Source organism: Talpa europaea, assembly GCF_964194135.1.
Source record: "Talpa europaea genome assembly, chromosome: 2".
In the NCBI taxonomy this organism is placed as follows: domain Eukaryota; kingdom Metazoa; phylum Chordata; class Mammalia; order Eulipotyphla; family Talpidae; genus Talpa; species Talpa europaea.
The window spans coordinates 69,922,230-70,163,491 of NC_140068.1; the positions used below are offsets into that span (position 1 = coordinate 69,922,230).

At 37.8% G+C, this 241,262-nt stretch overlaps 2 protein-coding genes across 4 annotated transcripts; one reads left to right on the forward strand and one right to left on the reverse strand.

Moving 5' to 3' along the window:
• Window positions 1–6,763: 6,763 nt before the first annotated feature.
• Window positions 6,764–46,805, forward strand: B3GAT2 (beta-1,3-glucuronyltransferase 2; the record flags this gene model as incomplete). The annotated part of the gene is made up of 4 exons (XM_084229093.1): window positions 6,764–7,375; window positions 31,397–31,541; window positions 46,480–46,628; window positions 46,719–46,805. The coding sequence occupies 4 exons, from the start codon at window positions 6,764–6,766 to the stop codon at window positions 46,803–46,805; spliced, it is 993 nt and encodes a 330-aa protein (XP_084085219.1).
• A 1,193-nt stretch (window positions 46,806–47,998) lies between these two features.
• On the reverse strand, window positions 47,999–238,829 carry LOC311167585 (stromal membrane-associated protein 1; the record flags this gene model as incomplete). Of its 3 annotated transcripts, XM_084228679.1 has the most annotated exons (12): window positions 47,999–48,210; window positions 49,806–50,113; window positions 50,956–51,127; window positions 56,380–56,507; window positions 75,517–75,607; window positions 106,471–106,551; window positions 112,751–112,831; window positions 122,837–122,912; window positions 129,899–129,984; window positions 147,188–147,321; window positions 229,981–230,130; window positions 238,630–238,829. In XM_084228679.1, the coding sequence occupies 12 exons, from the start codon at window positions 238,691–238,693 to the stop codon at window positions 48,076–48,078; spliced, it is 1,506 nt and encodes a 501-aa protein (XP_084084805.1). In that variant the 3' UTR covers window positions 47,999–48,075. The 3 variants fall into 3 exon arrangements, with proteins under 3 accessions (XP_084084805.1, XP_084084803.1, XP_084084804.1); XM_084228677.1 differs by lacking the exons at window positions 229,981–230,130; window positions 238,630–238,829 and adding an exon at window positions 183,847–183,964; XM_084228678.1 differs by lacking the exons at window positions 112,751–112,831; window positions 229,981–230,130; window positions 238,630–238,829 and adding an exon at window positions 183,847–183,964.
• Between the last annotated feature and the right edge of the window lie 2,433 nt (window positions 238,830–241,262).

Sequence of the window (241,262 nt, forward strand, 5' to 3'; positions counted from 1 at the left end):
GATCTCAAGCAACTCACGTTTTTTACGCTTTCTTGGAGATTCCTTGCACAACCACAGTTAAGTCATTAACAGGTTTGTTGGTTGTAACATATAAAAAGGATTGTTGGTTTGGAGTCACTTTGAAATAGATATACTTTTGAAGATTTGGACTTTTCGGGAATTTCTTAGAGATTGTTCATCCTAAACAAATGTTCTATTGTTACTTATGGGAAGGTCAGATGAAAAGGGAAAAAATTTGAAGCAAGGATGAGAATCAGTTATTATAGAAAGTAGAAAATTTTGTGTTTCTCTATTTTCACCTGACTCCTGGCTAAGATTTCTATATGTCTGTGTGTTTATGATTACATATATCTGTGATATTTCCCTACAACTAGATTATATTGTCAAAATTAATCTGCAAGAGAGCTCTGGTTAATTGATTTTAGAAAAACTAGTGCTATATAAATTAAATATTCATAAGGTGGTGAGAAATAGAAAGTAACCCCTGTGTTTTTCAAGTTCACAGCATCTGGGGTAACCATCGGCAAATAAAAGCTAGTTGAAGTTTGTTGCCTTGGTAAAAATAGTTATGTCTTCAAAGTTGGGTTCCTTGCCTTACAGAGGAGAAAGGAGGTCATTTCTTGTCAGACCTAGGAAACTCAGGGTACACTGGGGACCTCCAAAAGAGGGGAATTTACCCAAATCTATAGGCAGTCTGATGGAGAGTTCCTGATTTGGGTTATTAACTTCTAGAGACTTTTAAAGGTCCAATCTGAGATTCCTTATTAAAAGTTTCAGTAAAGCAGACTTAAGATCCTGTATGATAAATCGCTGTTCTTGTTGTACTTATATAAATAAGCCAAATTTAATGAAATACACTTGGTTTTACAAATTAGTCTTACCTCACTTACCTTTGATAAAAACAAGTTTTGTAAGGAGAAAATTCTAGGTTTCGATACAAGCTGTACATGTCAAGCATAGTTGTGTTCACTAATATTGAGCTTTGTCTCATCTTTGTAACATGACTTCTCCCATTTTGTACATTTGTCAATTAATGTTTCCAATTTTTCTCCCACCCTCCTGATTTGACTATCTCTAAAACTACCCCTTTTCTTAAGGCCTGAAGCTATATGACTTGATATAAATTACAAAGTTGTGATCACAACATATGAACAACCTCCATGCCTGCTGCCGTGTAGGCCACTTAGAAAGTTCACCATAACATTTGATGCCATCACCAGAAACCATGAAACTACAAACCAAAAAAAAAAAAATAATAAAAGTCTGCAGATTGTCCCTCCCTGGTCCTGACTCTATCTGAAGATGCTCCCAGCCCAACATCTAAAAATATTTTTGACTAAATGCTTTCTGGACTCAGAAACTGACTATAAATTTGTTCTAATTACTAACCTTTTATTTTCTTTTGTTCTCATAAAAAATTTCACTCATTAAATGCTTGATACCTCCTACTATATAAAGTCCTAATTTAAATGCCCTCCCACTGCTTCCACCTATACCCCTGGCCCTGAAATAGGATTTAACTGTTCACCTTGCCGATTCTCAAGAATAAGAGAACAAATTACTTTATAAAAACAACCTACAGGGCCTCCCCTGGTGGTGCAGGGGTTGAGCGCTGGGCTGCAAGGCTGCCTGCAGCCTCTGCAGCGCCAGTTCATTCCCCGGCCAACAGCGAGGGTCCCACAAAAAAAAAAAAAAAGAAAAGAAAAGAAAGAAAAAGAAAGAAAGAAAGAAACAACCTACAGGTTGGCTTCTGGACTGTGACTGCAGCATTGTCTTGGTAAATATGATGTAGTACATAATAACCTAATTTGTGAATTTGTACTTTTTATGACGGGAATTTTCAAGCATATAAAAATAGACCCAATAACATAGAGAACCCCCATATGTAATCTCCTCACTCCGACAACTATGAACTCTGCTGACCCAATTTCCTAAAGACTTTCAGAGATCCAATCTGAGATTGGGTGCATGTATAAGCTACTTGACAACATTTAAAATACTTTCATCTGCATTATCTTTTTGGATCTCATAATAACTCTGAAAGGCAGGTTATGTATTTTATAGTAAAATCCCATTTCTAACAAATTACTATTTTTATGTAAATGCCAATTTTTAAGATGGTGAAAGAAAAAGATATAAAAAATGTTTATGTGCCTTTATGTCAGGTTTATTGGATTTTCATTAATTAATTCATAAATTAATTCATGAATTCATTAATAAAGGGAAAATCAGGAACACTGGCATGTTTTATTTTCAACTATTCAAACTGAATGGGATTATTTTTCAATAAAATTATTAGGATAAATTGAGAATTTCTATTTTTCTAGAAAACCACTTTTATTGAATAAACTTTATCACAACCTATCCTATAAAAAAGGGGTTTCATTAAGTTAACTACCTGTAATGTCATATTTTGTATACAATTGCTGCAAATGTTTAAATCTTTTAAGGAAGTAATATGATTGAGGATCCAGATGCATGAAAATAAAACAACCAAATGAGCCATTTAATTTGTAGTTTGGATTTCATTTTTCTGACAGTTATCAATGAAACTGTCATGTATCTCTGGAATTTGGAGCTATTAGAATGATTAATATTTACATCATTCACATAATTGCGTTTGATATTTTAACAAAGTATATTCACATGCATTTAGGTATAGATTATCAATACCTTCACCTTACATTATTGCTGACACAGGAATTAATTCTGAGTCTTTTTGCAACCTGATTTGCATACCCATACAATAAAGATATTTACAAATACTTGTGTTTCCTTCCTTGATCTCTTTCTTACTTCACTAAGACTATCAAGAATGTCCCCAAACACTCACTTGAAAATTGATTTAGTCACAACTAGCAGAACCTCAGCTCAAATGTCAAATGGGATCAATTCTATAGAGTGCACTAATCATGCTGCAATCTTAGTGCTGCAGAAGTTAGTCACATATTACTCATCAAGGCAAAATGTAAATGTTTAGTGATTATACGGTATTTTTTTTGTTAACTCTCCAGATGGGATTTTTTTTTTTACCTTTGTTTGAGAACAACAGCTGAATGCTGATATGCTATGTCTGATGCCAGCAATCCAAAGCTTCATTAGTACAGATGAAGCAATGCGCACTTTGTTACACAAATAATTAGAGAGATTAAATGAAAATAAACACTGGGAGATGTAGAGAAGCTCTGAAGTTAGGTAATCATTTTAATTACCCTGGTGATTTCCACCAACCTTCATTATCAGCCACAGATCACGTTTAAATTATTTTATGAAAGAATATCATAAACTATATGGAAAAGTACTATAGCTTCCCAGTGATTATGTTTCATAAAAATGACATTTTCCTTAAGCTTCCATTTAAATGAGTCATTTCAATTCCAGTACCTGATCAACTTTTTTTGAAGAATAATAAAATTTTGTACTTTACAAGTGTTCTTACTCTGATTTTGTAAAAACCATCCCTTTTTTTTTTTTTTTTGTATCTATACCTTTACTCAGATTTGATCATACAAGATGGTGGGTCTACATTTTTGCATCACTGAATATAAAATAATATGACATATTCACTTGTTTGAGATAAATGTCACATAGGATTATCTTTATTGCATGACAGATTGCACCTTATATTTGTGTAAATTTGTTTCCTTTTTCTCCCCAATCCCTACCCCACCTACCCTACCTACACTCACTAATGCCTTCCTGAGAAGTGGAGGCCCTTTGTAGAGGCATTGTCAGTAAGTTTAGAATGGTCTTTATTATATATTCCTGTGTAGTGACAATCCTGTGGTGTCCTGGGTTAAGATATTCTTGTAAAGAATTGTTACTTGTATTTATTTGAATTTTTTAAATACCATTTATTAAGTGCCTGCATAATGCCATCTCTATGAAATACTTTACCTAACCTATCTCTTACGAGATTCCATGATGTATTATTAGCTCTGTCTTCTAGATGAGAGAACTGAATCTTTGAGAGAGTCACTGACTTTCTAGACTTGCCCAGACAGTCTAGCTAGGAATAAACCCAGCCTGTCTGACTCTATTCAGGACCTTGGTGTCTCCATCAGAGGACAGAGTGCAGAAAACTTGGTATAAATGTTGACTAAGGATCATAGAAATACAGTGACCTTCCTGTAGGTGTATGTGGTAGCTAGGTGTTTAATGACTCCATGAATTCTGCACACCAGTTGAAATCTCAACTTAAATGCCAAAATTGGATTGCTTTTGAAATCTCTGAATAGTCTTGGTTGCTGGGGAAGGAGCAATTGGTAAATAGCTTAATGGTATACTAGAATATCCAAGAGTTCCCCCCCTCTTAATGGTGCTTTTGGGTACAATTCAGTAATCACTTGAGCTGTACTCCAGGTAACACAAGGCATTTCTCTTCAACTACATTAACAAATTTCAACAGGATGAAGGACACTTCAGCAATTTTCCCTGGTTGTCTGGTGTGTGTGTGTGTGTGTGTGTACTATTGTACTTCCTAGTATTTAAGAAGAGCTTTCATTGAATTGCTTCATGTCCAGCAAGACGCTGACATTGATTTCTACAGACGCACCCTGGAGACCTGATCAAGACACCTTTTTCCATGAAAGCTTATGTTATGTAGAGGCCCATTAGGCTAGCAGAGAATCTAAGGATACTGGAAGGGGTCTAATGAATTCACTGTTTCCTATGTTTAGGATGTAATAAACTGCCGAGTTTGAAGTATGAGTTGTGGATGATACAGGGAAATCAGAACAGAAAGGGGTGGGGGGGAACTGTCAAATCTATGAATTTCACTAGCAGATTTCAGACTTTCAAGGGGAAGTTAGGAATATTCACAGAGGCACCAGCGCGTGATAATAGGCTGGAGCAGCGAGGGTAGGGCTGAGGAAATGTCAGAAAGGCTGGAGGTGCATCTGCTGCAGAGCTTTACCATCTCTCCCTTACCAAGACCGTGCGTTTGGAGGGATTTATTTGTGAACAAGATTGGGAAGACAGACAACCAAGGGAAGATGTGCTTGGAAATTATTTATCACAGGCTGGAGGGTTGGGGGAGGCTTTTCCTGCTGCTTTGCAGGCACCTCCCTGGGGCGTGACTAAGAAGTGTGGCCCCTCTTGTTTTCCTGGTACATTACCCACAGTCAGAGACTGAGCTAGGAGGTTCGTTAGATAGAAAAAAAAAAAAAAAAAATGCAGCCTAAGCGCCAGTTGCTTACTTGTCTTCCAGACACTGTCATGGTTTCTGTATGTCATATGCGGTTTGATTTTTATTGCTTCATGTTTATATGTAGGAGGGTCAACTCCTTCCAGTCCCTATGTCGGTAACGATTTCTGCAGGCCGGGCAGTGAGGAAGCCACTGGCCGAGAATCCACGTTCTATTTTCTCTTGGCCACTTGCCACTGACCTCTGAGCAATCACTTCAAACTCTGAGCCACCGCTTCCTCATCCAGAAAATAAAGGTGATCGCACTTCCCAGGCCTCCTTGAAAAGAGGCTTGGAAGGGTCAAAAGGAATAATTCTGATGGCAACGAACTGCGAGGAACTGTGACTCCAAATTACTGTAGAAAAATAAGTTAAACATACTCGGCTGGAGTTTCAGCGATTCCCCCTCAGTGGTCTAGCAGCAGCAACCCTTTGGATTGATGCTTGTGGGCTTCTCGGGCGCCAAACATCTCTGTGCAGCACCGCGCGGCACCCCTCGGTCTACGGATCCCCCGGGCCACTATTGATCTCTGCCTTTCAGTGGAAGCGTTTTCTGTGGCCGCTGTTTGTTGCAACCCCAGCACCCCAACCCCGCAGTTGGGAGCCAAAGAAGGAATTCTTTGCCCTCTCCCTCCTCTCTCCTCACTTGGGTCCCCCGAGTTTTCCACACGTGAATGGGGTTCCCTGGCGGATCTACAAAGCCCTTGCAGTATTTCAGAGAGCTCAGAGCGCGCGGCACGCACCCACCCCCTCCTGGAGGTCGCGCAGCCTCGCGGGGTCCCTCCTTCCTCCCCGCCCCCCGCGGTGCAGCAGCCGCCCTCCGAGCCAGCCCGCGGGGCCGTCAGCGCAGACCCGGGGAGAGCAGGCGCTCGCTCCCCGCCCCCCTCGGCCCCTCTCTGCCAGTAGCAGCGCTGTCTTCCCACAGGCGGGCTGGAGGACGCTGGAGTCTGCAGCGCCCCCGCCTCCTTGCCTTTTCTTTCTTTGCTTGCTTTGGGATCTTGCTGCTGGAGCCTGGAGAGGTTCTGCGAGAGCCGGGCACTGGAGCGCTGGCTTCTGCCGCGGCGCGCGAACAGAGCTGGGGACACAGCTCCGGCGTCCCCTCCCGGCCCTCGCCGCCCCGCCCGGGATGTGAGCGCGGAAAGCCCCCGGAGCCCGCCTCCCGCCCTCGGAGGGGCCCCCGAGAGTGCTGGGGGGGCTCGCGGCCGGAGTCCCTGCGCCCTCCGCGTCGCGGGACGGGAGCAGCTCCATTCCTCCGAAAGCGCGCGGGGGGATCACCGGCGCCCCGGAGCCCCGCGCAACTCCAGGGCTAGCCACGCGCGGCCGGACTGTTCCCGCTTCCCGCCAGCTCATCGGGAGTGGGGAGCAGCCCTCGCTCGCCTGCCTACTCGCCCCGCTGCGCTCGCTTCCTTGGCACCTGCGCGGAGCCCCGCGGCTCCGGGTCCCCGCAGCGCTCCCACCCATGGATCGCGCGCCGACCACGGCTTCCTGAGAGCGGGCGCCGCCGCCGTCCAAACTGCGCGCTGGGGTCCCCCGGCTCGCCCCTCTCAGGGGCGTCCGAGAGGCCAGGGCGAGTGCACCATGAAGTCCGTGCTGTTCAGTCGCTTCTTCATCCTCCTTCCCTGGATCCTAATCGTCATCATCATGCTCGACGTGGACACGCGCAGGCCAGCGCCCCAGCTCACCCCGCGCCCCTACTTCTCTCCCTACGTGGTGGGCCGCCGGGGCGCCCGAATCCCGCTTCGCAGGGGCGGGCCTGACAGCGGCGCCCGGCGCTGCTCGGAGAAGCGCAACGAATCTCAGCCGCAACCGCAGCCGCCCGCGGAGTCGTCGCTGCCCACCATCTATGCCATCACGCCCACCTACAGCCGCCCGGTGCAGAAAGCCGAGCTGACCCGCCTGGCCAACACCTTCCGCCAGGTGGCGCAGCTGCACTGGATCCTGGTGGAGGACGCGGCGGCGCGCAGCGAGCTGGTGAGCCGCTTCCTGGCGCGGGCCGGGCTGCCCAGCACGCACCTGCACGTGCCCACGCCGCGGCGCTACAAGCGGCCGGGGCTGCCGCGCGCCACGGAGCAGCGCAACGCCGGCCTCGCCTGGCTGCGCCAGAGGCACCAGCACCAGCGCGCGGCGCAGCCCGGGGTCCTGTTCTTCGCCGACGACGACAACACCTACAGTCTGGAGCTGTTTCAGGAGGTAGCGGCCGGCCTGTCCCCGCTGGGGGCAGGGGGGGTAGAGCGGGAGGCGGGGGGGGGGGGTCCCTGGGCCGGCCGGGCTGGCGCCGCGCGCTCCCCACGCCGCGGCTGCACTTTTGAGTCCTCACTTCTCGGTGCGTCCTCTCGGGACTCCGGGTGGAGCGCTCCGGACCCGCAGCTTTGTAGCCTCCTGCCGCTGGCCGAGGGGGTGGAGGGTGGGTGAGAGCCCCGTGGTGACTGGGGGGCTGGGAGGCGGGGCGCCTGGCCCCGCACAGGTGAGGCGCGCCTGGCTTCCCCGCAGAGCGGCGGCGGCCGGGGAGCGCCCAGCTGGCGAGGCGAGCTGGGAGGAGCGCGCGAGACAGGTGGGCGCGGGCGGGCTCGGTCCCTCCGGGGCCTGTCGGCGCGCACAGGTGCGATTCGAGTCTAGCGCCGGATTGGGGAAGGTAGAGGCGGAGGCTGAAAGTCAGCGCAGAAACAAATCGCCGTGGAACCGTTTGCCAGCACAGAAATGGTTACTCGTGAAAACAGTGACCGCCGCGGAGGTCTTCCCGCACACCGCCACGGCCCTTTCTGGCGCTGGAATGTTGCCTGATTTCCAAGGAAACCCCCTGGCAAATGAATTGAGACTGTGCTGCTCTGTGGTTGTAGCGTTTAGGCTGGCCGAGGTGTTCCTGGGACTGCCCGGTTGCGTTGACCTGTCTATTTCCAAGGGCTTATCTTGGGCAAATGAGCCCAGCCTCGGGGGAGGGCGGGGGTGCGGGATTGCGGTTCGGGCTCGCGGTGCGGTCCTGTGCGCAGCCCGGCCCCCTGCGGCGGAGAAGCCACTTTTCCCTCTGAAAATCACAAGTGCACAGAGCCGGCGGGCGCGGAGCTAAAACAGGTGTTATTGCTTGAGGCCAGTGTTTTTGCAATGTCTGTGTTCGTGTTCTGCAAATGAGACTGGGTTACAAGGTTTGTCAGTTTCTTCCTCGCACACAAACAGGTGTAACTGAAATTGAAAAAAATCTTGGCTCTTTTGACATCCCGTGGGAATGTTGTCTTCCTCTACCCAAAATCCCTTGCCTTCCTGCCTCAAAGAACCTCCATCATCCCTAATCCCTCCTCCCAAGTATACTGGGTAATGTGTGTGTGCAGTAATCACATACCCCCCCTACTTGCATCTTATTTGCTTAACTTTCTTAATTTCAGACCAGAACTACTCATCCAGTTTAATTTTTCTGCCTATTTGACTTTTAAAAATCTACTTCTTAACTGTATTTGCCACCTTCATTTCTATTCATCCTCTCTTTCATGAATAAAATGATATGTAATTGTGCTGCATATTTTTTTCTCTATCTTTTTACAACGTAGCATTACCTTCCCTCTTTCCCCACCCCCTCCCAGGTTTCATCAGTAGAAATGAAGTTTGGCATTATATAGTAAGGTCTTTATTTAAGATTAAAAATAGCCTCTGAATTTTTAAAGTTGATCTTTTATTTTGAGCCTATTTGCCTACTCTTTCTCTGTTGAAGACAGTTTGTGTTCCAAAGAGGAGACCTTTACATCTCAACACACTATAATTTTATCTTATTTATTAATTTTTTACACCATTGTTCATTTTTAAACAATATTTGCTTTCCCCCACCCCCCAGGTGTAGTCCCCATAGAATATCCTTCACCAGTGCCCCGGTGCACCATCACCTCAGTCCCCTGTCAGCACCCCATAATTTTAAACCCAAGTCCTTTTTTTCTTCTACAACTTGGAAGTTGCCTAACCTGTGAATATGTGTGTAGTCTTGTGTGAGTAAAATAACGCACATCATTAGTAATTGACCTTTAAAGGGAGATTGACTCTAAAGGAGAGATTTTCAGTTTAATCCCACTTTCTATCCTGTGGGTGTGAGGTGTTAGATGAGAGGAAGAGTTGGCACATAAAGGCAGTGGAACCATTCAGAACAGTCATCCTTTGATGCTTTCCAAACTGAAAGGAGGGCTTGGTGGTGGTGGATAGTAGGCAGCGAGGGACGAGAGATGAATTCAGTAGGTTTTTCCGTTAGTCCATGGGAAGGGGGCATGGGAGATTGAGAGAAGATAAAGAGAGGTCAAGGAGAAAAACTAGTATTGGCCAACAGGAAACTGTAAGGAAAAAAAACATACAAAACTTTCAAGACAAGAAGATTTGTACAGTTAGAAGAAATGAAGCAATCAAAGTAAGAGTATTTGCAACTATTTCTTACTGAGAAATGCCAAGTATACTAAATACACGGCAGAAAGGATTTTTTAAAAGCATAATATGTATGATAGAATTTAAATTCTCTAAAGGTTACTCCCAGATAGTAATTTTATCACTACTCCCTTTCTCCCTCAGCACCTCCCCCCAACATACATACGCATTACTTTTGGACAGTGTAGGTATCTGTTTGCTGGGCATATATGTTGACACATTGTTTTCTTGTTTACAGTACGTTCTTTTCCTTGCACTGCAAGCAGTATTGAGCTCGCCAAAAAGTCAAGTTAGTGGGATTTGTGCATCCTTAATCCTGAGCATTAATGCTAGGGTCTACTCTACACCACTTCTAGTATTAATGATTCCGTGTGGACGACAGTCTAGATGGCTCTCTTGGAAAAAAGGTAGATCCAGATAAAACATCTAAAAAACGGCAGCTCCTTGCGGGGAGAAAAGACGCTGATCAAGGATGTTGTAGGGCCAAGCATATATCTCAGCCCTTTCTATTGGGAACTCACACAAATTAGTTTTTAAAGTAATTCACAGTACTTAAGGAAAAAATGTCCCAAGTTAGGCTTCATCTTTTATTCATGGCGCTTCTAATTTCCATGCTTGATGTTAACGTAGATAAGATAAAAGCAGGAAAATGAACCAGGTACAAATTAGCTCACTAAGCATTGGCTGCAAATGAAGGAAAGTAAAAGATGAAAGGTCTCCAAATTAAATTAAAGGCGCAACAGGCTATCTGTGTTCAATTATTCCCCCCTGGTAACTGGAACGATGCTTTCTTCTCCCATACTGCTAACTAATTTTCAACCGCCCCTTTCAACTGAGCTGTGCCTCTAGGAAAGAAATATTTTCATTGAATAATCCTACGTTAATAGCCAAACCATTTGCAAATGAAGCTCAGTGTGAGTGATAGCCACAGAAACTGGGCTTCCATTGGAGGGTGAGGTGGCAGGAGTCTTCATATTCTAATGTTTCCACTGCCCCTGCTGTTCCTGTGGCATTGATGGGATCTTGCACTATGGATCACAGGTAATCCTGCCTGCCTGTGCACCCTATTGATCCAACCCTTCAGAAAAGCTTATTTGCAAAGGATTTAAGCTGCCTTAATAAAAGCCACAACTACAGATAAATGTGACTCTATATCTAGTCATATTTTCAATAACACTATTGATCAGATCTTTCTTTATTAGAAAACCTTCCAAGCTTTTCTGAGTTTAAAGATGATGCTTTCCAGTTGAAGTTGCTGTCATCTTTGGAAGTCAATTGAATTGAAAGGTTTAAAAATAACACTTTCCAAGCAAGGAAAAAGAACTTTAAAAAATTTTACTTTAGGGCCTCCCTGGTGGCGCAGCGGTTGAGCACTGGGTTGCAAAGCTGCCCGCAGCCTCTGCAGCCCTGGTTCGATCCCTGGCTGCCGGGTGAGGGTCCCACATGGAGCGCAGACCTCTCCTGCCACCTGCTGCTCCCCTCAGCTGTATACTTCGTCAGTCTGCCTGTTCTACTCTCCTCTCTGGCTCTGGTGAATTCTCTCACCCTCCCATGCTTCTGACTGTACCCAGTGCTTGCATGAATAAATAAATCTTTTTTTAAAAAAAAAAAAGTGGACTTTAAACAAAAAATTACTTGAAATTTAATGAGGTAAGTCTGGAAGACAGGACAACTCTAAGATACTAAGAGCTCATGAAAGGCCCCAGTTAAATGAAAATGCATCTTGAAGATGTTTCTAGCAAGCAGTGAACTAAAGAGGACCTTTGTTTGGATTTTTTAATTGGGTGGTGTTAAGCTGTCTATGTGAGGCAGGTGGAGAAGTTGCAGCTTAATTGTGTCTCTCTCCTTTCTGAAGCATGTATGTCTTCCCCCGTTAAATGCAGTTTGTTGGAGCCGTAATCCAAAGGATATTCAAAGTTAGTGCATGGCATTTTCCCCCTAAATACTCTATGTCTTTCATGAAAGGAGATAAGAGATACCTTTTCTGTTACCCTTGTTACAATTACTTAGGGTGTGGTAATTATCTTCTCAATGTGAGCAACCTGAAAGATTCTTTTTAAGTGTAGCATAAAGACTATCTTACTTGATCTGGGCCCCTTGTGTTTTATTTCTCCCCATCTAAAAGCATATTGATAGTCATGCCATACATTTGATAAAATGTGAGAATTTTATAAAAATATGTATATTAAACCATGCCCAATATTCATAAGCTATCAATGTTAAATCAATAGATTTTCTTGACCCTCTATGTCTGTATGGTACTTGAATTATGGCTCATTTTTGACAATTTTATTTGGAGGCCAGCAGATTTAATTTAGATTTTGATATTTTAATGGACCAGAAATAACAATTTGGATTTAAAGACATGCTCCCTTCTGCCTCTTCCTATTGTCTTTTCCTATCATTCTTCTTCCTCCAACCTACTTTTCACTGATTATTCTTTCTCATGAATAGACATGAAGATATGTCCAGATTATTGTTTAGTGCAATGAATGTGTCTTTTAAATATTTAGGCTGTTTGCTGCTTCTTGGAAGCTATGGTGGGTGACTCCATTTTCTTCTGTCTACTCCACTTGCCTCTAAATTACAAGCTGGTAAATTTTCTCTTGTGTGAACAGTAATGGAATAGTAATTGCTCTTAAGGCATGCTACAGAAGCAAAATAGAAGAACCACAGTCAGTGGTTATTTATTAAATATTCCAGGTGGCAATCAATGGTGCTTTTTTCCTTTCACTTTCCTTTATAGTGCTTTTTTTAAAAATAGACATAGAGAATGTTCAGATGTGTTTATTCATCTGAACAGGGTCCTTTTGAACTCTGGATTATTTGCTCTGCCTGTATAAGTTAGGATAACACATTGTGGTATATTTGATTTGCAGTACTGCTGAAGCATGAAATTTAACTTTTGCATAGTTCTCAAATCCTTCTGCCAAAACACAAAATTGTGTAGTGCCATCAAAGCACGGAGCAGGTTCTCTATCAAATGGGGCAGACAGGTAGAGTCCCGCAGCCCTCAGTGGCTTTTTCAGGCTTTATTCTTTCTACGCCAGTTGTTGTGGGGCAAGCCTTCAGGCTGCAAGTCAGGAGGCCTCCCAGCCCCTGGCAAAACTTGACTTTCTCGGGGCTCTCTCTGGTGTTGTCTTTTGGTCTCTTCCTTCTATAGCCTTCCTGCCGCCGTTTTGCGGTCAGAGTGACATGGCCTTGGGAGCCTCAGCCTCAGGTGTTCCCACTTACACAAGCCGGCGCCACACTCCAGGTGTCCATGGTCGGGCGTGCGTGCCCCGCGCCCTCGCTCCCAGTTGCCTTCTGCATTCAAGGCCGAGGTGATAGCCACAGAGGCCAGTGGCGTAAAAGCCTGGCCATCTCACTTACGCTGCAAATTGTTTGACCAGTCCAGCGTTAGGTCAGTGGATAGGTAAGAACATATGTTGAGAATAGTTTTAATTCACAGAAATAAACTGAGATTATCCATTGTTCATACACATATTTTTGCATACAATTTTAAATGAATGTTAAGACTATCTTTTAATGAATACAAGCAAAATATAGTTGACAACAACTGGAAGTGTCCAGTTGTTGGGCCAGAATCCTCCCTTAAGATTTTACGTGGGTTAAGTTATATGATTGTAGGGTAAAGTGAATGATGAGGCTTTTCTGCCCTCCCGCCATCAGGATAGATGATGGAGCTTTGCGGTCCTGAAGGCATGCCTGATGGCGGGCACCTGGAGTAGGGTGTGGGCCTAGGTAGATGGGATTCACCGGGGTGAGACTGGGCTTTTAAGGGCGGCGTCGCGGGAACGCCAACAGAGCAGGAACGAACCACCAGAAGCAAGAGCGAAAGAGAGAACCAGAGAGAGCAGCAGCAGGAGAGAAGCAGAGACCATGAGAACGCCAGAGAGCTCAGGAAGAGTGAGGATTCGCCGGGGGCTAGGAGGCCTGCCAGCCCCCTGGCCCCCTGGTACCCCTGCCTGCCATGTGCCTGGTAAAATCCTGAAAAAGCCACTGAGGGCTCCAGGTCTCCTCCTCCACCCATCTGCTAGGATCATAGAGATCCTGCTCTGTGCCATCCTGGCACTACAGTGATCCTCACAACAGCCCTGAGGTAGGTGCTAGTACTATCCCCATTTTCCCCCATCCTAACGTGGATATTTGATATGGACACACTTGTTTGGTGACTACAGAAATTTCTTTTAAAGTGCATCCTGAATCTAATGCACTTACTTCTTTGATTGGTATAATTAGTATCCCACTGTATAGTTGAGTGCAAGCTCCGGAGGTAATTTGAAGAGACTCTGCAGCTGTTCAGACTCAGGATTCTGAACCCAAGTACCCTGTTTCTAAAACAGGGTACCCTGCCCTCTTGACTGTCTTTAAGCTCATCTCAGTTAACCTGTACATCAGGTAGAAAGAGGGCCTCCCTAGTGGCGCAAGGGGTTAGGCACACACTGTGAAGCTATCTGCAGCCTCTGCAGCAAGTGTGTGATCCCCAGCCCACCAGGGAGCTACCCACATGGCACAGCAGACCTCTTCTGTCTTGCCCCCTGCTCCCCTCAGCAGTGTATTTCAGTCATTCTGCCTGTTCTGTTCCCCACTCTGTCTCTGGTGAATCCTCTCACCCCCCGCACCTCTGGCTTATACCCCAGTTCTTGTATGCATAAATCTTTAAAAAAAAAAAAAAGGAAAGAAGTCAATAAGCCATTGTGTTAAGTAAAGCATTTGATTAGCAGAAGTCTTCTGATATTTTTGGTATCTTTTGCCACGCTTGAACTCAACTCTGTCTTCATGGCTGTGTCTACTACTTTTTGAACTTTTTTTCCAGATAACATTTGGTCTTATTAAAATTATGTATCTTCCCTCACTATCTAACTTTTACAGTTAGAGACCCATATGCTTTTTTAAACTTTTTTGCAGATCAGGTAAAAACTGCCTAGTTGCATATTTTTCTGTGTATTCTAACTATATCTTGTAAGTATGAATTGATCATTTCTACAAGAAAATAAAACATGAATGTAGTGCCAGGAAGGCACAGAGCTGGTTCTCTGATCCGAGCAGACGGGTAAAGGAGAGTCCTGGAGCCTTCGGTGGTTTTTATTGAGTTTACCAGGTACACAGCAGGCAGGGGTGCAGGGTAGGGAGTGTCCCCCCCCAAGAGGCCAGGAGGCTGGCAGGCCTCCCAGCCACCGGCAAATCTTCACTCTTTCCTGGCTCTCCGGCGTTCTCTCGTGGTCTCATTTTTCTTTTTTCTGGTTCTCTTCCTGGTGGTTTGTTTCGCTCTCTCACTTGTTCTGTCTGTTCTTCTGGTGTCCCTGTGATGGTGCCCTTACAAGCCCAGTCTCCCAGCCCAGGGGTACCCACCTATGCACGCCCACTCCAGCAGTCTGCCAGCAGGCATGCATTTAATGGCAGGAGGGCGGAAAAGCCTGACACTTAGCCTGCAATGAAAACTAAAATTTTTTCTTCAGCTGATGTATGTATATCAGCAACTGTATGTTGTCAGGGCAGACAAAATTTAATGAGGAATAATTTTCAGGGTGTAATAGAAATGGGGACAAATCTGAATTGTTTTAAGTGGGCTCAGTTGTTTACCATGGACTCACGGTTGCTGGGGGCCTAAGCAAATCTGAGCTGAAGCTAAAGACACACACCTGCCTGTGCTCCCACCCACAAAGGCTGAGGCAGCTCCTTCCTGGAGCACAAGGATGTGCTTTTAGGAACCTGGAGCCTTGGAGGGCAGTGCTGGCTTTGCTGATTTTGATGGCCTGCACTGCCACATAGATTCAGCTGCTCACTTGTTTGTGAAGGTTTGTTAATTTTCTTGTCTAGTTTCTCCTGAGATTAGGAGGTTTCCTGGATTGAAAGAAATCATTTGTTGATTCCTTCTGCATGCTAGGAAAACCTTGACTGCTGAGGGTGGATGATCATGTTCTCTACCATAAGTTATTTGTTTCTTTTCCCCAAATGACTAAAACCAGCAATTTCCCTGATCAGTCTCCCTCATCAGCCAAGAGAGAACTTTTTTTTTTCATTTATTTATTTCTTAACTTTAATATTTGGGGTTATATTTTTGCCATTCCATATGTACATATGTCCATGAAAACTTTCTTTTTTTTTAATTAATAAATTTTATTTTTATATTCCCCATAAGAGTATATATGCTAGAGGCAGAATCTAAGACTTCAGTCTGAAATTCAGGTATTCATAAACTACATTCATCTCTCTAATGAAAGCTGAGTCTGCTAAATGCTGAACATTTTCCATTGAGATTTATTTATTTTAGATATTTGTATCTTAATAGTAATAGTTTTTTATTCTGCCAGCTTCCTTCTACCTATCTGAGCTTAAATGTTTTCACATTCTAAAGGTATTTGAATACAATTAATCAGTATGCCCCTGCACTTACACATATTAATTGAGCACCTACTATGTGTCAGGCAGAGTGAATCTATGAACAGAGTATCCCAGCCATCACAGATTAAGCATCTGGACTGAAATTGCATGCTGAGGTCAGTGCATGTTGAGAGAAATGCAGGTGCATGAAAATTTAAAGAAGAAAAACCTGTAGGTTGTAAGAGTACTTGTGGAGGAAGTGATATTTTAACTGAGACCTAAAAGATCTTGGGGTCTAGTGGGTGATGGGTCAGGGAGAAAAGAGATCTCTAGTTAGAGGAGCCCACGTTTGTGAACCTGAGAAACCCTAGAGAACTGAATGAGGCTGTGATCAGAGGATAAACAGGCACTTTCTGTCTCCTGTGTGTCACAGTATGATACTCGTCTTTGAGCAAAGAGTGAGCATCTCTCCCCAAACCTGCCTTATGAAGAAGTCTTCAAGTTCTTTGTATTTAGAAGTAGCATTTAAATCATGTTCATTAGATTTTTCTTCCTAGATGGTGCTTTATCCTAATGTAAATTTCTGAATTTAACAAATGTGTACATAGCATGCTTTCATTTTTTTTTTAATCTGATGTTGAGATCACTCGGGCAAATCTTTCACCTTTAACTTTTAAATAGAACTTGAATAAGATAGGTGGTAAATTAATTAGAAAACTAAAGATATGTCTCTTTCATCTAGTTGTCCAAGGAAGTGGTAATGTAAACTGTTTGGGTTCTGATACCACATTATGTAATCTAGTATAATTTATTTCAACTTACTGTTTCTTTCATTAAATGGAAACTCCATAAGTGTAGGAATTTTCTTTTGTTCACTTTTATATCTGTAATGTCCATAGCAGTGGCTAGCATGTAGTCAGTGGTCATTAGATACTTGCTAATGAACGAATTGCAGGAAACTTAAAAGCTGAGGGACTCTGTAAAAGATGCCTCACATAGAGATTGTCAGTCATATAACAGTCAATATTATCTATCAAGGATTGCATTGAACCATGTAAGTAGTAACTTAAAGAGAACTGTAGCCCTTACTGGAAGTGCCCTAGCTGTGCCCATTAAGGGAGAGAGTGGAGTGTGTCAAGGTAGTTGTGAATTTACTGAGTGTTAGATCACTTCATGCATGTGAAAGGCTGGATACTAGTGGGTAGCTCAGATTGGAATTTAGGAGTTAAACAGTGGCATGGTCAAATCTAGCTTTACCAATGCTAGTTGCAGAAATTGGCATGGCTTGCTTGCCTGCCTCATGTGATTGCTCTAATCATATATATAGGCAAGTTATATTAGTTTTTTTCCCTTGTTCTCTTCCCTGCGGTGACTACCTTGTTGTGGGGTATACCAGATGGCTGTATTGCCTCAATTTGTTAGATGCTTCTAAATTCTGTGTTACTGAAATCTAGACTATGTTTCCGGAGGCCTAGGGAGGGTAGAAGGTAGAGGTGTTTGAATTTCCCAAATTAGTCTGTACCCAAGTGGAACTACATAAAGTGGGTGTCTTAATTATACCATTGGGTGTTACTACAGTAATTAGACTGGAGTAAATAGGGCTTGTCTACGAAGCGTCCTGGGAGGAAGTGAGATGTGAGAGATTAGAAAACATCTCATGAACATTTGAGGTTGAGGAGGATGGAAGGGCATTCTCCTGTAGGTTAAGAGTTGGAGGCTAATTAATGAACATGTAAAAGCTGGGAAATTGACTTGTATGTGGCTTAGAGAGGTGTACTAAACTTTCTGCAGGGCCTGGCTATGATTTTAGTTACTGTTGTAGAGCCAGCACCTGTCATCGACCTAGGGAATACTATCCTATAGGCTATTTCTGGCATAATGAATGAATCAGTGCAATAGCATGTTGCAAAGGAGAGGACAGCTTAGTAGGGAGGAATGAAGCGAATCAATTTTAAAGTACATAATTAGAAACATAGTTTGATGTTTAAGATCATTTGAAGGTTACTGGTATTCCTCTTTCCAGCACTGATTTGAAGAAGTAGAAGAGAATCTGATTCCATAGCTTCACCTTGTGCCCAGCCCTCTTAGGCTTAACTAGGACTCTGAGATGCCCTTCAACAGACTGGCAGTTTGGGGGAAGTCTATCATGAGCTTCTTTCTCTTTTTTTCAGACAGAGTTTACATTTTCACAAATAAAAACAGTTTGCAGTTTATTTTCTGCCAGAATGGGGAAGATAATAGCTATATATAGATATTGGGTCCTGTGGTTGCCTCCTTGCCTGTGAATGCAGTGGGTGTTTTCCCTGATCTTTCTTCACAGACCCTGTGTGCCTTCTGGCTCATTCCCTGGGAAGCATCATGGCCATGACCAGGGGTCTGGTGCAGTGGTCCTCTGCATTCTCTGCTCACATAACTCCTAAAATAATAAACTTACACACTCTTTAGGATATTTTCAAATTGATGTCTAAATTTTACTAATAATTTAAAATAGTTGAAGCATGGGTTATAAATGTGCTATAAATATTAACATTTGTAAATATATCCGATGGATATTTTAAATACCACAGTCTTATACCTAGCATCATTCATTTAATAAATACTTTTCAATAACATCTGGAAATTTTATAAAATTTTTGGAGACAATTGATATCTTTACTGTGTTAGATCTTCTATGCTATGAACACGGTTTGTCTTTCCATTTAGTTAGATTTATTTCTCTTATCAGCATTTTGTAGTTTGCAGTAAATAAGCTTTGTTAGAATTATACATGGACATTGTTCTTTAAAAAATGGAATAGAATTCTATTTATTTTTAGATAAATTTTTGATTTTTTGTTTTTGTTTTCTATAACTTTTTTTCCCCTCCACCAGACCGTCCATGCTCATACCCATCAGTCTCCCTGCCTCATCCTCTTCCCCCATCTCCCCTGTTCCCTTTGGTAACCGTAATTTTCTTCACAACAAGTTTAACTTTCGTTCCTTCCATTGTTTGTGTGTAATTGTTTTTTAGGTACTTATATTCCATAGATGAGTGAAACCATCTGAAATCCTTCACTTTGTGACTGATTTCATTTCACTGTACTCACCTGGAGCTCCACCCATTTTGTCTCAGATACCACTGTTTCGCCTTTCTTCACAAGCGTGTCCCTACTTGTATTTGCATTCTTTCTCAGAATTTTGTCCTAGCGTATTTTGAGGTTCAAGATCATGTAGTGTTCCTCCCATAACACATGTCTGCAGTAACAGAAGATATTGATGGAATTTAAATTTTTCAAAAATACCTGCGGTGATAAAATTCTGCCCTAAAAACATTTTAGGATTGAGTTAGAATTAGTAGGAGTAAACGTGTAATCAAAGCAACATAAATGTTACAAAGTTAGGTAACTAATTGGGCCTCCCTGGTGGCTCAGCTGTTGAGCGCTGGGTTGCGAAGTTGCCGGCAGCCTCTGCAGCGCCAGTTCAATCCCCGGCCACCGGGCAAGGGTCCCACATGGCGCGCAGACCTCTCCTGCCTCCCGCTGCTCCCCTCAGCAGTGTACTTCGGTCCTTCTGCCTGCTCTGCTCCCCGCTCTGGCTCTGGTGAATTCTCTCACCCTCCCGCACTTCTGACTGTACCCAGAAGTGCTTGTATAAATAGATAAATAGATAATATAAATAGATAAATCTTTAAAAAAAAGGTAACTAATTATTAAGTGTAAAAGCTGTATTTATTGGAAATTTATTAATGGCATGAATGTAAAGTTTTGTTGTGGATATTTACTGTATTTTTAATATAACTGTTTGCTAGAAAGAAATAGGTTCAGCATAACTTATGTTGCCATTAAGTCAGTCTCTTACATAAAGTAGATGAAATGAAATTTTCTGAACTCTCAAACTCTGAGCCAAAAATCACATGATCTCTGGGCAAAAACTATTTTAATGATCTATTGATGACATCAGTTCTCCTTCAATTTTGTTGAAAGCAAGTAATTAGAAGTCCCTTGTCTTCCAAATGGATTTATTACCCATTCATTAGAGGCATTAACTTTCTTAATAAAGACAGTAGTATTCCTGATTACTTTTGTTTGACTGCGTGGGAGCTTGAATTTAGTACAAATTCAAGATGGGTGAGAGGTTGCCTTCTGTGAAGTGAGAAAGACAATTGCAAGAGGAGCAGAGAAAAAGAATCTTCCACTCTATCCAAGAGGTCAGTAAGGAACCTTATATGGGATTGCTGAGATTCTGGGAATTTATTCTCCTTAAGCTGTTGATGCTCACTTATTCTCTGGAGAATCTGTACACATTCATGAACCATGCACCCTCAATTTGAAAACTGCTCACCCTTCAAGGCCTCAGGGGAAATGACCCACCTTTTCTGTTTACTGCATGTTCAACTCCATCCTAAATGTTTAGACATAAACTGTATGAATCTTAGAAAGGAACTATGATTTCTATTTTACAAGTAAGGAAAAGCCCCACTAGTCAACTTCCACATATGACATTATACAAATGCATGTGATTGCTGAGAGACTTCAATGAGGTGGAGTGGGAAAAGAGGTTGACTTCCCTCTGCATTTTGGACACCTGCTTTTTTCAGAAATCAGTGGCCACAGGAGATGTGGAGAGGCTCCAGAAAGCAAATGTCACAAGCCACCTAGTTACCATACTGTGCCGGTGCTGACGTCTTGGTGGCTGTAAGATGCTGTCAACCCATGGGAATGAGAACTTAAGTATGGTCCATATGTGGACTTGTTGCTTATCATCTAAATAAACTCAGCATTTCAAGATTAAAATGTCAGTTTTAAAGGTCAGATGACACTTTGGGGATATTTTTGTAACTTTGAAAAGTTTCTGAGCTACATCTGCTCACACTGGCAAAAGTGCCAGAGAGATCCTTGAGAAGTCTTTCCTGTCAGGGAAGCTCCAGCCTCACTTTGCAGAAAAGCTCTATTATCCATGGTCACCAGGGTTTGGGACTCATGCCCCAACTGTTAATTATTTTTATGTTTTAAATGATTACATTTAGTTATTTGGCCAGTTTGTATTCCTGCTGTGCATATCTAAAAGGCAGCTTTCATGATTTTTAAAAAACCCTTTCTGGTCTTGCTTTCTTATTGTTTTAGGATTAAAAATAATAAATTTTGATTATGCTTGTGACTTCATTGGGCAGTAGTGTGCATTTTTATAGCAATGTATGGTTTCCTCTGAAAATTATTTGATTGTCCTGTAGACTAAAATGTATGTGTTCTTTGGGTTGGCACTTGTAAATCCAGTGACATTTGAAAGTAAATGCCCAGTGTCTGGTCCTTGTTATTATGTGTAGATGTCTTGTCCATTGCTGTGAGTGGTGTTAAGGGGATTGCTTCACTGATAGTGTCTCCCGTTAGGTCTGTTAATGAATACTTTGATTATTTTGGTACTCCTATACTGGAAACATGTATTAACGAGTGTTATGTCTTCCTGTTGTATTGATCCCTTTATTATTATATAACGGCCATCTTTGTCTAGTGTGGTCTTTTTGGCTGGACGTCTGTTTATCTGCTATAAGTATAGCAATTCTTGACTTCTAAAATTTTCATTGGCTTGGAGTGCCATTTTCCATCCTTTCACTTTAAGTCTCTTTGTCTTTAGGACTTAGTCTCTTGTAGATAACATAGAGTAAATTTTGCTTTTTATCCCCCTCAGCTACTCTGTGTCTTTAGATTGGTGAGTACAGCCCATTTGCATTTAGAGTAATTATTGATATTAGAGAACATGCTACTGCCATTTTATATTTTGCTTTCTGGTTCTATGTATTGCTTTGTTCAATTTTTCATGACCTTGTTTTTAAATTTAGATAGAAGAGCTCCATTCAACATGTCTTGTTCTGGAGATCTAGTGGTATCAAACTCCTTCAGGTTTTTTTGATCTGCAGAAGCCTTATATCTGAAAGAGAGTTTTGTGGGATGGAGAATTCTTGGCTGGCAGTTCTTATCTTTGAGTGTTTTCTAAATGTCTTTCCACTCTCTCCTGTCCTGTAAACATTCTGCTGCGGAGTCTGATAATAACCTATGGGAGTACCATTCCATGGTACCTATCTTTTATTCCAGTCACTTTTAATATGTTCTCTTTAACTTAGACTATTGATAGTTTCACATATAGTTTTCACATATAGTTTCACTAATATGTGTCATTGAATAAATCTTCTAGCATTTAAATCACCAGGTATTCTGTTAACTTCATAGACTTGTATATTCAGTTACTTCCCCAGGCTTGGGATATTCTCAGTTACTTCTTTGAATACACTCTGTTCCCTTCTTTCCCTTTTTACCCTGTGGGGTGCCCATAATCCTCCTGTTATTTCCTCATGGAGTTGGAGAGCTCATAGTGTTTTATTTATTTAAAAAATAACTTATATCTCTTTACCTACCTGGGTCATTCCTAGTTTTCTATTTTCAAGTTCACGATTTGTGCTCTGTTAGAGCTATTCCCATAACTTTCTATGGCTATTGATCTCTGTAGCATTCTTGATCTTTTTTATTGAATTTTTCAATCCTGAGTCTGTTAGTTTCTTACTTAAAGCTTCAATTTCTATTTTCTGTTCATTAATTTTATTTCTCAGCTCATTGAGTAGCTTTTCTGAGTTCTCTTGTATCTCTGAGTTTCTTCTTGATAGCTATTCTGAATTCTCTTTTTACTAAGAGGTTATAGTCTTCCATGCATTTGAGTTTGATTTTTTGAGAATTGTTTTTCTCTCTGTTATGTCATATTACTCAAATATCAAGTTAGTGTTATATTTTCTGCTTTCCCATTAGGCTGTTTTACCACTCTAAATTATCCCTGGCTATTGTTTAAAATCTGGATAAGTAATTAGGAACTGAGTTGCTTGTGTTTTACATTTCTATCAGGTAAAACTTTAGCTTGCTTGCTTGCTTTGCTCCTTTCTCTCTCCCTCCCTCCCTCTCCCCTTCTCCCTCTCTCTCTCTTTGATCTATATATTCTTTCTCTCCCCCTCTCCTTCCCTCCCCTCTTACTACCAGTGCCAGAAAGGGGTGGGGGTGGGGTGATAGACTGCTGTTGGATCAGCTGGCTGGGACAGAGACACAAAGAGCCAACTACTGTCATGGAGGTGCTGGGGTCAGTCCTGTTTGTTGTGCATGGCCCCACCGTTATCACTTTTCTTTGGGTTCCAGACTTGTCACTATAAGTACACTTCTCAGCACTAGTACAGATCCCAAGGAGTAAGAGAGGGTAACTGTAGTCTAGAACACATTCTCCACCTATATACGTTTAAAATATTAGATGGAAAAAATTATACACCTCACAAGGACACACAAAATAATTCAGTCTTTTATGAGTTGTATTTCATAGAACAGTGACACCTGATGAACTTTTCTAGGCATGTTTTGAAATGAAATGATTTGATTCTTGTTCATTTTCATAATTAGGAAACATGCTTTAGATTAAAATTCTAAATGCTGAAACACAGAAGGAAGGGCATCCCTTATTTCAGGTCTGGCTTATAGAATTTACTTGGGGCAGTTTTTCCTAGAAAACTAAGTGTCTTTTGATTCTTACACATCTAAATAAAGGGTTTCTGTGGAGACATTGTCTTGATTACTGTGACTTCATAATAATCAGAGCAGCAATTAGCTCCTCTTAGACAGTCCATACCAGGATTCACAAATTCAGATGCCTTCAAGCAAGTAACATAATTAAGTGAAACAGGCCATGTCTATATAAGCAACACCCCTTCATGTCTATTCACATTTAATTAAAATTTCAACCTGACTTATTTTCATTTATTAAAGTTTTTATTTAATCATGTCCCTTTTCTATAATATTTCTCATGGTTCTTACTACTTCTGATGATGCATTTTATACACATAGTTTGCATATAAAATATATAGGAACATTTTTCCTTTCCATAAACGCAACAGTCTTTTCTCCATTTTTTTTAAAGATTTATTTATTTATGCATGCAGGAACTGGGGTGTAGACCAGAGGGGCGGGGCGGGTTGGTGGGAGCATTCACCAAAGAGTGAGGAACAGAACAGGGGGATCTACTGAAATACACTGCTGAGGGGAGCAGTGGGCGAGACAGGAGAGGTCTGCTGTGCCTTGTGGGTTGCTCCCTGGCCACTGGGGGATGGAACTCGTGCCATAGTTCTGTGTCTTTAACCCCTTGTGCCACCAGGGAGGCCCTCTCCTTGTTTTCTTGAAATGTACAACCCACGGTCCATTTGGTCTGTGTTTCAGTTTCCACTTTGGAGAGAGGCATATAGTCCATGCCAGCGCAGACTAGTAACGAGTGGTGATTGACACACAGACTCAACATTGGGACTGTGGTAGGTAGTGGAGGGGGACTAAGGCCAATGGGGGAAGGCTAGCACACTGACCTGGACAAAGCCTCACAGCACCACTATTGCCATCATGGAATGCTAGCTCAGTTTGCCGAATCTCCAGAAAGACCAAAGCCTTTGGATTTTAATGCTACTCAATTTACGACAAATAACTGTACAGGGCATACCAAACTTTCCTGTAGTATCTCATTTGGCCACATACTCCAGCTTGTGACCTCTGGCCTGTGCAATAAATAAGTGCACAGGAAGTGAGTGAGAAATTGATCATAAGCTAGAGAATAAGTCTGAGTCTTACCTGATGGGGTGGATAGAGAGGGGTTGGTGGCTTTAGGGTACTTTCGAAGTGAATATTTTTTATAATAGATTTTATTTTAGAAACGTTTTAGATTTATAGAAAAATCAAGACACTAGAAAGGTCCCACATACCCCACACCACATACCCTCTATTAATATACCCTCTATTAATATCATTTTACGTTAATATGGTACATGTTACAATTAGTGAACCAATAGTAACTAAAATCCATACTTTATTCAGATTTCCTTAATTTTTACCTAAAGTCTATTTTTCTGTTCCAGGAGCCCATTCTGTATACATATTACATATAACTGTTATGTCTCCTTGGCGCTTTGTGGCTGTGAGTGTTTCAGATTTTCCTTGTTATTGATGACCTTGACAGGTTTGAGGTGTGCTGGCATGCTCCTCTATTGTAGTATGTTCTAGGTTTTTCTCATTAGATTGTGGTTACGGGTTTTGGAGAACCAGACCACAGAGGTAAAGTGCAGTCTTATAACATCATGTCAAAGTACAGTCCCTCAACATTATTTTATAGCTCAAATTGTTCCAACTCTGTCCATTGGGAGCTCTTGACATATCCCCATCTATATGGGTTTGTTTGGGGTTTTTGTTCATTCGTTATTTTTATATAATTTTATTTTCTGGCACTGAAAGATGCTCAGGCTCATCTTTGTATATTTGCTACTCCAGTTCTGGACTCAGCAGTTTCTCCAAGAAGCCTGGTTCATTTTTTTTGAGAATGATGTTTTAAAAGACCACAGAGGTAGAGTGCAATTCTTGGGATCTCATGTCCTGGGTACATATTATTGACATGATATGTCACTGTTAATGTTAATCTTGACCATCTAGTTGAGGTTCGACCCATCAAGTTCCTCATTGTAAGTTACTCCCCTTCATTTATACTGTTCTCTTTGGAAGAAATAACTGTGCAACCCATACCTAGGATGAGGGGGTTATGTTCTGCCTCCTTTGGTGGGGGTGGTTTATCTACATGAATTATTTGGACTTCCTTTTTTTTTTAGAGGTTTATTTATGCATACAAGAAGTGGGGTATAGATCAGAGTTTGGGAGGGGTGAGAGGATTTACCAGAGACAGAATGGGGAGCAGAACAGGCAGATTGACTGAAATACACTGCTGAGGGGAGCAGCAGGTGAGACAGGAGAGGTCTGTTGCACCATGTGGGCAGCTCCCTGGCTGGGGGTAGTTTCATAGGTTGCGTCTTAACCCCTTGCGCCACCAGGGAGGCCTATTTGGACTTCTGCATGGGAGATTTATCTGTTCATCATTTATTTGTTTGTTCAATCATTTATATATTTTGGGTTGTAGTAGTATTTATTTTTTAGGTTGTAATCCAGTATGACTATTTCTTTGCTTAAATTGTTCCAGCTTTGGCCATTTAGAGCTCTTTGGGTCAATTCTTATGTGCCTTTTCCATGCCCCCAACAATGTGCTATTTTTTGGGTTTGTTTTTATAAGTGATCACTTACTTTGTGGCTCTGCATGGTGCCCTAGGATCAACTTATAACTGATTCTGGGACTAGGGCAGAAAATACACTTCTCCAAGTAGCTTTGGATCCTTTTATTAGAGCGTGGTATTAGCAGCTAAGATCTGGGGTGCTAGGTAACTCATTAATACTGGATGTCATTACTTCTAGGCATTGTCAGCTGACAGAGCAGGAATATATGTGTGTATTAGTCCAGGTATAGAGACATATACTTAAAAAAAATCTTTATATAGGCATCCCTAGGTTAAGCTAAACAAAATTCATAATGTCACCACTTGAATACATACCAACGGATCATTCCAGCTTCATCTTTTGCTTGTCTCTAAGTCCTCCAGAGTGAGCAACCTGACTGCCAACATCTACCGTCCAAAATGGGTCTTTTTTTTTTTTTTTAAAGGAATGCAGTGGAATGCTATGTTCAGGAGCCCATGACACATGAGTCCCTTTCTTTCTGGAAGGTTTTTGATCTTCCTGTCCATAGTGGTTAATGATACCTATGCTTGCTCCTTACCTCATGCTGATGTCTTTGTCGAAGCCTCAGTGGATCCCAGATCAGGTCAGATTCTCTGCAGCATGCTCGCCCAGCACCCATTACTTTCCCTTACAGTCCTTATCAGCATGGAAGTTAAGTAACTAAATTTGTAGTTAGTTTTGCACATTGCTGTATCTTCCCCAGAACGTTGGCTTCATACGTGAGGATTTCATAGAAAAGTCTGTTTCACTCACAACACTGGATACACATAAGGTGTGTGATATTCAGAGAGAAAGTGCAGAAGTGTGGTAGAAATGTTGGGCTTAGTTTTCTACGAAGGGACATAAGGATTAAGAAGGTATCATTAGGAACATTTCCGCTTTCTATAGTATTCTTTTTTTTATAGGATTTATTTATTTATGCATACTTATTTATTTGTTTATTTATACAAGCACTGGGCACAGTCAGAAGTGCGGGAGGGTGAGAGAATTCACCAGAGCCAGAGCAGGGAGCAGAGCAGGCAGAAGGACTGAAGTACACTGCTGAGGGGAGCAGCGGGCGGCAGGAGAGGTCTGCGCGCCATGTGGGACCCTCCTCTGGTGGCCGGGGAGCAGCCGGGGATCAAAACAGCGCTGCAGAGGCTGCTGGCAGCTTCGCAACCCAGCGCTCAAACGCTGTGCCACTGCGGAGGTCCCTTTCTATAGTATTCTTAGCTTATGTATCTCAAAAGTTAATGCTGTGAAAATGACAGTGTAAGGAAATCAAAAGAGACCGAAAAAGGTCCAGGGAAACACAAGTTAAGTATACAACACTGGGTGGAATGTATACCTTTGAGCTAAATAACCATTAGTTGAGGGGAATGGATGGTGAAATTCTTTGGGGTCAGGTGCAAGAAAGAAAATGAGCATGATGTTAATTTTATAACTTGTTCCAAAGAAAATTTATAGATGTGTTGGATCATTTAAATATAGTTTTTGTGTTGGAAAATATCAGATGTGTGGCAATGACATTGAAAAGGATCCCCTGCCCCAGGTCGTCATCACTTCTATATCCCTTCATCATATTTACACAACTTTTTCCTTTGTGCTTTTTTAGATCGTTGGATTCTGCTGAGTTGGGGATGGTATTTGGATGTGTTTTTGTGGGGTTTTTTTTAGCACTGAAATTGTTAGTTTAGAAAGCGGCATATAGAGTATAACATTCTTTTTTGTAATTCTCCTCCTTGAGGTTCCCTATAGCATTTTAAATTTCAGAAGTTCAAGAGCTGTATTCATTTCACTTTGGGGGGAAAAAAGTAAAACAAGATTTCACCTAATGGCATGTCTTCAAGGAAGTTAAAAGCATTTGTTTAACTTTTTCTGTTTTACTCAAAGGGCATTCTGGTGATCACCTACATGTGATCTTGTGAAGTGTTTTAGTCCCCGGAGGTGTTAGCCATCTCTCACGGAGGGAGCAAAGAGATCCAGCCTAAAGCTACAGAAAAAAATTGCTGGCTAAAAGAACAGGAGCTGATCGTTGATAAGGAGCGTGTCTATCTCCATTCCTAGAGAAGATGAAGATAAACGAGCACTACCTGCTTTGGGATCGTTTAAATGGCCTTTAGCCTGGAGGAGTGTATAGATGCTCCAAATGGAGCTCTCTGTCCTGTGTAGCCAGTGAGTCTATGAAAATTCTGCCTGTGATTTTGACTGGCCGGTATCGCTATGCAAGTCTTGTCCATTTAATTGGAGGTTGTGGCCGGAGGAATAAATGACAGTCTGACTTGTCCTCAAATAGGAAGAGAGTGTGTTTGGGGAGTAGACCTGCTTGTAATGTTGTAACTCTTACAAATATGTCAATTGCTTTCTCTCTTTCCTGATAGTCCTCCATTTTAGGTTGGAGCTCACACCAGGTACCTGAAGTTATGTAACCACTATATTGTGTTAAGAAAATAGAAAAGCTTTTCAATACTAAGAATATTTTAGTTATATGGGAGTGCTTTTACTTTTAATAGTAATAGCCATTGTTACATTTTCTCCCTCAGAAAAGAATGTGTCTGCCAAGGAATCCTTAAAGAGCATAGATTGAGTGAAAAGGACACAGAACAAAGGAAAGATTCCCAGGGGGGAGATGAAGAAGTTCTGTAAATAGCTGTGCTATTTTCCTTTGAAATGTCTGGCACACTCTACACAGTATAGTGGCTGTGTATCGAGGGGCCATGTCTATCTCTGTGGCAGTGCGTTCCCCAGAATCTCAGAGCAGTGCATGTATGGCAAGGGCATCAGGGTCTTTCCAAAGCATTACAGTATTTAAACGACTAACTTTTCTTATTTGGCATGCTTGCAAACCTAATCCTGCCACATCACCTGCATTCCAATAGTCATTGCTTCACCTTTAACACCTGACCCTTTGAAAAAAAAAAAAAATGTAAAGGTTAGTTCCACGCCACTCTCAGAAATTTGTACTGTACTAAGCAAAACTTATATTTTCTAGCATGAAACTTGAAATGTGAAGCTTTGCTTCTGTGATTCCAGTCCTTACCTGGAACTCTAGGCCTTTCTGCATTCTGTGGGCAAATTCCTACATGTCTGTCTTGGCCCAACTTAAATGAAATGCTTACCCCGAAATGTTCTCTGCATTCTTGATTGTTCCCTTAGTAGTGGTCCCACGTATGGTTTATTATTTTCTTCAATGATAATTTCTCTTTTACTGCTTTAAAGCTGTTTCTTCACTCAGTTCTTTTACTGCCTGTCTCCCTCCTCTTTGATTATGAGCTTGTCTTTTGTAGAGTGCAGGGGCATGCTGATTGCTTGGTTCATGTGACCCTCATTTAATGATTACCTGGTGCTTACACACTAATCAACATTTTTTGGGCACCTTCTGTAGGGAGAGTACAACCCTCTATACACTCTGGAGGTCACCAAAGTCCAAGATAAGGTCTGCTTACCCAATTTTCACAGGTTTGGAAATTTAGTGGTCTGGGCAAAAGTGATTTAGGAGTTAAAAAATCTTAGGCATTTTAAGGAAATATAAAAAAGAGAGAATACAGTGTGATTTTTAGTGGTTTATATATTAAATCTATCTCTGTTTTTAGGTATACTTGGCATATTTGACATATTAAAAAATTGAGATGTTTTCATTTTATCAGTATGTGAGGGAACATGGGTCTAAAGATGGAGTGAGTTGAGAGGAAACTTTTTGTAAGAATTTTAGTAAAACATTGATTTTCCACTTATAAGAAGACCTAGAACACAGTTATTAAATGTTATTGATTCAAGAATTAAATCACCAGAACATTGTTGAGAGAAATTGAAGTTCTGAATAAATGGAGAGATATATCATGTTCGTGGCTTAGAAGACTCAATATTGTTAAGATGTCAATTCTCTTCAAATTGACATAGATTCAGTGCAGTCATAAATTGTTACATAAATTCAGCGCAGTCACAATATTTGCTGATATTGACAAACTGAATCTGAAACCCATATGGAAATGAAAAGGAGTTAGAGTCGATCAAAACAACATTGACTTTTCATTTGAATTATATTTGAAAATCTTTCCCGAGTGTATAATTTTCTTTCTTGATAGAAGAATTTCTAGATTGATAATCATTATTTTAACCATTGGTTAAATGATCATGATCTGTAGCAAATAAAAGATAAAGCACTGGTATTAAAATTATAATTCTGTAAGTTGTGCAGGTTATGCTCTGCCCAAGGACACACCCAGCTGAGAGAGTGAGTAGAGCTGAAATCAGCCTGTGCTTGTACAGCCAAGCCATGTTTCCAGCGTGGTTGTGTCTGTCCAAGAAAGGGGCATCTTTTTCTCGTTTGCACAAAGGTGCCATGTGGACTCTGGCCTGTTCAACACATAGCCTAGAACAAGGTGGTAGCGGTTTTCCCCAGAAATGCTGCTTTATATGAGAAGCTTTCTTGTGAATGTTTTTCCTCTTACATCCAGCAAAGAGCTTTTAGTTGAGGGTTTTCTTTAGCTAGACCTCCACTAGGTGTACTTGTGTGTGCTGTGTGTGGCATTTTTCTTCTCCAGTTTGGCCCAGTTGCCCTTTAAGGCAGGTGAATTTAGGGTACATTTTTCTTTTGTCACCCTGGAGGATCCTAGTGTCTCTTGTGTGTGTGGATCCCATTATTAATGCCCCCAGACAATATTTCTATGCGTCTGTAGCAATGCATTTGGAGAAAGGCAACTCCTACAGCTCCTCTGAGTGGTCTTTTTGGTGTTATTGACTAATAGTTTCTTTTTCTTTTTCTTTTTTTTTTTTTTTTTAGTTTTTAAAGATTTATTTATTTATACATACAAGAGCCGGGGTACAGGCCAGAGATGCAGGGGGGTGAGAGGCTTCACCAGAGACAGAGTGGGGAACAGAACAGGCAGGTTGAGAAATACACTGCTGAGGGGAGCAGCGGGCGAGACAGGAGAGGTCTGCTGCGCCATGTGGGTTTCTCTCTGGCCGGCCAGGGATGGAACTCGTGCTGCAGAGACTGTGGATTGCTTCATAGTGTGGTGATTAACCCCTTGCGCCACCAGGGATGCCCCCTGACTAACAGTTTCTTAAGGGGGAACCAAACCTCCTCACTTCAGGAGATACAGAGCATTGTTTACAAGATTCAATTTTGAGAGGAATTGAAACTAGTCACAACTTAGTTTCAAATAAGTGATGTTCAGATAGTGACACCCTTTTATTCTGTTAAGCCTGTGCCACTGACTCGGTTTATGATGGAGTGCAGAGCCTGCAGGCACTGAGCAGCTATCAATAATGGACTGGGTAGCAGTATATCAATAGAAGTTCTGCTTGAATGCCACATTCCCCCTCTCATTTTTTCCATGTAACTCCCATTCCCTTCTTCCCTCCGCGTTGTTCTTTTCCCCAAAGAAACTTAACCACTTCTTTCTCATTACAGATGCGAACCACACGCAAGGTGTCTGTCTGGCCTGTGGGCCTGGTTGGTGGGCGGCGCTACGAACGGCCATTGGTAGAAAACGGCAAAGTCGTTGGTTGGTACACGGGCTGGAGACCAGACAGGCCTTTTGCCATCGACATGGCGGGTGAGTGTGAATGGTGACATTTGCTCTTCTCTGATGGTTCTTGGTGATGATGGTTTATTAAAGGAAGGAAGCTTTCAAAGACCACATTGGTTAAATGATATGATGATATATTCAGCAGATTAACTGATTAAGCCTTCAAAATGGGCTCTTTGGTTGTTTCAAATACAAATTGAATTGGGGGGGGTGGTTAGAAAATGCTCATCCTGTTCCATTTTGTCACCTGTCCATGTCATCCTTTTATCCAACAAACGTTTATGTGCCAGGTGCTGGATGCAGGGTGAGAAAAGGACCTGGCCCCTGCCTTATGGGGGTCTGTTGCCTGTGCACTTGGTGCCTTCTCTGTGGATGTCATATTCGTTACAATGTATTCTCATGTACTTACTACCAAACTTAATATGATTTGAAATGGACAAACTGATCATTTTAATGTTTATTGATAAATTAGTGCTTATTGATGCAATTAATAGCTAAAACATAAAATTGGAATACTGGTTTTTCAAGCATGCATTCACTCTGAGTAGAGCTGTCTTTTAAAGTTTATTCTCACAGCCCAGCTGAAGTAAATCAGACACCTGTAGTAGATCACAAATTCTAAAATGCTACTTTATCATAAAGTGACTCATTTTCTGTGGGTTATATAAAATGATGTCTGTGATAACTGTGGAAGGATGGAGCTTGAAACATGAGACTTAGAGGTGCACGCGCACGTGCGCGTGCACACACACACACACACACATCACTGACATCCATAACCTAGAAGATGAAGGTAGAAACTTCAAAATTGATCTCATCAATCTTCAACTCTGAAACAGCCTGTCTGTCTGTGAAACAGCCTGTACTTGGCTAGTCCTTTGTGTGTATTTCCTGACTGCAGTCAGAATCTCTATGCTCATAATTTTGACGGGATAAGTCCTGTGTTCTGACCATGATTCATCACTTTTATTTTGAAAATACTATAAATTTGAGGCAGCATGATTGTAAAAAATACTGGAAGTAAAGGCTATCAGGGGAAGCTCTGATGAGTGGCAGTGTGACAGGGGAAGACAAACTAGGATATTTTTACTCACCATTTAATAGTCATTTTCAAAGGGCCAGTTTTGTGGGACAGTTTGTCATGATTTCTGCCCCCAGGAAGTATCTGGCCCTCTTCCCTGATCACTGTCTCCAAGCTCCCACCCCATCTTCCTGACCTCTCCATCCTCTTCTAACTCTAGCCTGATCTTGAGGGTGTTTGGTTCTTGCAGTCCCAGAGCTGAGCTGGCTCAGCCAAAGCATTCATTCACCTGCAGGCAGAAGGAGCGGCAGGAGAGCCATACTTGGCAAGTCCTGAGGATCCTCAAAGGAGGCTTCCCCTAACAAGTCTGTGGCTCTGAAAATACACAGGTGATGATATTTGAGCATCAGGTTTCTTGCTGAGAAGTGTAACCTTGAAAAGAAAACTTACACAACATTTTCTACCTAGTCTTTCACTTCTCAGGTGTATCCTTTCCTGGAGGGTAGAATGAGGCAGTGGCGTGAATGAGCCCTGAGGCCTTCTCCATTCTGTTCGTCCCTTTTCTGGCTTCCTGCCTTGGGAAGCTCATGGAAACTGGTCTCTGGATTCTGAATGTAAGAGCTGCAGCAGCCAGAGGACAAATATTGGGTCTTTCTTCTTCCAAGAGTCTTGTTTCGAGATAAACTCCCCACACCTGTCTTATTACTCACACTTTGCCCATTTTCATGTAAATTAGTTTCAAGGGGAGGCACCTGCCTGGTTCTTCCTGGATTGTGCTGTTAGAACTGATTATAGATGCTCCAGTATCCAAAGAACTCATAGATTATTTTGCATTGATCCCCAAATTTTAGATATATCTGAAATTCAGGAAAGTCACATGGGTTCTGTGCCTTATAGCTGACAAGATATTTTAGTGCTCTTTCACAGCCACATTCTCTGCAAAATTTTTCTCCACGACATGACTAATGTCTGGATTTTTCTAAGAATTTCAATATGTTTTCAAAGCATAATATGAGATGTCATAAAATATGAATGATTTGTTTTGTATTGTCTGTTTTAAAATAGAACTAAAATTTCTCTCTCAAAACAACTTCTGCAACACAAAATTTTTTCTTCACTTAACATGCACTTGCTTTCCAAATTAGTTTCAGTAAATTATTGATATTTTTGGAAGTCTTTGAGAGTGATTTGATAAGATCATGATTCTGATTTTGAGGCAGTTCTCATTCTAAAGCTTGAAAATTCACAGCTTTGTCTAGATTCTCTGTGGGAAGAAGGAAAAGACTTTTAAAAGACTTAGGCTTTCAAGTCCAAAATGGAGCTTCCTTGCTACCTCATTCTCAAAATATGCGCGCGCTTGCGCGTGTTCTCTCTCTCTCTCTCTCTCTCTCTCTCTCTCTCTCTGGAAAGAGAACAGAACTGGAACCACTTCTGTGACAGCTACACTGGAGCCCTAGTTGGTTTTGGATTTCCACAAGCCGATGAAGAAATGTTAATCTTAAAGAGACAAATGTAACATTTCCAGAGCTGTCTTGCTTTGGGGGTTGAGCCCATTCAACAGAAGCGCCTCAGGGTCTGTCCTGCTTGTGTTTCTATGAAATCCTAGCCTAACCCATCCCTGGAAGCTCACTTGAGTAGCAGACATTGGAACTGTAATGTTTCAGATTATTCAGGGAGTTTTGAGGTAGTGTCTGTCTTTATTTTGTCATGTTGGTCTTTACAGATGCTGTTTTTGCTCTCAGATGAGTTAACATTGTTCTGAAATTATCTGGTATATCCACTGTTAATGACAAAGTGGAGATTGTTTCCATTGCACTGGGAGAAAAGAAGAAAAAAGCTTTCTAGTGATGAATACTGGAAAAAAAAAAGTATTGGTGTCCCTCCCCAGGATAGAAGGAAAACACGAGACAGGCTTTGCCCTGGGGACAGCATGCGCTTGGCTCCTGCCTGCCATGACTTGGTGGCTGTCCTGCTCTGCCAAGCCAGGGAGACCTGGAAATATTTCTACTCTCTCTGCCTTCAGCTCAGTTCCTGTATACCAGGCATCTGATCACTGATTAGTTCTTGTTGGCTAAAAACAAGGCAGATCACACAACTTTTTTGGCTCTATTTTGAAGTCAGTTACTTTAAAGTGACATTCACTTAGGACACTATAGGGAGGTGTCAGTAAGAGCCATTGCTTGAAAGAACTGAGCATTAGCCTTTCCAGCAGGTGTGGTTCCATTCAAATTTAGAATTCAAGGCTAAAATATTTATTTTGAATTTTCAACATAGGTGTGCACCTTTTTCTTGACTCGAGGAGGTGGTAGGCAGAGCACTGTGCTCCTCTAATGACAGTGTTTACAGGGCTCTGGCAAGTGCCTGGCACACACAGGGGCTCTATTCTAGTAAAAACCCAACTGTGTGGAGTCCAGTTTGATTCTGGTGCTGAGTAGCCAGAGTTAGCACAGTTCACACAAGTTAGGGAGCACAGTCCCCAATAAGACTGCCCTCTCAACACCAGCCATATTTTGGGATTTCATGAGCCACCAACACTTGTAATCAATTGTTTTCCTGCAACCCTCAGGTTTGATAATTTACTAGAAGGACTCACAGAACCCAAGAAAGCTCTAAACTTTTTTTTTATTGTGTTTTACTACAAAAACATAAATTAGGACCAGCCAAATGAAATGTGTAGGGTGAGGCACGAGAGGGTATGCAGAGCTTTCTGCCTTTTCCTAAGTGGTGTCAGGACCCATCCCTCTCCTAGCACATTAGTGTATTCACAGCCCAGGAAGCTCCCCTCCTGCAGTTTTTATTGGGGCTTCATTTGTAAGCATAATTAGCTAGTTAAATCAGTGGTCACGTGAATGAGCTAAGTCTCTAGCTTCTCTCCCCAGAGGTCAGGATGGTGCCAAATTCCAACCTTCTATTCAAATGGCTGGTTTTTCTGGTAAACAGCCCCCATCCAGAAACTATCTGGGTGCCACCATAAGCCACCTCATTAGTATAACAGACTCTCCTACCTCTCAAGAAATCCCAAGGGCTTTTAGAAGCTGCTTGCCAAAAACCTGGCATAAGACCAGAAAATGTTTTATTATACTACAGACTCAGTAAAGGATAGCTTTCATATCCTAGAGTGTCTCCTCCATCCCCACTGTACTGAGACATTAAATAATGTCTCAGGGTCACTTTCTGCTTTGTGGATGTTTTCATGACTGGGGTATGAGTTGTGACAGTAAAGTGATGAATCTGTTTGTCATATGTGACTTACAGAAATAGGTGAGAAGTTTAGGAGGACTTAGCTTTCTGCCCTGAAGTCCCATGGACATGGGTATGTCGAAGCCCTGGGAGTGGATGCTCATACAGGGAGACCCTGTAATGGTCTAGCCACACATCTCAGAAGCAGTCTTTAAAGTAGCTACAGGGGAAGGAGTCAAAAAAGGGGACACATCCCAACAGGGCCATTGGGATGGGCCGATGACAGCAAGTCCTGGGAAGAAGAGGCGGCTAAATCATGAATTTGGTTGTTGAGTGTTAGTCATGAATGTGGAAGAGGGAGCGTGGGTGGTGAGTGTGGGAATGTAGAGCCCAAAGCATCTGATGGTAGCGATTAGCACCTTGTAGAATGGTCCCTGGGACAAAGGATATGTGGGGGAATAAAGGACCCCAATCCAAGAGAAGTAAAAGGAGGATAGTTAGGCTTCCAATAGGGCAGAGAGGTAGAGGAAGTCTGGTTTGTGAGAGGACTGATGAGGTTCCATTTTGGTGGGACAATATAATAGAGGATGTTGTGGAAATGAGTGACAGGGAGGGCTGCGTGATGAAGAAGACAGGCGGCATGACTTCTGAGGTAACTTCTGACTTCTGGTATGATTTTGATAAGTTCTGAGCTTAAGGATTGAGATAATTGTGTGTGGCCCACCCTGTTTATACCTTTATTTCTGTTGACACCTGTTTCTCCATACCTCATACTCATCATTTCCATCTGGTAGTATATTCTAGAAACTCAAAGGCTCCTCTTTAAAGTAGGAGAGTGAAGCAGCCAGGTTCATGCTGTAAGAGAGACTTGGGGGAAACTAAGGTGAGTGGTGGGCAGTGTCACTAAAAGGAGGACCAGGAGAGAGCTCTTCCAAGGAATGTGGCAGGATTGGGATGGGACGAGAGAGAATAGCATTTCCTGGAGTAGAATTGCTTCCTCCCCCCGCCCCATTTAATGATGGAGGAGAAGTTGAAGTGAGAGAAGTGTTTCAAGTCCCAAAGGAAAGAAAGAGGAATTGGACCTGAGACGGACACGTTCACCTCAGCAGAATCAAGTCTACTAGTGAGGAGTTGAGGTAAGTGAGGAAACCACGATCTGGAGGGGCCAGGCCAGGACAAATGTCATTAGAGCTGGAGAAACGACAACAGACTGAACTCCACAGACACCGGGCACCGAGCCCCGGGGGGAACGTGGGCCCTGCCCCCATGTAGTTTGTATCTGGCTGAGAATGTGTGTAAGAACATAACTGACAATACCATGAGAGAGACAATGGTGGACAGAAGGAATATTCAGGGTTTTCATTTAAAGAGAAACAAAACTGCTGTTGGGGCGGTTGGGGAAGATGATATGAAAGAGGCAGCACTTGAGAGGCGCCGACTTAGAGGCCCAGGTCAGGCCAGCAGGTGGCACCAGGAGGCCATGCTGGGGGAACAGCCTCAGGCCTGTCACTCTGAGGGGACGGGCGATCTGGGGTCAGATGGAGATGACTGATGGCTGGGATAGAAACCTTCCTGTCTGGATACTGCAGACTCTGGGAAATGTGTTGTGTAGGATCTGATGCCATTAGAAGATGTTTGGAAAACAAGGTGGCCGGAAGTGAGTGAGGTGTGGCTGGTGTGGCATTTGAGGTTGTGCAGGTGACAGGAGGCCTTATGCAACAGCTGTTAGGGATTTATAAAATGTTAACCAGCCATTTCAGATTCTGCCCATAAATCAGCAGAACTTAGATCTTTTGAACACCGTTGTGTGGCATGGTGATAACAGGTGTCTTAAATGTATTTTTGGCTTCCTGACAATTGGTGTAATTTGTTGTATTATCTTTGAAGTTGTAATATATGTGCAGATAATATGGTAATCTTGGATAATTAAGTCATTATTTTAACCAGAATACAAGTTGTATTGAAAAAAAAAAAAGAATCTACTTGTTGGGGAGAAAGATCAAATTCTTTGACTAAAGTTTTCCAATGCCGGGTTCTTTGTGGGTACACTGGCCTTCTGGAGGCTGCAGAATTTGAAAGGCCAGAGGTGAGAAGGAAAACAATCACAGCGCCTGCCTGGGCCTCCTGCATCCTCAATCCCTGGCCCAGTCTGCGGAGAGGCGGGAAGAATGCAAGCCGGGTTCTCTGCAGACTCTTGCTCACAGCTCTTCAGAGGCTTCCTGTGTCTCAGAATAATGACTCCTCCCTCAGTCGCCGCCAAGTCCTCCTTGTCCACTCTGTGCCCCTCACACAGCCTCATGCACTTCTGCTTGGTTGTTGGGGGCAACTGCACCTGAAGTTCCTCCAGCACATCCTGCCCTTCACCTCTGGACCTGCACACACGGCCATGCCCGAACATTCTTTAATTAACTCATCCCTCAACTCTCATCTTAAGGCTCCCGTATTCAGGGAAGCCTTGCTGGCACCTAGGTTGAAGCAGCGCCCCCGGCCTTGGTATTGCTGCCCTAGTTCTAGCTCCTAAACTTGCACCACTGCACTTACTGCAGTGACGCCACATCTTTGACTGTAACTGTTGGGCTGGCGCCCCGGCCTCACAGTAGATGAAGGAATTAACCTATTTCAGAATTCTGTTTCCACGGCAGTGTCACTAGGCATCCTTGTTAAAGAAATTATTATGAATGAAGCTGTTGAACTGAAGAGGGCCAGGAGATACACTAGGCTGACCGCTGACGCTCTTTCTCCACGGGCCTTTTGCAAGTCTCCCAGGAAAAACAGCTGTATAGTCATCTGCCTCCTGACACTAGTTGACACGCATCAGGCAAAGCCACAGGTTTGTTGCTGTGGCAAGCACCTGTCCTTCTGCACTGGTTCCAGAGGTTTAAGTTAGCTGACTTAGTGGATCCCCCTGAGTAGCCATATCACCCCAACCCCAAATGTTTTTGCACTTCGGCTTACTTCATTTCAAATCCCTCAGCCACAGCCAACCACCAGGGCCAGCGAAGCATTGCTCTAAGCTGGGGGGCCTGAGTTAATCAAGAGTGACACGCACCACCCTCCAGCCCAGAATATCGAATGTCACTTTGTCTTCGGTGTTTGCTTGGCTAGTTTCTAATCATCTCTCAAGACTCATGACTGGTGCAGGAATCGCTTTCTTCGTGAAGCTTTTCCTAATTTTCCTTCCAGCATAGTTGCCACTGTACTTCTCCCCTAAATCCCGCAGTTATGTCTTTGCCTGCACCCTCCCTGCATGCCGCAGTCCCTGGCATTCGTGGATTGAATATGTGTTGAATTCATGATTTTTTTTTCCTTTTTTTTAAAGACTTATTTATGCATACAAGAGCTGGGATGTGGGCCAGAGATGTGGGGGGTGAGAGGATTCACCAGAGATGGAGCAGGGAGCAGAACAGGCAGAGGGACCAAAATGCACTGCTGAGGGGAGCATGGAAGCAAGGGGGGGAGGCAGGAGAGGCTCAGCTGTGCCATGTGGGTTAGCTGGGGGGTGGGCGGGGATTGAACTCATGCTGCAGTGGCTGTAGATAGCTCCGTAGTGCTGCGACTTAACCCCTTGTGCCACCAGGAGGCCCCAAATTCATGAATTTTAATTTGCCTTTCCTTTCTAGTTTAAGCACTTTCAAAATTAAGTTTTATATCCTCTTGTTGTTTCTGAGACATACTGTATGTTGTGAGATTTTTTAAAAGGGGGGTGTTAACTTGTACTCCAGAGAACTCTTGGGATAGTCTAACTCTGTGGTTCTCAACTTGGTTACACATCAGAATAACCCAGAGAGCTTTGGAAAAAACCCACACCTATGCCACCATGATCATTAAACCGTAATATCGGAGTGTGACATCTGGGGTATGTGTGTGTTTAAATCTTGAGGTGATTATAAAGTGTAGCCACAGATAAGAACAAGTGGCAGTGTAGGTGGTCAGAAGCTACTCTTACATTCTTTTCTTTTTTTTATTAAATTTATTAATTTTCTTACATCATTGTTTGTTTTTGGACAGAATTTGATTTCTCCCCTCAGGTGTGGTTTCCATAGTTCCACTACCATGTCATCCATGATCCATCACCACAGTCCCTTGCGCGCTTCCGTCCCCTGTTTTAACTCCTTCCCCTCCCCCTCCTCTGCTGTAAGCCTCAGTTCTATGGTCAGCTTGCAAGTTTTGTCTTTTTCCTGACCCTTTGATTGGTCTCTTTATATTCCACATACAAGTGAAACCCTTTGATATTATCTTCTTCCTCCTGCCTTATTTCGGCTAGGATCATCCCTTTCAGCCCCATCCATCTTACTGAAATGGCATGAGTTTATCTTTTTTGATCGCTGAATAGTATTCCACTGTGTGTGTGTGTGTGTGTGTGTGTATACACACACACACACACACACACATATATACCACATCTTCTTGATCCACTCATCTGTTTTGGGGCATTTGGGTTGTTTCCATATCTTAGCTATTGTAAATAGTTCTGCAGTAGATATAGGAGTGTAGGTTCCCTTTTGAATTAGTGTTTTTATGACCTTTGGGTAAATTCCTTGAGTGGAATCACTGGGTCATATGGTAGATCTATTTTTAGTGCTCTGAGGAAATTCCACACAGCTTTCCATAGTGGCTGGACCAGTTTACATCCCCACCAGCAGTGTAAGAGGGTTCCTTTTCACCATATCCTCGCCAGCATTTGTTCTTTCTAGTTTGTAAATATGGGCCATTCTCACAGTTATGAAGTAGAATCTCATTGTGATTTTGATTTGCATTTCCCTAATGGTGAGTGATGATGAACACTTTTTCATGCCTGTTAGCCATTTGCATGTCTTTAGGGAAGTGCCTATTTAGTTCTTCTGCCCGTTTTTTGATTGGGTTTATCTTCTCTTGGTTTATTTTGTATAAGATCTTTGTAGATCTTTATATCAATTCCTTATCAGATGTATGGTGTGCTACTATTTTCTCCCATTCAGTAGGATATATCTTTGCTTTGTCACTGTCTCTTTGCCTATGCAGAAGCCATAATCCCAGTTGTGTTTATTTTCTCCTTTGTTTTCCTTGCTGCTGGAGATGAGTCTGCAAAGATGTTTCTGAAGTTTATGTCATGGAGTATTTTGCCTGTGTTTTCTTCTGTGTATTTTATGGTTTCAAGTCTTACATCCAGGTCTAAAAGACAATATAAATGTAATTTTTACCTGCAATTCTGTTTTTCATTTCTTTGATTCAAAAGACAACTGCATGAAGCAATAGTTAGAATTCTGAGTTGGAAGACACAATATACATAGATATAATTTATATGACAAAAGAACAAACGAGTGAAAAGACTGAAGCTGTGTAGGAGCAAATTTTCCATATATTACTAAAATTAAGTTGGTAATAACCTTAACTGTTAATCTAATATTGTTAGATTGTTAATTTTAATCCCTAAGGCAAACACTAAGAAAATAGTTTTTAATATTGTAAAAGAAATTACAAAATCAAACAGTAGGAGATAATGTTTAATGCAAAAGAAGATGGTAATAGAGAAACAAGAATAAGATATTAGACATAGAGAACAATTGCAAAATGACAGATGTAAATTTTAATTTGAGTATTTATGTTAAATGGAAATGGATTAAGATATCTAATCAAAAAGGCAGATAGAGTAGATTAAAAAAATATGATCCAACTATATTCTGTCTACAAGGCAAACATTTCATAATCAAAGACACAAGTAGGTTGAATGGAAAAACATACCATGCAACCTAGAAACAAAAAAATAAGCTAGAATAACTATATTCTGTATATCATACAGAATATAGACTGTATGAACAAAATTGTTACTAGAAACAAAAATTATATTATTTTATAATGAAAGCATTAATCCATGAAGAAGATATAACAAAAGCTTATATGTACCTTAAAACAGAACTCCAAAGTACATAAAGCAAAAATGCAGAACAGAAGGGAGAAATAGATAGTTCGACAATAATAGTTGCAAACATAAAAATCCCACTTGAAAAATTAGAAGATCAACTAGAATGGCGACTTGCAAAACACTACAAACCAACGAGACCTATGATACCTATAAATAATAAACAAAATTCTAGTAATCTAGCAATATATAAAAAGGATTATCACCATGACCTGGTAGGATTATCCCTGGAGTGCAAAGTTAGTTCCTTAACGAAAGTGAATAAACGCAATACACTGTGTCAATAGAAAAAAGGACAAAAGTAACATGACTAATAAATGCAGAAAAAGCACCTGAGAAAATTCATTTTTTTCATGATAAAAACACTGAACAGAAGATCAGTGAATGAGAATGGGAAGAAGCTAGCTCTGCTTGACAAAGGGCGAAATGCACTGGCAATACCACACTCAGTAGTTGAAATCTGAGAGCTTTCCCCCCTAAGACCAAGACCAAGACCACCCCTCCCGACACTTGTATTCACCATTTAGCTGTATGCTGCAGCCGTGGCCATTAGACACAAAAAAGGAATTAAAGGTATTACTCAGCATTCAAAAAAGATAAACACATGCAATTTGCAGCAACATGGATGGCGCTGGAAGGGATCATGCTCAGTGAAATAAGCCAAAAAGAAAAAGAAAAACACCGGATGGTCTCACTCATAGCAGGAATCTAGAAAACTTAAATAAGGGACCAGGAAAATGAATAACTATAAGAAAGTGAAAATCAAAATCAACAAAAACTATGAACCAGAGACACTTTTTGGGGGGTGGGGGGCGGGAGGGGAGGGATTGGGGTCAGAATGGGGGGATTGCAATTGTATGGGGAATATAAAAATAAAATTTATTAATAAAAAAAAAAAAGGCATTCAGGCTGGAAAGAAGAAGTAAAACTATCTCCATGATGAATGACGTGATCTTTTACATGGAAAACCAGCAGGGACATCCTCACACACACAACTGTTAGTGCAGTAAGTGAATTCAGGGTGCAGGTGAATATGAAATATATGAAATATGAAATATATTTCTTTATCAATAAAAGGTGGTGGTACGGGAGATTGGATCTCTCTCTCCCTCCCTCCCTCCCTTCCTCTCTCATTCTCTCTACCCCCCCACCCCCCCAAAAGGCAGTGTGTACTTTGCAGGAATGAAAGAGGCGATTCCAGCCATTTCAAAGGTTGGAGATAATTTTTCTTTAACAAGCTCCCTGAGACTACTCTGCTTATACTTTAACTGAGAATTTGAAATATCTTTTTCTTATTGTTTAAAGTGAGTAGAGAGAGAGATTTTTGAAATTACCCCATACCTATTGGCAGCCTGATGCCTACTGGCAACAGAAGTGTATCAAGAGCCCAATATTTTGGTACGACTAGTCAGAGTGACCGTTTATCAAAGAAAAAACTCCTATCTTTCTTGTGACGAGGTTATAAAAGTGTTGCTGCCCCCAAAAACGTCCTTTAGGAACTAGAAGTGGTTTTGATTTGTCTCAGCCCTGCTGAAATGAGATCTCTTGTAGTTGGCGAAGGCAGAAACCTCTGTGGGGCAAGTCCCTGGGGGGAGGCTGAGGGGCCCCGGAAGAGCTGACATCTGCCCACCGGGCGCTGCTGGAGGGAAGCGCTGGGGCCTGCCTTTCCTACTTGTCCGCTCATCTTCACCCCTTTCTCCCTCCTCCTCCCTGATTGCAGTGACTAGGATAAATAGAGGGAAAACTGAAAGCAGACACCCTTGCGTTATTGCAGTCTTCGGGGGAGTGACACCAGGCGCCCCCAGTAGAAAGTGGCAGGGGGTTTCTGTAGATGCCCTGTCAGCACAAGGAGGACGTTCACTTGCTGCTGGGCTGAGGCTTTTTTCCTTCCCCCAATCATGGGTAGATGTTGGGTTTTGTGAGGTGGATTTCCTCTATCGAGGTCATCAGATGTGTTTTTTCCCTTTGTAAATTCTCTTAATATGGTGAATAAAATTGATTTGAAATTTTTTTAAAGATTTATTTATGCATATAAGAGCTGGGGTGTAGGCCAGAGGGGGGGGTGTGTGTGTGGTGGGGGGGGTGTGTGTGAGAGGATTCACCAGAGACAGAATGGGGAGCAGAACAGGCAGATCTATTGAAACACATCGCCGGGAGGTCTGCTGCGCCATGTGGGTCACCTCCCTGGCTGGGATGGAACTCAGGCCACAGTGTCTGGCCTGATAGCTTCACAGCGCTGTGTCTTGAACCCCTGTGCCACCAGGGAGGCCGCTGATTGTGAAATGTTAAACATTCCAGTCTTATGATCAGTCTCACTTGGTCATGATCTGTTCTCGTAATGTTGAATTCAGTTTGCTAAAACTAAGAATTTTTCTGTGTTTACGAAGGTTATTAGTTTGTAGTTTTCTAAGAGTTTCTGTTCAGTTTTGGTTTTAGGGTGAGGCCGGCTGGCCTCATAGAATGTGAAGTGATCTCTCATTTTGTTTTCTGGGGGAAGTTCTAATAATTCTTAAATGTCCATAGAAAATCATCAGTGAAACTCTCTGGACTTGGAGTGCTTTTCTTGGTTTTGTTTTTTGTTGTTGGGAAGAATTTTAACTGTAATGTCAATGTTTTTAGTTGTTGAAAGGATATTCAGATTTATCTGTATGAGCTTTGACAGTTCCTTCAAGGAATTTGTCCATTTTTAGCCAAGTTATAAAATTTACTTTATATCAGCTTTATTATCAGCTAAACATTTTTGGAATTTGTGCAGATGCTTCTCTCCCTGGGGAGTGGTACTTTTGTCTTTTTTCCTTATAAATATGGGTAGATATTTATCAATAGCTTTTTTTTTTTTTTTTAGAAATAAGGTTTTGTTTTCACATTCTTCCCTATAGTTTCTTATTTCTATTTCAGCAATTTTGAGTTCTTACATACTATTGAAACTTTTTTCCTATCTACTTTGGATTTCATTTAACACTTTTATCAGTGTATAAAGGTGGGAGCTTAGGTTATTGAATCGAGATCTTTCTTGTCTAATAAAAGTGCTTAGTGTTTCTGCTTTTAAATTAATTTTCAATCTACTGCTTGGGATGCATACCACAAATTTTGATTTTTTTCCATCAAAAACTGATAATTTTTTCATTTCCCTTTTGACTTTTGATCTACATTTTATTTAAAATTATATTTAGTTTCTAAATATTGGATTTTAGAGATTTATTGATTTCTATTTTAATTCTATCATGGAAATACTTTGTACAATTTGATTTCTTTTAAATTTATTGAGGCTTGGTGTATGGCCTAGATAATTGGTTTATCTTGATAATTGATGTTCCATGTGCACTTTGCTATTGCTGGGTAGAGCTTTCTATAAATATTGGTAAGGCCAAGTTGGTTGACTGTGTTTTTTAAATTTCCTAGATCCTCACTGATTTTTCAGATTTGGGAAAATTTTCAGTTATTCCACACTCTGATATTTATTTTCTGACACCCCCTCCCCAGCCCCCATCTTTCATTATGTTTGTGTGACTCCTGTCTGTTGTGGTTTGTTTTATTTTGGTAGTTTCTATTATGTCTTTAAATTGCAATGTCCAACCATCTTTTAATCCTATCTAGATTTTCATCTCAGACATACTTTTACTCATGAGATCATTTGGCGTTTATATACATATATTTTCCATATCCCTTGTAAGAATGCTCAACTTTGTCAGATATTTTTGAAAATATGAAGTTATTAATGATGTATTTTAATGTCCTTGCTTGGTTGTGTAATTTTGTTGTTTCTGGGTTTGTTTCTGTTGACTGATTTCTTTTCATTATGGTTGTATTTTCATGTTTCTTTGTACATCTGGTAATCTCTCTCTCTCCACTCCCCCCCTCTCTCTCCCCTCCCCCCCAACTATTACCAGTTCTGCTCTGGCTCTTGGGAATGTCAGTTGTTCCCATCTCTGAGTTCCAATAATTGATCCACCTGCTTCTTTCCAGTGGTTGTTTTCTTTGCCTCAGGTAGTTCCACAGCATTCACTGATCCTACTCATTTGGACTTTCACCCATCACCAGAACTCTTTACTCTTTAGTTCCTGTCTGGCTCTCTTAACCCACCCGATTTCTCAGTTCTTTTTCCTCAGGTCAAGGAGACTGCAGGGCCATGTTAGTATCTCTTTTGTAGCCTGCCACTCACTGAGAACAGGAAGCTGGAGCAATTGTAAGCCTCGTGTGTTTCTTTTCTCAGGAACCTCTTTCTTGTATGCTTCTTTCCCAATGTATGGAAACCATTTTAACTCTGGGGGAGGTACCTGGCTGTAGAGTGTTTAATGGCCGAGCCTTAACAAGTTTATCTACAAATAAAATAGTAATGATTTTTCATGACAAAACAATCGAAGGAAGTTGACACTTCTCTCCCACTCTTCTAAACTCAAAGTAAATCAGAGCCACACTGGTTCTGATGAAGCCTACGTAAGGCGGGTAAAGGACAAGCTTGAGAAGTAGGGGGGCTCATTCCTATTCCCACAGGGATGGTTGGGGTTAAGTCTCTGTGCTTTTCAGCTACATTGAGTTCTTAGCTGTTCTCAGAGTATCTCATGTGGGGGTGATGGTAATGATGAAACAGCAGCTTGTAAGAGTCACCCTTTATTATCAACAGATTTTGTATTTTATAGATGTGCCCCTCCCCCAGGCATGCAGCTCGATCACTGAATGTACTATATTGCACTATTTGCTTCTGTTGAGACTGTGACACAGGTAATACTTCTATTCAACTTTGCGTACCAAGACCTGACACATTGTAGTTATTTTAAAAATTGCCATGGGATCAAAATGAAATAGGAAAAAAAGGTAAATAATACACCAGTATTTTAAAGTCTTTCTTTTAACTTTTCACAAAGGATTTGCCGTAAGTCTTCAAGTCATCTTGTCCAATCCAAAAGCTGTATTTAAGCGTCGTGGATCCCAGCCAGGGATGCAAGAATCTGACTTTCTAAAACAGATAACAACAGTTGAAGAACTGGAACCGAAGGCAAATAACTGCACCAAGGTATTCATTTCACTTGTGCTGCGTGACCTTGTTACGTGCGAGCAGTAAGTGTGGCTACGCGACTACCCAACAGGTCTCCCTCCCCTTTAGGTTCTCGTGTGGCACACGCGGACGGAGAAGGTTAATCTAGCCAATGAGCCAAAGTACCACTTGGACACAGTGAGAATTGAGGTCTAAGTTAAAGCAGCAACTGGTGCCGGTTGGCCAGCGGGTGAGGAAGAGGATGTGTGGAGGGTAGGCTGCCGAGCACTCAGGTATTGTTCACTTTACTTCAGTACAACAGCCTTTATTGTCATCTGACGGACACCTGTTTAACCAGAGTTTGCAGTTAACAAAAGCTAAGCAGATGGTATAAAATGTTTTTGTCTTCATTTGTTCTGCACATTTCCCCTAAAACTAAGCTGGAAGATCTCTGTACAGTACTGCTAAATGACACTCGCAGGTACCATTTTGAATACCTAAAATACTCCACCCTCCCCTCCCCCCCCAATTTGGCCTTATAGTTGGTAGAACAGAACAGGCTTTAGAAACAGATGACCAGTATTTCGTCAACTAAATGTTCTGTTTCTACTTAGCAATATTACTTTTTGGAAAGCTGGTGGCACTATACATTGCAGGAAATAAAACCCACAAAAAAAAAAAATCTATGGATTCATCTGTTTAATATAGGGATAGAACATTTTGTCAATACTAGGCACCATAAAATGTAAACACAATTACTGTCATAAACCCGGATATACCTTTAAGAATTGAAAGTGGCTTTGTTTAGTTACCCTGTTTGCATATAGTGCAGAGGAAGGTCTTCATGTTAGCACTATGTACATAGGAAGATCCAAATTACATGAGAGGCAGATAAAATTTGCATTCTTTAAACATTTGTTAAGTTTTGCAGTAGCATCCAGGTTTATCTTCCTTTCACTAACCACATTCCCTGTTAAGCACATCATAACAGCACAGTAAGAGTGAATGATGAAATAAAAGAATTCTGATACACTAGAAAACAGTCTTCGGTGATACATTTACATCCTATTTATATGATTAAACATCTGATCATACAGTATCTTCCTACAGGATTACCGGCTAATTTGGGGGTGGGGTTTACACTGTTAGAGGTATTACTAACATGATAACTACTTCCCTTATATATGCAAACATTAGAGCTATAATTTTATTGAGTAAAACTGATTAAGCAAGTTGACTGAGCAGCTTCTCAATGAAATCATGGGAAATATGAGCAAAGCTGCCCTTGACATAAAATGGTTTCTCAACCTGCTTTTCACATCAAATTTAATCAGTATAGACCAACACGGTCAATCAGATAATTCTTAATATGAACAAATGGGGAAAAAGAAAAAATATATATGTACATGAATAAACAGGGGAACTCAGATGCGTTTTAGCAAGGAATGTCAGGTGGTAGTTCTGGATGAAACTTGTATTGCAGTTTTCATTTCCACAGTTGTGTGCTGAGAGTCTGACCCGATGCGCTTCCAGACCATCCTGCTGTTGTGTTGGGGGGCTGGCCAAAACCCACTGTAGGGTTTGCACTACTGATACTCATGCCAGCCATTTGCTGATTCATCTGTGAAACACAAAAAGCTTAGTTTAAAAAGGCTAATTTCACTTTGAATTCTGTAACCACAGTTAGACATTTTTTAATAGCCACCGTTATATTAGAAGCAGCCTTTGTTTGAACTTGATTTTAGTCAGCGATACTGAGGTGTAATAGCATTACAAGTATTTTTCACCAATTTGATATTCAGTCGAAGCACTGGGGAAAAAGCCAAGTGTCATACAATTATTTTTCTACAGAAAACAAATAGCTACTCTAGTTCCCCTTGTTGATTATTCATTTTCTAGATTATCCCAAGGTTGACCATAACTTAAAAAAAGTGCCACAGTAGTCTTTGATTTCATATCTGGGTAATGTGTATAACTGCTGGAAGTCTTAGAAAGCAAAATATTTCAAAATTACGAATTTTGTTATGAGGACCTGTCTGCCTTTACTAAAGTCTTAAATGGCCCTTATTATGTACCTTCTAACTTTTTTTTAATGGCCATAAGTCTTTTCTTGCTTATTTAAATTTTCATTATGGAAGGTATAAGATTACATGTATTTTTTCTTCCAAACTGTACTGATAAGTATATAAGCATCTTAACACTTTCCAAGATTGATAAGACAATGAAGACAAATTTTGCCACAGAGGTCACTGATCAGGCCATAAGTGTCTGAAGGGGCATGTCTTCATACCTACTACAGGAAGTTTTAACCACCTGTATATGGTTGGCCAACAGGTTCCACTGAGGGCTTGCTTGAGAACTGCATCACCCAATTCTTTGGTTAACAGGTTCATCTAGTACCTTAACCTGAGCATACTTCAGCATTTTGGCTATTACTGACATCTGGTAGGTACTCAAGTAATTCTGACACTCCCAGAGAGTTGATACCAATGTCGTAGATATTCCTTCAATGACGATCATAAAAGTAACTTGGAAATCACAAGAGGGTGTTCCCTCCATACCTCAAGGTGTAAGGTAAAAACAGTTGAAAAGAAATGCCAAGTTCACCAAAATTCTAGATTAACACCAAATAGAAAGGAGGCGACAGCTTGGGAATGTGAGCCTAATGCTAAGGGCCTTTGTGTGGGGAGCCAGAGAGAAGTTAGAATGTATCAACCTACAACAGAAATTGACTTGAAAGCAGTAATACTAAAATGCCATTTCTTGACTCTAAACTGAGATAAAATAGGATTTATGAGGGGCTCTCTAAGACAAATACAGACCTGTTCAAATCTTAGGGTTTATCTACAATTAAGCTTAGGTTTAAAAAGAATACCTAACAAAGATTTTTACACATCCATGTGCAGTAGGAACTAATCTGAATAGTGTTTTGAGGCTAAATTGCAGAAGTTACTAAATACTCCCTAATTACTAGGTTAATAAAGATAGGCTGGTCTCAGTGGACAATAAAAACAGAACACTGGGGAGCTAGGTTAAAACTTAGTGCTAATTTCAAAGGTGGCAGGAGTCTCTCAAGAGGTTCTAGCTGTTACAAAGAGATTAGAGATGGTCGCCATTAAGAGTTCATTTGTCTATTTGACAAAGATAGTTTTGACTTCAGAAAAAAAATCTGGTTTCTTTGATTTTGGAGAAGTTGGAGAGTAAGTAAAGACCTACCTGAGCGAGGCTCCACTGAGGCTGCTGAGCTTGTGGCAGGCCAAACTTATTCTGGGGTGCACCAATCTGTCCCACCATACCTCCTTGAGGACCAACAACATTTTGAGGAAGTGGCATCACACCAGTTTGTGCATTTCCCATAAACCCATTGGGCATGGGCATGCCCACCATCATGCTTGCACTCTGTCCCATCACATTTCCCATAAGGCCAGGCGCTGCAGGCACAGGTACGCCCATTGCTGGAAATCCTTGAAATGCAGTTGGTGCTTGTGAGGTAAATGGTATATTTGTGGGTCCCATAAACACACCTGCCATAAGAACCATGAAAAGAAAACAGGGGTATGATATACAGCTGCACTCATTTTGATAATCACAGAAAAAGGATTAGCATCTTTCTGACCTATCAACAGTGCAAAAAATCTTAACTCCAGTCTGGATGCTCCTACTGCTCAGACTCACACCTATACCTTCAGAATGCAGACAGATCAGTTACTAACCCAACCCAGTTTAACTAGAATAAATAGGCAGTAGCACTGCATGACATCTATTATGAAGACCCGACTACACAGCAGGAGAGTATATGCTGTTGCTGCTGACTTGCATCATTAGCCGCCCACTGTCCAGTGTGTGAGAGAGAGTTGTCTGCTGTACCTGGCTTCAATGGAAGCATCTGAGGTCTCAATTTTAACTCACCTGTGAAATGCAGCTCGTTTTCTTTGAGGAAATTATCTGACCTACTGAAACTATGTAAACAAATATTATCATGCAATTTCATTTTTTAAAAAACCTAAGCTTTTTGGGAATACATGTGATAATTCAGACTGCTGATTGTTTACAGTGTGGCATTTTCTCTGCAAGTACAGTTATAAATTTCATGCGAATCAAATTTAAATTATTCTTCAAACACATAATTCATGTCTGATAAGCTTGTGAAATATTAAGTGATATGTAAACAACTTGTTAATTCCAATAAAGTTTGGTGAATCCTGTACATACTCTTTAATTCTAATTTTTCATTCATTTCAGTTATATAGTTGTGTTAACTGTAATCACCATTACACAGAAAAATAGGGAAGATAATGTAATTGATGTGATAAATTTCTAGCAACGGGACAGCAATTCACTGCAAGCAGATTTCAAAATGAATTACCAGGAGTACTCTGCTGCTGCATGGTTCCTGTACCATAGAGAGATAAGATGGAATCTTTGGAGAGTTGTTTCCTTGCCACCTCTTCTGACTTTGTAGTTGGCTCAGTGAAGAGATCCAGATCCCCAGATGTAACTGCAGACAGAGTGGCAGCTGCTGGTACAGATGATGTCCCCTGAGACAGACAGCAAACCAAGCTGTTGCATTCTGCACACTAAAAGCTCATTCATCACTTAAAATCCAAATGAAGTTATATGAAACTAGACAAATCACTGTAAAAGGTAAAATGTGACATTAAGAGGCTTATTCACAAGTCCACACGAGAACAATATGAAGGACAAAGGTATGGTGTTTCCTGTTTTGAATCTGATACTGTAAAAAGGCAGATCAGTGGTCTCTTGTAATAAGTGGTTTATCTGCTAAACTGATGCTGAGTTTTGCCCATCGCATCCTGGTCACAATCGGCTCAACAATAGGTTTGTGGCTGCTAGCTGAACTGGTATCCCTTGGAATCAAGACTTTCTCCAGCTGAAAGAATCCTGCAATGGCTGATTTTGTCTTCATAAAAAAATTATTTTTCAAAAGCTACATCACATTTTTACAAACCTAATCTATGTCAGCTTTAACCACAATATTAGAATGCTTCCAGTCTATCCAGAAATGAAATACAGCAACACTTCAACACTTCAACATTCAACTTTATCTTTTGTTCCACTTCTGGGCATGGAACAAATGAACACATACAAACATGCAGGTATTTAATATAAAACAAAAATTTTCACCAAATCTCTATCTTGCACATGGTATTATATAATCACAACTGATAACCTCATCTTGTGGATCTCATTAAATATTCAATTGCCTTTGTTTATATGGATTTGTTTTGGAGATGAAGAGTTTCAAAGAATTTTATGGAAACTAGTAAAACCTGGCTAAGAGTCTTCTCAAGCCATAAAATAAGGTGAGTAGCAAATAGAATTAAAAACAAGTTCAGGGCCTCCCTGGTGATGCAACCAGTTAAGATGCAACCTATGAAGCTGTCCTCAGCCTCTGAAGCATGAGTTTGATTGTCGGCCAGGGAGCTACCCAGATGGCACAGCAGACCTCTCCTGACTCGCCCGCTGCTCCCCTCAGCAGTGTACTTTGGTCAATCTGCCTGTTCTGCTCCACACTCTGTCTCTGGTGAATCCTCTCACCCCCCACACCTCTGGCCTGTACCCCAGTTCTTGTATGCATAAATAAATCTTAAAAAAAGTTCAAACATTTAACATCTTGGCTAAAAAAAAAAACCCTGTAATAAGTTACCATCCGGGCACTGTACTCACAAACCAATTTCAGCAGAGCAATAATCTGAATCTGTTATGATGACCTAAGCAAGAATTTCGAGATAAAATATCTGAACTGTGCAGGAAATGATGAAATACCAAATATATTAACAATGCACTTGAATATATCCAAACTACCACTGAAGCGGATCACAGAGACTAAGAGCATGTACTTACTGTCGTGTGCTTTTGTCTCTCTTCTGTACAGGAGAGAATAGAGGTAGCTGATGACCAAAAGAGGTGATTTTGCACAATAGCAGGGTTAAACACCCAGTGTTTACAGTTAATGTTAGATAACAGAGCAACTATATATATATCACCAAGTGATTTTTTTTCATCATGTTCAGTTTCTATGCATTCTAACAATCTGCTACAAAACTTGGGGGGAGGGCATAATGGGAGGGGGGCAAGAGTGTATTCCCTGTAGAAGAAATACAACTACAAGAAAACCTTAAAATGGTTACTTAGGAAAGCTATTACTCTAGTCTCATGCTAGAGTAGTCTCATATTCACATCTATGATTTTTCTAATGAAGATAATATGGAACATGTACCTCAAAAATGAAGTCTAAAACCAAGCAATATAAATAGTAAGAACACAAACGTCTACCTACCTACTTTTGGTTTTTTCAGTTGCTAGCACCACGATTCCAATATAAAAAAAGAACTTTTGTCTATCATTTTACATTTCAGGAGTCTGAAAACCCCTAGCCAATGATCTCTAGCAGTCTGGGATGCTACGCTTGAACCAAGGACAGACCACAGTATTATGCAAGTCTTGCTATTATTGGTGTATGTATATAATAGAACAGGAAAGGGAGCGTTTTGATATGTCGGTGTGTCACCAGTGGGGACTCTGGATCTCATTCCATTTCTCAATGGGGGGTCTCATTCCCCAATACTCAGGTATACTCCTGTCACTTGAGTATTTCTAACCTCTTTTATTAGAATTTGTTTTTGTCATTTGTCCTCAGAAAATCAAATCAGGAGTAAAATAATAAAGAGTTCAGAGTCATTCCTACTGGTGTCAAATCAACTGCTATAATAAAAATAAAAAACCACCAAAATTAGTACATTACATTGTACCAGTTGTAGACATAAAATGAGCATTTTAACCTGTCCCTTTCACGCCCCCCTCCATTTTCAAAGACATTATTTTGAAAACATGTCTGGATTTTAATCTCTACATGTAGTTTAGATGAAAGATAATTCTGTTCACAAAATATAAAAAAAATTATCCCTATCATGAAGGCAATATTGTTCTACTTGTCACTCTGACAATAAACAGAACAAGGAAGTAAACTGAACGCCTCAGATATAGAAACTAATTCTCCAAGCAGCTTGCAAAGCAATTCTCATACACCAGTGGCACCTACAGAAGCCTAGCCTCAACAATGCTAGACCAAAAGAAATTACTTTTCATGGTCAAACTGTCAAGTGTCCTAATGTATCTTCCTACAGCCACAATATTAGCACTGGACATCACATGTATAACCTGCACAAATTCACAGTATGATATGAAGCACCAGTGCAGTACTTGGTCCCCATTTTTATGTGCTACAGTAGAGGGAGAAGGGACAAAGCCATAAAATAAAAACTCACTCTCCTGAAAATACATATTAATGCTGCAGAAAATCTTGATAAAGATCACTTTAAACTAATTATCCCTAAGTAATCTATTGGCTAATTTCTGGTGTTAATTATATAGTGACTATCATAATACAAATAAATATGTATAATAAGAGTATATGTAATTAATCTCAATAAGACGCAGGTTCTTATAAAGACTTTCCACCCAAACAATTACCATTTGGCTCAGTTTTTCTACAGAAAAGGAAATGTTTAACCTCAAAAGTTACGCTATATTGAAAGTGAAACACTACATGATATGCACATCAAAGACATCTTTGCAGACACAGTGATAGTGAAGCAGTGATAGTGAAGGCAAAGCAGTGATAGTGAAGGCAAAGATAAACAGCTGGGACTACATCAAATTAAAGAGCTTCTGCACAGCAAAAGAGACAATAACAAAAACAAAGAGAAACCCCACCAACTGGGAGAATATTTTTGCACACAAAACTAATGATAAAGGACTGATCACAAAAATCTACAAAGAGCTGATGAGATGCAACAAAAACAAAATAATCCCGTCAAAAAATGGGCAGAAGAGCTAAAAAGAAACTTCTCTGAAGAGGAAATGCAAATGGCCAACAGGCATATGAAAAAATGTTCACCATCACTTGTAATCAGGGAAATGCAAATCAAAACTACAATGAGATACCATCTCACACCAGTAAGAATGGCACATATTAAAAAAACTAGCAACAACAGATGTTGGCGAGGTTGTGGAGAAAAAGGAACTCTCCTGCACTGCTGGTGGGAGTGCAAACTGGTCCAACCACTATGGAGAGCTGTGTGGAGATTCCTCAACCTGCTAAAGATGGAGCTTCCATATGATGCAGCAATTCCACTCCTAGGTATTTACCCAAACAATTCCAAAGAGCACCTGCACCCCTGTGTTCATAGCAGCACTGTTTACAATAGCTAAGCTTTGGAAACAGCCCAAATGCCCAAAAATAGATGACTGGATCAAGAAGATGTGGTACATATATACCATGGAATATTACTCAGCATTCAAAAAAGATAAACACATGCCATTTGCAGCAACATGGATGGAGCTGGAAGGGATCATGCTCAGCGAAATAAGCCAGAAAGAAAAAGAAAAATACTGGATGGTCTCACTCATAGCAGGAATCTAGAAAACTTAAATAAGGGACCAGGGAAAAGATTAACTATAAGAAAGAAAAAAATCAAAATCAACAAACAACTATGAACCAGAGACACTCTATGGGGGGTGGGGGGCGGGGAAAGGAGGGCTTGGGGTCAAAATAAGGGGGTTGTAATTGTATGGGGAATATAAAAAATAAAATTAAAAAAAAGTTACGTTATATTGAAACAAATTCGCTGTTTATATAGTGTAAATTTTAAATAGAATCTTAAAATTGTATGCTTAAGAGTAATCTGTATTCCTGAAAGTTCAAGTATTTCACCTTAAAGAAAAACATACACTGCATGGTATCATTTATATGTGAAATCTTTAACAAAACCATCAAACTCAGGAACAGTGGAATGGTGACTGCCAGGGGCTGGGTGATGTGGGAAATAATAGAGGTTGTTAAAAGGGCACAAACTTACAGTAAAAGATAAATTAGGTCTGGGGAATCTAATATAAAACATGGTGACTATAGTTGATTATATTGTTTTGTATCACTGAAATCCTAAGAGTAGAACTGAAGTGTCCTTATCAAAACAAATAAAAAAAAGGTGAATACGTGAGGTGGTGGGAAACCTTTCAAAACGTACAGCAGTTCATTATGTTGTCACTTTATATGGATTACAATTTGTTACTTATACCTCAATAAAGCTAAAAGAATTAAGTATTTTACAATTAAAAAGGAATGAGAAATTTGTGTACTATTAAGGCAATTCAAAAATATTTTTATCATTAATATGTTCTGAATGGTTTTATAAAAACCCATTAAAATAAGATAGGTTTTACTCTCATAAAAAAAATGTGCCAGAATTTCTTACTTTTGGCTTTCCTGTGGCAAGTGGTTAACACTCTCTTAGGGATGGCTCATGGAGCATAAGCAAAGAATTACTGGCTGCTAGTCAATATTTATATACCCATGGTTTAAAAACCTTGGAAGAAAGTGACTTTGTCAATCTCTGGCAAGGGTGAAATGATCTGAGTGTTCCCAGTTGTTCTTTCTAAACACTGCTGTTACCTAAAGCAAGGGTTAGCAAATTTTAGTGATTATTTTAGGCTTTGTGGCTGTTACAGTCTCTGCTGAAAACTATTCAACTTGCTCTTGTAGTGTGAAAGCAGCCACAGACAATATGTAAAGAAATGTGACTGGCTCTGTCCCAATAAAACTATTTGCAAAAAAACAAGCTTCAAGCTTAGTTTGCCAACACTGGTCTACAGTACAGGAGACATGGAAACACTGACTGCTCAGCAATAATTCTTTCAAATTTGCAATTGAAAATTTTCAAAAATGAAATAAACAGTGATCATGTAAAATCACTCTCTTACTACATACCTGAGCTGGGGGCACTACAGTTGAGGGTAAGGGATTAGAAATCATTGGTCCAAAGATGTCCAAATCATCATTCAAGGCTGGTACTGTGGTTGTATTGCCGTTGGTCACTGGTGCCTCAGCAGGGCCATCTGAAAAGAACAGAGGTTTTTGTCTTAATTGCCGAAATTACCTGAAACATGGCATTATTTTAAAAACATGTGGTCACAATGGAATACTACTCAGCAATCAAAAAAGATAGACTCATGCCATTTGCAGCAACACAAATAGCAGTAGAAGGGATTATGCTCAGTGAAATAAGTCAGAAGGAAAAAAAATAGTGGATGGTATCACTTACAGGAGGAATACAGGGAAACCGAACAAAGGGTCAAAAAAAAAAAAAGGGCAAAACCTGGTAGGCAACTTTGGATTTGAGGCTTGTAGCAGGGGGAAGGAAGGGGATTAAAATGGGTGGGACCAGCACAAAGGACTGTGGTGATGGTACACAGGTGATGTGGTGGTGGGAGATTTACAGGGACTACACCTGAGGGGAGAAATCAAATACTGTACAAAAATGAACAACAATGTAAGAAAAATGAAAAAACAAAACAAAACACATGGTTAAAAAAAAATTCACAAAGTTCACAAAATATATATCCTTCTTCTACTGTAGACTCTATCCTCTTTCCCAAATAACTTGTAATCCCCATAACCATCATGAGATGGCCACTACTTTTGAGATAACCAGATAAGCTGGGATTTGATGCCATGTTCTTCAAAATAATGCCTGCCAAAAATTTGTGTGAGGGAGAGATTGAGTTATGGCTATCCTTTCAGATCATGTTTACCTACCTTGGAAATGAATTTTGATAATTTTTAAAATGTCTGATATGTTAAATTTTAGTTACAATAAGGGTAAAAAGTGGTTAGAAAGAAAGCAAACACACTATGTAAAATGATTCTATAGGAAATATTCATTAAGCCAAGAAAGAACATCCTTTATTTAAGCATGGCCACCTGAGGTGTGACAGCAGTACTCACACACTGAACTGTAGAGTGAAGGAATGCTGAAAGAGTGCCAATATCCTGCATCAGCTTCCTACTTAACCATCTCATTCAAAAATTATATTTTATATTTCCTTTTTACATTAGTACCAAATTTACAAAATATAAGGGGCAGGGGTGGGCGATGGAATGGAACAATTCACACAGTTGTTTTCTGTGGTCATAAGTAAGTTTTCAGACCATCGTGATTCCACTCTCCTGGAACTTCTTTCCTAATCAAACTTCTATCTTAACAATTTATAATCTCATTTGATTGGTCTTTGATATGCCGTACTCCTCTAGGATAAATAAATCATCTTTTCAAACTCTTCAACATTGGGATGTCTTGTAAAGAGTAGGTACTCAAATATTTGACAAATCTGATGGAAGGTCCACCTGGTACTGGGTATTACTACCACAAACCAGACCTCAGATTTCTCTCTTTTGAAGTTTAACTATAGAAATTGGTATCTTTTATTTCCCTGTGTAAACTTCAGTGAATCACTGAGTACCATTAATTTCAATGACCAGTCACAATGTCTTACTACTGAATTTAAAAGAGCATGTGAAACCTACGAGAGGTAGTTCAGAAGACACCAACTATAAATATTATCAGAACCCTAAACAAGAAAAATTATCACTTCATATGTATATATGTCATACATGCTTCATCTATATCAAGTACTATGAACAATTTAAAGGTGAAACCAAAAAATGCATGGATTGCTAATTCATAATACATAGAATTTTAAGCTAAAACACAACCATAAATGAATTCCGACATAAAATTCCAATTTTCCATGCACAAAAGTAACTTTCAAATGCAACATTCATTTTTAAGTTAGACCTCTTCAAAGAGCTCTTTTATGTTTTCCAATCGATTCCACATTCCATTTACAAGATGTGTAGTACATTATGTACTTACGAACCAGAAATAAAATACTTTAACAAGATTAGTCTAGATTAGACACTACTCCAACAGTTCAGTAAAGAAACCCTAAGTCATAAACTGTAGAGTAAGGAACAGGGACACACCCTCACCAAATAGATTAGATTGAAATAACAAGGATGCTCTTTACTAGAAGAAAATAATGACTAGCATTATATATATGCAATTTAAATCCACCAACAGAGGCGCATGTCCTCCAAATAAAGTACAAGAAGGAACAAAAGTAAAAAACAAAAACAAAAAAACCTAGTGAGCTAAAAATAAGTTGACTATTTCTAATTTTTCAGTTCAAATGTTTTGTTTTTCCAATAACAAATACTAACAATTATAACAAATTTGTGGGGGGGGGACCTTCAACACAAGAAAATATTATTATTAATTTTTTTTGTGAACTGAGGACAATTGATATTTCCCATTGGGCATGTCCCTCTAGTTTGTAGATACCAGTGATCCAGACCAGGATCTACTTGTGTGAGAACCATGCAGTTTCTCTATTACAGGCAAATGATGTGCTTTCATTACTTTTATAAACTGTACATCTTTTAGAAAATTTTAAATATTCTAAATAGTAAGTATATTCCACGAAGAACATTAATTTATCAATACTTTCAAATCTAAATCCTATTCAGTCTAAGTAGTACATTATCTACTAACCTGTAAAATAACATGAAGCACTTTATTTGGGTTTTTGAAATCTTATTTTACCTTTCACACACTTAATGGATGATCATTTACGTGACTAATAAAAAGAGCCAAACATTTCATTTAGTATTCTGCTTGTTTTGCATCAAGCCTGACAAAATACAAATATGCACGTAAACACATACTTATTTAACCTTTATAACAATATTATGAGAGAAAAACTATTAATTGTCTCCATTTACCAATGGCAAAAATGTTAAATTTGTCCAGGATCTCAGAGATAGAGCAGTCTCAGGTTTTAGTCTAACTTTTTTACTATAAAAGCAACATATTCTTGTAATAGACCAAAAAACTGCAAAAAATGAATGTCTCCTACTATGAATGGTGGTGATGGTTGCACAACATGAATGTACCTAATGCGACTATACTACACTGTACATTGTAACTGCTTACAATGGTTTAGATTTTATGTATTTCACCACAATAAAAAAGTTCTCTACCATACATTTTCTTGCTTATAAACATGCTTGAAAACATGCTTAACACAACATTTACACAGAAATAATTTTCTTTAAGTAAAATTGTGTACTGTGTGGGTGGGGGTGTAACTGCAGTCCATGATATTACATCAATCCATAAAAACTTACTCAGTCTTCCACTAGTGGGCATTTAGATAGTTTCCAGACTGTCACCAAAGTCTACACAGTCCATGTCCTTCACTGAAAGGTGATAACTTTTATGTCAACCTCCATATGGTAAACAACTCTACTCTCATTCCAATAAAAAAAAATATTTTAAAGCTGATCTATGAAATCTCAGAAGGGCATTCTACACAAACAACAAAATTGGGCTCTCTTTGTAACCAACTTACCACAGTTAATGGAGCTGTCATGATAGTCAACTCACAATGTTAGTCCTAGGGAGTCTGGAATCCTTTAGAATGAGGGGGAAGCATTTGCTTAGCCATAGCAATTTTTATGGCAAGGCTGACAATATATTCAGGTGACTGGGGAAGAATTCTCTTAGCTCAAAAATGTAAGGCAAGGAACTTTCTTCCAGGCCTGACCAAAGTTTCTTTCTATCTGGGCTCATGATAAACTCTCTGCTCTCACATCTTAACATATCTGTTCTTTCCTCTCTACCCCAATCTTCTCCCCACATGATCTAATATAACAGATTTCACCCCATCAATTTTCCTTGTTACTACAAAGCTAAACATTCACAGAATTGTTAAAAAACAAATCCTTAAACTAAATGGAAACTTCTCAGCCTTACAAAATCAGTAAATACAAGTTCCCAGTAGTTTTTCCCAATGGACTTCAATGTTTGCAAAATTGACTTACTATAATTGGCTTGCTAAACACATTCTTTTAAAAGGACTGCTTCAATTCATCTTGAAGGCTGTTTTGATTTTCAGTATTTAAAAAGAACAATTAAAGACTCATTTTATACCAATGGGTAGAGATTCCATTACCATCATTATAAACATCACAGGTTTACTGGACACTTTTCATTTTTCTCCATGAAATGATGGAAAAGGCATCTTCCCATTATCTCCTATTACAGAAACTAGGGCACAGAGATTAAAAGACTTAACTTGCTCAATGTCACTTTCATAGTTAAGTAGCAAAATTGGCAGTACCACAGGCTTCTGAACTCTTGACTACTGAGTAATTTCTAAACTATATTTCTTCACGTCATGCAATTATCACAACTGTACCTAATTAGAAAGAAATGCTTAAAATTCTGTAAATTGGTTTAAAAATCAATTTTTAAATAGTTTATAATTATTTGAACTAAGTTAAGACAAGCAGTGGCAAATAGATCAAAAACTATTCAGTGCCACTCATATCTCATCATCTCCCCACAACACTGTCCTCCTACCAAGCTCACTGTCTTCTCAATTTATGGGGATGTGACCACAGTTGGATGTGGTCATCAGTGGTCAGGCTGGGTTAAGGGAAGCAAGTGTGGGATATAAGCAGGTCTGGATCAATAGAATCTTCACAAAATACCATGAGTTCAATACATCCCTTTGATCTAGGGTTTACTAACAGTACATTCTTCGCTGATTAAATAGACATTCAGAGGTCACAAAAGCAATATAATACCAGAAGTTGAACAGTTTCTCAGATAAATAAAACATAAATAAGGCTCGCTCATATTAAATTATTTAAGTAGAGTGAATTGCCATAATTTAAGAAAAATATTAAAACCCATGGCTTTTATTTTATGTACATGCACACAACAAATGGAAACCTCTCCAGGGTGGAGGAGACCTCAGACTAACCCACACACATTGCTTTCTATCAAAGGAGTGAATGGTTATGCAAACAACTAATCACAATCACCAGAGACATGCACATCAGCATGCATGTAGCTGTGTTCCTTGCTAGGCTACAGAATGGCAGTGGGAGCAGCCAACAGCAGGAGGAGGCAGCAGCTCCCTTTAATCAGTATGCAGAAACACAACTTGGTGGACAATAAAAATAATGGGAGATCCTAAGTACAAGAAAAGCCTGAGGCAAATAGAAGAAATTTAGCTGGGGACATCATAAAGAATGATAATGAAGCACAAAGGACCCCTTGAAAAAGCAATGAATAAAGAGAAGAAATTAGGACAATGCCTTCAACTGAAGAAGGAATTTCAATCTAAAAGGCAAGACATCAAGCTTACAGTTAGTAGTTTGTGAGTAACTATTTTCTTTCCATGTTACCTTAAGATTTCAGGCTAGTGTTTTATCTAAAAACTGAGTTGACAGATGACTGTTTTAAATTACACACATACTAGGAATTTCTAAGAGAATAGTTTGAGCTTGGGCCTCCCCTGGTGGTGCAGGCGATTGATGCCTCGCTGTGAAACTGTCCGCAGCCTCTGCAGCGCTGGTTCAATACTGGCCGGCCGGCTGGCGAGGGTCCCAGATGGCGCGGCAGACCTCGCCTGTCGCGGCTGCTACTCCCCTCAGCAGTGTATTTCGTCAGTCTACCTGTTCTGTTCCCCACTCTGTTTCTGGTGAATTCTCTCACCCTCCCACGCATCTGGCCTGTACCCTGGTTCTTGCATAAATAAATAAATAAACAAACAAATAAATAAATAAATAAGTAAGTAAGTAAGTAAGTAAATCTTTAGAAAAAAAGAAGTTTGAACTAAAGGAAAAAAAAGTTGTTAAAATCAGCACTATCTCACGTGGACACAGGGCATGTCCCGCATGTGTTAGTAGCCCATTTCACATCATAACAGTGACAGTGATAGGTTAGAAAAAGGTAACACTTTAAACATGACAAAGTCATGAAGGTCATGATGATCATGACATCCTCAGTATAATGAGTGAGACTGTCTTTTCTATTAACTGTGGCTATATCAGAACTCATCTGAAGCCAAGTCCAAAGTAAAGTATTTTAAGCAATAAGTGTCTTCTTGGTCCATTCCAAGCGCCTTTGAATAATAAACTATACACAAAAGGAAGTAAGAATATAATAACTTTGCATTTTTAAAAAATTTATTTATTTATGCATACAAGAGCTGGGGTACAGGCCAGACATGCAGGGGGTGAGAGGATTCACCAGAGACAGAGTGGGAAACAGAACAGGCAGACTGACCGAAATACACTGCTGAGGGGAGCAGCGGGCGAGACAGGAGAGGTCTGCTGCACCACGTGGGTTGCTCCCTGGCCAGCCAGGGATCGAACTCGTGCTGCAGAGGCTGCGGATTGCTTCATAGTGTGGTGCTTAACCCCTTGCGCCACCAGGGAGGGCCCAACTTTGCATTTTGATAACACATCTTTAAGACTAATATTTTTATTCATATTTTACTGCCAGGTACTCTGAACCAAAGAAGTTCTCAGTTTAATCCTATCATTTCAAGAAAGGCTACCCAAGAAGTGTAGGATTTCAACAAAAGTCTGAGTGTCCCTTTCCTATGCAGGGTTAGAACAGTTTACATGGCAGTCCTCCTCTATTTTTATAAAAGCATCTCAAGGGCAGGGGTGAGCTTCACAATTCAGTCCAGGCTAAGTCAGAGTCCAAACTGAGGAAAGAAATGACTCCCAGGAATCCATTACACCAGGCACCAGTTCCTTACCAAATCTAGGAACTACAAAAAGGCATCCTTTGCATGGGCTTTAATATTTTCATTTAATGCCACGGGGAGGCACTCAGAATGGATAGCCGCACGTGTGAACACTTTATCCCACAATGGCACCATGTTTCTATCCTGGAGCTCCTGTTCTCTCCCACCCCTGCCCTCTCACCAGGAAGAGATTGCACAACTACCTCTTTAATGCTTGGCACAATGCAAATGCTCAATCAACAATTGATGAATTGAAATGCTTTCTAGATTTATAGGATTTGCTGGTGACAGTAAAGCCAGGTGGCAAAAGATAGTCAGGTGATCCTACTTTTGTTGGGAGAAAAAGTGAAATAATGATGTTATTTTTGAAAAGCACCAGTTAATATGGCAGTCCTGATTACAAAGTTCCTACTGAGTTCCTGACTTCTTTACCACCACATTCAGTCCTCACCGATCCTTCCCCTTTGAAAGTCTCCGAGCATAGGAACACATTTTCCTGGAAGACCCTGCAGCCACTCCTGTGGATCTCTTCACTGGCTCTTCCTCCTCTGTTTTCACAACCACAGTCTCCGCATGGACTGTTTGCTTAGGCTACGGTATAAAGGTTTCTTGACTGGAACCCCTACCCCAGGGCCTCCTCTCTCCAGTTCCCTGACAATGAAGAGGAATGGCACTTCAAAGTCACTGCTGCCACAGCGCCACACACAACTATTCATTTTCAAGTCGATACCCCTCACCAACCTCATCACCTTACTATCCTCTCCCACAGCGCTGCTCCAAGTATGCTACAGAGCACTGACAGGTGCCCCGAAGCAGTGTGCTCAGTAAGATTCACTGGGTTTTAAGTCATGATATGCTTTACAAAGGTAAGACACTAGGAGCTGCATTATCTGGATAGTTGCTTATCTTTTCCAATTGTTATTCCTCTATAAATGACTTCCATAACACATTAGAACTTATTGACATAAGTTTGCACAGTACAATAAAACCTTATTTCTCCTCTCACTAGAAGCAGCAAGAGAATTAACCTTTGAAGTGAAGAAAATAAAATCTAATTGGGAATTTTAGCATTATTCCAGCTTTGAAACTAAATTCTCATAATGAACTCTCTTATATAACCCCATCTCTTCCCTTAGCAATAATTCTGTCTTCTAGTTTCCAGACTGCAACCTCATCCCTCTCTTGTACTACAATGGCACACACAGAGCTGCATTTTCTGGCATTTACTAGAGTTCCATGAACTCTGCTAGTGCTCAATAAATATTAATTGAATTTATCCTTTACTTGAATGTCAGAGGCAATGGCTGGTCATAATCTATTTACACAAATAATAAAAAATGTCAAGGAGCAACATGAGATTTTATGTATCACTAATCTAGTTTAAGTCAGATAATATGCTAAGTAAGTGGATGTTATGTTTTTCATTACCATTTTTGACTGAGCATGAACATTCAGCCTTGAGTACACCCTTGCTACAATGAAAACTGCCAGGTCTAATTCTTCATCGGTAACTACTGAGGTGTCATCCTAAAAAGGAATGAATTTAAAGTGGAAACAGCACTGAATAAAGAACTGCTTCCAGAGATGCAGTGATATTCTCTGTAATAATAAGACTCCCCCTTAAAACTTAGTAAATTTTCATCTTACTAAAAGAATCATTTTTGTTTTCTACTCAAAAAGCCATTTCAAGCAGTTTCCTTAATAAAAAGTTATTTAGAATTCCTTTGTATTAAGACATAGGATATGCTTTATGAAATGAAATAAACTCACATGTAACTTACTTTGTAAATTAAACAAATGTCCATTTGAAGCATATTAAAATTTTCAAGCTTCAGGGCCTCTCTGGTGGCACAAGAGGTTGAGCATAGTGCTGTGAGGCTGTCTGCGGGCCTTTGCAGCGTGAGTGCGATTCCCGGGCGGTCAGGGAGTACCCACATGGCACAGCAGACCTATCCTGTCTCACCTGCTGCTCCCCTCAGCAGTGTGTTTCGGTACATCTGCCTGTTCTGCTCCCCGCTCTCTCTGGTGAACATACACACACACATATACCCCACACACACACACACCCCTGGCCTGTACCCCACTTCTTAAAAAAATTTTTTTTTCAGGCTTCAAATTGTTTTTGAAATGCTAAAAAAAAAAAAAATAGATGCCTAAAAGTTAAGTGGAGTTATTTTTTGTTAATTTTTCTTACTGCTAAAAGGTGGTATTTTAGGTTAGTTTACAAAGATGATTGAAATGGCATTACAAGATGACCTTAACCTTCTTGCTGTTTGTCCCTCCTAAGCTGTTTGTCCTTTCTAAGCCCCTACATGCTGCACACTCCTGCAGTCTGGCTAACCCTGTAACAGAGGATACCCATAAGAATGGGCACCAGGGCCTCCCCGGTGGCGCAGCTGTAGAGCGCTGGGTTGCGAAGCTGCCCGCAGCCTCTGCAGTGCCGGTTTCGATCCCCGGCTGCTCCCTGGTGGGAGTGCAAACTGGCCTAACCACTGTGGAGAGCACTAACCACTGAGGGGAGCAGCACCCACCACTGGGTCAGACCGGGCGTGCAGGGGAGCGTGTCCCCGGCACCGGCATTTGCAGCAGGGACCTTTCTTTGGTGGAGACTGTGTGAAACCAGCAGAAGTCCGCCAGAGGTGAGCTGGGAAGGTCGCCCAAGATGCCGGCCAGTACCAGCAACACAGTGTCACAAGGAATACGGCAAATTAGAAAACAGGCAGTAGGGAGTAGAAAAACCACATGCAACCCAGCAACTCCTCAGCAAAAAAGCACACCGCAAAAAGAAAACCATCTACCAGATTGCAACGACAGTAACTTGGAAGAACTTCTGAGCCTTCCAGATAGAGAATTTAAAATTGCTGTGATTAAAAAACTGACAGAAGTCATAAAGGAAAACAATGATAAGGGAAAAATAATTAATGACCAGAAGAATGAAATTGAGTCCCTAAAGAGGGAAGTAAAAGAAATGCAGGAGATCAAAGAATTAATGGAGGCGCTAAAGAACTCTGGGAAAGGCAATGAAAGCAGAATAGATGAAATGGAAGAACGAATAAGTACTCTTGAAGACACAGAAATAAAAAGAACTAAAACAGAAAAGGAAGGAGAAGTACGAAGGAAAAAGACCGAAGAAAGACTTCGGGAACTATCTGACTCCATGAGGAAAGGAAATGTAAGAGTAATAGGAATCCCAGAAGGAGAGGAGAGAGATGTAGGAACAGAGAAAATATTCAAGGATATAACTGAAGAGAACTTCCCAAACGTGAAGAAGGAGCTGAAAATTGATATACAAGAAGCAAGAAGAACACCAAACTTCCATGACGAAAGGAAAAATACAGCAAGACACATAATAGTAAAGCTCCCAAGAATCCAAGACAAGGAAAAAATAATGAAACTGACAAGAGGGAAGAAACAGATAACATTCAAAGGAAAACCAATCAGGCTGACATCAGACTTCTCTGAAGAAACACTACGGGCAAGGAGAGAGTGGAGGGACATAGTCAACAGACTCCAAGAAAACAGATGCCAACCAAGAATACTCTATCCCGCAAAGCTCTCCTTCCTCTATGAAGAAAGCATAAGGACCTTCCCAGACAAACAGAAACTCCGGAATTTCATTACGACTAAACCCCCACTCCAAAAAATACTACAAGGAGTCCTAAAGCCAGAACCTCAGAGGGACGAACAACAACAAAAGAATGCCAAAGAAAGTTATTAAAAGAATAAATAAATAAAAGCAAAGGAAAGACAAACACAATGGCAAATACAGATGCTAACATATCAATACTAACTCTAACTGTAAATGGACTAAACTCTTCAATAAAAAGACACAGAGTCACAGGCTGGATTAAGAAACAAAACCCAACCTTTTGCTGTCTCCAGGAAACACATTTAGCTGCAAAAGATAAAAATAGACTCAAAATTAAAGGACGGAAAACAATTCTACAAGCAAATGGACCAAAAAAGAAGGCAGGAACAGCTACACTCATATCAGATAAAACAGATTTCAAACTCAAAAAGATAAAAAGAGACCCCAGTGGTCATTACATTATGAACAAGGGGACAATACTTCAAGAAGAAATAACACTCATTAACATATATTCACCAAACGAAGGAGCACCAAAATATATCAGACAACTATTGGCATCTCTGAAAACAGACATCAGAGAAAACACAAATGTAGTGGGAGACTTTAACACACCACTATCAACAATGGATAGATCAACAAGACAAAAAATAAGTAAAGACACTAAAGCTCTAAATAAGGATCTAGAGCGCTTGGGCTTAACAGACATCTATAGAACACTAACCCCAAAAAAATCCGAGTATACATTTTTCTCAAGCGCACACGGATCATTCTCCAGGATCAATCACATACTGGGGCACAAGACAAACATCAACAGATACACCAAGATTGAAATCATACCAACCATCTTTTCTGACCATGAAGGCATCAAACTAGAAATAAACCATAAAAAGAAGGCAAGGTACTCTCCTACCTCTGGAGATTGAAGCCCACACTACTGGAAGTCCACTGGACTAACGAGGAGATCAAAGAAGAAATTAAAAAATTCTTTGAATTGAACGACAAGGAGGACACCAATTTCCTAAATGTATGGGATGCAGCAAAAGCAGTAATTAGAGGAAAATATATAGCAATAGATGCTCACATCAAGAAACAAGAAAGAACTCAAAGAAACAACCTAATCTCGAAGCTCAAAGATCTAGAAAAAGAACAACAAAAAAAAACCCAAAACCAGTAGAAGAAAAGAAATAATAAAAACCAAAGCAGAAATAAATGAAATTGAAACTAAAAAAACAATCCAAAAGATCAATGAAACCAAGAGCTGGTTCTTCGAAAAAATAAATAAAATAGATAAACCCCTAGCCAGGCTCACAAGGGAAAAAAGGGAGAAAGCACAAATAAACAGGATAATAAATGAAAGAGGAGAAATCACAACTGACACAGCAGAAATCAAAATAATTAATAACTACTATGAACAGTTATATGGAAACAAGTTCAACAATCTAGAGGAGATGGACAAATTCCTACAACTCTACAATCACCCAAAGCTAGATAAAGAAGAAATAGAACACCTAAACAGACCAATTACAACTAGCGAAATTGAAATGGTAATCAAAAACCTCCCCAAAAACAAAAGCCCAGGACCTGATGGATTTACAAATGAATTCTACCAAACATTCAGAGACGAATTGGTGCCTATCCTTCACAAACTCTTCCAAAAAATTGAGAAGGAAGGTATAATACCTAACACGTTCTATGAAGCCAACATTACACTAATACCAAAACCGAACAAGGACAACACAAAAAAAGAAAACTATAGGCCAATCTCCCTAATGAACACTGATGCAAAAATCCTCAATAAAATTTTAGCTATCAGAATCCAACAGTGTATCCATAAGATAATTCACCACGACCAAGTAGGATTCATTCCAGGGACACAAGGATGGTTCAACATCCGAAAATCAATCAATGTTATCCAACACATCAACAAAAAGAAATATAAAAACCATATGATAATATCAATAGATGCCGAGAAAGCTTTCGACAAAGTGCAACACCCATTCATGATAAAAGCCCTTGAAATTCTTGGGATACAAGGAACATACCTCAACATCATAAAGGCCATCTATGACAAGCCAACAGCCAGTATCATTCTCAATGGTGAAAAGCTGAAAGCATTTCCATTAAGATCTGGAACAAGACAAGGATGTCCACTCTCACCACTGCTTTTCAATATAATACTGGAAGTCCTAGCCAGAGCAATAAGATAAGAGAAAGACATCCAAGGAATCCAAATAGGAAAAGAAGTCAAACTATCACTATTTGCAGACGATATGATAATCTACATAGGGAACCCCAAAAACTCCACAGAAAAACTAATTAAACTCATCAATCAGTTCAGCAAAGTGGCAAGATACAAAATCAACATGCAAAAGTCAGAAGCCTTCCTATACACTAACAATAAATCTGAAGAAGAAATGAAAAAAAACAATCCCCTTTATTATCGAAACAAAATCAAATACTTGGGAATAAATCTAACAAAAGAGGTAAAGGACCTTTACAAAGAAAACTATAAAACACTGTTAAAAGAAATAGAAGAAGATACAAAGAAATGGAAAGAAATCCCCTGCTCATGGATTGGAAGAATAAACATTATTAAAATGACCATCCTACCAAAAGCAATATACCATTCAATGCTATTCCAATAAAAATTTCAATGTTATTCTTCAAAGAAATAGAACAATTATTGATGAAATTAATATGGAATCACCAAAAACCCCGAATAGCCAAAGCTCTCCTGAAAAAAAAAAAAAAAAAAAAAAAGAAGGGAATGGATGCATCAGACTCCCAGACTTCAAACTATACTACAAAGCCATAATCATCAAAACTGCATGGTATTGGAACAAGAACAGACACACAGACCAATGGAATCGAATAGAAAATCCAGAAATAAACCCACAGATTTTGGTCAACTAATCTTTGACAAAGGAGCAAAGAATATGCATTGGAGCAAAGAAAGTTTGTTCAATAAATGGTGCTGGGAAAACTGGGTCGCTACATGCAAAAGAATGAAGCTTGAGTACTACCTCACACTATACACAAAAACCAACTCAAAATGGATTAAAGAACTAGACATAAAACCTGAAACCATAAAATACATAGAAGGAAATATAAGTGAAACACTATGGGATATGCACATCAAAGACATCTTTGCAGACACAGACACATCACCCAAAGCAGTGATAGTGAAGGCAAAGATAAACAACTGGGACTACATCAAATTAAAGAGCTTCTGCACAGCAAAAGAGACAATAACAAAAACAAAGAGAAACCCCACCAACTGGGAGAACATTTTTGCACCCAACACTAATGATAAAGGACTGATCACAAAAATCTGCAAAGAGCTGATGAGACTCAGCAACAACAAAGAAAATAATCCAGTCAAAAAATGGGCAGAAGAGCTAAAAAGAAACTTCTCTGAAGAGGAAATGCAAATGGCCAACAGGCATATGAAAAAATGTTCAACATCACTTGTAATCAGGGAAATGCAAATCAAAACTACCATGAGATACCATCTCACACCAGTGAGAATGGCACATATTAAACTAGCAACAACAAATGTTGGCGAGGGTGTGGAGAAAAAGGAACTCTTCTGCACTGTTGGTGGGAGTGCAAACTGGTCCAGCCACTATGGAGAGCTTTGTGGAGATTTCTTGACCTACTAAACATAGAGCTTCCATATGATCCAGCAATTCCACTCCTAGGTATTTACCCAAAGGACACAGAAACATCAACTCCAAAGAGCACCTGCACCCCTATGTTTATAGCAGCACTGTTTACAATAGCTAAGCTTTGGAAACAACCCAAATGCCCAAAAATAGATGACTGGATCAAGAAGATGTGGTACATATATACCATGGAATATTACTCAGCATTCAAAAAAGATAAACACATGCAATTTGCAGCAACATGGATGGCGCTGGAAGGGATCATGCTCAGCGAAATAAGCCAAAAAGAAAAAGAAAAATACTGGATGGTCTCACTCATAGCAGGAATCTAGAAAACTTAAATAAGGGACCAGGAAAATGAATATAAGAAAGTGAAAATCAAAATCAACAAAAAACTATGAACCAGAGACACTTTTTGGGGGGTGGGGGGCGGGAGGGGAAGGATTGGGGTCAGAATGGGGCGTCTGCAATTGTATGGGGGAATATAAAAATAAAATTTATTATTTAAAAAAAAATAATCTTATTTAAGCAGTGAATATACCTCTGAGCTAGATTTCATTATCAAGATCATACTTAATTCTCTGTATGAAAATTAAGAGTACTAAGAGTACTAAGGATGTGATCTTCTCAAACGCCTGCCACGTTCCATCTCAGCCACACACACCCCTCTGTGTCTGACAGGACTGCTGGCCAAAGTCTCCTGACAAGGGACCAGGCTGCTCTGCAGTGTGCATGCAGTGCACGGACAGCCACAGACACACTCTGTTCGAGGGCCCTCCACCTCTGGTGAAAGATTGAACGGAAATCTCTAAGGTCACGTTTAACATCAGCAATTCACAATTCTTTTCAAACCTTATGCTAAGAGTATGTGCTCACTCTTAAAGATTTTATTCTCGCACAGATCTTCTGCAAACAAAATATGCACTGCTGAAGGAAAGTATTTGAGGGTGGATTATCCTAGCCAACCGCTAAGCAGCCTGTCAGTTTTTATTACTTAGTAATAGTTTTATTACTTAGTAAAAACTGACTAGTAAAGAACAAAGAATGGACACTAGCACAATTGCATTAATTCCCAGTCCTAGAAACTACACAGGTGGTAGACAAGAAAAGCATCACCCCACATACCCTAGAAACTCACCTCAACTCTCTTCCAAATTTTTTATGCGAGGTGCAGAGTCAAATCAAGATGTATCTGGAGTGTGATGCTAGTCTAGGACATTAGGGACATTCAGTCTGATGTTTAAACCTGAGGAGTCTCAAAGTTTGGTTATTTTCAGGACTAGACAACAGGATAGGTAATAACCAAGTAAGTGATTCCACTTCTGGTGTAAGAGTAAATTACTAAATAAATAGTATTTCTGTGGGCTTCAAACATGAGTTAACAAGTAAAGATAAAGCACTGCAGGTATAATCAGGAATATAAAGCAGAAGTGAGCAAACTACAGTCCACTGCCTATTTTAAAAGTTGATCAGAACACAGTCATGCTCACTCATTTAGTATTTGTTTATGGCTACTTCACACTACAGTGGCAGTGGAGTAGCTGGTTGTAAGGAGACCACATGGTCACAAAATCAAAAATATTTGGCTCTTTACCCATGCTAAAAAGTATATGGAGAACATTCTCATTTAAAGGGAAGATGGAATTACTAAAAAAATGATATTATTACTCTACTATCAGACTACTAAAAGTGATACTGAATACACAGAGAAATGAATGGCACTCTATGTCTATGTAATTTGAAATAACTCTGTGGGGGGTTTCTCTGTAGTTTCTGTATTGTAAATTAATGCTTATTCTAAACTCATTCATATGGGGAGATTGCTGTAATTTCTGCATGACCATAAATTATACTTCAAGGTATCTGCTCTCTACCTCTGACTGAGTTTCAATTTACAAGGAAAACCAGAGTCCCTTTAGGAAAGTGGGATACTTCTGAGCAGAAAAAGTAGTGTGTTGCCCAAAATAGACACCAATAATCAATCCTGTCTTAGGACCACTCTTTGGTTTGAGCTAAAAGAGACCTTTATACTATGAGATCTCCCAGACTTTCATGACCTCATCAAATCCCTTGCTTAATATAGCTTTAAAAAAAGTCTAAAAATATTAAAAAAAAATAGTTAGGATATTAATAACCAGCAGGAGTAAGGAGTTAGATGAGCTGTAGGTAAGACAACCCAGTTTCCTGCTGCTAAAATTCCACCAAGAGTGGAATACCCCTCTTTCTAACCACATACCCCACTCCTCTTACTTTGGAACTCTTCTATTGTCGGACCTAAAACTGTCAGTCACCAGCAAAATCTCCTAAAGATCCTTGACAGCTTTTCAAACATTACGTTCACCTTCCTTCCTTTAATAAACCTTGCTCTCCCACTGTCTAAAAGAGAACTATCTTGGCAGACCTGTTAGTGAAAGAAATAAATGTTAACTGAATCAAAGTCACTGAAATTTTGTAGTGGTCTGCTATGCGGCATGAATAGCAACAGCTGATTATCATAGACTCTTACACTAGAAGAGTGATGCCATCTCCAACCCTATAATCTGGGGTATTGACTTTGAGAATAGGTAGCATAAGACAGGGAAACACTTAAAGGAGCTTGAAAAAATGAAGATACAATATGTGATGGTAAGCTGTCCCAAGCAATAACCTAGAACGTAGAAAATATAGGAAATGAAGTTCTAGCAGAGATGTCCTAGTTGACCCACATACATGAGAGTAAGAAAAATGTTTACTGATATACATTCTTTTTTTTCTAAAGATTTATTTTATTTATACAAGAACTGGGGTACAAACCAGATGTGCGGGAGGGTGAGAATATTCACCAGAGACAGAGCAGGGAACAGAACAGGCAGACTGACAAAATACACTGCTGAGGGGAGCAGCAGGTGAGACAGGAGAGGTCTGCCTTGCCATGTGGGTTGCTCCGAGGCCGGCGGGGATCTAACCGGCACTGCAGAGGCTGCAAACAGTTTCACAGCGCTGTGCTCAACCGCCTGCACCACCAGAGAGGCCCCATATTGATAAACATTCTTGAGACCTGGGTACTATTTATTACACAACATTACTGCAGCAATAGTTGAGTATCTAAGGCCAGTCACTCCACTGGCGTACTGAAGAAAATATATAGTGTTGGCTACTCGAGGCAATATATAGCAATTTTTCTCGTCTTGAATCACTGGATTGGTTTGTTCTACAGGTTGATTAACAAAGGTAAATATTCTATAATTTCAATTGGCCAGCTAATCCTATTGATTCTCTCTTAAAAGTATATCCAGAACCAGATTTCTTCTTGTAACCTTCAATGCCACCACTGACTCTAAGCCATACTGGTCTATCACCTGTATTACTTGCAATACTTACCTTACTAGTCTCCCTGTTTCCATTTTTCCCCTGCCATAATCTCTTCTTAACAAAGGAACTACAATAATTCTCTAAAAAGTAAAGTCAGATTATGTACTTTTTTTTTTTTTTTTCAAATCTCTCCAATATATTTCTAGGTCACTCAGAGTAAAAGTCAAAGTCCTGAAACAATTTCCTTACTTTATTTTCTGCCAGTTCATTCCACTTTAGCCATACTGTCACCCTTGTTGGTCTATACACATTAAATATGGGGTTACTGCAGAGCCTTAGTGCTTACTAATATCACTGCTGAGAATGCTCCTGGCATCACATATCCAGGTATCTACAACTTCGTTAGGCCTTTGCTCCAGTAATATCTTTGTGATCTTCCCTACCCATCCCAGACAATCGACTTAAAATTATAACCACTTGTTTTAATTATAGCACTTACCATAAAAGGCCAATAATATATTTTATTTAACTATGTATTCACTGTCTCTGGATTAGAATGAAAGCTCCACAAGGTCAGAGATTTTTGTCATTTTCTTTTATAGCTATCTCCATAGTGCCTACAATGGTTCCTAAATATACAGTGGACACTTAATAAATATTTTGTTGAATTAATGAATCAATTTATAGTATAAGGAAAAGTCTAGTTTATAGTTTCTACACTTCTAAGATGTAAGCTAATAAATGAGGCATTTAGATTGAAAAGGAAGTACTGCAGAGTAGACAAAGTGCATAGTTTCAGTAAAATATTTTCTTACTTTGATACTCTTTCTTATCATTTACAGCAAAGGTAATAAAAATAATTATATAAATACAATTATTTTGAATTCTAATCCTCTTAATTTCTATCTGGACTAGAGCTCTATTTTCAAAATTAGAGTTTTTTTTTTTTAATATGTATTTTTAATACACTACTGATTTTCACCACCATAGAAGACTTTTACCTCTAGGCAGCATATCCATGATAGACCAGCTTCCAAAAAAAAATGAATAAAACATTTAACTATAATTCTTGTAACAGGAAACAATTCACTCATTGAGTATTAAATCTATTTTTAGAGTAACAGTATATGAAGTTCTACTCTTCAACAATCTTTCTTTCTTTAGTTGATATTTCTCCAGATTAAAAAAAGTTTTTTTTAAATTAATTACTGCTCAAATGCTCAGATAGTACTAAAATAACCATTTATAAGTCAATTTAGAAGGGAAAGGAGAAAAACAAAAAAAGGAGCTGACAATATTTGTAGATAAGAGTGAAAAAACTCTTTATGAATGGAAGGTAGTTCACCTGCCAGGCAGATAAAATATATCTATCGATCATGAAAATAGAAATTAAAACAAGTACTTCCTACTGTCATTAAATATATTGAAACCAATCGAGTTACCGGATCTATATATATAGCATGATGCTTCAGCTAACCAAAATTAAACTAAATTTTATTTTAAACTAGTATATTTTATAATAAGGTTACTCCATAATTATTTTGCTAAGGGAATCCCTTTACCCCTGCCAACAAAACTAATAGGAGTGAAGAAAAAAATATCTACTTTTTATTTAAAATGTCAAAATGTAACAGTTTACCAAGCCTTTGAAGATTACTTTGATATCTCTTCTTTCCCCAAGGAACTCATTACTTATATTTCAGTGAAGATAGTGCTGACAGGCACTAGCTCCCTTATTATAGATGTCCTTTTTTTGCAGGAACTCAGAAAACTAATCCCACCATTTTCAAATTCAGTTAACAGGTATTTTTTTGCATATTGATTTTAAAAAGGCCATTGTATTTATTTCAAGTAAGTAAAGGTTTCAATTGTTTTGTAACTCTAATGTTGACTTGTATTTTTTATTACTTACCAAGTCCTAAAAGATCGACAGTGGGCTCTGCAGCTTTTTTAGGGCTGGTACTTTTTTTAGGTTCCAACTGTTGATCGTCTTTCTTCTGCAGCTTTAAAGTAAATAATCAGATTTAACTTTTCTTAAATAAATTGAACAACTCTTAAACTCAATTACATATACTTTTGATAAGGTTAGAGTAATGAAGCATACTATAATAAAGCCGAGAGCATTTATTATTATATAAAAAAACAAACATAATCACAGAACTTGCAATGACAAATGTTACATATTGGGGCCCCCAAATAGTGAATATACATGCTTAATCTTATATAATTGTTCCTAGCCTTTTAAATTTTTTATCTGAAATTACGCTTGTTGAAGAACTGCATTTCATATTACTTGCAAATTTTTCAATGTGAGAGGACTCACCAGAGACAGAGTGGGGAACAGAACAGGCAGATTGACTGACATACACTGCTGAGGGGATCAGCAGGCAAGTCAGGAGAGGTCGGCTGCTGCCATGTAGGTAGCTCCCTGGCCAGGGATCCAACTTGTGCTGCAGTGGCTGCGGACAGCTTTATAGGTTGCGTCTTAACCCCCTGCGCCACCAGGGAGGCCCAGGACTTGGCATTTTTGTGAGCACACTGTTATTCCCTTAAACCACACTGCTGACACTTGAGATACCACCGCCCCAAGAAAAATCTACTGAAATGTTTATTTGATGTGCTTTCCTGATTCCACACTTACTAGTTACATTTTTAAATGCAATATTCTTTTAATTACCAGGAACCGAAGTAGGTTGCACATCATAAACTATCTTCCTTTTTTTCATTTGTAGAAAATGTAGTGTATGAAAGGACTACACCTACAGGAGTCTCAACTTGAAAATCTACCTTTCTTAAATCAAGAAAATGAAATATTCACTTATTCATTATCAAACCCATCCTCACAAGGTCATTTCTTCTATTACTATCCAAAGAATTCATAACTCAGTTGTTATGAAAGTTAATTTTTTGGTAAAAAAGGTATGTAGTTTTTAAGAATATTGATCTGTCCTTAATTGCTTTTAGTCATCTATTGTGACTGAGTCTCAGTTTTTTAACCAATTAGTTTACTATTACAGATTTCAATTCTTTAATAACCTCTTTAAATACAGAATTATCAGTCTGCAACTATATATAATTTTCATAAGCTTAATATAATCCATCTCATTGTTTGTTTTTTTAATTGTCAACATCAACATAGGTTAAGACATGCCTAGCTTCAGGCAAAATAATTTCAAAGAAAGCACAGTTGTAGCAACAAAGGAAGCAATTTGTTTTAACTGAATAAACTGTTAGAATTTCCTTTCCTTCTCCCTTTTGCAAGTGGATGATCAGTGATATTATAAACTATGTAGGAGAATTTAAGAATTAAGTGCCTATAAGCACACAAACTTCAAATACTATTGGGCAATATTCCAGTAGCTTCTTGGGGCAGGTCTTTTTTGATCAAACATCTGCCAATAATACTCTAGACAGTAAGACATAAATGTCTCATGCTTATTAGGCACTAATCTTTTATTTAAAACCAGAAAACTTTAATGCTGAAAATAGATCATTTGACTAAACACATTCATTTTGCAAATTAAAGCTGAGATATTATATGCTAAATAGGGGTTGTATAATTAATACTTGTTTTCTGTCTCTCAATTTAGAACTCTTTCTTTGATATAATATTTTACTTAATCTTCTTCCATGAAAATAAATATGGAACAGAAACCAAATCTATGACAGAATCCTTCGTAACTGCATTGTAATAACCCTTTTCAGGCAAAATTTCTTTCTGAAAATTCAAATTCTGACTTATTCAAATTCTGACTTATTTCCCCAACAAATCAGAACTAGCTTTTAAAATATTTCTAAACATGAAATTACCCATTGTTTGGAGAGGGGAAACAAATCTGTTGTACTTTGCAAAGAATAACAAGATAAACTTAAGATATATAAAATATATATAAAATATTTATTTTAAAGTCAAATTTTAAAAAACCTAAGACTGAAAATACTATTATGTTGACAGGATTTCTGAGTAGGGATATAATAAAGTATATTAACAGTAAATCAAGACCTTGACTACCACATTTACCTTCATTCTGTCACCCTTTATATATTTCACATTCAGTTTAGACATATCTAGCAGTTCATATAGAGCTATACCACTAAATTCTCATTACTAAAAACATCACATATGGAATTTACCTTTTAGTAAGTCAACTGTGAATGGATATTAGGCACTCTATATTTTATTAAACAAAATTATCTAACAAGAAAAACAATGGTCTACTTAGATAAAGCATTTTATGAAATGCAATTTCCTTGACTTCATATTGAGCAGATGTCTCGTTCAAATTATTAAAATCTTTATAAGCAGAAGCTTTGCTAGTCAATCTTTTGTAATTCATAACACTATAGCACAGAATATAATTAAATAAAAAACTACTCAGTTTCCAATGACTACATTTACCACAATTTCCTAACCTTTTAAATAAGGGAAATACAGCTGGGGCCTCTAGAACGTGATTCACTCTTCTTTAGTCAACCAATTAATGTAGATAATAGCCCCCCGCCTACATTAAACTATAGACCTTTCTAAGTTCTAGAAGTAATTATAAAAAATTTTGTTTAAAAACTGACTGCAGGGCCTCCCCTGGTGGCGTAGCAGTTGAGCGCTGGGCTGCGAAGCTGCCCGCAGCCTCTGCAGCGCCTGATTTGATCCCGGCCGCCAATGAGGGTCCCACATGGCATGCAGACCTCTCCTGCCGTGCCCGCTGCTCCCCTCAGCAGGGTGTTTCATCAGTCTGTTTGTTCTGTTCCCCGCTCTGGTGAAGTCTCTCACCCTCCTGCACTTCTGACTATACCCAGTGCTTGTATAAATGAATAAATAAATCTTTACAAAAGAAAAAAAACTGACTACATCTCAAATTATATCTTTTGATTAGTACATCTATAATTCATTCACTTTAACACTCTTAGAATCATACAAGAAAGGGCATATTATCTATAATGTTCAACTCTCTCAATTTAAAGTTAAGGATATTAAAGTGACATAATTTTTCTGGTGCTGTAAGTGGCTATCATGGCAGAGGCTAGTCTCCTAACAGGGCTCCTTCCACTGTACCAGGCTTTTTTCTTAATAATTTCTATTCATTACAAATTAGATTCAAACATAAATGTTTACCTAATGCTTACAGTTCGTAGGTACTATTTTGTCTAGTTGCAGTAATGGAGATACAATCTGATAGCAAGGACACCGCAAGTATACAAATATGTAACAAAAGGTAGCATATAAGATGCTATGAAGTTCAAAAGTGATGATGACAGCAATGATTACCTCTTTATACCGGTAGTGCTACTTACTTTGAGGTCTGTAGGAAAGATAGGAAGGAGTCAAACAGGTAAGCATTGATAAAAGCACATGTGAAGAAAACTGAATATGGAAGTGGGAAAGATGGTGGACATATCTGACAAACCTACAGGTCTAAGTGTAAGGAAGTAATAAAAGATAAATCTGAAAATATCAACTGGGGCCCCACTGTGGAAGGACGTAATAATTTAATAGGCCACTAATTTTCAAAGAGGATAGCAAAAAGAAAGAAATCCTAGGGAAGTATGTTATGTGTACAAAATGTATTGAGAAAGAAGATCTGATCTCTGCCAATTGTAGGAATCAGGGTATGTAGCTATCATATGATTGAATTAATGCTTTGAGAAGATTAACATTAATCCACTGCTGTATTACAACTTGAAATTGGAAGAATATCTTCTAATAAGTTACAGGACAATTTCCAGAATACTAGCTCACCTAGGAGCCTGTTAAAACTATAGTAGGATTTAATCTTTAGACATTTTCAGTAAAAACTTATGAATGATGGGTTTTTCAAAAGCTATTGAATTGTATATCATCTTATAGTCTACTATAAAGCACACACCAAAAAAAAAAAAAAGACTATCATTCATGCTGTTCACTTATTAAAGTCATTTGAATGCTATCCACATATTAATAAAAATTGCTGTCATACATTCCTGTGATTAAACTGACATCTATAATTACTATATATGTTTATATGTGAAGGTTTTCACAACCAAATTATATACAACTTTGCTTATTTTATGTGAGAATATTACACATATCTCTTATTTATCCCCAATACCTTGTTTTAATTTTTCAGAATCTTGTTAAAGTTTCCCCCTTTCCTCTTTACCATTCTTTATAACATACTTGTAGATCTGTCTCACATTAAACCTATCACTATATGGTATATTCTATTTTTGAATTCAAACCACAAAAGGCCTCAAATTACAAAAGCCACCTTGAAAAAAGGGAAAGAAATGGAGCTATCATTATCATGTTACCTAACTTCAAACATTATCATAAGGCAACAGTACTATAAAAATACATGGTATTGGCATAAAAATAGATAAGAGTCAGTGGAATACAATTAAAAGTCCAGAAATAAATCCATATATATATATACCAATAGCTAATCTATGACAAAGCATCTATGACCATAAAATGGGGAAAGGATAGTCTTTTTAATAAATGCTACTGGGAAAATTGGAAAGCTACCATAAGAAAATGAAGTTGGATCACTAATAATCCAAATGAATTAAAACCCCACATGAATTAAAGATTTAGATATTAGGTAGTCCCTGATGGTACAGGGGGTTAAGTCTCGGCGCTATCACTGCAGATGGTCTGATTCAATACCCAGCCAGGGTGCTAACCCGCATATTGCACAGCAGACCTCTCCTGTCTCCCCACTGCTCCCCTCTGCAGTGTATTTCAGTAGATCTGCCTGTTCTGCTCCCATTCTGTCTCTGGGGAATACTCTCACTCCCCACACCTCTGGCCTACACCCCAGTTCTTGTATGCATAAATAAATAAATCTTAAAAAAATATTTAGATATTAGACCTGCACAGAGAAATTTTTTTTTTTTTGGTGGAACCCTCGCCAGCGGTGGGGGAATGAACTGGCACTGCAGAGGCTGCGGGCAGCCTCGCAGCCCAGCGCTCAACCGCTGCACCACCAGGGGAGGCCCATGCACAGAGAAAATATTAGCAATGCATTTCATGATGTTACTAATAAAGTTACTTTTGGTTAAAAAATTAACCTCAAGTTAAAAAGCTTTTATACAAGAAAAGAAAATGAAGATGGTTAAAAAGATATCCTACTGAATGAGATAAAGTTTTAATATACTATATAGCTGACTAGGGATTAATATCTAAGATTTATGACAACTCATACAATTCAAGAACCCGAAATGAAATCAATTAGTAAATGGACAGGAGATATAAAGAAACAATTCACCAAAGAAGGTATCTTTGATTAGAACACCAAAAGACATGAGAAAATGTTCCCTGTTGTTTCTAACAGAAGAGAAGCAGGTTAAAACCACAATGAGCGCCTCCCTGTGGCGCAGCGGTTGAGCGCTGGGTTGCGAAGCTGCCCGCAGCCTCTGCAGCGCCGGTTCGATCCCCGGCTGCTCCCCGGCCACCGAAGGAGGGTCCCACATGGCACGCAGACCTCTCCTGCCGCCCGCTGCTCCCCTCAGCAGTGTAGTTGGGTCCTTCTGCCTGCTCTGCTCCCCGCTCTGGCTCTGGTGAATTCTCTCACCCTCCCGCGCTTCTGACTGTACCCAGTGCATGTATAAACAAAACAAACAAATAAACAAACAAATAAACATGCCTCTATAAAAAAATAAAAATAAAAAAAAATAAAACCACAATGAGTAACGCCTCACACCTACAGAGCATTTTCAACACATTAATAAAAACATTCATAAAAACCTAAAAACCTCCAACAAGTGTTGAAAAGAATATGGAGAAAAAGCAACCATATTACATGTTTGTGGGAATGTGAACAGGTGCAACCATTATGGGAAGCAATTTGGATTTACCTTAAAATAATTAAAATGGAATACCATATGACCTAGCAATCCCACTCTTGAGCATTTATCCAAAGAACACGAAACCGGATGCTATCACCAACATGGTGGCAAAGGGGTGCTAGTATTAAATTCCCCCATAAAAACAACTGATAGGGAGAAATAAGTTCCTGGCAGGACCCAGATGTGTTGGACAAAGTTGGTGACATTGGTGATCTGAATAGAAGCAGAGGGAAAGTTGGAACGACAGAGGAACAGAAGAGAGAAAATCATTCATCCAGAATCTCCCGTCCTCCATCCACAAATCGGCCCGCTTGGCCTAGGAAAAGAAAAGGAGAAGAAAAAGTTTGGAGGCTATGGGAGAATCCTAAGATATCTGAGAACTCCAGAAAGTGACAGGTGGGCAAACAGGCCTTAGGGCAGGCACAGTGCTGGGTGCAAGCCCCTTTGTTGTGTCCCCTCTCCATCCCACCTTTTCTAGGAGACCTGCAGGAGCAAGTACAGTTCTGAAAGTTTACTAGGAAAAGTCTCTGGTGTCACCTAGTGATCAGAACAAAATCACCAACCACCTACACCCAAAACCAGAAGGCTTTAGCTGCGGTAATTCCGGGAAGAACACACCATCTAAACGGTCACACCTACCAGTGGGAGGGGTATTAGGTGGAGCCCAGTAGGGCTGGTCCCTACATTGAGTGCCTCTTAGATACCACAAGGCCTCAGGTGGAAGGAGGACTCCAGAGCCCCCACACTTGCCCAACCACCTCAGGGACCCAGAAAGAATGCCGACCCTCCCCCACCACATCTGCAGTGGAGACTGTCAAAGACTATTGGACACTCCACAGTTTACGCCTCGCCTTTCAGTGCTCTTTCTTTATCCTCCCTCTACACACCCCAAGGGAGACAGCAGACACCAGGAAGACTGTCCTACCCAGACCTACGGCACTCCCCAGCGGGCCAGACTAAAACAGCAACAACTAGCTCGCTGGGAGCCATCAGAAGCCTGAGAAGCAATTCTCCCCCAACCTGTGTGTGTGTTTGTTTATTGGTCATTTGGCTGTCTGTTGTACCTTTCCTCCTTTACTACTTGTTTTCTGTTCCCTCTAGTTTTCACCTTTCTCCCCTTTAGCATTATTACTATTTTCTCTCTCTATTACTTCTCCTCCTCTTTCCTCGTCCCCCTTTCTTGCCCCTTTCTTAATCTTCTCCCATCTTTGTTTCTTGTCTGGGGCTCTTGGAAACTTAACTATTATGTGTCTTGTAATTTATTAAGCATTAGGGTCATTTAAGTCATTCTATTCTGAAACACATATATCACATCTTTAGCAATTTTCTCTTTCAATTGTTAATTGGCTTTTCTCAAATCCTCATTTGACAGTGGCATTGCATGTAATTAGAGCACTTTTCCATCAACGTTATCTACTTGAAATCTTTTCATATTAGGACAATTCATCTGGTGTAAATGAATAGTAAAAAATTTCCAGTAAGGACTTCTTACGAAACAATGATTAGTGTGCATGTCAAAACATCAGAAAAGAGGGTTGATATGAAAATACCATGAAATATCAATTAAACTTAAACCAGATGAGCCAGAAAACAACATATACATATATACAACTGGAAATACAATTTTCCACCTTTCAAGGAATACTTGAGGGATTATGATCGCCCAAGAAGAGGGTATGACCCAAGAGGGAATAAAACTTTTTACTCCTGGTTATAAGTTTTGCCTAACTTTTATGAAGAAAAAAGCAAAAGAAAGGTTGAAAAGAGATTACTGTTGGGAGACAAAGGTTTTCTCCCCTATTCTCATCTTTCTCCCAGACTATAAGCTCCTAAAGAATACAAGTTATTTTACAATGTGATGTTTGCAACCCCAATGCCAGAACAGGACTCATCACATAAAAGATGCTCCATAAATCATACTGGACTTAGAACACCTAGACAAATATACAGGAGATGATGGTTCTACAGAAACATAGTGCAGATAGGTCCTGATGCTCTTGGACATGATATTTATCGGGCTTTAAGAAGGCGAACAAAGAGACAGCATCAAGATCACTGTTTCCCTAGAGCAAGTCACAATTAAATCTACTTGATTAGACTGTAAACTCTTTTAAGCAGGGATTTTTTGTCTTGTTTGTTCATTGCTGTATCCCAAGAGCCTACTAGAGTGTCTATCACATGTTAGGCACTTAGTACATATGTGTTGAATAATCTACTTTTACTTTCAGTATTAGACAGAAGAGTGACCCAACCAAAAAATGCTTCTAAATTTTGATTCTCAATTATCACTTTAAAATTAAAGCTTTATTCATAAATACCAAGGCGCTTCTGACTCCAAAGTCCACATCCTTTTCACTCTACAATGCCATCATTATTTAGCATAGATGGTGCGTTGAATTACTCCAATAATAGTCATATTAGAAAATTTGTGCTAAAGATTTAAATAGCTTGCTACTTCCTAGTGGTGGGTATTAGCAGTTGTTTCAATTATCCAAGGCAGACATTCATGGGAAGATAATGAACACCTACCGACCTCCTTTTAAGAAAGAGCTGTTCTACTTAATTATGAGATGTGTGACCCTGGATATATTTTACTCTCTTAGTCATATGCTTTCCTTTTTATCATAACTAAACTAACTATATGATCACCATGAGAATTAAATAGCACATACAAAGTGATTAGCACAACACATGATACTTAGTAGAAACTCAATCACTTGACCTTTCCGCTTTCGCTCCAATTTTAACGGTAATAGTAATATACTGAGAGGCCATAACATATTGGTTAAGAGTGCATACTCTAATGGCAGACCATTCAGGTTAGAATCTAGGTTTGGCTACTCAATAGTAGATGACCATTAATAAATTACCAAATCTGTGTCCCTCGGATTCTCACTAGTAAATGAGAATAGCAATGTCAACCTCATAGGGTTGTTGTGAGGAGTATGAAATAATATATTTAAAGGCTTAGAACAATGTCTGACATATGATAAGCACCAAGTAAACTCTTACTGTACTATTTTTCATTAAATCTAATTGTTGACTACCCTGACTGCAATACTCTTAAGAACAGGTTTTAACTTAGGAAAGCTAACTTTCATCAAAGCATTTACTAAGAAAATATTTTTTCTTATTTTCTACTTAAGACATTTCCAATTTACTATGAGGAACTTAAGAGTCTACATGCTTACTGAATGAAAATCTTCCTTTCTTTTGGGCCTCCCTGGTGGCGCAGCAGTTGAGTGCTGGGCTGCGAAGCTGCCCACAGCCTCTGCAGCGTCGGTTCCATCCTTGGCCGACTGCGGGGGTCTCACCTGGAGTGACAGACCTCTCCTGTCTCACCCGCTGCTCCCCTCAGTAGTGTATTTCAATACTCTGCCTGTTCTGTTCCCTGCTCTGGCTCTGGCAAATTCTCTCACCCTCCCGTGCTTCTGACTATACCCAGTGCTTGTATAAATAAATACATAAATTAAAAAAAAAAAAAAGAAAATTAAAAAAAAATCTTCCTTTCTTTCATTAAATAGGAAATGAAAGCTTTGCTTACAAAGTAATTGGATTTCTTCCCTTTTTTATTGCCTCACTTGCAATAAAACTTTAAATGACTGTGAAAATATTTAAGAAATTCTATGAAGGGAAAAAAATGTTTCCAATTTACTACAAGCCTGTAGTAGACCCTAAAACACGGTTTTCTGCCGCACCTTGTACACTCTTCATCATCACAGTTACTTTAATAATAAACAATGTTAAAAAGTTATTATAACCTCAGCTGGTTCCTTCCTTTTAGGCTTGAAGATATGTTAGTATATAGTTATTTAACAAAATAAGGTTACTATCATCTTGTAATTGCTTTCTATAAGACAATTTTTATTTTATGTAGTTTTTCTTTTTTAAACAAGGTAAAATAGTATAAAGAGAATGAATCACCAAGGATTGAAAGGATTTTCGCAGAGTAGTCACAAATATGTGAAGCTATATTATTTACTCATTTAAAATAATCTCTCAACTGCCAGTACATTCTGTATACTTGATTAGTACCAATACAAATATTAGTTTCTATACCCACCTAATTCATTTTGTAAATGATATCACATTTTGATGAAAAAGACAAAGCAATTGTAACTATTATACCACAGAAAGAGAATATAAAGTAGTACAATCATTTTGGAAAATTGACAGAAAGAATTAAAGTGGGACATATACAAACCCTATGACTCAGCATTTCCACTAAAGGTAAGTCTTTATACCTTATTTTATATATTTATACACACACACATGTATATAAATGTAAGATTGTTCAGAGCAATTTTATTGATCAAAGCTCTAAACCAAATGCTACTCATGCCAACCATCAGTAGACGGAAACAAAATCAAATATATAGCATATGTAGACAACAGAGTAAAGAAAACCCAGTAGTTAAGATAACCCAGTAACATAGATGAATCTCAGATACAATGATAAGCAAAATAAACCAGACTCAGAAAGAGTACTCACTGAATGATTTCATTTATATCAAATTCAAAAGCATACAAGACTTATCTACAGTGACAGAAATCTGAATGGTAATTAACTTTAGGAGAGTTCTGAATAGGAAGATCAAGAAAGGACAGAAAAGCTAATGTTTCATATAGTGATTGTGTGTTGGTTACACAAGTTTACAAATTTAGAAACTTAAGATCTATAGCTCTCAATATACGAGCTATTTTACTGAACTGTCATACTTCAATAAAAAGGCTAAGAAATTAAAAAAAAACTTCTAAAAAATATTTTAGAAAACACTTTCCTATGAAGTTATAAAATACCATTTCAGACAAATAATCAATATAATTGCATACATTTAAAAAAAAAAAAACCTCTTAATTTTCTGTTTTAAAAGTAGGTCATCTTGGAAAAAAAGGAGAAAAAAAATCCCAACAGCAATCTCAAGTGTTACCTAGATTGATATTTTGCAACACTGCTTTGAGAAAAAGGACTGAGAAGTCAAACTATTTAGATCCCCAAAAAACTAAATTCTGCAGCTATACTGATCATTCCCTTGAAAGACAGTTACTAGTTGTATTGATTAGCTCATTTAAGAGTGCTAGTTTAGCCTATTTAAAATGAGGGGAATTAAGTGCTTATTTAAGGATTATTCCAGAGTGGTAAAAAGTAGGTTTCTATTAAAGAATGCTTATTTATAAGAAATTAACTCATTCTGAATAATTTCATGGAAAAAACTACAAAAAAAAAATAACTGCTAGATTGTCCTAGATGAAATTCTATCACTGGATCAAGATTACCTTGTATATGTAAAGTTTTCACAATTTTTTGTAGTCTCTGCACCAAGACACACCACATCGACCTTTAAGCCAAAATTTCTTGTCCCTTTCACCACTCTACTAAGCCCATCACATCAATATGACTTATTTATTGTATAAAAAGATGACATGAAAAACCACAAATATTAACTATTGATATATCCAACAGTAATTGCTTGTCTTTGTTAAGTTACTCTTTGGTGTGTATCTTAGCTCAGGTTTACTTAAACAAAAGAAGATATTTTTAAATTAGCTCCCAGGCCTCCCTGGTGGTGCAAGGGGTTAGGCACAGCACTGTGAAGTTTTCCACAGCATCCCAGCCAGCCAGGGAGCTGCCCACATGGCACAGCAGACCTCTCCTATCTTGCCTGCTCCTCCCCTCAGCAGTGTATTTCAGTAAATCTGCCTGTTCTGTTCCCCACTCTGTCACTGGTGAATCCTCACTCCCTGCACCTTTGGCCTGTACCCCAGATCTTTTTTAAAAAAGATCTTTTTTAAAAAAATTAAATAAATTAGCTCCCAATGTTTTCACTTACATTATAACATTTTGTAGCCAACTTGTCTCCAGAATCTCACCCTTAATCATATTCCTTTAGCTTCAAATATACAATAAAATTTTAAATGAGAAACTCTTAAGACAAGTCAGACTCAAAATAGAGGTAAACATTTCCCAGGAGCAGAAATCAAACAGAAAGGCAAAGCAGAGTGAAACTTATGCCGCTTCCCTCTAGAGCCTCATGGCAGGGATTACACAGTAATAGAGGATTCTGAATCCAAGCCATTGCCTGAAACCAGGGGTAAGAGACATTTTTTGCAAGATGATCTTATATAGTGGCGTATTATTGCCAACTCAGCAGACCATGTTTTTTAATAAAAAAGATACAGTATATGATGTCCTATTTTCAAACTCTTAGAAATATTATTCTGATGTAGTTTCAACATATTCTGTTCTAATAAAAACTTCATCAAGGACACTCCCCTTTAGCAGTCAACTTCAGTTTGTCAAGATAATTCTCATTTACAATCTAGATCTAAGAAATCCCTTTTTCATATATTTTCAAATCATTGATTATTTTAGAGAAGAATAAAGGAGAGTAGAAAACTACATTAAAAATTTCATTAAGAAATGAATTATATTCATATGGAGCCACCAAAAACCCTGACTATCCAAAACCCTCCTGAAAAAAAAAAAGAATGGAGGCATCACTCTCCCAGATTTCAAACTATACTACAAAGCCATAATAATCAAAACTGCATGGTATTGGAACCAGAACAGTCACATGGACCAATGGAACCGAATAGAAAACCCAGAAATAAACCCACAGATCTATGGTCAACTAATCTTTGACAAAGGAGCAAAGAACATGTAATGGAGCAAAGAAAGTTTGTTCAATAAATGGTGTTGGGAAAACTGGGTCACTACATCCAAAAGAATGAAGCTTGACTACTACCTCACACCATGCACAAAAACCAACTCAAAATGGATTAAAGAACTAGACATAAGACCTGAAACCATAAAATACATAGAAGGAAATATAGGCGAAACACTACATGACATGCACCTCAAAGATATCTTTACAGACACATCACCCAAAGCAGTGATAGTGAAGGCAAAGATAAACAGCTGGGACTATATCAAATTAAAGAGCTTCTGCTCAGCAAAAGAGACAATAACAAAAACAAAGAGAAACCCCACCGACTGAGAGAACATTTTTGCACACAACACTAATGATAAAGGACTGATCACAAAAATCTGCAAAGAGCTGATGAGACGCAACAAAAACAAAGAAAATAATCCCGTCAAAAAATGGGCAGAAGAGCTATAAAGAAACTTCTCTGAAGAGGAAATGCAAATGGCCAACAGGCATATGAAAAAATATTCAACATCACTTGTAATCAGGGAAATGCAAATCAAAACTACAATGAAATACCATCTCACACCAGTGAGAATGGCACATATTAAAAAAACTAGCAACAACAAATGTTGGCGAGGATGTGAAGAGAAAGGAACTCTCCTGCACTGCTGGTGGGAGTGTAAACTGGTCCAACCACTATGGAAAGCTGTGTGGAGATTCCTCAACCTACGAAACATAGAGCTTTCATATGATCCAGCAATTCCACTCCTAGGTATTTACCCAAAGGACACAGAAACATTAATTCCAAAGAGCACCTACACCCCTATATTTATAGCAGCACTATTTACAATAGCTAACCTAAGGAAACAACCCAAATGCCCCAAAATAGATGACTGGATCAAGAAGATGGGGTACATATACAGCATGGAATATTACTCAGCATTCAAAAAAGATAAACACATGCAATTTGCAGCAACATGGATGGAGCTGGAAGGGATCATGCTCAGCGAAATAAGCCAGAAAGAATAAGAAAAATACCAGATGGTCTTACTCGTAACAGGAATCTAGAAAATCTAAATAAGGGACCAGGAAAAAGAATAACTATAAAAAGAAAAATATCAAAATCAACAAACAACTATGAACCAGAGACACACTTTTGGGGGGGGGGTGGGGAAAGGAGGGATTGGGGTCAAAATCAGGGGATTGCAATTGTATGAGGAATATAAAAATTAAAAAAAAAATTAAAAAAAAAAAAGAATGAATTATAGAGCCTCCCTGGTGGCGCAGTGGTTAAGCACTGGGCTGCGAAGTTGCCCGCGGCCCCTGCAGTGCCAGTTTGATCCCCAGCCGGGTCCCACATGGTGCACAGACCTCTCCTGCCACACCCGCTGCTCCCCTCAGCAGTGTACTTCATCAGTCTGCCTGTTCTGTTCCTGTTGTGGCTCTGGTGAATTCTCTCACCCTCCTGCACTTCTGACTGTACCCAGTGCTTGTATAAATAAATTAATTAATTTTAAAAAAAAAGGAGTGAATTATAGAAAACCCAAATTGTAACTGCATGTTTCTGGTTCCAACATTCTTTGAATAAACAATGCATGAACATGGAATTTACCTCTTATAAATACTGACTCCAAATTTCAAATATCCCTCTAATAAATGGCTACTGGTTATATTTTACTCTTGATTCATTATAAAAGAGTATGTTTTTGAAATTTTAACAGTTCAGTTTTGTTGATGAGACAATGACTATTTCTATGCTCCAGAGTTGCAACAACAACAAAAAAGAAAAAGATAGTGTCATTGCTTTGACATGAACCTTAAAAGCTATGCTCAGCTAAAGAAGAGAGTCAAAAGTACCACATGATACCATTTATATGAACTGTCCAGAATAGGCAAATCCAGAGAGACAGAAAGATTAGTGGTTGTCAGGAACTGTGGGAGGGAGAAATGGAGAAAACAGCTAACAGCTATAGAGTTGCTTTGGGGGATGACAAAGTATTCTAAAATTGGGGTTGTATAATTCTAACATACTGAAAATCACTTTACTGCATCCATGGCTGAATTTTATAATATGAATTATATCCCATAAAGCTGTTACTTTAAAAACATGGTAACACACTTACAATTGAAAAATGTTATTAACATGGTTTATCCAGACTGAAAATTAAAAAAACTACCATGATTACACTTAAGTAATAAATATCCAATACTGTCTAAAGAATACCAAGAATTCCAAGAATACCAATACTAAGTCAGCATAGTCTTCCATGAGCTCAGACCAAATCCCAAGTGTCTTACAGCTCAGCTATTCCTCTTCCTCTGGTTATAACACCAGAAAAGAAGAGAAAGAGGATTGGAAAGCAGTCTGATAAACCTCTCACCTCAGCATTCTACCACAAAAAGCCAAGCATATCTCCTGAGTACCGATTCCCAAAATAAATCTTTATTATAAGTCCCCTCTGTTCTGTTTGCAAATACATTTGTATATGGCAAAATAGCGTAACAGAAAAACCACAGCAATAAGTTTTCATTATAAACTAAATATAAATATATCCTGTTAAGTTTTAATATACGAGGATATTTTAAAAACGGATTTATAAAGAGGGGGACATGAGAATAATGGAGGAAATACCTGCTGCTAGTGGTTCTTGAGCAGCAAAATGATCTAAGTCATACATCTAATGAGGTCACCATTGGCTACTCACAGTTTAAGGATATTTTTTCAACTAAAAAACCAGTAAACTGGAGTTCTAAATTCAAATTCGCAATCTGTTCTTGATTTTCTATCATTAGTTGCAACTTTTTTCTGATACAGAGAGCAAACAACTTAAATTTGAGAAACTGTACATCGTGTACAAAGTACACAATGTATATATTTTATATATTTTCAAATCATTAAAATTTTAACAGTTCATAGTTTTGTTGATGAGACAATGACTATTTCTATGCTCCACGATTGCAACAACAAAAAAAATAATAAGAAGATAGTGTCTTATTCTTTATTTCATGCATACAAGAACTGGGGTACAGAGGTGTGTGGGGTGAGAGGATTCACCAGAGACAGAGTGGGGAATCAGAACAGGCACTAAACACCCCTAGAACCTATACTGTAGTAATGAAATATATATACATTTTTTTACTGAAAGGAATCAGGGCTCCCTCGTAAAATGGCTGATTACAGGTCTGGAGCAGGCAGTGCACAAGATGAGTTTAAAATAATTATCATTTTCATATTAAAATCAACAAACAACTATGAACCAGAGACACTCTATGGGGAGGTGGGGGGGGGCGGGGAAAGGAGGGCTTGGGGTCAAAATAAGGGAGTTGTAATTGTATGGGGAATATAAAAATAAAATTTAAATAAAAAAAGTTAAAATTGGGCCTCCCCGGTGGCGCAGCGGTTGAGCGCTGGGTTGCGAAACTGCGCGCGGCCTCTGCGGCGCCGGTTCAATCCCCGGCTGCTCCCCGGCCAACGGAGGAGGGTCCCACATGGCGCGCAGACCTCTCCTGCCGCCCGCTGCTCCCCTCAGCAGTGTACTTCGGTCCTTCTGCCTGCTCTGCTCCCCGCTCTGGCTCTGGTGAATTCTCTCACCCTCCCTCCCGCACTTCTGACTGTACCCAGTGCATGTATAAACAAAACAAGCAAACAAACCAGCAAACAAATAAATAAAGCATGCCTCTATTAAAAAAAAAAAAAAAAGTTAAAATTAATCTAATGGGAACTTTTGCTAGTCATTGTATGAGATTTATATGAATTACCTATTTTCATCTTTACTGCAACAGAATTGTAGTTTCACAGAGAAAGAGTAATTATTTCCAAGGACACAGATTTAGTGAGTGTCAATGTCGATATTCCTTCAAAGGTTTACCTGTCTGTCATATCTGTCGGTCTCTTTCTATCCACAATATGTTCATTTAATAATGATATATTCTTGTTTATGCTAAACTTTTTCTCAATAATTAAAAGCCTTAATTCTCTGTTATAATTGTGATATGCTTATAAATGTTATTGGGATATGGCTTAAATTAAACATGTTTTGTTTAAAATAATAATAAATAAATAAAATAATTATTATTTTTAGACTACTTCATCACAAAAAGGTTCACAAGTTAATCTGAAGAGGTTTCCCATCAAACAAAAACTGAAGCAGATAGAAACACACTACATAAGTTTAAGCTCACAAATATAAAATGAGAACAAAGTAGTCCTAACTGGAGATGAATGGAGAATGCTTATGAACCAACTCATTTTGAAAGCTGTCAAATTAAGAGAAAGAATCCTACCACCTCTTCTGTATGAATTATATCACCATGTAACAAACCACTAGAAATATTTCAACTACTAAATGAGGAAGAAATGATACAATTAGGATATTTAAAATTTGCAGCTCCTGGTGAGTTTTTGGAAATAGACACTGAGATAAAAGGGCTTACAGTCACAAGGACAGAAACAGCAGACATGTGCCTTTTAATGGAAAAATAATAATTAAAAAAAGCCTAGTTTAAAAAACTCAAATGAGAATACAATATATAACACTGATTTACAGGAAATACAAATCAATAAAATTCATAATGTGAGAAACGAAAAGATCTTTTTTACCCAAGTAAATAACAGGGAAAAAAGAAGAGCTGTGAAAGAGGAATTGCTAGAATAGAAATGATTAAAAGGATATGGTGGGAATGGCATGGTGATGATGTACATCTGAGGACATGTGAACCTATTCCCCTGAATCATACACAGGTAACAATGTTACCTCAACAAAACATTAAAAAATAAAAAGCTTAAAAGACATACAACATGATCTGCATTTTGATGCAAACTAACGAAAAAACTTGACTTGTATGAGATAATTAAAAATCTGAACACTTTATAAGACCTTTGAAGAGAGAGGACTTTTTTTTTGTTTTTAGTATTTATGATGGCATTCTGATAATGGCAAATTTCTAAAAGATCCTTTTAGAAAGTGTTTTATTAATAAAACATAAAAAGATAAAATCTTAGAGATATACAGTAAAGTATTTACAGCTACAATGATATCATTTCTGGGATTAGTTTCAAAATAATATTGGGAGAGTAAAGAAAGGTAAAACAAGATTGGGAATGAGCTAATAACTTTTTTTTTAAAGATTTATTTATGTTATGCATACAAGAACTGGGGTACACAGGTGTGCAGGGTGAGAGGATTCACCAGAGACAGTGGGAAACAGAACAGGCAGATTGATGGAAATACACTGCTGAGGGGAGCAGTGGGCGTGTCAGGAGAGGTCTGCTGGGCCATGTGGGATGCTTCCTGGCCAGCCGGGGAGCGAAAGGTGCTGCAGTGGCTGTGGGCAGCTTCATAGTTTGTGTCTTAATCCCTTGTGCCACCAGGGAGGCCCGAGCTGATAACTGTTGAAGCTAAATTATAGGTTTGTAGACATTTTCTATTTTCACTTGATCTTAGCCAAAAGGTTGAAAAGTGATCATCTTCCATTTTCATTTAAAGTTTAATACAATGAAAATACTGGACTAAATTACATTTGCAAATATAATACATGTTAAAAAACAATTATTACAAAATTTATGATTTTGTAATAAAGGAACATTTATATAAATGTAAATCTTACCTTGATAACTCTTAAAAAAAGATTTTATAATATAAAAACTTTGTTTCAAAGAAAATTCTCAGTATTTTTTGGGTCTTCTGAAATGGGCTTAAAGGGTAATAATAATCCTTTACAAACTTTATTGGCTTCTACTTGGTTTTCAGGATATTAAAAAAAGCAGCTGGGCAGTGCCAAGTAAACATTAAATTTATTTTCTGGGCATTTCTTTAGAATCCACAAAGATATTGAACCAAAGAGGATTTAAACTTTGTGAACATCTCTGAGAATTTACTAATGCAGCATTTACAAAAGGAATAAAAATAAAACCAAACAAAAGAGAAATACAGAACACTCTCAATTAGTCAAGTGCCTAGAAATTTGCCATTTAAAAGGATCTTTTTAATGGGGATGAGATTGATCCAGAGTTCTGGGTAAAGAGAAAAAGTCCCAGTTTCTGAGAGCAGAGACAAGAACTTAGAGGCAAGCAGAGAAGTAAAATACTGTATCAATGCAGGGAACTTTCGTTACATAAATCACTTTTAAATCTCCGAGACGTCAAAAGAAGAACAGAAACCAATTAGATCTCTCTCCAAGTTTTCAAATCAATTCTGAAGGAAGGACTGCTTCCCTTTCTAGCAGTCTGTTCCAGGAATTTAAAGACAAAGTGTACAATGCTATAGAAATAAAGTCCCAAAGTATAGTAAGAAAAAAACAAGCACAGGATTCGTGCTTAAGAAGTAGAAAAATGGTAGAATATACTCCTGCGGCATTTATCTCCATCCTAGGTCTTTTAGATCAAGTTAACAGTGGAAGGATTCTTATGTAGTTTGAGAACTACTTCTAGGAATGAGGTCCCATCAACAGAACTGATCTCTTGGTTGGAGGAGAAACGGAATTGAGAGGATTTGTTAACCTTCAATGCAGTGTCCATAAATCATCAATCTATCTGAAATATACATTTATTAAAACTCCTTGAAAAAGTATGTAAATGTATATTCACTGTTAAAATCAAATCTTCACCAATGCTATAAATTTTATAGTCTAATGATCAGTTAAAATAGCTTTCAGGAAGTAAAATACAGAGTTAGCATAATGTCATTTCAGGCTTTGGGTAATACAAATGCAATAGTGGTTGTAATTATTAAACACACTAACTTTTATTAGTAAAGAACTTATGTATTTGAAACATATTCCCTTATGAAGGCAGGGTTTTTTGTTTTAATACTGTATCCTTAGTGCTATCTATACAGAGTGCTTAATAAACATTTGTTGAATGAATAAATGAATGGATATGATACAACAGTCACTTATGGCCATCTGTTAAAAAGCAAAGTAAAATGCATTTTAATACAAAAGTCTCTTCTAATCATTTTTCTGTAAGAAGCATATTAGCTGAAGTACTTTTATAGCTAGCACTCTACATCAAGCCTCAATGATCTCCCTTTGGACTGATAACATATTACACTCTACACACATATTACACTCTAGATATCATGTTACTAAAACATTGCTCATATCAATATACTGCCCTACTCAAAATAAGATGCAGTCCACTGTTTATCATGAAACTTTAAGGTTCTCTCAATATTATCATTGTCTTATATCCCACTATTGTCCTACATGCTAGTTAAATTAGATTATACACTATTGCTAAAATACACCTCATAATTTCAATCATTTTTTTTTTTCATGCTATTCCCTCCACATGTTGCCCTCCCTCCTCTTGCCTAACAATCTTCCAAAGTTTATGTCTGATGTAACCACCTCCATGAACTTTCCTAATAAACTCAAAAGTTACCTATCGCTTCTCTAAACCTCCACACTCTATAGATTACTTCTGCTGTATCAGTCTTTTGCTAGTTATTTTTTATATCATACCTTTCAATCATGTGTTCATTCTGAATTTCAAGATCCTAAGGGTAAGTTCTGTCTTCATTTTTATATTCCTTCCAGACCTTTAGTGTGCCTTGTACACTGCGGGATTCCTAATAGTTGATGCATTCAATCCAAATATTTTCTATCTCTAAACATGCACACCCCCTATTTGGATACAAAATGGTGATAGCATTAATCTACTTGAAAGCAACTAAGCTATCAGACCAAATACCTTTTAAAGATTACTTTCATCAGCCTTACACTTAAGCACACAGAATATCACAGTGGCTAGAACAGTAACACCCACTCAATCCTACAGCATTTTATACAATAAAGAGAGGCGGACTGAATGTGTGGGAGGAGATTAAGAGTCAGATGGTTTACTGAAGAACTGAGTTCAGATGAACTGACACAGAGAAGGTAAAACGGCATACTTGAAGGCTCTAATGACATTTGATCAAAGCTGTGCAGTTTATGAATCTAAATGGAAACTCAATGACAAAAGGTCTGGAGAGTACCAGGCACACACAGAGAGAAAAAGCCAAAGAATGTATGGTGGTCTCTACAAGATTATTAATATTCACTGCTATAAATGTCCTCATCAGATTCAACAGCTGTTGATATGAGGATGTGATGAGACTTGTTTTTATAATCTACATGTAAAAAGTCACTCTGGGATTTTTGGGGGCAAATCCTCAAGATTGCTTATCATAGCTACCAGAAAAGAGATTTCCTATTTATTTCTCCAGATCAACATCTAAAATCGTTAAATGTAGGAATAATAATAAAGGTCAGGGTGGTAGCAAGAAGCCATAAAACTAGCGAAAAGAAAACTCTAAAAGGCAATGATATAATTGAATCAGGCATTTTCTGGTGACAAATTAGGCAGAGCTGGAACTCACAAGGCCATGGGTTTCTTTATATAGGAAGTGGGTACTTTTTACAGAACAAGGATCCATCATTTATGAGAGGAGCAACACCTAGTTCTTTCATCTCCGCACATTTCTACTTTCTGGTCAGAATCTGTGGTAAATCAAATTCACCAAATGAATTAAGGGATAATTTAAAGAAGACAATATATAAGTTAGATAAAAAATAGGTTTTGAACTTTTCTTGCCATTCTTGTGCATTTAGAAACATGTAAAAAATGTTAAATAGGTATAAATAGAGAAAACGTGTTAATACATCTAGGGCACTACAATTTTAGGACTCAAAGTACAAGTCCTTCCCTATCAGTTTTTATTTGGGGATAGGGATTGTAGAAGGATAAATAGGGGAAGAAAAGGTAAACAATATAGCAAATTTTTATAATAGAAATTTTATGTAATTAAGAAAACATAACATTAATCTTTAATTATTGAGTAGTCAAACACAGTGTATAAGTGGCTGGTAGAGAGAAGCATTTAAGAGCATAATAAATGAGAAGATAAAATATCCTTATTCACATTGATGAAACTGGAATCTTTTTCTGCCTCTAGTTCTTGTACTGCAATACTTTCAAATAAAAGCAGTAATCTAAATGAATAATTATGAGTACCACAAAAGCAATATTTTGAAGATGAAGATAACAAAGTTTATGGTTTTAAGCTAATGCTTTCTGTGACTCAGACTATATAATCAATTTTTTATTTTAACACCTGTTCAGTTTTGTCTACAAAATGCAGGTAACTCTAATTACACAGAAATTAAGATGAAAAGACATGTGGATTTTAAAAGATAAACTTGACTAGACAACTTCTACTTAAGAAAATGCTAATTTTGGTTTCAATTGATTTTATATTTTACCTTCCACTCAGAGGCAGTATTATAACCTTTTTTCATATATATAACTGTATTATTTCCTTTAGCAACTAAGGAAAACTACTAGAAACAGATGTCTACATCCAAAATTAGCCTTGCTCTTGCTGATGCTCTCAAATTAGTTGGACAACAGACTGGCATTCATTATTTTACCAAGCTCCATGAAAAGGAGCTAAAATTTCAATCAGCTATTCTGCAGCAAAAAGTTATTTTGCTCACAAGAAATGTACAGTAATGTAATATCTGAAGACATTTTTGAGTAGAATATTTGGTGCTAAACATATAAGACACCGTACATTCCCCCACCATTCCATCCCTAGGTACCTTGACATGTGATAGTTACTCAAAAATTAACTAATTGATTGGTTTGTGCAAGGAAACTGAGTCTCAGAGGGTTGGAAGTCTAGTAAACATAGGAATAGTTTCCAAACATTATCTGATTATATCCTTAAAGATGGTTTTTTACAACTCTGGAGAGTTGGATTTTATTCACTGAATTCTTTAGCCATGCAGTATTTAAAAAAAAAAAAATTTTTTTTCTCTGAAAAAGATCACAAGAGTAGCCCTCATAGGAAAAAACAAACACATGTTCTGCTTGCTATACTTACAGATTTTCATTCTTTACCCAAGAGATTGTGTAGGTTAAAAAAAAAAAAAAAACCTTATGGATTTTTAATCACCTCTCTTCTACCTCCCCATATATTTTTAAGGAGTTAGAAAACATTGCATGATCAAAAAGAAAGAAAAAAAAAAAAAACCCCACAAATTTGACCACTCAGAAAAAATTATCACTAACATTTTAATGTTCCTTCCTGATTGTTTAGATGAAAATATATGTACCCAATAATAGATTAAATTATTGTTTTATAATCTATTCTGTTCCTCTGTCATTCAATAATATACCTTGAATGCCCTTTCCTACTGATAAATGTATCTATGCCTTTCAGTAGAACAACATTCCACTGAATGGATTTATCCTATTTTATCTTTTTTTGAGCATAGTAAAGCTCTTCTTAAAATGAATAATGAAATCTGTATATAAAATCGGTATACAACTCTGCAATTACGTCTTAGAATCTATTTTTTCAACAGGAATTGCTACGTTAAAGGACATACACTTTTAAAGTATTTTGAAAAATATTAACAAGATACTAGAAGGTAAACATGGAAGAGCCTAGACTTGGTCAGGAGATTAATTTAACTCTCAGCTCTGCCAGTTATGGTGTAACTAGGTTATAAATTCTCATTATAATTAGATTTTTAAGAAAGTATGTGAAAATATAAAAGCTTCACTTTGATAGAATAAGTTAAATTATTCTGTTAACATATCCATTACATGTAAAACCAAAGATATAGTAACACAGACAGAGATAACTAAATAGAAATACTTAAATAAACCCTGTCTTTTCTGAATTTCATATATAGATAGATGTGTATGTTCTATATAAATACAGCAGTAGCTTGTACTAAGAAAAACTGAGTATCTTTCCTCCTAAATTAGATTTTGTTTTGAACAGGAAAACCACTGACTAAAAGAACAGCAAGTAGATAAGAAACCAATTTGAAATAATGGGGAGAATTCACGGAATAAAAACCAACTCTTCAGGGGCCTCCCCGGTGGCGCAGCGGTTGAGTGCTGGGTTGCGAAGCTGCCCACAGTCTCTGTAGCACTGGTTCGATCCCCAGCTGCTGGGCAAGGGTCCCACATGGCGCGCAGACCTCTCCTGCCACTCGCTGCTCCCCTCAGCAGTGTACTTTGTCAGTCTTCCTATTCTGCTCTCCGCTCTGGCTCGGGTGAATTCTCTCACCCTCCCGCACTTCTGACTGTACCCAGTGCTTGTATAAATAAATAAATAAATCGGGGGGGGGGGGGACCGACTCTTCAGAGTTCGAAAAGTCATGTTTTAGATGTCTACTTTTTTAAAAAAAGATTTATTTATTTATACAAGAACCAGGGTACAGGCCAGATGTGCTGGAGGGTGAGAGGATTCACCAGAGACAGACCAGGGAACAGAACAGGCAGACTGATGAAACACACTGCTGAGGGGAGCAGCGGGAGAGACAGGAGAGGTCTGCTGCACCATGTGGGTTTCTCCCTGGCCGGCGAGGATCGAATTGGCACTGCAGAGGCTGCGGACAGCTTCACGTTGCGGTGCTTAACTGCCTGCGCCATCAGGGAGGCCCAATATCTACATGTTTAAATACATCTTTAAAGATATATTCACAGATATTAGGAATCTATTCTTATGTTTAGTTGGTAGAATCAATAATTCCAAATTTAAAACTATTTCCAGATGGTTCTCTAGAAATCATCTAAGCAAACCTTATGCTGGAGGAGACAGAGAGGACATACATGATCACTGGTTGATTGCAGAGCTGGACTCAGGCCATGGGAGGCTCCTTCACCTCCCTCTTCTTTCTTTGGGATGTACGTTTTTTTCCACCATTTCCACAGTGGGAACCATTTTTTAAAATGCAGTCTTGAGAGAGTAAGGTGTTGTTGAGAACATCTGGACCTAATATGTGATTGAACTCACCTAAGGCTTCTAAAAAACAAGATTCTATTGCTTGGGTGCCGAGATTTAGTCCTCCTGCAGCTGCCTAAGACAAGCCTCACAAGTAAGTTTCCTTATTATTAACTGCTACCTAACCATCTGGATTGAACTGAGTCTTTGGTCTCTCCTTGTTTGTGTAAAAGGATAAGTTTCAGATTTCACCTAGGAAGCTCCCAAGGTTTCAAAGCAGCACTTTTATCACTTAATAAATGAAGAAAAGAAGGTTTGGGCATATGACTTTGCCAAGGACACAGTTAACCAAGAACAGGGACTTGAACCTGGCTCTCTTCCTGATCCTGTTTCTTCCACTGCACCAATTTTCAATGTGGGGAGCTAGAGAGGCAAAGACCTCAAAAAATTTAGCTTCTAAGATTTTGTAAATAAAATTTTAATGGAATAAATTCATTTACTGCTTTTGTGTTATAAGCAACATGCTGAGTGAAAGACACCATATTGTTTATACCGTAAAATACTTTCTGGTTCTTTGTATTTTTGAAAAAAGTTAGCTGACTCCTACATTAAAGGTTTTTAAAGATACAATTCAGAAGTTTCAGAACTTAATACATTGTGTGTGTGTGTGTGTATGATTGTAATAGATAGCACTGTAATTGGAGCCAGAATAGCAATTACTTTAAAAGGGTTTAACATTTTTTTTCTGACAGGGAATTGACTAAATTGATCATTTTCCATGTTTTGAGATGCACACCTTTAAGAAACAATGTAAAGCTTATAACTTTCTAAAGGAAAAATAAAGATATGTTTGTTTAAAACAAAAGAGAACTCATATACATTCTTTTAACAGTGTATTTCTCATCTATGTGAAAATATACACACACACACACAGCTCACTGGCTACTTCAGAGAGTGTCTAGTAGATAAATTTAAACTAAGTGAACTAGAAATGTCAAACATGACAGAATACTTTTAAAAAGTTAAATTTATCAAAAACTTCTAGCTGAATATCTAAAGTATACAGGAGAGACATTTATTTAAATGTCAAAAGCATGTGCCACATTAATCTTGATTCATTAAATTTTTAGGTTTTACTTTTCTCCACCTGGAAATAAAAGCAAACCTGGTTCCAGCTGAACCCATTAGTAATAAACACTGGCACAACACAAATATGTAAACTTCAGTGAAACTTAAGTAAAAAGGATAATTTTAACAATAGTAATAGACTGCTCAAGAAAAACACGTTTATAAGAAGTCCTTACGAGATGCTAACAAATCAGCGTAAGTTATTAACTCACTAGTTAGGATAGTATAGGACAGAGTTCTATATAAACACACAAGTTCTTTTTTAGGAAACCTTAAACAGTTCATTAAAAGTAATGTAAAATATACAAAAGGACTAAAAATACAACAAAAAGGAACCTAAAGACACAAATATAAAATCAAAATATACATAAACACAGAGCTCTTTGGAATTAGGTTAAAAAAAAAATCTAGGGCCTCCCCTGGTGGCACAGCAGTTGAGCCCTGGGCTGCGAAGCTGCCCGCAGCCTCTGCAGCACCGGTTCAATCCCCAGTCGCTGGGTGAGGGTCCCACATGGTGCGACAGACCTCTCTTGTCTCGCCGGCTGCTCCCCTCAGCAGTGTATTTCGTCAGTCTCCCTGTTCTGTTCCCCGCTCTGTCTCTGGTGAATTCTCTCACCCTCCCACACATCTGGCCTGTACCCTGGTTCTTGTATAAAATAAATAAATCTTAAAAAAAAAATCTAGATGGGTAATAAACATATGAAGGGAACTCAACCTTATTTAGTAATCTAGAAAATGGACATTAAAAACATAGTATCATCACATATCCACTAGACTGCAAATATCTGACAATACATGTGTTATAAAGAATGTGAAGTAACCAGAACACATCAAGTACACACTTGGGGAAAAGTTCAAGATAAACTTTATGACCCTACAATCCATTTAAGTATATCCTCAAGAAATGCAACTGGTAAGGGACTGCTCACAAAGATCTACAAAGAGCTCACAGGACTCAACAAAAACAAACAATCCAGCCAAAAAAATGGATTTTTTTAAGAGTTAAACAGACATTTCTCCAAAGAAGAAAAGCAAATGACCAACAGGTATATGAAAAAACATGCACATCACTTACAATCAGGGAAATGCAAATCAAAATCACAATGAGATACCATCTTACACCAGTGAGAATGGCACATATTAAAAAATCAGGCAACAGGGCCTCCCCTGATGGCGCAGCGGTTGAGCGCTGGATTGCTAGGCTGCCCGCAGCCTCTGCAGCGCCGGTTCGATCCCCCGCCACCTGGCGAGGGTCCCACATGGCACGCAGACCTCTCCTGCCGCCCGCTGCTCCCCTCAGCAGTGTACTTCGGTCCTTCTGCCTGCTCTGCTCCCTGCTCTGGCTCTGATGAATTCTCTCACCCTCCCGCACTTCTGACTGTACCCAGTGCTTTTATAAATAAATTAATTTAAAAAAAAAATCAGGCAACAACAAATGTTGGCCAGGATGTGGACAAAAAGGAACTCTCCTACACTGCTGGTGGTAGTGCAAACTGGTCCAACCACTATGGAGAGCTGTGTAGAGTTTCCTCAACTACTAAAAATGGAGCTACTGTATGACCCAGCAATTCCACTCCTAGGAATCTACCCAAAGAACACAAAACATTAATTCAAAAGGATACCTGCACCTCTACATTTATTGCTGCATTATTTACAATAGGTAAGCTATGGAAAGAACCCAAATGCCCAAAAATCAATGACTGGATCAAGAAAATGTGGACTATATACACAATGGAATACTACTCAGCAATGAAAAAAGAAACTCAGGCCATTCACAGGCACATGGATGAAGCTAGAAGGGATTATGCTCAGCAAAATAACCAGAAGGAAAAGAAAAATGTCAAATGGTTTCACTTAAAGGAGGACTATAGGGGAACCAAATAAGGGATCAGGAAAAAAATAATAATTTTTTAAAAAATTAGCAGGCAACTATGTATCAGAGACATTGTGCAAGGGAGGGGGAGGAAAGAGCAGAAGGGACTATGTGATGGCTCATGGGTGAACTGGTGGTAGGAATTTTATGGGGACTACAATTGAGAGAAAAAACATATACACTGTACAAAAATGCACAATGATGTAAAATATATATATATATAAATAAAAAATGCATTCTCATATATAAATACAAGTGTTTACAATAAGTTATATATCGCTCTTATATTTGTAACAGCTAAAATCTAGATGCAATCCAAATGTTTATCAACAGTGGGAGGGAAAAATAATAAACAATCATAAAATTAAATACTACAAGACAACAAATAAACTCTACCATTATACAATACACTTGACTCTTACAAACAAAATGTTAACTAAAATAAAACACAAAAACGTATTTGTGGTATTTCATTCACATGTTCAAAAATAGCAAAAAAAAAAAATCAAACCACATTATTTAGAGATATATGCGGAGAGGGCAAAATTATTTTTAAAATGCAAATAAGTGATTCCCTCCGGGAAAGTAAGGAAAGTGAGTTTTGATTGGGAAAGGTTATGGTGGTACTGGTTATATAATATTTCTGACATAGGGGGTGAATTCATGGATGGTCACTTTACATAAAAGTTGTATATGTACCACTGTACATATAAATTATACACCTAAGCACAGTTCCTGGCACACACCAAATAGTTAATAAAAGCAATTATTATTTATGATGCTGAATTATTCTACTATTGCTATTTTCACAAATATTACTAATAATTTCTCATTTGTACATTGTATATTCCCCCTAAATATATCAGCTCAGATAGAACATAGAGAAAAAAGCCTTATATATGAATTAAAGCTTCCATATTTGTATTATTTTTCTTTCAGTGTTCCTACAGTGGTAGTTTTTAATGCAGCCTCCTCTTATACATTCTGCACTAATGTGACCACAGAATTTTGCTGGGAGCTAAAATTTTCACCCTATGTGTCTAGTCTTATAGCAAGGCTCCCACCCTTAGCGGCAGGAATCCTAGACCTCTGCCAGTCCAGACAAGGTATGAACCAGATTTAATAAAACCTTAGTACTGAAAGGAGACAGTAAAAGAAAAGTGCCAGCTTCCTCAATGTTCATATACCCTGAACTACTCTTTTCTCAAGCTCTTAGTCCAGAGACTCACTCTCAAGTAACTGTTATGGTCTCTCTAGAAGGCAAATCTTTTAAGTGCAATGCAACGGATAAGATCACTACATCAAATGTTCACCATATTTAAATGGCAAAATATTGTTTTCTTAAAAAGACAAAATTAATATATGGGTGCTTTAAAAGTGGTTAAATTTTGTAGGTTGCCAAGTATAATAAGGCATTACATCAACTCTCTATATTGCTCTTTCCAACTTTTGGAAACCAAAGAAACCTATTGTTTTTAAAATTCCTTTATAAGCAAACAGTAAATTTAAAAGAGATTTCACTTATATCTTCTTATTCATGCATACTAAAGAGAAAGTTACTAAAGAGAAAGATAGGAATTATTTAAGTAATCAGGTTATTATTATCAAGTTAATCAGTCCTTTTAAAAAGTATTATGATATTTAACATATCATAATACTTCAGTACTATCACTAAACAAATAGTTACATTCAAAGAAACTAACTAAACTATTTCAAATAAATTTTAAGACTTCAACTGAGTAAGTCATGTCTTTAATATTTAATAAATTAATAATATAGTTTATTAATTGTTCTGCAGGATCTTTGAATGAAGACACTAACAGAAATTATGAGATAAAAAAAGTCAATGGATCAATGTACATGTATTCATCCTAAGTATTTACTATGCACAATAAACTAATAAAAATGTGAAAAAATGTTCAGACCTAATTCCCTTAGTTACTTGACTGATGATGCATAATCACAGAAAACAAAACATGTATCTATGCATTTGCATTAGATAGGAAAATTTATCAAAGAATAATATAAAGTAGGAAGATATAATCAAGTTATTAGGTAGGAAGTAATAAATCAAATGTACAGATGTTACCAGAATTTCGAGGAAGGTAGAAGCATTACCTACTTGGGTTGATTATAGGGGTATTATTGAAAAAGTGGAATGAATAAATTAGGTAAGATGGGGGGGAGAGGAAAGAACATTCTTAGCAAAGCAATTCAGGAACAGAGATGGACAGTATGTTTAATGACAATGGGACAAGCCCTACTGACAGGAGGAATGGAGGGAAGAATGCTAGGAAGGTAGGTGAAGGGTCAGACCCTCAGAGAGTTTTGATTACCACATGGAAGGAAAAGGAGTTTTGGAATACTGATGGCATGTTTATAGCCTATAACTTAGAAGGTAGATTGTTCCAACAAATGACAAAGAGCCAGTATATATTTTTGTTATACACTTTAAATAGCTGTGCTTTCCATTATATAATTTATACCTCAATGAAATTTTCAGTATTTCAGTAATCAAAATCAAGGATGCTTCCTTTACTAACAATTCCCTTATTAAGTTTGTATGATGAAATTCATTCAAAGCCAAGCTTCCATAGTCATTTAACTAATCTCTTTACAAAGAGCTAATATTCTTCCTACCTCCAGTTTGCCTAATCAACCTATCGTGGATATCACTGTCAAAATAATCTTCCAAAAGGACCCTTCTGAAGTAAGTACATCATTTACTTTAGAGAATTTGAAATGCAACCTATAATCTTTGTTTCCAAAGAAGAATCAACCTGGAATTAAAGGTTCTCTATAGTTTGAGTTCAATCTACATTCTCGTGTTAACTTTTACCACTTTCAGTTACACACACACATACTTTTCTCTACTACTCACATTTTCTAAATATGCTTCATCTATTTCCATCTTTCATGCCTGTCCTCAGAATGTTATTTTCAACTGATCTACTTACTCCTGCCTTCTACGTTAATCCTATCTATACTTCAAAACCTAGTTCAGCTGCTAACTTAAAGTATGAAATATTTTCAGAAGGCCTCTTCAGGTATGACTTCATTCTCTAAACTTCACTGATATCTGTACATCAAAGTCAAAAACAACATTCTTTATGTCATTAGTAAGAGAAAAGTTGTCCTCAAGTAACTCTTATGATCTATGCCCACACATATGTAAGAAATTACAAATCACACAATAAGAAAAGCTAAAAGGTGGACCTCCCCGGTGGTGCAGCGGTTGAGCGCTGGGTTGCGAAGCTGCCCGCAGCCTCTGCAGCGCCGGTTCGATCCCCGGCTGCTCCCCAGCCACCGGAGGAGGGTCCCACATGGCACGCAGACCTCTCCTGCCGCCCACTGCTCCCCTCAGCAGTGTGCTTCGGTCCTTCTGCCTGCTCTGCTCCCCACTCTGGCTCTGGTGAATTCTCTCACCCTCCCGCGCTTCTGACTGTACCCAGTGCTTGTATAAATAAATAAATTAATTAAATTAAATTAAATTAAATGAATCTTAAAAAAAAAAAAGCTAAAAGGCCATGCTTAGCACAAGTAGTCAGTGAATACAGTTGAAAGAATGATTATTTGCTTATCATGAATATTCCAAAAGTCATTCCCAAATAAGTATACAAATAAGATAGTAATCTTTATAGATTAAAAAGAAAATGGAATTTTACCTTTTCCGTTGTAAGAGGTTTTGCAGTCTTTTCTGGCTCCTTTTCTCTCTTCTTTTCTTCCTTTTTTTTTTCCTTTTCTTTCTAAAACACAGCCCAGAGTTTTTGTAAGTTTACTTTTTTAAAAATGTCGGCTTTTAACACATATTTATTTTATTAGTTTGAGGCATCATTTGAAAAAGGCATAAATATTTGATGACAATATCCAGTGATACTGATATAAAAATAAACATAGCAAATTCATACTTTCATTGAGGTTTTACAGTGACAACACAATAAACATCTTAAAAAAAAAAAAGGACAGATGTGAGCCAATTTAGAACTTCTTTGATAGCTTAGAATTTGTTTTGTGAATTTGTCTATTTGCTTTAAATAATGAGATCTCTAGTCTATAAATTCTAACTGTACCTTCACAAAAGGTTAAACTTCCTAACAGTAACCATAAAGCTGAAATTTCAAGAAGAAGAAAAAGCAAATCAACTGATGGAACAGAATGCCTTATACTGATTAAAACAGATTATAACATAAACAAATAAACATGAGGGGAAAGGGGTAAAATCACTAATTTTTTAAAGTACCATAAAACTTTTTCAGTCCATTAATGGTATGTGCTTTAACAAAGGGCATACATAAACATTTTCTCATGAAAAAAATTAAGAATATGCTTGGGAACCAGATCCAATTGACTAGTTAGTCTAAGGAAACTATAATGCTATTATGATGTTCACAGTTTGCATTTCCAAGGATGAGACAGAATATTAAAAACTTAAGTGCCATAAAAATGCTAAAAAAAAATAAAAAAGGAAAATGAAGTAAAAATTAAACAAAGAGGATTCATAAGGTATTTAGAGACAAGAGATGATCAGAAACCTGGAACTGGATGACTGTTATGACAGAGGACTGATCTAGACATTAACTGCCTGGCAGCAAACACAAAAAGAAACCAATTAATCTTTAGGAAAGGCAGAATAGTAAACAAACAAAACTTACATAAAGGTTGCATTTGTACGTGTGCCAATAAAATTGTGTTTGACATAACCTCTCCCAAGAATAAAATGTTTGCTATTTGTAAATGAGGAAAGATAATATTGGCAATTCCCATACCATAATGTAGAGACATAATAAAAGTCCATACGGTCAAAGTAATGTGATAAGCATTTTATTGTCTTATCTAGATTTTACAATAATGCTGAGGGAGAAAGTCATTATTGCTATTTTACAGATGAAGTAGCAAAATCTTGGGGAAATAACTCAAAAAGCAACACAACTATCAGTGGTAAGGCTGACACTACAGAGCCCCAACTCTCAAGGCTCACTCTTCACTGCTGCCCAGTGGAGCTTTGCTATTTATTATCGTTGCTATTCTTCCTTACAAGAGTTAATAATTACTGAACCTTTGGTATGTGCTAGACATTGTTTCAACTCATTAAATCCCCGTAACAGTTTTATGAGATAAGTAATATTATTGCCACTATATATGTGAATGAGATGTGCAAAAATCTTTTCACATTATAAACTGTTTCCTAGATATTGTAAAGTTTGGTGAGGAAAGTAACATGACTGCACATTTCTAATATACTGGGAATGAGTTGTTTCATAACCTCTCACTGGTATGTTATTACTAAAGGAAGCCATTGTCATAAGAGTGGGGAGGAGCTGATCTTCCTATTCATTGATTGGTGAGCACATAAAATTACCAAAAATAAATTAACTATGTTTAACAAAAGGAGAGCACAATTCATGCTCTTGAATACTGGAATTTCAGCTGTCAATATGGCTGCATCTAATCTGATTCCAACTGTGTATTATGATACAGGCTTTGAAGTAACGTTAAAAACATGGGTTCCAAACTCAGATCATACAGTCTGACCCACAGATGACTACCATCTATAAAATCAAAAGCTACTGAAAGATGAAAGAACACTGTGAGAACCTAAGTTACTTTAAAGTTCTTTCTCAGCAGGAACAAAATATACCAGTGTTGGATTACAGAATACAAGTTCCCGAAACTTGAGTGCTATATATACAAATGATAGTGAAACAAGGCTTCCTGCCTAAGGAAACTGGTAAAAATATTTAAGTCCTGTAAGAGAGAAAAAAGTACATATTTAATTCATTACAATCAAACTATATTTAATTGATTCAATTAAAGCTATGGTAACTAAAAATTTTGATTATGTACTACTGTCTTAAAATTTGTGAGCATAAAATGGCCAACAGGCATATGAAAAAATGTTCAACATCACTTGTAAACAGGGAAATGCAAATCAAAACTACCATGAGATACCATCTTACACCAGTGAGAATGGCACATATTAAGAAAACTAGCAACAGCAAATGTTGGCGAGGGTGTGGAGAAAAAGGAACTCTCCTGCACTGTTGGTGGGAGTGCAAACTGGTCCAACCACTATGAAGAGCTGTGTGGAGATTTCTGGACCTACTAAACAGAGCTTCCATATGATCCAGCAATTCCACTCCTAGGTATTTACCCAAAGGACACAGAAACCAACTCCAGAGAGCACCTGCACCCCTATGTTTATAGCAGCACTGGTTACAATAGCTAAGCTTTGGAAACAACCCAAATGCCCAAAAATAGATGACTGGATCAAGAAGATGTGGTACATATATACCATGGAATATTACTCAGCATTCAAAAAAGATAAACACATGCAATTTGCAGCAACATGGATGGAGCTGGAAGGGATCATGCTCAGCGAAATAAGCCAGAAAGAAAAAGAAAAATACCGGATGGTCTCACTCATAGCAGGAATCTAGAAAACTTAAATAAGGGACCAGGAAAATGAATAACTATAAGAAAGTGAAAATCAAAATCAACAAAAAACTATGAACCAGAGACACTCTATGGGGGGGTGGGAGGAGGGGAGGGATTGGGGTCAAAATAAGGGGGTTGCAATTGTATGGGGAATATAAAATTTATTTAAAAAAAAATTTGTGAGCATATATGCTCAACCATATGTATGTTTTTATAAAGTTCATATAGCACTGTATTATGCACATTATAAAACATACATAAAAATAGAAATTCTAAAAGGGTAAGGAAAAAAGTCTGAAAAGATATTCTTAATGGACTACCTGGGGCACTCCCTGGGCTATAGACATCAGACCTGGGAAACCACTGAATTAGACCACTGCTTTCTAAGAGTTGGAGGCAGGAACCACATAGTACAAAGAGTAATGATTCCCAAGTGAAAAAGCTGGCTTCAGGGCAAATTCTGAAAAACTAAAGCTGCCTTTGACAAACTTCCACTTGCTCACGGCAAGCCCCACACTCCTGGAGTTATCCTTTCCTGGGTCTGCTTTAACAACTCCAACCACTCTCACCTGTTCACCTCCAAACATGATGTCAAGCTCAAAAACTGTGGACAGTCTCTTCATAATTACTCTTGCTCTGCAAAATCAAATTCAAATCTACCCAGCTTTCCATTCTGTTTTCTACCTGTCACTCAATGTAATTTCACTGCTCTGACTCTCTAACCCTTTCAGTATCTGTGTCCTACAGTCACCAGATATTCAATATGCCAACTTTTAATTCATTCCCCTTCCCTTTCCCTCAAACCTATTCCTCCTCTTTAGAGTGTATCCTTTCTCCCTGGATAGCACCCTCGTCTGCTAGATGCTCAAGCCAGAAACTGGGAATCATCGAAGCTTTCCAAAGCACCTCCACAATCCTACTAATTTCACGGATTCTATCTTCTCAAGTTCTCTTAAAACAACTTCCTCTGCCTCCATTTTAACACATACTGCCATCATTTTATTCATGAATTGAGGCAAGAGGTTAAAGACTTTCAACACGCATCAGCACAAATATCACTTTCCATAGTCAGTAGTGTTATGACATGAAAATCAGATCCTGTCATCCCGCTTATCCTTAGAACTCATTAAAGTGCCAGAACAAAGACCAAACTCCTTTAGAAGGTTCACAAAAAGTCTCCTCTCCCATTTCTACATGTTCCAAATAAATCATTCTACCTACAAATCCCTGAACATTCCATTTTGCCCACAGGTTTTTTTCTTTTTTTCCACAAGGAGTTTTACGACTTAGAATGCAACCTAATCCTTATACCTAATGTTTATTAAGGATTTTAAAATGCACCAAAAGTATGCTTCCTGTATTAACAGCAATACAAGTGAGCATATGTCAATCATAATGAGAAAGAAAGGATCCTGGTACAATGACAAGACAGGACTCTTGACATAATGTTGTTCCCACAGCTGGTAAACAGGAAGCTAAAAACCTGATGACTCTAGGCAAGGGTACTTGCTGACATTGGTTTTGTAGGGTTTTGTTTTTGTTTTGTTTTGTTTTTTTGTCTCTTTACCATTTCTGAGTTATTTTTCCAGAGCTTTTCAAGTTGGTTGCTATGGGGGAAAAAAGGAATGTACAGATCCAGAAAAAGAAAAAAATCATAGACCTGAGAGAAGACCAGTTCAAACCTGAGCTGCAGGCACAAAGCCTCCATGAGATGTTTGCCTTGAAGATGGTGATAAGCCCTGCATGACCACTGAGCTACAGCTGATTGTGCTCAAAACTAGCAAAAATAAATGGTCTTTAGCCAAGTTTTCTCTCCTTGCCTTCTCAGCCAATAAAGTTTTAATTCCTTCATTCTCAAACACCATTCCTAAAACCTATATAGACCCTCAGTCCCAGGATCCCAGGGGTGTTTTGTTTTTTGGGGGCCCACTTTTCTTGATCTTTCTCTAATAAATAAAAGCTGACTCCTTGTCTGCCCCAACGGTGTCTGTGCGGCTTTCTTTTCAATTTTGACTGGAGGGTCTCATGAGCCCTTACCTAGACATGAGGTCAGGGCCTCTCAGTCTGTAAGATGAAGAGTGAGGAGCAAACTTCAAGCCAATGGTGGTGCACCTACTCAATCTGATTGTAGAAGATGGAGCTTTTCAAACTCCACCCCAAGTGAGGGCTGAGGGAAAAAATGATGTAGCTGAGACTTTTAGCAGTTTAATTGCTGAGTCTTTTGGAAAGCTGCTGGGGGTTAGAGAGGACAGTTTAACTGCTGGGATTTGGGGTAGTTAAAATCACTGAACTTTTGACTAGTTGAGCTGTGGGGGTTTCGAGCAATCAAACCTCTGCAGTCTTTAGGACAGTGAAGATGCTGAGGTTTTTGACAATTAAACTGCTGGGGCTTTTGACCAAATTAAACTGTTGCAGTTTCTGGGCAATTAAACAATTGAGGTGTTTTGAAGGCTGCTAAAGCTTCCAGGCAGCTAAACTGTCAAGTCAACCTCTCCTACTTTCTCATCAGTCCCCACTCAGGGTGTGCAGTTTGAAAAGCTCCACCTTCTACCACAAGTTGGCTAGGAGTGCCACCACTGGCTTAGAGGTTGCTCCTCACTGTTCCTCTTACAAGTCCACCTATCAGTGGGTAGAGCGGTGTGATAACAGCTTGCTTACAGCCATCTGCCAGTGTTTTTGGAGGGTGGGATCAGACTGAGGGGCTCCAGGTCTACTCCCTTTTCAGGTGACAATAGCGCACATTATATTCTAATGTAAAGCTGCCAGTTTTCCTCCATTAGCTCAGCTCCCTGAAGGTAGAAGCTACAGCTTATCTGTCTTTCTATCCCCTATGTCTAGCAGAACAATTTATCAAGGAATAGACACAGAAGAACTGTTAATTGAAAGAATGCCTCAAACTAATTCCTTAAAATAGTTATAACAAAAGAAAAAAAGGTGAAGAGTCAAACTAAAACCCTTAAAATACTGTAGGGATGACTTTAAAATAATGGTAGTATCATGCATTTTAATCACCTCTATCCCAAACACATTCTAATAGTTATGACTGATGATTCTAAACTCATGATTCCATACTAAATACAGTGTATGTGTAGGATGGCTACTAAACTTAAAAAAATAAAAAAAATGCGTAAAAAAACAACAGAAGTATGGAAAGAAACCATTTTTTAAGTGAATATTTCCCTACTAGATCAAAAATTTATTGGCAACTATTTTATAAGTTCCTATTATTATAGGATAGTAATGAAAATAACAACTAAAAACTAGTACCTTCTTAATCTATTTTTTATATATCTATTTTGTACCAATGAATCACTGTGAAATTAACTGTAGCTTAAAGCCCTTTAAACCTATGTGTAACATAGGAACTATTCTAAAAACTGTTGTATTTAATATATTTAATACTGGAGATCAATCAACATATAAACAATTATTCTTAGTAGTCCCAAATTATAGTACACTGCGAAAGGAAGTTCATTTATCATTAAATACTATCTCATGCATCCACCATACCTCCAGTTTGTTTTTCTCAACAGCAGCTTGTAGAGAAGGAGAGGATACCAAAGGCTGAAGAGGAGCATCAGAGGAGGAAATCTGTGGAATGCCAGGTGAAAAGTCAGGAGAAAATACAAAAATAAGGTAAAAAGAACTGATAGGTCCAGGAAAGAAACAAAAATCCATGATTCTGAGATAAAGAAGCACTTGAAGTTTATGTTATCGAAGGAAAATAATAAATCAAGCAGTATACTGCTTTTTCAAAATTTCTGTGAAATTTCTAAAAGTAAAAGGATTTACTACAGGATAGTGCATGATTTTAAATAGATTTCTTTTATATAAAATTTTAAATGTACTCAGATAAAATCAAGGTATTTAAAAAATAATTAAGCTTCCCTGATGATTAGCTCTTAGTGAGTGTTAATGTTAGGGGGAAAAGGATGTCCCAAAGCAAATTCCATATAGGCTTTGTGGACTCCACCCCCACCCCAGGTCAAAGCCAAAGACACTGGGAACTCCAAATCCCATCACCACCAAAGGGAAGGTGGCTGGGACCTGAGGGTGGGGTTAAGCAGCCAGGTGGATACAAAAGGCAGACACGTGGGCTTTGGGGGCTCTCCATTTTTGGGCTCTCAGCCAGCTCTCAGCGTCCGGCCAGCTCTGAGAGTGACTTTGGGTTTCCAGGTCGTTGGATCGGGTAGGACGCATTAAAGACTTTATTTCCCTATTTTCTCCCTGAGTTGTACATTTTCCTTATTTCTTTTTCTCTTGTAAATAAACCCTTTATTAACCCTTTTGCGTGTGTCTGTAGTAGAGTATTCATAAGTCCCTTTAAAGCGCGCGGGTGAGAACCCACAGCCAGGAACCCGTTTAATATCGGGGTTGCCCTATAACATTAACACTGTAGTACTGAGGCTTTGAAGCATCATGATACACTGTTGCAAGTAGCAGGGGGGTGAGCACAAATGAGTTTGTGTTTTTCTTATAAAAACTGTTTTAAAAATAGAAAATAAAAACAGTCGAAATAGTAAAAGGTAATTAAAGTTATAATTAACAGTTCAAGAAAACAGAAGGCTGGGAGGGAAAAAAGAGTGAATTAATGCAATGGAACAGCTGAGCAGCAGAAGGACTTATCATAAAGCAATTTATACACTTCCTTCCTTAATATCAGTATGCACAAACATCATTTCCAGTGCTGTACTTGCTGAATTAACCAAAACATTTAAGAGGAAGTAATATATGCAGTAGAGGCAATTTATACATGAAAAACATTTCATCTAAAAGCTTTTTTACACATCTTCCCACCCAGTTTCTATATGTGCAGTTGATCACTTTAATGGAAGCATTAACTTCTTGCTCTCTTTATCTTTACTACCAAATATATACCTGAAATAAGTTTACAAACGGCATAGTAGATCTTTGGAACCATGAAACTGACATCTCTGTATTTCCCTGTCATATCAATAGTATCAATGAGGAATTTTTAAAAATAGAAGATGTTATTATAGAAAGGTCATTATGTAATATCAAAATAAGATTGTGAGATGACAATTCCTCATTCAATCTGCCTGTTACTTAGTAATGGCTGTATAATTCTTAAATCACAACCTGGGAGATTTTTCTCCTGCACAATCTTTCTTGACTCTGTTATAATTATACAGACTAGTCATTTAGTGATGTCTAATGAAACTACACATAGAAAAAAATGATGTAATACAAAGGAAATTGTGATCTTTCATTTAAAAAAGTTCAACTGGGGCCTCCATGGTAGTGTAAGGTGTTAAGTCTCAGCACTGTGAAGCTATTGGCAGCCAATGCAGCACAAGTTCAATCCCCAGCCAGGGAGCTAACCCACAAAGCACAGCAGACATCTCCTGTCTCGCCCGCTACTCCCCTCAGCAGTATATTTCAGTGTATTTTAATCTACCTGTTCTGCTCCCCACTCTCTCTCTGGTGATTCCTTTCACTCTCCAGTGCGTCTGCCTAGAACCCACAGCTCTTGTATGTATTAATAAATCTTTAAAAAAAAAAGAAAGGTTAAACTGCGCCTTAAGTCTGGCTTGAAAGCTGGTTTGTCATAATGGACATTTATTTGCTAGAGATCTTTAACTGCCTTTTACATAAAAAAAATGAAATTAAAAGGCACAAGAAATTACTAAATATGATAAACAGTATCAAAAAGATTTTTTCCAAGTTCATACAAAAACTGAACATAAAAATATAAAACAAGATAATTCATTGTAAAAGTACTTGTTCTCCTTTGAGATAATAAATGGATTTGGTCATTTTTAACTCCAAAGGAATAAAGAACTAATAAAACTGATTTAAAAAACTATACTAATAACACTAAATAGAAACTAAATAAAATAAAAAAATAATAGAAAACTAGTCCATAAATATCAATGATTTAATAAGGCATTTAACAACCTTCCCCAATTGGCATGGGCCATGCTACTCATGCTGTCTGACAAGGTCCGGGCGTGGGGGAAATTTCTGAAAAGTCAGAAAACGCCACAGCTGGCTCCTGCTACTTCCTTTCATTTGTTTGTGGCAGTTATTGAAACCATGGAAATTTTCTATAAGCTTTAGAATAACACAATGAGTGGTGGCATTAGTGCCAGTAATGCACACTTCAGGAGTCTGAGAAAAGTACTTTCTAACATGATTGATAATGAAACAATTCCCAATAATTTTTCACGTCCTCTAATTTGTAATTCAGTTACTATGAGTAACACTGAGTTTTTTAACAAGCCACACTTGATAGAACTGATGGAACTGAGCCCGGTTAAAAGTCCCCACTAGAGAAGGCCCTGAGGCGCCCTAGGAGGCGAAATGGTACGAGAGAAACACACCACATACTGTTCCCATGACACTGGGACCCTTTGGTTCTATATAGAAAATAGGAAGCCACCCTCGATTTTATAATGCCTGCTTAGCCTTGTTTTAGTTACCTAGCTTGACTGCATAAATCACATTGTGTGTAGCACCTGTTTCTATTTTCTGAATAAGGTATCACCTAGAGAAATAATGTAACCAAGTTAATGTAACCAAGTGACCAAGTTAATCATAGACTGGGAAAATTAAAAAAGGACTGTGCACTGTTAATGATCATTAATAATTTCTGAAACAATGTAAAAGTAAAATCAATCATGATTGCATGATGTAATGATCAAATAACAATTTCTGATGTGTAAAGTCCCGCTGAGGCTCTTAGCGGGAGATGTCTGCACCGTGATCAAGTGTCAGTGTCTCCTCACTACCTCATCTACCTCATCTCCCTCTCCCCTCATCCCTCTACTTTGCCGACGCAGTCTCGTCCTTGCGGGGACACTGCCCCAGTCAGAGCTGGACTCCAGCACCCAAAATTGTAATACTATGTCCAGGTGGGGAAAGAGACTTATTCAAGAAAGACATCTGAAAAGTCAAGGGACAAATCAACAGATAAATGTATAAACAAACTGTGGTATACCATAAAGTGAACTACTATTTGCCAGTAAAAAAGGAATGGGCTAGTAGTACGCACAGAAATGGGTGAATTTCAAAAACACTATAAAAGTCAGACACAAATAAATACACAGTGGATGGTTAGCATTCATATGAAACCCCAGCAATGACAAATATAATATACAGTGATTAAAAAGCAGATCAGTGGTTAACCTAAGCCAGTGATGTTAGGCGAGAGGTGCAAAGGAATTATTTGAAGAGATGGACAGGTTTGACTGTAGTAGTGGTGGCTACACAAGGATCTATGCTTTTTAGAACTTCCCTAAACTTAAATTGTGTGCCTTTTACTATATGGAAATTATTGTACAGCCCTATAAATTTGACTTATGAAAAGTCAATGAGCAGAGTAAAGTATATTATGTAAGCAAGGAATAACAATATAGAAGTCAACAAATTGACATTTGGAAGCAAAAGACAGGATCATGCATAGAGACAGATGAGAGAGAATGAAAAAGGGGCAGAGGAAAGGAGAAAGGAAAAAATATAAAGGCAAGAACTAGTTGCTCTTGAGTGCTTTTTTCTACATCTCTTAAAACTGCCACTCATCACCTCCAGTAACCATCCTAGTACGATATTACCATCACCTGTCACCTGGATTAGTTCTCACTAATCTCTGCCCCAAGGCTTGCCCTTCTCTAAATTGACATTCTCAAATGCAAATATGATTGATTACTGCATATCCCTATTTTGAAGACTTAACTAGTTCACATACATTATATTAGGACAGAGTTCAAACTCCTTAACTAGAAAATAGGAAGCCACCCTCGATTTTATAATGCCTGCTTAGCCGTGTTTTAGTTACCTAGCTTGACTGCATAAATCACATTGTGTGTAGCACCTGTTTCTATTTTCTGAATAACATATCACCCAGAGAAATAATGTAACCAAGTTAATGTAACCAAGTCATCATCCTGTATCTCTCTAGCCTTCACACCCTGGCTACACTATGTCAAACACCATTCCTCCTGATTTGAACTTGCCAGTCAGCTTCTCCTTCCTATAAAGATTCTCTTACTGTTTCCTGTTTGATATTACCCATAGTTCTACTAGCTCCTACCTATCCTTTAATTTTGAGTCGACACTGCTTTCTCACAGAAGTATGCATTCTTCAGTCTGACTGAAGCAGCCACTTTAGGTACTCCCAAAGAACTTTCTATATTTTCTGATAGTAGATGCTATCATCTGCAGTCCAGGTGATAAAGATCTGATTTCTTATCAGTATTCTTGGTTCAAGTGAAGTTCTCTGAGACACACTGTTTCTGTTTTGCTCACCATCTTTATCAAAACAGAAAATATGATTGTCACAGAAAGAGGAATAAGAGAGCATCTCAAAAGGAGTGCCAATTTCTGCAGCTATTATTGCGCTTCAAAAGTTCACTGGTTTTCTAACATTTTTTTGAAATTTCAGATAATTATCTATACTTATGTCAAATTCAGAATTTATAATTTGATGCTAATTTTCATTTCACTGAATTCTAGTACTTTTACACAAATACAGAACAAGACTTTGACCTTAGAAAATTTCACTAAAAATGGATGGTATCAGTAAATTCAGTAATCTTATATAAATGTCCCTCTATTCTCAACCCCTCTGGCATTCACCCCTTCCATCCATACAAGAATATGCAGTGGGAACCCAGTGACATTCTTCAGGCAAATGAGTTACAGAACTTACTTCAACTGTACGTAAACCCAGAGGTTCTCCTATACACCACTATCAAAGTAAACTATATTGGAAGACGCTCTGAGAGAATACAACTGTACAAATTCACCTCTTACAAAGAAAAACTGGTCAGAAAAAGCAAATTTCTAACTTCCACCTAACAAGATAAGGTAAGCAAATACACTTTTAAAAGCAATCAAGTATTATAAAAGACCAGTATGATTATTTGAAGGCCATCTGGCAAAATGCTCATCTACCTTTTCAAGTAAGATTATTTTCTTGATTTTTTTTTTTTTTTACTACCACCCTTTTTAACAGAATGAATAAAATCTGGTACTCCAAAACACTAAAAAATACCGTATGGGTGAATTACTAACAAGAGACTATTTCAAACCCATTTTGGAAATTCTTTGATATGTTTTCTAAGCAGAGATTTCATCACAACAGTTATCAAACTGCTATCATGAACTATCAATATATTTGAAATTTCAAGATTTTCAGGAGTCCATAAATTATTTAAAAATATGATTTCCAGTATCAATTATATTTGAGGGCATGGCTTAGATACAAAAACTAAAAATATATTTACTGAACAAACAAATAACAATTAAACTTATCATTAGGAGAGTCAAAGAGCTTGATAAATTTAATCACCAAATATATAGAAAAGGCCTAAATCTTAATATATTAAGATTTATTAAATAGAGCCCAAAAAAATTTCTAGTGCTGTCACATTTTTATAACAGACACACTGTTTCAATAATAGCTAAGTTAAAATAATTTAGTTTGATTTTTGTTATAAAATGTTAGCCTTTTTATTTTACTAATTACGTTACTTAAATATACAAATATACTATTATCTTTTATACACTACTCATAACGGATTGGAAAAGTAATTTCATGTGAAATTCATATTGGACAATTAAACTAAAATCCTTGTTGTAAACTCAAGGATGTACTCAAATTAAATTTTAGGAGTTTAATTCTGAAAGATGAGCAGTGGTACAGTAAAACTCAAAATATGTAAGATACTCTGGAACAAGAAAAACTGAGTGAATTTTAATGTCATCATCTCCCAAAGATTAATAGCCAGCTGTTTGCCCAAAACAAAACTGAGGGAGTTAGGAGATTAGGATTACAGTTTTCTGTACACTTTATTGCCGTAGATTTTCTTTTTGGTTTTGATAATTATGATGGCAAATAATGTGAAGATGGAAATACATTGGGGAGTGAGAAGGAGAGGGAGAGAGAAAATTTGCTGATGAATAAGAGCAAATAAAAAGTCAGAATTCAGCTTCATTTATTCAAGATCTTCTAGACTTCATAAAAACCCACTTTATCACAGGACAGACAGAACAGATTTCAGTACTCAAAGTTTTTCAATTTTCCCTATGAACTCATTCAATTAAGAAACAATGAGGGAGGGCAGAGTCCTTCTGTATCTCCAGGAAAAAGAGAATTCTAAGCTGGTCACCAAAATTTCCACCCCAACTTCAATTTTGTCTTGCAAGAAAACTAATAATCATTAACAGTTGGTGACTTTAAAATGATCACTCAATTTTTCTTATTCCAGTTTATCTATTTCTAGTTGGAAATTCTCATATACACATCTACTTGATAATGCTTTATCCATGATTATGGGCAGGACAATGAATTGAATATGATGGATTCACTCCCCTGATTAGCTGTTAAATGACAATGGTGAAGGAATTTTGTAGACATAATTAAGATCCCAAAATAATTGATATTCAGTTAATCATGTTTGAGGTTATCATGGGTATGCCTGCCCTAATCAAATGGACCCTTAACAAAGGCTGGACCCTTAACAAAGTGTGTGAGAAATTCTCCAACTGGCCTTAAAGAAGTAAGCTATCATGTTATAAGAAGATGGGGGTTTTGGCAAGCACCTGACTATGACCCCTAGGAGCAAGAGTAATCACCAAACAATTAGCAAAAACACAGCACCTTTGTCACAGAGCCACCAGGAAATGAATCCTGACAACAGGTGGCGAACATTTTGATCTCAGCCTAATGATAGTCAACTCATGCCCAGAGTCCTGACCAATAGAAACCATATTGTAAATATGAGTTGTTTTAAGTCATGCCCAGAGTCCTGACCAATAGAAACCATATAGTAAATTTGAGTTATTTTAAGTCACTACATTTCTAGTAATTTGTTAATGGTTAAAATATTACACAATAACCACCCCTTACTCAAAAGAAAAAAATGGAAAATTCCAAACAGTCTCACACTCAACTCCTATTCACATTCAATCCCTACTTGCCCTTTAAGACCTCATTTAAGTAACCCAAATAGCCCTCTTTCACACACAAGACAAGACAGCTTTGTGGACTACACACCAAATGCAACACCGAGTAAGATACCTGAACACTTTTCTATTAATAGTAATTTCAAGTACAATTCCTTAAAAGTTTTCCAATGGAAACTGACTAATGTTACCTGAATTCTTCTTTCCATTGCACTTTTATTCTTCTACTATAAGTTACAGATTCTGCTTTAGAATATAACTTATAGCACATGTATATTACTGTTGACAGTGTCTGAGTGAGCTACTTTTGAAGAAAGACACTATTTCAAACTCAATGCTTTGCACATGATCTATATTCCATGATGTCGGTTTGCTGCATGACTAAATAAATAAATCACAGGAGATATTCAAGTGAACAACAGCCAAGCGCTGTCATTCCATATCTAGTTTCAAAATGAGAAGGTAGCACAGATCTAGGATGTGAAGTACTGTTTGTTATAGCACGTCCACATTAGTAGGTATAGTACACTGAAGCTACAAACCAATAAAAATTCTAGTACAAAATCATTTCTACTTGGACATTTGCCTTTTGTGATAGTATGTACAGGTCTTGAGGTGATGATGCTTTGTGAAATAACCAGAAAATGAAAGACAATTAGTGGGTGGTTTCACTCAACTGTGGCATATATTTAACCAAAGAAAATAAACCAGCAAATAAATAAATAAATAAATGAATGAATAAATAAATAGATTCTAGACTTTCTGAAGTCTGGGGGGAAAAAGGGGACAGGAGTAGATACCAGGGATATGTAATGTACTGGCACTGGAGCTTTTGTGAAACGTAAACGAAGCATTCACACTTGTTGAGGTATGAAGTTTTACTCCCAAAATGATAGTTTTATATGTGAATGACAAAAGAATAAAATTTGATTGAAAATATGAGTTATAAATATGACCTGATCCCTGAACATTTTCTTCCACTACATATCTCATTACTATAAAATAGATAAAAAAACCAACAAACTTTTAGACTTTAAAAAACTAATGTAAAACCGTATTTTATAATACATATTAAGATGATCAGAAATTTCATATGAAAATATCTTTCTTATGTTTTAAATTCTTTATTTCCTAGAATACTACATCTTAATTTTATGGATAACATACATATTATTCTCAACACTGTCAATTTTTATCAAAAGATTACTTCTCCTACATCCACTGTAAATATAGTCCAAATCTACACATAAGGGCATTTTTGTTCCAAAATATGCATTAATGACACTTTAAACATTTTTATCAAGATTTTATCATAATAAAGACAATCTATTAAAAAACTTACTTTGTTAGTATTTAATTAAATATTATTATAATGGTTCTCCACATGGACTAAAATGAAAAATCTAGCTTGTATGCTATATAAGAAGAAATTGTTTCTAAATTGCTTATAGAGCTGAAAAAAAAACAAGAAATAACTTGCTTATTAATCTAGTATGCAAAGGTTAAAAATATGATTGCAATAATAAAGTTAGATTTAAACTGCAATTAACTGGCATGATAAACTTTAAAGGGGAGGACAAAAGAAATAGATATAAAATATCTGTGATCACTAACGTAAGGTTATTAACTATTTTGTATCAAAATATATAATGACCAATTAAAATGGTTATTTTATTGTGTTTTAGCAAACATATTACTGGACAGACCCACCAAAACCCTAAGAGGAGGTTAAATTGGCTCTTTTTTCTTTTTCATACATATTGAGAATCTAGTAAAAATAATTTTCTCTCCTCCCTCTTTGAATTAGTGGTTTTATCTTTTTGCAAATTTCATAAAATTAAATGCCATTTGAGCAGTTATTACTCTTAAAATATGCTTTACATTTTTTTGCTATTAAGTCATATATATATATTTTTTTTTAATCCATAACATTTGGTTTATAACAGTGTGTGTGATTTGGGGGATAGGTTCACACCTCTTCAGATGTATCTCACCATACCACACCTGCCTCAAAGCACCCATAATCCTTTATCATAGACACTGGGGATCCTCCCCATTTTTTACCCACTTCCTACCCACACCCTGGTAGCTTCAATTCTGCAGATTTCTAGAGTTCATTGAGTTAGCTTTGCCTGGTGTTCTGTTATGTTTATTTATATTCCACCTGTGAGTGAAATCATCCAGTATTTGTCTTTCTCCCTTTGATTTATTTTGCTTAGCATAATTCCCTACAGTTCCATTCACATTGTCACAAATGGCAAGATTTCATCTCTTTTTATGGTGTAGTAATCCACTGTGTGTGTGTGTGTGTGTGTGTATATATATATATATATATATACACACACATACACCACATCTTCCTAATCTACTCATCTGTAATTGGGCACTTAGATTGTTCACATAACTTGGCTAATAAGTAGTGCTGCATGAACAGGAGTGCACATATCCCTCAGAATTAGTATTAGCATTCAGAATATGCTCCTTTCTGAATCAACAATTCTGCATTCTGAGATTTCATTAGCATTAGATGACAAAAAAAATTCCACTATTCAAAGTTTTAAAAACATACTAGTATAGTTTTTACAATAAACTGAGCTGTATTATATGTTATAAGCATGAGATCTATTTATCTAATCAATTGATTATAAAGATTAAAGTTTTACTTACATTTGTAATTGCTATAGCATTTTTATCGTAGTATTTCTTCTTTTCATATTTATCTCTGATGAAAAATTCCACTGCTCTGAAAACAAATTAACTTAAGGAAAAGCATGAGTTCAGTGAAATGAGGCAAGACAGGAAATATACACTTTCAACTTAAGTAAACTCAATGATTGAAAGTTGTCTTTGAAGACACTTTTCTACAACCTTTTCCACTCTTAACAACCTATAAGATAGGTGCCATTGCACAACTAAAACTGAGGTACACAAACTTTAATAAGTTCTTTGGCATTTCACAGTACAAGAAAGAATTTGTGATGTGAAACCAGGAATGTGTGACATCTACCTGACTATGGAATGCTATAGTCATCACAAGTTCATTAGTGCATCAATCAGTAAATTTCTGCTCATGATAATGCTTTAAAATGTCAAACTTGGAAAGCATCTTCACTGTGAATATTTGAACAATTTTCATTGGAGAGACAACTTCCTACCTCCAAAAAAGAGAAAAAGTTATTGAAACTAATGTCAATTTTACTGCAGATGAAAACATTCATTTTATTAATCATATATTTTTAAAACAGCAAGTATATTACTGCCAAATATTTATTTCTAAAGTATACTACCATTAATGTTTGAAAAGATTTCACTATTCTCAATTATGACATTTTTATCACAAAGATCACTGGGTTCAGGCCCAAAAATCACTACTGGAGAGAACACTCATAAAGGTTACCATAGAAAAGCACAGAAAATAAGTTAACCATCAATACTGAAACTGCATTATGGAAAACTATGATGGTTTTATTAATACTGAATTTGAAAAAGGCAAACATTTTAAGTATACAATCTTTCGAGTAAAGAATACTAAAATCTGCTGAAATATGTTTCTGTGACTTTTCAAGGGTAACAAATCTCAGTGAAATCTTAAGTTATAATTAACGAAATTTAAAAAAAGAATTCAAATACGGCCTCCCTGGTGGCGCAGTTAAAGCTATCACCAGCCACTGCAGCACGCGTTTGATCCCCAGAGTTCAATCCTCGGCTGGCCAGGAGCTAATCCACTTGGCCCAGGAGACCTCTCCTGTCTCACCCTCTGCTCCCCTCAGTAGCGTATTTCAGTTGATCCGCCTGTTCTGCTCCCCAAATCTGTTCTTGGTGAATCCTCCCATCTCCCCTTAACCTCTGGCCTACACCCCAGTTCATGTATGCATAAATAAATCTTTAAAAAAAAAGAATTAAAATATAACTGAATTTGAGTCTGGTTTCAGCTTATGACTATAAACTCTCAGATAGTATATAAATAGTAAGCAAATTAAAAAAAAATTTGAGACCAAATTTGATCCATTTGGAGTCATTATTTTATACAAAAATAAAATAAAGCATCTTACTGTAGTGCTATTTTCAAAAAAAGATGGTCTTCAACTGCTATTTAACTGGCAGTTGTGCTTGGAGTTAGATAATCTACTGAACCATTCCTAATCATATAAAAATATAATACTTCACAAAGTTACAGAGAGCTCTGAATAACAAAGTTCTTGGCATGGTATCTAACAAGCAGTAAGCATTCAATAAATGAAGTTAGCATTTATTTTCATATAACTTTGTTATCTCCATTTCCTTACCTTTAATATGGAGATAACACTAGTTCTCATCTCACAGAATTACTCTAAGAATTAAATGAGGTAGAGGATGTAAAACAGTAAGAAAAGTTCAAGATATATAGTGCTATCTAATTTTTAGCTCTATTAATAAATGTATTTTGATATACAAATGTTTCTAAACACAAGGTGAATAGTAGAGTGAGGAAATGGATGACTATATTTTAAGGGCTAATCTGGCTTGCAAGTTATCCCAGTTTAAATAGATGAGCAAACGAGAAACAGCAAAAGAATGAATGTACATTCAAGTCAGAAAATTTTTATCTTCATTTTCCAGTCTTCAGGTATCATTTGAGACATAACTTAATTATAGTAATACAGATCAATAACATAGCCCCAAAAAATTAGAAAAACAGCAAAATTATTTTCAGGAAATCAATGAAAGGAATAGAAGAATCACAATATAAATTTAAGTGATTTATTAGGATAGTAAATAAACAGCAACAGAAGTCATAAAACTGTCCATGCCTAGAGTTACAAAACATTCCATTACAGCATCCTGATTATCCCTGTCCTCAAAACTAACAAATGGCACTAGACTGGTCCAGAAAAATTTTAACATCACTATTATTTTATCTTTTAACAAGTATTTATTTGTATTTTAAGAGTTTTTTCCTCTCTTTAAAGAAATCATTTAAAAGGAAATTAACGTGCTCTCTAGAACAAAATCCTCCAGGTCCAGACATACTACTGACAAGGAGCAAAACTTTGAAAAGCTCAAAGGAGAACTGCTGATTAGCTTTGGTGCATAACAGATTTCATGGAACTTTAGTAATTAAAGTTTTTAGATAAGATGAAATATCCTAATAATGAAAAGCTTAATGTAAAGCTTTATCATTTGTCAAGCACTAGTACATGCAGCCTATAATTAACCACATCCCACATGAGAAATTACACTTTCACATCAGCTTTTGCATAACTTTTATAAATTGTAAGGCCTTTAAAAAGTGACAAATCTTGTTAAGAATGCAATGAGGTCCATATTATGCGCATTTAAGTCAATTTGGTTTCATTTGCCTCTAGGGATGAGGCAACTATATTTAAATCAATAAAAGTACAGAAATGTTAAGTTTTTAAAAGAGCACTGAGCTTTCTTCATGAAGAAAGGAGACCAATTTTCTTACCAGTCTTCCTTATAAAAACTCCATTATCACAGTGTTTCATGATTAAAAGTTGATAGAGTAACTGAGATCAATTTTTTGTATACTATGTAGCATTAGATGTAGTCATTGGCTGATCTCTGTCCAAAGATGTCATACTTTCAGCTTTAGTTTTTAGACCAAATCCCTCTTTAAGTAGTTTCTGACAACCAACAGGGTAAGATCAACACCGCATATAAAAATAACTATAATTTAGAAATATTTTAGAAGTAACATTTAATGTGAAAATAAACATATTTGAGCTACAAATAGCAAAAACCTACAATCCAAGAGCCATACATGAGTTATGCCAAATACTCAAAAACTGAAATCTTCACATAGACCTTATAGTCTAAGTTGCAAAAAGCCTAAACTATAAACTTTTCAGTTTTAAAACCTATCAAGGGGGGCCTCGCTGATGGCGCAAGGGGTGGCACAAGCACTATCAAGCTACTGCCAGCCACCGCAGCACTGAGTTCTATCCCCCGCCAAGGAGCTAACCCACATGGCGCAGCAGACCTCTCCTGTTTCGCCTGTTGCTCCCCTCAGCAGTGTATCTCAGTCAATCCACCTGTTCTGCTCCACACTCTATGTCTGGTGAACCCTCTCACCCCCCCACACCTCTGGCCTGCACCCCAGTTCTTGTATGCATAAATAAATCTTTTTTAAAAAAATAAAATCTATCAAGACTCAAATGTCAAAACACTGATTTCATGTAGACCATCTTCATTAATATTTAAATGCCTTTATACAGGAGGAAAAGTTTCGAAGCTTTTGAGAAATTTCTTAACAGAGCTCTTTGAACATCCTAATCTCTTCCCCCATGAAATAAAAACTTTATGTTCTGTCTCATTAAGTCATTTTGAGAATTATAAAAGATAATGTATATAAAATGCTAAGCTCACTATCTGGCACATAACAAACCCTGAATGAGCAGTAAAACATAATGCAGCTGTTGTTTCTCATATTATAACTTCACTGTGTCAAAAGTCAAGGACTTACTGATCCCAGACACTAATCCATTCACTAGTAAAAAATTTTATCTTAAAATTTTTGGATAAGGACCAAGCATTTAAAAATACATATCAGCTGGGCCTCCCTGGTGGCACAAGGGGTTAAGACGCAACCTATGAAGCTGTCTCCAGCCACTGCAGTACGAGTTCCATCCCCAGCCAGGGAGCTACCCACATGGCCCAGCAGACCTCTCCTGACTCGCCCACTCCTCTCTTCAGCAGTGTATTTCAGTCAATCTGCCTGTTCTGTTCCCCAATCTGTTTCTGGTGACTCCTCTAACCCCCCATACCTCTGGCCTGAATCCCAGTTCTTGTATGCATAAATAAATCTTTAAAACAAATAAATAAAAATATATCAGCAAAAATATCAGGACTAGCTAACATTAATAACTACCTCATAAACCTTTTACTTCTATAAAATTTATCATAAAATTGATGGTAATTAAATAAGTATCCCTTCCAACATTTAAAAAATGGTGCACAGAAGTATACCAGAAACTATATGTTATCCCTCCCTGAGTATCTTCAAGGCTTATTTGAAAACAACACAGACTCATGATGATGGATTAAATAACCCGGATGCTTCTTTTATACACAAGGCATAACACATAAAAGATACTACTCCAAATTTCAAGAACTTTAAGTAATTTTCCTGTAATATTCTCAGGAAATAAAAAACCTAAATCAAACCAACTCCTAATACACATAAACACAAGCTTTCAGAAAAGGGAGATTTTTTAATTTAAAGGCTCTTATGTCAATTCAGAATTGGGGGTGAGAAACAGAAAGATGACAAATCAATTAGTATTTACTAATTAATAAGCAGTTGATAACAACCACCTAAAATATTGTTTTTTTCTATTTCCTTCTACCATGCTCTATTTCCCAGGGTTCTGCCCCAGGTCATCATTTTTCAAATAAGAAGGAAAGCAGCATTCCTAAGGCTCTCAATAAAACTTAAAAAAAAAAAAAAAAAAAGTAGAATGAGGGAATACTGTCCTGGATAAACAATAATTCTCCAATATGCATTTCATTGTTTGCATTCTTCTAGAATCCAGAAGATACTACTAAATGAGTATTTCCATGTATGCCCAATAGACATCTCAACTTGATCAGTAATGAAGAATGGCTCACTATGAGTCTTCATTTCTAAACCTTAAACACCCATCTGTACTGAATTCCTTCTCAGGGAATAAGCTTTATCTAACCCATAGACCCTCACTCAACCTAGAAACTCTGGAGTCATGTCAGTGTCTTTTTCAGAAACAAAATCAATCTTAACCTAATCCAATTGCTCCTGCTTTCTCAACTTCTTCCCAACCTTCCGATCCATTCTCAAGGCCCTATATAATTTTTATCTTCATCACTGCTCATTTCTGGGATGTACTAGTACTCTACATGGGTTTCTGGCTCCAAAATCATCTCCAACTAATCTTCTTTGTAGTAGCGATTAACGTTTCTAACAACACTACTCCTGCTTCAAAATCAGTCATGCCAGGGTAATGAAGTCCAAACCATTCTATATGATATTAAAAATCCTTTACAATCTGGGGGAAAAAAACTGCTTCTCTGCCACTTACTCCACAAAACATGAATCTTGTCACATTGAAATCTTAAAATGTCATGTTTCCTCATGTCTTCATACTTCAGCTCACAATTTTTTATGTCTGAAATATACCTCCTACTCTTACCCTGGTTTCTTGCTTTAATAAAAATAGGCTCGGATAACAGGGTGCAAAATTTGCAGTAAAGTGGCAAAATGGAACAACAGAACTAGAAAAAGCCAATCCAAGTACTAACTTTCTGATTATAACTTAAAAGGTTTCTATACAAAAATTAAAATATATATAACAGCTTGCATCTCTGTATAAGGAAGATCACCATTTCTTTTTTTTCCACTGTCTGACCACACACTCTTTAAGTATACAAAGGGTAATATATAACTGATCTTTAAGAAACTACATTTAGGGGCCTCCCTGGTGGTGCAGGCGGTTGAGTGCCACACTGTGAAGCTGTCCACAGCCTCTGCAGCATGGGTTTGATCCCGTCTGGCAGGCGAGAATCCCACGTGGCGAGGCAGACCTCTCCTGTCTCACCCGCTCCTCCCCTCAGCAGTGTATTTCGTCAGTCTGCCTGTTCTGTTCCCTGCTCTGTCTCTGGTGAATCCTCTCACCCTCCCGAGCATCTGGCCTGTACACCGGTTCTTGCATAAATAAATCTTTAAAAAAAAAAAAAACTACATTTAATGTCAAAACCACAAATGCCATCTTTGGATAAAATCACAAACCAATGATCAATTAAACAATCTTATTTAAATAGTAGTATCACTTCAACAAGCTACTCTCTCAAACTTCAATGAGTTTGAGAAATCCTATAGCATCAAATGATCTTACCTTTAACAAAGTAATAAATTAACTGTGAGAAAATACTCCATTCATTAGGGCAGATCTGTAAAGTAAATAGTGTTGTGCAACCCATGGCAAAGATGGAAAGTTAGTAGTAAGTATTATAAGTTACTTCAGCACTTCCTCTTACACTAAATAGTTTGCTTTTTAATGCATACATGACACATTGTTCCACATAAATATAATTACTACTTGGAGGTTATCGAAGAAAATACCTTTGGAAATGATTTTTAAAAGTATTCAATATGTTCACAAATCAAATTTCTAATAGTCAAAAATAATAAACATATAGGGGCCTCCCTGGTGTCACAGCAGTTAAAAGTCTCAGCACTATCGGTGGTTATCGCCAGTCACTGCGGCATGAGTTTGAACCCAGGCCAGGGAGTTAACCCACATGGCACAGCAGCCCTCTCCTGTCTCACCCACTGCTGCCCTCAGCAGTGTATTTCGTAGATCCGCTTGTTCTACTCCTCACTCTGTCTCTGATGAGCCCTCTTACCCCCTGCACCTCTGGCCTACACCCAGTTCTTATATGCATAAATAAAAATGAATCTTTTAAAAAATAAAGTAATAAACATATAATCTCCAATCAAAAGTTAAAGCTCAATCAAGAAAAATCATATTTTACATTTAGTAATAAATTATATAAAAATACTATGTGAATTATTATTAGATTCTTATTAGAAACTTACTATACATAAAGCACAGCACAGGGCAAATCAATTTCTTACCTTTAATGAACAATAATATGCTAAAGTTTACATCTTCCTAAATACTAAAAGATAATATATGAACTGTAAATATGAGTTAATTCTTTTAAAACCCACAATAAAGAAATTTTAAAGGATACTGATCTGTCTGTGGTCTTCGAAAGTTCTCTGGAAGATTGGCTTCATAGAGTAGTCTTGCTTTAGTATTTCCCATATCTTGCATGCACTATAATTAAAAAAATATATCAAGTATTTTCATTACTCACATGAGCATCAAAAGTAATGCTACACATACCTACATACACACAAATGAATATAACATTTGTTACTTTCAAATACTACTTTCTAACTAGAAAGGTAGTTTAAATCACAACCATGAAATTAATTACTCAAGTTCAAGAAGCAGATTGTTTTAATCTTTAACATTTTTTCAACATATGTGTATCCACAGTTTTATAACTTCTTTTCCTATGAAAACAATACCATTTTTATTGATGCTCACTACTTCTAAAAGAGGATTCCAGGTTGTCCATGGCATTACTACTGTCTTAAATATTCCTGAACTATGCTGCCACTTCCAAGGCTAACAAGTCAAAATGACACTTCTTCGTTTAAGCCTCAAAATAGAAATAGTGCTCACCCAGAATGTTACAAACATGGACTGATTTCTTTGTGGTTATTAAACCTCTCTGACATTCTGCTGAGGGCTATGGACCCACTCCCTACCAAAACAAAAATAATGCCTAATGGTCAAATTTTCCATACAGGTCCAGGAGCAAACACTACCTCCTCCTTCCTTTCTCTACATAAAACCATACAGTAAGGAGGCATAAAATACTCTGATATTCATTCAACCAGTTAAATTAAGTCTTAGTGTTATCTATGAGTAAGGAATAGTCAAACAGTATTTGTTGGATATTCTATTAAGTTAGAAACTATAATATTTACCAAAAAATATACCATTACTACTTTTCATCATGTATAGTGTTGAGTTCTTTAAAAATGTTTTAACTGGTAGAATGATCAGTTTTCATAATTCCTATTTTTCCCCCGATTTCTTAAATAGATGCTCCATATTCCCAAGAAGAAAGCCAGATTTAACAAACCAACCAGATGGCAACCTTGAGTTGTAATCATTAAGTGTGCACAGAATCATGTACAGGGACTTTTCTTCCAACCAAGAGTTTTATGGTACATTAATTTCTAACGTACACTCAATTTTGAATATCTACTCAACCCCACCTCAACCTAAGTATTCTTTGCAGAGTAAACAAGATTTGCAAGTCATTCCTCTAGAAGTGGTGAGTAAATGAAGTAACTGGGACCGTTACTGGGGCGGGGGGATGAATATAAGGGATAGTAAACCAAAAAAAGAATTACCGGGGTTTTGTCATTTAGGTCTGGAAAGAATACAGAGGCTAAGGCGAAATAAATCCAAGCTTCAAAAAGTGTATCAGATGAGGGGAAAAAACCTATACAAGATAAGCTGAGAATACAAGGTCAGAGGGCTCTTACTACATCATGATGCATACTAGCATCAAGTCAGCAGTATGAGTAGACCTAATATGCAATTCTATGTGTGCGGTAGAGGAGGAAGAGTTGAGAAACTTCAGTATAGCTCACACTTCCTGAAAACAGAAAAATGTTTTCCACCTCAAGCATTCAAATGACTGCATTTTTGTGCTATGGTGGGAATTTGGAAGTAGAGATGATGATGTTATATATTATAAAGGCATAAAACAGTTGGAAAGAACTACACCAATAAAAACTGTCAGTTTATACAATATCTGCAATGAAGCAATGAGTAGTTTAGACACTGCTCACTTAAACTATGAAAGTGAAAAAAATTGGAAAGTAACTATCAAGCAAATAAAAAGTACATAGAAAGTTAACAAATTAACACTAAAAACAGTAATGTACATGGCAAGCTCACTTGTTACATTTGTTTTCATATTTTATCCTATGTTACATTTGTTTTCATATTTTAACATTTCTGCAACAGGAATGCATCTTGGGTCTCCCTGCTGGCGCAAGGGGTTAAGCATCGCACTATGAAGCAATCCGCAGCCTCTGCAGCACAAGTTCAATCCCCAGCCGGTCAGGGAAAAACCCACATGGCACAGCAGACCTCTCCTGACTCGCCTGCTGCTCCCCTCAGCAGTGTATTTCAGTTAATCTGCCTGTTCTACTCCCCAGTCTGTCTCTGGTGAATCCTTTCACCCTCCCACATCTCTGCCTGTACCCAGTTTGTATGCATAAATAAATAAAAATAAAAATTAAAAAAAAAGAATGCATCTTACAATTGATGCTGTCTTACAATTATCTTTTAGTTCATAACATGCAGGTGCTTTCCCACAATCATTGATAGCTTATAGTCAACGAATATAACTGAACATATTTTATATAAATAACAGTCTATTTAATATGATCATTATTTTAGCAAGATAATAATTAGAAACAAGGCTTGTGTATATTATACCAAATTATTTAATGTTATTCTAGTGACGCTATCTATCAAAAACAGAATGGGGAAAGGAGCCTAAAAATCTAAAAGGGAGAAGTTAAGAGAAATGAAGAACTATTATTTATACAGGAGACAACTGCCAAATAGTGACCGGAAATAGGTGAGTGAGTATAAGTTACCTGGGAATGCAGAATCAAGGATTCAATGATTTCACAGATGTAGAGATTATTTATTTGGTAAGGAGAAGGAATACCAGGTTCTAAGTTTTAAAACAGAATAGAGAAAGGTGGGAGGAAGGTAAGCAATGAAAAGATCAGTGGCAATTAAAAGGTAAACACTTTGGAGATGGTTAGAGCAGGGGAAAAATAAGCTGGCATTTTAAGGAGGTGATAGGAAAACGAATGGTAGTTGTCTCTGAGTCAAGATACTACAAGGTAAAAGCCCTACAGAACACTTATCAAGAATTGTTCTGTTGGCACTGATGAGCAAACTATCTCCCAACTGTTGTAAGAAAACAACCTAATGGTTACATATTTACATACAGATAATATATATTATTAAAAACTGCATTTATTAGTATATATTGTAATCTAATCATATATATATGCAATATAATATGCAGCAAATACATGTCATATACACCATGAAATTTTAAATTTTGAAAAACCCTGATTTAGGCAGAAATATACTAGTTTGACAGAAAAGGAAAGTGAAGCTGCAATATCAGCCGTCCGTAGTTTAGATATCTCAAGCTGCATCCCATGGAACTGGCAGTTATGTCTTACAGTACTTAATACACACACACTAGACTTTTTGCTTTAGAGGTTCAGTTTTTATTTTAATTGAAGGACAAAGGTTTATTTTATGATTTTTCTATTCAGTAATAAAATTAATCAGTTTCAGGACTGGATTAGGATCAAGTTTTCTCATTCCCAATTCTTACCACCAGCTGGTCAAAGTAAGTACCTAAGAAATTTCATCACAAAATACAAGTAGTAAATATTGCCTCCATAATTAAAATATTGTTTCTTTTACTAAAACATTATTCCTTTTTGTCTAGGTTTACATCCAAAAGGCTTTAGTAAAATTCACTGACTTTTAGGAGAATTTTAGTTGATTATCCTTAGCAATTCTATGATTCAGTTTTCCAGGGCCGAGGTGAGCAAACTGGTTGCAAAAATAAAGAGGAGGGGGGCCTCCCTGGTGGCACAAGGGGTTAAGTCTCAGCATTATCAAGCTATCAGCAGTCACTGAAGCATGAATTCAAGCCCAGGCCAGCCAGGGAGCCCACCCACATGGGACAGCAGACCTCTCCTGTCTCACCCACTGCTCCCCTCAGCAGTGTATTTCAGTCTGTCTGCCTGTCCTGTTCCCCACTGTCTCTAGTGAATCCTCTCCCCCACCACACCTCTGGCCTGTACCCCAATTCTTGTATGCATAAATAAATCTTTAAAAAAAATAAAGAGGAGGGATAATAAAGAGAATATACTTCTTTTAAAAGAAAAAGTAAGCTTTATATTTTTAATTATTTTTAGCTACAGTGACAAGTTATGGGTAACTAACAACTTCTACCATCTGGTTTCCTGGGAATCAAGCCAAATCTAAAATATAATACATCATTCTGAAAAACTTAAGTTTTCCAAATCTAGTTTTACTTCTTCAGTGAGAGGGATACTTGTAAGGCTATCATATACACTATTAAAAATTCAAAAATCTTATGTCATTCCCTGTCAATATTTTTTTCTCTTCCTCTTGTATATCAAGTATGAAAAGGAAAGACTTGGGGCTTCTCTGGTGGCACAGGTGTTAAAGTCTCAGTACTATCACGCTATCGCCAGCCACTGCAACATGAGTTTGAGCCCCAGACAGAGAGCTAAGCCCACATGGCACAGCAGACCTCTCCCGTCTTGCGCACTGCTCCCCTCAAAAGTGTATCTCAGTAGATCTGCCTGTTTTGCTCCCCACTCTGTCTCTGGTGAAGCCTCTCACCCCTGCACCTCTGGCCTAGGCCACAGTTCTTGTATGCATAAATAAGATAAATATTGGGGGTGGGGGAAAGGAAAGACTTAGTTACTTAAGTTTCTATTGTTAGCTTTTAAAATATTTTAAAATAGGTATTTACTCAAAAATAAACTATGTCTCATCTCAAAATAAGATTTAAGTCAAGCATCCAGTGAACAGAAAATGTACTGATCATTTCTTGAGAAAGAAATGATTACATAAATAATTTAAATACAAAGTTAACATTCATTCTCACCTTAAGAAAAATATATTAATATACTGAGAGTCAAATGAAATGGGTATTTCATAGTTATGATAAATATCATATAGCTAGAACATTTTAAAATTAATGTTATTTGTTTCCATTTGGTCTGTTCTCATTTTATACATTATATGTTATTAAAGAGATTAATTTTGCAGTTTTTGATTGAACACTTTTCATCCAAAAATCACCACTGTTATAACTGCAAAGGAAGACTTCACGTGAAATATCACACTCGCATTTAAGAATCTCAAAACCTATTAAAAGCATTTTGTCTTCGTCAACTCATGATCTATGTGTTTTCACTTTCCACTTAATCCAGTACATAGAACAACACCTGCCCAAAGTTTCACACATTACTTGACATACAATTTCAGAAAGTATTAATTGAACTGAAATGTTGAAAAGCAACTAGTAGCTAATATACTGTCACTACAATCTAATGTAGATGAATAATATCTATTTCTGAAAATGTCTATGTAGAAAACATTACTCAATCCTATTTTCTGCACAAAAACAAAAAAAAGTTGTATTTATAAAAAATTTTAAATTAAGTTTATAGAGACTGAAGAAAACTGGGGTGTTAAACTTTTAATTGGTATCTTTTTATTGGATTTGTGTAATAAATTGCAACATACAAATATGACAAGTAGGAATAAAAATGGGCTGAATCAATAAAGGGGCAAATATGTGTATTAGGAAATTTTATTTTTATGTAATTAATAGTATTGTCTGTGTACATATGTATTTACACATATGTGTATATTTTTAAACAATGTTTTATGTCAATGGGGCATCTTCAGTGGGGGTAGGAGGGGACAATTAAGCTACACACAAAAACACTTTCACTGAAAAAAATGGCGCCTTGAAATGTGAAGGTAAAAGGTAATAGGAACAGGGCCTCCCCAGTGGCGCAGCGGTTGAGCGCTGGGTTGCGAAGCTGCCCGCGGCCTCTGGGCCGCCGGTTCGATCCCCGGCAGCTCCCCGGCCACCGGAGGAGGGTCCCACATGGCGCGCAGACCTCTCCTGCCGCCCGCTGCTCCCCTCAGCAGTGTCCTTCGGTCCTTCTGCCTGCTCTGCTCCCCGCTCTGGCTCTGGTGAATTCTCTCACCCTCCCGCGCTTCTGACTGTACCCATGGCTTGTATAAATAAATAAATCTTTAAAAAAAAAAAAAAGGTAATAGGAACAGACAGAAACAAAAATGTACACAAGTTTATGTCCTTGTCAATATCAAAAAATAATAAAGGACAACAAAATTACAGGCCAACTGGATTTCCAAGTTAATGACTCATTCTCCTATTGGCAAAACTAAGTTTTTTCTTTATTTTAATCTTCCAAAATCTTGGAAGGCAGAGCTCTTTGTAGATGATAAAATTACTCAGGGTATGGCTTCTATTTGTCGTAGTCCACCTGAAGCCAAATACATCAATCAAGTCTAGATTCAGCAACTACGATCAATTATTATGCCCCCTTGGACCTCCCCGCTCTCCTTCCCCTTGTGCATTCTCCCTCTCTTCTCAGTACCTACCTCTTGTCCCCAGTATGTTTCCTTAACTTTCTCCTTCAGAAGTACCTAGTCAACAGCCATTTTATAGTAAAATTAAAATTCTTACTAATGTATTATTTCAGAAAGTTATCTGTATGGTTTTCAAAAATTTTTATGTGTCTGACTTGTCCTTTGACGTTTACTGACCGCTTCCAAAGTGCAATCAATGAGAAAGAGCAACAGAGTAACAGATTTTAAAAAAAGCCAAAATTACGTATTACTTTATTGCAAATGACTATGTTATATGTTATAGCTTGGCAATTAGACCTAAATTCCCAATGGCAAAAATGCAAAACATTAAAATAATCAATAGAATTTTACATATTAGTGCATAAGGGAAGGATGCTACATATCTACATTACATCTAGAGAAAGGTAAAATATGTAAATTAAAACTCTTCTAACCCAACTTTCTGAGGAAAAGATGGGGGGGACAGAATTTTTTAGGTCAAAAGACTATTGAGAAAGGTTATAAAAATAGCTATAAATGTGTATTACTAATATGTTCATATATACATGTAAAATATTCCACAAAGAATACACAAGAAACTTATAAATATGGTTGTTCATATGGAGGGAAGTTGAATGACTAAAAGAAATGGGAAAGATTTTACTTTACAGTTTCTGTCCCCCTCTGAATTTTGTACCATATTATTTCTCATTCCCCACACAATAAAATAATAGAGGGGCATTATATTAACCCTACATTGTTTCTTAATAAAATACTATGCAGAGGGAGCCTAACTAGGCCAAACAGTATCTGAATCAAAGCAAGGAGATTTCCTCCTCACTGTTATCTTCCACTCTCCTTGGAAAACAAAATCTTCTGATGATCAAAGAGGTTATGAATCAAATCAATATGTTTTAAAAAATCTCATCCAGCCAGATCTTACCCTCTACATACATTCACAGTATAAACATGTCCAAGCAGATCTTACCCTCAAGATATACTCAAAGTATAAACACAGCATTGATTTACCACATCTCTTTCTGTATCATCATTTTCTTAAAGAAACAGTTGGTAAGGAGTACATCACTGAAATTTCAATGTACATTTTTTTGCTTCTTAAAATTTCAATCTTTGTTTTGGTGTGCAAGAGGGAATACTACTTGCTCTACTGTTTTTTATTCATTCAGATTTTTAGAATATAGAGAATAAGACTTCCAACTGACTTAACTGAATATATTTTTAAAATGTATCTTAATTAAATATAGAAAATGATATTTGCAGTTCCTGATTAAATTCTTCTTGTGATTGACTCACCTCTACTACCACTTGAAATTTTCCAGAATAGTTCTCTATCTTCCTCTCAAAAGCCACCAGGACTTCTTGCATAGGAGCAAGCTTTTCAGGACTGGTTTCAAAATCTTTTGGATTCCAGCTGCTGGAAAAGAAGGGCCACCATTTTTGGTCTCAGGAACTCTTTGGAAATACTTAATACAGAGTCCATTCCTTCTGTTTTCACAAAACTCTGTTTTAGGGGAGTGTTCTCTTTCTGTTTTTGTAGTTTTTATGTACTAAGTAGACCACACATTTAAAAATTAAAAATTTTAAATGATGGGAGCCTAGACATACCAATTTTATATTTTCAATAATTTCCAGATACTCTCAGATCTTAGTTTTCTATTGTAACATTTGCTAGTTACCACAAATTCAAAAAGGATTTTTAAGCAATAAAATTAAACACTGTTATGATAAAGTTGAAAGAATTTCACATCACATTTTTTGTCATTCCTATTCACTATGAAAGTCATACCATTTGAAGTCCAGGAATAAATCACTATTTTCATGTAGTTGCTTAAGGTCCAGTTCAGGAGTCATACGGGACTTGCCCCTTTTCCGTTGCAAATCTTAGCAATTCAATATTTCATGTACACTACACCTATTAACCCTAATGCCACTACTTTAGTTCAAGATCTAGTTACCTCCTGCTTAGGCCATTGCAGGAACAAGCCCACCAGATTTATGTTCTTAAAAGAAACAATCTCAGATGTCACACCCAGCTGAGTCCATATTCCCATTCTCTATCATTCACAAGGATGAAAACTAAACCAGACCCTGGCTGCATCCCCTCCCCTTGTATAACATACATAACTATCTTCAATACGTTAGTCACAGAAAACTACCTTACTTTTCTCTTCCATTTCACTGCCTGGAAGACCGTCTGCCATTACAATTAGTATGTTTTCAGAAATTTATGTACAAATTCACTATAAAAATAGTAAAGGAAAATTTAAAAAAAAATGTTTAGAACTTTTATCACTAGGTACTGATAATGTTTTAACAAAAAAAAAAAAAAAAGAGGAAACACTATTAAATGAGTGATTTGGAAAAGATCACCCACCATTTAGTTAACTGAGCCAAAACCAGAATGTGTAGGTCTACCAAGTTCCAGACCGTGCTTTAACAATGTCTGATATCCTTTTTATCATTATCTTCTTATAAAGCAGGGAAAAGAAATAACTGCATCTCTATTAAAGAATTATATGCAATTAAAGTAGTAGTATGTTTCCAGATGATCCATGCATACAGGCATTCTTTGTCACCTAAAAATTTCTTATTAAATATAGCATTCTATATGGGGATACAAACCCTTATCTTCAGGCAGTTTATTATTCCTTTAATTATACTTTCAATTCTACCTAGATCAAGCAATACAGAATTAAGAGTTAAATTAACAAGACTTCCACTAGGAAACATCTTAATATCCTGTTCACTGCTTTGACACAATGAAGCCAATCTCCAGAAATAGAGAATTACAGTCTATTACTAACCTTTTTAAAAGTTTAATACAACTAACAAACCAAGAGAAAGAGGAAACTATAGAGCATAATCCTATACATTAAAATTAAAAAATAAATGTGACTTTCCCCAAATGGATTGTTTAAAAATGCCAACCTGCTATTTAATTTCATAGATTAAATTTTCTTATAGAGAGCATTACGTTTCTTCCTTCACTTCATCCTGCGTATTCAGGCATACACAGACTCAGCACTGTAACATGCCCTCTGTTCTTTGAGAACACATTTAATGACCCTACAAGGGGAAAACATTAAGTTGAATCTCAATCAAGTTAAAATATTATGTACATGAGGGCCTCCCCTGGTGGCGCAGCAGTTGAGCACTGAGGTGCAAGGCTGCCCGCAACCTCTGCAGCACCGGTTCATTCCCCTGCCACCAGCAAGGGTTCCACCAAAAAAAAAAAAAAGAAAGAAAAAAAATTATGTACATGAAGCTATAAGTTGAAAAATTCTGTCACCCTGATGGCATTGTAATGAAAACACCTCCCACAAAATAAGAAAAAAGTTGTTTGAACGGGGGTTTTCTTGAACAAACATATACTACCAATGCACTGAATGGTTTACTGAAAGTATATTATGTGCCTGGTTCTATAAGGCACTATGAAAATGTATCTAAGGGCCTCCCCTGGTGGTGCAGCGGTTGAGCGCTGGGCTGCAAAGCTGCCCGCAGCCTCTGTGGTGCTGGTTTGATCCCTGGCTGCCTGGCGAGGGATCCACATGGTGCGACAGACCTCTCCTGCTGCTCCCCTCAGCAGTGTACTTCGGTCCTTCTGCTTGTTCTGCTCCCCACTCAGGCTCTGGTGAATTCTCTCACCCTCCTGCACTTCTGACTGTACCCAGTGCTTGTATAAATAAATAAATAAATAAGTCTTAAAAAGAAAATGTATCTAAGTAAATTACAGTAAAAACCTGCAAAGATTAAACAAAGTTCTAATGGACACAGATGAAATATGGTTAAATCATAGAGCTCTCTCCCAAATAACTTTTTTTAACTGGAATTTTCTTATATTGAATATTGCCTGTCATAGGAATTCTGTAATAACAGCAAAAGTTTTTGAAGCTCTCAGAAGTTTCAGACAGATAGGCAGCAAGGGGAGGACCAACTAAAAAGAGTGCACAACTAGACAGAAAAACCAAAGATGCTTGGATAATACATTATTAACCCCACAAGTACCAAAATGTCACTGGGTAGGGATAAATCACTGATGACCACTAGATCAGCATGATGCCTACAACTAATAGAGAATCAGGTGTATCTGAGCACTGATTACAATACTAAGAGATACAAGCTGGAAATTACAGTAAACCAATTTAAAGAAAGCATATGAATTGAAAAGGATTTTTTACCTAAGCCAACAGCAATTAAAAACAAAGGTCCACAAAAAGCTCAGAACAGGGGTAAAGTATAGCCTCTACAAACTCTCAAAATAAAACCAACAAGAGTTTCCCTTTCAGGAAGGGCCCTTAAATGAGGAGACACTCCTGGGAATTAAATCAAAATTGAACAATAAGGAATAATGAAGATAAAGAGAAGGCCCAGATAAAAGTGCAAGAAAGTAACAGCACGCAAAAATCTCAGAAAATAAGCGGCCTTTTGAACATTACATGAAAACAACTCAAGAGAGGTCTGTGAAGTTGGTAAAGTATCTTAAAATCAATTCCCTCTAAAAGTAAACTAAAATCACATAAAAATGACCAGCATAAAAGAATCAAGGTCAAAGCACAATTATTAGGAGAGACTAAGAAGCACAATAAAAATCTCTAAAATGAAACTACACTAGAACAAATATGCTCAGAAAACAAATCAAAACTATAACTTACTAATTCACAATGAACTGAAAAACATATACAAGCTATGAAAAGGCATGCAATATGAGTTAAGGGAAAAGAAGTTAAAAAGAACAAATCAGAAATTTAATTAAAACTCAGGAATAATGCCTGCCTGGGGTTAAAGTCTCAGCTCTATCAAGCTATCGCCAGCCACAGGACATAAGTTCTATCCCCAGCCAGGGAGATAACTCACATGGCACAGAGGCCCTCTCCAGTCTTGGTTGCTGCTCCCCTCAGCAGTGTATTTCAGTAGGTGGGCCTGTTCTACTCCCCACTCTTTCTCTGGTGAATCCTCTCACCACAAGTTCCCATGCCCCAATCCCCTATCTCTGGCCTACACCCAGTTTCTTGTATGTAAGTATGTAAGTTTCTTGTATGTAAGTAAAAACAAATCTTTAAAAAAAAAAAAAAAAACAACTCAGGAATAAAGTGAAAAGTACCCAGGGAAAATGAAAAATATCAGAGTTAAGAATTAGGTCCAATTTACAGGCGACGGATTCACTAAAGAGAATACTCAAACTAGAAAAAAGAATAGTAAAAGCTAATTTTTTAAAAGTCACTGTAATAAAAAGTTTTGAAATTACAACTTAAAGAGCACACCACATGTAAGAACTTTTTGTCTAAACGAAACCTCTTCAAGGCAGTGAAACAGGACAGTATCTCTTCCTGCCCCCTCAGATAAGTACTCTTATCTGTTGCATTTAACAAGTCTGTCTTGTCTTCTTGCTCTCTAAGGAAAAGGAAGGGCATCCCTAAGAAGATAATAAGGAAGTTAAACATCAGGTGTTAACAAAGCAAGCTGGTGCCCACCTGAAATCTCCATATGCCTGCATCAAAAGGACATGCTGATTCTTCCCATCTCCTCTTTGCAGACCCATGCCCATCTCCCCTTTTTTCTACTCCTTTGTATAAATACCCCAGCCCTCTGCCAAAGAGCAGGACAGTGGTCTCTCAGACAAGAGTCTGCTGCCCACCTCACTTTGTCGACAAATTAACCTAGTTTCCTTCTCTTCAAACTCTGTTTACTTTTACTGGCTGAGGGAAACTGAGGCTGGTGTTCAGTATTATTTATATTTAAATATGTATAAATTAAACATAAAATCACAAAAGGAGATATATTATGCAAATAGTATTCAAAAGAAACCTACAGTGGCTACAAGTGAATGCATCAAAAAAATGATACATATATACCACTGCTGTGCAATAAAAAGATAATTTGAGTCAGTTATATCGTTTTGAGTACCTCACTTAAAAAAAATAAAAACAGGTAAAATTAATTTTAACAATATATTTCACTTTCTCCTCTGCAGAATCTCATGTAGAAAACAATAAATTACCTCACCATCATCTAAACATTTAAAAATAGTACCATGGGGCCTCTCTGGTGGCGCAAGGGGTTGAGTGCAGTGCTGTGAGGCTGTCTAAGGTCTTTGGGAGGAGAGTTTGATCCCCAGCAGGCTAGGAAGCAAGCCATGTAGCACAGCTGAACTCTCCTGTCTTGCTGCTGCTCCCCTCACAGCAGTGTATTTTGGTGCACCTGCCTGTTCTGCTCCCCACTATCTCTGATGAATCTTCTCACCCCCAGCGACTCTGGCCTGTACCCCACTTCTTAGGGGAAAAACAAGTATTATCATGAAGCTATTTTTTTCCAATGAACTGGTAATTTAATTACTCACCATAACTATCTAGACCGAGGAAAAAGGACCCATGCCGTACAATCTTGGCTCCTTCACCAAGCAAAACAAACCTGCACAACTGCACAATTTATACAGAATTTAAATTTCAATTGCCTATAAATATTCTAGTTTTTCAAGTTCCTGGTTTTACTTTTCAAAGATGTCAGAGGTACCTCACAAGAATGCTGTATATCTATTAACTGCAAGTCATTTTATTTCACAAAATTAATATGCTTTTAAATCATAAAATTTATCATCATCTACAGTCAGAAAAAACTAATGTGTATTTAACCAAGTTAATCCCCGACTTCCTACAATCCTTTAGATTCCAATTTTACCACTGGAAAAAGACAAAATATAATCACCAACATAAAAGAACCTGTAAATTTTAGTTCCTTTTTTAGCTACCAGAAGTATTTAAAGTATTTTGTTTTTTTACCTTATTCTCCCTGTTAATTGACCTAACTGATTAGGAATTGAAGGTGACACCACAGATATTTACCGACAAAAATTATTGAAACCCTGTGATTTTAGCTTAGGAAAATTTTTTTTGTAAGATCAAAAGTTTAAGAGAAGCAGGTCAATATTATGATAAATCTATTGTAAACTAAAAGCTACCAAGTTACTTCTATGAACACAGTTTAATATAAATCTATATTCATTTAGCTAGTGTCTTTTTCCTTATGATACAAAACAGACAACAAAAATGTTAAAAACATTTTGTAACCTTTCAGACTAAAATCTGAGAATCTTACGATTCTTTTGCATTATCCAAGAACGCAAGTAACTTTGAGGTGGAATTTGATTTTTGGAAAAAGTTGAACTACATCCCTCAACATGTCATATCATCTTTATTCAGAGGCAAATAAAGAAAATGTTTTTTGAGCTGTTATGGTAACCAAAGAATAAGGACATAATCAAAGACTTTCAAGAATGAAAAAAGACTTCAGAGTTATCTAACCGACTCCCCAATTGCCCATTCAATGCTAGAATCCCACTATACATTTCCAAGTGGTTTCTCCAGCCTCTGCATAAACCATTCCATACAACAAACTCAGTATTTTCCAAGGCAATCAATTTCAGTTTTGGAGGGTTTAAAATACTGGAAAGTACTGCCTTTCCAGTATCTGTGTGTATTACCATGAAACTTCCACATACTGCCTTGTTATATTCTCTGTGGCTATTGTATTCTTAGAAGTATAGAAGTATGTAGGAACACAGGGAGAAAAGGACAGAGATTAAGGCATAAACGAACAGACTGAAAATATGTAAGGCATATTGGAGGGAAATGCTTGAATTTTTCATTTTATCTTGTACATTCATTGCTTAAAATAGCAAGCATTATTCACAAAATTATATCAAAGACTATTCTCAGAATGCCATTAAAACAGTTAAGCATATATGGCGTTCCTAGCACTGTAGTAGCCATCATAAGGACTACAAATACACATATAATAAAGAGTATCCTTAACCTAAGGATAAAGAAAATAGTGTAAAAGTCACCACTACATACATAAGTAGAAATTGGTACAAGAATATTCTGTGCATCTTCACTGGGATGTTGGTGACACAGCAGAGACATTTACCAAGACACATAAAACTGGGCCTCCCTGGTGGTGCAAGGGGTTAAGATGCAGCACTATGAATCTACCCTCAGCCACTGCAGTAGGAGTTCGATCCTCCATCAGGGAGGTGACCCACATGGCACAGCAGACCTCTCCTGTTGCACCAGCTGCTCCCCTCAGCAGTGTATTTCAGTCAATCTGCCTGTTCTGTTCCCCACTCTGTCTCTGGTGAATCCTCTCACCCCCACACCTCTGGCCTGTACCCCAGTTCTTGTATGCATAAAAATAAATAAATCTTTTTTTTTAAAAAGACACATAAAACTCATGCATATCTCTAAATTGTTCTCTCTGTAATTACACCTCAATTTTAAGTTAAAAAAATAGTTTTATAGATTTGAATTATATGAACATACCTACCACCACAGGAAATAGGATCTGCTTAAATATGAATAAGGAGCAACCACATTAGATAACTGACACAACTATTCATTTCAAAATGCCTTAATATCCAATATTGCTAAAAACGAATTATTTTTCACAAATATTCTCAGCAAGTAATTCATTTTACTCAATAATGGATCAATTTGTTTATTCACCCAGTAAAAGACTTAGCACCCAACTTGTCACAGCAGATTCACTAGGATGCTAAATTAGGACTAGAAAGATATTTAAGGCAGCAATAATGGTAATTCCACATAATGAACAAGTGGACTAATACTACTAACAGACAAGCTAATGTTTTTTTTTTTTTTTTAAAGATTTATTTATTTATTTATACAAGCACTGGGTACAGTCAGAAGCACGGGAGGGTGAGAGAATTCACCAGAGCCAGAGAGGGGAGCAGAGCAGGCAGAAGGACCAAAGTACACTGCTGAGGGGAGCAGCGGGCGGCAGGAGAGGTCTGCGCGCCATGTGGGACCCTCGTCAGTGGCCGGGGATCAAACCGGCGCTGCAGAGGCTGCGGGCAACTTCACAACCCAGCGCTCAACCGCTGCGCCACCGGGGAGGCCCCAGACAAGCTAATGTTATTGAATGTTTAACATGTGCCAGGTACTGTTCTAATTGTTTTACTCATATTAACTTATTTGATCTTCATAGCAAACTACAGAAGCAGGCACATTACCATTCCCATTTCAGAAATGAAGAAACTGACACACACAGTGTGTCAGTTAAATAACCTGAATAACCTATGAGGATAATTCAGGTCTACCTGGCAGTCTGACTTCCGGGACAACATTTCTTGAACTCACTTTGTTCTTGCAGTTCTAGAATAAACTGCCTTGAAATTTTCTAAGCTAAAATAAAGGCTGTGCTATAATATATGGTATGGAGCCATAGAGACTTCCCCAACTACCTACTCATTTACATTTTATATAGTTTCAGAAAGCTTTTTATCAACAACTCTGACTTTCCTTGCAAGTACTCACAAGCTTTACCACAAGAATATTAATGTTTTTCTGTATAATTACCCTTCTGATTTAATTTTTAAGTAAAACTTCATTATCCACTCATTTGATTTTTAAAGTGATGACATCCTAACTTCTCTTCTCATCATGTAATTCTTGGAAGATAAGCTGTAGTATATGAAGCCATTGAGAGCATACTAGTGACAAGTAATAATCAAAAGTTTTGCATTCCAAAACACTGATTCTTATTTCAAGAGGTAGACAGTTCAAACTATACATGTAATGTTTAAATATAATTTCAAGGACTGTATGTTATTTAACAATCATTTCCCAAGTCCTTACATTTTAAATTATACAGTATGTTGCTATGCACCTATAACCTATTCCATAGGAAATCTGAAAACTTCAGTCTTTTGATTGGAAAGTTCTGCTGGAGACTATAGGAAAAGAACAGCTGGTCACCTCCAATAACCTGCTATTCAACTCCTTTCCAAAGTCTTAGTTGAGGAAAATATTTCTGAAAACCTGAATTGTGCAGAGATTTTATATTTTATATTATCAAGATATATTTTCAAGCTACACCTCACATTTTCTTTAAGACAACTTAAAAAACTACATCATGAAACTTGTTAGCACAGTATAGAAATGTTACTAAAAACATTGCTTCACATGCAGTGTTCATAAATTTCTGCTTCCTTGTTATAACAAGTTTTCTCAATGGTCTTGAAAATACCTTAAGTATTTCCTTTATGCCCTTGCAGCAAAAAAAAAAAAAAAAAAAAAAAAAAAACCAAAACTAACTTAAGACTGAACAAAATAATGTTTGATTTTATAATCTGAAGATTTCCATTCAATTTTCCCCCATTAGTACTCCTAAGGTTTAGTATTTTTAAATATTTAAATCTTAGCTAAATCTAGGATTTATTTTGGTATGTCTTCAGTATAGAAATTTTACTTTCTTTAATCAAATCTGCATGTCATTTTTTTTTTAACCCATTTTCCCCAGCAGTCTATTCTATTCTATCTACCCTTACCCTCATCCCATCGGTGCCATCTATTTTTTTTTTCTGATTCTGAGGTTATACCATTCACTGAGTTTCAACTACATATATTTATGTATTTAGCCTTTATACAAATGAAAAATAATTCAAAAAGGACCTAAGAAGTATAGTATAATTTTCATATTTAAATTATAAATTAATTTTATAATTATAAATTTAAATTTACTTTGTAAATATAATTAAATTTATTAAGTAAATATAATTAAAATAAATTTATATTGTAAAAAATTATTTCTACTGAAAAATAATTACTTTTACAGGAGCAATCAACCTTAAGGATTCTGAGAATTTAAGATTCACACAAAAAATGGTAAGTTCTTAAAATTACAAATTTATCTAAACTAAATCATTCAACTCCAAATCACTCATTAGAATAATTGGGCAATCTTCCAAGTATTAGACCCTCTCTGGAAAATCAAGAACACCTCTGTACAGAAGGGAAATCCTTCAGGTTAGTTTTTAGGATAGAGGTGGTTTATTCTTTATCTTTACACAGGCTCCCTCTACTGACTGGAAATCAAAACAGATTATAGAATTACTCTGGCAAATTTCATCAACACAAGAAAAAAGGCATCATTTTTAATGCATCCAAATTAACATTTTAGATAAAATAACATTAAAAAACCACCTTTACTATCGGCCCAAGAAGAAATAAACATCTGTGAACTGACTATTCAAATAACAGAAATTTTATATGTGGCACATGTCATTTTTTATATACTCCTTTTCAACTTTCACATTTAGATGCAAAAACAGCTAAAGATTTTAAAATCATTTTAAATATTTCCAACAATTTATCCGTAAGGAAATATTTACCTGTATCTGTTCTGGTGTCCATTGGTCTAGGTTGACTGACTTAACCCTGGATATATGAACCCCAAGATTTCTATGGATTCCAGCGCATCTGATGCAAATAAACACACCAATATTCCAAGAAGCCCATCGGGGACCTAATCAAGGAGAAGAAACAAAGAAAAGCAAATATTAAAAACTAAAACAAGTATTATGACAGCATATCAGAAGCATTCTAGTTTGTTACACAATTATATACAGTCTTACAGAATTTACATGTCCCACTTTTCAAATGGTACTAGCAGCAGCTTGCTAACAAGACTTGTGGATTGGCTGTGCTGAAAGGTTATAAATTAACCTTCAAAAACCTTAATGTGTTTATTAATTTTGGTTTTCTAGAAACTTTTTCCCAAACCTATGAATTTATCACTAATTTCTGAGCAGTGTTTTCACAGAGCATCTTTGAACAAGTAATAATATCTCATAGTAAAACATGAGTCCTGGGGCCTCCCTACTGGTGCAAGGGGTTAAGATGCACTATGAGACAATCTTCAGGAGTTTGAACCCTGGCCAGGGAGCCACCCATGTGGTGCAATAGACCACTCCTGTCTTACCCACCGCTCCCCTCAGCAGTGTATTTCAGTGGATCTGCCTGTTCTGCTCCCCACTGTCTCTGGTGAATCCTCTTCACACACCACCCCCCAACCCTGCATCTCTGGTCTGTACCCCAGCTCTTATATGCATAAAAAAATCTTTAAAAAAAGAAAAACAGGGCCTCCCCGGTGGTACGGCAGTTTGAGCACAGAGCTGTGAAGCTGTCCGCAAGCCCTGTAGCACGGGTTCTATTCCTAACCAGGCAGGGAGATACCCACACAGCGCAACAGACCTCTCCTGTCTTGCCCACTGCTCCCCTCAGCAATGTCTTTAGTCCGTCTGCCCGTTCTGCTCCCCACTCTGTCTCTGGTGAATCCTCTCACCCTCCCATGCCTCTGGCCTGTACCCCAGTTCTTGTATAAATAAATCTTTAAAAAAAAAAATAAGTCCATTATTAATTACATAAGGTATTGCTAAAAGATTTCCAACAAAAAAAATCAAACCTTTTTTTAATGAACACAGAAATTATTAAGAAATAGACAACCAAACTATGCAAAAATATATGAATGGACATTTAACAGAAGAATGTACGGCCATGAAATGTATGGCCAAGAAATAAATGGCCATATGAAGACATGCACAAACTAATTATGGAAAATGTCCTTTAAAACAACAATGGTCCCTATTTTGTGCTCAGCACATTGGGGGAAAAGTTTTAATCAATTAACACTAAATGTGGGCAAAGATGAGTAGTAACAAAGATTGCCTCACCACTTTACAAACCTCAAATATAGCCCTGAGATTAAGAAAGTTTACAGATGAACTGAGGTATACAATTAAATCTTAGTTCTTTTGGTCATGGTCACATATTCAATAAATACTGGAGAAACTCACAAGAATATAAGCCTTAATTGTACTATTTTCAATATTTCTAAACATTTTTCATAATAATTTGAAATGTTTTTGATTTATCATATTGCTTGTATAATTACAGTAAAAAAGGAAAACAAAATACCTAAAAATTACCATATCATAGAAACTGTCATGCATATACAATTTATGACACCTAACAAATATCTGGGGTATGCTCTATTTAAATATTTGTTTGATGGCTAACAGTGTCAAAATGAATTAAGAAGAAGGTGTCAATCTTCTCTGACACCTTTGAGGTGCATAATTTGCACTGGAATAGTAAACTGAGTAACAAGGTTCTCATCTGTTAGAAAGTTACAATTGTCTGACCTCATTAGTTAGGTAAGACTTGTATGGAAAGTATTTTGAAAGTTTTAAAGCACTACTTAAGTTGTGTCCTATTAAGAGATTGTAAAAATCAAAAGACACAAATTTTCCTCCTGAAGAAAGGTTTCTACATTAGTCTGCAAAGCAACTGTATAAGTTTTCCTAAAATAATAACTCCCAAAAGAACAGTGACTCCAGATCAGAAAGGGAAAACAAAAAGAATTTCAATGTACTAGAACTCTGGTTTCATTTCTGTTGTTAAAATTCAATGATTCCCCTAGGACTATCTGCTAGACTTACAGCCAAATACACATGAAAACTATTCTCCAGAGCACAAATTTCCTGATACAGCAAATGTTACAGGTGAATGAATTAATTAGGAAGTACCATTACATAATGTGATAGTCACCATCCATCTAGGTAAAAATAAACTGTTGCAATGAATACAGTGGTTTATTTTTACAATAACTAAAGATAATGAAGGGACTGAAATGTATAAAAGGATTGTACAAGAGCAATGCTAACAATAATAGAAAAAATGGCTGTATTATAACAGCAAAAGTTAGATATATTCTAATGTTAAGTGATGTTTAGGTTTTATAGAATGTAAGACTATAAAAAATCAAACCCTGCAAGGAAGGGAAATAACTGCCATTACTTAGCCCCAATCACTTTTGCCAACTAAAATAATAAAAATTTTGTCAATGCAACCTTCTCTGGAATATAAGGAGCATATCTTAACAGTTGAAAACTTCCAAAAAGAGACTTTAGAAGAGACTTTTGTGTAACCAAATTACAACTTGATTATCCATTCTTTAAATTTTGCCTTGAAAGTCTACCTAAAATGGCTTTGGTAAAGAAATTGTTGCTCAACATGATAGTCACACAATTATAGGTATGATATCCTCATCTTCACTCACCAAACTATTCAATGACTATTTACTCACTAACTCTCTGCCAAGCAAATGCTCTAAAAGACCGTGGACACAAAGGTAAAAAGCTAACATCCCTAACTCAGAAGATAAAAATATTTAAAAACAATTTAGTAAAATCTAGGAAGTCTGAGATGAATAAACCCTTCTTCCACCAGGCAATCTATTCTCTCTCACACAAACACATACAAGTTTATAAATCTATTATATATGTAATGACATAATTACACACATCTATAAAATGTACACACACAAAAATCTTACAGTAGTATTTTAAGCAGGTCAAAACTCATTAATTTAATCAATTTAGAAGAGAAAAAAGATAGAAGATATGTAATACATTCCTATCTGTTAAACTTGTTTAAAAATCATTAACATATATTTTTATACAGACACACACACAAATTGAGTTGTGCTGCAAAACAATGCTTCTCTGAGTCATGGTCAAATAAAATAAAAAACTCATAGATGTACTCAAGAAGTTATGTGCTGCAATATTTACAGCAGCATGGCTGTGAAAAATTGGAAATAACTGATATGTCACCATTACGATTATCTCACTATATAATGGAAAATTATATATAAGAGTAAAAATGAATAAACTGTGATATCAACAGGGACAAATCTTAAATATAACAGGGAATAATTAATTTTAGCATAATGTGATCTACATAAAAGATAATGAAGATTCCAACTAAGGAGACAAAGACTACTTGGAAGGCACACAGGTCTCACAAAGGAGGCAAGGCCTGAATTGAAAGGTAAAGGCTAACTTTACCTTTAAAGGCTAACTTTTACCTTTAATTGAAAGGTAAAAGACACACTGTTAGCAAAGGATAAAAAAACTACAGTATGGTAGAGCTGAAGGGCAGAGTATTAGAATACTTGGGCAAAGTTGCAAATGCTAGGAGGAAGTCACATAATAAAAGGTTAAATGATTTACCCCGTACCCCACAGAAAGTGGCCCCTAATTAATCACAAATTCATCATGAAACTCCCACTCACATATCATGAAATACATGACATTTTCTGTTTTTGTGCCTTTGCATTTGCTGTTCCCATTTCCATGAATACTTTTTCCTGAGGCTTTCACCAGTCTAGCTCCTTTTTCATCCATCTCCCTTTGCTGTGTAGGCCTCAGTTCACATGCTGCCTGCTCATTGACAACTTCCATGACAACTCTACAGTTGCTTCTCCCAATCACTCTCTATCACCTATAATACCTATAACAATCTATTGTAGTCTGCAGAAGGTAAATAAATACAAACAGATAAACATTCAAGAGTTTAATTATTTTAGCAGTTAAATCTCAAACTAAGAAAAATTAAAGAAATATAGAGTTAGTGCTTGATCAATGTCTCTCAAAAAGCTAATGTGCATATGTGTCCCTGGAGATATAATGAAAACGCAAATTCTAGTTGTATAGTTCTAAAGTGTAACTGAGATTCTACATTCCTAACAAATCACCAGTGATGCCCACACTTCCATCCACAGACCACATTTTGAGGTTTTTATGTTTGGTTGGTTTAACTGAGATAACATTAGTTTACAATGTGTGTAGATGCCTCGGGAAAGGGACAAACACCGAAGCAAAAGGATTCTAAAGTGAAACTATCTGTTTTAAAATACTATCTGGGATCAAACATGAAACAAGGAAGATGACCTTTCTCTTCTGCTACCACAAGGTCCTTTGTTCATTACCCAACAGTACTAGCCACTTCCACTGCTCCTTATCAACTATGTTATGGGTGAGGTATTCTTGTGGAGGACCAAGAAAACCAAGCAACAACCCATGAAAACATGTTTTCCACATTGTAAACAACTTAACTTGCCAAAAAAAAAACCTGCTAGAGAATGGGAGGAGGGCAGAAGAAAGGGAAATGCTGCAAATAAACATGTGGGATCTTGATGAATGAGAGAAATGTTCTAAAATTGGATTGTGGTGTTAGTTTCGACACTACGATAATATGTTAAAATAGTTGAAATATACTTAAAATTTTACTAAATTAAAATATAAATTTTATCTTATTAAGGCTGTTTTTAAAAACAATTACATATTTCTTTAAACACAGAAGTGAAATATCATAGTTCCATTTTCCTTACTTTACCAGCTAAGAAAGAATGGCAGTCAGCAGAACTAGGAGGGGGAAACTGACCAGACATCATTAATGGGGTGAGGTTATAGAATCCTATCAGATACATTTCTTGTCAGCCAAGAAGCTACTGACAGACATACTATCATATTTAAGAGATTTCATAATTAAACCTAAAATTTAGAGAAGTTCCATAAATAGTAGTTCAGTAAGTTTTTTTTATTTAATAAAATTGTATTGATTTATAGTACTATAAAAACCTCAGAGGTGAACCTTCACCTCTATGTATAAAACCACCCACCACTGAAGTTCTCGTGCCATTCCCATATTCAGGTTGACACCTTCTATCCTTGACTCTCATTTCCCTTGCCCTCAGTAACCATTATATTTTTCAGAGTTCAAGAGTTATTTTTGTTATGGTTTGCTAGTTCGGTTGCATTGGTTATTTATATTCCATGAGTGAAACTACCTAGTAATTGCCTTTCACTTTCTCCCTTATTTCACTAGCATATTGACCTCACTCCATCCATGTCAATGCAAAAGGCAAGATTTCACCTTTTTAAAAGCCAAGTAGTATTCCACTGAGTCTACATATTACATACTATTTTTAAAAATGTTAACAATGAAAATATCTCAAGTGTACAGAAAGGCAAACAATTGCACAATTTGACCAGTACTATGAACATACTTTAACCTATATTTTCTTATTTTTTTTCTTTTTTTTTTATTTATTTGTTTGTTTGTTTGTTTTATACATGCACTGGGTACAGTTAGAAGCACAGGAGGGTGAGAGAATTCACCAGAGCCAGAGCAGGGAGCAGAGCAGGCAGAAGGAACGAAGTACACTGCTGAGGGGAGCAGCGGGCGGCAGGAGAGGTCTGCGCGCCATGTGGGACCCTCCTCCGGTGAGAACTTAGAGTGTAAGTTTACCATAGCTACTGAGTAGTCAGATACAAAGTATCTCTCAACAGGGGCCTCCCTGGTGATCCAGCGGTTGAGCGCTGAGTTGCCAAGCTGCCAGCAGCCTCTGCAGCACCAGTTCCATCCCCAGGTTCTCCCCGGCCAGATGGTCCCACATGGGGCGCAGACCTCTCCTGCCGCCCACTGCTCCCCTCAGCAGTGTACTTCGTCCTTCTGCCTGCTCTGCTCCCCGCTCTGGCTCTGGTGAATTCTCTCACCCTCCCACACTTCTGACTGTACCCAATGCTTGTATAAATAAATAAATTTTTTTAAAAAAAAGTATCAACAACAATTCAATATAGTATGCCTGATACACAAGAAACCACAAGCTAAACCAAGTTAGAACAATGTGTTGTCAGTAAACATGATCTCCACATGGAGGAATTAGTTCACTAGTTTTAAAGTTTGAAAAGTTCACTTGAGAAAAAAAGAACTTAGTGCAACATTTGATTTTTCTGTTTCTTTAACCAGAATGCCAGCTGGTTTGTTATTTAAAAAAAAAAAAAAAAAAAAGGGGAAGGTGTTGCATGAAAGAAAGAAATGAAGCCAAAAGTGAGTTACTATTGAACAAAGTCAAAAAGTAAATATACCAGTTAAGAGCAGAGATTTTTTAGACAGCAGATAAGGACTCATTCATTATACATCCTATCTATTCTGGAGTAAACATACAGTATACAACATTATAGTAAAATAGATATTATTCAACATGTCTTTCAGTCAGTACATATGTATGTATGTAAGTACTGAGTCATATAAAAAAATTTTTCTGAATGTGTCTCAGAGACAAAGTTTGAGGCCATTGCTGCCTCCACCATTTCACTGTGTGAGTTTGAAAATCTTTCCTAAGATTAACTTATCTGTGCAATGGTGCTAAAAATTGAAACTTGACAGAAATGGTTATGACAAACATCAAATGAGATAATATACATAAAACTCAGTATTTGCCATATGGTAAGTTCTCAATATGTATTAATTTTCATTAACATTATTCTAATTCAACATGGTAGCTATAACCCTTTGAGAATGACTTAATAGTTAAGCTTTTTTTTAAGTTTTAAGTAAAATCACTTGGATCATACGAAAACAATAACCAAAGCAATAAACACCAACAATAAATGTTTTTTTAAAAAAAATCAAAATAGAGTCACCAACTTTATTGTCAAAATCTTGGACCTATCACCAACCTAAGATTTGAACAGAATGGGAGTTTGGTGCCTCTATTTCCCATTTGGTGTTTCGGGTTAGACCATTAAATCAAACTTTTTTTTCTCTATGTGGAGTCATTCTGCCCAATCAGGCCTTCATTCCTTGAAAAAAGGTTATACTGCTGATCATAATGGGCCTTGAGTACATATAGTAGTTACCCATTAAAGGCATCAGACTAGCTATTCTACAAAAAAAGGTCTGGGTTTGAATCACCAGACATTTACGTCTATGGAAATATAGGCAAATTATATGATCTCACTAAACCTCAGTTTCCACAATTATAATACAGGGTGAGTTCATCTATACCTTACAGGGTTCCTTGAAATTAAAGGGCATAAAGCCTATAAGTGCCTAGTACAAAGAGAACTATTTGTCAACTCTTAATCGCTTTACTGAAAAAGGCCTTTCTGTCACTCCTTAAAGATTTTAAGTGAATGTCTACTCCAAATGCAGTTACTCCAATCAAGTGTAATTATAACATCACTTATATACTAATATCAAATATATATCTTTTATATCTATCTCAATTATATCTATCTCATGCATACTGATATGAAAATGCCATAAATGCAAAGGAAGAAAACATGATGATGAGCCGAAGTAGCTTCATTGAAAGGCAACTTCATTAACATAGCATAAATTTGAAGTGAGCTTAGAAAGATGGACAAGATTTGAATGAGCAGAAAAGACTTATAAGATAGTTTATTCACTCATTCAGTGACTCATTCTCATAATTAATGAGCTGAATGTTTGCTATATGCCAAAAACTGTGTAGATTGTAGATACTAGGAATTCAGTAGAGAAATAAAACATTCAACACCCTGCCCTCAGCAATTACATATTCCAGAGGAGCAAGACAAGCAAATTATAAATGTATAGGATGTCAGACTGTGATGAAAGCTATGGGGAAAAAAATTCAATGGGTAAGAAAAATAGGAATGCTTAGGAAAAAGATGGGATACTATTTTAACTACAATGGTTAGGGAATATAACACTGATGAACTGGTATTAAGCAGAGCCCTAAAACAAGGAGTCAATGAGGCAGATAGCTGGAAGAAAAAAAAGAGTTCCAGAGAAGAGACCAGCAAGCACAAAGACCCTGATATTATTCTAGTAGGAAAAAAAATCATACTAGGGGTGGAAGCACATACGGTCTTTGATCAATAGCATTTGAAAAAACAAAGGAGAGCATTAGCTAAAGACAGTGCCAAATATAGGCAGAACACATTGCTTTTACTCCCAAGTTTGATCTTATACTATTAGCAATAAGGAGTAAGTAAACAATTATCAACAGACCAAGTGAAACAAATTATACTGCATTTTGAAAATATAAACAATACCCAACTTATTCAGAGTTTGCACTAGTTAATAACACATTCATAAAAAGTAACTTGCTTTTTCTTCACTTTCCTTAGATGCCAATTCAATTAATATATACTTTTGGCTTGAAGAAGAACATATAAATTAAATGATTGGTGTCTCTACATACTAGAATTGCTGTTTTTTACAAAAAGTCTTTAAAGATCAGGAGAACAGAAAACTGTTGTCTACAAAGACACTATAAAGTAGCTAGAGTTCAACTACTTTCTTGCCTTTCAAGTTCACAAATGACGATTGACTAAGCCCATTTAAAATCTTTGATATCAGTAATAAACCAATGAGACATTATCAGCATTTTAACAAATGCCACTGTGAAATACATTAGTCATGTTTACATTTTTAACATGAAAAATAAATGCAAAGACTAAGCCAAATTTTGTAAGCAGTTTGAAAATAGCAAGCTATAATTATATAAACAGATGTTTTCAACAATACAAAACAGAATGAGATGATCCTTGAAAAAGACAGTTTTAATTATATGGTACAAAGTATAATCAATTTTTCACTTGAAAAAAAAACCTGTGACATTAACAGTCAGTAAAGTACTATCACATTTATATGAAAAGCATATCATAAGACATTTCCTCTATATATTGAGCTAGCCTTTAGAGAATAGGGAGGACAGATTTCATATTTTAGTATGTTTACATCTTTTTGTCAGCAGATTCAAATTTGGAGCTCACATTGGAGCAGTGTTCCAACTGACATCAGAAGAGCAGAGTAGCAGGAACATCAATAGTAGTGTCATTTCCTGCTATGTTGTATCAGCAACTCCAAGGATTACATGAAGATAGATATTCTCAATAAATTTTAAATGTAACTATTCTAAGAGATTAGGAAAAAGTGTAATTTTCAGTAAAAAGAAACAGATTTACAAGTACTCTTTTCATGTCTTGTTTCTATTAAAATACTATAATTAGTTCTATTTCTAATCAATATGAAGAAATAGGCACTGAATATATCTGATATTAAAAAAATCTCCAATATATACAAAATATATAAAACAACATTCCTGAAGAGACTGGATAGCTAGAAATGAAAAACAAACAAAATAGGTAGAGAAGGCTATAATGAACTCAGCTTAATGCATGGGGAAAGTTTCTGGGGCATAGCACAGGAAGATAAAGTGAGGACAGACTCTATGGTCTCCCTAAATAAAGGAGGCAGAAAGCCCTGTGCAAAATGACCAAGTTGACTAGATTTCACAAGGCAGAGTACAAAAGAGGAAAACAATACACAGAGGGAGAACACCTTAGATCTCCAAAAGGTCACCCTCCAGTATTTAACCCACAGAAGATAGAGAAAACCACCCAATTAGCAGAAACAATCTCTAAGCTCAAAAATAGTCAGGACTAGTGTCTGCACAACAGGCAGAATAAAAAAACCTAAACACTCATGGAGCATCAGATGTAGCATTCTAAAGAATTTTTGCCTGCCTAAATGGGAAAAATTAACTCTAAACACTGCTCTATCTTCACTAACAAAGACTGACAGCATGATCTACAAAAGGTCAGACTATTTCCAAGTAACAAAGAGCATTCAAGGGAAAAAAAAAAAATTCCTTAAGAATATTTAGATACAGGGGCCTCCCTGGTGGTGCAGGGATTAAAGTCTCACGGCTATCAAACTACCGCCAGCCACTGCAGCATGAGTTCGATCCTGGGCCACGAGGCACAGCAGACCTCCCCTGTCTCACCCTCTGCTCCCCTCAGCAGTGTATCTCAGTAGATCCACCTATTCTGCGCCCCACTCTGTCTCTGGTGAATCTTCTCAGCCCCCCGTACCTCTGCCCTACACCCTAGTTTTTGTACACATAAATAAAAATAAACTTTTAAAAAATATTTAAACATACAAAAACAATCTGAACCAACAAGCAAGTATCTAGTACCCAATAAAATAGTTAGTATGCATACTAAAAGCAGGAAAATCTATGGTGGGGGCAAGTAATTATTTGAAACTTATCCAAAAGTTATACAGTAATAGGATTAATAGGTAAGGACATTACAAACAATATCTCTGACTTCTGTATGTCCATAGGAAAGAATGAACAAGACACATAATGGGTAACTATTCAGAAATTAAAAATATGATTTATTTACACATACACACATCCCAAATCCCTACCAGAGATGTAAACTTTAATGCCTAGGCTAAGAAACAAATACACTGGATAGAACTGACAGGATATTAGAAAACACACAAAAATAAAGATTAAAGAATCTCTAGACAAAGCAATAATAATGATCCAAAATGAAATACAAAGACCAAAGGGGGTTGGGGTGGGAATAACACATCAGAATGTACAACAACTTTAGCAGTCTAACTTAGAATTGTAATCCCCAATTTAAGAAAGGCATATAACAGGAAAAAAGTATCTTAAGATATAATTGCACAAATGTTTCCAATTCTTTTTGAAAACTATAAACCTACAGAACCAAGAATCTCAAAGAACCCCAAGAAAAGAAATATAAATAAAATACATCAAAGATAGTATCATAATACAACTAGAAATGAAGAGAAAAATCCAAAGTTGTTATGGAAAAAAGGATACATTATTTTTTAAAAAGAACAAATGACATATTTTTCATCAGAAAAAATGAAAGTTAGAAGATAGTAAAACATCATGAAAGTATTGAAAGTAAAATACTGTCCACCTAGAACTAATTACCTACTTAAATATCTTTGGAAAACACAAGGAACATAAAGACCAGAAAAGAATCAATAGAACTGGGGGGGGGGGGGGGGCGGAGTCAATGGGGGGGTGGGGAGAGGGAGGAGGTGATTTCATTGAAGACAATAAATTTGATAAACTTCTGCCCAACTGATTAGGAAAAAGAGAGGACCAATATTAGTAATAAGTGATATTATATAAATGCCACAGATTTAGAAAGACAACAAGGGAAAATTATGAACAACTTTATGCTAATAAGATTCCCCGAAAGATACAAACAAGTTCTTTCCAAATGGGAAAGATAACCTGAATAGTCCAATATCTATCAAAGAAACTGAATGTATAGTTAAAAGTCTTGCAGTAAAAATAAAACTCCAGGTACAGATGACTTTACAAGGGAAATCTGGCAAACAAGAAATAATTCTATACAAACTCTTCAGGAAACTAGAGAAACATAAAGGAGGGAGTGTGTATTTCCCAATTCACTCTATGAGGCCAACATAACCCTGATACAAAAACCAGACAAGAAAATCACAAGAAACAAAACCTACAGATCAGTACCTATCATGAGCATTTGCAAAAATTCTTAGTAGTTTTAGCAAATCAAATCCAAGAATATAAATATATATATATCATGACCAAATGTAGTCTGTACCAAGAATGCAAGGTAAATTTAAGGTGTAAAATCAATGTAATTCACTATACAAAAGAAAAACTATGCAGAAAAGCATCTGATAAAATTCAACATCCATTTCTGATGGTTGCGGAAAAAAACTCATCAAACTAGAAATAGAAAGAAACTTTCTCAACTTAATAAAAAGCATCTATGAAAAACCTATAGCTAACATCATACTAAAGGTTAAGTCTGAATGCTTTCCTTTTTAACATCAACAGAACAAATCCATTCTCATCACTTCTATTTTACTGAAAGTTCTAGCTAGTGAAATGGGGTAAGAAAATGGTAATTAAAAGGGAGGAAGTGAAAATTATCTTTGAGAATGACAATCATCTAGGTAGGAGATCAGATAATATCTATAAAAACAATTAAGTGAGGTTATTAGCAAGGTTGCAAGATACACACAAGAAAAATATGCAAAAACTTTATTTCCATATTCCAACAATTGAAATTTTAAAAATACCATTCACAGTAACATTAAAAAAATAAAAGCTAGAGATAAATCTTACAAAAGATAAGCAATACCTGTATACTATAAATTACAAAATGTTGTTGAGAGAAATTAAATAAGATATAAATAAATGGAGAGATATTCTGTTCATATATTGGAAGACTCTATTGTTAAACATGTTAATTTGCTCCCAAATGGAACTACACATTCAAAGCAATTCCAATTAAAATACTAGAAAATTATTTTTGTAGAAACTGACAAATAACTTTAAAAATAACAAAGTTGGGGCCTCCCCTGGTGGCGCGGCAGTTGAGCGCAGGGCTGCAAGGTTTCCCTGCAGCCTCTGCAGCGCCAGTTCAATCCCCAGCCGCCGGCAAGGGTCCCACATGGTACGCAGACCTTTCCTGCCGTGCCCGCTGCTCCCCTCAGAAGTATACTTTGTCTGCCTGTTCTGCACTCCACTCTGGCTCTGGTGAATCCTCTCACCCTCCCATGCTTCTGACTGTACCCAGTGCTTGCATAAATAAATAAATAAATCTTTAAAAAAAAATAACAAAGTTGGAGGACTTAAAGTGAAAACTGAAGGTCTTCAAGACTTATTATAAAAAAGCTACAGTAACAAAGACATTGTAATATTGGCCAAAAAGTCGACAAAATACAATAGAGCATAACAAAAATGCAAAAATACTCCTAGACATACAGAGTCAACTGACTCTTGACAAAGGTGCTAAGGCAATTCAGGGGAGAAAAGATAACAAAATAACGGTGCTGGAGAGTGACTACCCAATATGCCTGGAAAATAAAGAAAAATTGTCTTTGATCCCTACTTGCATCATATACAAGAGCAAATCAAAATGGATCATGATCATAAATATAAAACTGTAAAACCTTTAGGAAACAAGTTTTCCTAAATCTTCAGGATTTAGATTAGGAAAAACACTTCAACTTGCCATAATCTATGAAAGGAAAAATTGATAAAATGGGCCTCACCAAAATTAAAAGTGTTTGCTCTATAAAAGACCATTTGAAGTGGATATAAAGAGAAGCCACAGAATAGAAGAAATTATTTGCACATAACTGACAGTAGATTATATACAGAATATATAAAGAACCTTAAAAACTCAGCAATGTATAGATAAAGGGAAAGCAGGAATATGGGTGAGGTGAGGGGGTGGGATATGAGAAATCTCTGTGCCTTCTGTTCAATTTTGCTGCAAACCTAAAGCTACTCTTAAAAATAAAGTCCAGTTAAAAATAACTCAACAGAGGAAAAAAGTCTAATTAGAAAATGAAAGACATAAACAGATATACAGATGGCAAATATGCACATGAAAAATAAGTAACACCATCAGTCACCAGGGAGATGCAAATCAAAACCAGTATCACTATTGCGACATGTCTTATAGAACAGCTAAAATAAAATAGTGACGCCACCAAATGTTGGAAGAGATGTGGAGATACTAGATCACACACACACTTCTTGTGGGAATGTAAAATAATAGCAGTCTTTTTAATGATTCCAAACATGCAAATACCACACAACCCAGCAATTACACTAATTAGTCCTTACCACAGAAATGAAAACTGCTCACACAAAAACCTGTACAGCTTTATTCATAATAGTAATAAACAGAAACAGCCCAGAGGTACTTCAATGAGTGAATGGCCAACCAAACTATTGTTATGCACATGTACACCATAAAGATACTAGGAAAGGAACCATCCAATATATGCAACAACTGGATGAAATGCCAAAGAATTACACTGAGTGAATAAAGTTAATACCAAAAGTATCATGATTCTATTTATATAACATTTTTGAAATGACAAAATTTCTGAAGAGAAAACCAGATTATTCAGTGGTTGCCAGAGGTTACAGATTGAAGGAAGGGAGGAGGAGTGAGAAAGTATGTGTGACTGTAAAAGGGCAAAGCAAGAGAGCGTAGTAGTGATGGGACTTTATCTTGACTGTGGTGGCAGATACATGAATCTACACATGTGAGAAATTGTACATAACAATATACATAACAGTATTTGTAAAACTAGAAATCACAGTAAAAGTGGTAGATTTTACCAATGTCCGCATATTGTGATATGTACCACAATTCTCCTGAATGTTACCATTGGAGGAATCTGGGTGAAGTATTATTTTTAATCAACCAATATATGTTAAACTATGATTCACATGATCATAAAATCTTAGCTTCTCTACACAGGTTTTGATCATAGCTTCCACCCAAAGTATATACCAAAATGGTAACAAAGCTATTACCTCAATTAAATGGCACAAAGGTATTATCATTATTTTTAACCTAACTTTAATCTTCAAAACAGAATGAAAACACTAGACATACCCAATGTTTCACATTAAGAAAACTGTATATAATCATGTCACAAATAACATATCTAAGGTACAGTATATTACATGGTATAATAAAATCCTACTGAACAGATTCTTAACTAGGTTCTATATTGGAAAACTGAAAGGATACATTACAAAGACAGAAATTCATCACAAATTTAAGAACCATGAAAATGGTAATCCTCATTATTTAAAATTTTTATATTAGAACAACATTGTCAATTGGACTTTCTATGATATGGAAACATTCTTTAATCTGCATTCTTCAACACAGTAGCCACTAGTCCATGCATGTATTAAGCCTTGATATGTGGCTAGGGGGACTAAAGAACTGAATATTTCACTTATTTGATATTCACATATGGCTCCTGGTTACCATATTCAAAATTACAAAAAAAAAAAGTTTTAATATAATTATCAGTGCGGTAGGTCAGTATTTCTCATCCACAGAATTACTGGCCTTTGGGACAAAATAATTCATGTGCAGAATCCCCTAAAGAGAATAGATTCCCTTCAAACAATAAATATTTTTTCCCAAATTTAATTTTATGGCCACTATTGATATTGTATTCATTTAAAGTACTGTAACTACTAATAGTAATAATTCATTTTCACCAGCAGAGGGCAGATATGTCACAAACAGCACTTACACCAATTTCAAATTTTTAAGAAATCCAAATGTATTCAATCAAAAAATACTAGCACATTAATTTAAATAAAAGGAATGGTACTTTTTGAAAATAAGAGAAAACATGCTAAAAGTGTGTATATATATGCATATACACACACACACATATGTATATTTTATTAACGAATTAACAAACAGGTGTTCCCAGAAACCAGTTTTTGCCAGTTTTATCAGTTTGAGACTTAACTATAAGCCCTCAAAAAAAAAAAAAAAAAAAAAAATGACAAATGTCAACCAAGCCTTATTTTCAAGGCTATTTACATATACATTAGCAATATTTCTTGGGCTATAAAATAAATTTTAAATTATTTTCTTAAGAGTATGAAAGTTGTCAGAACTCAATGGGAAGATTAAGCATTTGTTTCAAATCAAACTAAACAGAGAAAAAAAGTCATGAATTTTTCAAAGAAGCTAATATTGGCAAGGATTTGCCTGGGAAAAACATGAGAAATGAGGTGAATACACTGAAGATTCACTGTCTTAACACTTGCTACAGAACAGGTATATTACAGGTTCTGAAGAAGTTTGGGTTGTTTCACAAAAGCTCTGTTCATAAAAAAAAGTAAATGCCTTTTTCCAGTCCCTTTTACCTTCTGATTGTTACAGAGGCATTCCTGTAAAAGATGAAGAACTGAAGGGGATCTATTTTCCCCACCCCCACTTATATTCAATTCCCTTGAACTACAAGTTCCAGCATGCCTGAACTAGACATCAATGATTCCATTTCCTACTGCTGCATCCCCTTCAGTCTCGGTCATCATTACCTTCGATCTACAAGTATGCTTTAGCAAATATTTCCATGCACATGACTCCCGAATCAGCAATCACTCCCTTGTCTATCTCCTCTCCTAAACTCTGGCTGGCACCTATACCTGCACCTATAGGAATGGGCAAAGCAGGTCCACTAAGTATATGCACAAATGCATTTACCAGGTTCTCCTGACCTGGAATAATTTCGCCACTTTTCTCTTTAAATTTGATTCTATTCTTTCTCAAGAATTACATCTTTATTAAAAATCCTCAATTCCCATTTTTGGTTATTTTTACCCTCTCTGAACTTCTGTGACACTTAATGCTTGCACTACACTTTCCAGACAAGTATCTAAAATATACTTTTTGTGCTGATGGCTTGCCGGTCTCCTTAAAGTAAAGGCTCCTAAACGGGCAGATCAAAGCTTCTGTTGAATACGTCTTACTAATGTCTACTCCAATGGATCAGCAAATAAAGTGTAAAATAGAAAAAAATCAGAAAACTTCTTTTCCTGAACCTTTCATGATATACTTTTGTGTGGGTCTAATCTTAGAATCTGCTCAATTATAATGTTTTATCAAATAAAATATGATTCACAGACGATTCCTCCAATAATAAAATGACTGAGTACTTAAGAAAAAAACTAACGTAATTATTAAACTTACTCATTTATCAAATACTTACTTTGTACCAAACAGTAAGTGCCTCATAAACTCAGTTAATCCTCACAATCCTTGAGACACACGAATTGCTGTTTTACATGTAATGACACTGAGGCTTAGAAAGTATAAATAACGGGTCTCCCCAGTGGCGTAGCAGTTGAGCGCAGGGCTGTGAAGCTGCCCGCAGCCTCTGCAGCGGTGGTTCGATCCCCGGCTGCCGGCGAGGGTCCCACATGGCACGCAGACCTCTCCTGCTGCGCCCGCTGCTCCCCTCAGCAGTGTACTTTGGTCATTCTGCCTGTTCTGCTCCCCGCTGTGGCTCTGGTGAATTCTCTCACCCTCCCGCACTTCTGACTGTACCCAGTGCTTGTATAAATAAAATAAATAAATCTTTAAAAAGAAAAAATTTTAAAAAAAATTAATAAAGTTTACTAGTTATCAAGATACAAAAGGACAAAATGAAATGAAGCTTAATTTTAAAAATTAAGAGTTCTTTTTTCACCTTCTGTTCTAAATATGAAGCTCTATCAAACCTATTTATTACATTTGTTCAGATGATTTAGCATTATTCAAAAATTTAGCTTAAAAGTTCAAAAGTTTAGGGCCTCCCTGATGGCTCAATTAAGTCTCAGGGCCTCCGTGGTGGTGCAAGGAGTTAAGAAGCAACCTATGAAGCATCCAAAGCCACTGCAGCACCAGTTTGATCCCCAGCCAGGGAGATACCCGCATGGCGCAGCAGACCTCTCCTGACTTGCCCGCTGCTCCCCTCAGCAGTGTATTTCAATCGATCTGCCTCTTCTGTCCCCCACTGTCCCTGATGAATATTCTCACCCCCCACACCTCTGGCCTGTACCCCAGTCCTTGTATGCATAGATAAAATAAATCTTTTAAAAAAAGGTTCAAAAGGTCAGCAAACATCTTACAGCCTCCCTTTATTTTGTTTACTCTTTCCACAAATATTCTAGTGCCTTTATTTGCAAAATAAAATCTCTGTCAAGCACAAAGATAGTCACAAATATCACTTTTAAACTATTCTCACCATCACTGATTTATTTCAAGAGTACCATTTTAGTTAACACTGCAGACACCAACAAACGGCATTCCAAAGTTTTGAAGCACATTCAACACACTACTGCCAAATCTGTATTTAAATAATACTTTAATATGTAATTATTGCTCATTCTGATTACTAATTTTTCTAAATATTCTGCCATTACATAGGTATGATATGATTTAGCATAAAAGCCCAGAATTTACTCCCTTTTTATGTGCACAATGGCAGAATTTAAAGAGAAAGAACATATTAAAAACTTTTAAGTTACCTTTGTAAAGGGCAAGGGTAACACATTCATTTGTGTATTCAGAAAGCAATAAACAAGGTTCCAGAAAACTTAGTTTCATTCCCATGTTTTCTCATTGTTAAAACACTTGGAGCAAGCCATTTAATTTCTCATTGTTTCCTCTCTATAACAGATTAGACCAGATCACTAAACTTTCTATAATTTTTCATTATCATAAAATGTAGATTAAGACCGAAAATCTGTCCAAAGTGATCAACTATCACTAATTCACAGATTTATAGAATCAAGGTAGACATAACCTACCACCATATCTAGAGGTATGAATGCCTGGAATTTTGTGATGTAACCTAATGACTGGTTAAGAGAAAAATGTGAAGAAGATAGCCAACCTCCTCCCACCCAAAATGAATTGGCAAATCATAAAAAAATGACCAATAAAAATATTGAAGTATTCAATTATAAAATTATCAAGAAAATGAAAATAAAACAGTGATACAATTTTCCCAAACCATATTAAAAAAAATTTCAGAAATGTGAACACCCAGAGACAGGTTGAGTACAGAGGATCAGACAGTCTTAACACACTAGTGAGGAAAAGTAAACTGGTCCCAACACACCTGGCAATACAGATCAAACAGGCTTTCATCCAGTATATCTTAACATAGACCTTTCACATATAAGTAAGGAAAGCAGTAAAGAAATGAATCAGGCAAGAAGAAAATCATGCCTTACAAACCCAGAAATAAAGAGAGAGCAAAACACAAGAGTCAGAAAAAAAAATGCTGCCTGAAAATTTTCTAGTTCATTCCCGATCAAGCTGTGGATGTGCTACTTATTCTGATACAAGCAGCTAAGAGGCGGCCATGGTAGATATAGCTGATTTGCTCATACAACCTCTATTCCAGTCTATTTCTGGGATGCCTTCCTCCTTTCAGAAGACAGAAAGCTAAAAAGCTGTTATTCTTAGATTTATCTGTAGTCAGAGTTCCAAGTAAGAATTCATTTCCAGTAATTATAAGTACTCATAAAATATTTGGGAAGAAAATTAAGAGGAGACTACCTTCCTGTCCTTTACAGCTGCCTTCTAGAGGAAAACAAGATCAAAGAATATCTAGTCTCTGGTTTCTTGAGTATAAATAAGCAGTTCTGACATAGATGATGTGAAGGAACCAACATTCTAAGACCTAGCAGCTAGAGCTATATCCCTAGATCACTGCTAAATTGAAGCTATCTTAGACTTCCCAGTTCCAGTGACAGCCTCAGGACTAGAGGCTCCCTTGCAGGTCAGTTCTGCTGTGATCAAGACTGACTTGGAGCCCACTCTTCTATCCCTTCCAGGGCTTTTTTAAATAACTAATTTCCTATATTAACACACCTAGAGTGTTTTGTTTTCTGTGCTAAAGCCCTACTAAAACAACCACAACTTAAATATATAATAAATATATGAGTACAGTTATTCCAAGTCAGTTTTTATAAATCTGATACTAAAAGTCTTAGATAAATTCAAAAAGAATGTTAAAAAAACAAAATATCAGGTGGGGTCTTTTTCCCAGAAACAGACTCACTTAAGTCATAACCACTCTCATCAAATATTGGGTACTTAATATACTTCATGAAATATTTCTAATACTACTGAGATCAATTAGGTTTTCAAATATTATTTGTATTGTGGTTATCTTTTATAGATAGTATCTTAAACTGACAACATACATTATTTTTATGGCCTATAGGCTTCTCCCCCTTCTCACTCATTTATTCATTCAACAAAATGTTTACTTAGCCCCTATGTGCCAGGACGTATTCTAGGCATTCACTGAAAAAATTTTAAAAATCCCTGATATCTTAACATTCTAGAAAAGGAGGCAGGTATTAAGCAAAAGTATATAGTATATTTCAGTGAGGCCCTAACCTAGATGAGGAGGACAGGCATATGCATGACTGAAAGAACAACACTCCAGGGACAGGGAATGACAATTTGGAAGTTATTGAGGCAGATGCCTGATTAGTATATTCAAGAGTAAGGAGGGCCTCCCTGGCAGTGCGAAGCTGTCTGCAGCCTCTGCAGCGCAGGTTCCATCGCGGCCTACTGGAGAGAAACCCACATGGTGCGGCAGACCTCTCCTGTCTTGCCCGCTGCTCCCCTCAGAAGTATATTTCCATCAGTCTGCCTGTTCTGTTCCCTGCTCTGTCTCTAGTGAATCCTCTCACCCACCCATGCATCAAGCCTGTGCCCTGGTTCTTGTATAAAAAAATAAATCTTAAAAAAAAAAAAGAGGAAGGAAACCCCGAAACTGTTAACAGCTTTCACTTTTATTCTGACAATTGGGAGACCCATTGAGAAACTACTGGAGTCAACAAGGGGATAATCCCAAAGCTTTTTTGGCTTAAACAAAAGGACAGAATAAGATGGAGAAGACTACTGAAAAATCAGACTTGGATAAAATCAAGAATTCATTAAGATATTAATTTGGAATTATTGAATGAACAATCACATGCAATTAGATATATCAATTTAAAGTTCAAGGATGAGGTCTTCTAATCTAAAGACAGAAAAGTCATTGACTTATAGTCAATTATTAGAAGCAAGAGACTGTGCCAATCTCATATTTTTCTCAGAGAAAAGAGGTTCAGGAACTAAATCTCCTTTCTCTTCTGATGAAAATTCTAACTCTGTTTCTATCCCCTTCAGTCTAAAGTCTTAAAAACACAGAAACCCTGATGGTGGGATTTGTATACCTTCTAAAATTTCAAATGACAATCAGTGGTTGTACCTTACACTTAATAGGTGCTCAGGAAAAAAGCTGTGAAATGACTACTTTTCTAACTCCCAGATACAATCAAGATAGTGACAGGCATTAGAGGTTCTGTGAATTTTTACAGATGGCTAACGTTATTTGCAATGTGTTCTTGAAGAACAGGATGACTGAAAAGTAAAACTGTAAAACATCCATTATTACATTTTCAAATGCCTTCTAAACACCTAAAGTAGTTAGATAAAAATTTCCATTATAAAATTTAAGAACTTCAACTATTTATGTGTTTGTTTGCCTTTTAATTTGTCTTACAATTTTGTCTTACTATTTAGACATGATGTACTCAGAAAACTGTTGTGAACAAGCCTTTCATAATGTGGAAGGTGCTGGGTCGAGGATCTCAATCTTCCAGAGAACCTCTGGCTCTCTACTCTTTCACACATGTCCTCTTCAGCAGGACAGGCTGGGTAAGGTAGGCTGGAATTGGGATTTCCTTTCCCTCAAGTAAAAGACTAGAGGGGCTGGATTTGAGATTTCCTTTGCCAGTGGTTGGTTAGGCTTTGATAAGACATTTGGGAGAAAAAGCTCTGTTCACAAGGTTTCTCCTGAAAGCAGGCCTTACTAAGAACAGAATAATCTGTTATATTTCCAAATGGTTCCCTTTCTCCCTTCCTCTGCCAGAAGCACAAAATTTTTCTCTCATATTTACTACATTGAGCTACTGAAGGTAAACTCACACATGACTGAGTCGCCTGGTATTTTTGACTGTCTGACTTGTCTGCTGAGCCCCAGTAATTCTCAATTACAGTAGAGGTTTCCCTACCCAAGTAATGGTTGCCAGAGTTGTGCTTAGAATTGTGATTCTCTATAGCCACCTGTATGTCTCCCCAATTTTGAGAAGAGCGTATTTACCCTGTGACCTCACTTGTCTGATTAAGTTAAGGAGAGCTGCTGACTTTTCAGTTTGCTCATCTTTTTACTTGTTGTTGGGACAATGTGAAGACTTGAAGCTCCTTCCTATCTTGAAACCAGACTGGAAACCGGAAATAGATAAAGTTCTTTTTCTTGAAAACTAAACATTTATATCACATAAAAACCTTTGTTTCCTGCTTTTTATAAGCATACTTCAACAACTAAGTTAAAAACAGTTTAGATTTGGGAAAACAGACAAAGCCTGAAGAGAAAACAATCACATGATAACTACATCTTATTTACGGAAATGAAATCAAAGTCTTCACTAAAAAACAAATTCCAAATAATAACTAATTTTCAGTAAATATACAAGAAAAGGAAAATTGCTTCTGTACATGGCTGAGCAAAATTTCCACAAGGAAAAAAACATTTATTTGACATTATGAGGGGAAGAACAGCAATAGACTAGTGACCTTTATTTATAAAAATAATTTAATGCAAACAGAAAAAGCAACTATGTTATAAAGAATAGAAAGTATCAAAGATTTGAATATGATTTATTTTTATCTGAACTAATTGCATCAAAAGTTAATCTCATAAATAAATTACATTTAAACCTTTAATTTTTTTTTTTTCCCCCAGAAACTTCACACCAGTACTTGGGCAAAATCAGGGGGAATAAATTTTTTTTAAGATTCATTTTTATTTATTTATGCATACAAGAACTGGGGTATACAAGAACTGGGGTGTGGCAGAGTTATAGGAGGTAAGAAGATTCACCAGAGACAGAGTGGGGAACAGAAGAGCAAATCTACTGAAATACACTGCTAAGGGGAGCAGCGGGGAAAACAGGAGAGCTCTGCTGTGCCATGTGGGTAGCTCCCTGGCCAGGAACTAACTTAGACTGCAGCAGTGACAGCACTGAGACTTAACCCTAGGCCACCAGGGAGGCCCAGGGGGAATAAGTTTTTGTCTTCTTTTTTTTTATAATTTATTTATTTATATATACTTTACATCATTGTTTATTTTTGTACAATGTTTGCTTTCTCCTCTCAAGTGCAGTCCCCATAAAATTCCCACCACCAATTCACCCATGAACCATCACCATAGTCCCTTGTGTACTTCCCTCCCCTGTTTTGATCCCTCTACTTCCCCCTCCCCTGCATCTCTGATTTATAGTTGCCTGTTAATTTTGGTTTCTTATTTATTGTTAATTTTTTTTCCCTGATCCCTTATTTGGTCCCAGCAGGAGTAAGTTTTCTTACATTTAAAACTGGACAGTTTTCTTTATAGTTGGAAGAAAAAAGAAAACAAACATTATTTTTACTCCATTTTTAAAATTCAGGTATCAAGGGCACATTAAAAATGTACCTGTATGTCTATCTCTTCAATATTTATTATCACGAGATTAACAAGATTGCCTTGTCTTTTAAATGTGTGTTGCAACTGGAATCCCAACGTTCAGCACCACGCATCTGAATTACTCTGAAATACATCCATCTGGCACAGAATAACAGTATAGCTTTCTTACTGAATTTTGAAATGAGATTTAAAATGAAGTGAAATACAGATTGTCAACCTTTCTACCAGTACATTAATCACCCCAGACACCAACATTACAACCCAAAACCAGGGAGCCCTTTAAGCCCAGCTTCAGTAGGTTCCTCAGTGACCCAACAGCCCTTCATTCTTTCTGCAAATTCTCAGAAATGATCCAGCAAGAGGAGGGAGGGTAGGAAAGCAGACATAGATCAAGCCAGGAGCCAGTAAAGTGGTTAAAAGAATTTCTTAAATTGTTCATGTTCTACTCCAGCATACCAAGACAAACATCTGACTTGAGAAGCAGCACATACTGGCCTGTAGAATCTGGAGGATTTCGGTTAGAATCCTGGCACTGGGATGTGTTTGCATAAGGTAGTAATCTAAATTTCCAGCCTAATAAGGGAATCTAATTCCCTTTGGATTGCTGGAGAACTGTATAAAATATGTGTGTGTGTGTATTTACACACATATACATTTATACACACAGATACATACATACGCACAAAAGCAGGATACATGCAACTTTCAATTCATGGAAGGGAGAATTAAACATCCGGTATAAATGCCAAGGTCAAAAAAAGCAGTAACAGAATTTTTCATTTGGAGAGTAGGCACTATGCCTCATTCCTTTTTAAATGCCTAATAAAAGGGTATAGCTGAAATATTCAGTGAATGACAATATCTGCTTTATGATTATCTTGAAAACTCACTCTGGAATATAACAGAATAAGAATTAAGAGATTTTAGGTACCTGGCTTTAATCCCATGCATTGTAGATTATCTCCAACCATGCTCTTCCTACTGATTTTCTAACAGCAGAGTTGTTTGTGGTTCTACTTAAATAAGACCTGGATTCAAATTCAACATTTACTGCCTGTCTGCTATATACTGAACTCTGTAAAATTGCCTCGTGTATATATATCATGCAGTAGTCATCAGAGATAATCTTTTAATATATCAACACTTACCAAGATTATACAAGTTTAATATTAAAGCCATGTACAGGAAATCACACTGTTAAGGAGAAATAATTGAGAAATATACATCTAGGTGCCATTCACCATTAGGGAACATTATATTTAACTATTAATAGAACAATTTAAAAATGCAGTAATAGTCCTTTGTTTCTCTTTTTTTAATGAAGTCTAATTTAGGAGGTACTAAAATTTTAGTTTTCACAAGAATAATTACACATAATTATAGATATAAAAATCATATATACTATTCTTTAAGGGGTTTTAAAGTCAAAGCTGATTTTATAATCTAATAACTTATTAAGATACAATTTGACACTCAAACTAGTAGATACACTAAATTGGTAAAGGTCTCTATTATCTACCAGTTCAAATTCATGCCCTAGAGTCTGCCACAAATTTGTTTTATCTATTCAAATTTATGTCTGTAGGGTAAAGTAAAAAGTATCAGGCTTTTCTGCCCTCCCGCCATTAGGATAGATAGATGATGGAACCCTGCGGTCCTGAATGCATGCCTGATGGCTGGCACTGTAATAGGGTGTGGGCATATGTAGATGGGATTCACCTGGGCTAAGACTGGGCTTTTAAGGGCAGCGTCACGGGGACACCAGCATGAAGCAGAGAACCAGGAGAGAAGCAGAGAGAACGCCAGAGACCCCAGAAAGAGCGAAGACTTGCTGGGGGCTGGGTGGCCTGCCAGCCTCCTGGCCCCCCCCAGCACCCCTGCCTGCCGTGTACCTGGTAAATCCCAATAAAAACCTGCAAAACCCACCGAGGGCTCTAGGACTCCTCCTTTACCCGGTCTGCTGGATGAGAAAACATGCTCAGTGCCCATTCCTGCCCTTTACAATGTCCTACTGTCAGGAACCCTAAATTGAAACAAGTTAATCTCAGGGAAAAAAAGATCTATCATACTGTTGAGATTCTTAAAAAAAAAAAAAGTCTTGTTCAGCAAGTGAAAAGAATTACTAAAATATAAGTTTTGGGAAAAAGTCTGATTATAAAATCTGCATCCTGCAAAGGACATTAATAGAGCATTAACTCATGTGGTAAAACAAAATCATATGAGAAGGAACTTTCTTATGTCCAATCACATAACAAATTAAGTTTAATTTTTCAAATTTCAAAAGCTGCCATAGATACATGATTAATAAAGGTCTGAAACTACCAACTGCTTTCTAGAGCAGGAAAAGATGTTAATAGGCATAGTCCTGCCCTCAATTGGTTTACTAAGGTGGAAGCAAACCTCAGAAACTTGACTCCCAATGAAAGACTCCAGGTTGACTTACGATTTGAATTTCCCCTAAATAATGATTTCCAAGTCCTAGGAAGTAGGCCAGTTGTCTAACAACCAAAAAATCCAGTATCATAAAACCAGAATGCTCCTTGGAGTTAACAGTATCTAAGTGGTACTCTATTAGTTAATATTTTAATGATCTTATCTATAGACTATCTTCATTATAAGCATACACAAGCATATCATAATGCCTAGTAGAAAATCCTGTTTCCGAGAGACACCAGAAAACATATTCTAAAATTGTCTTAAGGAAATTTAGAGCTGTGTATAAATAACACAACTCCTAAATAACACAACTCCTCAAGAAAAACGAAAGGTTAAAGTAGCAATTTCTATGTTTTTAAAGTACTCATTAGCATTCTAATAGACTAGGGTAAAAAAAGACAGAAAAAAGGAACCAATCAAGGATTCTTCATCCTTTAAGCCACAATGAAGAGTACTGCTTTTGCAAAATCTTTGCTCAAACTATTACATTTGTTTTCACAGAAGATGAAAATAACTTTAGGAATGTATATATTGTATAAATTCAAATAAAGTAATTGAGAAACTGCTATATAATCAACTGCTAATATCACTAAATGAATAGAATAATATACTGGTAAAGCATTTTATTTTTGAAAATTAGCTTACTACCCTCATCCTCAATTTGGCAACCACTGGTCTATTTTTCTGTCCCTGTAAATTTCACCACTCTAGAATTCCATATAGTTGGAACCATATATTATGAAGGCTTTCATGTATGCACTTTTTCACTAAGCACAATATTTTTAAGATTTAGCCATGTTATTGCTGGCATCACTAGTTTTGCTCTTTTATATTGCAAAACACTACTTCATTATATGTATATATAACACATTTATCTGTTGACCGACTGATGGACCTGGAATTGTTTCGAGAGTTTGGCCATTATGGCTAAACTACTATGAACATCCAATTTCAATTTATTATTAAGTTGCAATATTTCTTTATATATATTGAAAGTGCCTGTCAGATATATTTTCTTAGTTTATGATGATTTTCTTTTTTTTAACATTATCTTTTGAAAAGGAGAGTTTTTAATTTTCATAAAGTCCATTTTCAATTTTATTTTTATAGCTTATGCTTTTGTGTCCTATCCAAGAAATCCAAGTGATTTTTCTACTCTTCTCTTCTGAAAGTTTTATAATTTTAACCAGATTTACTTTTTTTATCCATTTCAAGTTAATTTTGGTGCATGGTGTAAGAGCCAGGTACATTCTATAGTTTTGAAGAAGTCTTCTGGGATTCTGACTGGAAGTATTGAATCTACCGCTTAATTTGGTGAGAAATGACAAAAACTGCATCTTCTATTCCATGAATATAGTATCTCTCTCCATTTCTTTCTGTATTTTTAATTTCAATTAAAATATTTGGTAGTTTGGGCATAAACTTCTTGCATACATTTTGTTATATACCTAAGTTTTCATATTTGTTTGCTATTATAAATGGCACATTTTAATTCAACTTCAGATTGTCATTAATGTAGATAATTTTTCTATATTAACCTTGATTCCTACATTCTTAATAAATTATTGGTTCTAATAACTTTTTTGTAAGTTTCTAGGGATTTTCTATATAAATTATCATTTTGCAAAGTTTGCTATGTGACTCTTGTATGCATATATTTTTAAATTATGTGAGAATGGCTAATTTAAATTTAAATACTCGTTCACCATCCTGTGCCACCTTAATTCCAAAGCACTTCTATAAAATTCTAGGTTCAATTTACAATATATATTTTTATCACAAAACTATTTATGGTAAGTAGAATAATAGCCCAGAAGAGCTCTATGCTTCAATCTCTGGAATCTATAAATACATTATATCCATGACAAAGGGGACTCTGCAAGTGTGTTTAACTGAGACACCGATGATATTATCCTGAATTATCCAGGTAAACATGATAATCACAGGGCAATTAAAAGAGTCAGGAAAGATATAATGAAAGCAGAGAGACAGAGATCTGAAAATGACAAAATGAAGATGGAGGAAGCAGCAATGGTGCAATACCAGAGGTGACCTCTAAAAGCTGGAAAAGATGAGGAAACAGATTCTCCCCTAGAGCCTCCAGAAGGAACATCTTTGATTTTTAGCCCAGAAAGACTCATTTGGATCCTAACCTCCAGAACTGTAAGAAGTTAAGTTTGTGTTGCTTTAAACCACTAAGTTTGCGGTCAATTGTTATAGGAGCAACAGGAAATTAACATACTAGTGATATTTCAAGCAACAGGAAATTAACATACTAGTGATATTTCAATTCACAAATTTTTGCAGCTACTCTTTGGCACCATTGCAACATAACCCCCAGAGCAACTTTCAAGAGCAGAAATGCATGAAAAACCATCTAGACTAAATATTAATTTCTGAACAATTTTCATATACTGGAAGAGAAATGTATTCTATAAACATAATTTCCTCCCAAAGTTTTTCAATTCCCTTTAAGTTTGGGTTTGAGCTGAGCACTGGCCCATGAAATGCACTCTTTATGAAAGATCAATGGTAGACATCGAAAGGTGCATAATCACTCACTCCTAAAAGTCATACTGCTTCTTTCATGAAATGGAGACCAAAAATTGTTGGGTTGTGGGGTACTGATAGGGCAAAAAGAATGGAGGATTATTAGAAAGCTTATAATTCTCTCCTTTCGGATCCTCAAAGTCCTCACATTTACCACTCAAAATATATGTGAACATGAAATCAACAAATATTTTCATTAGCATCTTATATAAGCTGTTTTAGGTGAGATTTTTTTTTAATCATTTCTATATGGTACTATAGATAAATGCTATTCAGAGTTAACGCAAGTCTTCCACATAATATCTAAGGCAGAGAATACTGGCATTGTTTATAAAGGTGCATTTATAATTGAAAATTTAAAAATCTATAGATCTTTTCTTTAAAATTATAAATAAAAGGGGTCCTGGGTTTTAGCAGCTGACTGAAAGAGCTAGTGATTTCCTTGATTTTACTCAAATCACTCTTTTAAGAAAGCATAACAATGAAAAAACCAAACAAAAAAGACTTAACTTGTGAGGAATATTCCTGAGTCATATGGCTTGAGATAATTAAAGATAATTACAGGTAAATGTGCTCAGTAAGCCATCAATGAAAAGCTTTTAAAAGTACAAAGTGGGCCTCCCTGGTGGCACAAAGGGTTAAGACTCAGCACTATCAAACTATCACCAGCCACAGCAACATGAGTCTGATCCCCTCCCCGCCAGGGAGCTGGCCCACTTGGTGAAGCTGAACTCTCCCCTCTCGTCCACTGCACCCTTCAGCAGTGTATTTCGGTAGATCTTCCTCTACTGCTCTCCACTCTGTCTCTGGTGAATCCTCTCACCCCCATACTTCTGGCCTGTCCCCAGTTCTTGTATGCATAAAAATAAATTTTTAAAAAATAAAAGTACAAAGGTTTGATCATGACCCAAAGTTCAATTAAGACTCCAAAATATAAGCCCTCAATATTTTTTTTAATTAATAGTAAACACTGGCATAGAAGTGATATAAGGCATGGAATTCATGAAAGAAAACAGAACACATCAGAGTTGAAATAAATCTTTGCAATGACACAAAACAAGGACAGCAACAACTGATCATCAATTAAGTCTGGAAAAGCTTTACTAAGTTACCTAGGCCAATGCTCTTTCAATTTTATCAGGCTGACTCTGTGATTTAAAAAGTCTAGACAGATGATCAGTACGTGTCCTAGAGATTTAATTACAGAAACAGAAAACAAAGGAACTACATGTAAGACAAAAAAAATAAAAATTAAATTCATCTATAGTTAAACAATTTGTAGAATAAACATTAGTAATCATAAAAAAATACTATTTTGTTTAAATTTTTGTTTTGAAATTACAGTGGTTCTGCCATTAAATGCAGTGATAAGTTAAAAAGAAGACACTGTCCACACTGGAACACACTCAGCAATAATCTTCCTGAGAAATACCTTAAGGCAGCTTGAAAATAAGTCTTTCCCCTAAAATAATCTCATTACAAAATTTCAACTGAAAAAGCATGCTTTATCTTTCATGCCATAAACATGCAGTGTAGGGTAAGGTAAAAAGTATCAGGCTTTTCTGCCCTCCCGCCATTAGGATAGATGACGGAACCCTGCGGTCCTGAATGCATGCCTGATGGCGGGCACCTGGAGTAGGGTGTGGGCATATGTAGATAGGATTCACCTGGGCCAAGACTGAGCTTTTAAGGGCGGTGTCACGAGGTCGCTAGCAGAAGCAGAGAAGCTGAGAGAGAAGCAGAGCCATGAGAAGAGCAGAGACCACCAGAGAACGCTGGAGAGCCCCGACAGAGTGAAGAACTGCTGGGGGCTGGGAGGACTGACAGCCTCCTGGACCCCCAGCACCCCTGACTGCCATATGCCTGGTAAATCTAAATAAAAGACCTGCAAAAGCCACTGAGGGTTCCAGGACTCCTCCTTTACTTGGTCTGCTAGATCAGAAAACCTGCCCTGTGTCCTCCCTGTCCTGCCCCCTACAGCAGTTACAGGACAGATTCTGAAGCAAAATATACTGGATTCAGACATTGACTATAATCCAGTTTTCCAAACTTATCCCAATAAAGCCAGAATTTACTCTAATGCTCACACGTACTTCACTAGGCTGTACCCTTGCCAGTACACTAAGTTCTAGAGCTAGCTGAGAGGCTGAGACGCCAACATATCCTGTACAATGGAGGAAAATATGTATTATCATTAACGTTGAAGTTCCCAAGACCACACACAGGTATGGCAATTTGCTAAGACTCAAAACTGAGCATACAGTTGTTCACATGGCTATGATTTACTACAGCAGAAGGATAAAAAGCTAAATGAGCAAAGGAAAAGGAGCATGGAGTGAAGTCCTAGAGAAATCAGGTCCAAACATGTAGGTGTCCCCTTCCAGTAGAGTTGCCCTAGACACACACTTAATCCTCCCAGCAATGAATTCTAACTGCAGGTGTGAAATGTTGCCAACCAAAGCAGCTCATTCATTCAGTACATAGGGTTTTTACCCGGTAGAGATCAATAGGTATCCTTGCCAACGCATATGCAAATTATAGATTCCCAGAAGGAGCACAGGTGTTCAACATAAACCACATTTCTAACAGTCTAAGCAGACTTTAAATCATTTAAGGTGATGAGTCCCTCTCAAAATTCAAATTCCCTGATTCCAGCTAAGGGCCAACCCTGCAAGTGAGTTTTATTTCCAAAAGATGAGTAGGTAAAATACACCAACAGACTACTAGATCCTTTAGAGCATGGACCTTATCTACCTGTTCCCTGCTTTAGATCCAGTTCCTGATATTTAGTAGGCATTCCCCACAAAATTGTTTTTTTTTTTTTTCCATGAAAAACATCCTGGTTCTACTAACACCTAATTGTGTAGTCCTGGGAAAGTTAATTTCTGTCTGCCTCAGTTCCTCATTTGTAAGTCGGGGTAGTATTCTCTCCTCAAAGGGTTGTTTTGAGGCTTAAATGAATTAAAGTTAAGTGCTCACAACAGTGCCTAACAAGAAGATAACACTGTAATTTGTGTCTATATGCAAAGCTATTTTTTCCTGAGTTTTTTTTTTTTAACATTTATTTTATTTAATAGAGGCATGTTTTTATTTATTTATTTGTTTTTGTTTTGTTTATACAAGCACTGGGTACAGTCAGAAGCACGAGAGGGTGAGAGAGTTCACCAGAGCCAGAGCGGGGAGCAGAGCAGGCAGAAGGACCGAAGTACACCGCTGAGGGGAGCAGCGGGCGGCAGGAGAGGTCTGCGCGCCATGTGGGATCCTCCTCCGGTGGCCGGGGAGCAGCCGGGGATCGAACCGGCGCCGCAGAGGCCGCGGGCAGCTTCGCAACCCAGCACTCAACCACTGCGCCACCGGGGAGGCCCAGTTTTTTTTTTGTTTTTTTTTTTAATTCCAATCTTGGGCCTCCCCTGGTGGCTCAGCGGTTGAGCACTGGGCTGCGAGGCTGCCCGAAGCCTCTGCAGCACCAGTTCAATCCCCGGCCGCCGGGCGAGAGTCCACATGGCGCGCAGACCTCTCCTGCTGCCCGCTGCTCCCCTCAGCAGTATATTTCATCGGTCTGTCTGTTCTGTTGCCCGCTCTGGTGAATTCTCTCACCCTCCTGCACTTCTGAATGTGCCCAGTGCTTGTATAAATAAATAAATCTTTAAAAATAAATAAATCTTTAAAAATAAATAAATAAATAATTCCAATCTTACAGTTCTATTTTCTCAAAGTCACACTGAGCTCTCTGATTACTCAACTTTCAATGAATGTACAATCTACACATATATTAAATTTAAATGATCATTGTTTCATATCTATTAAAATCTCTAACCATTTTGCAGACCATGCCCAAAACTTTTTAGCACACACAATATCTTACAAGAAACTTAATCTTTGCAGTGCCTACAAAATACTGACTTACTAATAAAATCTGTTAAGTCAACTCTTTTCAGTGGTCACAATGCAAGGCAAAAATTTCCAGTAATAAGTACAACTTAAACAAAACGGTATCCAAGTCTTGTCGATCTTCCATTATGAAATGGGGAGAGGAAGAAGGGACTGATTCAACCCAGTGAAAAACTAGTAGTACTACTAGTAGCAGCAGTTGCACAAAAAGGCTTGAGCTTATGAAGTACATAATTAGCATGTCAAGTATCTGGCTTTGCCTTAAAGACAGCATGAATTCAGCCTGTAGAGACAATGGTGGGGGGGAGAGAAAGAGAGATTGATTTACTGCAAGAAGGGAGAAGACCTATGTTTCTTTAATAGAATCTGTAGTGAAAGAATATTTTAATCTTCAAAAAAGACAAAGACGACTTGGGAGCTGGAAAGAGGGACACAATAAGTACTCCAAGTTTTAAACTTATGAGTCAGAAAGGAGACCAGCAGTTTCTATCCCAGCTCTAACACCAGGTTCTGCACATAATCCCCAGGGAAAACTTCAAGACCAACAAATTTACAAGACCATCAGGTCCAAGAGACTGAAATTTAGTATTTTGATGGAACTTTTCAGATTGACAGGTGTTAAATTATAATCACAAATCTTTGTTGACATGAATTTCTCCTACAAGCATCAACATCCTCATAAACACGAGTTTCTCTGGTGAACTTTACTTTTTAGTATGAATTACTTATTTCTGCTTTCACATACGTGTATCTTCATGTGCAACTGTGTTCTTTAATTCATTATTCCTTTCATGAAACCCATTCCTCCTTTAAAATCTCAAGACTTCTTTAAATTCACATGCCTTTATGTGCACACATGTTCACAGATGCCCTCAGCTCTGGGCTCATTCACATTCTAAAGATACTTGGTGAGTTACATTAACTTATCACATTTCACATATTGTGCCAAGGGCTGGGAACATAAGCCAAAACAAGACAGACAAGGTCTCTTCTCTCTTACAGCTGTAATCCAACAGGGATACAGATTGCCCAATAATTACCCAAATAATGTTTAATTACAATTGTAGTAAGTGTAATAAAAGACTTGGAGTGTGTTTTATAGTGTAAATGGACGTCTAACCAAATCTGGATCAGGGAGAAGCATTTCCCTTGAAGAGACATTTAAGCAGAAACTGCAAGTACAACTGATTAAGCAAAAAATTGCTAGAAAGCTTCCTAAGCAGGGCCTCCCTGGTGGAGCAAGTGTTTAAGACGTAACCTATGAAGCTGTCCAAAGCCCCTGAAGCAGGAGTTCGACCCCCTGGCCTGCCAGGGAGCAACTCACATGGGGCAGCGGGCCTCTCCTGACTCACCCGCTGCTCCCCCTAGCAGCGAACTTCCGGTTGATCTGCCTGTTCTATTCCCCACTCTGTCTCTGGTGAATCCTCTCACCCCCCACCCTCTGGCCTGTACCCCAGCTCTTGTATGAATAAATAAATAAATCTAAAAAAAAAAAAGAAAGCTTCCTAGGCAGAGGTTCATGTTCAAAGGCCTTCAGGCAGCATTCTAGCCACCATAAAGACAACCAATAAACAAAAGTCAGAGTGAAAGGGGAATAGTAATCAAAAGTAAGTGGAGAGGGGGATTTTTCCTATAACCACTAGTGTTAATTTTTATTAATTATTTAAATAATTATATTTACTTGCAAAAATCCAGTCTCCACTAAACAAACTCCTTTAGAACGTACAAATGTTTTTTTTAAGCTCCATAATCCAATACAGTGTTTAAAAGAGTCCCCTCAAGTCAAGATCTACAGAATGAGGAAATGCGTGCTTAATCTGGGCAAGGAGCTTTACCTCTCAACACTAGACAGGTAAAACTAAACCATTTCTAGGTTTCAAAAACATTGTGTTCCTGACAACCCCCAAAATTTACTGGGCAAGAGATACATTTTCATGCCAACTTTCACACGATCAGAATCAAAGCTGGAACTGTGGATGAAACATTAAATACTAAATTAACTGTGAACAAAACATTGAAAACATGAAATACTAAGCTTTAAGTTGACAACTTACTGTATATCCTTACTGTATATTCTAAGTGCTACCGACTAATAACCAATTGAACTGCTTTAAAACTCCCACAGAGTCACGAATGAGGCCAGGGAGAGGAAAAGCAGTTCCATCTGCCAGTTCTTATCCTCCAGTTGCTCAACAGATTTGGTAAGAGTAGGATCAAGAGCAGGAAACTGGCACCTATGCCATCCTTTCCTCCTTCCTTACTTCCTAAATACTGTGACTTAGGGAAACATACACCTGTGACTCAGTAAAGAAATGTCAAAAATGTCAAAATCCAATTGACAACCTCTGCCAACTATTACAAGGCAACAGAAAAGGTAAACTCAAGCCCAAGATTTACGTTATGGTACATGTTCTGAAAGAACAGTAAGGAAAGAATTTTTGAAGGAAAGAATTCTTGAAACAAATAAAATTTAATAAATTAGTAAATAACTTCAAAATACATGAAAAAGGTGATGTAGTATATTAGACAGTGAAGGCAACAATACATATATATAGTATAATACTTTATAATAGTTAAGCTATAAAATAAGACCCTTAGCAAGTCTAAATTTAATCAGAAATTCACTACCCAAATTTACTATGTCATCTGGCATATATAATAGATGTAAAACCAAACCATGTCACAAGAATTCCATGAGAGTCCCATAATGGGGCTCAACCATACCAAAGACTGAAAATTTTACAAAATCTACCAATTGCCCGAGCATGTCAAAGTTTTCATTATAGTTATGAAATCAAGTCTAATTAAACCTGTTAAGTGGCTTTAACTGTGATATTTTTCCTTAAAAATACATATAAAACAGGAAAATATTTTAGAAGATCATTTTAACATTATTCTAGATGTAGTAGCAACACGGAAAAAATAATGATCTTCCTAAGTCATGAATGTGGAATTCATGCCCTTCACCACACAATGCACACCCTTGAACTTGGTATTTTCGCTTCTCTCCCATATTCTCCACTTCTCACAAACGAAAGACCCAACAAAACCAAAATAAAATATAAGTTCATTTTAATATGTAGCTATTGACCTCAGTAGCAAAACTATTAGCAAAGCTAATGCTCCTTATTCTTCAGGTCAAAGAAATGTTTGTCCCTATCTGAGAAGTATATGATTCTCCTTCCCCCATGCCCCGCCAAAAAAGGAAAAAGAAAAATTTTAACATGTAATTAACAATGGCTTTCTCAAAGCCTAAAAATTACTTCCTAAAGCACTGGATAAAATATGGTTTTATGAAGTACTTTTGAGGAAAATAAATTGGAAAAAATATTTTTCAATTATTTTTATAAAGGTAGTTACTAAAATTGTTTTTCAATTTGTCATGAATAAAGTCTTAATAAATATTTAACAATATAACTTACTACTCAAAATGCATATGATAAAAACTCAGCTCCTTTCTTTTTCTGACCTTTTAAAGGTCCAGTTTTCAGTGTTTTACAAGTATAGCAATCAGTGAGCAATTAAGCTTCAACACACAACAGTATTCTCTCCCCGGAAAAAAAACCCCAACACATAATCAATAATAATGCATTGTTAAATTACCTGAAAGGTTACACAGAATAAACGTAAGGTTAGCTCAAACAAGTTACTGATACTGAAACTAGGTTTACTCACTGCATTCCCACACAATCTTCCAGTAATTCAGCACCTGACAGTTAACTAGGAAACGAGCTGATGCTGTGTGGCTTAGTCTAATCAAAATCATCAACCTACTGAAATGTGACTCATTTGAAGAGTACTGAAGAACAGTAAAGCTTCAGTTAACGTCTAGGTCAAACAATGCAGAAATCTTGAATGACATTCCCCAAAACTCCTGCCTTGGAGAACTACCTATTTCTCACCGAATAAACAAATAAGCCAATTTATAAATTACATGCAAGATCTTTTCCTAAAGACATGAGGTCTGTTAAAAACATTTTTCCCAGGAGAGTACTTACCTTAAAACACAAATCATATCCCCAACCCAGCATATGCTAAAAACAGTGCATTTCAGAGGTTGAAGCAGAAGCCCTTCAACGGAACAAACTAAAATTAGGTTTCTTTCATCTCTGGATCTTCCCAATGCACCCTCAACGTTCATCCATGCCCCTATATTCCAGCTGGCCAGAAAGAATCTATTAAAATCCTCACGAACATAAACCCAAAGTCCAAGAGAGTCATGGAATGAAATTCCTCTTCCTTCTGCCTAATACTTTGACTAAAAAGCACAACTACCGTTCAAAATACTGAAGATCCCTTCCCAAACGTTTTCAGCCCACAGAACTCCACCCCACTCAAAAGGACCACCCTACTTTTTCTCAAAAAGCCCAATACAAAAGGTGTCAGGTGGGCAGGCAGGTGGAGCTCCCCCTGGAACACCGAGCGCCGCAGTCCAGGGGAGGGTCGAGGCGGGAAGAGACACCTCAGGGCGGCCCCACCCACGGAGGGGGCCGGGCGCGGCGGCGGGTGGGGGCAACCCTTTCACCCTGAGCTCAGCCCAGGTCGGCGCCCGGTTCCGACCGCGCCCGCCGGGAAAGGCAGCACCGCGACGCGGGGCCGGCGCAGCCCGGGGCCGGGCGGGAGGCTGGGAGCAGCGGCCGCGCCCGCGGGCCCGACCTCGCCGCCGCGGGGGAAGGAGACGAGGGTCGCCCCGAGCCCCGCGCCCGCCCCGCCGTCAGGGCCGCGGCGTCCGCTCCCGCCCGGGCGCCCGGCGACGGGAAGGTCACCGGCCGCGGGAGGCCCGGCCCCGGGGGGCGACGTCCGCGGCGCCCACCTTTGGCCTCGCAGTCGGCGCAGTACTTGTTGTCCTCCTCCCGCAGCAGCTTGGACAGGATGAGCTGGTGCTGCTCGTTCAGCTTCTGCGCCTTCTCCCGGCAGGAGCGCGTCGCCATCTCGGCTGCGGGCGGCGGCACCCGGGCGGCGACGGCGGCGGGGGACGCGGACAGGAGCCCGGCGGGGCGAAAGCACCTGGGGCCGCCGGGACGGCGGGAGGACGCAGCCCAGGAAGCGGCGGCCGCGGCGGTGGTGGCTGGAGCAGGAGGAGGAGCGGCCGCGGCGGTGGCAGCGCCGACGTGTCCCGCCTCCTCGCCGGGCCGGCCCCGCACGCACCGCCGAGCCGGCGACGGGGAGGGGGAGGGGCCGAGCCGAGGCTTCCGGGTGGTGCCGCAGGAAGGAAGCCGGCGCCCGGCGCTGCGCATGCGCCGAGCTTCCGCGACCTGGGCTGGGCGGGGCCTTTTGCTAGGAGGGTGTTTGCCCGAGGGATTCCAGAAAGGTGCCTGGCGCTACCCGCTGTGGGCTTCCCCGCCTTTGAGATGTAAATGACGCAGACAGGCTGGGGTCAAACCCGATAAAATAATACCTTTTATAAGGAGGCTGCAGGTGCTGGCTTCCTTGCCTTTGCTCTTGGCTCTGGATGGCCCAACATTGGAAAGGCAGTAATAGGGACTGGGTGAATTCTTTTCATTTGACGTTTATTCGCCCCCCAGTTTTGAAACGGTCTTATTCTAGGGACTGGACACTCGTAGATTAAAATAAATGAAGCAACGAAAACTTAAATAAGAGACCAGGAAAAAGAATATAAGAAAGTAAAAATCAAAATCAACAAACAACTATGAACCAGAGACACTCTATGGGGGGTGGGGGGCAGGGAAAGGAGGGATTGGGGTCAAAATAGGGGGTCGCAATTGTATGGGGAATATAAAAATAAAATTTATAATTAAAAAAATGAAGCAGTCTCTTATATTTCAGGGGAGAAAAAGTCTGGTAATGACATGTAGTGAGGGCTAACATTTACTGTGTAAGTACTCTACGCCATAAACTGTTAACTCAAGCCTTATCACACCACTGTTCATTATACAGATGAGGAAAACAAAGCGTGGTTGGGCAATTAGCCCAAGTAACAGGGCTAATCAATGGAGTTGAGATTTCAGTACAAAGCACTCTGGCCCCAATATCCAAAACACCTGACAATAAAGTCCTTCAGAAGGAAATACTGGATGTTGCTACTTTTACAAGAAACTACATAAACAGTGATCATTAATGCAAGGTGGGAAAAAGAAAACTCTTCACTCAAACCCAGAGCTCATGGGATTTGAGGCCCAGGTATGGTAATTTGAGTGTTTTGACACGTTATAAATTAATAGTTTCTAATTTGGGCCGTATATAATCAGAATAAACATGGCCTTCGCTTGTACCCTGGCAGATAGGGACAATCCTAGCTGAAGAGCCTTTATAAAAATGTTCCTTTGGTTCAAAAGCCCCGTTCTTGACAGTCTTAAAAATGTGGAAGCAGCAGCATTCCTGCCCGCCCGTGACTATGTAGGTGTTTCTCTTCACCTACCGTCTCCCTTTTGCAAAGCAGCAGAGGCAGTTCTCCCAAGACTGTGTGCCCGTGACTATGCAGGCCTCTCTTTTAACAAACCTGTCTCTTTCAGGGGCAGCTCTTTGCCTACCTGTATTTATGCAAGCCTCCTTTACTTCCCTTCCCTTTCTAGAATAAACCTACTCTTTGGAATATAGTTTGTTGTTTTTTTTTTTAAAGTGTAAGTTAAATGGTAATGGCAGTAAAGACGCTGAGTAATTGAACAAATTCGAGCTTGAATTAGGAGGATACTACAGTGAATTCCAATAAACAGAAAAAAAAAATAAGACTAAGGAAACCAAAGCAAAATCGTTTTGATGCAATTGACAATAGAAAACCTGTAGATTCTTCAACGAGGATATTAGCATGATAAAAAAAAAAAAAAGATGTTTAAGCAAAGTTAGCCCTGCAGTAACCAGTTAACAAACACCATTTTTGACTGGTAATTCTTTTCCCCCAGAAAATCTTGTTCAGCACAGCAAGAATTCAGGGGGGAAAAAAAGACTGTAGGGAATATGGAGTTAATTCAGGCTTTTTTCCACCTCCCACAGCTAGCCTCTACCGCCACCACCTGCAGCTGTGCTTTCCCCCAGGTTTCATTGCCCACATGATGCCAGCGTGTGTAACAACTGTCGTCGCTTTACCACGAGTTTTTGTTTCGCGAAACCGTAGAAAGGAATTCACAGACCTTTTGAAGTAAGTAAGCAGAGAGAGACAAATCTTGTCTTTGAAAGAAGAGTTTATTTAGGAAAAAAAGAGACAAAGAAGAAAGACTCCCAGGTAAAAAGTACCTGGGAGGGGCCAAGATGAGCCGGTACAGGATATTACGTTGGCAATATATACTTTTTCTCTCTCATTATGTTTAAATTTTACTCTCTCTCTCCCTGATTGGTTAACTCCCAAAGGGTCTCACACTTACTAAGTGGGGAAATTTCACATTCTTTATCTAACAGCTTTTCCTTTTCCCATTTATCATGCTTGTCACTTTATCTTTATGGCCTAGTCCTCCGGGTGAGCATCTCTACATTGAAGTTAAACAGCTGCCCTTCTAAGTTGTCCATAAATTAAACCACTCTCCATTTCTCTAGTCTCCACCTCTCTTTATCACCTGAAGAAAACCAGGACCATCGTTAACAGTATTAATATTGTCCGTGGTCCTGGGGTTTTTGTTTTTCCTAATGGAATGGGTTATATTCCCTTGGTTGTCCTTATCTCTGAAGCCTCCCAAAATTCTTCAGAGGTCCCCTCCTGCACTGTCCCTGAAACTGCCTAATAACCCTAGCTTGCCCTGTGTCTCACACACATGATATCGTTTATGTTGGTGTAAGAGGCACTTGGGAGCAAGAGCACGAGGCACACACAGACACCGGGGGTCGAGAGGTGTGAGCACTAGCCCTCATGCCTATAATTGCAGACACCTGTGCCAAGAAGCCAGCGAACACCAGGCGTGGATACCTATGAGTGCAGACACCTGGGAGAGATCACTACGAGAGAGACAACATGAAACTGAGAAAGAATGCTAAAGAGAGAGCAGAGATGGAGGGGGTTGGGAAGCTTGGTTGCTGCCAGCCTCCTGCCCTCCCCACCACACCTGCTGGTGTGCCATTGTACCTGCTTCCCTGCTTGCACATTAAAGACCTGACAAATCTATCTAGGGCTCCAAGATTCTCGCTTTTGTCTGCCCAAATCAACAGTGAACTTGCTCTGTCTGGGATGGTTGCACTACAGTGACATGCCACCTAGTAATTATCCACAGGATGAATTGAATGGCCACAGCAATTACTGACAGAAATATAATGCATGCCATACATGTACTTTTACATTTTCTAGTAATAACATTTAAGATTTTAAAAAGGTAAAACTGATTTTTATAATATATTTTATTTAATCAGATTATGTAATATCATTTGAACATGTAATACAAATTAGTGAGAAATTTCACATTCCTGTTTTCATATCTTCAAAATCCAGTTTGTTATACACTTAGAGCTCATTCCAACTTGAACTGGCTACATTTTAAGTACTCGCTAGCCATATGTGGCTAAGTGGGTGCATTATTAATTAGGTACCCTAGATGGATGGTCAGCCTAGAGACTATTCAAATCTAAGTTTGAATTGATTGTTTATTAGGGATGTAATAAGAATGGAAAAGACTCATATCAAAACATGGGAGGAAAACACCATTGCATTCATTCACCAATATTTCTTAAACAACTTCCATCCAGTTCTCTGTGAATCAAAAGCTTGAAGCTTACATTCTAGTATGAAATACAGTCAAGGATGAAATGCAAACATGTTAATAGAAAGGTTAAGAGCCACATTGTAATGTCTGTAGCAAATATAAAGTCTCTGGAAGCAAAAGGAACAGAAGAAAGGTTTTGCCCAGTATGTGATACTTGAAGTTGTTTATAACAGATGATACAATTTCTCAAGTAAATAGGGGTGGGAGGAAAATAAGTAGATTGGAAAAAGATATTATATGTATGACATTCTGAAAGTGCATGTGTATGTGCAGGAAATAGTAAGAATATGAGGCAATAAGAACCTACAATATGCATGAAGAACATGAAGTCAGGAAAGGAAACTAGGTGGAAAGGTTAGTTTTGTAGCCAATCTACATAGTTTGAATTTTGTCATAGACATTAAGAGTCAGCAGAAGCTTTCACACACAGAAAAGACTTGATTCTGTAATAATAGTGGTAGGCTAGAGTAAATGGGTGGGGGGAAAATGTTATTAGGGAAACAGATTAGACAAGATTGTTGCAATAATGGTTCAAAGAAGTTATGATGAAGGCCTATTTTAAGGCAATAGCATAGAATTTGAAAGAGACAGAATCAAATGATGTTTTAAAATTAGCAGCAGCAAGATTTGGCAGCTGACTGTATGTGGGGGGTGAGAATAACACCAAGGTTTCTAAGTTGGGAGACAGGTAAATGGTGATGCCATTAACCCAGATCAAGAATAGAAGCAGGGGCCTCCCTGGTGGTGCAAGGGGTTAAGACGCAACCTATGAAGCTGTCTGCAGCCTCTGCAATAAGAGTTCGATCCCCGGCCAGGAAGCAACCCACATGGCACAGCAGACATCTCCTGACTCACCCACTGCTCCCCTCAGCAGTGTATTTCAGTCAATCTGCCTGTTCTGTTCCCCACTCTGTCTCTGGTGAATCCTCTCACCCCCCTCCCCCGAACTTCTGGCCTGTACCCCCATTCTTGTATGCATAAATAAATAAATCTTTAAAAAAAATAGAAGCAGTAGTATAGATTTTGCGTCAGGAGAAAAGGTGTTTGGGTTTATGTTAAATTTAAGGTGTCTATAGGACATTCAGATGATCCATATGTCTAATAGTCATTGCATACAGACTTCCAGAGTGTAGAGGGGTTATTGTTTGTGATAGTCATTTGGGAATCATATACATTTTAATCATCATAGAAGCCATACAGGTGGATGATAATCCTCTGGAGAAAGCATGTAGACAGAGAGATGTGAATCATTGAGAAGAGAAATGAAGTATGGGCAAGAAGAGAATCAGAGACTGTGGGAGGAGAGGTTTCTAAGGAAGAGAAGTAAAGGTGAGGACCAATACACACTGCTAGAAACAAGACCCTTGTTTCAGTGTTAGGTAACACATGCAGCATATAATCATCAGTTCGTTGTTTTCCTCCACAAGTGGCTTCTATTCCAAGAACAAGAAATCATCTAGTAAGCTTCCCAGGAACTATGCTTGTGTGGTGTTTTAGTAAAATATTGAGGATGGGATGGAGATGGCTAAAAGGAAAAGAAAGTGTGGGTACAATTAATGGAAGTACTGCTATAGTGTGGAGTCTAAGGTAGGCGAAGTGTGAAGCAAATGCATGATCCCTCCTAATAACCAAGATTACCAGAAGTGCAGTCCTACTATGTACCAATAAGAGAAATGGAAATAGCACTAATCAGCAAAGAAACTGTGGCTCAGAAATGGTAAATACTGTGTTGAAAGCTGCCTAGATACTTATTAGGTAGCATAACTAGTATTTGAGGTATTAGCATTAAGGCCCTGCTGCTTTCATAAGCTATGCCACCCCTCAGAATGGAAAACAGAATAGAACAACTTAGGTCCATCAATGACAGAGTTAAAGAGAGGTCAAGCATATTGAGGCAAAAGGAACTCACAAAGATGGAGATATATGAACAGAAACAGAAGACACACACATAAAAAGAAGAGAAGACCCAGATTTTATTTTTGTGGTGTTTTTAAAAGTTACATCAGGGAGGTGGAACCCAACAAGATGATAGCAAAAAATTCACCTCCTTCATATACATTCACAAAATGGAGCAGAGCAAAGTCAATAATCACGGAAATGGATGACTGCAACATGCATCAGGAATAACTATGTAGTGGAAAGGGGTAGGAAAGCCTGTAAATGAACTTTTTTTTTTTTTTGCAGTAATACCACTGTAGTGCAGGCATAGCTGCCATAAAGAGGCCCCTGGCAGTTGTTGACTTAGGGGTACGTACCCACATCAGGGAGTTTGGAGACTCAGTGCAGCACTGGGTAAGGGACAGAGTTGACATCTAGAATAGGAGGTATACTATTGGAGAACTATAAAAGTAGGGATGCAGTGTGATGATTACTGACTTGAGCCTGGGACTCCTGATACAGAACAGCTGGAGCCTAGACAAGTGTTGGGGGAGGGGAAGAAATCAGGTTGGGTGGCCTATGTCATAGACCATAGATGAGACTATTATCTGTACCCTGAGATATTCAAAACACATGTGACCACTGAATGCTTTTTTTTTTTTTTTTTTAACGCTACCTAGAATTTAAGTACCTGAATTTCTGGATTTTAATGGCAACAGCAACCCCCCCAGGGTGAGGCACTATACTGGAAAAGCAAAGAGATCAACACCTAGTTTGTGGCACTGTCTCAACTACAATTCACACCCAATGCTCATTCTATTTTTTTAAAGATTTATTTATTTATGCATAGAAGAACTGGGGTATAGGCCAGAGGTGTAGGAGGATGAGAGGATTCACCAGAGACAGAAAGGGGAACAGAACAGGCAGACTGACTGAAATACCCTGATAAGGGGAGCAGCAGGCAAGACAGGAGAGCTCTACTGCGCCATGTGGGTAGCTCCCTGGCTGGCCGGGGATCAAACTCTACTGCAGAGGCTGCGGATAGCGTCACAGTGCTGTGCTTAACCCCTTGCACCACTAGAAAGGCCCCCAATGCTAATTTTAGTATTCAGATAAAGCCTAGAGTATGGAGCTTGCATGAGACTATATGAAACATTTAGACAAAAGAACCGGCCTAGTGCAGGGGTTCATTGTGCAGCCCTACCACACTGCTCTGGTAACTGTAGCATAGTGGGAAGCTTGAATACTTGAAGCTTGCTGGAGAGGAACCTTCAGTAGCCTACTGCTCTGATTCCTTTCTATCTATTGCTTACAAGTACCACTTTAAATTTTATCCCTGTTACAAGACAAGGATGCTCACTGTCACTATTTCTGTTTAATTAGTGTTAGAAGTTTTAGCTAAAACAATGAACAACAACAGAAAATAAAATGAATCCAAGTTGGAAAAAGAAGTTAAAAAATCATTCTCCACAGATAACACACATATAGAAAACCCTAAAGACCACTAAAAAGCTATTAGAATCAATAAGTGAATATGGCAAAGTGGCAGGTTACAAAATCAAAATACAAAAATCTCTTGTATTTCAATATATGAACAATAAATAAGAAATTAGAAAAAGAATAAAATAATTCCATTCACGATGGCTTAAAAAAAAAATCAAATATCTTGGAACTAAACTACCCAAGGAGGTGAAGAACCCATGCAAAGAGCACTCTAAGATGTCATTAAAGTACATAGATTATATCAGAAGGTGATAGAGAAACACTCCATGCTCATGGATTGGGGCAATCAACAAGACTGTTCTACCTAAAGCAATTTATAAGTTTAATGCAATTCCCATTAAAGTACCAAAAATATTCTTCAAAGAAGTTGGACAAAAAATATTGAAATTTATATGGAAGCATAAAAGGCCCAAATAGTGAAAGCAATCCTGAGAAAAATAAAATAAATGGAGGCATAACATTGTCTGACTTTATACTATACAGCAATAGCAATTTAAAAAAAAAAAAGTGATGATGTGGAGAAAGAGGAATCCTATTACACTGCTGGAAATGTAAACTGGTGCAACCATTTTGGAAAGCAATATGGATTTACCTTAGAATAACAAATATGAGATGATCCAGCAATCTCACTCGTGGGTATCTACACAAACAAAGTGAAACCATCAACTGAAAACACTCTATGCTCTACAATGTTTATTGCAGCACTATTTATAGTACCAAGGACAAAGAAGCAATCAATGCCCATGATAGAAGACTGGATCAAAAAGATGTGGAATCCCCACACAGTGGGATATTAATGAGCCATTACAATGGATGAAATGTTATTGATAGCAAAATAGAAGGAGTTTGAGTGAATGATGTATAGCAAAGCATGTCAGAACAATGATAAAGACAAATACTGGCCATTCATATAGTGGATGATTCAATAAAATAAAACAGCTATAAAAACTCCTGAACATCAATAAACTAAGTGAGGTTTCTGTGACTTAGAGGGAGCAAAAAGGAAGGGAAAAGGGTCCAAGGGGATATGAGGTGTGGTGGTGGGAAAATAAAGTTACATCAGGAAATGTTAGCATGTTTATAGTTCCTAAAAGTTCTGCACAACCTATGTATGGAACACTCTTTTTACATCTGTGATTAGATACTAATGTACTTTTCTCAGTGTTGGAAGAGTTTGGTTTCTATAGGAGATAATGTGACTTTTACACATTTCTTTCCTGTGCTCCTTCAGAGTGAATTATTTCTAAATATACAGGATTGAACAAGTATCAATTATACAAGAACCCATAACATCACACTGCCCAATATAGAAAAGGTAATTTCCAAATTCTAATGCCTCATCTTTTTTAATCCCCTACAGAGACACTGAAATGTTTTTTGTGCCCATGTGGACAACTAACATCACTAGTAACAACAATAACCACCACCGAATAAAAACCACAAAAACTGATACAAGGAGTCAGAAAAGTACATCCAATTACTGCAATCTTTTGAAGACAGTATAATCTTCCAGCCTACATGTACATTTGAAAGCCAATGGCTGGTGGAGTCACAGAAAGGTAGCTAGTCCTAAAATCTGGGTTGTGGCAATTCTAGCCTACATTCTTTCAAATGAAGCAACAACTCTCATGAAACTTTTCCTGAACCTGTCCTTTCCAATCATCCTCTACAATCCCAACTCCAACAATCTTTTGACCAGAGAGTTGACTCCTTCCTCAATTCCTTAATCATTCAACAATAAGTTTGAGTTCCCTCTGTTTCAGGCATTATGCTAGGTATTAGTACTAAAAATTAGTGAACAAAACTATCATAGCCCAATCTTCACTTATATAGGTGATTATGTCCTATATTCATAAACCAGATTCTCTCACTAGCTCCTTGTCAGAGATCTCAAGAGCTTCCACTGCTAATGCATATGGCAAGCCCTTAGTGTTTGTTGAAAGAATGAATGAGCAAATAAGATTGAAAGTAGGCACCTGTGTGTGAAAACATTTAGTTTCCTAAAGCAAGATTAAGAAATGTAATTTTTAAAGTCATTTTAAAATCAGGAAATTGAGCCTCCATGTGGTGCAAGGGGTTAAGACACAGCACTATGAAGCCATCTGCAGCTACTGCAGCACGAGTTCGATACCTGGCCAGGATGGTGACCCACATGGCACAGCAGACCTCTCCTGACTTGCCTGCTGCTCCCCTCAGCAGTGTATTTTAGTCAATCCACCTGTTCTGCTCCCACTCTGTCTCTGCTGAATCCTCCCACCCCCACCCCATACCTCTGGCCTGTAGCCCAGTTCCTGTATGCATAAATATTAAAAAAAAATAAGGAAATCTAACATACAAAATTTCTGTTTATAGCACTCCTAATTTACTTGCAACACTGGTCAAAGTCTATTTTACTTCATTTTATCCTTTTATTACACTCAATATTAGATTTTACAGAGTATTTGTGTGTTAATGTTGATAGAAAAATTTTAAGTAATCAGAAATAGAGTCAACTTCAAGATTTAAAACAATAATAAAAACAACGAAGCTGATCTGGGATGAGTTCTAATCGGGTAAACTGACCTTCTTTCACAAACCTGGCCTTGGTAACATAATTTAACTCAGCTATTTGTGGGAATTATTTTAGGGAAGACTCAAAGATAAGTGAATAAGGCAAGTTCATCCGGCTTGAGCAGGAGACAAAAACACAAGCTGAAGGATATACATATTCTGCGTTTTAAAGGATGTAAGGATGGACATTTACTGTTTTTCTCTCCCAGCATCCATCTACCCTTCTTCTAGTAGCAGTCCCCCAATATTCCTTTGGGAAACTGAAACTATTCCCTTCTTCCATTGAATCCAATTTTGAAAGCAGACAAGTCCCTATACCTTTACTGGACATGTAACCAAATTAGGACATTCAGATACAGATAAAAGTTGAGCTTAAGAGAATAACACAAAGACAGAAACAGCTGGTGATCATTCATCCCTATGGAGCTCTATTTATCTATTTGAGACTGCTCTCTTTATCCTCACAGGTATTGTAGCTCCTGTCCTTGCTGAAGACTGACTCTTTAACTTTCCTTTTGATTCTTTAACTATCTCCAGTAAGTCTTTCATTCCAGTTTTGTTTTTAGATCTAAAAAGTCAAACTAAAATTGATTTATGTAGAACACCAAAATTATTGACAATGAGCCAAGTGCTATTTGATTGACATAAATAGAGAGGACATGTTCTCAAGATGTTTAGCTTCTTTTCCTAGTCTTTAAAGGAACCCATTCCTTTCCTTTTAGGTGTTTGAGGTTTGTTGACCTTTCTGGGATAAGACATTTTATACGTGAAATTTTCTACTATTTTTATTCCTGACTTTCTTACCAAAATCATACATAGCATCTTAGCAATTTTGAATGAAAAGCAGCATCATTTTAGAGGCAAAGAAATACTCATAGGTTTATTTTAAATTGCTTTAAAATGTCATAAATCCTTTACTACATTAAAGTAGGCAGAGATTTCTTAAGACACAAAATGACCATAAAAGAAAAAAAAATTGAAAGATTTCATTAAAATTTAAAATGGAAGTAAAATGTCTCTTCAGAAGACACTTTAAAGAAAATGAAATGTATTGTATCTAAGTTTACACAATGTTATTTATCAATTATATCACAAAAAGAATTGGGGTGAAGGGATGAGAAAGAGGTAACATAAGATTTGGAAACTAAATTTTTAAAAAATGAAAAGCCAAGTTATAAATTTGGAGGAAATATTTGTAATACATGATAAATGCAAAGGACTTGTTTAGAGACTATATAACGATATATCTATAAGGATATAATATATATTATAAGGATATAACATATATATTATATATTATACCTATAATACATTATATTATACCTATAATACATAATATATATTATATCTATATTATATATCTATAATATATTATATATTATATCCTTATATATTATATCCTTATCAATATTATATATATCCTGCAAATCAACAATAGAAAGATAATGCATTAAAAATGGTAATATTTAAAGAGATAGGCCCCACCCAGATTCTACATCTCTGCCTTGACACTTCACACTGGAGCTTTTCTGACTACATTCTTGGCTTATTAGAGGCCAAATCAAATTCCTGCTCTTGATGGTGTTGCCTCTCAGGTTATCTCCCTATTGTCTGTCTTGTGCAGGTTCACCTAACCCACACTCTCCAGATTGCCACTTGGCTGAAAGGCAGATTTCTCAGAAAAGCAGACACACAACAGATTTCAAATCTCTAGTAGAAATTCATTTTTACATTTCCAAGTGCATCACTGACCTTTTCTACTTGACTTCATTTAGAAATCTGGATTCATTTTAAAATCTGTGTTCTCAGAAGCAAACTCATCTTCCTCCTTGTTCAGGCACTACCTTCCAACTTGCCCGTCTTCTGACACTGTTATCTCCATAATTCCAATCACCTGGTTTGAAAGTTGAGTAAAATTTGATTCATTCCAAGTAAATGAAATTTCAGTAAGTGACCTAGTCATTTTGTTTCTTTCTTTAAAATGCCTCCTGTAATTGAGTTCATAGCTCTTTATGCCCAAGTGGGCCTCCACTTCCATACTCTCTCTGACCCTATTTCAACCAATGTCATTTTCTTAGACTCTACATAGACCTTACATCAAAGGACAGGATCATCAACTTTTAATCTGCTCCAGGCAGATAAAACAGGTGAAAAGACCAAAAGTGCTCATGACACCAGCAGATTAAGGACTTGAGTTTCCTTTTTCACATTGTCGTTCAGGAAAAATATTTTGAGCATGTACTATATGTTCAGATGACCAAAAGGAACAGCCAGAGAGATAGGGGAATATCTTTTCTCTTAGTATTTGTATCACTTATTTATAGTTATGTGCAACAAACTACTCCAAAATTTAGTAGCTTAAAATAACAACCATTTTACTATTCACAGTTCAACTAAGTCAGTAATTTTGGTTGGTCTCAACTGCCTGGTTCTTCTGTTGTTTCACCTGAGGTCACTTAAGCAGCTATAATCATCTAGTGTTTCGATTAGGGCTGGATGGTCCATGATGCCTTCACATATCTGATACCGCAGAACTTCTGGACCTCTTTCTCAGCAAGGTCTCTCATCCTCCTGGAGGCTAGCCTGGGCTTGCTCAGACAGCAAGGGCATTCCACAAGGACAAACCCCAATGCACTAAAGTCATGTTGACTGATAATCTATTAGCCAAAGCAAGTCACATGTACAAGTTCAAAATATATATGGAGGAAATATAGGAGAAAATCTTTATATAAAAGGAAGCTTGGGGGTTGATTCTTTGTAAATGGAGGTGAGAGGGAGTGTAGCAATCTCTCATAGTAAGCCTCTATTTAATGAACTAAAATCACCCATTATCTCCTATCTAGACCAATCTAAATGACAGTATACCACTTACTGTTCTAGACTCTGCCTGAGTCTCCTTATCCATGTCCAAACTTTTCTGACTGGCTAATTTTACTCACCTTTTAGGCTCATTCCAACTTTCACACTTTTTTTTTTTAAATTTTTCACTCAAAGTTTATTCCATATCCAAAGGAAAATGTACTGTACATTTCAATTATGAAGCATAATTAAACACCAGTGAAACCCACCTGATTTAAGAACTAACTCATTGCCAAGATTATGGAAACTGCCTGTATTTCCTTTTCAATCCTGTCCTCTGGTTTACCTGCCACCAGAGGAAACCAAGGTTCTAAGATTTGTATTAGTCATTCCTTTTTTTTTTTAAGTTAGTTCTATCACATGTATGGATTCCTAAAATAATATTTTTTAGATTTGTGTATTTTTGAGTGGCAGGAGAAGATCATGCTATATATAACTTCTCTAAGTTGCTTTTTCATCAACATATTTGCAAGGTTCACCCTCATTCTGCTTGTAGAGATTCATATTCAGTAGTTTCCATTTGTGAATATAGTACCATTTTTAATGTCTTTTTTTTTTTTTTCTTTTTTGTGGGACCATCGCCAGCAGCCAGGGAACAAACCGGTGCTGCAGAGGCTGCGGGCAGCCTCTCAGCCCAGCGCTCAACTGCTGCGCCACCAGGAGAGGCCCCATTTTTAATGTCTTTTTCTTGCTACTGTACATTTGGGTGTTTTTCAGCTATTTGTCATTATGTGCATTACCTCTCTGAATATTTTTGGTTTTTTTTTTTTTAGATAATAAATTTTATTGTTATATTCCCCATACAATTGCAGCCCCCCCATTCTGACCCCAATCCCTCCCCTCCCGCCCCCATTCCCCTAAAAGTGTCTCTGGTTCAGAGTTTTTTGTTGATTTTGATTTTCACTTTCTTATAGTTATTCATTTTCCTGGTCCCTTATTTAAGTTTTCTAGATTCCTGCTATGAGTGAGACCATCCGGTATTTTTCTTTTTCTTTTTGGCTTATTTCGCTGAGCATGATCCCTTCCAGCGCCATCCATGTTGCTGCAAATTGCATGTGTTTATCTTTTTTGAATTCTGAGTAATATTCCATGGTATATATGGACCACATCTTCTTGATCCAGTCATCTATTTTTGGGCATTTGGGTTGTTTCCAAAGCTTAGCTATTGTAAACAGTGCTGCTATAAACATAGGGGTGCAGGTGTTCTTTGGAATTGATGTTTCTGTGTCCTTTGGGTAAATACCTAGGAGTGGAATTGCTGGATCATATGGAAGCTCTATGTTTAGTAGGTCCAGAAATCTCCACACAGCTTTCCACAGTGGTTGGACCAGTTTGCACTCCCACCAACAGTGCAGAAGAGTTCCTTTTTCTCCACACCCTCAACATTTGTTGTTGCTAGTTTTTTAATATGTGCCATTCTCACTGGTGTAAGATGGTATTTCATGGTAGTTTTGATTTGCATTTCCCTGATGACAAGTGATGTTGAACATTTTTTCATATGCCTGTTGGCCATTTGCATTTCCTCTTCAGAGAAGTTTCTTTTTAGCTCTTCTGCCCATTTTTTGACTGGATTATTTTCTTTGTTGTTGTTGAGTCTCATCAGCTCTTTGCAGATTTTTGTGATCAGTCCTTTATCATTAGTGTTGGGTGCAAAAATGTTCTCCCAGTTGGTGGGGTTTCTCTTTGTTTTTGTTATTGTCTCTTTTGCTGTGCAGAAGCTCTTTAATTTGATGTAGTCCCAGCTGTTTATCTTTGCCTTCACTATCACTGCTTTGGGTGATGTGTCTGTAAAGATGTCTTTGATGTGCAAATCACGTAGTGTTTCGCCTATATTTCCTTCTATATATTTTATGGTTTCAGGTCTTATGTCTAGTTCTTTAATCCATTTTGAGTTGATTTTTGTGTATGGTGTGAGGTGGTGGTCAAGCTTCATTCTTTTGCATGTAGCGACCCAGTTTTCCCAGCACCATTTATTGAACAAACTTTCTTTGCTCCAATGCATAGTCTTTGCTCCTTTGTCAAAGATTAGTTGAGCATAAATCTGTGGGTTTATTTCTGGATTTTCTATTCGATTCCATTGGTCTGTATGTCTGTTCTTGTTCCAATACCATGCAGTTTTGATGATTATGGCTTTGTAGTATAGTTTGAAGTCTGGCGAAATTGAAATGGTAATCAAAAACCTCCCCAAAAACAAAAGCCCAGGACCTGATGGATTTACAAATGAATTCTACCAAACATTCAGAGACGAATTAGTGCCTATCCTTCACAAACTCTTCCAAAAAATTGAGAAGGAAGGGACAATACCAAACACGTTCTATGAAGCCAACATTACACTAATACCAAAACTGAACAAGGACAACACAAAAAAGGAAAACTACAGGCCAATCTCCCTAATGAACACTGATGCAAAAATCCTCAATAAAATTTTAGCTATCAGAATCCAACAATGTATCCATAAGATAATTCACCACGACCAAGTAGGATTCATTCCAGGGATACAAGGTTGGTTTAACATCCGAAAATCAATCAACGTTATCCAACACATCAACAAAAAGAAATATAAAAACCATATGATAATATCAATAGATGCTGAGAAAGCTTTCGACAAAGTGCAACACCCATTCATGATAAAAGCCCTTGAAATTCTTGGGATGCAAGGAACATACCTCAACATCATAAAGGCCATCTATGACAAGCCAACAGCCAGTATCATTCTCAATGGTGAAAAGCTGAAAGCAATTCCATTAAGATCTGGAACAAGACAAGGGTGTCCACTCTCACCACTGCTTTTCAATATAATACTGGAAGTCCTAGCCAGGGCAATAAGACAAGAGAAAGACATCCAAGGAATCCAAATAGGAAAAGAAGAAGTCAAACTATCACTATTTGCAGACGATATGATATTATACATAGAGAACCCCAAAAACTCCACAGAAAAGCTAATTCAACTCATCAATCAGTTCAGTAAAGTGGCAGGATACAAAATCAACACGCAAAAGTCAGTAGCCTTCCTATACACAAACAATAAATCTGAAGAAGAAGAAATCAAAAAAACCATCCCTTTTGTTATTGAAACAAAAAAAATCAAATATTTGGGAATAAATCTAACAAAAGAGGTAAAGGACCTATACAAAAAAAACTATAAAACACTGTTAAAAGAAATAGAAGAAGACACAAAGAAATGGAAAAACATCCCCTGCTCATGGATTGGAAGAATAAACATTATTGAAATGGCCATCCTTCCAAAAGCAATATACCGATTCAATGCTATTCCAATGAAAATTTCAATGTCATTCTTCAAAGAAATAGAACAATTATTGATGAAATTCATATGGAATCACAAAAAACCCCGAATAGCCAAAGCTCTCCTGAAAAAAAAAGAAGGGAATGGAGGCATCACACTCCCAGACTTTCACACTTTTTCATTTGATCCTCCCAGCCTGTAACTCGGTCCTGCTACTTCCTGTCCTACAACAGCAACATCTGGCCCGTTCTGATCTCAGTTTTCCCATGATACCCCTTAGCATTGCTTCTGATTTCATGGACCAGTCCTGCTTATAATTTCCTGTTGATCTAATAATCATACCAAATTGTTGTGAATTATATATATATATATATATCTTTTTTTTTTAATTTTTTTTTTTAAGATTTATTTATTTATTTATACAAGCACTGGGTACAGTCAGAAGCGCGGGAGGGTGAGAGAATTCACCAGAGCCAGAGAGGGGAGCAGAGCAGGCAGAAGGACCGAAGTACACTGCTGAGGGGAGCAGGGGACGGCAGGAGAGGTCTGAGCGCCATGCGGGACCCTCCTCCGGTGGCCGGGATGCAGCCGGGGATCAAGCCGGCGCTGCAGAGGCTGCAGGCAGCTTCGCAACCCAGCGCTCAACCACTGCACTACCGGGGAGGCCCCTATATATATATATATATATATATATATATATATATATATATATATATATGTCTTACTGGCTTTTTATATCTTTGTGGTGGCAGGATGGGCACATTGCAGGATCTCTATGACCCTATGCAGACGGGAAAAGGAGGCGTCCTGGAGCCCTCGGTGGCTTTTTCAGGTTTTCATTGGAATTTTATCAGGTTCATAATAGGCAGGGGTGGCAGGGGTGCCAAGGGGCCAGGAGGCTGGTAGGCCTCCTAGCCCCCAGTGAGTCTTCACACTTTCTGGGCTCCCTGGCGTTCTCTCGTGGCCTCTGCTTCTCTGTTGGTTCTCCTCTCTTTCTTTCGCTCTGTTTCTCTGGCATCTCTGTAATGCTGCCCTTATAAGCCCTGTCTCAGCCCAGGTGAATCCACCTAAGTACGCCCACACCCTACTCCAGGTTCCCCCCATCAGGCATGCATTCAGGACTGCAGGGATCCTTCATCAATGCTAATGGTGGGAGGGCAGAAAAGCCTGACAATTATTTACCCTATAATCTTTTTCTCATGTCTGGGTTGCAAATTCCTTGTTGAAAGAAATGTGCCTCGTATTTCTTTACTATGACATGAAAAGATGAACAAAATAGTGTTCTCAGGAAAGTTACCAACTATCAGGGAGATATGTTCCAAGTAAACATGTGATTCTAATAGACTATAGATTCTTTTTAAAGCTTAAATGTAAAATGTTGTGGGAAAACAGCAGGCTCTGAATTTGTTGTTTTGTTACTATTGTTGGGGATTTTTGTTTGTTTGTTTTTTCAGACAAAGTATAGTTTAAAAATAAAGAAATGAGCCTATTTTACTCATCATGGAAACTCCAATGATGAGTAAAATAGGCCAGACAAAGGAGAGTGGAGCTGGCAAAAGCAGCAGGAGGGTGAGGTTTTATAAGAATGTAAATATAAAGAAATGAGAGATGGTGGCCTTTGAGGAATTCTGAGTTCATCTAGACCAGTTAATCAGAGCACTTAACCTACCTAGTTGAAGGACAGTGAGAGGAGCAGTAGTAATATTTGAAACTAGGGAGTTTAAACCTATACTGTTATCTGTTGTTCTGTGTATTTGTGATGATTTTTTTGGAGGTAGGGATTACCAGTGAACGTAAGGGCATTGAAGGACTTCATTAGAGGTCAGCATAGGAAAAGGATGGTGAGGAGAGAAGCATGGTGTAACACAACCAACCCATTCTGGGTAGGTTTATTAGTGGTTCTAGCAGCCACATGCTCTTCGCTGTTGTTTGTAGTCGCCGTACTCCTCCGCACACTCCACTGCTCTCCTCCACCCTCGACACCGCACCACCACACTGCATTCTGCTGCGCCACCCTTATAAACCAGTCTCTTAGCTCAGGTGTACCCACCTATGCATGCCCACACCCTACTCCAGGTACCCGCCATCAGGCATGCATTCGGGAGTGCAGGGTTCTGTCATCTATCCTAATGGCGGGAGGGCAGAAAAGCCTGATACCTTTTACCCACCCTACACAAGGTCACTGATCCCTCAATTGCAAGACTTCTGTACTGGTATCCTGTCATGTGTTCAAACCCAAAAGGGAAGGCCTACAGAGAAAGTTTTAGTTCTAGCCTTTACCCTGACAAATTAATGAAGACACTTTTGTGAAAAAGAAGAGGTCCTGTAATATCTTGCCTCAACCTGTAAAACTGTGTAAAGTCATGTAGTTGAGTGACACTGGTTACTCAATTTCAAATAGTGAGAAAGAATAATGGGCTTTATTCCTATGCAAAACCTGTAACACTGTGGTTGGTGAAAAGTAATTCTGAGGGTAATCCACCAAACAAATACATCTCTGTATGTGATTTTTTTTTCAAGTAAAAATAGATACAATCCCCAATCAATCTAAAATACTAATTAGTCCCTTTTCAAGTCTCCTAAATGGTTAGTCAACACCATTTTAGAAAATGCCAGCTGTTTTGTTGGAAAATTATGGGAAGAAAAAGACAAAAATAAGTTTACTCCACTAGGCTGTATTCATGTGGGCTCCTGGTGAGACTGCAAGCAATTCAATGACATGTCTAACATAGAATTTTCTTTAGACATATCTGAAGTTCTAATAAGTCTGATCCTGCTGTGGTAGTAAATTAATCCCAAATACAAGTAAGGAATTTACAAAAGGTGTTAACGCTTTCAAGTCTCCTGACCACAAAATATATGTTCTCGAACCGTCAGTAATGGTTGGTTTGAATTGAAGAGGACAAGTGAAACATTTCTAGTGAGAGTGGTAATTTGTGAAAATCTAAATGTGCTCCCCAATGACCCATTTATATCTAAATAGCTTAGAAATGACAGAAAACATTTTATGTGTGTCAAGAATCTGCAGCCATGGGCCTCCCTGGTGGCTCAGCGGTTGAGCCCTGGGCTGCGAAGCTGCCTGCAGCCTCTGAAGCACCCGTTTGATCCCCGGCCACCGGAGGAGGGTCCCACATGGTGCACAGACCTCTCGTGCCGCCCACTGCTCCCCTCAGCGGTGTACTTCATCCATCTGCCTGTTCTGCTCCCCGCTCTGGCTCTGGTGAATTCTCTCACCCTCCCGTGCTTCTGACTGTACCCAGTGTTTGTATAAATAAATAAATAAATCTTTTAATAAATAAATCTTAAAAAAAAAAGCAAAAACAAAAAGAATCTGCAGCCAGTTTCTTGCCCACAACTTCTTCTGTGATGATTAATGTACAGTCATATAATCTGAATCTTTCCTCCCTGCTAAGAAATTTTCAGCATTTCAACTATGAGGACATATAATGAAAATGTACAAAAATAATTTCCTATGAGTTTAATCTTAGTGTTTTTTCAACTTCTAAGATTCTCTTTTAAAATTTGTGTGATTTTTAATGAAGAATGTACATAACATGTAACTATGTGATCATGATTATATATTCTATTTATTTTATAGGGCAATTTTTTCTCTATATAATCAAATTTTCAATAGAGGATAAGCCAATTTTACAATCTAAAAAATTCTACTTTTAAATATAAACAAAATTATATTTTTAAAATTCATACTTTATAGCTCACTTACCAGAACTAAATTTAGTAACTATAGTATCTATGATGCTTAATAATTTATATGAATTGTTTTATTTATTCTCTACCATCTATAGCAATTTAGACATTACCATACCATTTGGCTGATATCAAGTCAAGCTATTCACAACATGATGTTAAACCCAGGAAATGTTTTGGTAGTGATAGAGTAATTCCCAAATGTGATTTTATTTGTTATTGGTCATAAAATGAATACTCTGAATGTAGTAATAAAAAATTATGGAAATTATTATATTGAAATTGTTTTAAAACACTCAGTCATAAGTGCTATTATTTCCTTACTACTTCCCCACATCACATCTTGAGTTTTAAAAACTCTCACTTGCTCTAAAGCTCAGAACCCACTGTCCATCTATTCCCCACCAGCCCTATTTTCCTATCTCCAACTTTCCAGAAGAAAAGAAAAAAAAGAAACAGAGTACATCAGTTTGGACTCCCTTAACATGCCATCTTTACACCCCTTTAGCTACATAATTTCCAGGGTTCAAAGCAAAATGAAAATGCAGGGGCCCTTATTTTAAAAAAAAATTATAGAAGTTAAGTTAAAGGTACTAAAATATAAAGCTTTCCCTTTAAAAAACATATTATTATAAAATATATTTGGAGTAATAGTGATACATTAATAAAGTAAACTTACAAAATGCAAAAAAAAAGTTTGATATAATGTGACACACTGAATAACACTATTTTGTTAATGTAATATTCTAAATTACAAGATTTTTAAAAAATATTTATTTATTTATGCATACAAGAGCTGGGGTACAGGCCAGAGATGCGGAGGGTGAGAGGACTCACCAGAGACAGAGCGGGGAACAGAACAGGCAGACTGACTGAAATATACTCCTGAGGGGAGCAGCAGGCGAGACAGGAGAGGTCTGCTACACTATGTAGAATGCTCCCTGGCTGGCTGGGGATCGAACTCATGCTGCAGAGGTTGCAGATTGCTTCATAGTGCGGTGCTTAACCCCTTGCTCCACCAGGGATGGAGGCCCTAAATTACAAGATTTTTTTCTGTTCACTTCTCTGCTTGTTCATTTATTAGTTTGGCAAAATTTTTACTCCTAGCAACTGTATTTTCAATCAGTATAATTAAAAGCAACATCTTTTCACATGCAACATCTTTTCAAATGCAAGGTTGTTTAATTTTAGATAATTTTTAATTTTGAGAAGGATCTTTCTAATGCTATAACGATTATAGGAACTCTATGGAGTGTTTTATGGGAGATGACACATTGAGATAAACTCCCAATTAATTATTTTGAGATATAAATTTTATATCTAGAGCTAATCATTCTTGTGAAACAATTTTTCTGAAGATTTAACTGTTCATACAAATCAGTTTCATGTTAAGTCTGAACTGACCATTAGACATAATTTATACAAAGGTGATTTAATGGATTTTTGCTTGGCAGTGTTGCAATGGTTTCCAAAACCAGAAATTCTGAACTCTGTGATATTCTAATAACCCTCTGATATGCTTTATTGCAATTTTGATGTGGCTACTTCCTTGTTACATTATTTTTAAAATAAAGTGTATTGCTTATGCACCAATCATTCCTGTTCTTGCCCCAGTATTAAAGCAGGAGAATTAATATTTATGCAAATGCTGATGAATTGGGATCTTGGAACAGACCCAAACTGGCATCCCACTGCAGGTCCTGGTATTACCTCCACCCTGGGCTCCCCCTTGCTCCCTGGGCTAGAGCTGTGTTTACCACCATGCTGCTTTTGCTGCTACTGCACAATCACAGATGCCAATTAGGATACAGGTCTCAGTACTGGCAGCCCCTTCATGGTCTTGTAGGTTCCATAGACTGTGACAGATTCATGCATGAATACCAGTTAGCCTGCTGGTACCAAACTGCATGCTGCCTATCATGTCTGTGGGCTTAAACTTGAGTATGTATACACTACTCCCAGGCATAACTACTTTGTTCATGAGCATGCTTCATGTTCCACTGGGCTACAAGTGCAAAATGCATGTTCAAAAATAACATTATAGGGGCCTCCCTGGTAGAGCAGGGGTTAAAGACACTGCGTTATCAAGCCATCGCCACTACAGCACAAGTTCAATACCTGGCTGGCCAGGAAGCTGAACCACAAGGCATAGCAGACCTCTCCTGTCCCGCACACTACTCCCCTCAGCAGTGTATTTCAGTAGATCTGCCTGTTCGGTTCCCCGCTCTGTCTCTCGTGAATCCACTCACCCACCCCGCACCTCTGGCCTGTACCGCAGTTCTTGTATGCATAAATAAAAATAAATCTTAAAAAAAATTATCATAGGCCAATTTCTTCTACTTACTCTTTTTGAATTAAATTGGACAAGTTATTTTAAAATTTTGACTCTTCTATTCTCAACTCTAAATTATAAGTTGTAATGTCCGCCTTTCATGAGGAAGTGATTTCTTTTTTTTAAATTTTTTTAAGATTTATTTATTTATACAAGCACTGGGGTACAGGCCAGAGGTGGGGAGGGCGAGAGGATTCACCAGACACTGAACAGGGAGCAGAACAGGCAGAAGGACCGAAACACACAGTTTGCAGCAACGTGGATGGAGCTAGAAGGGATCATGCTCAGCGAAATAAGTCAGAAAGAAAAAGAAAAATACCGGATGGTCTCACTCATAGCAGGAATTTAGAAAACCTAAATAAGAGATCAGGAAAAAGACTAATCAATACAAAGTAAAAATCAAAATCAACAAGCAACTATGGGCCAGAGACACACTACAGGGGTTTGGGGGGAGGGATGGGGAGAGGAAGGATTAGGGTCAAAATAAGGGGGAGTGCAATTGTGTGGGGAATATAACCAAAATGAAAATGCATACATTGTGCAAAGATGAAAAATGATGTAAGAATTATATAAAATAAAATATTAAAAAAAATCTTAGAGGTGGTATTTTCCATTTTCCTACCTAGTTCAGGGATTGCTTCTAGACTCATGGCTGTGCTCCCCACTGGCTTCCAATATGGTAGCCACTATGTCCATACAACTATTTAAATTTACATCATAATTGCATGAAATAGTTGACTTCCTTGGTCACTCTAGTCCTACTTCAAGGACTCTGCTACATAGGACTAGTGGGTACTATACTGACAAGACAGATCTAGGACATTCCCATCACTGCACAGCATCTTATTGGACGGCACTGCTATTCTAGAATTCTAAAGTGTCCCTAATAGACATCTGTTTATCTTTTGTTTGAATGGTGGTTTAATGACTACCTTCCAACTCAGCATATTCCATTTTTAGACAGGTCTATTTGCTAGAACATAATTTAAATAATTTAACCAGAAATGTACATCCATCTGAATTCTAGCTCTGTGGATAAATATAAAATAAGTTCACATTTTACTTAGTGGCTCTTTGTTTTCAAACTAGTGTCCGCTTCCTCAGGTCAATCCAAATTCCTTCTATGCTTTCCCCATGGCTATTTCCAGATCTTTTCTGTTCTGGTGACACTCCTCCATGTTTTTCCAAGATTATGTTTTCCCAAATTGAACTCTTATCTCAGTTGTGGTCTGACCAGTAGAAAATAGAACTACTACTTTCCTGTGCAACAAGCACTTTATTTCCATATATGGAACCTAAATCTATTTTGCCTTTTTTTTTTTTTTAAAGTATCTATCATTTGGTGAGCATATTAGATTCACTGCCCTCTAGTATCTAGTTCCCACTTTTTTTTTTTAAGATTTATTTTATTTTTTTATGCATACAAGAACTGGGGTCTAGGCCAGAGGTGTGTATGTGGGAGGGACATGAGAGGATTCACCAGAGACAGAGTGGGGAGAACAGGCAGATCTATTGAAATGCACTGCTGAGGGGAGCTGAGAAGAGCAGCGGATGAGACAGGAGAGGTCTACTATGCCATGTGTCTTAGCAACCTGGCCGGGGATCCAACTCATGCTGCAGTGGCTAGAGATAGCTTCAAAGTGCTGAGACTTTAACCCCTGCACCACCAAGGAGACCCCCCCAACTTTCTTTTTGATACTATTCCCATTCAAGGAAACCTTTCCAAACATGTATTAGACAAGTAACATTTTTTCCTACACCTCTAATTTCTTCTTGTTGGTGACATTCTGTTACATAGCCCATGGTTAAAAAAAAAAAAAGTAAAGAATACTAGAGCAGTGAAGATATTCAGAGAAGTAAAGAAACATTAAGAAATAATAACATGATTTCTTATTAAAACTGTTCATCAATAAGATACAAAAGAAAATATAAAAAAAGAGAAATGATTGGGCCTCCCCGGTGGCGCAGTGGTTGAGCGCTGGGTTGCGAAGCTGCCCGCAGCCTCTGCAACGCTGGTTCCATCCCCAGCTGCTTCCTGGCTACCGAGGAGGGTCCCACATGGCACGCAGACCTCTCCTGCTGCCTGCTGCTCCCCTCAGCAGTGTACTTCGGTCCTTCTGCCTGCTCTGCTCCCTGCTCTGGCTCTGGTGAATTCTCTCACCCTCCCGCACTTCTGACTGTACCCAGTGCTTGTATAAATAAATAAATAAATCTTAAAAAAAAAAAAAGAGAGAGAAGTGATAACCTTTGGCATAAAATGGTAATAAAATAATAAATTGAAAATGGGTTTACAACAAATTACTCTCTCCAATAAATGACTTCTAAATCCTTCTTAGGATAATACATATGCTAAATTATTAAGCAGTACCTTTTAGTCATACTAAATCTCTTTAATGCTTAAAATTTTTAGTTCATCTTTGGAGAATCAGATGTATGTGTGATGTGTACATTTGTGTCTGCACATGGCATGGGAATGCACACACTGTGTTACTATAGCTGCCACTCAGTGAAGACCTGAGGAACCTCCCAAGGCTAGCTCTGTTCCACCTGCAGTGGAAAAAAAAGCTCTGTTCCACCCTTAGGAAAAAAAATCACTTCATTCCTTTCCTCCCAGATAACCTGTGGAAAGGGAAGTCTCAACTATTAATGAGTTATGAGTTGTTAAAATTGTCTTTTGATTAACTCATTTATCTCAACTCTTCTTGTACCAGCCTTTGAAATGACAATTCTCTCAAAACAAGATGTAGTGATACATTTTCCACAAGTATGCCTCACTCTAGTAATTTAAGTACCTTAAATCATATTCTGAGTATATCTCAACCACTACATGATACTAAAAGTGGGTATCTGGCAAACAGTTTCATCAGGAATGTTTCATTAGGGCATCTGTTTACACACTTTAGTGAGCAATGTATCCCCATGTGTAGTGAGTCAGGAAGCCCACTGTGGTTGCACAGTTCTCTCTCTCCAAAAGCCCTAGAAAGTTGACAGCTGAATATCTGGTCACTCTTTTTTAGGATGTTTTCAGTATGTGGTCTACATATGCTGAGTAGTGAATTTAATATTGATCCTTTTGCCTTGATGAGCTTCTTCCTATCCACTATCTCACTGGACCCCTACCGAGATCAGTGGGGCAGAAGTAATCTCCCTTTCTATAAGAGGAATCTTACATCTGTAAGATAAAATGCTTTATTCTGGTCACACAGAAAGTAAGTTGTAAGCCAGAGTTGAACCCTAGTCTGATACAAACAGCAATGCACTTTCTACTCCACTGTGATCCCTTCTCAACATTAGGGAGGGTGGGCATCCATCTACAACTTTCTCACTGATTTCAAGAAACTGTCCTTTGTAGTCAATTTATTTCATCTTGGAAAGAAATAACCAGACTTATTTTATGGTACATTCTATACCCAATCTTCTGAATACAAAATTAAACTCATGGTTTACAAAATAGTGATCAGTACTAAAGTCTCAAGATATACAACTGTTTTCTAATATCCATTCCTCAATTTATTTACTTTTTTTTTAAGTATTGATTTATTTATGTATACAACAACTGGGGTATAGGCCAGGGGTATAAGGGGTGAGAGGATTCATCAGAGAGAGAGTGGGGAGCAGAACAGGCAGATCTACTGAAATACACTGCTGAAGGGAGCAGAGGGCGACACAGGAGAGGTCTGTTGTGCCATGAGGGTCAGCTCAACAACTCAAGTTGTAGTGGCTGGCATTAGTTTGATAATGCTGTGTCTTTAACCCCTGTGCCACCAGGCAAGCCCCTCCATTCCTCGATTTATAGCAGATATATGGAGTTTCTCTACTGAACAGTGTTATGCAGAGCTATGATAAAAAGGAATTTGGGGCCTGGAAGGGGTTTTCATCTTTCAAAATTTTTAAAATTAGCCTTTTTAAGTTGAAAAGATCATTGCATGCATAAGGGAATGAATATGATCACTTTACGAAAAAAAATAGACTAATGCAAATCATTTTGAAGACAGCACTTTATCAGTACAAAAATGAAAGTATTGCCAACAAATCTTAAGCTGTGTAACTTGTTGAATTTTGAGTTTTTAGTCTCTCACTTAAATAAGCACACATTTTTTTTTTTTTAAAGATTTATTTATTTATTTATACAAGCACTGGGTACAGTAAGAAGTGCGGGAGGGTGAGAGAATTCACCAGACCCAGAGTGGGGAACAGAACAGGCAGACTGACGAAATACACTGCTGAGGGGAGCAGCGGGTGAGACAGGAGAGGTCTGTCACGCCATGTGGGACCCTCGCTGGTGGCCGGGGATCGAACTGGCGCTGCAGAGGCTGTGGGCAGCCTCCCAGCCCAGAGCTCAGTGCTGCGCCACCAGGGGAGGCCCAAGCACACATTTCTTAAAAAAAAAAAAAAAAATACAACTAATTAAGATATAACCCACAACCATAAAATTTACCCAATTAATTATATAAATCAATAGTGTTTGGTGTATTCTGAGTTGCGCAACAATCCCAATTTAGACATTTATCTGCTATACCCATTTTTTACTATTATGTTACTTTTTTACAGCTATGGATAAAACTGCTACAATTATTCATATATACATTTTTGGTTTTATTTCTATTTGGTATGTATTAAGGCGTGGAATTGGTGTAGCATGTGGTAACTCAAAATGTTGGACATTTTGAGAAACTGCTGAAAACTTTTTCAAAGTATCTGCACCATTTTACACTACCACCAGCAATGTATGAGATTCCAATTTCTTTACATCCTTGCCATCACTTGGTATTGTATGTATTTTCTAATTCAGCCAGCATCGTGGATGCAAAGTAGGATATCATTGTGATTTTGATTTACAACTTCATAATAGCTAATAATGTTGAACATCTTTTCACAAACTCATTGACCACATGTATATATCTTTTCAGAAATGTGTATTCAGATCCTTTGTCTCTTTGTATTTTTATCTCTGCAGTGAAAGCAGTCTTTATTTATATTTTTCTTATTGATGGTTAAGTGTTTTTTAATAAATTTTGGACAAAAGCCCCTTGTTAGATATATGAATTGCAACTATTTTTTCCCACTCTGTCTTTCACTTCTGATGCCTTTCACTTTCATAATGTTGTTCTTTGAAACACACATTTTTAATTTTGATGAAATCCAGTTTATCTAGTTTTTCTATACCAGGTATGCTTTTAGTATCATATCTAAGAACCATTCATTGCCCAATTCAAGGTCACACAGGTGTACAGCTACACTTTTTTTTCTAGGAGCTTTATAATTTTAGGTCTTACATTTCATTCCCTGATAAATTTTGAGTTTGTTTTTTGTATATGGTGAAAGGAACAGATACAATGTAATTTTTTGCCAGTCCATGCTTTCAAGATCTAATGCCTATGGTCAGGATCTAATAGCCATGATATCAAGATAAATATGCTACCTCCATCCCACATCTTTCCTACGTGTTTCATTACTGAAGAGATACCATCTGCCACACTCTGGTTCTATCCTGCAGTAGCAGAAGACTCTGGGCACAGCTCTCAGTTCTTAAAGAAGGAAACCTACAGCACCATCCCCTTGGTCCCGGCCCATTTCTGTTTTTTACATGTAATAGGTTATATTATGGCTAATAAAGTTTTAGGCAAATGAGTTAATGAATCATAGTGATTTTTCCCTGGCCTGGCTAGGAATGAATGTATTCAGGCACTGGATTACAAATACACACAGACTTGAAGAAAACTCTTGTATATATGATTTAAAAATAAATTGCTTTTTGCAAAATGATCCTAAATGTAAATATAAAAAATTGCTAAAAATGCCTTAATGACTTCTTATTAAGGGATAGTGAAGGGCAATTTCTAATAGCTCCACACCTTCTTGTTGTTTAAGGGGAAATTTTAAAAAATATTCAAAAAATAAGGTGGCTTAGAATTTTTCTATTGATAATTAATTGTGCAGAATTATCAAATATAACTAAAATGCTTTTACAAAATATTTATGTGATTGTATAAATATAGTTTGCCTGTTGTCTTATTTCTTGGATTTTTTTTTCTTCTGTGCAACTGTGTGAAGATGCTTTGATTACAGAATGGTGCACAGAAGTTTCCATTTTGTCTCTGAGTAGGAGGTCGCTATTTATGGGATTTAAAAAATTGTAGACAGATTTTAGTTTTAATGTTAAAGGAAAAAAACCAGAGTGGTGGCATCTCTGGTGGTATTTGAGCAGAAATTGGGCATTTGATTTTTATATAACTGGAAGAAAAAAAATGTCCAGCCTCCCATATTATCAACCCCTAAGGATTAGACTGTATGAATAGAGGAACACGTTTTTCTATCCCTTCCTTGCTGCTCTAGGATCTGGTAGGAGTGTAAGTTCTACAAATTTTATATAGGATGTATTAAAAAAATTGTAATTGCAAAATGTTTTATTTCTAAACCAACCAACCAGAAGTAGGTGGTACTTTTGACTAGCAAGGAACTTATTGTGCACATAGGTAATGAATGTTTTGACTAGCAAAACACAAAGAGAGCATTCTAAAGGTGGAAGGTAAATGAAAGCACAAGGGACTTGAAAAGAAAAAGCAACCAATGAGAAATGCTGGGGGTAGGAGGATGGCTCAGGGAGTTTTAAAAATAGTGATGTCGGGCCTCCCCGGTGGCACAGTGGATGAGTGCTGGGTTGTGAGGCTGCCCACAGCCTCTGCACCCCTGGTTCGATCCCCGGCCACCGGGTGAGGGTCCCACATGGTGCGCAGACCTCTCCTGCCGCCCGCTGCTCCCCTCAGCAGTGTACTTTGGTCCTTCTGCCTGCTCTGCTCTCCGCTCTGATTCTGGTGAATTCTCTCACCCTCCCGTGCTTCTGACTGTACCCAGTGCTTATATAAATAAACAAAAATAAATCTTTAAAAATAATAATAATAAATAAAAATAGTGTTGTCAAGTGTAATCACCTGAATATGCTCCCATACACTCAGGTGCAGAATCACCAAATCTATCCCTTTGGGGAAATGCAAGCAAAGATATTATTTGGGATGATGGGGAGAGAATGGGGACAATTTCCTTCCTCTCCTGAAGTTGTATAAAAGGGACACCACCACGTGGCAAAGAGAACACTTCTGCAGGGAGGACTAACATACACTGTTTTCTGAAAAACCTGCTTCCCAAACATGCTAGTGCCACAGGAGTTATTTATTTGGGATACATTTACATTGAAAGATAGACAAGGGAGGGGACTCCCTGGTTGCACTCGGGAGTAAAGTCTCAGCACTATCAAGACCTCTTCTGTCACCGCCTGCTGCTCCCCTCAGCAGTATATCTCAGTAGATCTGTCTGTTCTGCTTCCCAGTCTATTTCTGGTGAATCCTCTCACTCCCCTGCACCTCTGGCCTATACCCCAGTTCTTGTACGCATAAATAAATAAAAATAAACCTTTTTAAAAAAGACGAAGGACTACTTGAAAGGCTCTATATTAAGTGTTTGGAAATAGAGATTTGTTTAAGGAATAGACCAGTTCCAAAGAGTTTAATCATCACATTTCCAAAGCCAAAGAACGGGAAATATACTGTATAATAAAGCAGAGTTGAATCAATAACAATATTTTTCTTGAATGTAAAAAGATGACGAAACTTTTTAATGTATTTCAGAAAATTTGTGAAATTATTGTCTTTGGTCCTTAAGAGTAGGCTAAAAACTGAAGAAATGGAGGACATATGGACATATGGGTTAGCATCCTGCTTACAATAGGATGTTTAAACTAAATACACCTTGAAATAGATGAAAAGACACAGTATTCCTATACTTAAGATAAAACCTTAAAAGAAATTTTTTTTTTTTGGTTTGCTGTCAAGATTGGTTATTTTTTTCTCAGAAAATATACATTTTAAAAGTTCATAGATCTTTTAGTGCCCCTGCCCTGGGCTAGTGCTTCCTTCATGATGACATCCCCTGCTAGTGTCGCTACCCCTCCCCCCAGGTAGACTGGCAGCCAGACAGGGACCTGGTTTCTGCAATTTGTTTAACTCCTCTCTGTAAAAAAATTACACATCCAGCCTTAAGTTTTTTGTCTTAAAATATCTCAGTGGAGAGAAAAGTAGATGTATGGTGATATATGAAACAAAGTTAGTAACTGTTGATCTGTATTGTTAACTATTAATCTTGGGCTGTGGGGACATGAGGGGCATACATTTTTGTGTATTTTAGAAATTTCCATAATAAAAGCTCAAGCAATAATAATGAAGATGACATGTCTGGTCTCTTTCCACAGGAGATTATTTAATGACAAGTGGTAATGAATATGTCAAAAGTAATGAACACATTCTAATGAGTTAATACATGTTACTATATACCTTAATACTTAGAACTGTAGCAAGTATGCCTCTAGAAGACCACTTGGGAGTGACTCTAATTTTTTTTTAAAGATTTAATTTATTTCTGTCTAGAATAACTGTGGTGTAGGCCAGAGGTGCAGGGGGTTAAGATTCACCAGAGACAGAGTGGGGAGCAGAGCAGACAGAATTACTGAAATACACTGCTAAGGATAGCAGCAGGTGAAAGAGGAGAGGTGCTGCATCATATGTGGGTTAGCTCAGGCTGTTTTGGTGGGTCATCTGGGTGATAGTGCTGAGACTTAACCCTGCAGGCCACCAGGGAGGCCCTGGGAGTGACTCTAATTTGAAGAATGTTATATAAAGTGTAGAGGTGCAAATAGTTTGGGAGAATAGAAAGTTATCCGATAGTGCTTAAATAAAATCATGATATGTAGGTCTTGAACTGAATCTGAGTATGCCCTGAAAAATTTAACTAGTACTCATATTTTGAAGGGAAAAATAGGAAATAGTGTGTGTTTCAATTATTGAAATAGTGATGACATTTCACACCTAAGCATCTTTCTAGTGATCTGGCCCTAGAGTGGTGACAAGGCCTACTTGCTCGCCTGCATTGGGAATGGATGTGTGGGTGGAGGGTTTGGCAGGAAATCAGCAGCAGCTCACTCCTGCAATGATCAGTTAAGTCGTGCCAGAAGAGGAGCTTAACCTTGGCAGGGTATCTGAAAATGTCAGCATTATTCTTTTCTGAAATTATTTTTCCCTTTTACATTTTAAATATTCCAAATTTTGCAAAGAATCTGAACATAGTAAAGATTCTTTATTCTGTTATATTGCCCCTTCTGTATTTAATAGTCTGATTTCTATTTCTAGTAAATTCTTTTTAGATATCCTTAATAAAAATTAAATGCAAGTAATAGGGATGGTTTAAGTGAAGTTAATGTTTATTGCAAGTGAATGGGGTGAGCCTGACATAGCCTGAGTTTTTGGTTCATTTACAGAAAATGAGGACAAATATTTTGTGTCTCAGCTTACCTACTTATAAAATTGATGTGAAGACTAGGACCGGTATCAGGCATTTGAGATCGACCAGTATCAGGCATTTTGAGACCAATTTGTTACTAGGTTAATTTCCTCCCAACTCAGCATTTCCCAGTACTTACTGGCTTTTCTTTCTTCCTTCAAACAGCACACTAAACTTGACCTGCCCCAAATTTGTCTTCCTTAATCACCTACTATCTTTCGTAGTCACTTGTGCTTGCAACTCTGACAGAAATTTTTTACTTTCTGTCTTTTATCAGAGATCTTAGATTACAAATCTTTTAGTATTTTCAGTGATTTTGAAAAATAATGCATTTTTATTGAGCAAATCAACCCCTAAAAGAATTTGGGATATTTTAAATAATGATTTAGTATTAAGAATGCTTCTTATTGTATCTCCTAAATAAAACAAATAGCATGATATTATACCTAAGTGTTCTTTGACTGATTTAGAGATTAATCATTTTATAGCACCTGAAGGAAACAAATGGCACAATTCTAGTCTACTGAGTAAGTAAATTACTACTACAAGGGCATTCTGAGAAGAAGACAGACCTATCTTCTGGGCAGTGAATGATACAAGGCTGTGGGCTGTTGAAGGAACTCCAGTCCAAGGAGGCTTAATGCAGCGTATCAGTTATCATAATAAATGAAGAGTAGTTCACACATATATGGTTCTATAGGGAAAGGAAATTCATTGCAAAGTAACATAAGTGATATTATATTCAGACAGAAAATAGCAGGAATGAATCCAAGAACATAACTATAAATTTGTTGTTTATCTATAGTGAGTCAGCATAGAAAGAATTCCTATAGGTAATAGAGCTTTGATTTTCTTAAGAGAGAAAATGGCAAGAGTATGGCAGAGCGAGTCATAGAGAGATTTTGTGTACAAATAATTAAAACAAGGACCCAATATTCTAAGTATGAAGTCTTAAAAGCAGCTGTTATTGATCCTTAGATTTCAAGATCAAAGCCCTAGTAATATCAGCTTGAATATTGTTATCAGTTTTCTTTTGCTACGTAAGAAATTATCATAAATTTAGTGGCTAAAAAAAGCACAGATTTGTTACTCAGTTTCCTTGGGCTAGGACTATTGACCATAATTAGTTGTAGTCTCTGCTCAGGGTCTCCCCAAATTGAAGTCCAGGTTTTGGTCAAGCCTGGGATCTCATCTGAAGCTTAATATTCTCTTCCAATGTCATTTGGGTAGTTAGCAGAATTTAGAACCTTTTGGTGTAGAATTGAGCTTGTGCTGCCTGTCAGTGGGTGTTAGTCTCAGTTCCTAGAGGCCATCTCAGGTCCTAGCCAATGACACTCTCACAACTTCACATTTTACTTCTTCAAATTCAACGAGAGAACCTTCCGTCAGTTGCCTGTGGTGGAGTCTTATAAAGGTAACATGTCCAAGAGAATGACTCCTCAGCATCTTTGTTCTATAACTTAATCAAGAAAATGAGTATACCATCATCTTCACAGGCCCCCACACACACTGGAAGATGAGGGGATTACATAGTTGCATGTATAAAAGTTGATATGAGTGGGACCATTTAAAATGAAGCGGTAGCAGCCATTCCAAAGAAAATGCCGATCTTCCCTCTTGAACCTTTGGACTGGACCAGATCTCTGGACTAGATCAAACTGTAATTGTTTTGAGAACAATTATTTGAGAAGTCATTCTGATCACAAGGATTGACGATTATGGACTTTTTCTTGAGGATAGAATTAATAACCAATTCTGTATAGCTAAGAGAAAATTAAGCTTGTCAGCACCAATGAACTCTTTTAAAAAAACAATTACCTCATCTTCCTCTTTTCCATCCATCAAAACTATCTCCCCTGCCTCTTTGTAACTTCTCAGAAAACTATGTTTTTCACCAGATCTACCCCAATCTGGTGATCCGCTAATTGCAATTACTTGATCCTAAATAAAAAAGTTTTGCCTGTTAATAAGTCTCTTGATTTTTAAGTTAACAATGTATACTAAAGGGAGGAAAGTTTGAGGACCATAACAGAATCCTGCTTACCACAACACGGAATTATTCAACAGTGAACGAACACTTATTGAGTGTTTACTAAATACCCAGTACTGTGCTGTAATTGAGGGTATAAAGTTGAATAAATTAAATCAGGAATACAAAGACAGAGAAGAAAGCCCATAGGCTGAAGGAGAGAACTGAAAATTGTAAAACGAAATAGTACGTCTACATAGTGAACTGTGGAAATGACACAGAAAAGCTATTAATAGAGGAGAGGATAGCTCAATAGGTATTTTCTAGGCATTTCTAAATAAGAAAAGGTATTGCAGGGCAGGTAGAAGGCATGAAGGTGTGCAGGTACTGAAAAGTCTATTTAAGAGGCTGTAAGTGGTGGAGTTTGAATGAAATAGAAGAGGTCCTGACAGGTGTCAAGAAGGAGAGCAGGAGGGACACAGAACTTAAGACATCATCATGGGCAGGAAGCAATGGAGAAATTTGTGAAGGAATAGCAATAAACTAAAGTCACAGAGGCCAAATTATACACAGAGAAAAAGTAATCTGACCCCATAAAAATAATAAAAACTTCTGTATAAACCAGAGTAACTGTAAAGAAAAAGTTTCAGACATTTTGATGGGAAAATAATCAATAGAAAATAAAAGCAAGTAAGAGCAATGAAGAGAAGTTTATACATCAAACATAGGAGAAAGTACTGACTATGACTGGAGAAGTTGAAGATTAAAATAGTGACATACATTATTGGCTATGAAAATGTCAGGATAAGTGTTATTATAAAAAGGATATTCATCCTCAGAATATTGAAGAACAATATACTAAGGTTAAGCACATAAAGAGATTTTTTTGTTTTCTTCATACTGTTTTCTAAATTTTCCTTAATCAACCTGTGTATTTTCTTTTTCCCCACCTTTACTGAGGTAACATTCATTTACAACACTTCATATGATTTCGGGGAATAGTTTCACACCTCCTTACCACACCCCCAACATCCAAGCACCCATTGTTCTTTCCCCTAGACCATTGTGCTCCCTCCCTTGTTTATTCCCACTCCTTCAAGTAGCCTCAATTCTGAGGTCATATTTCTAGAGTTTATTTTGGCTTAGTTTTGTCACTTCCTTTTGTTTGTCTTCTCTATAGTTCACAGGTGAAATTATCTGGTATTTGTCTTTCTCCTGACTTATTTCACTCAGCACAGTCCCCTCCAGATCCATTTATGTTTTTGCAAATAGCCAAGAGTTCATTTTTAAAAAAAATATAACTGAGTAGTATTCCATTGTGTGTGTGTATATATATATATATATATATACACATACATATATATACACCATATCTTAATTCACTGCTTTGTCAATGGGCATTTTGATTGTTTCTATACCTGCATAAATGGATATTTCATTTATTTTAATAAATATATATCCAATGAAAAGCAGTCATACCTGCTCAGTCTAATTCACCCCCAGAGGGCCTTCTCTGGTGGCGCAGTGGTTGAGCACTGGGCTGCGAAGCTGCCCGCAGCCTCTGTAGAGCCAGTTCCATCCCCGGTCACCCGTGAGGGTCCCATATGGCGCGCAGACCTCTCCTGCCGCCCGCTGCTCCCCTCAGCAGTGTACTTCGTCAGTCTGCCTGTTCTGCTCTCTGCTCTGGCTCTGGTGAATTCTCTCACCCTCCCGTGCTTCTGACTGTACCCAGTGCTTGTATAAGAAAAAAAAAAAAAACTTTAAAAAAACATAATAATTCACCCCCAGAGCAGCCACTTTTAGATCTTCTGGTCAATTCTTCTGATATTTACCTCCATATTTCTAATATGCGCATTGTTGTCCTTGTATTTATCAGTTTTAGCAATTATCTATTAACTTCCTGTTAACATAGACTTGTAGGTTCAGCTCTCCAACACTCTCCTCTGTCCACTTCCTCTCCTATCTCCTCCATACAGGTAAATTATTTTTAGAAATTCAATAGAGCAGCTCTTTCTGCCAGCTTTTATCTGTGCAAGCTCTGTTCCCTTCCTTTGTCTAATAAACATGCTCTTTTAAACTGTGAGGGAAAAAAAGACAATATTTTAAAAATTATGATTATATATGTTGGCTTTGAGCTAGGTATACTATAGTTACATATCCTTTGTTGCACTGTTTTCTTTTCCCTAAAGTAACAGTTTAATAACTGTTTCATACATTACTTGCAAAGTTTTTATATCTACCTGGTGAAGTTTCCTTATTCTTTAACATTTGTCAAATATTTATAAATAACTTGAAAAGTCAAGCACATTAAATAGACCATTTCCATTTCTGCCCTCTCTCCACCTCTTCTCCCTCTCACACATCTCCAACCTTACTCTTGTCTAGACTGGCTGTTCTCTGGGCTACTGCTCAGCTGTGTCCTAAAACTTCCTTTCCTGCAACTCTGTGAATCTATTGCTTCCTAGATTCCATGTACCCTTTTTCTTTTTCTTTTTTTTTAAAAGATTTATTTATTTATGCATACAAGAGCTGGGGTACAGGCCAGAGATGCAGGGTGGTGAGAGTATTCACTGGAGTCAGAGAAGGGAACAGAACAGGCAGATTGACCCACACACACTGCTGAGGGGAGCAGTGGGCGAGTCAGGAGAGGTCTGCTGCACCATGTGGGTTGCTCCCTGGCTGGCCGGGGATCAAACTTGTGCTGCAGCGGATCGAACTCGTGCTGCAGTGGCTGCGATTGCTTCATAGTGTGTTGCTTAATCCCTTGCGCCACCAGGGAGGCCCCACATGTATTCTTTTTTGCTTATGCCCTCTTCAGTAAAGTCCATTTATCAGTACTAAAATGAGATGCATGCAAGTAAGGTTGCTTTTCTTCCCTCCGCCTGTCTGAAAATATTTTTATTCTTGTCTCATACTTGGTTGACTGGGCATATATATTCTATGTTTACATTTGACTAGTAGGGTATATCAGCTGTGTTGAAAAAATTTACCATCAAAGTTTATATCAGATTGCTTTGTTACTTTTTAGTATTCTTTTAGAAAGTCTTGTATCATTTGCTTTTTTCTACATGACAATTTTTTTTTTTCATGTTCTCATTATCCCCGATATTCTACTACTTTGTGATGACTTGGAAAACTTGGGTTCTCTGGTTTGGTAGTCTATCCCTAGAGTCTGGTAAATAGTCTTGCATTGATTCTTTAGTTATTTCTACTCTTTTGTTCCTTTCTGTCTTTCTGGAATCCCTATTTAGTTAGCTGAAGTAGGGATTGCCATGTGGGTGGGAATAAAAAAAAGGAGGAGTAGAATCTAGAACAGGATATGACACAATCTATAGTTATTCCAGTTATAAAGGTATTTAAGTACTGACATTTCTGGAAGTTAGGTGAGCAGACTCCAGACTGGATTTCCTGGAATAACTTCAAGAAAATGACCACATTGAGCTGGGTAGGTGGAGGCAGCTGCTGCCACCTCTGCCACAAGGGAAGTGGGGAATTAGAAGTCTCTAAATGAAGCTGTTCAATAGACTACACTAACATAGCAACAACCCAGAAATAATGAGTCATGGATGTCACTACTGCAGTGCCTCTTGACCCCAAGTAAGACTAGTGACTAGACATTAGAGTGTTACTGCAGATAAATACACAGGCTCTACATGTATCACAGCCAGCCATGAAAACTACAACAGGATGATGGCCCTGCCTTACATTCCCTTTTAAACGTCAAATACATGTAACTGGTAGAAATTAACTTGCACTTGAACCTTCACTAGAAATGTTTTTGGCATTCTAACCTCTACAGAACAACAAAACTCCCCAGAAATTTAGTTCAGAAGGGCCATGTCCCCACAACCAACACACACACTTGTGCAGAAGGGCAGGGCAGTGTTCTGCATGGCAGCCAAGGCATCTACAAGAGGGGTGAGGAGCTGCTGCACTGATAAGCATGACTAGGGTGGTCAGGATTAATTAGCTCGGAAAGCATCAAGGTCTAACTTCATACTTCATACTTTTTTTTAAGATAGAGAAGAACATTTCTCTTATCTAATGTGCACTGAGCCTCATGCTGCAAAGGATTGGAGGAATAGAGAAGAGGTATGTGTTGGTAGAGAAAGGCGAGGGTCATTATTGTAGCATTAACCTAATGACAGAAAACTGTGAAATAGGGGCCTCCCTGGTGGCGCAAGAGGTTAAGATGCAGCACTATGAAGCTATCTACAGCCACAGCAGCACCAGTTCGATCCCCAGCCTGGGAGGTGATACACATGGTACAGCAGACCTCTCCTGACTCACCCACCTCTCCCCTCAGCAGTGTATTTCAGTCAGTTCACCTGTTCTGTTCCCCACTGTCTCTGGTGAATCCTTCACCCCCTACACCTCTGGCCTGTACCCCAGTTTTTGTATGCATAAATAAATCTTAAAAAAAAAAGACTGAAATAAAAAGATTTGGGTTGTTTTACCCTGTTGAAACTTAGTATATAGGTACGGACAATGAGAGTTGTGATTTGTATAATCAAGGGTTCGGATTTGATAGGAGTCAACCCAATGAGAAATCCTATCATTTCTAATCAGCAGAATGAAATTGACAGGATAACTATTAAAAGAAAATTGTATGTAAGTTATTTTTAAAATAATGAATTTAGGGCCTCCCCTGGTGGCACAGCGGTTGAGCGCTGGGCTGCGAAGCTGCCTGCGGCCTCTGCAGCACCAGTTTGATCCCCGCCTGCCGCGAGGGTCCCAGATGGTGCGCAGACCTCTCCTGCCACTCGCTGCTCCCCTCAGCAGTGTACTTCGTCAGTCTGCCTGTTCTGCTCTCTGCTCTGGCTCTGGTGAATTCTCTCACCCTCCCGCGCTTCTGACTGTACCCAGTGCTTGTATAAATAAATATAAATAAATAAAATAATGAATTTATCTGAATCACTGACTTAGAGATGAGACAAAATATGAAGTTCTTCAGGTAAACCAAAGAATCCAAACTTTATATCCCTTTAAAATTGTAGATTCCAATTTAAATAGTGATGTCCTTACATTAAGGAGTATATAGTATCTTAAGGAAACTGTTACAGTTTATAACTTGTAACATGTTTATACAGATTTTTCCAAATGAGCTACTTAAAGACAACCTTATAAAGACACTTGCCTAGTTTTTCCTTGTGCATATTTTCAGCTTCCAATATTCTTTCATGTTTCTAAAAATTCCTTTGATTTTCATCTGCATCAGTAAAAAGTTCCCTTCTCAATCTGTCCATGGTTCCTTTTTACTAGCAACAGCTAACTAGGAATACTTGAGATTTGAAGACTTCAGACAAGATTCCACCTGCTAAACCTACGAAATACAGGGTCCAAATAGATGAATGTATTTTAAAAGAATACAAGTTGTTACAGAATTTTAAGCAACTGTCAAATAATTTTCATACTAATTAACCAAGGTTATGTAAAAGACATAATTATAAATTACAGGCTTGAATGTCCAATGTAATAGAAACATTCTTCATATGAGAAGAGACATTCAATGTTTAATGGATTATTTAAGCCTTATTCTTATACATCTATATTTTATATTTCTATATTGTATACCCCAATGAAATTTATTCTCCACTAGTTTTCCCACCAAATGGTGGTAGATAGGCAATACTCTTATCTGTCCAAAATCTTTTGAACACTATATCTACATCTTCCCAGCATGAAGCTTGTATTACCCACACTTTGGTAAAAGTCACTTCCCAACTTCCACTGGGGTAGACATTTGACTAGTGTGTCCACCACATAAGACAATGATGTAGAAATGGTCAGATGAGGTGCCATTGTGGTCAAAAGCAGCTTCAAGGGTTCTAGAGCTGACAACTCATCTCCAGCCAGTGCTATGCTGTGCTGTAGTTCTGGAACTTGGTCTGGAGGCACAATCTGTAGATAGCACTTTTACAAAGTCTGTATTTAGTACCTCTCTTCCTACTTGAATCAGTTTGGCAGTTCTTGAAAGCGTGTGGGCCAATGACCCTGGGGGTCCCATAGCTAACATTTACTAGGAAGTATGTGCTATCAAATGCTTCGAGTGGTTCACATATATTTTGTTCATTTAATCTTCTCAATTGTCCTATGAGGTAAGAGTAGTATTACCTCTGGGCCTCCCCAGTGGCGCAGCGGTTGAGCGCTGGGTTGCTAAGCTACCCGCAGCCTCTGCGGCGCCGGTTTGATCCCTGGCTGCTCCCCAGCCACGGGAGGAGGGTCCCACATGGCGCGCAGACCTCTCCTGCCACCCGCTGCTCCCCTCAGCAGTGTACTTTGATCCTTCTGCCTGATCTGCTCCCCGATCTGACTCTGGTGAATTCTCTCACCCTCCCGCGCTTCTGACTGTACTCAGTGCATGTATAAACAAACAAACAAATAAATAAATAAATGAAAATATATGCCTCTTTAAAAAAAAAAAAAAACAAGAGTAGTATTACCTCTAATTTATAAATAAGGAAGCACAGACAAGTTAAATAACTTACCCAAAGTCACATAGTTGGTAAGAAGAAAAGTTTGGATTTGAACTCAAGTAACCTGTTTCCAAGTAAAGGATTATTTGCTGTGGCCTTCTCAAACTACAATGTACTACTAAACTCACATATAAAAAGCCATTATTGGGCCTCCCTGGTGGTGCAGTGGTTAATGTCTCAGTGCTATCAAGCTATTGCCACGCATTGTGGCATGAGTTCGATCCCTTGCCAGGAAGCTAACACCACATGGCACGGCAGACCTCTCCTGTCTCACCCACTGCTCCCCTCAGCAGTGTATCTCAGTAGATCTGCCTGTTCTGCTTCCCACTCTGTCTCTGGTGAATCTTCTCACTTCCCATACCTCTGCCCTACACCCCAGTTCTTATATACATAAATAAAAATAAATCTTTAAAAAAATAAAATAAAAAGTCATTATTACCTAGCACATGGCAACACATTTAAAAAACTTTTATTTACACATGCATTTACAAACAACTGATTAATTTAAACTGAAACATGTAGTTTGCAGTTTTAAAATCACTTACATGCTCCCCAAGACATTAAAATTAAAATAGGTGCTAATAAAGAAACATTTTCCCCTTTCTAATTTATAGCAGCATACTGTCTTCCAAAATCATCACATACATATATATCTTTAAATACACTATAGAAACTGGATGATCTAAAGGATATAAGAAAGAAGATAATCAGAAATAATTCAGAGTACATATTCAGAAAAAGTTAATGAGGTTAAAGAATATGCAGCTCAAAAATCAATACAGCGTCCCTTTCGTTCCCAATCTCCGTATCGGGTAGGTTCTGGGCCCCTGGGTCCACCTTTTTCTTTGGTAACAGGATTTACATCATCTGGAAATTCTGGAGAAAGAAGAAAAAAAAGCAGTCAATAGACATGGGGAAAAGATGAATATTGATTGTGAAGGGTCAATTCTGAAGAGAGGGTTGCAAATTTGCCAGTTAATAAGAAGCTAGATACAACTGACTAGGTTACTATGCAGTCTTTAAATGAACTGTAAATGTGTTTTTTTCCTGAGGTCAAGAAACCACTATAGGAAACAATTTTCATATTGAATCTTTATTACCTGCATTAGTGACTTAGAATTCTTAAGAGTACTCTCCGGTCCCAATCTGGAAAGTACTGCATATGAGCTTGTGGGTTAATGTAGGAGGAAAGGGGTGCAAAAAATACGGAGTATAAATTCATAGCAATTGCCATCCCATTTCTTATCAGTAAAATGGGAACAATAATACCATCCTTACTATCTTCAAAGTTAAAAAGGTAATGCAGCTTTCACTACCACCACTGAGTCCCCTGAATATAGGGGTTCAGTGCATTTAAGATTCCACTCCACCATAAAACCACCACTAAGGTGGAGGAAGGCCTTACTGATGGAGGTATAATGAATGTTAATTTTGCTTTCCAAGAGATGCTAAAGGCCAACCCCACCCACAATGTAGGATTCCTGAACTACCAAAGTCCTTATACAAACACTAAGTCCATTTTTGTGTGCCTGCATTTAATATGTCAACTTGGTGGAGACCCTTTGTGCTGAACACCAAATCAACCTAATTAAGATTGATGACAAGAAACTAGGAAAATGGGTAGGCCTCTGTAAAACTGACAGAATAGGGGAACCTGTAAAGTGGTTAGCTGCACTTGTGTGGCAGCTTAGGACTATGGCCAAGGATGTCACTGAGGAATACTTCAAATGCAAGAAATGAATGAAAAAACTTGACTCTTGTTCCTCAAAAAAACAACAAAGAAACTCGCACAAATAAAAAAAATACAAGGTAATGCATGTAAATGGTCTAACAGTGTCAGGTAGATAAGAAAGCTGAATTAATTTTGGCTATTAATATTGTTTCTCATTATAAGATTCTGGCTTTAGCAACTGGTTAGCTGGCAATGCCAATAATAGACATAATAGCAGTTGTTATTAATATTATGTATTCATAATAGAAATATCCATCATGAGTCAAACCCAATTCTGAGTAATTTATATACATATTAACTCAGTTTATCCTCATAAAAATCCAATCACAGAATCAGGGGCTTTATCTATCTTTACTGTGAATAAACTTTCCCTACCTCATCATTGTTTTGATTTCCTCTAAAAGACTCTCCAACAGAAGTTATGATTTCCTCCATATCTCTGGGGCTTAGTTTGGGCTGCCATAACCAAGGCTCACAGACTGGTGCTTAAACAAGAGAAATTTATTTTCTCACAATTCTGGCAGCTGGAAGTCTGTGATCAGAGTGCCAGCAACAGTGAGTTCTGGTGAGGAACTGACCTGCAGATGGCCTCTTCTTGCTATGTACTCATATGGCAGAAAGAGCAACAAACATCAAGCTCTCTGTTGTCTCTTCCTACAAACACACTAATTTCACCCTCAAGACCTCATTTAAACCCTATTATCTTTCAAAGGCCCTATCTCCAAATCCCATCACACTGGGAGTTAAGGTATCAACCTGTTATTTCAGAGGACACAAATCAATTCATAGTACAAAGGAGAAATAGGGTCAAGATATCCCTGTTCCTTTGCTGCGACTTCCAGTCTCTCATTCTACCACCAAATTTCCACAGCATTTCTTCTTTTGAATTCGCAGAATTCACCAGTCCAATGTTTTTCTCCCATCTTATAATAAATTCAAAGACTTGTATCTTTTTGGATGATATCAATTATTTGTTTTATAGGTGCAACTCTCTCTCCCATCAACATTAATATCAGTATCACATTAATGAATTATCATATATTGGGGCCACAGAGGTCCTCAATACTCTTATCTGGTAATATTCATCTCCACTTATGTCATTTACTTGGATATTATTATCTCTTGAATATGTTCTTTTTCCAAATCCCACAGACTTTGGCTCTTTTTTTCCACAACCTCCTACCTTTAATCTCCCATCTTCCTTATCTTTGTTTAACCTTATTTTCACTCTCATTATAACCTACAAGTTGCTGAAACATTTCATTCTAACCAGCACTACACTGGCTCATGCTCTGTCCCATCAAGAGGAAAGCAACAGTTTTCTAATTCATCTGTTTCTTGCCTCTTGAGGCTGAAATAATCTTTCTAAAAAAGAATCCCTCCTCCACATTACACTAAGTGAAAAGTCATACACAAAAGACTACACATTGCATGATTTCATTTTTATAAAATCCTAAAAGAGGCAAAATTATACTTATAGAAAAAAGATCAATGGCTGCAGGGTGATGGGGAAACCCGATTAATATAAAGAGGTAGGAGGGACTCTATGGGGAATGAACTTTTTACTTTGTGTTGGTTACATGACTAGAAACATTTGTTAAAATTCACTGAACTGTTTACTTAAAATGGATGGATTTTACTATATTAAAATTATATTTTAGGAAAGCTGATTGAAACAATCTTCATTCACATTTTAGTGCTTTTCCCTCTGTCCATTGCAGAAAGGCCACACAGACCTAGCACTTCGGGCCCTCCAAGATTGGAGCCAAATCTATTTTTCTAGTCTGGTATTTTATTAATTCTCACTTTATGTTGTGCGGCTTACTGGCTGTTTCCCAGTGTGTGTTTTTCTTTTACTGTAGCTTTCTTTTTGAAACGTTTCCCACCACTCCTTATCACAATTCTACTGTCTCTTTAAACCCAAGCTCAAATGTTACCTCTTTTGTCTACCCTTCTCTGATCTTTTTCTGTGTATCTCTTAAGCCAATTACCACATGATGTCCCGGTCAGAGTGATTTATGTATTTTATTTATTTTCTTTTCTTATTTATTTTTGCATTAAATAGGGTACCTAGCTGCAAACAATCTTCCTTAAATATCTAATAATGAAATCTATTCTCTAGAAAGGGACAACCTATACATTTTTCTTAGAATGGTCTAGCTTGCCTGGCACCATTGTTGAAAAGACCATCCTTTGCCCCACTGAATTGTCTCATCATGCCTATTAAAAATCAAATGAGCATGCTGTATGCCAGGGTTTACTTCAGGGATTGCTATTTTTGTGTGTGATGTTTTTTCAAAAATTTTCAAATTTACTTTCTCATAGACAAAATAATTCCTCCTTGACTTGATACTGACTTTATATGCAATTCATGCAAGATAATTCAGTCATAATGTTTTATTTTACTATGAAATATTTCAAAGAGTACATGCTTTTTCTCTTTCATGTGTATTTTCAGAGGCAGTATTATCTATAGTCTTTTTCTTCCCTTCATTTTTATTATTTTTTTAAATATTTATTTATTTATGCATTCAAGAGCTGGGGTACAGGCCAGAGATGCAGGGGGTGAGAGGATTCATCAGAGATAGAGTGGAGAACAGAACAGGCAGGTTGACCGAAGTAAATTGCTGAGGGGAGCAGTGGGCGAGACATGAAAGGTTTGCTGCGCCACGTGGGTTGCTCCCTGGCCAGCTGGGGATCGAACTCCTGCTGCAGAGGCTGTGGATTGCTTCATAGTGTGGTGCTTTAACCCCTTGCGCCACCAGGGAGGCCCTTTTCCCCATTATTTTTTTAAAAAAATGTTTTATTAAAGTTACACTGCAGGGCCTCTCCGGTGGCACAGGCAGCTGAGCGACGCACTGTGAAGCTGTTTGCAGCCTCTGCAGCATGGATTAAATCCCACCCGGCCCACGAGAATCCCACATGGTTCAGCAGAGCTCTCCTGTCTCGCCCGCTGCTGCCCTCAGCAGTGTGTTTCATCAGTCTGCCTGTTCTATTCCCCGCTCTGTCTCTGGTGAATTCTCTCACCCTCCCACCCATCTGGCCTGTACCCCAGCTCTTGTATAAATAAAATAAATCTTTAAAAAAAATCCTAATTAAAAAAATAGTTACATTGCATAGTTTTATAACTTTCAGGTGTGCAGCATTATAAATCAACATCTGTATATACTACATTGTGTGATGTTTTAAGGAAATATTTCCTCTTAGATTTTTATACTTTGCTAAAGCCACCAGAGAATAATTTTATCTTTAGATGAGGAAACTTTAAAAAGTCTCCATCTTCATAGCTGATTGATTTATCAGATTAGATGGGATAAAGTGCTATAAATTAAAATGTTTAATTGAGCAAAAAACAAAAGCTTTTATATTTTAGAAAGAGTTCCAGCACAGGTCTCTATATCTTCTACTGATACCTTCTTACCTAGGATGACAGGTTAATTCTCACATGCCTGGACAGTCAGGGCAGTACTGCAAGGTCTCAAAGTGGTAAGCTTATTTACACTTATGCTATCTAAAATTTTATTTTTTGAATAGCTAACACTTACATGTTCCGTAAATCAAAGTTAAAAGAGTTTAAAGTGAAAAAGTAGTACTTAAATAAGGAACTGTAAGACATAAACCAATATTTGTACATACTGAATGCAAAATATTTAGTTTATCACCCCACCTTGCTCAGTAAACTTCTTTATTTTCTTATCTTCCCTTCCTTTTCCCCCAAAGATGTGGTTACAGTGAGAACAATCACCTTCATATGTGATCCACTCACTGGCTTCTTTGATAGACTCCGCTGTGGACACCTGATCCAAGATTGGTCAAGTAGAACTCTTCTAAGGAATCTGGAATTAAGACTAAGAAATTTTTAGTCTGACTGCTTTCTTAAACTGCTAGAGGAGTTACTTTTTTTTTTTTTTTTTTAAAAAAGGAGAGACTGGAACTTTAAAGATTTATTTATTTATTTATACAAGCACTGGGTACAGTCAGAAGTGTGGGAGGGTGAGAGAATTCACCAGAGCCAGAGCGGGGAGCAGAGCAGGCAGAAGGATGGAAGTACACTCCTGAGGAGAGCAGCGGGCGGCAGGAAGAGGTCTGCGCGCCATGTGGGACCCTCCTCTGGTGGCCAGGGAGCATCCGGGGATCGAACCGGCGCTGCAGAGTCTGCGGGCAGCTTCGCAACCCAGCGCTCAACAGCTGCGCCACCGGGGAGGCCCTAGAGGAGTTACTTTTTTGCCCAGTGGACTGAGAAAGCAATTTGGAGACAAAGACCTATGAAGAGATGTATTTAGAAAAAACAAAAGGCAGAATATCCTGATTTTCATAGTGTGTAGACCCCCATACCAGTCTTTTTCCAAAGCCAAGAAGTATCACTGCCCTGGCACCTTACTGGTACCTTGTACCCTAATAACCCTACCTTCTGCCTCAGTTTGCTCAAATGGGTTTCTGGTATTTGAATCAAAGCAAGAATCAATTCACATATTTTTCCCATGTGAATAGTGGAGTATAAAAAACAAAACAATCAATTACTGCCAGCGGCTTGCAAATAGTTTTCTTTTTTAAACCCATACATATTGATGGTCAATATAATAATTCTATTCATTGCTGAAGTATGCTTCATTATTGTTAATAAAATAACTACAGCCAATAACAGGTTTCATTTGCTTTTTTTTCTCAATAACTAAAACATTTTGATACTTCAAAAATTAAAAGAGGAGCTCTATTATACTCACTTGTCAGTGGTTCTTTCTCTAAATTGGAATCTTCTGGGGCATCAAAACGACCTACTGGTAACTTTGGCTTCTTAAGGGATTGTTTGACAGGTTCAGACATCCCTCCTTGAGAACTTGCTTTTCTCAGAGAATGACACACATGGGGTGATCCTAGCAGAGAGGACAGTGAACAAACAGGAATCATTCATTTCTTCTACTTTAAAAATTTAATAATTTAGCTTATTTTTAGTTTACACATTCACATTTCATCAAAGGTTCATCACAGTTCATCAAAAAGTACAACAAAAGGACATACAGTAAAAATTCTTTCCTCTTGTTCCGAGTTTTCAGTCATTTCCTTTTCTTGGAGACAACTGGTTTTATCAGTTTGAAAAGAAGAGCTCTGAAATAAGTTAACCACTATCAAAATTATAAAAACATATATATAAAATATTAATTACTGTCTGATGCAATGCCAAAAATACTAGGAATCAGATAATTAAGAATAACTAAATAGTATGAAGTTTTCAGTGACAATATTTAGTATCAATATTTCTGGAAGTCACAAGGGACTGTATTCTTTTTTTTTTTTAAAGATTTATTTTTTATTTATACAAGCACTGGGTACAGTCAGAAGCGTGGAAGGGTGAGAGAATTCACCAGAGCCAGAGCAGGGAACAGAACAGGCAGACTGATAAAATACACTGCTGAGGGGAGCAGCGGGCGGCAGGAGAGGTCTGTGTGCCATGTGGGACCCTCACCTGGCGGCCGGGGATCGAATCAGCACTGCAGAGGCTGCGGGCAGCTTTGCAACCCAGTGCTCAACCGCTGTGCCACTGGGGAGGCCCAAGGGACTGTATTCTTATATTGGTATTCTAATCATAGTCCACTTTTCTTGCCAACTAAACATTTAAAAAATGTAACTGGGCATCTCCAATGTATAAATGAGATGACTTTTTCTCTAGCTTATAAAAAGAAAGCTAAACCAACCCCTGGTTGAGATAATATTCAACAAGGGCAAAACCACTGTGGGAAAAAAAAAAAATGAGTTCAGGATTGGGAACTTCCTACAGGAATGGTTTCAGAGGCAGAAAGAGCTAGGTACCAGTTCCAGCTATTCCACGGTGGCAAGCAGAATAATGATCAAAGATCAGAATCTAATAACCAGAACCTATGAATAGGTTACAGTGCATAAAAGAAATCGGGTAACAGGTGGGCTTAAGGTTGCTAATCAGATGACCTGCAACTAGCGAGATTATTTTAGATTATCTAAGTGGGTATACTGTTATCACATGAATTCTTCAAAGGGGAAGAGAGAACCAGTGAGAGGTAGTGCGAGACAGATTTGACTGATACTAGCAAAAGGTCAATGAGTCGAGGAAGATGAAGTTGAAAGAGGAAGGAAACAAGATTCTCCCCTAGACCCTTTAGAAGGAACACAGTTCTTCTAACACCTTGATTTTGGCCCTGAGAGATCCATTTCAGACCTGGAAACTCTAAAACCATAAGATGTTTTGCATTTATTATAGCAGCAATAGGCAACTAATACAAATATTAACTAGTTGTTTGACATTTGTGAAGCATTATATATAATTAGGATATTAATATAGGTATTTTAATCATATTCTAGACTTCATCACTATGTCACCCTACCCATAATAATATATAATTTAAAATTATAATTATACATATACACACACACACAAATTTTGCTTGTACATCTACATGTGCTTCTGTGTATACATACATACCCTCCACACTCAACTTGGAATTTACATAAGATTTGGTTGTGAGGTTAGCAAAGTTAGCATTACAGCCAAATTGCTTTAATAATGTCAAAACAGCACATCAGGATGTTCATTTGCATATCTACTGCATATTACTCAGTAAATTGTTGAATGAGTGCTCAAATGGAATTGGAAACTGTCTCCCACAGACCCAAGAGCCCACAAAATATCAGGATTAAAAACAGATAAATACATAATTGAGTATTTTAATAAAGCTATGACAATGATATATAGAATTAATATAGTTTTCTTTCTTCTATATGCTCATATAAAACACTTCCTATTTATGGTACTAATTGCCTGAGGAAAGTTAGCACACAACTTCAAGTAAAATTAAAAAACAACAACAACAACACATTTAGGGATGAACTAAAATGAAGATCCTCCAACATCAAAGGAAGATCTAAAAAGCAGCCAGAAAAAACCAGATTATTGATAAAAGAACAAAAGTTGGACAGGCAGATGACCTTGCAAATAGCTATAATGAAGTCAGAAGACAGAATTATGAGAAAATGATACTCATTGAAACCATCTTTCAAAAATAAGAAATGTTAGTTTTCCAGATTAAAAATGGGAAACTTGACCATAAGACTTTATCAAAGGAAATTCTAAAGAATGGACTCTAAGAAAGTGATGCCAAAAGTGGGAGATAAGAAGGTATAGAGAGAAAATAAAGAAGGTATAGAGAGAAAATACCATATATTGATGGTATAAAACAATGGTAACACTGATTTATGGAGTTAACAAACTACAATCTTACCCAACACACATGAAAACACACACATACACACCCCTAAAAGACTGAGTAACAAAGGCAGAGAATGAGTGAATGCAAAGACACTTTTAAGCTGTGTACTATTGTTTTTCTTTTTAAAATTTATTTATTTATACAAGCACTGGGTACAGTCAGAAGCGCGGGAGGGTGGGAGAATTCTCCAGAGCCAGAGCAGGGAGCAGAACAGGCAGACTGACGAAACACACTGCTGAGGGGAGCAGCATGCGGGGCAGGAGAGGTCTGTCACGCCATGTGGGACCCTTGCCCAGAAGCTGGAGATCGAAACCGCGCTGCAGAGGCTGCGCAGCCCAGCGCTCAACTGCTGTGCCACCAGGGGAGGCCCTAAGCTGTGTACTATTTAGGGGAGGGTAATGATATTCATTAATTTTAGGCTTCCTTAAGTATGCTTTGGATTTCAAGGGTAAAAAAAATAAAAGACAACGTGTATCTTATGAATCACCAGCACTTAAAAAAAGGAAAACATTTAATGTAAACAAAGCATGACAAATAGAAGATACAAAAATAATATGGTAGGAAAAGTCAATTATAGCAGTAATTTTAATAATTATAAATGCACTGAACACTCCAATGAAAAGGTATAGACTTTCAGAGTACAAAAAAAAATACAAAGTCCAGCCAATTATTATGGATTGAAGGTTTGTTTGCCCCCAATATTCATGTTGGAATTCTAACCCCTAATGTGATAATATTGGGAGGTGTGGCCACTGGGAGGTAATCAGGTCATGGGAGTGGAGTCCTTATGAAGGGTTAAGTGCCTTTCTAAGAAAAGAAGTTAGCTTGCTCTGGCCTTCTGTTTTCTACCTCTTGAGGATACAATAAGACAGTCATCAGCAAATCAGGAAGCAGACTGGCACCTTGATATTGAACTTCTTAACCTCCTAACTTCCAGGACTCTGAGAAATAAATATTTGACATTTAAGCTACCAGCTCAATTTATTTTGGCAGCCTGGACTAAGACATGTAAGATGTACCACTTTCATGATTTTTTTCTTAAAAGGAGACTCACAGACAACGGAACAAAACAAAACAAAACACTAAGGAAAGGACACAAGTAAAATACATAAAAATGACAGGATCAATCCAAAGTTGATTCTCTTAAGAGACTCAAACTATTTGTGAAGTCCTTGCTAATGCTAATAACAACAACAGAAGGCAACATAAATAATATGAGGAAAGAGTACATAGTTTTATAGAGAGCAGAAATGGGGGTGGGGTAAACCCCAACAACTCAGGAACTTTATACTTATATTCTATAAGTATACAAAATGAGTAATTTTCTAGAAAAAATTTACTCCTCAAAACTGACTTAAGAGGGCCTCCCCGGTGGCGCAGCGGTTAAGCGCTGGGTTGCGAAGCTGCCCGCAGCGTCTGCGGCGCCGGTTCGATCCCCCGGCTGCTCCCCGGCCACCTGAGGAGGGTCCCACATGGCGCGCAGACCTCTCCTGCTGCCCGCTGCTCCCCTCAGCAGTGTACTTCAGTCCTTCTGCCTGCACTGCTCCCCTCTCTGGCTCTGGTGAATTCTCTCACCCTCCCGTGCTTCTGACTGTACCCAGTGCTTGTATAAACAAAAAAACAAAAAAAAAAAACAAAAAAAACAACAAAAAAAACTGACTTAAGACCTAAAAAAAGAAGAAAAAACCTGTTCTATACTACGATAATCATTACAGAAATTAGACAGGTAATTTTAAATCTTCCCTTAAAGAAAAGAGCAGATTTAGATAGTTTTACAGGTGAGTTGTACCAAACACTTAAGGAATGAATCATTTCAATATAACAATGAAGGGGACAAGATGAAAAGATATTATTCAAATTCATTTCATGAGGCTAGGTTAACTAATTCTAAATTAATTAAAAACTTTACTGGAAATTGTAAGAAAATTAAACCAGCTACTAGACAAATTAAGTATATCAAATCCAACATTATATCACGAAAATATAAATACCATGATCAATTTGTATATTTTCTAGGAATACAAGAGTGATTCAGCACTAGGAAAAATGTTTAATTCACAAACTCACCAGATTAAAGGAGATAATGATATAATCATTCCAAGATGAAGAAAAAAAGAATTCAGTAAAATTTGAGATTTATTGAGTCTAAGAAAAAAGACAAATGCATAAAGAAACCAAGACCCTTTTAGAAATAGCAGGAACCTTCCTTAATCTGATAAAGGACACATCTACAGCTAATATCACACTTATAAAGGGAATCCATTCCCTTTATAATCACAATATACAATTATGTCTGCTACCACCACTTCAGATAACATGATACTGGAAAATAAGAGCAAAGATAGAACAACCAGAGAAAAGAAAAAGAATTAAGATTTGAAAGAGAGAAACTATGTTTTTGTTATTTGCAGATGATTGTTTACCTTGCAACAACCCTGCCCAAATCTGCAAATAAGTTAATAAAGCAATTTAGCTAGCTTACTGGATACAAAATCAATAAATAAGTCAACTGTGTTTTTATATATAAGCAAAAATAAGAAAATGATAATTAGAAAAATATCAAACAGTATTAATCAAAAATCTCAAGAGGAACTTTGGGTGCACTTAACCCAACTAAAAACCAAGATTTATTACAAAGATGTAGTTATTAAAACCTGTGGTATCAACATAGGAGTTGACAAATAGATCAGCTGATCTGAAAAGAAATAAGCCTACACATAACGAATATGTAAACTTGATTCATAATAGCTGTCATTACATCAGTGGGGGAAAAGAACAATACACAGACCTGGGACAACTGGTTAATGATAAGGAAAAAAAAAATGAAACTCATACTACACATGAAAATCAATTTCTGATAACATAAAGCCTTAAATACAAAAAGGAAAGCCATAGAACTTTGATAAGAAAATCAAGGACATCTATGTTTTTAAGGTAGGCAAAGTTTTCTTAGGACCACAAAGCACTGACCATAAACAAAAGGATCAAGACAAAATTACAACAAAACTCTGAATTATCTGTTCATCAAAAGGCATCTTTCTTCAGAAGCTGTGTGATTGTACATGCAGATACATTATTCTATTCTACTGTTGGAATTTTTTTAAAAGATTTTATTTATTTATTTAGTAGAAGAAATGGGGTGTAGGTCAGAGGTGCAGGGGGTGAGAGGACTCACCAGAGACAGAGTGGGGAGCAGAACAGGTAGATCTATTGAGATACACTGCTGAGGGGAGCAATAGGCAAGACAGGAGAGGTCTGCTGGGCCATGTGGCTCAGCAACCAGGCAAACTCCTGCAATAGTGGCTGGCAACAGTTTGATAGAGCAGTGTCTTTAACCCCTGCGCCAGGGAGGGTCAGGAATTTTTTTTTAAAGACACCATATGAGTGACAAAAACAGCCCGCAAATGGAGATATTTGCCACACTTAGATAACTAAAAAAAGACTTAGTAGTCAAATACATAGTAATATAAACAAATTTTTGACAAGGGTGACAGGGACACATGATGGGGAAAGGACAGTCTCTTCAATAGATGGTGTTGGGAAAACTATATATCCATATGCAAAAGAAAGAAACTAGAACTGCCCTTATACCACTATATCCATATAAACTTGTGTATATGAATTTATATGTGAAAAGACAATCCATTAAGAAAATGAAGAACTATTTCAATAAAGTAATATTTAAAAAGATAATTTAATAAGAGAAAAGCTAAATCACATTAAGTCACTAACTCACTTATAGGCAGACAAAAATAAAATTTTCTGACAATATTGAATGTTGACATGTAAGTGGAGTGACAAGAACTGTAATATATTGCTGACAGAAGTATAAATTGGCTGTAGGAACAGGTTATTTACAACTTGGTATCAGATTGTAAAATTCAACAGGCCCATACAGTATGCTCCAAAAATTCATTCGTTACACATGAGTTCTTACAAATAGACAAAAATGCATAGCAGTCAATCCCGGCTTTTACATAAATACCAAAATGTTCACTGGGAGAATGGAAAATCTATGATATAACCACACAGTTGAAAGCATAACTACAACCTCACACACAGATATGGCTCAATAGCAAAACATAGTTTTAGCTGAAAAAAGCAAATAAATACAAATAAATACAAAAAGCAAATAAATACAAATTGTATGAAAGTTGTATGAAGGCTATTCTATAGAGAAAACAAAACTTGCAAAGTTGGACAACAGCATCAGGACACAGCACTCAAGGAGCTACCTGGCAATGGAAATGTTAGTGGTCAGGCTAACGGGCACCCAGGGAACCCCAAACCTTGCACGCTCTAAATAGGTTCTGCCATCTCCTGCATAAAGACAAAGCACACCAGCAGTGTTTAAGACTTTTTTTTTTTTTTAAGATTTATTTATTTATTTATACCAGCACTGGGTACAGTCAGAAGCGTGGGAGGGTGAAAGGATTCACCAGAGCCAGGGTGGGAAACAGAACAGGCAGACGGGCGAAGTACATTGCTGAGGGGAGCAGCGGGTGTGGCAGGAGATGTCTGCCTCGCCATGTGGGACCCTCTCCGGTGGCTGGGGATTGAATCAGCGCTGCAGAGGCTGCAGGCAGCTTCGCAGCCCAGCGCTCAACTGCTGCGCCACCAGGGGAGGCCCCAGTGCTTAAGACTTTTAATAGAAAAGACTTTTAATAGAATTAGTGTGCAATAATGACAAAGGAGAAAGGGTATAGTTTTCCAATGAAGTACCCGAAGTAACCCATCCCCTCATGGGAAAATGCCCAAACAGGGTTGGCCAAAGGGTGGCTCCTGAGGTCCAAAAGTTTGCCATAGTCTAAGGCACCATCTGGTAGGGAACCAGAGGAAAGGGGCAGAAGGAGCCAGGGAAGCCTGGAAGGAAAAAGCAAATTGAAAATACAACTCAAGATAAAGGCTGCCATTGTCAGCCTCCCCACAGGTATCTCGCTCACTTCTCTTTCAAGTGTCTCCTCTCTGTCCCCCAAGTCCCTAGTACAAGTCCAAGGCCCAGAAGCATGAAGCATCTTCACATGTCTCTCTGCTCCACATGCCTCCACCAAGTTTCCTCCCCAAGACCTCCCTGCCTTCCTTTTTAGCTTCCTCCCCACCCTTCACTGGATGGGGTGGGGAACATGGTACCTCTCCTTTTTAGATTACACTGTTACAGAAATATTCTGTCCATTAAATTGGAGAATGAGTTCATAAATGTTGCTTCATAACTTACACCTTTGTTATCAAATATTTCATTCTTAAGTTTTTAATACTAGTGAAAAAGGGAAGATAAATTATACAACAAAATTTTAAACAGCATTTACCTTGGAGTTTGGACAACTAAGGGCTTTCACTTTTTATTATTCATTTCTAAATCATTAAGTGTTTTTTTACCATTAATAATAGGCTTATGTTGGGGGGAGAGGAGGGTAATGGCTACAGAATGATGAACAAACCACACAAAAATCTGGGGCCAGTTATTAGAAGGGCAGTAATTCAGTTTTCAATTTACACACATAATTTCTCCAGGATGACCTACATTAAAACTGTTCGGCACATTCTGCAGTTAAAGTCTGTAATACACTCAGAAAGTCGTCCAACAAAAAAGGATTGAAATTTTTTTTACTGAAAGCACGCACACTTTCTCTGCATTAACAACTTTCGGCTTCACCTAATTTTTAATACTTATTTGCCTCTGGTTCATGTCCACCCGCTTTCAATTTCTTTTACAATGTAAACTGTCACAAATTCTTTTTGCTGTAAATAAACAAATGAGTTACTCTCATCCCCAAAGGCTCTTTTCTTTTTTTCTTTCCCTATGAGCACCAGGAGCAAGTGCACCCGGCCAGTTCCTGGCACACACTCCAGAGAACGCCTGCGGCGCTTCGAGGCCCGAGCAGCGCCCGCACGGAAGCGGAAATCCCAGTTGGAAGGGTTTTGGGGATCTTCAATTGGCAACCCACCTGGAGGTCCCGGGCTGCGAAGGGACAAGCCGCGGGCCACGGCGCGGAAGGCTGAGCCCAAACCGAGCGCGCAGCTCGGCCAAACGCGCGCCCGCGGGCGCTGGGCACACGGGCCCCTCCCCGGCGTTTCTCAGAGCGCCCGGGCCTCCACCCCCCCGTCCGCGGTTGACCCCAACGCCCCGCGCCTTACTTGCCACTCTCCACGCTTCGGTCGGGACGCGGCCCAACAGCCGAGAAAGCCGAGACAGGGTCATGGCGGCGACACCCGCTGCGTCTGCTCGGGGCCTAGACCCGGGAGGAGCCGCCCGCGGCGTCCCCGGCGCGCCCCGCAGTAGGGGCGGGGCCTGCGCGTGGCGGGGCGGGGCCTGCGCGTGACTGGGCGGGGCCTCGGGGGGCGGGCGGGGCGTCACGCCTCCGAAACCCGCTGGGAATCCGTGCGCTGGTCCCGGCTGTCTAAGAAAATGAGGGGCAGGAGTGGCTTAAACCTTCTCGCCAAACCCAAAGTCATTACTGAAGTTGATTGAGGGAAAAATTCTATTTATTCCTCTCAGTCCAAGGCGAAAAGTCTCCTGGAAGATGCGTTTCATAGTACAAAAATTGAGCACCCTTTCTCCTTTGCAAGAATAGTAAGCCTTCCCCGCCACCCCAGTTCTTTTATTACAAAATCTTTTTTTTTTCAGTGACTTCCTCATTCATCAGTTTTGACTCCTTGACCAGATGACCTGAAAGACGCTATTTTTGTATGAAGTGCAGAGCCAGAGAAAGCTCTTCAAGAAGCTCTGCCAAAATAGTTCTTAAACTCCAATAGCTTCAATGTGTTCAGCACATATATGGCAGATCAGGAGGTTTTTATATAACTTATAGACGTCTTTACAGAGAAGTGGAAATTCCTAGAATTGTCTTTTTTAAAAAAGATGAAACCTTTTCAAGAAATGTTCTGGCCTAGCTCTTGGATTCTGGGCATGCCTGACTATGTGACATCACGAAACTCAATCTCAATTTCTCATCATGAAAGCAGGAGTAATATCGTCCACTTCGACAAGGAGTCTTTTCACTAAAATCAAGCTGCAGTACAGAGCAGAGCCAGAGCCAAAACCCAAGCAATTACTTTAGCAGGTAACTCACACACATACTTTTGGCCCTTAGCTCCTATCAATAGCTTAATGATGAGTTCCTTATGACCAAATGACTATTGCCAATAGTTTGATTTATAAACTATTTGACCAACCTTATTGTAGAAGGGTTCTTCATCAGAACAAAGTTACTCTTTTATCTATGCTGTCCAGCATATTAAATATAATTTTTTGTGACTTGAAACAATAAGCATTTATCCTTTCACAGTTTTTGTGGGTTAGGAATTCAGGATCCAGGGTGCATCAGACTCTAGGTCTTATATGAGACTGTAATCAAGCTGTTATGGATGCACATCTAGGGGAGGATGGACTTCTAAGCTTACCAACATGATTAGAGACAGGATGTAGTTCCTTAAGGGTTTTGAAATGGAGTACTCCCTAAGTTTCTTGCTATGTGATGTTCCCTAAAGATCATGTCGTAACTTGGCAGCCAGTTTTCCACAGAAACAAATGAGAGAACAAGAGAGACTGCTCAAGATGGAAACCAGTCTCTTTATAATATCAGAAGCGACATTCTATTACTTTGCTGTATTGTCATTAGAAATGAAACAGTAAGCACAGTCCACTCTCAAAGGGAGATTACACGTGATAAATACCAGCAGGTGGGGATCAGTGCAGCCATTTTAGAGGCTACCTACCAAAGTGACTCACTCTGTAGACATCAGTCAACTTCTCTCATCACAACTGTTTGCTCAGTGGACCCACTAACAAGGTATTCATGGTGGCATGGGGACTTGTATTTTTCATTTAGTCTTTTCCCTTTGCCAAGACTGACAAGCAACACTAATTGTAGTGACCCATGTGATCCCTTGATATAGTACATTATGTAGCCTGCATGGTAGGCTTGATTACAATGGCATCTATAGAGATAATTTATTTTATAGGAATAATTATTATAGGTTTGGATTGCTTTCCTTGACTTACACTTCTTTTATACACTCCATCTATGCATTTATTGAATACCTTCTTAACCAATAACTCACTTCCTTATGTCATCATCCATGAAATCATAGCAAATGAGCTTGGATAAAATCTTCAGTCTTCACCATCCATATCTATTTCAGGTTCTATTGGTGTACCAAGTTTTGTATCCAGGAGGTGCAAAGCGGTAGAATATTTTTCTGAATTTGAAGTTAGGATTGCCACCTGATCATTTTTACCTCATTCTCCTCCTGGGTTCAAAAAAATGGTTATGGTTTAGCTGGAGTGACTGACCCTGATGACTAGAGGGAAAAGTAGTAGGGAGAGAAGTCCAACTAGAACTCAGGGGATATTATCTCCTAGAAGACCTCTTCACAATACCATTTTGAAATGTAAAAATTAAGCAAAGACTATTGCAATTATATAAAATGCAAGTCTATCCAAGTCTCAGACTTGGGTCACCCACTGGATAAAGAAATTTGATCAATTGAGGTGGTGACTGAATACAAAGGAAACAGGGTAAGTAAAAGTGGTGACAAGTCATAACCATCTAGGCTCACGACCAGTAACAGAACTGGAGAAATGTATTTACCATAGGTTTTTGTTTTGTATTTTTAATCAAAATATTTTAGGTAGTAAAACATGCTGCTGCTTATCTCCTCTCCTGGAAATTCTGATTCAATTGGTATGTAACAGGAACTGGGAATTTTTATTTATGATTCTAACCAAGGATGCTTGCAAAGCACTGCCCTAGCTATCGTGTTTTACC